At 39.7% G+C, this 260234-nt stretch overlaps 10 protein-coding genes across 15 annotated transcripts in view; 5 read left to right on the top strand and 5 right to left on the bottom strand.

Moving 5' to 3' along the window:
* Positions 1-29597: 29597 nt before the first annotated feature.
* edn3b (endothelin 3b) lies at positions 29598-36631 on the bottom strand. The gene is made up of 4 exons (XM_078253941.1): positions 36233-36631; positions 35888-36104; positions 30799-30957; positions 29598-30615 (listed from the first exon to the last, which is right to left on the bottom strand). The coding sequence occupies exons 1-4, from the start codon at positions 36300-36302 to the stop codon at positions 30561-30563; spliced, it is 501 nt and encodes a 166-aa protein (XP_078110067.1). The 5' UTR covers positions 36303-36631; the 3' UTR covers positions 29598-30560.
* A 14018-nt stretch (positions 36632-50649) lies between these two features.
* On the top strand, positions 50650-56347 carry ttll9 (tubulin tyrosine ligase-like family, member 9). The gene is made up of 14 exons (XM_078254729.1): positions 50650-50664; positions 51036-51082; positions 51221-51313; positions 51399-51510; positions 51641-51826; positions 51967-52035; positions 52160-52250; positions 52412-52452; positions 52544-52631; positions 52798-52856; positions 54317-54513; positions 55274-55387; positions 55728-55852; positions 56057-56347. Exons 1-14 carry the CDS (start codon positions 50650-50652, stop codon positions 56125-56127), a joined length of 1308 nt encoding a protein of 435 aa, XP_078110855.1. The 3' UTR covers positions 56128-56347.
* A 1424-nt stretch (positions 56348-57771) lies between these two features.
* On the bottom strand, positions 57772-60328 carry fam217ba (family with sequence similarity 217 member Ba). The gene is made up of 4 exons (XM_078254728.1): positions 59808-60328; positions 59604-59703; positions 59376-59440; positions 57772-59288 (listed from the first exon to the last, which is right to left on the bottom strand). Exons 1-4 carry the CDS (start codon positions 59912-59914, stop codon positions 57848-57850), a joined length of 1713 nt encoding a protein of 570 aa, XP_078110854.1. The 5' UTR covers positions 59915-60328; the 3' UTR covers positions 57772-57847.
* Positions 60329-60538: 210 nt separating this feature from the next.
* ppp1r3da (protein phosphatase 1, regulatory subunit 3Da) lies at positions 60539-62454 on the top strand. 2 transcript variants are annotated; one of them, XM_078254731.1, is made up of 2 exons: positions 60539-60812; positions 61139-62454. In XM_078254731.1, the coding sequence occupies exon 2, from the start codon at positions 61162-61164 to the stop codon at positions 62047-62049; it is 888 nt and encodes a 295-aa protein (XP_078110857.1). In that variant the 5' UTR covers positions 60539-60812; positions 61139-61161; the 3' UTR covers positions 62050-62454. The 2 variants fall into 2 exon arrangements, with proteins under 2 accessions (XP_078110857.1, XP_078110856.1); XM_078254730.1 differs by having other exon boundaries at positions 60540-60812; positions 61134-62454.
* Positions 62455-63677: 1223 nt separating this feature from the next.
* sycp2 (synaptonemal complex protein 2) lies at positions 63678-89798 on the top strand. Its single transcript, XM_078253863.1, has 45 exons — positions 63678-63701; positions 63822-63962; positions 64048-64179; positions 64276-64380; positions 64481-64505; positions 64809-64894; positions 64991-65085; positions 65185-65219; positions 65312-65454; positions 65621-65673; positions 66030-66075; positions 68723-68827; positions 68917-68977; positions 69210-69358; positions 69606-69680; positions 70033-70119; positions 70761-70869; positions 71753-71910; positions 72031-72099; positions 72686-72749; positions 72855-72900; positions 73007-73086; positions 73261-73700; positions 73794-73921; positions 74038-74074; positions 74180-74250; positions 74342-74387; positions 74496-74539; positions 74665-74725; positions 78194-78353; positions 78473-78537; positions 78626-78808; positions 80096-80254; positions 80509-80665; positions 81067-81374; positions 83571-83858; positions 84030-84075; positions 84346-84474; positions 85437-85630; positions 85985-86079; positions 86397-86496; positions 87179-87237; positions 88648-88726; positions 89459-89515; positions 89742-89798. The coding sequence occupies exons 1-45, from the start codon at positions 63678-63680 to the stop codon at positions 89796-89798; spliced, it is 4851 nt and encodes a 1616-aa protein (XP_078109989.1).
* Positions 89799-90137: 339 nt separating this feature from the next.
* phactr3a (phosphatase and actin regulator 3a) lies at positions 90138-127406 on the bottom strand. Its single transcript, XM_078253940.1, has 12 exons — positions 127304-127406; positions 106348-106512; positions 104064-104231; positions 103229-103444; positions 101452-101680; positions 100961-101211; positions 100103-100256; positions 92455-92510; positions 92012-92073; positions 91744-91884; positions 91330-91406; positions 90138-90906 (listed from the first exon to the last, which is right to left on the bottom strand). The coding sequence occupies exons 1-12, from the start codon at positions 127404-127406 to the stop codon at positions 90891-90893; spliced, it is 1638 nt and encodes a 545-aa protein (XP_078110066.1). The 3' UTR covers positions 90138-90890.
* A 1124-nt stretch (positions 127407-128530) lies between these two features.
* pigt (phosphatidylinositol glycan anchor biosynthesis, class T) lies at positions 128531-135149 on the top strand. The gene is made up of 11 exons (XM_078254727.1): positions 128531-128963; positions 129379-129556; positions 129706-129833; positions 130013-130113; positions 130338-130512; positions 130651-130748; positions 131244-131400; positions 132247-132447; positions 133671-133836; positions 134022-134105; positions 134192-135149. Exons 1-11 carry the CDS (start codon positions 128558-128560, stop codon positions 134439-134441), a joined length of 1944 nt encoding a protein of 647 aa, XP_078110853.1. The 5' UTR covers positions 128531-128557; the 3' UTR covers positions 134442-135149.
* A 1180-nt stretch (positions 135150-136329) lies between these two features.
* Positions 136330-137829, bottom strand: wfdc2 (WAP four-disulfide core domain 2). Of its 2 annotated transcripts, XM_078253937.1 has the most exons (4): positions 137686-137829; positions 137362-137505; positions 137071-137208; positions 136330-136986 (listed from the first exon to the last, which is right to left on the bottom strand). In XM_078253937.1, the coding sequence occupies exons 1-4, from the start codon at positions 137786-137788 to the stop codon at positions 136853-136855; spliced, it is 519 nt and encodes a 172-aa protein (XP_078110063.1). In that variant the 5' UTR covers positions 137789-137829; the 3' UTR covers positions 136330-136852. The 2 variants fall into 2 exon arrangements, with proteins under 2 accessions (XP_078110063.1, XP_078110064.1); XM_078253938.1 differs by lacking the exon at positions 137362-137505.
* A 39602-nt stretch (positions 137830-177431) lies between these two features.
* LOC144520748 (TOX high mobility group box family member 2-like) lies at positions 177432-251882 on the top strand. Of its 3 annotated transcripts, none has more exons than XM_078254724.1 (9): positions 177432-178041; positions 205042-205134; positions 213824-213883; positions 227932-228186; positions 243471-243701; positions 246358-246438; positions 248432-248830; positions 249183-249322; positions 250213-251882. In XM_078254724.1, the coding sequence occupies exons 1-9, from the start codon at positions 177937-177939 to the stop codon at positions 250250-250252; spliced, it is 1404 nt and encodes a 467-aa protein (XP_078110850.1). In that variant the 5' UTR covers positions 177432-177936; the 3' UTR covers positions 250253-251882. The 3 variants fall into 3 exon arrangements, with proteins under 3 accessions (XP_078110850.1, XP_078110849.1, XP_078110851.1); XM_078254723.1 differs by having other exon boundaries at positions 177435-178041; positions 250210-251882; XM_078254725.1 differs by lacking the exon at positions 205042-205134 and having other exon boundaries at positions 177436-178041; positions 250210-251882.
* A 2450-nt stretch (positions 251883-254332) lies between these two features.
* The window catches only part of LOC144520747 (large neutral amino acids transporter small subunit 1-like), a 10824-nt gene continuing 4922 nt past the window's right edge, over positions 254333-260234 (bottom strand). For both annotated transcript variants that reach the window (XM_078254722.1, XM_078254721.1), the window contains exons 8-11: positions 259786-259882; positions 259224-259373; positions 256440-256614; positions 254333-256188 (exon numbers count right to left, since the gene is read on the bottom strand). In XM_078254722.1, the coding sequence (XP_078110848.1) occupies positions 256112-256188; positions 256440-256614; positions 259224-259373; positions 259786-259882 (499 nt within the window). In that variant the 3' untranslated portion in view covers positions 254333-256111. The remainder of the gene's footprint in view (positions 256189-256439; positions 256615-259223; positions 259374-259785; positions 259883-260234) is intronic.

The raw sequence follows: 260234 nt of genomic DNA, 5'->3' as shown, positions 1-260234 counted from the left end.
GAGGTTGTTCCTTTCCTCAAGTTGATGTTTTCTCAAAATGTTTTTCTTAGAATATCCTCATTTTTCAGCCTCAAGAAAAAAGGATGTGCGCAAGAAATGCAAACTCTGATTTAAAATGTAACAATTTCTTCTTAAGTAACTCCTGTAAATGTGTTAGCCTAAGGCATGTGTAATATGGTTTAAACTTACTTCATTAATAACTACCTATAAAGAGTAAAATGGCTTAAAAAATGTGCTTTTCCATTCAATGCAAACTGTCATCTAATAGTAAACTCCCCTTAGAAATTGTTGATTTGAACATGGGGGAATATACCTTATCACACACTGGGAAGCTGTTTGTAATACAAACCTTGAAGCCTGGATGTAAAAAAAGTGAAAACAGCATAAAATAAGGCAAGAGGTTAATGAGAGAAAGGGATTAGTAAGGAGGGGACATAGGAAGCTCTGATTAAAAGTACAAAGCTTCCAGGGGAAACTGTCATTATGGAGGAGCAAAACAGAAGCTTCATTTGGTCTAATAATGGCCAGTGAAGTGTTTGTAAACCAGGAAAAGATATGGTACTTTTTTCCCCAAAGAAAAGGCTCTAATTACCAAATTTTCCCTCAACCAGCTGCCTGAGTACATCTCTGTGTTTATAATTTGGGAGGCTGGAACACAGCATGTCTCAGCTTTCATGATAGGTCAGCCTCCCTCTGCATAATGAAGCCAGATCAAACAGGAGAGCAGTCTGGCACTAGGAAGGCTGCAGATGTCACACTCACACCGTGCAGTGTTCCTCCACAACTCTGAAGGGCCTGTGGGTTGTTTGATTAATCTCATTAATAAATAATGACATAATTGATTTCAAAAGATATCCTCATAATGACTGTATATTATTTGCACCCATTACATTTTTAGTATTTACTATGGTGGCCCTGAGAGGCCACATTACGCAACATTAAGAAAACGCACGCAAATAGACCACAACACGCAACATAAAGACAACACATGCAAATAAACCGCAACACGCAACAAAAAGAAAATGCACGCAAATTAACCACAACACATAACATAAAGACAACACATGCAAATAGCCCACAATACAACAGAAGTGTTTACAGGGGACACTTTTAAGTGATGCACACGTGAAAAATCAAAGGTGAGCTGTCCTTCTAATGGTGAGTCTGCGACAACGTAGCTAGCCACACTGGCATTTTGAGCTTTTTGGACCCGTAGTGTTGTTTAATTGTAAAGTGTTGATACTATAACGCCCTTCAGCCCGACATTTCATACAGGAGCTCATTTCATACACTGTAGAAATCAATAAAGATGATTCAAATTCAAAGTCCATTCTTTTACCTTGACATCCATCTCTAATCTGTGCTCATTTCTCTGCTAAATATCAAGTTCTCCTGAACAATCCTTCACCTGAGCAAATCAGATCTGCAATCTGTGTGAATGTCATCCCCCCTATGAAGCAGATGTCTCAGCGTATGTATGTAGATGTATCAGTAAATCACAAGCAAACTTAAGAAGAATCCTAATAGATCAGTGTCAGAGACTTAGGGCGCTCATTTCACGCACATCATGATCGCGAGGCCAATCAACTCTTTCATTTGGGTCACTTTGTGATTCAATCACTCCTGCTCCACATCAGTTCTGGTCTCCGCACACCTAATGATCTGTGCGAGGGAGATGATGGAGACTGAGAAGTGTGAGGTGTTGCTGCTGCTTAGACTCAACATTCCTGTAACAGTCACTGACGTCAAACAGACTCCCATAAAAGGTCTTTCTCCACAAAATCATCTGGGGCCTTTTGGTTTTTGAGCCTCAAAGAGCAAACATCAAGGAAAGTCTTTGTTGAGTATGACAGCATCAGGATGGGTGATGCTCTGAAAACAATGTGCAGGATTGAAGGTCTCCAAAAATAGGTGCATTACATAAGTTTGCTTATCTTTACTTAAATAAGACAGAAACACATTTTATTTATACTTCAAAAGTGTATGGCCCAAATTAAAACAATGTCAGATGAGATTTGGGAAAGTGCATATATTATGATGGTTATCTAACTCAGTGGTTCTTAACCTTTTCGAGTTGCAACCCCCCAGAATAATCAGGTTGGTGTTTGCGCGGTCACTGTGTGTGCACTGTGGTGTACCTCTGTGTGTGTGTGTGTGCGTGTGCATGTGTGTCTGTTTTTTGTGTGTTTAGTTTAAATGTGTTTCTGTCCTGATGAAAACCAATTGCACTTACAAATAACTAAAGGTCACAGCTGTCCCAAACTACCAATGATGGCAATCGTATAAGACATCAAGAGACAGAAGTCAAGGTAATATTGATAGAAAAACGGGGGAAGCTTTGCAACCCATTCTCACTGTTTATCCACACTGTTAAATGAACACTACTTACTATGTTAAAGGCCCTGAGAACCATTTTAACTAAAATAACTATAGTAATAAATTTGGTTATTTCACATCATTTTCGTCTGTGCCCTTTTCACTTTTTATAAGTGGGTGGGGCACTGTTGAAAAGAGGTGATGTCACAAATGTGCATGCACCAATCAGAATTGAGCAACATAATCAGAATAACAATGTGATGACAGTTGCTGTGGGATTCTTTGCCCAGGTTGCCAGGGAGATGCCGCTGTCAGTCAAATCAGATCAACCCACACAGTTCTCCTCGTCCAAGTAAATTTGCAGACTGGAAAATCAGAACAATGAGCTGAAAGACTGTAGAGATGAGGGGAGCTGCAGAGTCCAATCATTCTGTATGGGTTTGTCACCACGAGTGATCCCTTTTACATCACACAGAGTCATTTAAGCCATTGCCATTACAAAAATATAATGTTTTATAGCTGCTTTAGGATTTCAAACCAAGGTCAGGTGTTTTAATCTACTCCATGTTAACCAGCTACATCATGAACCATTTGCATTAGGGAACACCCTGAACCTCCCAAATACAGGAACAACATCATGATAATCTTAAATTATTTAATGTTAAATCCCCTTCAATTCAATTGTGCAGGATGGTGGAGACACTGACATGACCACCTGCAATATATAATGCAATCAATTGCAATAAGTAGTGTTTTTAAAGCTTCTACAGTATGATTTTATCTTGACAGGTGTTGATCCTTTTACTCTTAAGCTCATAGTATTGTTATACTGTACTTCACCTTACAAGTCACCATTGAGGTGAATCATCTCTGTGACCGTCTAAATAATTTATAAGCTTCGCAAATGTTCAGAACATGAATTATTTCCAAAACATTAAGTATAGTATGTTCTGTCTGGAATAGGCTATACCCTGCTTCTGCTCATGTTCCTACATTTGAAATTAAAAATCTTGAGTTCTATCCAAAAACTTTTTTCAGTGTCACTGTCTGTTTGTGCCAAGGGCAAAGCCAAGATTTTTGAAATTCTATTGCAACACTACCCCCCTCAAAATTTGGAACAGACATAGAAACGTTCCTACATACCTAACCCTACATGAAGGTCTAAATTATCTTTCTGCACTGCCAGAAATGAAATGAGAAATATGAACTTTTATTAAATGTTTCCTTCTGAAGGCTTTTACTAGTAATTTATTAAGATTAGCCTTTACGTCTTACCTTGTGTAACTTTAACTTGCAGAACGAAACTCCAACACCCACTGATCCCCATTAAAATAAAGAGGACTTGACCTGATCATCTTAGCCTCTGGTGGCACACAAGATCCACCAACATTTAGCAAGTTTACCTGCATAAACCCTGCAATTCATTCAGTATGGGAGGGAGCCATGAGTCATTTACACCTCCTGGCTGTCTGTCACCACATAGAAGAGTGTACAGATGGTCCAACAAAGATGAGACGTCTGTAAACTTGAATTTTTCTGCAGCAAAGTATTTGCCTCCACATTGCAAACATTTTTCACCACATCACACTTTGATTCAAAGATTTATTGTCTTTGTGGGTGACAAGCAAAGATGATAGATCTAATGTCTATGACGTACGGTATCTCTGACTGTCAAGAAGAACAGATTGTATCAAATCAAATGAATATGCTTTGTTTCCATAAGAAGTGTTGCCTATTCAAGTGTGTTACAAAACACTGCAGGCATCATAAAGATAAGCTGTCTCGCTGATCAGTTAAAATATTTTACGATAAGACACAGATATGCACGATTCAGCCTAGTTCTTCAGCTGATCAGCCTATTTGAGATCAACTGCAAGATTTTGAAACTGCACTCACTGAAGAGGAAAGAAGTCTCAAACTGCAGAACGTCAACAAAAGGAAGCAAAATGCCGACAATGTGATGCCCCAAACAACTCATTGTCTGTGGCGGGGCAGCTCAGATAAATTGCTAGATAGTAATAGGCATGATGGCTGATCATAGGGCACAATGATGCCCATGATGCACCATTTACCTCAGCCAGCCTGTGCCCATTTGTCTTCATGATGTCTCTCAAACAAAGAGTCTGTCAATTTAGAGGCCCCGAAAATTGATGCTTCTTGGGCGGGCGCTAGTTTCCCACAGGCCCATTCTTCATCAGCAGGTGGGCAGCAGAAATCTAGCATCTCAAAAAGCAGGGGAAACACAGCTTGTGGATTCCTTTCGCTCCTCAAACACAGTATGCTGTTAGGAAATTGTGCATGTGCTAACAGTGTCAAGTGTTTTCCTTCCTCCAAAGTGTATTGGAGAAAAAACGTTTAGTATACCGTGGCACAGTGTCATCAGCACCTCCTTTGGTCGCAATATCAAAGCTTTGCAAGAGAAGTGTTTTGGAATTATTTCACAGTGGTTTTAAACATAACCTAAATATATAACAGGTAATCTCCATTCTAACCCTACCTACATGTAGGTAGGAAACCATTTTTAAATAATAACTAAGATTTTAAAAACATATCTCAACATTTTTCAGGTTTTCAAGCTCTTATCAGCACAATGAGGGAGTTACCTCCCCCTCACTGTGGAAGCTGATGATTGCTCAATTTTACAGCTTTTAGATCAACTGTGATTCAGCACTATTAGATTCGTTACTGGTAAACAGACTGGTAGTTACTGTATGAATGAATGAGGAACGAGTAGTTACTGATTAACTGTGATTCAGCTTAATGATTAGTTACTGGTAAACAGACTGGAAGTTTCTGTATTAATGAATGAGGAACGACTGAGGAGCATCTGGTTAGTTAATGGGTTACAAAAACAAAGTAGTGATAGTAGCAGTAGTAGTAGCAGTAGTACAGAAGAATAAATGATGTGTCATCTGCTGCAGAGAGGAGCACACAGCTAAATGTGCTTACTGTGATACCCAGGCAGTGTTCTTCCTTTGCCAGAACGTCTTTTGAGACTACATAATTCACATAAATGAGCAAAGCATGCTCCAAACTGTACTCTTAGACTCTTAGACTATTCATTAATTTGGAGATTTAAAGAGATATTACTTTTGCTCAGAAACAAAGACAGTTTGCTTCAACCAAACCATCTGTCTGTTTTCAGGACGTTTGAAGAGATAATTCTCATTGACTGCAAATGGATCTAAGTCTCCTTATTTTGTGCTATCCTTGTAGTTTTCCAGGCATTTAACTGAAAGGTTGGTCGCTCTAATGGATTACTGGCACTTTCTGGAGGTTAATTCCTTCCTGGATTGCAATACTGGTTGGCTGGTTGGTCCACCACTTTGGTCCAGACTGAAATATCTACTGGACTATTGGATGCATTGTCATGACATTTTGCACGGACATTCATGTTCCCAGTAAGGATGCATTCTGTTGATTTTGGTTATCCCTTGACGTTTCCTCTAGCACCACTTTTTTCAGTGAAATGTCTTGACAACTACTGAATGGATTGCCCTGAAATTTGTTACAAACATCCACAGTGCCCAGAGGACGTATCCTAAAAACGTTGATGATCCTTTGACTTTTCATCTACATTAGTGCCACCAGCAGGTCAGAATTTAAATTTGTCCAATACTTTTTATGACCTATACCTGAAAAACTAATGACATTACCATCAGCCTCAGCTGTACTTTGTGTTAAGTGCTAATGTCAGCATGCTAACATGCTACACTGAGATGACATGTTGAACATTATATCTGTTAAACGGTACACTACAGCCACGCAGAGCCAGTAGCATGGCTGTAGACTCAATATAATCAATATAAAATTGTACGCTGTTCTTACTGCTCAAATTACTAGCATTTCTAATCCAACACTCTACATTTACAATTTAATGAGCACAGTGTATACCAAGACTGTCATGGTTACCACGACTACTAGTGTGAACAGCTATACAGTTTTACATTGTTAATATCTAAAGCAGCTACTGTTCCTAAATAGGCAATAGAATGCACTGCCACATAAAAAGTATTACATGAGCTGTATACATCATGTTGAATTACCGTATGTCCAACGACATGCACAGAAGCCACCCACCCCCAGCCAATCACTGAACATTTCTCAATGAGCCTTGCAATTTTATCATGCAGCCCCTCTACATCTCAGCTGTATAACCAGTGCCTCCCTTTTAATGGAATATAGCCAGTCCATCAATCCTTGCTGGGCAAAGGCTGGCTCTGGGAAACCAGGTACAGGACTGTGGGGGTTGGGGAAGTGGGAGTGGCAAGATGTCCTTGTTCAGGGGAAACCACATGCACACATTCTCCGAACCTTCAGCACTCAGCAGCCTTAGGAGCAGATTGTGTAGCACGACTGTTAAGTCTGCTGCAAATCATGTCACACCACAACAGAGATAAATGATACGACTAGTGAACCAATGAGGCTCCAAGTTCATCCTCCCAAACAGAAAGCAAGCCCATAGGAAGTTACCTGCGTCGACAAAATACAAGGTAGTACTCTCTCATGGGAATTGTCTGCACTATACAGCAGGGGATATTATAGGGGTTAGTATATAGTAGTTCTACACTTGAGCATCTAAAGAACAAAGCTCAATTTTTAAGCTGATATTATAGACAGATTGTATGATTGCAAACTTATCATCATTATCACTTGGAGTTGGAGAAGGTGGCAAATGTGCATATCAAAATGATTAGGGGGGGAGGGGTGTCATTGTAAAGTTAATCCTCTCTGATTAAAACAAATCAGGCAGTGAAATCTCTCAAAATGAGCTGTCAGAATGCATCATTTGATTTATGAGATGAATATCTTAAATATTAATCAGTTTACAAGAGTGGAAGAGCCAAGCTCCTCCATTCTACGCGCCAAAGTAATCTTACATTAATTTGCTACAGTAAAGGGGTCATGTCAGGATATGTAACAAGGCATGAGAACATTACATTAAAGGTCAAAAGAAATTTTGGAATTTTTAGAACATGATTGGAATACTCAGACTGTTAACCTTTTTGCTATCAGAAAACTGAATTATTTTTAGAACAATCACTGTACAGACAGTGATTAGTCTAGTTAGTACAGTGTGGGTGATACTGATTGTGAGACATGATGATGTTAAAACTGAACCACAGAGTGGAATCAGAACCTCCTCGGCTCAGCCTCGACAGAATCTGAAGATTATGACATGATAATTCTACAGGCCTTTACTTGCAGAGTAAAATAGAGGAAAACAAAACATAGCGTCCCTCTTTAGCACAATGACAGGAAAATGACAGGCACCATACTGTGCCTGCGCCACAGTTCTTTTTTTTTGTTTGACCAAACGATGGTTAACACAGAGACACCAGGCGTGCCTGTTTAAAATGCAGTTACCATGGGAACCCTAGCCTAACATTGTCTGTCAAGCTTATCACAATAAGACAGAAAAAGACAAAAGAGAGAGAGAGAGAGAGAGAGAGAGAGAGAGAGAGAGAGAGAACAGCCTGTAGAAATGATTTTGCTAGATTAAATACACACTCGTAACATAGAAGAAGAGGTGAACAATCACATGGTGGCACTGAAGAATGTGACAGTTCGTGTAGAGGTGGGCGCACTGAAGTGAGACGGTGGTGGTGGGTGGAAGACGATGACCAACAATAGGATGCTAGCTTCTAGTCTGCTTTAAAATGGTTTGACATGAACACAAAGGGTCGGTAAAAAAAAAATCGATGTGTATGTCAGTGGAGGGACAGATGATGTCAGATTATTATTAAGCATATTTAGTTGTACACCCTTTGGGGAGGATCATGTGTTGCTCACAAATCTGGCCAGACTGTTCAAATCAAATATGCAATATGTGATGTACCATATAGCTGTCAAAACAAAAATGGTGGCGTGGCCGGGTTGGTCAGTGGGTAGAGCAGGCGCACATATACTTGGAGGTTTATGCCTCAACGCAGAGGTCCAGGGTTTGAATCCGACCTGTGACGATTCCCTGCATGTCTTCCCCCTCTCTCTCCTTTCTCACCTAGCTGTCCTATCAAATAAAGGCGGAAAAGCCCAAAAAATGATCTTTAAAAAAAAAAATGGTGGGATGGATTGTCTATCATGAGAGAGATCACTCAAGTGACCTTTACTACACTGTAAATGATCACAATATAGTATCCATTGAGGCTATGTAATGTGATATTATGCCATAAATCTTCAAATGCAGGGCTTATAAATGGAGAAAAATCTAGTCACCACATGTGCTCATAATTTTAAAACCATTACTGCTATTTGGAAAAACAAGTTGTAAGACGCAAAGTTTTACAACGTCAAAATAAAGTGCTGAATGCAGAAGCTGCAAAGTAATTAATCAACTTTTTTACTTTAACAGGGTTTTTCTACATTGTTTTACAATTGGGGTCTATGGGATGGTTGTTACATTTGTACACCTCTACTTATCTGATCACTTTCATTCATTCATTCATTTTAATTTCAGAAAAAGTCTTGCTGAGTTAGGGATTGCATCCCACAACACATTGCATTACATGCAGTTATCTTTAATATGCCTTTGAAAGCTCCTCTCACTTCTAAGCGACGTGGGTTTATCTTGTGGAGAATTCCAATTTGGCTGTGAACAGACTACTGGCCTCGCTTCAATGAGCTATTACATATCGATCACAGGATGACTTTAAATAGGACTCGAGGGAGAATTGTATCAAAGTGTGCAACCTTAAACAAGCAAGCACGCTGACTTTACGTGCACAGAAACGCACACACAAAAGTGCATCCTGCAGCAGTAAAACCTGTGACCTAACCTTTACCCTTATGGCACGTGCGTCAATGACAGATTGCACAGAGATTACACATCGACTGGAAAGTAATGGAGTCACCGCCTGTGAATGCCATGTGTAGTATACATATAACCTTGCTAGTCCCTTATTTAACTGAAGAGTTTGCTTGACTGTCATCTTACCTGTCATAGATAAAAGCAAATTGCTCTGTGGAAAATGTAGCATGTAATTGCATTATTGTATTACCTGCACTGAGACTCTTTGAACCACCTTGACAAGCCTAAAAAACAGCTATTCATTTATTTTTTTCCTGTAGGTGTTTAACACAACATGCATCCACACAAAGATGCTTTGCCCTTTGATGTGAATGAGCAAAGGGGCGTAACAGAGGGGCACCACTGCTTATAGTTGCACTATTGTAATGTGCACCAGGGAGTCTGCAAGTGGTGCAGGTGAAAGAAAGGAAATGAGACTGGAAGATACATGAAGGGACAGAGGCCCAAATGGCCAGAAGTATTGGATTTGATCTCATATTTCCCCCCTCCTTGACTCTGCCTCCACAACTCCAGATTCTGTAGTCTGTAGCCTGCAGCGTGGCTGCAAAGGAGCCAGATACACAAGGACTGACAGTCTGTGTGAGTAGGATGAGTATGATGAGGGTGAACAGAATGATACATTACTGATAATGGTAACTTTTACCATTTGACTTATCTGGAGGTGTTGAAATAAAACTTGCTGAAAACCATAATTATGTATTTTTCTTATATTGCACTTCACTTGTTAGTAAACTCTCTTTGTTGTCTCATTCTTTGTAAAACTTTTACTGTAGTGGAGTTATTTTTGCTTCTGTCCCAAATAGACGTATGGTTTTATAGTGTTATGTTATTTATTTTTTTTTTTTGCAGATTGCTGTATCTGCTATAACTGTCAAAATCTAATATCCATCCATCCATCTTCATCCGCTTATCCGGGGTCGGGTCGCGGGGGTAGCAGCTCCAGCAGGGGACCCCAAACTTCCCTTTCCCGGGCCACATTAACCAGCTCCGACTGGGGGATCCCGAGGCGTTCCCAGGCCAGGTTAGAGATATAATCCCTCCACCTAGTCCTGGGTCTCCCCCGAGGCCTCCTCCCAGCTGGACGTGCCTGGAACACCTCCCTAGGGAGGCGCCCAGGGGGCATCCTTACCAGATGCATACCTCAACTGGCTCCTTTCGACGCAAAGGAGCAGCGGCTCTACTCCGAGCTCCTCACGGATAACTGAGCTTCTCACCCTATCTCTAAGGGAGACGCCAGCTACCCTCCTGAGGAAACCCATTTCGGCCGCTTGTACCCTGGATCTTGTTCTTTCGGTCATGACCCAGCCTTCATGACCATAGGTGAGGGTCTAATATGAAATTCATTTTGTTAATAGTTTACCCAATATCTATTTTTAATTCAAATTGTCATTTTAGTATATAGGACAGAGGATCACGTGGCATTTTGAGAATACAATTCAGAGAGAAACAACATCAAACACATCCTGTGGTTTACAGCTAAAATACAGTTTTGAGGTGCAGCTTTTAAAATTGAGGATATTTCAAACCCATTGCAGAGATGATCAAAGTGGTGTTTTACACCTATTTCCTAATCAACACATTCATTCATTCAAAATAAAATAATAATAATAATAATAATAATAATAATAATAATAATAATAATAATAATAATAAAGCAGCCTATAGGCCAAGGAAAACAATCTAAATAAACTGGACCAAGAACTAGTGTGTCCCTTTTCTTTATCTATTTAGATAAATGTTGTTTATTTAAAAAATACAATAACAAAAAAAATACTCGTCTAATTCTATTTTCAGAGCATTTCCAGTTCAATAGCACACTTTCTCACATTGCAGTTCACATAGGATTCACGAGACCTTCCGATTGCCGAGGCGCCCACGCCTGCCCCCTCTGCCACACCCGCGTCAACACACCGTCTTCAATTAGCTCATTATCTTGAGCATCAGCTGTTAGCCTATAGCTCCACATAGAGAACAATCCTTACACACACTGGCATGTCCAAGAATAGCTCTGAACAATCGTATATGGGTTGGATGTGTGTAGAAACAGGGCTGAACAGGCGATATGTGATTCAGTAAGACGATAAGAAAGGTGCACCTGCTGACTCTCTCTGCCTACTGGGCCTTGATTTGCATGGAATAAAGGATGCCCTGGTTCTATGCAGTTTATTAAACCAGCCCGCCGACCATATTGGTCGGATTAAAGCTCTGTGGCAACACCCTCCCGATCCGTCCATGAAGCACAAAGCGGTGTCTCTGCAGAGCATGCAGAGCACGGTTTTGTATTAAAGCTTGTCACCGGTAAGATGTTCCCCGTGCCTTGCCTACAATGTCAAACAACCGGCAAATGCAGCATGCACCTGTTCACCGTATCAGACAAACAAATAGGCTACAACGCAGAGCCTACCTGTCCTGTCAGGTCCGGGTGTCTCGCTTCAGTCCAGATTGTGATCATTGAGATCGCAGAAAACTGGAAGACGGACGCCACCGGAGCGCCTTTCCTCTGCCACGGGAGGTGTAGCCCTGCAGGCTGGGACAGCAGACAGGCACAAGCCGGCAGAGATGCTTACGGACGGGAACCGCTAGGAAGAGAGTAGAGGGGCGTTTTCACCGTATAAGCGAGGGAACTCCTAACGTTGTGCGTGATATGTGAGGACCGCTCCGCTTATGACACGCAGCGCCTTACCACTTGCTTTACTGATTTTCGGGTCATCTTTTCCCACCATAGCCTAAAGCACAGTGCTGAGGGGTTTTGGCATCCCTCGTAAAATAAAAATAAAAAAAACGCACATAGGGTCTTATAGCCTAGTTTCATGGTGACCTAGACACATTTAAACCTGCTTGTAATTAGGCTTATTGTCATTTATTTAAGACATAATCTGAGAATTTGAACATCCTAGATTTAATAAATGTCGTCTCTTGAATGAGTTTTCTGCATTCGTAAGAAGGATTCTTAATTTGTCAATTCCATGTCTAATCGTATTCAAATTCAATAGGTCTACCCCACCTCTTTAAAATAAAGAGGGGAGGACACCTACTGGGCTGCTGCTCCAGAGCTTTTAGCAAAGTAGCCTATAGGCTACAGCACTGCAGCCTCTCCGTGTCAGAGCGCCCTCAAATGCCATTTATGCCCCTGTCAATTAAACGTCCAATGCAATGTGCATTTGGCATTATTTCCAAATCAATGCTCTTGGCTTTGCCTAGGACAGTGTTATTGATATTTGTTGACACAGGGATAGATTTACACCCAATGTACAATTACACTTTTGTCCTGTTTTGATCAATAGCAATAAAGCATATTGTTAAAGGGATGTAGCCTATATTATAATATGTGAGATCAGTAGGCTGTATGATAAAAGTCCGCTCTATGTTGCATGGTGCCAGAAAAGAGCTCCTTTAGTCAACTCATAGTCTGTTATTACACATCTAACAAGCTTTAACTCCTGACATATTTTACATCCAGAAGCATTTATCTTTAACTCGCAAAATTAAGTAAAAATGGTTATACTGTTTCCTGCATAGGGAGCAGTGTGTTGAATGAAGGCTAAGTGAGTGATGTTTTGCATTGGTGAGTCATAGGAACCGTCTGTGCTGAACGCCCTCTTTGGCTTTTATGCACAAGTGTTCTCTTCAAATGCAAATATGCATATAGGAAAATAAATTCCCATCACGCTTCAGTGGGTCTTCTTCAGTTGCTTACAGGATATGCAAAATTGAGCAGCCGAATGACTCCATTGCCATATGGTGAAGATGTTTGAAGCGTAAACTAATCCTATATGTCTTCATTTATTATCCCAGTAATTAATTATAGGTTAAATATTGAATATATGACCAGATATTCTTATTAAAATCATTTAGGATATCATTTTTGCCTTTACTTGTGAACATAAGAAGCCAAAATCACTCCAAGTAGTTGTGAAGAGATTTCTCCACATGGTGGGGCTGATATACCATCATCACAACCATGTGTACTAATGTGATTAATGTACTGTGAAGCCTGCACATGCTTCACCCTAACATCAAGCACATGCCAGTTTTCAGTCAGCATTTCATTTGCTTTGCACTTGCAATTTAAACTAATTACACACATCTGCTGGGAGTGTCAACACTTTATGTTTCTTCAAGCTCTGTCTCATATGTATCATTACTGTTGCAGTTATTACTTCTTCAAACTGTCATGTGGTTGTATTCCCTTGCGGCAGACACAGAGATGAAATAGTTCTCTTAGAAGGATAAGTGTGGGACTACGAGAGGGCAATCATGTCATTACTATGTCCTTTTACACAATTTAAATGTGCTGCAATTTTAAAGAGCATTCAACACACCAGGGGTTTATAGCAATTAAAAAAATAAATTATATATATATATATATATATTAATTTGCACACCTGAACCTGAGCAGTTTCTACATACAACAGACCACCCAATGTCATGCTCCTTTGATGTGCACCTCAGGCTGCTGCAGTCCATCTTGCAGCTGATGACCCATAGCAGTTCCTTTGAAGCTGGTGGTAAATCAGTTTGGACAGGGACAAGCCCCCCCATACAGTATCAGTGGTGAAAGAAGTATTGAGAAAGTAGAAAAACACTCCGTTATAGGTAAAAGCCCTGCATTTAAACTTTTTAATGGTTAAAAGTACATAGGTAGCAACAAAATGTACTTAAAGTGTCAAAAGTAAATGACTATTCAAAATGGCACCATCCAGGATTCATTTTATTAGGGCATTAACATGTAAGCAGCATTTTAAGGTGGAGCAGCTACAAAGTTATCTCACAATGTATATTGTATAAAATGATCATGTGTTTTGTATGTAAAACCTAATCTGGAAGGAAACTATAGCTGTTAATGTAGTAAAAAGTGCAATATTGATTTCTTAATTATAGTGAAGTAGTAGTATAAAGGTGCATACAATGGAACTACTCAACTACTGTACAAGTACAAGTGCCTCAAAATCGTACTTAAGTACAGTACCTAGGGGCGGCCTCTAGCTCACCCAGTAAGAGCGTTCGCCCCATGTAGGCTGAGTCCTGCAGCAGCCCTGGTTTGAATCTGACCTGCGGCCCTTTGCTGCGTGTCATCCCCCATCTCTCTCCCCCTTTCATGTCTATCCACTGACACTATAATAAAGGGAAAAGCCCCAAAAAATATTCTTAAAAAAAAAGTACAGTACCTAAATAAATCGACTTAGTTACATTACCATATGGTCACAACAAGCAAGGGGTATCTCTGCTGTAGCCAGTGGAACTTGGAACGATTGTGGAGCAGCTTAACTAATCAAAATAATAATTGAATTATGATTGATTTAAAACAATATATCAACTAAAACAGCTCAACACATATGTTAAAACATAAAGCGAAGTAATCAATGGTAGAAAAAAATAGCTAAAAGTGGTCTATCCACTGACACTATAATAAAGGGAAAAGCCCCAAAAAATATTCTTAAAAAAAAAGTACAGTACCTAAATAAATCGACTTAGTTACATTACCATATGGTCACAACCAAAGTGCTGGATTGATAGACTGACATACATCCCTGAAGCCACACTGTTAGCGATATTGTCTTTATTGTAACATAATAGCACACCACATATGCTCAGTGTTCAGCGTTAAGTATGCAATTAATTTATAGTTATTGCTTAGCACTACAAAATTTACCTTTATAGTATGGGGTGCCAAATGTAAAAGTTCGGTTACAATTTTTTAGCTGATACATTTTCAACATTTAGCTCACGTTCCTCACATTTGAGACAGAAATTATATATATATATATATATTATATCTAAATGTTAAATCTAAATGTTATATATCTAAATGTTAAATCTAAATGTTATATCTAAATCTAAATGTTAAATTTATATCTAAATGTTATATCTAAATCTAAAAATCTAAATGTTAAATCTAAATCTAAATGTTAAATATATATCTAAATGTTAAATCTAAATGTTATATCTAAATCTAAATCTTGAATATATATTTAAATATTATATCTAAATCTAAATCTTAAATATATATCTAAATGTTAAATGTAAATGTTATATCTAAATGTGTCGCCAAGTGTAAAGCTAAATATTTAGAAAATATTCAAATCCCCAAGGAAACCACGCCCACTGCAGTGGCTTCAAATCGCGCTGCACCCAGTCATGCCCCAGCAAGGGGTATCTCTGCTGTAGCCAGTGGGATACTTGGAAACGATTGTGGAGCAGCTTAACTAATCAAAATAATAATTGAATTATGATTGATTTAAAACAATATATCAACTAAAACAGCTCAACACATATGTTAAAACATAAAGCGAAGTAATCAATGGTAGAAAAAAAATAGCTAAAAAGTGGTCTACTGACTTAGCTAACAGTTGAAATGATTAGCTAAAAGTAATGGATGACTTTTGAAACATTAACCACACTTCAAGTAAAAGGTCTAGTTAGTAGAATTTCTGACCAAACCAACCTAAATGTTTACAGTTCAATTGCATGAAAATGTAAGAATATTCACTTTAATATGATAAATAGTGTGAACACATTGGGAATTGATAGGGCGGGGTATGTGAGTTTATATGACAGGGCTGTGGGGGGAACCTCAGACCAGAAGGGTTGGAAAGCACTGATCTACAGTATTTTATATTATTGACCGACCGGTATATTACAGACATGCCTTAATAGTTGTGTTAATCACAATACCGTTGTTTGAATTACATATCTCCGTGTGTGACTAACGTCATCCTTCCCAAGCAATCTAACATTAGCCCAGCATGGATAAAGTCCAGCTATGCATCCAACATATTCATCCGAACACAACTAAAATGTCACAATCCAGCCACTTGTAAGAAGTTTGTAATACTGGTTACATAGCTAGTTATCGTGTTTTATTAACCTTAATTCTGTTTGCCAAGGCTATATTTTATTGGCTTGCAAAGTAGCTATCCGTTGCTAACGCTAACGTTAGCTAGCTAATTTATGTCAAAAAAGCAGTAGCTAACTAATGTTACTGCCAAGATATGGTTTCATTGTAAGACAGTGTAAACACATGACAACACTTGACGAGTCTTACAACACCTCTCTGGTCTCTAGTGAAATCATATCTTGGCAGTAGTTAGCTAACGTTTCTGCTTTTTGAGATAAATTAGCGTTAGCAACGGATAGCTCCTTCGCAAGCTAATATAGCAACATAATTCAGGTTAATAAAATACGGTAATGTAACCAAAGTATTGAAAACTACTTACATGTGGCTATAGTGTGACAGGCCTACTGCTGTTCAGTCTCGCATTGCGAGACCTAGCTAACTTAGCTAGTTACAGTGCTGCGAGGCCTGTTCAGATGACATGTCGGCTGCAGCGTGTGAGCTAGATTGCTTGTGAAGGATGAGTCAAACTAACGTTAAACAACAAAACAACGGCATTATAGTACACACAAATATTAAGACATTTCTGTGATATAAGTCAATAATACAAAATACTGACCGAAATGTGTTTTAATCCAGTAACATTAGTCGAACAGCTCCACTGTAGTCAGTATTTACTGTACCAACAGGTGTTGACTGAAAACTATTTGAAGCCACTGCAGTGGGCGTGGTTTCCTTGGGGATTTGAATATTTTCTAAATATTTAGCTTTACACTTGGCGACACATTTAGATATAACATTTACATTTAACATTTAACATTTAGATATATATTTAGCATTTAGATTTAGATATAATATTTAGATATATATTTAACATTTAGATTTAGATATAATATTTAGATATATATTTAACATTTAGATTTAGATAGAACATTTAGATGTAACATTTAACATTTAGATATATATTTAACATTTAGATTTAACATTTAGATTTAGATATAACATTTAGATTTAACATTTAACATTTAGATATATATTTAACATTTAGATTTAGATTTAACATTTAACATTTAGATATATAACATTTAGATTTAACATTTAGATATAATATATATATATAATTTCTGTCTCAAATGTGAGGAAAGTGGGCTAAATGTTGAAAGTTTATCAGCTAAAAAATTGTAACCGAACTTTTACATTCGGCACCCCATATTATAGACAATGGGAAGAGATGGGTGTTAGAGAAATCTCAGTTGTAAAACATCATACAGAAATTCAGTGGAATCTTTCAAAATCTTTTTAATTTAATGTAATAAATATATTTCAGTCAGACAACTCACGTTTGAAATGTTTATTATAACAGCAGAATATTGTGTTTGGTGGCCAGACTCCAACCTCATCACTCCCACGCAGATTGGGTTTATATGAGATATTAGGGAGTGATGATAAAGTAGCTTCCCTGCCTGCAGGTGGATGCTGGGGTGGTGGTGGGGCTTAAAGAGCAGGCAGCAATACGGGTGCAGGGCAGCAGGAGCATTGACAAGCAGAGATGGGGACATTTTGCAGCTTAAATAGACCGCCAAATTGATGGGGTGTGTTTGGTAAATGATACAGAGAGTAAAGCATGTAAGGTGTGTATACAGCGCTGTAGCTCAAGTTTACTGCCTGAACTAGCATGCAGGCGTCGCACCATTAGTTGAAATAATTTAAAGTTCATTCAACTTAAATTTTCTGGATTTCATTTTCAGACAATTCCGCCTTATAAACATGAGTTCTTTTGACTTGAAGTCTTTTGTCCTGAAATTATGATTTGAATGAATGTACTGAGAGTTGATTTACAGTAACTCATTGAATTGAAGTTGAGTTTAAACTCTCCAGAGACCCTTGTTTTTGTAGTTTGGAGACAACAACCATGATGGAAACTTGCTGTGTGACTTTAATATATGTTGAATATATGGTTAATTATCCTGCTATCATTGAAAACAGTACAAACCATAGTTCCACAACAGAAAAATGGCCGAAATCCACTCAGAGCCTCAACCAGACATTTTACCTGAAGGGTCAAGGACCAAAAAGAAATGTGATAGTTACTGATAAAGTTGGAGCCAAAGACCAGTGGGATCAGTGAAAATAGTGAGCACCTGACAGGGTAAAGAAACACATCATTCTAGGTAATTTTTCATGGCTTATGTGGCTTCCTAGAACTTGTGGCTTGCATAATGGAAGCCGTCAGCTCTCAAGAATTTTAGCCAAACTGAGCTGAATGGATGAAAACAGAAAGTAGTTCAAGTTCAAGTCTTTATTTTTGCCAAAGCGACACAAATCGCCTGCAATTCATTTTGGTGATTTGGCTCACACAGGACAATACAAGACAGTATAGGACAAGAATGACAACACATCAGACTGGACATATACAAAAAAAGAGACACATGGGTTGCTACCAATGTGTAAATACAATAAATAAACACATAGATCAGACAAAGTGCTAGTGCACTTAGTGTCCCTGAGGAGGAGGACGTAGCTGTGTAAGCAGAGCAGATAAGGATTGTTGGTGTGAATTGAGGGGCCCTCACACCCTGCGGGTAAGTGCTATTTAAAAAACAGGTGGATCTGGATCTGAGACTTTCTAGCCTTCTGCCTGATGATAGAGGGGTGAAAAGGGAATTAGCAGGGTGTGATTAATCTTTGAGTATGCTATTCTCATTGATGAGAATGATTCAATTAAACTACAAGTCTGGCTTAAATGCCCTGTTGTCGCTACTATGGAGGACATTGTTTTCTACTATTATTCAGTGAAGCCATTTGAATAATAAGGATGTGTAATGGAATAGATGGTTCTGCTGAGGCTCAATAGAAACATCTGCTGTTCCTGCATCATTTCACTGAACAAAACCTGGACAGAGATTGAGCTGAACTGTTGCTTTATGCCAAGTCAAGTGAGAATTTGACAGATAACTAGACAGAAACGTGGAAAAATAGGAATTCCAACATGTAACTCGAAGACAGACCTCAAATTTAGAAGCAATGCTTGATTGAGATGAACACATTTTGGCAATGTGCACTAAAGCAATAAAAGTAAGTGTGGTAGGAGTAAGTGCTCCCCCAAAACAAGGGTTCTGCTCAGTTTCCAAGTTATGTATCCAATTGTACTCTTTCATTACATTTGTGATCTAGAAATTGGAGAGCATTCATCATTTGCTCCTCGAAGGAGCCAGGAGGTGATGGGTTGCTTTGTCGCTTTATGTTGGGTCATCAATGCTTAATTAATCAGCTAAAAGGCATCAAATGGGCTAAATGTGTTTAGTAAGTGGATGCTGCAACTGATATATTGGGACTATAAAAGGTCATATAAGGCTTATATAAGGCAGGTTTTCAGACACTGTCTAAGTGTCTTCTTTTTCTGCTATTTTTTGCTGTTATTCCCTGTGACCTTGAATGGGAATTAGTACATTCCTGCAAGTAGACATCAGCCTTGCCTTCAGGCATTGCACACTTAACGCTGAACACTGAGCATATGTGGTGTGCTATTATGTTACAATAAAGACAATATCGCTAACAGTGTGGCTTCAGGGATGTATGTCAGTCTATCAGTCAAACACTTTGGTTGTGACCATATGGTAATGTAACTAAGTAGATTTATTTAGGTACTGTACTTAAGTACGATTTTGAGGCACTTGTACTTGTACAGTAGTTGAGTAGTTCCATTTTATGCACCTTTATACTACTACTGCACTACAATTAAGAGACTTTTATCTTACCTGCTTTTCTGTGACTGTTGCTTTTAGGTTTCAAGCTTTTGGCATCATTTATTCAAAATTGTGAATAGTCCTGCTAAAGTGAAAGGGAACAAAAGACACTTTTTCAGTTCTGTAGGTGTTAGGAAGCAAGACAACATGTTGTGTTGTAGAAGTACAGTGAAATCTTAATCAAGCCCAAAGGCCAACAAATCAGTAATTCATTGTATTAAATTATTTTAGGAATCTTCACACATAATTATATACTTTTGTACTTGCAGAAGGTGTGGTGCTACAACATGCACTGATACACTATACTTCTCACTTTGCTGTGGGCATATCAACTTATAAGGCTGTGTCAGACAAGTCTATTCAGATAAATGAGAATGTAATCATCATCCAAAACTGCATGATTTTACAAGTACAAACATTTAACCTTTTTACTGCAACTATAAACATGTTTACACTTTAAACTCTGAGGGTTTTTAATTATGTTTTTACTTCTGTTATATGTTCTGTAATTTACCACTTGTTATCTTTGTTGTGTAAGCTGCTGTTATGTAATTTTGGGACATAGTGTTGACGTTATGAAGCCAATGAAAGAGACAAAACATACACAAACAGACCAAACGTTCTCCATTGATGGGACTGGTGTGTCAAAGTATTTACTGGTGGACCTCAGAAGACACATCGTTCATAAATTGAACACATGTTTACCATCTCACTGTGAGTGTTGTTAGCTCATATTATCCTTTCTCTGTATCCTATTATGCAATACAGCTACACACAGCTTTTTAGGCTTTAACATGTAAGTCAACACTTGAGTCTTTCACATAAAAGACCTCATATTTTCCTCACATATATATTTATCAACTTCACATATGTAAACAAATTCATCCAATTAACTTCCTGGGTGCAAACCAAAATTCAATCTTCTGTGTGTGTAAGAAAAATAGTTTAGAAAGAGTTTAACATCCACTTTAGCGTCCACATGATACAGCCTTCCATGATCGCGCAGAGCCATCACCCCTCCTAAACACAGTTGCTAGTAGCCAAGGAGGACACAGAGGATTAAAAAAACATGATGGACTCTTCAGAAGAGGTAATTATCTTCACTCGAGTTTCCGAGCGGAAAATCACCGGACAAAACAATCTTCTGAACACTGCCATACTGAGAAATACAAAGAGAGTTGTGTGGAGCTGATAGTCTAAATTAGCTTTGTAGCAACTCATTTGGTAATGGCTTGAATGTAACGGACGTTCATTAATATCAAAAAGTTACGAACTAAAACTTTAACACTTGAAAAGAGCTGCTTTATCAGGGTTGATTATATGTGATTTGATCAGATTTGATTGACAGTGACAGTAACAACCCACCTACTGTCGGATTCTTATTCAAATATCTGCCTGGATGTATGTGACATCATGTTTTATGAGCCCCACCCACCAAAAAAATACATCATTATTTCATGAAAATTGACCAAATCGGTTTAGCTTCAGCAGAAAATAATGTGTTCATGTAGGATCTCATTGTGCATAGTAAAAAGATGATTGCGAAAATAAGCTTTCAGGGATTTTTTCAGAGTGGTGAACATGCAGCACAATATTTCAATCTTAAAACCGCACATGATGTTTAAAGTGGCTATACGTAACTTTCAGTTTGGGTTGATTCTAGCGGCCGCTTTGGACAAAAGCTTTGTTTTTACCGCACTTGCTGTTGTAAAGGTCTTTTCTTCACGGTGCTGTAGCCCACTGTATTACTGAGTTAGCGTTACCGAGAGGTCATATAGTTACAACAAATGTTTTGCTCAGACAGAAAATCTTTCATTTACAATAAGAGAAAAAGTTACACATACATTGTTGCATTTCAAGTGTTGCATAAGGAAACTTAGCCTACTTTGGATGTATCGTGAGCAAACCGGGTATCACTGTCACTGTGTCATGAGCCAAAGAATTAAGAGTTTGTTGTAGCAACGAACGTAATAATGACTTAGATTCATAGCGCATCTCATGAAACCCAAGGATGCTTTACACAGGTGAAGGGGGACAAGGGAAAAGAAAATACTAGGCCAACACAAACACGGACTGAAAAGAAATAAAATGTGGGCGCCAAATGAAAGGGGGACGTAATTTAATGTTAATGATGTACAACCACATTGTGCATTGTAAAGTTATTTTATGAATTAAATAGACATATTACCTACCTTGAATCATTTAAAAACCCGTACTTGTCTCCATCTGTTGAAAGCCTGGCTGAGATTGACTCGGGTTTTCGCCTGTCAGTCATTCCCTTTTAGCTTTTTTTAGTTGTAGTTGTTCTTCGTTTAATTTCCATTTTTCTGTGATGGCCCTGCCTCTGTATCAGCCATAACTACAACAGATATCTTCTCAAATAAAAGTAAAATACAATTAAGCCTATATGAAGAAATCTTCTGCTACCCTTTACCTCGCTGGATGCTCACTAAGGGGCTTTTCCGGTGTTACGCCGAAATCTGTGACCCATCAGAATGTTACTGTAGAGCCCTTCCGCCTGCCGTAAATCATTTTGTGACTTCCAGGAAAAAGGCAAAGGCAAAATTAGCGTTCTTTTCACTGATAGACTTGTTTGCTGTTACAGGTTATTTATGATCAGCAGATGAAAAATTACACAGCTTCAGAAACATTTAAAAGTTACACATAGTTACTTTAATTAGCTTTTTACCAGTTTGTATGTTGAGGTCACTGGGTGTGAACAACACCTGAAACGGTGACACATACCGCGCACCTGATTGAACCAGTTTTTGCATGTTACTCTGTTGCTTGAGGTGAGAGGGCTGCTGAACAACTTAAATGTTTTGAAAGACTTTGCCCTTCATGATTTACCTTTGTCGTGAAGAATTCTACAGATTCATGTCTTAAGGCAGCAACACATTTATCTTGAACTTTTATGAAACAAACCTCATCCTTAAAGCAGGCCAACCAAGGTATTTATAACAAAATGAGAATAATAAAAATATTAAAGGAAGATACAGCGCCTCAATGTGACTTTCTGGAAAGGATGTAGTTTTATAACCTAATTTGCCAGATGGCTTGTTATACAGAACCATCTGAGAAGCCGTCATTGGAAACTGCTTGGAGAGGGCAAGGTACTTTCAAAAAATAGCTGTCAGTAGCTCCTCAAAGGGCGCTGGCACGGACACAAACGCATTGCTTGTGGCCTGACGAGATGGATTTTCGTGTAATCTTGAGATCAAGCATTTCTTGTGTGATCTTATTATGTATGGAATCCAGCTGCTGTGCAGGATGGAAAAGCAAATAAAATAACCGGACTCCAAAATGGATCTGATGACATTAATACAGTAAGTAAATACAACATAATTGTTTCTTGTGCACATAATACAAAAAAAAACTCAGATGCTGATTATGTTCACTAAACCATAAGAGACTTTAATGCATATTTACATCCTAATTACATTTATCTCTGTGTACATTGTCAACAAAAACATTAATGCACAATCATTAGAAATGATGGAAGCTGACTCTATCAATGTAGGGTTAGTGTTAAATATAGTTTTTTTTTATAATTAGCATCTGTTTCATGCACTAAATCAAGAATATAATGTAAACATAACACAATGCCTTTAGAATGGATTATGGTAAATGAGACATGTTTTATACCCCAACCCAAAAACAGAATACACATTATGCAAAATATCAATATTATCATGATATTATTGTGTCTGAAAGTGATTGTGTGGCTGTAGCACTGGATATGGTCAGTAACCAGCAAAGGTTCCCCTGCTTGGCACAAAAGATCTACCTATTTAATGAAACAGAATACAAACAACAAATGGTAAGCCACGGTAGAGGCCCTGAACCTGCCGGCGCATGGTCAGGATGTCTGCAAAGAAATATTTCCCAGGGTAAACTGTGGGAATGAGGCTTTTCTCTCTGAGCGATATTATTGGTGCTCACTGCAGAAGGTTTATACAGAGGCTCCAGGGTATACTTATTTAGGGCAGACTCAGCGCGACATTCCAGGATGATAGGTGGTATTAGGGCATGAAAGGGTCAGGTCTTATGAGGGGGAAAGTGGTGGTCTTGGTATGGCTAAAATGCAGCTCTGTGAAATACAGTATATTCTCTTATTTACAACAAAATAACGAATGTAGCCTATAATTTATTAAGAACTACAACAAAGACAAAAAAGTGAGTTCCTGTTCTGTTAAAAGAAACAACCCTGCCACAGTACCTTATGTGAAAATATCTTGCGATCTCCAGATAACAAAGTTGTTTTCTTGTAATAAAGGGATAATTTTATCCGATAACACTTTACTTGACGGTATCGACATAATCGTGACATGACACTGTCATAATTATGACATGACACTGTCATGAAAATGTCATAAACATTATAAACAAGTCATAAACGTTTATAACTTCTGTCATTAAGTGTCATTCGGTTTTTGTCATGACAAGTTGATATTGTTTGGGTTGTGTTGATTATGACAATTTGACATTAATCAAAGTGACATTACAAGAAGTTGTCTTGGTCATGACAAGTTAACATTAAATTTGTTTGGGCTATAAACAAAGTCACGTGACTGGGGGCAGAGGGCATCGCTGAGGGATGATATAGCGATTTTAATTTGATTTAACTTTAGTAATGATTGGCATATTATCATAATAATGCAGCCACCACAGTAAAAAAATGTAATAAAAAAAGAAAGAAAGAAAAGTTTATTTAGGCTCTTTCACCAGAGGGGCAGCTAAGCCAATCAGGGCAAACGGGCAGTTGCCCGGGCAACAATAGCCCGTACCTGTGCACGGCCCTGGTGTGCGATGGCACTTCTTAAGACATGTCTTATGTAGCCCAGGCTTAAAAGTAAATGAGTAAATAGTAGTTGAGTGAAAAATACCCAAACTAGTCATAATAGTGTCATGACAGCCAGTTTTGTGAAATATCCTGTCACACATTTATCTGACCAAGTGCTAAAATGGGTCTCTAACCTTGCACATCAAATTATAATAATCATTATGTCTACATGTCATGAATACAAAAAGAGGTGAATTTCAAGTTGTCATGACCAAGACAACTTCTGGTAATGTCACTTTGATTAATGTCAAGTTGTCATAATCAAGACAATCCAAACAATGTCAACTTGTCATGACAAAAACCAATGACACTTAATGACAGAAGTCATAAACGTTTATGACTTGTTTATAACGTTTATGACACGTTCATGACAGTGTCATATCACGATTATGTCGATACCGTCAGGTAAAGTGTTACCTTTTATCCTTCGCATGTGCAAACAAAAAGACGTTTTCTCTATAAACACATAAATGAACCCATTATCACAAGAAAATATTTTGTCTTCTCCAGATAACAAGAAAATGATGTTATCATGAAAGCACTTTTTTTTATTATTATCTCGAGATAACTTTGTTATCAGATGATTAACTTGTGATTTGGAAAATCATCACAACCATGGCCACTCTCTGTTTCAAGAAATATCAGTTGTATACTTTTGTACAGCGTTGTTGCTTTTTGTATTCCTCCAAAGTTAAAAAAATAAATTAAAAAAAATAAAAGCATCTGCATACCGGCAGAATATGCAGGTAGGCTACTGTTGCTTAATTTTGTCATTCAAAATTGATCAGATACTGTGCAATGAACAGGCCCACTTAGAGAGAAAAATATGGAATTACAACAAAGATAGAATTGAGAATTGAGAGCATGTTTAACTGGACAGTTCATAGTTCAGTAGGGGTTAGAGGTGCAGCCCTGGAGTCAATCATAAATTCCACTCAGGCAGCACACACAAAGTCTCCAGTAGCAATTTAGACAAATCGATGGCTTAAGCACCGCAATTGCTGTTTGCATCATTTGCTTCACCTGTTGCGAGTTTGCGTCTATTTGTGTCTTTGCATTAACTTATATATTTAATCGCAGCATGCAATTTGCGCGAAATCTGGGCAGTGTGAACACAGCATTAGAGTTTTACGATATAGTTTCTGACAAGATGGTGTACAAGGTGTACCATGTGAACCACTATGTCAGAATAGAGACAGAATGAAAATACATGTTTGATGTCCACTTTTTGATCCAAGCTGGCGCATGCACAAAAAGGCATCAAAAAACAAACTTGAATTCACTTTGCAGTAGGCTACTTTTATTAAACCGTTTAGCAACAATGAATGCTTTTACTGAACAAGTGGTGATGCATTCTTGGCAATATAGAGAAACTGTAATCCATGCATACGCTTCAGGGTACACTTGAAAGGTTGTGCCAAACTTGAGTTTGTTGTCTTGAAATGTCTCCCCACATTAAACTCTATTTTCATGGAAATGCTCTCAGTGCACTGTAACCACGTGGACGACTAATCAAAAGGCACTAACAAATACTTAGTCCACTTACTGTTTTCATTGTGCATTATTGTTTACTACAGTACACCACATTATTTGGTAAACAGTTTGGTGCAATGAGACACAACTCTGACCAAAAGACAAAAAGAGACAGGAGAACTATTTCTGCTATCTGTGGAAAATTATACAAGTTGAAAACATTTTTAATAGGATAAATATGTGAATATTGTTTGCTCAGCATCAGTCAAAGCAACTATTTGACAAGCTGGACAGAGAGACAGAGTATGGGGAAGCACAGGAGAGAGAAACTGGAAGAATTAAATTATTGGTCAGAAGGAGGGCACATGTGGCTCCAGAAGCATGAAACACAATCGCTCATTTTAACTCCATTAGTAGCATAGCTTCATGGCATTTGATTAACTTGAACCAGTTTGTTTAGACCTTGGGCAATATAGTGCTTTCGATTTTTATCTTCATCCCAAAGACTTAGGCCTACTGAATAAAAGGAACAGAAGTCCAGAAGAGTTGTGATTTGCTAACATGCAATTAGAAGCCCTAAAACCAGCCTATCTCAATACTTTCCACCCTCCCTACCCTGTCTGTGGCACCCGGCCTAAGCCCATTCATTTCTAATGAAGATGTAAAAAATAGTCAGAAATACATACAAACGATCTTTTACAAAAGCTACTCTGAAACAGCCAGACACTGTAGTTCTTTAGCAAACGTTACTCAAACAAGAGTACTGTCTAGGCCTACCCCCAAAAACACAGTCCCTGCAACATATTGATTGTCACGTATTATTTGTGAAGTTGTAAAGACGTTATTGCCACATTACAGTTACAACAATACCATTAGTACGATGCTGCTACACTGTTGAAATGTTACAACACATAGGGTGTTCTATGGTATTTTACGTCTGTTCAACATCCTCTGCATGACATTCCCTGTACTCTGTATAATGATGTTGCTGCAACATTGCTAAAACGTGACAATTTACAGAGTATTATAGGTCGTTGTTTTGTGCAACTTTGTTAAAATGACATAATTAAACAGCTAACCTATATCCTTTGCAATATCTTTGCAATATACGTATGTTTACACTGTTGATATGACGCAGCTGAGTTAGCTGAGCTAGTGTCATCTATTGTTGCAATGGTACTGCACTAAGGTAAACGCTAAGAACGAAAGCTGCCAATTTTCAACCATCTGAAGCGAGTCATACTGGCGGAGTTTTACCGGCAGGTAAACTCTGACATCCTGGTACTGGCACAATTCATCTGCATGTACGGCAGTACACAGAAAATTGACAAATTTTCTCTTAAGCTGCCAGCTAATGCTAGCACTAGCTAGCTAGCTTAGTTGGCAAGGTGCTACTGAACACTGAACAAGACATTTTTAGGTGACCGAAATGTTCCAATCAACTCTCATGAAGTGAAAATACACAGTGAGAGGATCCCAGTTTAAGACGAAAACATGGACAGCAACCCAAAACAAGTTCACGGCTATTTTATGTACACAGTGCCATAGATACACATGCCTAAGCCTCTATTCTGATTGACAGGTCGGCTTGTAGCCACGCTATAAAGCATGCACTGCTTTATCATCTATTTTAAAATAAATGGGACCATAATTTACTAAATGAACATGCTGTATTGGATAAGATTTGAAACTAGCAATTGAGACTATAAACTCATTAGGAACATGTTTGCTGAAGTAATAAATCAAGTGAGAAGTAGGGTCATTTTCTCATTAGTCTTACATTGCCAGACCTATCTCCACAGCGCTGTGGAGTAGAGTCTCAACACATATTTTCTGGGGTAGCAGAAAAAAAAGCTCTGGGTTTTTTCAGTTTCTTTAAACCAATCTCAATCATCTCCGGATGCAGAGAGCGTGGCTCTGCAAAATGGTCTCGGGAAGGAACTTGTTTTGGTGGAACATTTCACCCAGCAAAAGAAAACGCCACATACAATATTAAATGAAGTTAACTGTTCACACAATACAGTAAAGTGAGCTTTTTAAATTAGCTGGATACATGGTTAAACGTAATTTTCTCTTACCAGTGTATCGTTGTGTGTACTTCATCCATAGCAATGCTCTCCAATCGGTCCCAAAACCTCCCAGTTAGATAGTAAATGCCGTAACCATATTCCTTGTAAATCTTTACAATCATTCCCCGAAAGAACCAAGCAGGTCTGCTTTGTTGCACGATCCAAATTTTCTTTAGAACTTGACATTTTCAGTGCTATTCCAAAGTTTGGTGTTGTTTCCGGAAGCAAACAGAGTTTGAGGAGCGGCAATGCACTGAGAGCGGAAGGTGGGGCGCCGGATGTTCCCAGGCAATTATCCTGGAAATGTACATCAGTTGATCCAGACTATTTTCTCATAGACTTCTTTACAATTGGACATATTTTTGCAACCACTTGAGTCGCCTACTGCTGGCCATTAGAAAGAACGCAGGATCAAGGGACTTCTACATTGGCTTCACTTTTCAGGCCCATAGGTTGCCACTTGGTGTATACGTTAACATTTAATGCAATTTATTTTGTTGCCTAAATATGTTCTTTAATTTTAACAGTAGTATCATATACTGTCTCATCCTAACCCTCATTTTTGCACATAAAACATATAAAACATTTGTTAGAAATTAACTACCCAACAGTATATACAAAAGACATTTATTCATTCATTCATTAATAATGAATTAATAACAATCGAGAAAATAATTAGCCAATTAATCCATAATGAAAATAATCATAAATTGCAGTCCTAAAATTTTTTTTATAGATTAGCTTCACCTCAACAACTACAACAGTAGTAGTAGTAACTGGAGTAGAACTAGAGTGATAATATTCCAATTATATAATATATAACACAGGGGCCATTCATCTGCATTGAGTACTTTACTTTTAATACTTTAAGTACATTTTCCTGATTATACTTACATATTTTTACTTATGTAACATTTTCAATGCACAACTTTAAAGGAGAATTCCGGTCAATTTCAACACGTAGCTCCATTGTTTGGAAATTAGGAGTGCTGTCAATAGCAAGAAAAACGAAAGCAATCGGTGCTGCCTACGCCGTGTTATCCCCCTGCTAGCGTTAGCACCCAACAGGCTTAAACAGGGCAAGTTTTAAACGTGTTTTAAGCCTCTAAACATGCTCGGAATGTCATTACAAGTGCCTACCCATGTGCAGTGATTCCCTCCGAGGGAACACAGCGAATCTGACTGCAGTAGATGTGACAGAAAGGCATACAAATTGTGTTAATCCAGCCAGTGCACATACCTCTGTTTATTTCCTGTTTTCCGGTCAAGTCCACACTAGTCGATTGTCGAACTCCTACAATCCAATATTCCAGTCAAATTTGCTGTGTTCCCTCGGAAGGAATCACTGCACATGGTTAGGCACTTGTAATGACATTTCGAGCATGTTTAGAGGCTAAAAACACTTGCCCTGTTTAAGCCTGTTGGGTGCTAATGCTAGCAGGAGGATAACACGGTGTAGGCAGCACCGATTGTTTTTGTTTTTTCTTGCTACTGACAGCACTCCAAATTTACAAACAACAGAGCTACGTGTTCAAATCGACCAGAATTCTCCTTTAACTTGTAACAGTATTTTTACAGTGTGATATTAGTACTTTTAATTGAGTAAAGGATTGGAATACCTTCTCCACCACTGAGGACAATATATGTGGGATTGACTTGAAATAAACTACAGGGTCCATGTTCATCGTGATGAGGGAACATGTCACCCAGTGCAACAGTGGATGGTTCAATATTTTCACGCCAGTTAAAGCTGAGTTTACCAGTGGTGGTGAGGTAAAAGCACAACATAATTCAGTTGCAAAGAGCACAAATGATACAATATGGCTGAAAGAAATGAGATGAACCAAAGCTCAACAATATGCCCGATAACACCAGTGGCCAAAAGCTTTCCCCCTTTTTTTTGCCCATTTTGATATTTTTAAAGGCAAGATATCACAATAGCATTCCTTGCTCCTACTTTACAAAACTGCTTGTGGCACTTTTGATTACCAACATTGTCATAGAAATGTCTTTGTTGTCCCTTATAGGTTGATAAAAGCTTATCTTATTCTTGTAAAAGAGAGTCAAGTGTAGTCCTCAACATAACCAGGTGTGGATACAAAGGGTGTGTCTAATCAAGCTTGACAGAAGCAAGGACAATGGCTATTATATGCAATTTCCCCTTGCAGGATTATTATTATCATTATTATTATTATTATTATTATTATTATTATCATGGTGGAAGTAACCCTCATGCTGCTCTCAGGCGGGAACAAAAAAGTGATAGCCTCCAGGTATCTGTATTGAATTTGATGAAGAGTTCTTGAAATGACTCGGCATGATGGAACTTGCTCCAATAGTTTTGAATCTGAGGAATGTCTGTGTCAAACTCCAAAGTTTTTTTCCTTTAATGTGAGTGTGCCTGTGGAGGTAAGAGCATCAAATGGAGAATGGAGGGAGTGAAGAGTAGGGCAGGGTCCATTCCAAACTGTCATCCAGGACCAGGGACTCTGTGGAGACTCCTGATTGGCACTGTCTGGAGGGGGCTTTAAAGAGAACATTTCACATTAAAGTCGCATAATTAAAGGGCTAACCCAGTGATTTGTTTATTATTAGAAACCTTGTTTATCATGGTTAATTCATTTCACTCTTCATTTATAATTAGCTTGATGTGGTGATGTAAATATACCTAATAGGACTAAGAAGGATCCAATGAATGTCACACTGACCATGACAGGCAAAAATCATGGCACTCAGGGTCTGTGTCAAGTATGGTGCAAATGCAGCGCTGAGTGTTTGCCCCCTCGCGTTCATTTGCTTGTCCACTGACAGCACGTCTGTTTCGCTTAGGTCCTCTGTAGCTCGACATTCCATAGGGCACAGTGCGTCTGAGCAGGTAAAACAAACAGATGCCATTTTTTTCAATAATAATATATTGTGAGATAAACCACATTCTTATGGACAGAGAAAACCAACAGATAATAAATATTCTTAGCTTTAGAGAGTGCTCAAGCGTGGACATATCTTCTAGTAGCCCTCAAGCCAGCAGTCATAAATACTCCTTTTTCACACCATAGAGTGAGAGATCTGTTTAGATTTCAATGAAAAGCAAGTACATGATGCATGCTTCACAATCTATGCAGAACATTTTCGTTTTACATGAACTTACAATATGGTTTCTGAAAAGTAAAAAAGCCCTTTGAAGGATCTGTGTTAAGTCTTATATGATACTCCAGAAACACTTGAGTTTTCACTGAATCTACCTTGTCTTTTTGCCTGAACATTTGTTTTTTGTTAAATGACCATTTGATATTGGTATTGAAAAAATAAAGGCGGCCAGAAAGTCTCTGAAAGGGAATCATAAACTTGAAATATAACTTAGATTATATCAAAAGTCAGAGAGTCCATGACGGTATACTTGACATTTCTAATCCTAATCCTCCCATCTGGATACCGCTGTTAATGCTTAATGCCAGGTTTGCATCTTGTCCTTGTGCCCCTCATCTATTTTTTACAATCTGAGTTGTAATTTGTCAAATAAAAAAATTAAATAAAATACAAAAGTGTTTGTGGCTTTAGAAGATATAAAGGCCAAAGATTAATGTTAATCTGTTTTAAAACCAGTCAGAGCATCCCAGCAAGATGTGTGCATATTATCTGTCAATCAGGGCAAAAACACTGCCCTGATCCATCAAGTCCGTTTTCATAAGACATTTAAAATAAAAGATCCATTGGCATTAAATATATAAATGGCTTTCCCCCATATTTGCCAGATTACATCAGACTGTCTGCTGCCTGTATCTGATTGAATAGCTGCCACTTCCACTCATTTTGCTGATTCTGCAGCCTGTCTATTTATGACTCTACCTATTTGATCTCATCTCTATCTGATTGAGACTCATTGCTCTTCAGTCTGAAGGTCTGGAAATGCTGACATCAGCTGGTGGACGATAGAAGAAAAGCTTTTTTTCTTGAAACCTGCCTTTTAAACAATATGGCAAGCTGAGTAAAATCACTTTAATTATAATTGTAGTACAGGGGAGAGGTCAAAAGAGAAGAAGGAATATGCACAAACTGACCCCAAACTGACACTTGGAAAGTAAACGCCAGTCTAGCGAGCCAATAATGAGTAGCTCCACTGGAGCATTTGAGGTGCTTTACTACGGGAGAAAGGTGATACCCTCTCTTCTACTTTCCATGCTGAGACTATAAAACTTTAGCTTTAAAGAGCCAAAGCATTTTTGGGGAGTTTATTTTCTATCAGGAACGTAGTGCTCCCCACAATGTGAGCACATTTATATTAATGTTGTGGTTTCTGTCAATATTTCACTCAGTCTTTAAACTATGTCAATTTGTCCCAACTTGCTAAGAAGTAATAAAGTTTGCTGTTTAGCTTAAACAGCCAACAGCAGTCTTGGCACAAGAAGAAAGAGGAAGAAGGAATGCTTTCCTACTGTCTTGCCAAGTATTTTAATTTGCAGTTAGAAAGTGGCAAAACAAATGAAAGGTGTAAATATTATATTTCATGGTATTGCTACCAATCTGCGGTGTGCTAGGCCACATGTTGAACACAGTTTGTTTAAGCACACGTGTGAAAAACAGCTACTCACTGTAATGATGCCAAATGGTAATGTTCACTTTTCATGGTTCCATGTCACCTACAGAGCCAACATAACCCATGATGTGCAATTGGCATACCTCTGGCCAGAACAGGGAACTGGCTTTTGGTAATCAAAACATGACTGTGTTGGTGGTCCCAGGACCAACCACAGAATAATCAACCTTAAATATAAATACCTGTAGCACACTCCTTTCAGGAATCTCACAATAATAGTATGCTCAGACTGGCCAGGGACATTTCAAATGACTCCTCACTGACAGAGATTATCAGCTTCAGCCAAAAACTCTTTTATACATCAACCTATCCTACTGTTAAACCAGCTACATTAAGTGCAATATTTATTCAGGGTTACAAGTCTCCAAGACCTTGTCTGTGTGTATGTTCATGTCATTTTCTGTTATACATGTATGCTTTGTTTCCTTACTTGTGCGTTTATGTAATTTGTGGTAATGTTTCATGTATGTCCTTTGGTGTTATTCATCTTATGTATGTCTGTATGTATGTCTATGTCCTCTTTCTTATATGAGCTACCCAGGGATGCAATAAGAATTTCAGCCCTTCCTTTGTGTTTGTCCATACACGACAACGCAAGATGTTTATGCCACAGGCCAGTTCTGCCTCTCTCTAAACGAAACGTTAATTCATCTAAATTTTAAGGTTAAATGTTTTATTAATTAATTTGGTTTGGTTAAAAGGTTAAAATTTGGTTAAAATTTAGAACAAATTTACACTAATGACCTCACCAACCCATGTAGACTATAAGGTTTGCACAACAGATTTCTCTGCTCTCTGTCCACTCAGCCTCACAACCTTCACGATTCATGATAGGGGACTTACAGTAGCTAATGTTCTCACATCTTCACGGATCAAGCCTAAGAGGCTTGATCAGTTATCTTTGTTCATGTTTGCCTTAAACGTGAGAGTGCTTATATTGAGAGGATTTGACTATTTTTGATTAGAGCATGTATGTATTTTTATTAAAAATATTATGAATAATAATAATAATAATAATAATAATAATATATTCTTATCTTATTCCCTTTTCATTGTAATTAAAGATGGCCCAATACCATTTTTTGCTTCCCGAAACTGATTCTGATACCTGAACTTGCGTATCGGCTGATACCGAGTACTGATCCGATACCAGTGTATGAGGTATTTTATTATGTTTTAACAGCTGTATACTACTATCCCTGTATGGATGTGATATTATTTCTATCTTTGTTGTCGGTCTGGCTAAGGTTAAACTCTTTGTAAAACATGAACAAACACAAACAAGGAATGCCACAGAACTTTCTTTTATTATCCAGTTTGACAGTCAGTTATAACGGAAAAAGAACATAAATAAACTACTTTAACGTAGATTTTCTTTAGGGCTTTATTACGTGGTATCGGATCGGTGCATTAACTCCAGTACTTCCCGATACCGATACCAGCATTTTAGGCAGTATCAGAGGCAATACCGATACTGGTATCGGTATCGGAACATCTCTAATTGTAATACCTTCTTATCTTGTGTTTTTTTTATCTTATATGTTTTTAAATATGTAAAACATTCTTATATTATATAGAATTTCTATAGTTAATCGCGATTAATTGCATATTTTATCACATGATTAAAATTCTATTATTTTGCATTTCAGAACAGTTTTTAAGTACATATTAACAATCAAAAGCAATTTTTACCAGTGTATCTTGATTGGGAATCAAATGAATGCAAAGAAAATTACTTTATGAACTTGATTTTAAGATTTGTAATTATTTATTTACTATAAACAAAAGAAAAATATGTGAATCTGTCATTATGGCACAATTCCTCCAAGTGCCTAACTAAAAAACAAAAAATCCCTATCCTTACTAGAGTCAATATAGTGTTTAGTAACTCCTAAATAATGCTGATTACTCACTGACGTCCAGTGATCACCGGTTAATGAGACAGCGTTTGCAGCACTTTGCAGCTGTTCCAGTTGGGCTGCTTTCTCCGTGTCGTACAGGCTGTGTATCCGTGAAAACTACTGTCCCCCTCGACGGCAACGAGACAGGTCAACCGTAGTACGTCTTTAAGACCTGAGTCCTCTACGATGCTAACAGGTCTGCAGTTAGTTGCCACCCGTTTCGCAAGAGCTGTAGTAATTTTTTGGGATTTGGGTTCATCCACAGGTCGGCAAGTAGCACTCTCCAAAATAGTGCTTTGCCTGAGTGGGTAGCATGCTAGCGGGTAGCATCACGTTAACTGTACTACTATGTTTAGCTCCGTAGGTGATAGCTCAAGCTTGACGTGCTTCGGTGATATTTTAATTCATTGCTGCTGTCTTTCTCCATCATGCCTGTTAGGCACGACGCAAAGCCGAGTGAAGTGTAAAATAAATGAATAAATGCCGGCATGCGATTAATGCCCAAAAAAAATTAATCGCATTGCGTCGTAATTGTAACAGCCCTAATTGTAACATAGATTTTATTGCCTTTGATGCACATGGGACATGAATACAAATGAAATATATAATAATAATATAATAATAATATACAACCTATTCAAAGTAATATTCTTTGGATCATGGTGCCACAACCATCTTGATAAAAAACAGCTGTTACTGGAATATAATGCCCACTATTTGATTCAGTTTGGCCAAAAAATGTACATACTTTCTTCTTCCTCTTCTTATTAGTCTCTTATTATTATTATTTTTAATCAAATTCTTCTTCTTTTTTAGAATAACAATTGTTTTTTAACCTGAACCTGAAACACAGCAACATGGATATTGACCATCTCTTAAATAGTAATTATATTATATGGACATAATAACCCTTGAGATTATGGCTCATGGGTTATACTGAGAGGGTGAGAAGGTGAAAAAGGAGTAACTGGAGACAAAATAAAGTTGTGATAACCTCTGCCTTTCTGATTTCAAACTGTGACCTTGCAGAGCGAATTAGTTTCTGTTGGCAGGGGCTTGCCATCACTTGAACCATGACTGCGTCTGTCGCCTCAGGGAAGCATTTACCGGGCGTGACTTGCAACAATTCGCAAATCAACCACATGTCAACCTGCTTTTTAAATACTCTTAATTACCAGTCTTAAACACCACTGACAAAAAATAAAATTAAAAAAAAACATTTTTGCCAAAACATGCTTGCACAATCACGTCCGGGTGGATTAATGGAGAATTATACATGTTTAGTAACAAAGCATATCTTACTCGGGAGTGTTGATCCAGATGATATCCAAGTGGCAGTAGTACACGCACTCTTTATCCTTGTAAGAATAACAGGTACAGCGTTTAGGTCTGGACTTAGCCTCCGTTACCTCAGACAGCTGTATACCCGTGGCTCTCCCGGAGCCGGACGCCCTGCTGGAGACTGGAAGACTCCCGGGGTTGACCTCGGATGTGACCGAGTCGTCGGACGTCAAGACACCTAGTACAAGAAACATGTTATAAATATAAATAAGTAAAAGGCTAATAAATTAACGAATGGGCCTACATGAATACATTGGAGAAATAAAATATTAAAAGTGTGTTGTACCTTGCCGACACCAAACGTACCTTTGAAGAGAATGAATGCAAGAATTTTAAGAAGCATGATTTTCGTGAGGATGGATAGTATCCTTGCCATGTCAGATATTCCCAAAATTAATCATAGCCCGATGTGGATGCAGCGCACTTGTCAAGTTAATCTCCCACCAGCACCGAGTGAAAATCCATCAACGTCAGTGTAGATGTCCATGTGCTGCTCATCTCATGCGGTCCAGATGTCAAATAACGGATCAGTTTGTCGCGCGGTTCCTTTCATAGGCCTATTCGCCTCATGGCATAAATCATAGGCTACCTGGGAACATGCACTTTGCAGTGAGAGGAAACGGCGGTTTGCTCTGCAGTCACACAACAAAGTGTGCTTTGGGAAGGGGAATAGGGGCTCTGTGGAGCAAAAAGGAAGCAACGATGCTCTTCCAAGTCACTTCTCCGTCTAAAAGCCCAAATCAAAGGTAAAAGGTTTTTGGAGAGGCTTGGGTACACGCCCACGCCTACCAGAACACCCACTCTGTCAAATGCAGCAATACAGCGTGTGCACTGAGAAGAACTACACTTGAGTTCCTGTTGATGCATAACATGTTAAAATGAAATAGGCCTATACTTGTCTTGTTTTAAGAGAATACAAAATGTTATTCAGCAACACTTAACAGCACGCCACATTAATGGTGGACAAAGTGTGGAAATGGGATTAAGCAAAGACCTAAATTATAGGTCTATAATCTTAGTGTCACATATTTACACCTCTGTTATATAAGAGTCTGTCTGGGAATAATCAGAGCCTGTCCTAAGGCAAAGATGATGAGGTGCCGCTTCTGAAGTTTAATAATAAAGATGTTTGCTTAACATGCCCCGTAAGAGATTAAAAGGTCAGTGCTTATGGACCAGAAGAAATGTTTTGAGAACATTTTAAAAACATTCTGAGGATCAATACATGCAACAGTTTCCAGGCCTAAATGACCGGCCCATTATTACCCTTGGGCAGGAGAGTTACTGTTTTGGAGTTTATAATCCACTTGATCTTAACAAATGTTGCTGCTACCACACAGGAGTATTGTTTTCCCTCCACAGTCCATCTGCAGTATTACTTTATCTGTTTTAGGAGGGGGGGCTATGGGCAGGGGTGTACTGCTATTTGTTTTATTACTGGAGCGCTCCTATGACGCACCCGCATTCACGTGCACGGTGACGTTGAGGCTCGTTTCTAAGGTTATAACCACTGTTCCATAGCCTAGATAAGAAATAAAATGGATAGAAAGGCCGTTCCCATTCAAATCAACGTGCTGCATGGGTTTTATGTGTACAGTTGCCATATCAACGTAAGGTGAGGTTTTGCAGGGTTTTGCAGTAACAGACAAACGAGCAACATTATGAGATAACATTAGAAGACAGAGAGCCAGCCGCTAAATGAATCAAATTTAATGACTTAATGCTTCAACCACACAAAATACATTGCTATCGCCAGAGTGAGAGCTTTGTTCGGCTTGTTTTCTGTGACAGGAGGGGTGTGAGGGCACGGCAGAGTCAACAAGCTAACGTTAACTGTTAGCCTACTAACAGTTCGTCCTTTCATGCTTTCATGCTGCATTGGTAATGGAAAATGAGTCGAATGAGCAGTCTACGGTCCCTCCTCCACGTTGCTCTGGAGATCGTCTACCGAGCTGGGTCAGACTTGGACCCCTTTTTCCCTTTTCCCAGCGAGCTGCGACACACTTTACGTTGCTGCCTTTTCATCTTTTCATCAACAGTTAACAGTAACGGTAACTAGACAGCTAGTTATAGACAATAGGTACAACGTTAGACTGATAAAATGTTAACCACTGTGATGTTACCCCAGAATAGGTGACTGTGCGCTGGGTACAGAGCACCGCGAGCAGGTCAGCAGTAGTTGGTGGTTCAGTTACCCAAGAATGGGTTAAGTTCAGGCACCAAAACGACTAGTTACATTTAGGAAAAGATTGTAGTTTGTATTAAAACTCTCCCAAGGAACACGCATTTCCCGGGTGAAAGTCTTTTATTTTCCCCAACTCCGCTCCCTGGCTTGTAAGTCCTGTATGTTAACGCCCGCCCATCCTCCCCAACCACTGCCCTACACAGCCAGCCGCATTCTTCTTATACAGCGGCAGTCAATGTCAAACTTGGCGAGGGAAAGTTTCTGGACTTCGCATTGTGTGCACCCAATGCCAAGTTCAGAAACTTTTCCTTGCCAAGTGCCCGGGGATTTAAAGCTGCGTGACGTAAAAAAAAAAAAATGGCTGACTTGGATGTGGGCGGGGCTTGATGTCAAGCCCCTCCCACATCCAAGTCCAAGTCTTCCCGTGGGCTGCAGCGAGATGCTCCTCTGAGTTGCCGTCATGAATCAATCAATACAACTTAAATATGTCAATATAACAACTTTGACCATTCCCTCTGTTTTTATTGTCTCTCGTGCATGAAATACAGACAGTCAATGCTCGTGCATGATATACTGTACACTTTAGTGATGATTGGATCCAAAAGCCCTTAAGAAATGTAACGTTATATGAATTTCAGTCGGTTTATGCAAACAGCCAATATTCTATTTTCTGACTTCTTTTTTTATGTATTTTTTTAAAGTAGTTCCGGTGTGGTCCTGCAGCACTACATGCAAACACTTGACCACGACCACGTGACGACACCATGACGGACGGCAGAATCACCGGAAGCACAAGCTAAACAGTGTAGTAGATGTTTCATTAGTTTCAATCAGTTTAAAATAAATAACACTAAATAAACTGTAATAATAATACTATCTTCTTCTTTATGGTTTCTTCTATTGAACAACAAGTTGTCGTGCCGTTATTGGTCGAGCTAGGGCATCTGGTAGGTGCTCACAAAGAGCGGTATTTGGAGAAGTTGGAGATAGCAGGATTGGATACCGACCCTTACCTTCTTCTCTGCTTTATTGTTTAATTTAGCGGCTAATTGCCTGGATTGTATTTAAACTACATTAGTTATACTCAAGCACTTATAGTTCTCTTCTCTTACATAGGGTGACCAGATTTCCCGGAACTAAAACCAGGACACTTTGCGCATGACCGTAGTGCTCGTACACACACGCTTTTTAACGTGAACATGTGCCAGCCCAGGTCAGACATAGACACAGACAGATTAGACACAATTTTGCCAACAGCACACGTAGGCCTACTGCTCACAACATAATGGGGTATCTCAGTTAATATTCATGAATTTTCTTGGTATGTAGCCTACATATCTAAGAAATAATATTAAAAGATTGAGTGAGTTTCGTGTGGGACCAACTTTATTTTTCAGAACTAAAGCATTCTTTTGGAAAATGCACCCACTGAAAATAAGGTATTTTTCATTGCATGGGACTAAACAAATTATTTGGAACTGCTGAATTATGAATTCACACATGAATAAATTCATGATTTGTGCATTACTTCATTCCTTTATATCTTATGAATCATCAGGAATTGACATGAGTTCACCTACCTAATGCTTTAGTTGTATGAGGTCATGTATGAGCATGTCAATTCCTGATGATTCATGGGATATTAAGGAATGCAGTAACACATGAATCATAATTACATAATGCATAATAATAAATAGCCTACATCAATTAATTCATGCATGAATTCATGATAATTCATGCACCCTTACCGTAAAGTGTTACCAGTGTTATTCTAACCAACAACACACACACAAATGCTCTCATTTGATAAAGCAGATAGCTTTCCTATCTGAAACATTCATTCCGTATATTTGTTAGAGGAGTGAATTTTCTCAAGAATCAATTTGTTGGCTGAAAGCCTACTGTGAAATTGTGCACATTGTGTCAGCAAAATTGGCACGTGTGACGAGTAGCACCTTTAAGGTGGGAATGGTCATGCGGTTCCTCTCGTCAGTCCATGTGTTGTTCATGAGCGAAAAGATCCGCTCAATGGCAGCATTTGTGCCCGGTAGACACATGGCGAACTGACAAAGGAGACCTACATTTTTTAATGGAATCTCCATGCTTTTGAAATGCACAAACACTTCCACCCAGCGCTCGTCCACTGACTTTCCAGCGGACCTGGAGGGACTTGTTAAAACGAGACAGATAAGAAGAGGCATTGCAACAATGTTTACAAATATACATTGCAACGCTGGCTGCACAGATTATGAAGACGCAGACCGCTACGATTGACTGACACGCACACACATTGTTAAAATCATACGCTGGATGCTTTAATAGTCTTTCTACATGGGTTTAGTTAATGATCGTGCTATAATAAGACCACGTCGGCTATGTAATCGCTGACAACCGGGACAATTTCATAGTGGTTGGTGTAAACCGGGACATTTTAGCGTCCCGACAGGCTTTTGTCGGGACTCGGGACACGCAACTCAAAATCGGTACTGTCCCGGTCAAACCGGGACGTCTGGTCACCCTACTCTTACAGCGACTGCCTCGCTGATCTCACAATTGTTAATGCTAATGCTAATTCCTCTCCCTCTCCTGCTCTCCCTTGCTCGGTGTGTTATATGTTTAGCTATTCCTCTGCCTCCTTTAGTGATAAAGATACATGTAATAAATGTAGTTTATTCGCTGCTCTGGAGGCGAGGCTTAGTGAGTTTGAGGCACGGCTCCGCACCATGGAATCAAAATCGTATGCTTCCAGCTAGCCAGTGCTCCGTAGCTGGTACGGGCCAACATACTGTAGCTTCTGTTAACAGTCCCCCGGCAGGCCCCGAGCAGCCGGGCGAGTGGGTGACTGTCAGAAGGAAGCGTAGTGCTAGCTCTAAATTGGGGAGCGCACATGGCGGTGGTCGCTCTAAACTGGAGCCTATGGTTAACCACCAACATCTTCGCCTTTCTAACAGTTTCTCCCCACTCAGTGACACACCCGCTGAGAAGCCAACTCTGGTTATTGGGAGCTGCCAGTCCTTTCGGCTGATAGCAGCAAGAGTAGAGCGTGATGTCACGTGCAAAGGGTCTATAGGCTATGTCAAGTGTTAGAGTTTACATAAATATATTGAATTTCAAGTCAGTCTTTTCATTTATCAAGGTCAGACAAATTACTTTCAGTGTGATTGTCTGAAAGTTTTCTCTGTGACTAATGACTACAGAAATCTACATCTGCATTTTGAGGCATTTGGGCGGTGGGCCAGATATGGGCACAGACTCAAGGGAGCTTACGTACTTCTCTCTCTCTTAGAAACCCCAAAAGTCAATCATAGTGGTATGATTGACTTCTAAAGTGCCTCTAAGCAGTTGTATTTCTCTTCATCACTCACAAAGGTCTGCAGTGGACTCTGGGTGTTTTGCCTTTGGATTCTGTTGTTGTGTTTTAACAACTTTTGACTAAATAAGTGTCAATGACAGTAAAGCTTTCCATTGTGAGGCTGAAAAATCTCAATTCATCAATCAGCCAAAATATCAGATGTGTCCAAATCAAACTCTTTGGCTCAGAATTTAAAAAGTACTAGTGAGCTCAGCAATTTGCGAATGACCTTTTAGACCATGGTGGACCGACATAGTGAATGGCAGAATTGGACCACCTGTCCCACAGATCAAGAACACTCTCTGGGATGTAGGCGGAGGTGTGCCAAAGACACCAAGGTTCACAAGAACTCTGAAAAATACAAATACCAGGTTGCACTCTGTATCTGCAGTGTTTTGAAACTAACTGTTAAGGACAGATGAGGCATAGATCCACCTGTTTCAAAATGGAAAGACAGGAGTTGAAATGAAGTTTATAATCCAAGGCACACCACCTCATCTGTCAGACATGGAGGAGGTCATGCCGCCCGACAATGATTCTAAATATGCAGCCAAAAAACTAACACTGGAATGCTGTTGAGGAATTGAGCACCTGACATAAGTCAAATTTAGCATGTGTTTCTCTTACTGAAGACCAGACTTAAGGTAAAAAACTAATGATGGCTGCAGTTCTGGCCTGGGAGAGCCAGAAGAGGTGTATGGTGACTGATTTGCAACCAGATATAAAATGGCAATCAGATGAGAACCACGTTGTGCTCCTGGCACTGAAGGGTCATTTATGATGAAATGTTGGTTAAATTAAGAATTAATCTTGGTTTAATTAATTTATAAAATCCAATGTAATTCAATTCAACTCAATTTAATAGATCAAAGCACTGAGAGTGTGTAACACAAATGGGAACGCCTTTGGGAATTTAAAGGGGATATTTTGTGCGCATAGGAAAACTGAAAAAAAGCCAGCAGGAGATTTTATGAGGGTGTACCTACAGCTGTCAGATCTTGTTGTGCTGTTATGAAAACAAACTTACCTCACTAAGCCTCAAGTACAATTTCCTTTCATTTCATTTTATGTTGCCTCCTGAGGGAGATCATTATTATCAAACACCAGACTGCCATAAAAGCCTGGAACAGGGGGTCACAGAGGAAACCTGTAACGTTCACGTCTCATTTTTCTCCACCACATGTGGAAATAATTATCTAAAGATGAACTAATGGGGAGAAGAGATATATAAAAGATCAAGTCTTACCTGCTGAGCTTGAGGTATACATCACATACAGAGAGAAACTGTATATTTAAACAGAAAACACGAACACACTTACTTAGCACATACACTAGCAGTCCTGGATTTGTACTTTGCTACTTAGGAATCCAGTTAACCTAAATCTGTCTGACTCATGATTGCCCTCTGGTTACTTCCCAAATTCCCCAAGGCTATGGTTTTGTGCCATACCCCAATTCTCTGGCACATTCCCCAAGCTGGGAACAAGAGAGAATTCCAGATAAATGAAGACCATATTCTGTTTTCCTTCTCCTGACCAGAGTTGTGGAGACAGAATGCTATCAGAAAGCTGACTGCATGTGGTATAGCGGTCAAATGATGCATGCATGCTTTCAAGGTATCATTCTGGGGGTTATTTTCTGTGAAGGACCTGGTCTGGTGAATCTTATGTTGCAGTGTGAGCCCATATGATGGCCATGGATGGTTGCTTACATTAAATGTAGTCAAGAATATAAATGTACGGTACAAAATCTCCATGGATACATTGGTTTGGCGTAGCTGATCAAGGCAATCAAAATGAATTGAGATATTAAACCTAATAGCAGGCCTCATTTCGTTAGATCGCTCACTTTATTCTCATTGTATTATACACCACATTAAACTACTTATATTGTTTACCTCATGTTCATTAGCAATGCCAGTATAAAAATCAATTTTGGACCTACCAAGTTTTCCCAACAAGAAACTTTTTGGAGAGGCTTGGGTACACACCCACGTCTGTCAGAACACCCACTCTGTCAAAGGCAGCAATACAGTGTGTGCACTGAGAAGAATTACTACACTTGAGTTCCTGTTGATGCATAACATGTAAAATAAAATAGGCAAAGTGTGGAAATGGGATTAAGCAAAGACCTATAAATTATAGGTCAATAATCTTAATGTCACATATAAACACACCTCTCTTATATAAGAGTCCGTCTGGGAATAATCACAGCCTGTCCTAAGGCAAAGATGATGAGGTTCCGCTTCTAAAGTTCAATAATAAAGATGTTTGCTTAACATGCCCCGTAAGAGATTAAAAGGTCAGTGCTTATGGACCAGAAGAAATGTTTTGAGAACATTTTTAAAACGTGAATGCTCATATCAATTCTGAGGATCAATAAATGCAACAGTTTCCAGGCCTAAATGACGGCCCATTATTACCCTTAGGCAGGAGAGTTACTGTTTTGGAGTTTATAATCCACTTGATCTTAACAAATGTTGCTGCTGCCACACAGGAGTATTGTTTTCCCTCCACAGTCCATCTGCAGTATTAGTTTATCTGTTTTAGGAGGGGGGGGCTATGGGCAGTGGCTATTGGCTATGTCAAGTGTTAGAGTTTACATAAATATATTGAATTTCAAGTCAGTCTTTTCATTTATCAAGGTCAGACAAATTACTTTCAGTGTGATTGTCTAAAGGTTTTCTCTGTGACGAATGACTACAGAAATCTGTGTGTGCATGTGTGTAGCTGGAGTCTCTGCAATACATCTGCATTTTGAGGCATTTGGGCGGTGGGCCAGATATGGGCACAGACTCAAGGGAGCTAATGTACTTTTCTCTCTCTTAGAAACCCTGAATGTGGTAAAAAGTCAGTGCTTATGGACCAGAAGAAATGTTTTTAAAACGTGAATGCTCATATCAATTCTGAGGATCAATAAATGCAACAGTTTCCAGGCCTAAATGACCGGCCCATTATTACCCTTGGGCAGGAGAGTTACTGTTTTGGAGTTTATAATCCACTTGATCTTAACAAATATTGCTGCTGCCACACAGGAGTATTGTTTTCATGTTCATTAGCAATGCCAGTATAAAAATCCATTCTGGACCTCCCAGGTTTTCCCAACAGGAAACTTATAGTATTTCCTAGTAATAATTATATATAATAATTCTACAGAATTCTACCTTGCTTTTTCCCTTCCCTGTTTTTCTCCCTCTTTACCTCAAGAAGTCAGACATATGGTTTCACATCATATGTCAGCATTTCCATTTTCTGCATGCCAACATCTGCTTGTGAAATGTTGATTATAGGGCAGCAGTGGGAAACTCATCATGGTGGGTTCTTGGCTTATTCAGTAGAATCAACCAATCAATCAATGCAATGCAATCAATCAGTAAATCAATCAATCAATCAGTCAATCAATCAATCAATTAATCAATCAATCAATATTTTTTATTCGTCACATAAAATTGTACAAGGTATGATTCCCGTGAAATGTTATCCCATCAGCTCCTTAAAGGTGCTCTAAGCAATGTCACACGGTTTTTAGGCTACAACATTTTTTGTCACATACAGCAAACATCTCCTCCCTATCTGCTAGCTGCCTGTCCCCTGAACACACTGTAAAAAAAACACGGTCTCTGTAGACAGCCCAGGCTCTTCCTGCCAACCTGAAAGATACACAAACAGTGTTCCAGTGTTCCAGCCAATAACCGAGGGGGTTGGGGATTTAGTGCACGGGCGCACGGAAGGCAAGGGGAGGGGACGGGATGAGGAGGAGGGAGAGGCGAGCTAGTCTCGTTTTGTTTGAAAATACTTTGAATGTCAACAAGAGGTAACGTCACCCAACATCGATTAGAGCACCATTAAAGGTGTGCATGATTCAGAATGTGGCCGTCACATCGGCATATAGAAAAAGAGTCACACTGTTGAATGGCACCGGCACGCCATTATCCAGCCAAGTCTTGGCGAAAGGACACCACAGCTCCAGACATCCCGCTGGAAACCGTCGAAGGCATGGGAGCCACCTAGCTCACCATCCGACGCCTGCACACTGGCTAGCAGGATGCCCAGCAGAGAAGCCACAGACGCTGTTCAATTCCTCTATGCTTGCCTCGGTGCCCCCTCTGATGAAGAGATGGAGATGAACGCAGAGATGATCTTGCTTGTCCACGTAGTCGGGATCGTAGCCATAGGTCATAGCTGATAGCCATCTTCACCTTCACCTTCACTTCCTCTACGTTTACTCTGATGTTTACATTTGAAAACCACGACCAGCCAGGATAGCAGATCCAGCAGGAGACTGGTGAGTTGATTTCGCTATCCTGATGAGTGACTCGTAGTCATGAGATGGCTGCAGAAATGGTCTTGCTAGCTTGAGCTCATCTTCTCCACCTTTTCCTCAGTATTTTCTATGATGTTTACATTTGAAATCCTGACCGGCCATCTGGCCAGCTAGCCCAGGCTAGCAGAGTCGGCAGGAAACTGGCATGTTGATTTCCCGATCCTGATGAGGGCCTAACTAATTCAGCATAAATATGCAGAGCTGATGCAGAGGCAACTGGGGAGGTCCACGCCTTCTAGAATAATGTTGCCAATTGCTTGGGAGACACGTGAAATATAATACATTTCAGGAGGATTTCAGCGACCACTCCGTCCTGTTTTTCTTGGCCTTCTCATAGGTTTTATTAGAAAACATTTTGGGTGTGCAAAGCCGGAGGTTTGCAGTCCTTACCCCAGGAGTGCCATGGAGTTACTGAGGTAGGGAGCATAGAAACAATAAACAACTGGCAGAAACTGTGATGTACAATTCTTAAGGGAAGGAGAAAACCATGGTCAGAAAGAAAGTGGATTTAAAATGTGAAGCAGGGCCACTGAGACATGAAAACTTTTTTTAATATAGACAAGTACTACCGGCTCTTTTTTTCTGCCCTACCCGATAAAAGACCAGCTGACGTTCAGTTTTTGTCAGTTACAATTACACTCTAGCAGTATTCGTGGAATATTATTAGTTAGTTAAAAGGGCTGTAGCCTACTTGCCATTCAGAAAATTAATATAGCAGCAAATAAATGTTTGCTATGTAAAGATATAGTGGAGTAATAGTGTCCTGAGTGTCGCGTGCATGTTAGTGCATGTAGCCGTGAAAAAACAACGGTCTGTGAGAGCCGTATAGAAGCAATCCCAGCCCACTGTTTGTTCTGCCCAGTATTTTGAGAACAACCCCTTTATGATAGAGACCATCTGTCATGTCACAATGGCAGGTTTGACATCAAACTATGCTACTTCCTTTCAAATTATACTGTTCAGATGGCAAATATTGACTCATTCCCACTCCCATTGCCCCTTCAGACGTTAACCCTTATAGTAGATCGGATAACCACAACAATTGTGCATTTAATGAGAAAAGCATTAATTTTCTAACATACGTTAGTGCATACCATAAGGTTTATTTTCAAATGTGGAGTTGTGAAGTCAGACTGATCTAACTGATGTTAGAGGTCAAATTCAAGATGTTCAAAATTGTTTCATTTTGGAACCAAACCGTGTAGAAAAACATTTAACCTGTCATTTTCAACTAAATTGGAGGTGCCCATTCATTTGGTGATCCAGTTTGACACTATAGAGATAAACCAAAAAAATGACAAAATAGACAAATGGTGCTTGTCTATTTTATTATTATATATTATATTTGTATTACTCACCTTTGCCTCCTTGACCTTAATCTGTTACATACCAGACGTGTTTCCTCTGCATGTGGAGAGGGGTTGAACTGCAGAAACATTTATGGTCGAATTGAACTTTCCACCAAACAGAATCATTCCAAGGTGAGGATTATCTAACTCTAAAGTCAGCAAGATGCCTCCCTTATAAGTAACAGCTGATACTCCTAGATACCACAGATTTCCTGCTTTGTGGTTGATGTTGAGGAGTAAATGGTTTACCAGAAATGATGATTATCACTTATTGTGGGATGCTTCACAATGAGTGGTGGTATTGAAATTTCATCAAAACTCAATGTCAATGAGGGCCTTCCAAATACAAATCTAGATTTAAAATGACAAACTTAATTGGACAATAAAGTTGTAATTTAATTTCAGATCCATAAAAAACACAGGCTACATGTTTGAAAGGGACCAACCCATGGGTTGATCCTCAAAAACAATTTCCATTCCAAGATACTGGTGATCATGGAGTTGTTTTTTTCATGTTGCATAAGGACAAAAACACATGTGGTTAGCCAAAATGATAAGCATAATGGGTAACTACTACTGATATAAATTATCTAAAGGGATGACTGCCAAACCAAAAACACTGCATTGCACTGACGCAGACACAAATGCAGGAAATCTGCCTCAAAATAAATGCTGAGAGTTTGACCCCTGATTGGCACCTATGGTTTAACTGGTTATTAGGGCTTAAGAAACATTTTGCGGAGGCAGGGTTTTGAAAGGCATGAAATGAAAAATTCTCCATGTCTCTATTGTCTCCCTCAAACATAAAGCACTGAACTTGAAAATGGAATTTGTAATGCTATGGTGGTGATGTAGATGTAGAACTCCTGGCATTGGAAGCCACAGCAATTTCCAGGTTCAAGGTTCAAGGTCTTTATTTAATGCAGTGTATTTTACTATATTGTGTCAAAAAACATCCAGGGTACCCCAAAGTTCGATATTTTGATATACAATCACATTCTTGTTGATTCCAACCAGCCATCATATATGACATGTACAGCAGATCTGGAGGAGATGGAAATATTTGTTGACACTTTTTTGGAGACTAAATGAACACACGCATGTACATCTCCTCTGCAAAAAACATGACCAAAGGAAAGATGCCAGGGTACACTTTTCTTGACTGAGGGTATGAGGCTCGCCCAAGGAAATTATGTTGATGAAGTTTGAAGAAAACTAACGTCATCATATAGCCATCTGTTTTGGATATGAAATATATTAGCACTGCCACATTTTACTAGATTTTCTGTTCTTCATCTTTACCATTGTTAGAAATAATACCAAAGTTCCTATGACAGAACTAGTAGAAAATCAGTCCTTCTAACAATATGTTATGTTTTGTAACAGCTGTATTTATGTGAAATGAGACAAATAAAGTAGGCAACTTAATTCTATAGCCTATATGCATGGTAGGACAGTTTTGAGACTGGGTTTTGGCTCAGCTAAGAGCGATTCTATTACACACTGCTGAGAGGCCTCGCCTATGTTCTTTTCTAATGTGGACACTTCGGTAGCTAGCCAAACCATACATCCAAATTCAATTTAAAACACTTAACACTAGTCTGTTCTGATTATTTATGTCACAGACCAAGTATTTTTGATTAGTGGTGGGTGGCTGAGAAAGAAAAAAAGGCACAGCAACTACATAGGAGACGGTAATCTACCCATTTATTTAGTTTTGCACAGGAATCTGACTCAGGTGTAAGCTCCTTTTACAGAATTGACATCAAAGGGTTTAAAGCAATACAAGTAAATGTTTGTTGTTTTATGAACTGCAAAATAAGCTATTGTTATGCTTTATCTTTCAGAAATGGGGAAGAATCCAATACCCTGTAACAAAACCCACCAGATTCAATGAGACACGTACCAGCTTATTTCTTCCAGGGAAAGTAAAGGAAAGTAATGCACACTGAAATAAGACAGACATATACAACAATAATATACAACAACAATATAAGAAACATATACAACTTAACCATACGGTGAATTTGTGAGGGGGTGAATATGCAGGACAGTAGGTTTTCCCAATGTGCCATAGAGGGTCTTTGTTAACCTCCAGAGGTGAAAGGTATGATCCAGCTCTCTCCACATTTTTTATAACATTCCTGTTATGGTACATTGCTAGGTGCAGAATATTCCTATCATGGTAAATCATGGGTGCAGTCACTTGGCCATTTTTCCTTGGGCCATTTGTCCTTCGGCCATGTTTTGTTATCGTAAGCGTTATCTCATATAATAAAGAAAAGTTAAATGTTTTCCACATGAATCCAACAATGTTGATGTTCTCGTTGATAGTCTTTTATTGGTGGATTACATTTGGTTTTAATTATTTAAAAAACTATATTTATTTTATATTTATATTTTTTATTTATATTCATAAATAAAATAGTTTAAGGGACAAATACGAAAAAAAAGTTAATATTTGTGTTGATTTGACCATTTGATACTTTTGGTTATGTCTATATGTTATATGTTATGTGTCTGTATGTTATATCAAAAAGGCCATTGGGAATAAAGCATTTACAGAACATTAACAAACACCTAGTTAGACAAATCTGAGAAGGGATATGGAGTTGCGAGTCAACTTTGTCTATGCATTTGCAAAGTTAAAACAAGTTTGGCAAATGTTACCTTAAGCCTATTTAGCAATTCATTCACATATCCAAAGCAAAGAAACAGATAGGTTAGCATATATGTAAATAAGTAGATGTGTTAATTGCATTGATTAAGCACGGAATAGCTCATGCTGAAAGAAAAATCTAATATCAATGTTTAAGAACACAGAATCAACATACTACAAAGAGAGGCACAATTCTACTCAGTTAGATGACGTTTTGGCGCCACTAAGTGGTGATTTTATGGTAAAGTTTAGCGCTGATGATAGGTGTATCGTTGTTTTCTGTGTTTTAAGATGTAATATATTTGTATGGAAATATAGCTTTAGGCTACTGTTAACTTGATACTGTAAACTCAAACTTCTGGTAATAATGTCTGATGGATTAAGACTAACTGCTCTATCTGAAACTATGATAACTCTGTTGGACTGAATAAAATGTCATAACATAATTTCTGAATCATAATAGATTATATATTAGAAACATTTCATACGTGGTATGAAATGTTGTCATGTTTGTAATTCATTTGAATGTGTTTTTAAACTGTTTTGACAATTAAAAACAATACAATAATCATGACTGCAAACTTGACTTCTGCTCTTGAAATGTTTTTTTGTTTTTTTTAAACGAGCATCATTTTAATTTTTGGCTTTAAAGTGGAAGCTACAGGACGGAGCATCTACAGGCATTTGTGGCTTCCCAAGCACAAGTGGTAACATGTGGTTACCATGACAACAGTTGTCAAACACTGCTCGGACTGGCTAGCTTTGCCAGTTAGCTAGATGTTACTTATTACGCATGTTTTTAATATAAAGCTAGTTAACTATCCTAGTTTTCTAATACTTCATATCGTGCGCCTCATGTCGAAGTATAAGGTAAATAGAAAGCACTATGTGTGCATTTTGTTGTCTTGTAGGCTTTTTTTACTCACATGATGTGATAGGAGCTTGTTTAATTGACTCGCGTTAGCAAAGTTCCAACTAGCGAGCGTTACTGCTTAAGAGTCCATGTCCATCAAGTAATTTAGCTAGCCTACTTAGACTACATATAAGGTTACCTGTTTGGAATAATAGCTAAGCAGGTAATTAGGAAGTGGGTTACATAGCTAGTTAGTAATTAGCATACCAGAGGAGTTGCTAAATGATATGTATAGTCTGCAGCTGTAAAGTGTTTGTAAAATAAAACTTTGTACTCAACACCATGGGGAATTAGGCTAAATATTAATTTGATTTCCTCCACTTTGCAGACATCTGGATACAAAGGTTCATATGACAATAGCAAAAGTGAGGAGCGGTGAGTGTTGCTCTTAAGTTGGTTAATTAAGTTGGTTATTCGCATTGCATTTTGTTGTGCAACCCTGTGTTGTAGATTTACAACAAATGAACCTTAAAAAATACTGGAAACACTGACTATGTTACAATGTCCCATTAGGGAGGGAAGAAGTTTGGTGCGTTTCAAATGTGGCCTACTCAACACCATACAGGATGTCCTGCGCCAAAGACCAGGTTGGGTTGAAGTCAAAGAGTGAGTAGTGTTGTCTGTTCATCATCATATCAGTTTATATGTCATATTTGTGGCTTGAATCTGTTATCTTGTCTTTTTCTTACAGTGAAGGAGAATGGGACTTCAACTGGTGTGATGTGGGCTGGCTCAGGGAAAATTTTGATCATTCGTACATGGAGGAACATGTAAGGATAAACCACTTTCGCAACCATTATGAGGTGAGGCAGCATCAGTCCAGCATGCTTTGAGACTATAATCTGGATATTTAATAATCATATATGATATATCATTCATATCATCAACATGTAGTCATGTAGTTTTTCTGTGTTTTTATGTTTAATGTTACAGCTGACTCGCAAAAACCTCATGGTGAAAAATCTCAAAAGATATCGGAAAAATCAGGAAAGGAATGTTGGCCGCCTGGAGGCATCCAAATGTGATTTTTTCCCCTGCACCTTTGCACTGCCCAGTGAATATCATCTCTTTGTAGAGGAATTCAAAAGAAGCCCTGGTAGCACCTGGATAATGAAGCCGGTTAGCTTAAGTAGAAAATAGATGTAATCCAGTGCAATACAATTATCTTTTATTCAGTATTTGCATTACCTCGGAAACTAAAATAAAGTAAGCACCAAATTGCTTTTAAGTAATGATAATGAACTGGTATGTTTATTTAGGTAGCAAAATCTCAAGGAAAAGGCATTTTCCTGTTCAGGAAACTGAAAGACATCATGGAATGGAAGAAGGTAATTTATTAATTAGTAAGGTGTATTTATTTCATCAAGGAATTGGGTGTATATTAAATGACTAAAAAAATACATTCTACATACACACCCATATATTCAGATTGGTATCATTGTGTTAACTCAGGACGGCACCCGCTCAGAGGAACAGAAGGATGCGGCTCAAGTGGAAAGCTATGTGGCACAACGTTATATAGAGAACCCCTACCTAATTAATGGTAATAAACTGAATGAAAAATACTTTTACTGTACTTTACTGTAAATCTAATTTCATTTAAAAACTATCAAATGTGCCAACAAATAACTAAGTAACTAATTAGTGAGCAAATAGACTTAGATTTATATCCCTGCTTACTTTTTATGCTTTTTGTCACCACAGGCAGGAAATTTGATCTGAGGGTCTATGTGCTGGTCACATCAGTATGTACTGAACCTTGTAAATCACAATTGTTTATATGAAGTATCAATTTTTCTGCATGAGTGAATCAATGTGTGTGCATGTTTGTTTCAGTATGTTCCTTTAAAGGCCTGGCTGTATCGAGATGGCTTTGGCCGCTTCTCAAGCACCCGCTTCTCCCTTAGCAGTATTGATGACAAGTGTATCCTTTTTTCACTGTCATTACAGTTTTTCTCCACTCATTCGAATGTCGAACACTTATGTGATGTGATGTGATTCTGGAGTTATGAGTCATCCCTTTGAGCCTTTGTCTAATGAAATATGCAATCAAAATCTGTTCCCAAATTCTACTTAGTGCCGTTCTTCAGATATGCACCTCACCAATGTTGCTGTTCAGAAAACAGCGCCCGACTATGATCCTGAAAAGGTGTGTAATTCTGGAAAGTCAGAGAATAGGTTAAGGTCCAATATGTAATATATTTACTGTAATAAATCCAAAAATGACCCCAATGCGTCATCAGATATTAAAGCGCCCATATTATGCTCATTTTCAGGTTCATAATTGTATTTTAAGGTTGTACCAGAATAGGTTTACATGGTTTAATTTTGTTAAAAAACACCATATTTTTGTTGTACTGCACAGCTCTCTGTCACTGCTACAGATCCTCTTTTCACCTGGTCTCTGTTTTAGCTACAGAGTGAGACCTCTTTTCTTCTTCTGTACTATCTTTGATTGCACTCGCACATGCGCAGTAGCTCAGATGTAGATCATGTCAGCTAGCTAGCTCCATAGACAGTAAAAGAAAGGCTGTTTCTCCAACTTCGGTCAGTTACGAGGCAGGATTAGCTGGGAGACTTCTAAATGACGGCGCACATGTAAGTAGTTCTTTTGGAGATTATGGTGAACTTGTGTGTGTTGTAGCAGTGCTTTGCTATTGAGAACGAGGTAGCATTCTAGCTTTAGCATTAGCATGCGTTAGGTTGCGGTTAGCCAGCTCGTTTCGGCTTGTGACGTCACAAGCCGTGCCGATTTTGAACAGCTCACCCGGAGACTGAAGGCAGGACACATTCAGAAACCGTATCTCACTCAAAACAGCATGGATGGATTTTTTTCAAAGTTTGTATGCGTGTGGAAGCACTATAAGGCACCACAAAAAGAACACCCCAAATCCCAGAAAAAGTGTTTTTTTCATAATATGGGCACTTTAAGGAAACATGCTAAGTGGAAATACTATCTTTTCTGACAACAATGCTGATGCCAGTATTTTCTCCTTTTGAAATTTCCTTTCCATGACGAACTTTCTGTTTGTGTTTCGGCCTGTTTGTTGTTATCAACTCCCCAGTTCGACAGATTTACCTGTAAAAACGTAAACCATGCGCGCTACAGCTGTAATGTTAGTACAGACATGAAAGCAGCAAACAAACAGACGGGATCAATGGCAATTCTAAGCCGAGGAAGTGTGTCTGTCTGGCGTGTGGAGAGGACGGCAAGGTTGTGGGGTTGTTAGTGGTTCCTACTGTAATTCTGAGCCGAAAAAGTGCGTCTGTCAGTTGGGTACAGAGCTCCGCGTGAGCACGGGCTTTTATGTTATTTAACGTTAGCTACTCCGCTGTGCTTTGGAGTAATGTCTGGCTATGTGAGACAAGCGTCTAGCAACATTGTTGGATGCTCCAGTCTCAGCCTGGCAACCAACGTGAACTTCGAGTCTGGGGAGGAGGGGGCGGGGGAGACGACACTTGAATTTGTATTGCAGTAACTATTTTAAACACTAACTGTCAGTATTACATATTGCACCTTTAAAGATACGTTTTTCCTGAAATTTCTCCCCTTTTACCAATACTGTCTTCTCTTTATTCCTGCATTGCTTTTTATTAATCTCTAAATAGGGATGTAAGTGGCAGATGCAGCAGCTTCGAAGATACCTGACTGCAAAACACGGCAGAGAGACAGTAGAAACCCTGTTTACAGAGATGGATAACATCTTTGTCCGCAGTCTACAGAGTGTACAAAAGGTCATTATAAATGACAAACACTGCTTTGAGCTCTATGGGTACGACATTCTACTGGATCAGAACCTCAAACCGTAAGTGCTCATATTGTCATACAGTACAATGTATCATCACCTCCACATATCCACTCGCAGCCTTCTCAGCTGCTGCACCCACCGTCTGATACGCCCTCCCTGGCCACGTCAGAGAGTCAAGCACCCTACCATCCTTCAAACAGGCCATCAAAACTCACCTCTTCGAACTTGCTTTTTCCTGTTGACAGACTTTCCCAGTTTTTCCCTCCTTTCATTGCCCACCCCTCCTGCTTTGCCTGTGCTTGTCCATGCACCTATGTGTTTTCCTTTTCTTTTTGTCTGTCATGTAACCTTGTCTACGTACCTTTTGTCTGTTTGTAACCAAAACTGTAAAGCGTCTTTGAGTGTTTAGAAAAGCGCTATAAAAATAAATGTATTATTATTATTATTATTATTATTATTATTACTTGCAAACATGCACGCTCACAAAGAAGCACAGACAAGCACATGCACAGACAAGCAAACATTGTTTGACTTGCCTTCCTAGATACTGAAAAACAAAGCAGTAAATCTGTTAGTGTTAGGCTCCAGAAATAACCATATATGATCAACATTATAAATCTGCAAAGCAAATAAAAAATGGACAGGTATGCATAATCCTGCTGTAAATAATACAACACACTAATGATAGTGCCTCCGTCCAAAGCAGGTATTGTAACATTCATTCACTTGCTTGTAACTTCCCAACAATCTTTTTTGAGATGTGGATTAAAAGGTAAGTAAATGTTGGTGAATGTCATCACCCTCCATCTTTTTGCAGGTGGTTAATTGAGGTGAACGCCTCTCCGTCATACACACCCAGTAGTCAAGAGGATTACGAGATGAAGTGCCGGCTGCTGGAAGACACTTTGAATGTTGTTGATATGGAGGGAAGGTAAATGCTTCTTTCTCATCGCGTGTTTGCCTTTTTGTCATCAGGGAACAAGATTTGAGGGCTCTCTTTCCCTCTATTTATTATAGACCTCACATTCTTTAATGATATTCACCAATGTATACAAATTTGGAAGTATAATCTTGGGTTGTGGTGTATTTAAAAGTTAAGAACATGGCTGGAAAAACACACTTTAACAGATTGTCCTTGCAACAATAAACAATTTACTACAATTTCCCTCAGATTACAAGGTGAATGCTGTACAACAGACGAAAAGATGAGTTCCTTTAATCTCTTTCTGTCACTACGTCCTAATTAGCTGTGTTTTTTTTTTTCTCACTAGGCTGACTGGCAAGGAGAAAAGGGTGGGTGGCTATGATCTCATGTGGAACGATGGGCCTATCTATAGGGAGGACGTCAACGTAGAAACATTTGGCAGTTCATGTTTCACTGCCAACACACACTTAGGTAACATGACTGTGCTGCTAATGCAAACTTTTTGAGGCAACAGAAGTCTCCATTTTTTTTAGATTAATAAATAAATTGCAAGGCATTCTGATAAATTTGCAAACGCATACATGCAGTAAAACCATGGTATTCGATAATGTAGAAAAGCCTTTATCATTCTATTATTACTAATGGCTGCGGAAATAAACCTGTTCTTTCTTGCAGGTTGTGTGAATGACAGAGAGAAGCAGCTTCGCCGGCTTCTAAAACCATTTCCCAGCCAAAAGAGGATGTAGCACACTCATCATTTTTATGTCCCACCACTTTAGCATGTGGCATGTGTCTGGGAGAAGACAGGCTCCAGTGACCACAAATAACTGAAAAACATGAATTATATTTCATACAAAATGAGCTACCTGTGATGATCTGATCAGATTCCAAGGTTGAAATCTGAATACCTGATATGCAAATGAAGGAAAACTACATTTTATTCAGCAAACTTCGTACTACTAGTCACGTTTGGCATTTTAGCAGTGACAGAAATAAAGCTGTTGTAAACTGTGTATCATTTCTTCATTCCAAAGATGTATTGTTCCAAATAATGGCCAATGGAGCAATATCCCTTGAGTGCAAAACATTTATTTCTATGCCATACAAAAACTTGCATTCAACACTGAGAAAATACATACCACAATCTTTCTGCCTGCGTGTCAACATAATGTACACATTAATAATAACATCGCCCCTCCTTTCCCCTTATCTATGGCTCGGATACTTTACATGAATATTAGGTAAAGAGGTGCAGTCTGAATACATATCACATTATTTACATTGATGTAGTGTTCCCATGAATTAAGTGTACATGGTGAATCACAACAAACAGATAAGACACGCTAATGTACTGTGTTCTACAGACTTCAAGTATGCAGTGGTGCATGGAGGTGATATGTATAACATTACCATGTAACAGCATTACAGCTATGATGTGTTGAAATTCCATATTTCATATTATGATAACCAATGGTACAGCACAGCAGACATTAAGTTACATTCAGCTCTAAGGATTTTATTTTTGTGCATGACAATGTAAACATAATAATGACAATAATGAATACAGGTCAACAACACCACTTATAAATATAACTATGGTATATAAAATTTGGAAAAATATGCATTTACATTCGTAGCAAACATTACACTGTCTTCAATGATAGAAAGAGCTCAGCTCTATGCAAAATACAGTATATTATCATAGACTACAATTCAAGCTGTTCAAACATGAAAAGCCCTTGTAACCAAACATTTTTAAACCATTTGCACAAATATGTCTGAAACAAATTACATCACTGCAGTACACCACCTTTGCACCTCTTTCTTTTCAGCCAAAGATGCTCTGGAAATATGTCTTAAAACATGAGGCACCAAAGAAAAGATAAAATGCAACATCAAGTAAAGTAAGAGCATTGAAAACAAATACATTCCAACATCACAAACTCCACTAGTAACGGCTATGGTCATATTAGATGACTAAAATGTAATGAACTGTGTTAAACTTCACTATTAATTACTTATGCTGAAAGCTGTCTAATGGTAGAGTAAATGCTTATTTAATGCCTATTTCAACGTTAGTAGTATACTGAGAGATGATGATGTGCAGTGCAGCAGACATAAAAGCTGTGTTTTTAGAATCCTAGTAGTGCTTTGGATCATAATGAGCCTTCTGTCGAAACACAGTCTCACGTTATGACTGTATACTTACTGTACATTTTGAATGAAATACAAGATCTGTTCTATTTAAGTGTCATTATGCTTTGAAATCATTGCTTTTTCATCTCTATTCTAGCTGCTCAACCTCTTGTTAGTTTTGACATTTAGAAGGATGTATACACCGCTGACTGATGTAGACTGCTGTACAACAGTTACAACATGTTAGTATTACACAGAAAGCAAGCATAGGTTCAAGCTCCTGTACCAAGTAACCACTAAGCAAAGCACTATATTGTAGGTTTATAAGAGTTACTTTGCAACAAAGTGCACATTTTTTGTTTTGCCATTCTGCTTACTACTGAGCGGAGCTCTGGAGAGAGACTGTGGCTCTTTAGCAGCTCTTTTCATGGCAGTTTTAGAGGCCTGACCTACCGCCTCTGTCCTCTGCCAGTCCCTTTCTACTCTCTTGGAGGTGGTGACCTCTCTCTTACTTGCAGCACAAACTTGTTTCTCTGCACCAGCTGCTTTAGTGCCACTAGGCTCCTTTTTAACATCTGTTTCAGAGTTAGCTCTGACGCGGCTTTTCCTCACCTGACCTCTGCTGTTTGGGTTAGTTCCAGAATCCTGGGGTTGCTTACGGACATTGCCTGCAGCCTGCATGTGCCTAAGATGACTCCTTCCAGCTGAGGGGCTAACTGGGGTCTGGGCTCCTCCTCCGACTTGTACTCCACCTTGTCCTCCTGGGCTCCTACATTCTGTTGAGGTGGCTCGGGTCTCACTGCTGCTCCTCTTCGCTGGTGCTCCAGGTCTGGCTTTGCGCTCAAGAAGTGGGCTGAGCCTTGAGTGGCGCTGGTAAGCATTAGCAGAGCAGCTTCCATTGCACAATGGGTAGCGAATGTGACAGTGAGGGCAAACTGGAAAGCGGGAGTGCTGTTGCTGGGCTGAAGCAGGTGATGGGGGGTTGTTGACAGGTGTAAATGGGAAGGCTCGCTGGCTTTGCCGCAGCCCTTTAGGGGAGTTGAGTCGTGATGGTGGAGCTGTGTGAGGCCTGGAGGGGTGAGCAGTGGTGGCAGAGGGGAAGCCTTGCAGCCTTGTACGGCTACCAGGTGGGCGGCTGCTTTCTGCTTGCACCGTTTGGATTTGGAGCCACTCCAGCTGCAGCAGCCTCTCCAGGTACTTCTCTAAGGGCCCTACTGGCTTGGGGCGGGGGGCGCCACGGCCATCCGTATGAAGAAACACTGCCAGCTGTCTCAGGCTCCAGCTGTTGAAGGGAGGAGGCAGAAAGTCTGGGTAACTGTAGCTGGGTTTTTCACTCTCATCTTCATCACCCACAGCCCCATGAGGTCCTGGGAAGTCCGGGGGAAAGTCATTAGTATTGATGACCTCGGCCCGGAGGTTGAGGTGAGGAGGGGTGCAGGGGGTACAGGGAGAGGGCAGTACAGGCAGCCTCTCGGAGTCTGACAGATCACTGGCACTGTCAGTGTCTTCATCCTTCTGGTTGTAGTGCCGCTGTAGTGCCTCTGGGGTTGGGGCTGGGGAGTGTGTTAGAGGGTGTGCTGGCATGTGTCGTAGCCCTGATATTGGGGAGAGAGGCAGGGAGAGGGCTCGCCGATTTTTCCCCATCCCACCACGATTCTGGTGTAGCTCCTTGCTGCACTGAGACATCCGTTGATTTTCGCGTTGCTCCTCTTTCGTGTGCACAGATAAATGTTTGCGGAGTTGAGGTCTCAAATCTCCTTCTTCTTCAGGGCTGTAAAGACGTAAAGTAAAGTTTTTGGGGATTTAGGGATTTACTGTAAAGCATTCAGTAAATATACAAACCGCTCACCACACATACCTGGACAGTTTGCTTGTATTGCGTGTAGTGCCAGATTTGACCCTGCCACCTTTTGACTGTGCACCCTGTAAAACAATCAGTATGGAAATTGTTTGATTATTTCAGTCTTGATTTTTATGAAGTACATAACCCACAGCATTATGCTGCAACACTGTCCTAGAAAAAAAAAGAAGGAACAATCATTTTGACATTATCTCTCTTCAATTGACCAGGATGCCATTCACTGACCTTCTGCACTGTTGTCACTGTGTCCTTATCCTGACCTGGTCCTGGGAGGCCATTTTTCATCTGGCCCACTGCTTTCTTCATCTTGTTACCTTTCTTTGAACTGTGGAAACATGATAGTGCTTTGTCAGGCTCGCCTCTATGTCTGAGACAACACATAACACGTTTAATTTAGTGTTAAACTTGTCGCTGTAACTTAAGGCCCACCTGGTTAGTGGTCCGCTGTTTTCAGTATATTTTACCCGAATCTTCTCTTTGGAGACGACGCGTTTCAATGTCGTGGATGCTGTGCGCTCCTGCATGATGGGCCCCATGTTGCAGGTCGCCAGAGGGGAGGTTGTTTTGAGTCCAGCACAATCAAATGACACGGTAGCTAAAGAACCCAACCGACATCTTGGATCATATACCCTATTCTCAGAATGAGGCTCAAAACACCCATTTTCTCGAAAGTGCTGCAATGCATCATGCGCAGATGTCGACAGTGGTTGCAGGTTAAACTCGTCCTTCTATTTGCCGTCGACTCGCCTCTGTTGAATTACAATTCAGCGATTCTTTTTAATGAATTGTTGACAGCAGACATGTTTCTTTTTCGACTGTCATCGTCCTCGCCATTAAAAATGCAAATACTGTCAAACAACGCATACGCTTTATGTGTCTCGCAGTCCCAGTCAGATAGGTTTGTTTACCTGCTGCTGACTGGCTCGCCGCTTGGTTCGAAGTGGGCATCAGAGGTGCATCATGGGACTTGGAGTAAAGCCATACTAGTCGCTGTTTCAAATGAAATATGTAAACTCACTTTGATGATACTACTTACTATTCATAAATAAAGGAGAAGACAAGTGGCGAAAAGACCAACACTGTGTTTGAGGAAATTAAGTTTAAATCAATGCACCCAAACGTAACTGCTCATCTTAAATAACTCAATCTCCCATGCAACGTCTGTGCTTTTGGTCCGTCAAGGCTTCCTGATAACTGCGCACATATTAGCTGATCGCCATCGAAGGCACTATACAGACATATGTATGTTTGAAAGATGTTAAGCTGGGTCACTAGTTACAGATAAGGTTAAGTGATTGCGACGAACAGCGGAGACCATGACGAACAGAAACGCGCAGCTCTAAAATAAATACTACTAACGTTACTTGGAATGGAGGATCCAACATAGGCTACACCCCGCAGCTTAGATACCGCATCGTATCTTTATATTGTGAGGTGATGTCAACGTCTAATTTCATTGAAACATAAAACAGGCAGTATAAGTAATGCTACAACTGTACAGAAAGAGAAATATGTATGTATTTATGCACGTACTCCCAGAGTACACGCCCACTCTATTTCCTGCTGGGACCGTTTCCTTCTTGTCATTTTTACAAATTGTTGTTTTAGTCAAATTTGCTCAAAATCTACATTTTAGGTAGGGCCTACATAAATTGTACACTAATGTTACAACTGGGTAATTATGCTTCAGATAAGAGTATGTTCTTTGGATGAATGTAACATAATACTAATACATTATGCTTCACAACTTTACAGGTGAGCAGGACACCAATTCTCACAGAACATGGATAGAGGGTGGTTTATTGGACATGAGACGTCCAGCTCTTACAGCAGTATCTCAAGGCCCTGCATGACCATCAACCTGACTGAAATGCTTCAAGCTGACAAACCTAGTGCAGTAAAGAAGCCAGTTCCAATCCGCCCCCCAAGCCCCAGAGTCTCTCTGCCAAGGGAGTTCCACCACAGTCTCTCCTGTGAACCCACGCCTAAACCCATCATCCGACAACGGTCACGCTCTCTGCCTTCCGCCACAGAGAAAAAGAAGCAATGTAGAAATGTTGGTGTGCGGTTTGTTGACTCTTTGGGGCTCGACCTGGAAGACATCAAACTTTTTAAATCTGCAGAGGATCCATTTGTACCACATCATGTTGCCTTCAGATTGTTGATGGGTGCAGAGTTGGCAGATGGAAGGCATCTGGAGATATCCTTGCCATACTTGAAACCGGTTTTTGCCCAACAACCTGGAGACCAGCAAGGATTCCTGCATCGCCTCAATGAGCAGAAAGTGTGTCTGGAGAGAGTATTGTGTTTTGAACTGGGTGTCATCGGAATCATCCAGGTCCTCAATTTGGACTTTGAAAAGGATGTTATAGCTCGATATTCATTTACAGAGTGGAAGAACTGCACAGAAACTAAGGCCTCTTGGGTGTCCACCATCACCAAGACCTGGGAAGGAGGAGGGGGCAAACTCAGTTATGATACATTTCGTTTCCACCTGCCTGTTCCTCCCTTTTTGCAGCCAGGAGCAGTGTTGCAGTTTGCTATTCAATACAAAGTATGTTGGGCTGAATACTGGGACAACAATAATGGAGAGAATTATAAGTTAGTTTGCCATAACTACAAGCTCACTGTGCCCAAAGAATGTGAGGATAGCATGGTGCACTTCATTTAGGATACTGACTAAAGGTAGAAGAAATCTATTTAGTGCACTTCATGACTGTTGTCAGCAAGACATAATATATGCATAACTGCACTGTGACATATAATGATAATATTGTTAGACTTACAGAAGATTTCTTTGAATCAAGTTAGATTCAAGATAAACTGTCAACTCTGGCGGACTGAGAGAGAGTAAACACAAACGCTAATGCACTTCTACCTGATGTCAACTTGCCACAGTGCCACTGTTTTACTTTTGTGTTCTTTTTTAAAATGGCACTCTATGATTTGATTTTCCTGGCTATTAATAAAAAAGCACTTTAAAGTGGGCACATCAAATGGAATGTCAGTCCACCGTTTTCTTCAAGCTGGGGATCTGACATGAATTTATAGTTTTATACAATTAAGTATTTTTCTCTGTATTTGAGCCAAATGTTGTCACAAAAAATGCCAAAACCATGCAATAGATACAATTTAATTGAATCAGAAATGAATGCATATTTTGTTTAACAATAAAGCACCATTCCACATAATGTTTGTATTATTGTTTTAGTAGTGTAATTTATATTTTTGTTGAAAGCTGAAGTTCCCCTCTTCTCCTGACTAACTTCCACCAGCTTCTGTGACTCAGTGGGTTTCTCGTAGCTTTCTTTCATTAGTCTTCCTGAAAAACTGTTCAAAACATATCAACAAAATATTAAAACATACCGGTAGTTGTCTGTATGGTTTCAGCTAAATGGGAATAAACTATTGAAATCACCACATGTAGCTAGAACAGATCCCAGGAGTTGTCAAAGTTCACAGGAAATGTAGTCGTCGAATACTAACACTCATTGTTTTTATCTTTGTGAAAGTAAATGTACTATCCTATGGCAAACCATTTAACATAAAATCCAAAAAAAAAATAGAATTATTGAGCTCAATAATTGAATTATTGAGATCAACAATTTGAATTATTGATTATTGAGCTCAATAATTCGCATTTTTGATCTAAAAAATTCAGGGTAATGAGCATATTAATGGAACCAAAATAACAGAGAACAAAGAGGAGACTGTTGACAGTTAGCGACTGTCGTGCGCATGCGTGAATGAAAGAATGAAAATACTTCGCGCGTTTTGCGCTGAACCTGTCAAAACCATCAAATAAACTGTTATCATGTCATGTTTCTTGGCGACATTTGATATTACGGTAAGTAACGTTACAAGAATAATACAATCGTTGATTTTAGTTATTCAGTGCCTTCTGGACGTTAAGTCGGAGATTAGCTAGTGTTAGCTAGGAGAGGGGACGTTAGCTAGCAGGCATCATAATGTTAACGTTAATTTTCCCAGAGCAAATTACGGAGTGGTTAAGCCATGTCAATATGTTAAAACTTCAGTTCGCTAGTAGTAGTAGTTAAGCTTATGTCAAACTTCGTGTACAAGTATGACAGTATAGCTACATAAATCAAAGTTAGCTAAAGTAGGTTTATGTTAATAGTGTTGACAGACAAATGTGATAAGGTTAGCTTGTCAACTGTTAGCTAGCTAACGTTAGCTAGCTAAGTTAATAATGTACAAACTCATCTCACTATAACGTTAACGTTTCTAAAATCAGAAAGAAGAGGTCAGGCGGCAATAAAGCTGTTCCTCGGAAGAAAAATGGCACCGGGGCAGGATACTGAGGTGAGAATGCAAACCTTTAATCGAAGCTTACCAACATTCCTTTCACTTAACGTAACTTAAACATTTGTTGTTGAAATAGTGGCGAAAAGTGAACGTTTTATTAAACTTTTTCATGTGCAGTTGGATAAAGTCATTGACGAGGTGTTAAAGAGTGGGGATGTCCAAGCACTGGATGTTTTCTTGCAAAGGGACATATATGAAGAGGCCCCCATAAAATGTTCCCAACAGTTTCTCACCAAATTGGATAAACTTGTCAGGAGGGTAAGATTTAGTCCAGCATACTAATATGCCATGATGCTTTGTTGTTTGTAGGTTTATAATAACCATATCGATGTTGTTTATTTAGAGTTTGGATCAAAAAGATTTCAAGTCAGCCAGTTTGGGTCTCGCTATCCTCTACAAGTGTGGGAAACAACTGAAACTACCTGGTGGTTGTCAAGGACTGTCAGGAATAATAGCTCAAGGCCTGCTCAAAAAGATAAGTATACATCTAATACATACAGGCACACAGTGTGTGAGTGCTGCATAAGAATATGTACTTGGCCAGTTGTTGATTGAACCTGGTTTCGCGCACATGGTGCAGTGGTTTGAGAAATGCAGGCAACTGTGGATCCATTGTGGCCCGCAATGGAATGAGACCTTGTTCAACCTCTCTGAGGACTTCTTTGATGCCTTAATGGTGAGCTAACAGTAAAACATACTTAGTTTGTGTAATAAAACAATGCACCACTCTTGTTAGTGTCCATTGTGTAAATCTGTTTCTTTCCTCCCTGTTAAAGGTGGTCCATGAAGCATGCAAAGAGGGTACACTTTGTTTTTCTTACATTTCTTTTCTTCATTTATCCTCAATATGTATTTCATGTTCAATTAGCCCTTTTTAGGACCCAAGTGGAGTATTCCACCTTGAATTGCTAAATGTTTAGAAACTTCATTATTTATCTAACAAAGTGATTGGATGTGTGGGAACAGATTCAGGTGGAAGATAATGAACATTTATCACACAAAGACAAGCTTTTTAGGACCTCGTCAACTTTCATGATGAATCTCAGTGTACAAGAAAAAGCTTTGGCTCTATTCACAGTATTTCCGTAATATGTTTTTATGCAGGAACATACAAAATCACAGAGTCCTTCCTGTATCCCGTTGGTCAATTGGCAGTAGACCCCAGAATCTACATCCTGATCCAAAAAGAGGTTTGAAATGGTTTTAATAACTACTTTTTTGGAGTAGCATTTAAAACGGAGTCAGGTGTTTGCTCATTAACTAACTTGCTAACAATGTTCTAACAGGCAATCCGTAAATTTAACTTAATTCTGGACAAGATCCCAGTGGAGCTTAAGAAAGAGAGGAAGATCCTAACATCACAGGAGGCCTCAGATATCATGTATGCCATGATATTTTACTCATAGTAAGGATCATTATTACAAATTTTTATTGCACCCACACACTGTTGAACTTTTGCTTGTTCATTAAATGTCTACAGGATCAAGCTGGCTGGTCGTATTTTGAAGGGTGGTGGTGAGTTTGTTATATGAATAGTACCATCTCGCTTCACCCAGAACCATAGACATAGACACAATAAAATGTACAACACAGTCTGTTTGTGTCAGATTACGACTTGCAGACAGCCCTGATGGAGGCATTGTGCAGAATGGCCACTCCTGACCAGAGGAAGGAGCTGGCAGACCGCTGGTTCAGCATGGAGCATGTGGCCAGTGCCTTTGTCAAGATCTGTGATTCTGAGTTTGAGACGGTAAAAACTTGTAATTTATCCAAGTGCATCATCTTTGCCTCAAATTTGCATTTACATTTGGTTGCACTGCAATGGTTATGTGTTGTAATAATATTACAACAGGAGCTCAGCTACATATAATCTAATATATGTGTGTGTGTGTGTGTGTGTGTGTGTGTGATTTCAGGATTGTCGGAAGTTTCTGAACTTGGTGAATGGGATGCAGGGAGACAGGAGAAGGTACACAAATACTATAACTCAGTGCCTCCCAAGACATGGTCTAGGGAACTTGAGGGGCCATTAGGGTTAGGGAAATTTCAATTTACTGTTATTTCAAACCCTTTACTCTAGCACAATGAGAAAATGAAATAAGAGTGACTGTTTTGGTCATAACTTTGCCTCTCTACCCATTGATATCACACTCCCATAGAATACACCATTGTGTAATTCTGTGCCAGCTTCATTTCTAACATTATCTTTTCATTAAATTCTCTAAATATAAACAGCATTTGGGAGTCCTTCATATGATGAAGGTAGAAAACAAATGCAGTGACAGATGCACATAACTGAATAACAATGTCCTCTCTGTACTGTAGAGTGTATTCCTATCCTTGTTTGGAGGCTTATCTGGACAAGCATGAGGTCAGTATCAACAGGGTTCTGTGGTTAAAAACTGCACATTCAAGGCAATAATATATAACTTTAGGGGTGTCCCCGATTAAGAGGTTACATACAGTCAGGTCCATAAATATTGGGACATCGACACAATTCTAATCTTTTTGGCTCTATACACCACCACAATGGAGTTGAAATGAAACGAACAAGATGTGCTTTAACTGCAGACTTTCAGCTTTAATTTGAGGGTATTTACATCCAAATCAGGTGAACGGTGTAGGAATTACAACAGTTTGTATATGTGCCTCCCACTTTTTAAGGGACCAAAAGTAATGGGACAGATTAACAATCATAAATCAAACTTTCACTTTTTAATACTTGGTTGCAAATCCTTTGCAATCAATTACAGCCTGAAGTCTGGAACGCATAGACATCACCAGACGCTGGGTTTCATCCCTGGTGATGCTCTGCCAGGCCTCTACTGCAACTGTCTTCAGTTCCTGCTTGTTCTTGGGGCATTTTCCCTTCAGTTTTGTCTTCAGCAAGTGAAATGCATGCTCAATTGATTCAGGTCAGGTGATTGACTTGGCCATTGCATAACATTCCACTTCTTTCCCTTAAAAAACTCTTTGGTTGCTTTCGCAGTATGCTTCGGTCATTGTCCATCTGCACTGTGAAGCGCCGTCCAATGAGTTCTGAAGCATTTGGCTGAATATGAGCAGATAATATTGCCCGAAACACTTCAGAATTCATCCTGCTGCTTTTTGTCAGCAGTCACATCATCAATAAATACAAGAGAACCAGTTCCATTGGCAGCCATACATGCCCACCCCATGACACTACCACCACCATACTTCACTGATGAGGTGGTATGCTTTGGATCATGAGCAGTTCCTTTCCTTCTCCATACTCTTCTCTTCCCATCACTCTGGTACAAGTTGATCTTTGTCTCATCTGTCCATAGGATGTTGTTCCAGAAATGTGAAGGCTTTTTTTAGATGTTGTTTGGCAAACTCTAATCTGGCCTTCCTGTTTTTTGAGGCTCACCAATGGTTTACATCTTGTAGTGAACCCTCTGTATTCACTCTGGTCAAGTCTTCTCTTGATTGTTGACTTTGACACACATACACCTACCTCCTGGAGAGTGTTCTTGATCTGGCCAACTGTTGTGAAGGGTGTTTTTCTTCACCAGGAAAGTATTCTTCGGTCATCCACCACAGTTGTTTTCCGTGGTCTTCCGGGTCTTTTTGGTGTTGCTGAGCTCACCGGTGCGTTCTTTCTTTTTAAGAAAGTTCCAAACAGTTGATTTGGCCACACCTAATGTTTTTGCTATCTCTCTGATGGGTTTGTTTAGATTTTTCAGCCTAATGATGGCTTGCTTCACTGATAGTGACAGCTCTTTGGATCTCATATTGAGAGTTGACAGCAACAGATTCCAAATGCAAATAGCACACTTTAAATGAACTCTGGACCTTTTATCTGCTCCTTGTAAATGGGATAATGAGGGAATAACACACACCTGGCCATGGAACAGCTGAGCAGCCAATTGTCACATTACTTTTGGTCCCTTAAAAAGTGGGAGGCACATATACAAACTGTTGTAATTCCTACACTGTTCACCTGATTTGGATGTAAATATCCTCAAATTAAAGCTGAAAGTCTGCAGTTAAAGCACATCTTATTCGTTTCATTTCAACTCCATTGTGGTGGTGTATAGAGCCAAAAAGATTAGAATTGTGTCGATGTCCCAATATTTATGGACCTGACTGTAGTTGAATCAGAATTGTCAAGCCTTGCTATCGTCGACTGATTGTCATATCATGTGGGGGTTGACGGCGACATTTTAAGCTTCTTTCTTTTCACATTTTTATTTACATCAATATGTTGATATTTGTATAATAATAGGCTGCATATTAACTTATTTGGAGAAAACAGGTAGTTCTGTGTAAAATCAGACATTGAGCACCTCCATAAAGCCAAAATGGCATGATCCCTGTTTCATAACTATAGAAATAAAATGATCCATAATACATTTTATTTCTATGTAACAACTGTCAGCTGGTGGAAATGGCAGAGTTTTGGACGGAGGCTCAACGATCGCCCGCGAGCATGATAATGTGGTCCAGTGAGCTAGAGAGTGACTGAAGAGAGCTAGCGGCGATAGAACAAAGCCGTGAATCATAAAACTTTTTTGCCGATTTAAAAACTAGAAAAGCAACTGTTGCAAGTATCTCACTATCACTAACATTATCCACATTTATATTTAGACGCAATAAATGATATATCCAGCTACAAAGAGTCGTTCCTATGGATATGATACACCGTCTCGTCTTGTCGCATTGGTGTAAACTGGCTGGTTTCAGAATGTTGCAGAACTGCGCGATGCAAGTTTCAACTCGTCTTGCCGCAAATCTTTGGTCTGAACTGGGTCTTACGTCTCTGCGAAGATTCAACTGTGAGATTAGCGGTCGAATCAGGCTCCTTTTGAATGAAGCATCGAATATTTGGCTATTCGGGGTCACCCCTATATAACTTATCAAGAAGCCTTTGCCTACTTGGTTAATTAACTGTTAATTTAGGTTTTAGTTTGCATGTAAATTGGAATGTCACAATCCATAATGTGCTCTTAAGTGTATTAGTAGATGTGTTGAAAGGATTGTGGTTATGTTGTCAGCTGCTGATGCCCTCTGATGAGAAGCTGGAAGAATTTTGGATCGACTTCAACCTTGACAGCCACAGCATCTCTTTTTACTTCTCTTTGTCTGATGAAGAAGCACAGGTACCTCACAATCATTCATGAAAGTGAAAATGCAACAGTAGATGCATATTTGTTAGAACCTAACATAGATTGATTTCTTCTTCGTGTAGGAGGGCCAGTGGGAAACAATATGCATCAATGAGAATGAAGTCCAAAGCTACACTGTTACAGGTAATCAAAGTACAATAACCACTGCACCGTTTTAAAAGTATCGTTTTAGCATTGGTATAAGAAATAAACCAAACGATACCCAACCCTAAACATTAATCAAGAATGCTAAACTTCATTAACATAATATTCCCTTTTGATTTGCATGTGATTGACCATGTCTTTTAAGTACTTGCTCACATGTGTGCGTATGAGTGTGTAACTCTGTATAATACAGTGCTTTTTTTATCTTCAGAGGAGGGCAAGAGGAAAGTAGTGCAGTTAAAGTTGTCAGACGTGGTAGTCGTGGGTGCAGTGGAAGGATCAAGTCTTACCATCCACTTCAGCTCCTCCCTGGACATCCTGCAGGCTGCTCATACCGTCTTTGGACACAGCAAAAACAAAGTAGGTCACAGCTTATTTACGCCGTCCTTTTCAGCCCCAATATTAATACGAATATTCTGTTTTCTTGTGACACCAAAATACACGGCTATTAAATGTCAGAAACACAATAACTACATTGTGAAGAACTTGGCCTCCCGTGAAAAACTGTATTTTGAAATCACAGCACTCATGCTTTGGCTCCAGTCAGATTCTAGTGTGTTCATAAAAAATTTGGCGGTGTGCATTAACACGTGTCTCATCCTGTCAGGGCTTTGTGGGGAAGACAGGCACATCTGTAGTGAAGACTACAGTTAAAATTATAATGGAAGATAACAGCTCACAGGTAAACAATGGTCTGATAACATAAAGCTCTTAATATACAGCTGGTTGTGGCCATTACAAAGGCAAAATGTATTAAACCTAATAAAGTTAGGGCGGGTGCCTATTTGTGGATGGGACTGGCTCAGTTTTAAGATTAGTTTAGATTACATTTTCAGGATGCAAGGCAATATGTTATGTTCAGTAAATAGGATATGGCTACAGACAAAATACACTGTATGTGCGGTGTTTGGCCGTATTTGGTTTACATTAGTGTGATATTGTATGATAAGTGCTTTGAACACTGAAAAGGTGCATATCAGCATGACTGCTTTGAGGTGTTTGTGTGTATGTACTGCATGCCACTCTCTATGCAGGTTGTTCCAGAGAGTCAGATGTCCATTGGTGAAAGTGAGAAAAATACTGCCCCCTACCGCTTACCTGCCCCGTCTGCCCCTTTACAGGTGAAATAATTTTGTTTTGTATAATAATTCAAATATGTAGCAGTTGTACTACTTGTTAAGTACACTGTACTTAACAACGCATAGATCTATCAATGACTACTGTCTTTGACAGATCAGTGAGCTCATAAACATACATAACCAGGCTCTCTAGTTCTTTTGGATTTTTGTGGTTACAGTAGTAAATAATGCTTATTCAGTCAATATATAGCTAATACTGTTTATTATTATTTTCTAATTACCCCCAGTACACTAAATGGTTGTGTAGACAGAGCAATGGTTTTGTCCAGTTACTGTCCAGCACATAACACCACAACTACTGTCTACAAAAGATGACTCACCAGTGCATTGTTCCACTCAAAAAGTGCAGTTATTGGTTGCAGTTCTTCTGTAAAAATATGCACCTTCACTTCACCTATTACTTTCCAACTGAAACGCCTTAAAAACTAGCAGTCTAGGCCAGTAGGGGGCATAGAGAGCAAGGGAAACAACCTCATCAGGCCTTTTGCTGACCAGTATCAATTTCCGTTCTGTGGGTGGTCCCGTGCTATTACCTTCATGCATTATTTTAGTATCACATTTAAATTGGCCATTCACGGAAGCCACACTAAGGATTCACAGACACATTGTGGTTTTCCATCCAGATGATCACCCCAACCAGGATGAGGATGTCAGAGTCTACCACCTTCATCAGCAGCAGTGGAGGAGGAAGTGTGCATGGTGCCAGTTCCGTCTCTGCTGTTATGTCATCAAGTAGGTGTCACAGAAATTGTCAAGAATTCCAGTGTTATTGTGTGTGTGTATGTATATATATATATATATATATATATATATATATATATATATATATATATATATTTCAAATGCAATTGATGATTTAGCTTATTTGCAGTGGAATCACAGATTTGTTTTTTGCTGCGTTTCTGTTGTTTATTTGTTTATATATTTTATATTCTTAGGGTTTTACAGGGTTAATAGTACACTATGCAAATATTTATTTTGCATTAAATCTGCTTAACTAAACTATTTTATTTTATGTTTCTTATTAGAGGGCTTCCTGAACAATTTTCATGTCAAGGACATAGTGGTGTACTGTGAACCTTTGTTAGATAAGATTCATGACATTTTTTTATAATTGCATAAGCGTGCAATTAGCCCCGATCGGACCAGTTGCGTCTTTTTGTTGTTTTTGCTACGCAACCATGGAATCATCTGTCCTCAGCCAACCATTATTTTGCCGCGGAGTTAAATGACGTTGGATGTTTTTCCGTTCTGAGTTGAAGTTTTTCAACTTGAGGTGTTCAGGGCGCTCCTGCAAAAAAAACATGAGGTGCTCAGCAACACAAAAGCAGGGAGCAAAACACTTTACTCTCATTGTAAACAATTACAAAAAGCTGCACCAGGCTGGTCTGTGTGATCAGGGCCTAACTGTGCCCTGTTGTTGGGGAGAAAACAGTTAGGATAGATCCAACTAGATCACATCTAGTGAGAGAAATAAATTGTTTGGATTACAATAAATCAAACTAAGATCATTTTTCATCTCTTACTTTCTTATTGTCCACAAAGATGAATTATAGCAAGGCATGCCAATTCAGTTCTCAACTGTGAAATTGTTGTTTTCTTCTTTCCCTTTTAGACACTTCAGCCAAGCGTAAAGGAAAGCCATCTCTGGAGATGGTTCGTTCTTGTGATAGGCAAGGGGAATTTTACCTGGGAGAGCTAAGGACCACTGCTAAGAGCTGCAGTAGTGTCACAACACCTAACAGCACAATAGCAGGTGGCATGACAGAGCAGGTATGACACATACTGAATATACTCCATTTAGGCTTAGCAGGCCTAAAATGTGTCATCACAGTATGCAAATTGTTTTTGATTTTTGTTAATTGATTTTGTTTAATTGTTTATCTGTCTCAGAGTGCTACATCTCTACAGAGAACGGCTCCCAAACTGTCCAATAAGAATAAGGTTGGCAAACACAACAAGGTATGATACCAAATGATTATGTTTATAAATAAAGTTAGGCTAGTATGTGTGTACTTTTGCTCAATCACTCTGAAAGGTTTTCAGTATGCATGTATGATGGTATGATGTGGTTAAACTATGAACACTAATATTGCTTTGAATCGTCTTAGTTATTACATGTATTAACTATAAAGATTAAAACGGATGACCCCAGGCACAGATAATGTTTGAGGATATTGGTCCCATCCATCCATCCATCCATCTTCGTCCGCTTATCCGGTATCGGGTCGTGGGGGTAGCAGCTCCAGCAGGGGACCCCAAACCTCCCTTTCCCGAGCCACATTAACTAGCTCCAACTGGGGGATCCCGAGGCGTTCCCAGGCCAAGTTGGAGATATAATCCCTCCACCTAGTCCTGGGTCTTCCCCGAGGCCTCCTCCCAGCTGGACGTGCCTGGAACACCTCCCTAGGGAGGCGCCCAGGGGGCATCCTTACCAGATGCCCGAACCACCTCAACTGGATATTGGTCCCAAACAGGATTTTTCTTCTAGTTGTCTGGTGCAAAATATATTATTCTGTTGCATTTGTTGTCTCTGCTTGTCCTACAGAGCATACCAGTGGCAAAAGCAGTAGATGTGGTTTTAGGTGGACAGGGAGAAGAACAGTCTCTGGGTATTGTATTGCTATAGTGACTTGACTTTAGCTTCGCCATGAAATACAGCTACATTGTTATTCATTAGCGACTCTTGAACCCACCATTGATCTTTTTACTTACAGAGCCTAGTTTTTTGCCTGACACCCAGCCCAGAACTGGGAGGAACATGTAAGCACTGTAAAGAACCTCCACACTGCAAATCTGCTGGCATCAGAGTAGCCGATGCTCTGATGCTGAATGTGAATATCTTAACATTTATTTGTTGGAATTGCAGATCTTTGAACTGGAACAAACTGTCAGTTTCTGAAATGCTAATGATGCCCACACAGAAAATGAATTCTGTGCCAAGACCTGGTAAGCAAAGAAGTCATCAGATATCTTTACCTCTATCTAAGATGTCACTAAATGTTTTGCATGTTAAAAGCTATAAAAAAAAAACAACCTAGCTAGTTAAAAAACTGAATTCATCACGGCATCAATGATGAAACTTTTATGGAGTTTTTACATTAAATTATTTGTTCTCTTTAGAGAATCGATTAAGTTTGGCACAACAGCAGGAGCACCTGTCCTCAGCACAGACATTGTCAGGTCCAGGCTCAAGCTCAATCAGCCAAAAGCAACTCCATACCAAACTCACCCAGCGCCTGCAGCAGGTCCTCAGTGAGAGGAGCCGAGATCCTGTACCGCAGGAGCCACCTGTACCTCAGATAAAAACGTCTGATATCAGAGAGGACTCTAAAGGCAGAAGTTCTGCAGATCGGTGTGCTTCAATACTTTGTCCAACCAAAGAGCAGCAGGCCCAGAGAAATGGCATGGCCAAAGGGAAAAGAAAACACCAGATGTCACTGGAGGCAGATGCTACTCCAATTACAGCTCCAGCCAAGGCCTCCACAACCAAAGCTCTGAAGAAGAGAGTATCAGCAAATGTTAAGGTTGAAACTAATAGGGCCCTTTCAAGCAAAGAGAAGGTATGAATTTTGTAAGCTTTAAACATCTTAGTGTTCATTCTTAGGTTATTAATGTCATATATTGAGATTATCACACCTACTGACTCTATGCAGAAAGATGCAGAGGTTGCAGGCAGCATGGTGAAGCTCATCTCTAGCCGTTATGAGATTAATACCCAATCCACAGCAAAAGATACTGCAGAAGGCATCCCTAAGAGCTGGATTCCTCCTCTTCTCAACAGGTATACACAAATGGTTGATTGTAGGTCTACATTATGTTGAACTGTAGTAAATGAACAAGGGTTTGTATGTCTTCGCTAGCATAATTGTGCCACTTATTGCTGTGTTTTTCTAACAGGCCTATCTTCAATATGAGCTGGTTATCAACTGCTAAAGTAAGTGATCATGTTAGTAAGTGATTACCTAAGTTATGGTGAGGAGTAACTTCAAGTTACTTTTCTCCTGCTTGATTTACTAAAGATGATCTTTATCTGCTATAGAAAGGAGAATCTGGAGACGTAAGCCTAATGAAATCCTACAGCCAAATCACAACAAACTCTACAAGGCAGAGGTAATGTCATTCAGTTAAAATATTTGAGGTACATTTGGATATTCCAGTGCATTTAAGGATGTATTTAATGCTTTTTCCCCCCGTTGTACAGAAAAGATATTTTTGCATTCAACATTGATGAACCATTGAGTGTTAAGGTAAATATTGCTAATGTTAGTTATTTTATACCTTGAAACCTGGATTTATTATACCTGAGTACATGGTATTCCCCTGTAGTGTTTAAAGTCTGTTTTATTGCTCTTTAGGGAAAGAAGAAAACCTTCACTAACACTTCTGCCATATCAAGCAGGTAGGTCTAAGAGATGAAAATGGCATGTTGACTGTCGACCTTGCAACTTTTGAAACAGTAACCTTTTGTTAAGATTTTGTATTTAAAAAACGGTCTAATTTCATATTCCCCATATTGTTTGACAGTGACATCCATGACTCCTCAGCACTCCTCAGCACAACCGAGAAAGGACAGCCTGTTGCAAAAGTATACTTTCATTGTACTGTGGTGTTTTATATGTATTCAAAGTTGAAGCTATTAGAGGCGTTGGCCCTCATTTATCAACCTAACGTAGAAACCAGTGCAGATATGAGCGCAGAAATCATCTTACGACAGGCTTCACGTGTGATTCATGAAACGTTCGTATCACACCAATCAGAGCGTGAGAATGGTCGTACACTGATAAATGCAGCGGCTGGAAACGATGGTAATTTAAATTTCACGCCCCAATATATTCTCGGTTTTGAGGCCTCGCCCCTACAATTTACGACATGGCGAGACAAAATGAGAAGTAGCTCTTTTTAGAGGTGGAGATTTGAACCCTGATATCTCAGGTTCATTTGCACTAACGTGTGTACTATTTGGCAGCCTGAAAACTGGTATTAAAGGCTGTAGAAAGAATGTGGAATGGAAAGAGATCACTGATGCAGTCAACAGTGTTGCCGTGGTAAATCGGACTCCAGCTGAAGTTTATTTAATTTATATATCCTTGACGTGCTAAAGTCTTAATAGTAATATACAGGCTTATATTGCAATCTCTTAGGCCTACATGTAGGTGTACCTATATTTAAATAAACACACAGTATCGGAGCTTATGCAGTGTCACTATACCTTTTAAAAGTGAGGAATAATATCCTGTCTCCTTTGTATGGCCCCCAGTTGGGGCTGTGCTGGACACTGCTCTCTGGGCATCGGGGCATCTGCTCCATCACTACGTTTATGGCACCCTGTTTTCCTGCGCGATGTTGTGCAGAACCCCACAGGCTAAAATAATGTTGCAGACTTTTTCTGCCGTGTAGGGTCCCCCCCGCTGATGCAAAACAGAGTCATCTGCCCTTAATCAATCCGATGCAGCGCTCCACCGTGACCCGTGCGTGTACGTGTGCACTGTTGTACCGGCGCATAAAGGTCTTCTAAAAGAGCAACGCCGCAAGTCCACACTGACTCGAAAACTTTGTGTACACAAGTTCAGACCAGACGTGAGATTTTATCGCAGCCTACGCTCACGTTCAAATTGCTAAATACCAAGCTTTGCGTAGGAATCGGCGTACGCCCGCCCTACGCCTGTTTTAGGTCGTACGCACGTTTCATAAATGAGGGCCACTGTGTATCTATCTCTTAATGTCTGTTGACACGTGTGCATGCTTGCTGCATGTGTGCTCATGTAGTTCTGCTTTTGTCAGGAAGAAATGAGGAAAGCCCACTTTTCAAAAGTTATGGCTTACACTTAAATTGAGGGCAAGACGAATGCAGCAATCACAAAACAGAAATACACTATGAGCTAGCCAATAAACCTTACTCTCTGTGTTTAAAGTCTGTTTTATTGCTCTTTAGGGAAAGAAGAAAACCTTCACTAACACTTCTGCCATATCAAGCAGGTAGGTCTAAGAGATGAAAATGGCATGTTGACTGTCGACCTTGCAACTTTTGAAACAGTAACCTTTTGTTAAGATTTTGTATTTAAAAAACGGTCTAATTTCATATTCCCCATATTGTTTGACAGTGACATCCATGACTCCTCAGCACTCCTCAGCACAACTGAGAAAGGACAGCCTGTTGCAAAAGTATACTTTCATTGTACTGTGGTGTTTTATATGTATTGAAAGTTGAAGCTATTAGAGGCGTTGGCCCTCATTTATCAACCTAACGTAGAAACCAGTGCAGATATGAGCGCAGAAATCATCTTACGACAGGCTTCACGTGTGATTCATGAAACGTTCGTATCACACCAATCAGAGCGTGAGAATGGTCGTACACTGATAAATGCAGCGGCTGGAAACGATGGTAATTTAAATTTCACGCCCCAATATATTCTCGGTTTTGAGGCCTCGCCCCTACAATTTACGACATGGCGAGACAAAATGAGAAGTAGCACTTTTTAGAGGTGGAGATTTGAACCCTGATATCTCAGGTTCATTTGCACTAACGTGTGTACTATTTGGCAGCCTGAAAACTGGTATTAAAGGCTGTAGAAAGAATGTGGAATGGAAAGAGATCACTGATGCAGTCAACAGTGTTGCCGTGGTAAATCGGACTCAGCTGAAGTTTATTTAATTTATATATCCTTGACGTGCTAAAGTCTTAATAGTAATATACAGGCTTATATTGCAATCTCTTAGGCCTACATGTAGGTGTACCTATATTTAAATAAACACACAGTATCGGAGCTTATGCAGTGTCACTATACCTTTTAAAAGTGAGGAATAATATCCTGTCTCCTTTGTATGGCCCCCAGTTGGGGCTGTGCTGGACACTGCTCTCTGGGCATCGGGGCATCTGCTCCATCACTACGTTTATGGCACCCTGTTTTCCTGCGCGATGTTGTGCAGAACCCCACAGGCTAAAATAATGTTGCAGACTTTTTCTGCCGTGTAGGGTCCCCCCCGCTGATGCAAAACAGAGTCATCTGCCCTTAATCAATCCGATGCAGCGCTCCACCGTGACCCCGTGCGTGTACGTGTGCACTGTTGTACCGGCGCATAAAGGTCTTCTAAAAGAGCAACGCCGCAAGTCCACACTGACTCGAAAACTTTGTGTACACAAGTTCAGACCAGACGTGAGATTTTATCGCAGCCTACGCTCACGTTCAAATTGCTAAATACCAAGCTTTGCGTAGGAATCGGCGTACGCCCGCCCTACGCCTGTTTTAGGTCGTACGCACGTTTCATAAATGAGGGCCACTGTGTATCTATCTCTTAATGTCTGTTGACACGTGTGCATGCTTGCTGCATGTGTGCTCATGTAGTTCTGCTTTTGTCAGGAAGAAATGAGGAAAGCCCACTTTTCAAAAGTTATGGCTTACACTTAAATTGAGGGCAAGACGAATGCAGCAATCACAAAACAGAAATACACTATGAGCTAGCCAATAAACCTTACTCTCTGTGTTTAAAGTCTGTTTTATTGCTCTTTAGGGAAAGAAGAAAACCTTCACTAACACTTCTGCCATATCAAGCAGGTAGGTCTAAGAGATGAAAATGGCATGTTGACTGTCGACCTTGCAACTTTGAAACAGTAACCTTTTGTTAAGATTTTGTATTTAAAAAACGGTCTAATTTCATATTACCCATATTGTTTGACAGTGACATCCATGACTCCTCAGCACTCCTCAGCACAACTGAGAAAGGACAGCCTGTTGCAAAAGTATACTTTCATTGTACTATGGTGTTTTATATGTATTGAAAGTTGAAGCTAGTAGAGACACTGTATCTATCTCTTAATGTCTGTTGACACGTGTGCATGCTTGATGCATGTGTGTTCATGTAGTTCTGCTCTTGTCAGGAAGAAATAAGGAAAGCCCACTTTTCAAAAGTTATGGCTTACACTTATATTGAGGGCAAGACGAATGCAGCAATCACAAAACAGAAATACACTATGAGCTAGCCAATAAACCTTACTCTGTCTCTCTCTTTCTATCAATCTATTTCCCTGTCTTCCACTAACTTGTTTTTTTTGTAGGGGAAGCGGTATGTGAAGAAGCATCTGTTTAGTGACATAGACTATGTCACGACAGATGTCAGCTGGCTGAGGGAATCGAGCAGGAAACCCAAACCCAAAGTTACCACATACTCCAGGCAGGCACCCGTCAAGCCTAAAGCTGTATCACCTCATACTTCATGTAGGCCATCAAAGTCATACATTAATGCTGCTTACAAACAGGAATTAATCACATTAAGACTGAATGTTGATACATTTATTTAAAGACATTAGTTGACATTAGACTGTCTTTCATTACAGATGAATCCCCAGATTTACCCCCACCCTCTCAAAAACTTGTAAAGGGCAATGCCAAACCCAAAAAGGTAAGGCAGTATTGTTCTTTGTAAATAATGTCCTTTAAGCCTGTGATGCACTATCCCAGTCAGCCACAGTGTGTCGTCGTTTAACCAGAAGAAGCCTGGTGTGCAGGAGAGAGTGAAGCAGCCAAGCAAGACAGTAAAGCCAGCAGTAGCACCCAGCAGACCACACGCAGCAGGCAGGAGGCCCCGGAGAAGTGCAGCCACCTCTAAGAACTACAGGGAGCCAGACACTGATGACAGCCAGTCGGAATCAGAGAAGCCTCCTGTTCCCAAGGCAAATACATCCCCTATATCTTATGTCACTTTCTCTTCTAGTTATTGTTCTTATTTTGTAAGCACTTGCCTATTAGAATTGGTTTGTCTTGATCAGAATATTATTTTCTATCTGAGTAATTCAGTTTTATAAAAAACAAATACCTATTTAGTTAAAGTGCTCATATTATGCTTTTTCCCTTTCCTTTATTGTGTTATACTGTATATCTTTTTTGTGCATGTTATAGGTTTAGTGAAAAAGCCCAAAGTCCACCCCAAAGGGACTTACCATCTCCAACAGAAAACACTGTTCACTAACTGCTCCAAACAGCTATATTATAGTCCAGGCTTTACTTCTGTGACAAATGTCACTTTGTAACACACGTTATAATGCTCACCTAGCTGCTAGCATGGCACGCCCTCATACTCTGCTTCTGACTGGCTAGTTATCCTTACCTAGCTACTGCACATGTGCGACTCCCAACAAAAGATGGAACAGAAGTGAGATGTCTCACTCTGTAGCTAAAACAGAGAGCTCAACACACAGGGTGAAAAGAGGAGCTGCAGCAATGTGCAGCACAACAAAAATATGGTGTTTTCTGAAAATTAAACCATGTAAATCTATTCTGGTACAACCTCTAAATACAATTATGAACCTGAATGAGCATAATATGAGAACTTTAAGTATGATACATCAAAGCAAGAACGTTCTCCCCAAGAACACAACACAAGTCTATTCTTTGCATTCTTGGTATTGGGAAACGCCCTATATCTCATGTTGTCGTGATTATCTATTCTGCATGCTACATAGCATCTGTAAGTTTAAATATATCAGAAAACCTATCCATATCACCACATGCTCACCATGTATTGCATGTGACTTTGGTATTGACATTTATATTGTTATATAATTTTAATCAGGTAACAAATTTAGCTAGTTGGCATGTATCAGGTAGCATCTAGTCTGGCTTACCAGATGTACAGTGTGATTATAAATTCTCCAAGCATTATATAGGGCTGTTTTAAAACATTAGCTCTAAAACCCTATTTAATGGTAATGTTTTTAAAACAAAATCACACTGGCAAAAAACAAGAAGGAGTGGAATTCAAATTGTCTTTTGGCAAAAAGAATGACCAAGAAACATTTATGGCAACTTTTCTCAACTGTAAAGCTTGTTGACAGTTCACACATCATCAGTTCACATCTACTCTTACTGAAATCTGCAGAATACACAAATCATTTAAACATCATGGCTGTATTAGACTGTTGCAGATAGATTTCATTCCTTTTTGGTTTGTCACCCAACAGAAATATTTTGTAGGCCAGCAGGGGCAGAGTGAGAAGACCCGTTTAGAGGTTCCAGAGGTAAAGAAGAGAAAAAACACCTCCTCCGAGCAGTCCCCAGATACATACAGGAGACAGGACAGCAACAACCAATCAGATCTGAAAAAGCCACCTGGTCTCAAGGTGGGAGCCCAGCCCTCTATTTAGGTCCTTGCAGCTTACCCTTTGAAAAGTAGTATGCCTTGTGAATTAAGCACATCTGATGTTATAATGTTTATTGTGAAGATTGACTAGTTTTTTGGTACCATTTCAAAAATGTTAGTTAAATTCTGCAAAGAAAAATATATAGAATATAAAAATCCCACCATTTTACATCAAAAGGTGTATTAAGCTGAGAATGAGCCATGGTCTTGGATGTGAAACACTTTGTTTTTCAGCAGCAGAGACCTGAGAATGTTCTTCCAGAAACTTCCAGAAAGTTAAATAAGAAAAATGTCGTCCCTGCCCAAGAACAGATGAATGGATTGAAGAATTCCTGGGCTGCCCGCCAGACCTCTTTCTGTCCGTCTCCTCCTTTAATTGAGAGGATGAGATGTAAGACTGTGCAAAGCCACTCCCCAACAGTTAGATAACAGTCATTTGACTCCTTTGACATCAGTTAATGTATATTACATGATTCATAGTAGGTCAAAAAGTTTTTCAAAAAGTGGCTACATATATTACTTAACAGCTCTTGACACTATTGGAACTTTTTTCCCAGCATTTAAAAGATTGTATAGCAAGATAATGTTTGGTTTTCACTTACTGTAGTGACACTGCATGTTAATTTTACTAGCTTGAGAGTTTTAAAACTGTTACATAATGACCCTATTGGTCTCCAACCTCTTAACTGTAAATTGATATGTAGAAAAGCATGTATATATTGACCTCCTGCTCTCTGTCCAAACTCTGAGGCCAGCTGTTTAAACATCTGTGCTTATTTTGGACCCTCACAGCTGCTGAGAGGTCAGCCCAAACCTTTGGTTTGACCTACTCCCCTCTCCTCACCCCGCGGGGGTCCCCACTCCCTGCCTCCCCTGACCCACCCTGTGAGGACACCCCCTCGCCAATCCTGCTGCTACCCAAACCTCGCTCTACAGTCAACAGTAAAGGAAACTTCAGGGCCTGCTCTTTCTACAGTGCAGAAAAGAAGCGCAACTCATCCAAAACTCAATCCATCCAGTCTGTCCCCTCTCTCCCTTCACTGACCCCTATAGGTCAAACCCCTGCACACGGTGCTGTCACTGGACCTCGTACAACAGAGGTAAAACAGAACATCTCATGGCCATACAGTATGTGGATTCTGTGTTAAAGGTTACAATCAAATTTAAAGTGGCCATATTATGAAAAAAACACTTTTTCTGGGATTTGGGGTGTTCTTTTGTGTCTCTGGTGCTTCAACACACATACAAACTTTGAAAAAAATCCATCCATGCTGTTTTGAGTGAGATACGGTTTCTGAATGTGTCCTGTCTTCAGTCTCTGGGTGAGCTGTTCAGAATCGGCACGGCTTGTGACGTCACAAGCCGAAATGAGCTGGCTAACCGCAGCATTAGCATGCTAATGCTAACGCCAGCATGCTACCTCGTTCTCAATAGCAAAGCACTGCTACAACACACACAAGTTCACCATAATCTCCAAAAGAACTACTTACATGTGCGCCCTCATTTAGAAGTCTCCCAGCTAATCCTGCCTCGTAACTGACCGAAGTTGGAGAAACAGCCTTTCTTTTACTGTCTATGGAGCTAGCTAGCTGACATGATCTACATCTGAGCTACTGCGCATGTGCGAGTGCAATCAAAGATAGTACAGAAGAAGAAGAAGAAAAGAGGTCTCACTCTGTAGCTAAAACAGAGACCAGGTGAAAAGAGGATCTGCAGCAGTGACAGAGAGCTGTGCAGTACAACAAAAATATGGTGTTTTTTAACAAAATTAAACCATGTAAACCTATTCTGGTACAACCTTAAAATACAACTATGAACCTGAAAATGAGCATAATATGGGCGCTTTAAAGATTTTTACCCCAACGATACACAGAATTTGGGCAGTATAGCTGAGAATACATTAAAGTAGTCAATTGCAACTAGACTTCATTGAACTACTCACCTCTTCATCAGTTCTAATGGCTGGTGGGGGGTTCCTTGGTATTAAACATCTTCGAGTGATTCACACATCCTTTGCACTACATGGAAGTCGTTTGGCGTTTTTCCATTACATGGTACCTGCTCAACTCGCCTCGACTCGACTCGACACACTGTGCGTCCGTTTTCCATTTCAGATTTTAGTACCTGCCTCAGCGTGGCTGGTCGTCTTATATGCCAGCTCGACGCAAACACCAGCGCACAAGTATAAACATCAGGCCACTTGAGCTTGTTTTACAGTTCTGTGGAGGCTCCACGCAGAGCTTTCGCCGTAGCCTATGTAAGTGGCCTGATGTTTATACTTGTGCGCTGGTGCGTGCGTCGAGCCGGCCATGTGTGTGTGTGTGTGTGTGTACGTAGGCTATGGCGAAAGCTCTGCCTGGAGCCTCCGCAGAACTGTAAAACAAGCGGCGCCACAGGAAACTGCCGTGACCTAACGCGATACACACACACAGAACGTGGAAGGTGTGTTGTTGTTGCCACAGCCAGAAGACACATTTAGTTTCAAATGAAGCTGGAGGCAGCAAAAAAAAACACAGCTGGCTAAACTATTTAAAAATAGCGGGTTTGTTCAGGACACCCCCCTCTGTCGCTTTCACGTCACCTTTTCGGCTCGCCTCAGCTCGCTTGGAACCTCGACTGAGGTAGTAGGTACCAGGTACCAGGTACTTTTTTTCGTAATGGAAAACCAAAAAAGGCGAGTAGAGTCGAGGCGAGTCGAGCAGGTATCATGTAATGGAAAAGCGCCAATTGACTTCACTCGACAGCCATGTGAGAATCACTAGACTGATGTGAATGGAGGTGTGACTTGTTAGATAACTTAAGGCGCTCATAGACCGAACGAAGTAGGTCTGTGACCTCAGCATTGCTGGTTGAAATTCCCAGGCCAGCTGAGAAAATGTGGGCAGAGAAAGTAAAGAGGTAACACTTCCCTTTGTAAACAATCATTTTTGAGTTTTGAGGTTCTCTATTTGAGCAGATTGGTTACATTAAATCTCAAACTGCCCAACCCTCAACTGCTAACAGTTGTAAGGGACAACATTAGAGGATAAATTAAAGGATACCAGATAAATGCATGTAATTAAATAGAATATGTTGGAATTGCACATGATGATGTACATGATGTATGATTAAAATGACCTATTTATGCATCAATTCATCTGTGCCTCTTAATGCATTGTTGAAAATGTCATTATAATTTTACTGTCCCTAATCTATGACAGACATGGTGATTAGATAACCACTAAATGCCATATTTCTTATTGTCCATTATTTTCTCATCACTTCCTGTCCTTCTCCATTCCTTTATTTTTTTCCAGATAAGTCCAATCAAGCAGCATCTACCCTCAACACCTCGATCTCCTTTGTCTCTGTCCGCTCGGCCCCTGTTGACATCCACGCTCCTCGAGCTGGACAAGCCGTTCATGCCCTCTCCTGCTCAGTCTCCATTCCCAGAAGACACCGTCAACCATGGGAGCCATTATAGCTTTAGTAAAGTGTCTTCAGTATCCTGGCTTTCACTGAGCCAGTCATCCACTAAGTCATCATTACTCACTAGAAGAGTAAAGGACAGCCCTGCTGCCCTGGCTGTGTCTCATAAAACAGAGGTAGGGCTTTACCACACTTTATGTTTTATGATTGGTTGATTATAATTGGATGGATAGATGGATGGACGGATGAGAGCACTGAAAGGCCACTAATCACTGAGTTATTGTGATTTTTTTTATATTTGTAGCCAATCAAACAAACAACTAATGCATTACTTTCCATCCTGACAGAAAACACCATCTTCAGGCCGAAAGCCTGAACAGCTTCTTGTCTCAGGTAAAAGACCTTTTGTGTTCAACTTGGTCGTTGACAGGTGTACACAAGATTTATCATTTGCTACAGTCTAACCCCACAGCTAGATCCCCATTACACCTAAATAATGTAAATAAGTATAAAATGACATGTAATGTAATAGTCATCAAGAGTATGAATTCCCCCAAATGGGGCTCCACGGTCAAATCACTGATCTGCTTCAGAGGAAACCCCTGTGTTAAGAAACCAGTTGTATACTGGGTAATGTATTATAACTGCTGGTTCTTGTTGCAGGACCCAGTCGCAAGCGCCACACCTCCTCGTCCAGTAGTTCAGAGGAAGATAAGAAGGAAGAGAGGAAGAAAAGCAAGATGAGAGGGCAGCGTTCTCCTCGGATTAAACCAAGGAAGTTGTTCAAGTCCTGTGAGTCCAGTTACCTGCAAAGTAAATTACTTGTCAATTCAGTCCGAAATTTTCAAATGTCTTGGTAGAACAACATCTATTGAGAAATCAGTGCCTCTAAAGCAGAGATTACTAAAACAAAACCTGGAGGAGGAGCTTCTCACTAAAATGAGGAGAGCTGGTCCACCTTAAAGGTCAGCCCACCTTAAGTTAGTAAGCCTGTGCTGAAGTTGTCACTAGCTCCTCTAATCCCCTTCACTTTAACCAGCTGGTAGCAATGGTATGGTAAGTTGGCTTGGGTCTTGAGGAGTTGTAGCCCTAATGCATCCATGGTTGAAGCATTTATTCACCAACAGATAAACTGAACACACAGATTTGACATTTTCCCCTCATACTTATGTCGGAATGGGTACGAAGTTGGCATTGAATTTTATTTGAAATGGTATTTAAAATGAATGAATGAAATGAATTTAAGTTGGAGGATCCTGGGGGTACCCTGGTTAATGTAATGTTATACGGTTATCGTCAGCTCACTCACTGTAACGTTGACTCGTTAGCTAGTGTTAAATGTAACGTTACTGTTAACATTAAACAGTCCAACGTTAGCTGATATGTGTGCGTACGTGTGTGTGTGTGTGTGTGTGTGTGTGTGTGAGCGCCTGCTCACGTGTGCGTGCGAGGTTTAATAAGAACTGCATGCTACACAAAATGTGTCCGTTTCACTTTCTGTGCCGTTTATTGTAAGTTATCTGGGCTTTTTTCTTTCAACTATCGTCCCAAATTTGTCTCACACTTGCGACCACTTTATCGTCATTGCCCTGATTCACTGTGACTTAAACAAGCTCCAGAGGCGACGTAGTCTTATTTGTCATTTTGATTGTTTATTTTGTGTGCTTTTACTATGTGCAACCTGTATCATTTAAATAATATGTTTTTTTGGGATGTTATCTTTGCCAACGGATCAGTGGGTCTGTCTGTTTCAGTCGCTGAGGTGTCTGTTGAGGGTGAGGTGAGCCGCGTGATGTCTTCTTCCCACACGATGAGCTCCAGTCACTGGGAGGCTGAAGTGGGGGATGGAGACATGGACATGGATGAGGATCTCGAGTTGCCAGAAAATGCTGTAAACCCGAGTAACCTGTGTCAGCAATTCAGCTCTGAGTTGAAGAAGAAGTTCCAGGTTGGAGACACACGCACACACACACACACACACACACACACACACACACACACACACACACACACACACACATACCCACTTTACATGACATTTAAATAGTCAATAGGGTAAGAGAATATGCAGCACTGTGTAGCTCCAGTTTTTCTGAAGGAATATCAAAGAGGCACTTAACACCACTAAAAATAATGTGTTTTGTTTTAGATGTGGTGACCATGTTGGTTTGAGAAAGCTGTGACAGATGTTTAGACTTGATATATTCTCAGAATTTCTCATTATTTCTCATAATCCTGAGCCACTGAAATGTTAAATGATGGCCTTGCTGAACCATTATCTATTAAATGTGTTTGTATTCAGAACCGTTTTAATATGGTGGAGATTTACAACAAGCATTCTTTGAAGACCGTCCAGCAACATGTCTCCTCCCTCAGCACGCAAGTTACCAAATACAGGTCAGTTAGTATGTAGTTAGTGTTGTAAAGCTAACAAGCTTTCCATCCACTGTCCATATTGGCTTATAGATTACAAAATTAATATGCACATTTGATGTTTTTACCTTTAAGATATAGCTTAATTTCATGGATGGTTGCCCACCAATGTGGTTCTTAGAGGAAATGACTGTGCAGTTAGTATTCATTTCCCAAAGCTATTCTAAGTTTACTCTGTTAGTACATAAGTACTTATGTGTTTTACGGGCTCCAACTTTACACTGTACTGCTTTACATTTTAGATTTCCACTTCATTGGTTAATTCTCTCTTCTCTGTACAGGACTCAGAGGCTTGAACAGGTTCAGAAGGTCCTCTTGAAAGAGATCCACAAACTGGAGCAGGATGACACTGTGCTGAAAAGCATGGAGAAAGACCTGGCTGTATGTCCCTCTGTCTCTCTTAGACTACATCCCCACTGCTACATTTTCATTTTAAAACTGCATTTTCAGATGAAAACGATCTCCATCCTAACTAGAGTTTTAGCACCGTTTTAGAATTAATGTCGTCCTTATTAACATGCCTAAACAACGCATATCACAGACCATTCACGTCCAGGCTGATAATGGCACTGGACAAGGGAATTATCGCAAATTGCTTGAGTAATAGCTTGCCTCCTGCTCATGTAGACAATATTAGCATTATAAAATGCTGAATTTAACTGCAGAACAGCTGCTAGCATCGACAACAAGGTCAGAAACCACTGTAATTAATTACCCATGTTAAATTAACCAGCGGTAGTCAATGCTGATGTCTGTTCTCTTCTGGAAAAGGGTCATATGACGAATCAGGGAGCGAACGTGGGTGTCTGGCCGTCCAGACTAAAACGCAACCCCAGAGTTTTTAAACTAAAACGCAACCCCAGAGTTTTTAAACTAAAACGCAACCCCAGAGTTTTTAAACAAAAACGGGTTCGGCAGCGTTTCCAAACATCTCCGTTTTAGGGGTTCAAAAATGCTATTCATGTGGATGTGGCCTCTCTCTCTCTCTCTCTCTCTCTCTCTCTCTCTCACTCTCTCTCAAATAAAAAATAATAATCAGTGTTTGGTCTCTGTTCTCTCACAGATGTACTGGAAAAAGCAGAATGTGGCTTTCCATTCTTACCAGGAGCAGGCAAACACAAGGTGAAATTTAGGCCTTTGTGTCTGTTTGTGTGAGCACTGAAAGAGCCATATTGTTAGTTTGAAATTCTCTCAAGAGATTGAATAACACACTTGTTTATTCCAGGGTACCTGCCGGGTCTTAAAAGTACTACATTTTATATTCTAAAACTAAGGCCTTTAAAGTACGTTTACAAATTATGACTTTATTTTTACAAAGGTCTTTACATTTTTTCTTGTCCTTTCAAACCATACATGTACTTTGTGTGACATTACAATATACTATAGTGTGACTTTGATGTTATAAGACAGTACAGGTACTATTTACGTCAGTGTTTTGGTTTACACGTGACCGTGGCATCTGCGTGAACTCGCAAATCAGTCAGTTGTCAGGAAAGAAAACAAAACGTCGTACACCTTGCTACTAACAAGCTAACATTAGCTCGCTGCCTCAGAATAGGCACGTGTCTGAAGGTCTGGCCAGAGACGCGGACAAGATGGCGGACGAGGCTGAGGGCAGTGGTGCTGAAGTTAAGACAACAAGCTTGTTGGCATGCAAAGTTAGCACAACAAGCTGATTGGTGTGCAAGTCAGTCACACTATGGCGAGTGCTAATGAAATGGCAGAGCTGGAAGACCTGCAGGTCAGCGATGGTGTCTGCATCGCTCCACTGTTATAGGATATGTGAATGGAAAGACATCCAACATGCTAACGCGCATTCAGCGGCATCACTTAGATTTGCCGATCACCGGGACGAGGAAAAAACTAACCGGAGCCCAATTTCTTATCCAGGTTGCTTTCAAGCAGCCTTTGGACGCAAAAGCTGATCGGGATAAAACATTCACTGAAGCAATTTGACAAGATCAAGAGTAACAAATAATCCCTCTGTCTGACTTTGCTCAAAATACAATTTTTTTCAATTGACCCCAAAATTGTTCCTTCTGTCGTATATGGGTCGAGTGTCTCAGTTACTTCTGCTGAAATGCATCAGAGAAGTGATGGTGTTAGGTGGGTGAGCTGCTTCTTTTTGGCCACTCGCATAAATGCCTAAAACTGTAGAATTTATCAGATCCATGCTTCCCCACATTCATAGACTTTATCATAGGCTTTCTGCTAGAAACGTGGTTGATTCAGAATCACTGACATGCAATCAAAGGGTCCAGTGGTGGACTTTCAAATTGTTGAGACATATCATGAAAAACATGTAAAGCAAATCAAGTACATCTTACAATTACTGCAATTGTGTAAAAAAAAAAAACTGAAATCCTTTTCCACACCGAGTGCACTTTTTCAGAAAGAAGTGCACTTAGTTTATCAGTGTTTCCCCTTTAACCCGCAGTATATTCACATTTTTCCTTTACCTTGAGCTTGTGTGTTCTCCCACCTTCTTCTGCTCGCCCTCATTTGGTTGTGTGACTGTCTTCTTCCTTCCAGAAATGAGGACCTGAAGAAAGCCCTTCAGAGCAACGTGTGTCACAGCTTGGAGTATGAGGAGAGAATATTCACATCCCAGGTGTGATCCTCAGGCCTAACCTTCACAGCTGACATCTAATATGTGACCCGTATTGTTGCCCAAGCATTAGACTTTTTAATTAGCTATGTAAATCCAGTGCTCGGGTTGCTTGGAATAAAGTTTTTAATTTTTTTAAATAGACCATGTCACCTTATGGTATGTGTCTATGTGAGCAGCCGGGGAATGCATTCTGGTAGCGTTGTGTCGACTTTTGAGAATTGCCTGCACCTCATTTGCATATTTATGCAAATCAGAGGCATCCAGCTCAACTTGCCACGTCTCCGAAAATCTTCTAAACTGACCGTTGTCGATCTAAAATGAAGACAGACTCAGCAACTGCATAGCGTATTTCTTGCATAAAATGCTTTCAGAAACAAGTTACGGTAAACTATTTGTTATCCGTTTGAAACCTGGGAGCAGACACCCCAGAGTGAAGCGTTCATCCAATCAGGTGCAACCATTGCGGTTATAGAAGGGTGTAGCCTGTTTTCTTTGTTTGTCAGTGGTCATTGAAGAGAAATTGATAAGTGCTAGTTAAGCGTTGAGCGTCCAAGGGTGGGAAGCGGACGATCCCCGCCGTAAATGTGGTTACCTACCTGTCAGTCCAATGATTTTTCGCTGAGTGGCCTAAATAACATTTTGCTTATCTCATTGTCTCATGTGTCAACCCTTCCCCTGCTTGTCCTGATTGTGTCATATTCAAAACCCTGCTGCTCGGCCTGCTGTTCTCAGATGGGCCTGATAAGAAAAGACATGAAGTCAGTTCAGGACAGACTCCTCAGCGAGATGGTGAGTAGACAGGACACAGGTGGCCCTTCAGCGTGGATTAGACCAGGACAATTAGGCTGGCTTTCATTTTGTGTCCTTCACTCTGTCAGCAGAACAATGCTCATTTGAAAGCCTGTATATAACTAAACAGTCTTGAGAGAATGTATGACTCAGATGATGTTGTGTATGATTTTAAATAAAGTGTCTTTCCTGAATCTTTTCTTTGTGCATTGTTTACCTTTCGTAGCAAGAGGGTGAGATCCAGAGTGTGAAGAGAGGCCTGCATGCTTTGTTTTTCCCCTGATGGAGCCATGTTTTGAGCTGAACAAACTCCTGCCAAGGGTCTCTACACTATAAACAAGGTTGTGCATTTCACCACATGATGTACACTGCGCTGTGTACTTCAGCTGTGCTGGTTTTATATCAAAGTGTTTGTCTGAAGTGTTGATTGTTCCTAGTTCTGCTTTTATTGTATGTTGGATGTGTTTGGTTTTATTCTGACATGGATGTGTTATTTCTCAATGTTTGTTTTTTTTATCAGAAATGTCATGTTATTCTGATATTTGATTACATTTACGAATTCAGTAATTTCAGTGTTATTTGATAGAAAGTACAGGTAATTTTTGCCACTGTGATATTTTTAATACAAATTCCTGATTTATTCATGAAGGTTAGTTAAGTACTGAAAAATGACCAATTAAACATTTAAATTGTTAAATCTATCAATTGTTTTTAAAATAACTTTCAACCGGATTCTTGATTGAAAATAAAACTGTTTAAAAATGAGATAAGCCATTCTTAAAAAAGACCTTGTATTTTGAAGACAAGTAGTGCTTACAAAGGTATTTCTCTTTTCAGTGAAGACATTGACAGTCCCATTCAGATTGACATACAGTTAATATCAAATTCATCCCCAATACCACTTCCCCCAGACTGCACTTTGTCTTTACACAGTCCAAGTGACACATTATCAGTTAAGAAAAGGTGAAGCTGGTCACATGCACAACTTCTTCCCATTACACGGATCCACACCGCCTTGTCAAAGGAGTTCATGAAATAGTACAAAAAAAACTAAACAATGACTGAATGACAAGATTGTTTTTTTTCCTCCGCTCTCATCCTGAGAGTCAGAGGTTCCACCAGAGTCCGCTTCCACCAGCCAGCTTCCATGTGGCGACATTCAGTAGTCTCCAGGACACACTGACGCAAACATTACCGTCATCGTCTCTCCCACACCCGTGTCCTCATACGGATGATATGATAGTCGCGGGTGCTGGAAGAATGTTAAAGACACACTGAAGACGAAAAGGCTCCAGGCTCTTTAAACTTCCCACCGCTGAGCAGCTTCATAAAATTTCCAAACTCAGCATTTCTTCACAGAAGAAACTCCCTGCTTTCATGGCCGGTGGAACCTGGAGAGACAAACATGCAGGGAAACGGTGTGTAAAGGGGAAAAGTAGAAACCGTAAGAGCAGCTATGCATGCCATCGCACCCAGCTAATGCAGCTATAAATCAGTTCTGTGGGGCTATTTTTAGCACAGTCGTACTTGCATCCAGTCATCCCTCTTGTGTCACTGTTACAACTCACAACAATGACCCCGGCTTCCATAACAAGCTTAGCCAAGGACACTATTGCATTTTAATATTTCTCTCTGCTTGGCAGAGGTCAACCCCCTCCCTTCCCTTTACAAGCACTCCTATCTATCTTTAGCTCCTCGGAGCTCTCTGGATGAGCAAGGGGAGCTAAATTTAGACCGCTGCAGCCTAGAATAGAGCATGTGTGCAGTGCGTTCCCAAACACACTACAAACTGACATACACTCCAGAATACTAACCTCGTTAGATGTTTGCTTGAGGCATGCACTTCCATCTCGGTACTTTTAAACTCGTTGAGCTCTTTTCGGATTGCAGCCTGTGGTGAACAGGAAAAACAACATTAGTGCATCCCTAAGTACATCCTGAGCTATTGAGGTGCTGCAACCTCTTGACAGCAAAGTGACAGCAGCAGGAAGAGGAAAAAACAGCAGCCTAAAAAAATGAAAGAATATGGGGGATTCGGCGAGATAAGGTGATAACAGCAACATGCCATGCAAATAGTCTTGATGAGCAAAAGGGTATAGAACTTCTGGAATTTTGTAATAAGGCCTAAATGGTGAATTTGTGGCAGGTTATAAAGGTTGACATATATACAGCTGTTTTTTCTTCACTGTCTAATATTATTTATCTCTGTGTTCCACACAAATACACACCTTGTCTGCTGCTGAGAGCCGAGTCCAGGGCTTGTCTGCTCTCCTGTCGTAGTCCTGAGCTTTGGCCACCTCCACATAGTCACTGAAGCGGATCAGAATCTTTCTGTCTCGTAGTTCGTCTACTGTAGGCCGCTGGTTGAGCTGGAACACAAAAGAAATTGGCAGACATTGATAGCTGACTGCTACAAGAGTCTCCATGTGCATGCATAGCCTACAGTGGAAAGAAATCTTTAAAATATATGGAAAATACACAATCACAATGTTGTACCTTTCTGTTTAGCCGCTGTTTGATCTCCCTCCTCTCCTCTTGCTCTGTTTGGTCGTTTCTCTCTGGGGGAAAAGAAAACTTTTATCAATTAGGGTATTATTTGTATTAAATGATTAACAAAGTCATCACTTTTAATGTAATTAACTTGATGTTACATTTTATTTGTATATATAAATGTGTATGTGTATATGTGTGCGTGTGTATGTGTAAGTCATAGCAAGTTTGTCATAGTCTCTATTGAACAGGGTTCACAGTGAAGAGAAGAAATGTGCACTCATGCATTCTGCTCCTGAATAATGTACTACACTGGGCAATCCGTGCTATCATTAATGCACCATCTTGCCCTGGTTTTTGATAAGGGCTTTTACGTATATATTTTAAATTGTAAACATTAGCATTCGGGTGAGGAGACGGTAGTTTGGAGACAAAGTGTTTGAACTTACGTTTCAAGATGTTTCTACTCTCCAGCTCCTCCACATTCGGTCTCTGGCTCAGCCTCCTGCGGAGAAACACCAAAACCACGTTTTGAACCATTTTGACTTCAACTGTTGTCTCTTGTCCTATCCTCTTTAAACCGGCTGTAGTTTCTTCACTGTGCGCGTTCTTGAGAGGAATCCCCTATGTCTCCATCTCGCATCCAAACCCCGGCTGTGATGCTTCGGCAGAGGCGATCCCCACATCTGGAATAGTCAAAAAAGCGCAATTCTCTTGTTTGAGAATTCACCACCGAATTATTTTTCGATGTCAAGATGCTGCATCTCAGGTGTAGCTGCCGTATTGCCCTTACTCTACACCGCAGCAGCAGCTCGGGCACTCCTCTCTACTATCCGACAAAGACTACAGGCGCTTTTGAACTGAGTCGTGATGGGCTGCTGGTGCGCGACTCCCCTAGTTTCCCCGGTTACTGCATACATAATTTGTAGGAGGCGGAGCCTAACAGGCTCCCACTCCCGGCATCCCCAACCTCCTCCTGGGGTACACTGGGCTACTGGCACACTCATTTTTACCCACGTTGTTATTCATTTCAGTCACGTAAAACACTTTTTAAAGCACGAAAAATAATCTAATTCAAACAGGAAATAAAATACTTGATAGATTCAAAATATTACTTTGCCTATTTTATAATGTGATACAATTTCAATCTCTTCTTTGCTCTAATAACCAAGTTTCAGATTACACTTACAGTAGTGCTTTCATTTGAAGCTGTCACGTTTTCATCAAAGCATCCAAAAGGTCTCCAAAATCAAATGTTGAGTCCCCTGTGCGTGTGAACTATTGACACTTTGTATAAATAATACATGTGAGCTGCACAACATGGGCTCAGCCCCAGACAGCATGTGGCACACCCCACAGCACACCATAGGTTGAAAGGACAGAGAGGGCAGAATGCCGCCACGCAGCAGGACTCTCTTTATTTCCCCCCCTCCCGACCCAAGATAACACTGGATACTTTATAGTTCTGTCCTTTAAAAGATCAAAGTTAGGTCACATGGACTGAGACCTGGGCACCCACAAATCAGGTGGCTCAATGTGTGTGTGTAGCACTTCTAAACCCTGTTTTGTTATTCAAAGTGAGACTTACCCCAACTTAAAACCAAATCTGTGTGTCAACAGATGCCACCATCGAAACAGAAAGGCATCAGTAATAAACTGCGTTACGTAACAAGCATTTGTCCTAGATTTGTTTTCTACATTAAAACACTGGCACTGGAAACAAAGCTGGCTGCACAGACACAAAATCACACTTTTAGATATCTATACAGTAATGAGTACACGCAAGCAATCAGGTCAGTGTTAATGAATACATGTATGACTAGACATCCCGGAATAACATGAGGAATAATGCAATAGTTGACTCCCCTCTTCTGAGAAATAAGATTAAAAATGGAACACAAACACCAAGAAAGTGGTCTAGAAAAAAATCAGCATTTTGCATATAATCAGTACATTGGAGTTTGATCCATTTATTTATTTATTTTTATCTTTCTTCACTGTGAAGTTCCCCCTTTTATCAAAGTGTAGTTGTTGATCAAATCAGGCTTGTTTTTAAGGTACTTTGTCAGAATCTCATCAGGTGGGGAACAAGCTTTTGTGCATCACGACTCTTCAATAAACCAACAGAGTGTTCCCAGAGCTCTTACAGTGTTACATTTTAAACAGATGAAACAGAAAATCACTTCCAAAGCCCCAGCGAATACGACCATCCACTGTATTATTGACCTGGCTGCCGAGTTGCTTAGCAACAACACTTTTCCCTAGCAACACACTAATGGGGATTTCACTATTGCACACAGAGCTGTATGTGCTTTACAGAGAGTCTGTGGCTATTTTTAGTTTTGGTTGGCTGAATAAATCAGAGATCGCTGTCGATATGAAACACTATTTTGGTAACAACGTTTGATGTTGTTCTCTGTGAGCCACATGGATCACAAAACCATATTACTCTGTTGCTCTCAGCTGACAGAAGATGGTTTATTTGAGATAACTAATACTGTGTCTCACCCACTGCTTTCTATATCTGGGTTTAGGGTATGATTTCATAAATACGATTTTGAAAGGTATCCCCAGAATATGATGATGACGCATAAATGCCTGAGGGCATGAGGGTTTCCATTTCCCACTCAGGATGTTCCGAAACAAAATGAGTTAGAATATAAAATCTAACTATGCCAGCCATGGGAGGAATGAAAAATCCAAACTAAGGAATACAAAAGCAATGCGTGGGTGGCAGAGGCTTTCAGTCTGTTCTTTTATTTCACCTGCCAACTGTGCAAGGAGATAAATTTGGCCATTTCCAGCATTCTCCAATTAAGTACAGTATCAACCCCCCTTTATTTCTTCTGATATACAGTAACTCCCTGACAACACATTTGTGGAGAAAATGGAGATGCATTATTGAACAGTTTCATGAGCTAAGATTAGAAAAAGGGCCACAGCACAAGTGCTTGGCTGGGAGTCTCTAAAGATAGAAAGGTCATCTATCACTGACACAACGGACAGACAAGGTGTCATCCATTTTCTGCTTGATCAACATCAAATGTAACATTAGGTTTTCATTGTGAGCTGCAGATAGGATGGGAAAAAAGAGCAGATTGAATCTATGGCGGGATAGTGTGGGAGTGTGGGATGGATTGTATTGTCATTCATTCTGAATGCCCAGGGGAAATGAGCTTTTGTCCTCTGACCATTTTGAGCTATATTTAGCCAGGAATTCCTTCCAAAATGCTGCAGTATGCCTTCAATGTACCCATATACTGTACTGTAGGATGAAAAGGCATTTTCTTGCATTTGCTTGACACTGTAGGTGAAGAAATGATATTATAAATCAGTTATTTTAAACCTCAGGCTTTACAGATAATAACTCCAGACAAAGCAACAAACTTGAACAGATGCCAAAAGCCTTTTACACGTGCATACGTTTAACACAGCCTTTACAATCCTGGAGCAGGTTTTTTTTTTTTTAGCAAAGTCAGCATGAAGCACACAAATAAAGCTTAAGAATCCTTGTTGATCCTCCTGAGATCAATATTTTATTCTGTATTATTCTGACATTTAAACAGCTATAAATCAAAACGATTGGTTCAAGATCAGTTGAACCTGGTGCTGTGTAGAACTATGTCTTTATGTAACAAGCAGCTGTGGAACCCGTCTTCAAACCAGATCCGGCTGGCTCTTATGCAAGCTACAGTCGTGCTCCATCCTCACCTTTTTATAAGCTGTTTGCTTGTGAACAAATAACAATAAAATATGCTCTTCCAGTGAATCTAAGAATACATCAGAAGGGCAGTATTCTTACTTGTCTCACAGACAGATGATAGATCTTGTTCTCTGAAAAGTGTGGGTGGCACTCTGTGCCTGGCTGCGAGTTATTGCACAGCAGGTTATGTAATGCTGTGGCATGCCCCTGTTTGATATGCTGGTGTTAAAGAACCTGGGTCTTGTGACACATTCACACACGAGACTGCTGCCCTCAGTCTTTGCACATTCATTTCTCAGGTGTATTAGAAAAGCCAGTTGTTCTATTCATGTCCTGGCAGGGGAGCACATCATCAACATCAGTGGTACATCTTGCACAGAGAGATTTCCTGGAAGCAGGGTCTGTCTGCGATCGTTGCATTACAGAAATGACTGTTGTTGCTTTTGAGAGCTAGTTGTTGCACCAAAGGACTTCTAGGACTTTACTCCATTTGGCCACCTCACTGGTTTGAATAGATATACCATTTCCCCATATTGGAATCTTCTTAGTTTTAGTGGTTAAGTGCTATTCTGGAATATAATAAAAATGCTTCCCAGTAGAAGGATTGGCACTGAGTACACTTATGGTGTAATATCATCGTATAAATCAGTGCCCAAGCTGCAACTTCCAGGCCTGAAATGTAAAGCCAATAGGGAAGTACCTTAAACCTGCATTTTATCTAATTTCAAGCAGGGGGTGACTTCACTTGCTCCAAAAAAGGTCATAGAAGTCAATGGGAAAATGACCCTACTTCTCACTTGATGTATAACCTCAGTAAACAAGTTTATGGTCTCAATCACAAGTTTTAAGTATTCAATACATGATCATTTTGTAAATTATGGTCCCAGTTATTTTAAAATAGACAATAAAGCAGTGCATGATTTAGGGCGGGGCTACACGCCGACCTGTCAATCAGGACAGAGGCTTTGCAATGCTTATTCATGGCGCTACATTAAAATACCCTTTAACTTGTTTTGGGTGTTTTCGTCTTAAACTTTGACCATCTCCCTGTGTGTTTTCTTTTCATCAAAGTTAATTGGAACATTTTGGTTGCCTAAAAATGTCTTGTTCAGCATTTTGTACCAAAGCTAGCGCTACAGTTAGCTGGTAACTTAAGGGAAACTTTGCCGATTTTCAACCAGCTTGGTCTGTGTACAGCCATACATGCAAATGAATAGCGCCACTGCCTGGAGGTCCCTGTTTACCTGCCCGCAAAACTCCGCTTGATGACTCGCATCAGCCGGTTGAAATTAGGTGACTTAAGCGTTTAGCGCAGCGCCATTGAAACCGTACACAACATTTGCTTAGATAGATAGAATGCGGAACAAATACTAACAATTGGGACTTTTAGACAAAAGGAGAAAATACATACTGCAAGTAGCCTAAGTAAGTACTTGTACTGTATTTTGTAAGTACTGGGTACTTACAGTGTACTTTGGAGGAAAGGAGAAATTACTTATATCGTAAGTACTGGGTACCTACAGGGTACCTCTTAAATAATTATGATATAACGTATTTCACAATTGTGATGTGCTACCAAAACAATAATATACAAAATAATATACTAATGATAAAGTATAGTAAAAACGTTTTTTTTTTCTGCCCTTGTCATAGAAGTTGTGACAATAATTTATTACAGGTGTGCCTTCGGCAGGCAAGATACACCCACACTCCAGGGACTTATCATACATATGTCGTCTACTATATAGAAAAATAATGAGCCGGGAACTTTCAAAATTGGTGCATACTTTTGAAAATAACCTCCTAGCAGACATGTTCATCCAGAACTGCAGCAGCTCCTATCTGGAAGCTGGAGTAGAAAACACTTACCTTTCTCAAGTGCACAGCTATGAAAGACGCTTATTGTCATCCAAGGACAAAAACATAATTCAGTAATAATGCAGTTACAACAAAGTATGCGCTGTTCTCTTCTTCTGGTTTCTGATTATCCACTGTTCTCCTGTACTTACAGTGTCTTACCCTGTAAAATCCAGGGCGCGGGCTAGATTACGAAGGAGCCACTGTTCTCCTGTACTTACTCACTTATTTACACAAACAACAAGCAATATGCCGTTCATCTATTGTTGCTTTTACTTAGAGTACACAATTAACAAGGCATTTGGGTGAATATAAAAGGTTTTTATTATATTCTCTACATTAAACTGTTATGCTATTTCTTAATGACTATAATTTATTACCATTAAATATTTCTTTTCTGTCTTTTGGGGTAGTTTTGTTGCTCTTTTCCGCTTTTGGCCATAATAAAAAAAAGAACACATGAATAATTTTAGTTTTCAGATGTGATTTCCCAAACACTACTTCATAGTACATTATGTTGCTGCTTCACAAATTACTATTTACATAAGACACATCAAATGTATCTATGCAATTGGAAAGTGTTGCTAATGTTACTATGAGGAAAACACCCAGCTAGCAGGGAGGCAAAACAACTGAGCCTAGCTTACTCGTAAAGTGCAGTAAAGTTTACTTTAAATTGATTTAGCCTACACATTAAACAATAAAGTAAATATCCACACCTGCTGCAGCGAGGAGTCTTTTTATTTACAGTGTTTTATAGCGGCTGGGATGAGGATCAGCACCTCTAAATCGGAGGCCATGGTTCTCAGCAGGAAACCGATGGAGTGCCTTCTCCAGGTAGGGAATGAGTCCTTACCCCAAGTGAAGGAGTTCAAGTACCTTGGGGTCTTGTTCGCGAGTGAGGGGACAATGGAGCGGGAGATTGGTCGGAGAATCGGCACAGCAGGTGCGGTATTACATTCAATTTATCGCACCGTTGTACGAAAAGAGAGCTGAGCCAGAAGGCAAAGCTCTCAATCTACCGGTCAGTTTTTGTTCCTACCCTCACCTATGGTCATGAAGGCTGGGTCATGACCGAAAGAACAAGATCCAGGGTACAAGCGGCGAAATGGGTTTCCTCAGGAGGGTAGCTGGCGTCTCCCTTAGAGATAGGGTGAGAAGCTCAGTTATCCGTGAGGAGCTCGGAGTAGAGCCGCTGCTCTGCTGCGTCGAAAGAGCCAGTTGAGGTGGTTCGGGCATCTGGTAAGGATGCCCCCTGAGCGCCTCCCTAGGGAGGTGTTCCAGGCACGTCCAGCTGGGAGGAGGCCTCGGGGAGACCCAGGACTAGGTGGAGGGATTATATCTCTAACCTGGCCTGGGAACGCCTCGGGGATCCCCCAGTCGGAGCTGGTTAATGTGGCCCGGGAAAGGGAAGTTTGGGGGTCCCCTGCTGGAGCTGCTACCCCGCGACCCGACCCGGATAAGCGGATGAAGATGGATGGATGGATGGATGGATGGTGTTTTATATCTTCGAGGCTACAGTAGGCAAAAAGTCATTTCTCATTTCCTCTAAAATACACCCAAAAGTACCCCCAAGAAGGCTACCCAGTAATTATTAAAATACTATAATACAGTAATTCATTTCTCCTTTCCTCTAAAAGTCCCAACTGTTACTCCCTTGTTCCTCTGTACCTAGATTTAAAGTGTTCATATTATGCTCATTTTCAGGTTCATAATTGTATTTAGAGGTTATATCAGAATAGGTTTACATGGTTTAATTTTCAAAAAACACCATATTTTTGTTGTATTCCACATTGCTGCAGCTCCTCTTTTTACCCTGTGTGTTGAGCTCTCTGTTTTAGCTACAGAGTGAGACATCTCACTTCTGTTCCATCTTTGTTGGGAGTCGCACATGCGCAGTAGCTAGGTAAGGATAACTAGCCAGTCAGAAGCAGAGTATGAGGGCGTGCCATGCTAGCAGCTAGGCGAGCATTATAACGTGCGTTACAAAGTGACGTAGGTTCGTTACGGAAGTAAAGGCTGGACTACAATAGAGCTATTTGGAGCAGTTTGTGAACAGTGTTTTCTCTGGAAGATGGTAAGTCCCTTTGGGGTGGACTTTGGGCTTTTTCACTTTGTAAACCTATAACATGCACAATAAAGCCAAAAAGCATAATATGAGCACTTTAAGTACCATTAGAAACCAGTAGGTATTTTATATGTACTGATTCATACAACGATATTACACAGTAAGTTAAGAGGACTTACCCGGTAGGTGTCGGGTTATTACCTTATTACCTATATTATAAAGTGTTACAGATTGTTTTTATCGAAGAAGTAATTAAGCATACAGGTTTAGCCTGCAACAAGGATTGCCCAGATCTGTCATGTGTTGGCATTGTTGCACCATGAATAAACGGGAAATCATTAACTAACTGCAGAGTAATAATAAAGGATATTTAAGCAAGGACATAACACATAAAACATACAACAAAATTTCATAATTATAACACTAATACTCAGTATGTATGCAATGTAGAGAACATTTCCTTTCTTACTTTGCAAGTTTCATCTCAATCTGCTGGCGAATTTCCTGTCGCTCCTGGTCGCTCCTGGCTGGGAAGATATTCCTGTCTTCCAACTCCTGCTTGCTGGGTCTGTTTCGTAGTTTGACAGTTAGCAACTCCTTCCTTAGCCTGCGAGGAAGTGTGCCTACAACCATGCATACACGCATTAACACACAGGAAACTCTAACTTATTATCTTTCTTTGTATACTCTTTGTAAGAATCACAGTGTTTTCATTTTCATATCTTAACTATATGGAAAATCATATTGTAATTGAATTAAGCCTTCCAAACCCTTATCCCCAAAATGCCCATGACCACTTAATGTCAGCAAACATCCACGCCAAGTGACTGCTGCAGTACAGAGCAAAAACAATAGAAAACGCATCTCTGTCCAGACGGTTCCAACTGCAACAAATTGTATCTGAAATAAAACAATGACTTTATGTGTTAAATCAGCATTAACTGATCCTGTTAGCCACTTTATAATGTTAGGGTGAAATTGTAAGCATCAGTTGCCTATTCACGAACCCAGCAGCCATAGAGCAACATTAACATTTAGTTGGAGTTGAGTTTTGAGCCACCTGACAAATGTAAGGCCAATATTTACTGTCATTTTAGCTCTGATAGGATCACTGGTTGGTCTCGTGACAAAACAGTGCAGTAAGACAAGGATGGGGTGCTCCCAGTATAAATGTGAGCACATTAAAATGTAAGCGTCCCATCTAACCTCATAGCCATTGTTTCATTTTAAATCCAATATGTACAGTGCAGAACCAAAACAAAAACAAAAAATGTGGAAATGCTTACAGACTGCATTGTAAATCAGACTTTTAAGCTCTTCAACCCACCAGAGATGACGGAGTCATTCCAGCCCTCCAAGTCGGTGGGCAGGCCTGAGGCGTTTGAGAAGCATTGGTCCAGCCGCACATTCTCCTTATTCTCTTCTGCCTCCTTTTTGGGCCAGTCGGACCCTCCACCTCCCACACAGCCGCCTCCGAAAGGTGATGTGTGTTGGTTCTCGGAGCTGCAGGAGCGAGAGAGCCGTCCGTCTGAACACCACAGCCTTGGGGGTGAGGCCTGCTCATACCCTTCATGGACACTGAGGGGACGCAGGGAGGAGGGAAAATATAGGATGAATGTTGATAGCAGTGGAAGGATAACATCTGGAATTTAAATATTTTAAGGGTGTCATTTCACAAAACAAGACTTACTCTATTCAGGGAAATATTTTAACAAATGGCTATATTGTCAGAAATGTAACATTTGTTAGCAAACATCATTATAGTCACCAAAGCCAGCATTAGCTTTAACACCAGTAGGACTGAACAGGAGGACTCACATCTCGTGTCTGTTCTTGGAAGCGAAGGCTCTCTGCAGTTCCTCCATAATGCAGCTAGGGGGCATGGGAGGGTGCATCATATTGCCTATATGTGGGGACCCTGAGATGTTGGCCATGGGCCCTCGTAGTGGCAGTGTCATTGAAGCTATGCTTTCTGTGGCCCTGGGTGGAGGCTCCTTGGGGAGGTAGGAGTTGGGCAGGTGACTGGGGAGCGACACAGGGCCTGAATCTGAAAGGGAGGGATGACCAGATAAACACTGGAGGTTAATTAACTAAATCTCTTTTTTCTTTCATTTTCTTATCCTTATATCCGTCTGCAGGCTCATAGGGGCTGGAGTTTATCTTACTGATACTTAGCTGAAGTTTGGGAAACACATATACATCTCTACTTGGAAATGTAGACTCCCCAGTACACTAGACTTGCACATATGTTTAATATGAGAGGACAATTGAACATCTGGAGGGAAAATGTGAACACAGGAAAAAAAACTCCACAACTTTTCTTGCTAAGAAAAAAGAGAGAAAACTACTTGCCATCTGCAGTCTCATATAAATAACTGTTGTTGTGGCCCAAAGAGGTCAAATTATCCAATATTTCACACAACAAAAACAAAGCTAGGAGAAAGGTGGGGCGCTTTGGTAGCTCACCTTGTTGAGTGTGCGCCCCATATACTAAGGCTCAGTCCTTATCGCAGCGGCCCGGGGTTCGATGGGAGGGGTTCGTTCCCCTCCCATTGATCATTAGCCTGGTTGACACCAGACCCTTCTCAGGCCCTGTTTACACGAATACGCTAGCGGGTGAAAACGACAAAATATTTTATCAGATGTGCTATTCATTAGCGACGGCATTTGGGGCTTAAAAACGCAAAAAAGTGAAACCACCCTCCAGAGTGGAAATCTTAAAAACGCTCTTAGATGCGTTACCGTCTAAAGGGTCAAAACGCACTGTGCGAGTACGTGTGTGTGTGTGTGTGTGTGTGTGTGTGTGTGTGTGTGTGTGTGTGTGCGCACCGTGTGTGTGTGCACCGTGTGTCTGCCGAGCAATAACTCCACCTCCTTGTCTGTCCAGACAAAATTGTCAGCTTTTGTTGTTCCCTTCGCGCTACTAGGGAGAGGAGAGGGAGAGAGGAGGAGGAGAGGGAGACAAGTAGAAGGAAGGTTCTATGCAGGCGCGCAGACTTGGTGGATCGCATTTCACACATCTTTGCGTCACCATATGCGAGCAGATTTCCCCCCCATAACGCATGTCTAAACGCGGAATAAAAAGTGAGAACGCAACGCCACTTTTGCGTTTTCTCTTCAGATCGTTTCCGTCTAAGCATAGCCTCAATTGTAACTGAGAGTGGGTCTGGGCAAGCTTCATTCACAGCCCATTTCCAAAGGGGCGTCACCAACGGACGCCGCTCAAATGCCTCTGGGTGCAATTGGATAGTCCTTCATCCAATCAAACGATCCAGGTGACGTAGCAGCTACAGCATCAACGGGTTGCTACGCTTCGGTGGCTGTTATGTTGAATGTAAACAAAAAGCTGCTTGCCATTGCTGTGCTATCATCATCGTGTAGAGCCCGCCTCAATAGTTGTGATTGGTGCCTCGATTTGGAAAAATTGGAAATGGGCTTGAATGGGCTCTTGGCCAGAGCAGAGCAAATCTGACTTGCAGAGCAAATCTCAAATTTGCCGGAAGTTCGTCAGGTTTTTCCCAGGCTAATTGATCATCTCAGGACCCCTCAGATTCATGTTATATGAGATACAGTCACCATTCCTCACAGCACTCACCATCTCCAGTACTCAGCTGGGGAAAAGGTTTCGGAGCTACTTGTGGTGGGGACGTTCCTGAAGGAATCTCTTCCTCTGGTCTTTCTTCCATCCTTTCTCCCACGTCCTGCAGCCCCTCAGGTAAATCCCCGGCAGGGTGCACTTCCTCACCACCCTCGTCCTCTGGTAGTAGTACATTCTCCTCCACCCGTTCACAGTCCTGGAGAGGGGCAGCTACTGAAGTATATTAATGAAGGGGGGGAAAAAAACATTTAAAATTCAGGTAAAATTAGTTTTGCTGTAACATTTTGCCGAGTTGTATAGGCTCTACTGATAGCATTATCTACAATGACCAACTATACTGGAATTAACTGTATTGTTCTGGTTTTGTACATACAAATACGCATATTGGACCTCTTATGGCAGATGAGAGTGGAGGCATAGAACGTCATTTAATTGTCTTTGCTGCCCTCTAATGGTACATGTGTAGGGACACACTGATAGAATTGACACACAAATGTCTCAGTTTCATCAAGCAATAGCTTTGTGGATTACATACAAAATAATACAATACAAAATAAGTTAAACCTTTACTTAGGATACATACATATAGCACTAATTAAATGATATCATAACACCAACCACTTTTGTTGTAAGAAAACAGTCCAAATCTCTCCTCGCCTTCATTCAGATTGGTTTCACAGCAATTTTATACTGCACACTCTCATATTGATCTACTATAAAGCTGAGAAAATCACACCCAGCCACTTTAAAAACCCAATTTTCCCCTCATCTGTTGCAGATCTATAATGTCCATTGATTAGTTGACTCTGAGTAATGTGAGGGATTGTCCTACCTGGAGGGGGAAGCTCCTCTTCAGGACCAAGGTATTCCACACTACTGACTGTGAAGTTTGGGTTCAAAGGTCCCCCGAATCCTCCAAGCAGGACTGCACCATCTGAGCAGCAGCCCTGGGTGGGGGAGTTTGGGTCGTGGCATAGAAGACTGCTTGATAATGCTACATCTGTGAGAGGATATGACGGGAGAAGTATGTCATGATTCTTGTGTTATGGAAAAACAAAACTATGTGACATTCATATGAATCATCTGAAGTAATTAATGCATTCCTCCTGTTGCTTAATCTCTTCCATTTCTACTTGTCTCTTTTCAGACGGCTGATCTATGAAACAGCATTTTGAGACCATCTTACTTGATGTGAGTATTGCCTGTTACATTGTGTAGTTTAAACCAATATAATTAGGTTGGTTTGAGGATTTATTTTCACCTTGTGCCCAATGAGATAGAAATTACAATAAAAAAACAAAAAAACTTTCCAAACATAGATATAATGTGAATGAAAATGAATATATATATTTTTGTTAAATAAATGTATATTATCTGAGGGGGAAATTAACTGATGAAAAGGCAGGTCCAGCTACTGGGGGGACGGACTGAGATACACTGTAACAGACCTCTGATGTGACCAACCTAGTCTATATCGACGACGTTTCATTTACGTGATTGTTCCGGTTCCGCCGGATGTCCCTCATTTTCGGCCGGATGTCCCTCACCTTCCGCTTTCTTTGTGTTGGAATTATGAACTCCAGTCGATTCGTGAAACATGGTCCGAGCTAGAACCGATTTATCTTTTTTTTTTGAGTAAAATTCTCATCACACCCTTAACAGCGATTTTAATCCCAGAGCTCGCCTCCCTACGTGAACACGTTCCACCAAAACAAGTTCCTTCCCGAAGCTATTTTGCAGCGGCACCGTACCTGCGTCCGGTGCTTCGTGCCGCCCATGATGATTGTGATTGGTTTAAAGAAATGCCAGTAAACCAGAGCACGTTTTTCTCCTATCCCGGAATGCTGTGTGAACTAGCCAGACCTTACTCCGCGGCGCTGTGGAGGAAGGTCTGGCAATGCGAGACTACCATTTCCCTAAATGACATTCACTCTTTCTGTCACCTTGATTCAATAACACTCTCCATTACAGCAAGAGCATCACATTTAGCCACGTGTTCAGCAAATATAATGCTTGGCATACTCTAGATACCTGCTATGCCTGCTTTTAAAAGCAAGCGCACAAGGTGACTAAAGTTATCAACTTTCAGTGGAATTGTATCATGACGATCTGATCTTATCGTGTAATCATTTTACAAAAAAATCAGTTGTCCAAATTAATGATTGGAAGAGAACTGTAAATGAAGATTAGCCTGAGCTTGTGTCTCTTATGTGTTACCATTATATATATGAGTCACAAAACAAACGGTTTTCCGAAAAATAAATACCAGGCAACATTTGAAAAATGAAGGTGTTTCCAGAACACTCAGACTCCTGTAACCATTAGGATGAAAAAATGAAAAATCATTGAATGACATTTTTTTTTTTATTATTTTCAAACCCGTTTTCCAAATTGGGATACTGTTTTCTAATCTGAACAAAGATGGTAGCTGGAAATCACATACTTTGTACATGTTCATGCTCAATTTGTACAACATGAACCAAACGTTAAGCATTTAATGCTTTTCCTCGTCAAAAAAGCCCAATATTCGTCCGAATCCGAAGCCGAATCCTGGACTCGGTGCAGCCCTGGTTCATATTGTTTCTTGTTTTGTACAAAAAGAGCAAGGACATATGTAATTTCGACTGGAAATAGTCGTAACTTGGGAAACAGGTCAAAAATCTTTTTAATCATTTAGTAGAAAAAATTGCACGCTTAACTCTTGTGACTGAAATGTAATGGTAATACAATACATGATAGGCACACACTTAGGCTATGTCAGATAAGTCAGTAAGCCAACAAACACTGTTTGATTGTTTCTTCTCAAGCTTTTTAAATGTGCTCAATAACCAAGTTAAAATGTATAAAACTCTTCCTGGTGTCATTAAAGATTGATGGGGACTGACTTCATTCAAACAGTTGGAGCATGACTTGCTACATCTTTTCACCAACACCCTCTCATTATCTCTTCCTAACCTCATTCATTAGAGGAGATAAGGAGAAATGTGAATTTGAATGTGTGTGTGTGTGTGTGTGTGTGTGTGTGTGTGTGTGTGTGTGTGTGTGTGTGTGTGTGTGTACCAGGAAATCTACAGCCACCCTCTACCATCACTTCACCCACCCATCCAGCACTGTACCTGTGGAACTCTGCTTTAGCTTCTCATTTTTCTTTTTCCTCCACTTCCAGGGCTTGAAGATGCGTCCCAGGGTGGCCAGCTTGCTGTTACGTCGGATGGGTGGAGTGTGGACCCCGGACACCAGACAACCAGTCCTCAGCACCCTCTGCTGGTCCATCAACTCTACTGCAGTGACAGTGGAGTTGGAGAAGAAGTGCAAGAGTTGTTGCAGGAGGATGAAATGGGGTAAGGAAAGAGTGGGAGTGGGTGTGTAGAGGAGAAGGAACAAAAGCAGATAGTGAAGGCAAAGAGAGGGCGAAGGGGAAAGGAAGTATGGAGGTCGGGACACAGGGATGAAGAAAAAAAAAGAAAACGTGCAAAAGTAGGTGAGAGGAGACAGAGAGAGAGGGAGGGAGAGAAACCAGAGCACATTAGTATGCTCACCTTACTGAATAAACCATGATGGACTCCAAGTGCTGTGAACAGATTGAATTAGAAAGACTAATTTGATCAAGGCACACTCCATTACGACTGTTATTTCCCTGCGAATCCCCTCCCTCTGGATCATACGTCACGTATTAAAATAAATATCTCTCACAGTCCAAATTTGGAGGGAACATGGGAGCACACAGACAGTCTCATGACGCTACAAAATATGCATTTCCCCAGAGATCAACAGGTGTGTGTAAGCATCATGCTTTCCCAGAAACAGCATTAGACTTGGCTTCCTGGTAAAGCAGGGCAGATTGTTTTATTGTGCCAACCTTTTTTTTTCTTCTAATATACCACTCCTCTGCTACATGTACAGTACATGTTCTCTGTCCTAGTTCTCACAAGACATGGCTCCCCAAGTGATCAGTGTCAGGAGTTGCAAATATGTTCCATAATGCCACAAAGCAGGGAGAAACATGAGTAGCATGCAGTGTATTTTTATAATTTCATCCCACAAAGCCATGATGATATGTATGTGTTTATGTCTACACTGTGCTTATGTCTGAGGATGACTGAACCACATGTTGTCATGTTCATGTTATGTTTTGCATGCAGACAAGTATTTTCTTTCCTTTTTTGGAATCCCACCTAGCTCCCAAAGTGCTTGCTGATCTTCCAGGAGTACACATAAAATTATTTTTTTTAAAGTACACAGCAACTTAAAAGCACACACGAGGCAGTAGCCCAACATACTGTAAACATCAGAAAATAAGTGAGCTGATTTTGCAAATGAAAGGTTTAACAATGAAAATGATACATATAAAACAAAAAATTGCTGCTGGGTTGTAGTCACAATGAGTGCCAAGAAGGAGGAAATGTACAATACATTCCATGTATGTAAGAGCTTCATGCGTCAATGTGACACAAATGCAGCTATAGCTGCCTTAAGGTGGCTGATATCTTTGTTCAAATATTCAGCTGAGGAGGAGGCACGTATTTATGGTGGGGGAGGTTGGGAAGAAGAAGAAATTGGGGAGGGGGATGTAGAGGGGCTCAGGGTGTGATGTGGAGTATACAGTGATGGAGGAGAGAATACAGCTGACTCCTTTTCCTGCCTTTTTGCATTCCCTTCATTTTGCCCTGAAGCACATGGGTAGGGAGTAGAAAGAGGATGGTGGTGGTGCTTTGGGGAGGAGAGAATAGCATAAGAGGAAAAACAGGAAAGGAGAGAAAAAATAGTAATTAAGAGGAAAGGAGAGAAGAAACAAGGACAAGGGAGAAAAGAAAAGGAACGCTGATGGCTAAAAGAAAAGGAAGTTTAAAACAAGGAAAGGATATCCAAGAAAGAAGAGGAGAGAAGATGAAAAAAAACGAGAGAAGAGGAAAGAAAATGCAGTGGCTAGAAGAAAAAGGGTGGGAGAAACAAGGAGATTAAAGGACAGGAAAAATAAAGAAACGGAAAAGGAATGGCAGAAAACAGGAGGAGAAGTAAAGTAGAATAGATGAGATGAAAGGAGTTAATTTCCAGTTTAATATTTGACCCTAAGAGTACCTTGAAACAGGTCAGTTGACCATGCACACCCCTCTCACAGTGTCATCATCACTACTGTCACACATGCAGAATCCAGGTCAAGCTTGAAGGAAATGCACCCAGTCGTGCAGAGAAAAAAGCTTAAGAGAAGAAGAGGGGGAGCAGGAGGGGTAGATGCGTTGTGTCTGTGTGAGAGGCAGAGTGTGCGTGGAGAAAAAAGAAAAGGGAGAGGAGGTGGGGTCAGGCCCGCTGCTGTTGCCATAGCTACCACATCCACATCCAGATGCTGCCGCAGCAGTGGGAGCCAGCGGGAGGAGCAAGTCAGTCTGTAGCTTAGAGGAGAGGAGGAGAGCAGAGTAGCCCCCTACACAGACAACTGCCTGCCACATCTAAAGCCAGTGGCAGCACCCTGTGCATTATGGGTAAGGGGTGAAGCCACATGGAGGACGGGATCTGTCTGCATTTTTGAAAAAGGAAAGGCGATAGGAGGGGGGAGGAGGAGAGAAAGGGGATTCCAGGGAGAAGAGGCGAGAAGGAGGGATAGGAGGGGGCTGTTGCTATACGGAAGAGCTTGCAGGAGAATCTGGGCTCGTCCAATCATGGAGCAGCTATTTATAATGCATATCAAGTAACTCTTCATTTTTCATAGAAGGGGTGGTTGTTAAGATACAATGACAGGAGCACAGGAATTAGGTGAAAAAACATGCATGCACATTTATTTTATCCGCCAGATGAGGATGTATCAAAATGTGTGTCACATAAGCATGAATGAACTACACTCACCATGTGGCGATGATGTGCGATTCTAATTAATATGCTAACGCAAATAGGATGTATTAAATCCTAATTAATTAATTAAATGTGTCACGTGATGCAGTAGACCAATAGCCATTCGCTGTATGCCCATAGTCCTCTCCAACTAGTCTCCACACACTGTAATTCCAATCAGGTGATGGTGTCACAGCTTTACACAAGTTAAAGGATTAAATTCCCAGTAGAAAATGAATATAATTCATAAACAAGCTCAGGGGTGCAGACAAATATAAACTTTGAATGCTACACTCCATTCTGCATTAATGTAGTGTGAAATGATTTAAGAGTGGAATAAAGTAGGCAATATGATAATGTGACTTGGCAAGAAGACTACATCAGAGTGTGCTTGTGTGCCACCAGGGACCACACCCCACTTAACCAGCTTGTCAGCACATTCAGGAGCATTTGGATCTCTCCCCACATGTACACAGTGAGCACAGCCCATTCCCAAGTGCCTATGGTGGGCAAACTGCTGTGACACTGACAATCAGGAAGGCAAAGATTATGAGTGAGCAATGAATACAACTCTGAATCTGTATGTGGCCTTTTCAGATTTTGCGATTAAAGGGATTCACACGGAGGGATGGGATCATATCAATGGCATAGTTTCAGCAGTGAGGTTGTTTGAGGCAAGGCCTTGCTCTGATAGACCGATCTAATGTGTGGATTTGGGTTTTTAAAGCTCTCTCTGTAGTATTAAAAGATAAATTAGAATAAAACAGCACTCCAGTATGAATCTAGTAGTTCACTGGGACTCAAATAAAGTCAATAATGTTTACACTTTTCATTCAAGTACATTAAATATTCAAGTATTTATCATCTTATTTTGCAAGCAGCATCAGCACTCAGATCTCTGGAATAGGAATGCTGAAAAGGCCTTGAAGGGTTGTCAAATGAGTCAGAAAGTACTTTTTTACTTCTATTACTATTACATAACAAACAATATTAATTACTGCTTAAAAGTTGCAGTAAAGTTCCATTTCGGCGATCTGTTCAGGTCATTATACTGTAGCTTCCTTTTGTAGCCATTCTAGCATCATGGCTTTGATTGATGGCAATGCTGACCTGTCAGTTGGTCTGTCAGTAGACATTCATGCTAAATTCAGGATGAACTGTGACTATGAACTTTGGGGATCCTTTTACTTTCCTCTAGCGCCATCATTAGGTCATCAAATAGTCCAATACTTTACTTTACGACCAACGTTGCCAGATTTCTGATTATTTACATATTTGTACGTTAATTTTGCCCTTTGTACGATGGTCATCAATAATGCCAAAAGTGCCATAATGCACGATAATTTGACCTCTGCTTCTGGCGCACCAGCAGAGGATGTAGCAGCCACAGACAGCCATTCGGAGGTGGGGCTTGAACTTTGTCGTATGCTATGTTCAAGTCGGGTTGTTGGTATGCACCAGTAAGTAAACCGTTTTCATGCAGAATATGAACAGGCCTTTCAGTTGTATTGTCTTGTAATTCAATTTTGTGGGAGTAGGCTATTACAAAAATTTGTGATGGACTTATGGACACATACCCTCTTCCACACATCATAGCTTCGTCAGCTTGCTTAAAAAAACCCGGTATAGGTAGATTTGTAGGAGTGTCAAGAGTCATGTTTTGTAAAATTGCACATTTACATCTATTTGTTCTCATGGTTATGACTACAATAATTGTCCTCAATATATTATGGTTATTTTAGATTTCTTTATTTGAAAGAGACAACGCACATTAACCAACATGAGCACAAAGTCCAACATGTGAATGTTTTAAGCCTTTGGCATGATAGTTTAACATTTCCCATCTGGCAACGCTGTTTATGACCAATTACCTGCAAAAGTCATGACATTCCCATCAGCCTAAGCTCTACTTGTATTTAGTGCTGATTAGCAAATGTTAGCATGCTCATTTGCTAAACTAAAATGTTACTGGTAAACATTATACCTGTTAAACATGAGCTTCTTAGCATTGTCATTGTGAGCATGTTGCCATGCTAGCATTAGCATTTTGCTTAAAGCAGGGCTGTGTCTCAGTAAAGCCTCAAATAGCATCACAGCAACTCATACAGCATGGCTGTAGAATATTGTTACTATACTGTCCCTGCTGCAGGCACCTCTGAACCAAACCTGTGGCTAGTTACACAAAAATAAATCTCACTGTGCAACCTTTCCTGCTCAACACTGTGTGTGTGCTTCAGTGGTCTCATCACAGCTATAAATAACATTAGACCGACCCTTGACTCCCATCATCTTTATCAGGCCACACAGTGCCTTGGTTCCTCACTAAAGCCACCCTGCTCCTTCCACGCAGGCAACTGACAATGTGCCCTTGAATAGACCACCTCCTTACCCGCTGCCACACCAGCTAACCTCCTCACTTTACCCCCCTGGCTTTACAACTGTGCTGCCATCTGTCTGTAGCCCTGCTGCCTCGGGGGCCCAGGCACAGTCAGGGCACACAGTTAACAACTCGCAGGGAGAGAGTGAAGAGCAGGGCTGAGGCAATAAAAAAATGAAAAGAGTATGAATGAGGGACAAAGGCTGAGATCAAGAATGGTAGTCAAGTGCAGAGTGATTTAATAAAAGGAAAGCAGAGAGAATATCACAAAATGACTCTTCATGACTATTCAGCCTCTAAAAAGAGCAAAGTCCACCCGACACAGACTTTAATTACTTTTGAAAACCTTGTATCATAAAGCATTCTTCGAGATTTATTTTGTCACTGCTCTGAATTTTGTCCCAGACAAATTCCTCCTATGTATAGATTTGCAATTCCAATCACCTAACATGACATCATGACTTCGCGTAAACATACACGCCACTTTCCTAAAGCCAAGTGGCGTGTTATCTCTATCGTGTATGTCTGCCGTATACAGCATGTTGTATTTTGAGCAATCCGCGTGTATGTCTATGCCCTATTGACAATGAGGACATACGTCATGGTAGCTTGCTGTCACGTGACGATTTGGGAGGTGTTTGAGCCAGCCCACTATTTTGGGATCCTATGCTATCGGTTGCCAGGGGCAACAGTGTAAGAGCGACACAGAGACGGAGCAGGAAAGACGGCTCGAGGAATTAGCATCACGGCAAACGGGTAGGGTTTAGGAAAACAATAACGTGGTTGGGTTTAGGAAAAGAAGAACGGGGTTGGGTTTAGTAAAAGAAGAAAGCGACAGTTGACTTTGGGGAAATGTGACACGCGGGACACAATCCCTGCTCTCCTGGGTGAAAGTCCTGTGTTTTACCTATCCACCACCCCGAACAACCTCCCTACGCGAATTTTCGCCCTTTCATACTACTCGCTACGGTGTAAATTCACACGCAATTGCAAGGTAATGTAAGTCAATGGAGGCCAAACGGCGTTGATAAACATGCTAAAAAGCGAGTATGCGTCTTGATAACACGCCAATAATGGCATACGAATTGGCGTGTCATACATACGCCACTTCATGAGATCAGTCTGAATCACCAATATTCATCCCATCAAACTGTGTTTCAAAATACATAAATAATAAAATGACTAATGAGTAAAAGATCTTTCTTCTCTTCAGGACAGTTTTATTATAAAATGCATTTTCGACAATTCAATTCGTTTATTTCCATTTTTCATTCTGCAATGTTCTTCATTAGGTGAGGAAAGAATAGTCGTTTCTCAAATGAAAGTCCCATCTAGAGTACAGCATTCTCATTTTACAATGAGAATTAAATTAAATTATGAATATTAAAGAGTAATAAAAACACCTTGTATACTCTACTGAGCGGTCCATATTAACCCTAATAAATAAATACGTTCTGGCCAAAACAAACCAAAACTAGCTGTGCTTCTCAGGTAAATGCATTCCGATGACTCATCCAAACATGTATCTGCGTACCGTAACTTGTTTGGGAATTAAATTAGTTTCTGGGAAAAGCGGGTAGTCTGCAAAGGTCAAGCCTCCAGATCATCAAAGTGATTACAGCCCAAGTGTGAAACTCCAGCGTGTGGGCTACTGTCATCAACAGAGTGAAATGATGTCAGTGAAGCCAGCAACCAATTGAAAATGCCTGAGGCCCTTGTTTGCTACCATATGTTGGTGTTGAGAATGAGGACTAGTGGGTGGCTTCGTGTGTAAGCCTTTGCTGCAGCATCAACAAGGAGAACTAAGAATCCAGTTCCTTCTCAGTTTCTGATGAAAGGCTGTTTCTCTGTTTTCACTCGTCAGCTTCCATGAAATATGGTGGACAGATAGATGTTGGGACAAGTACACATCATCTACCTGATTCGATTTTGGTGGTGAGTACAGGAATGTTCTTTATGACTTTTGTCAAAACTGAATTAGCCTCATCAATTATAAGCAAGTGCATATTAAAGCCACACCAAAGATTTTTTTGTACCTTAAAATAATGTTTCCAAAATCGTTTCAGTGGTTCATCAACTCGTAACAGGGTGAACGGCACTTCTGCATTTGCTTTGCGCCCCTCTATCGGCTATAACCGCACTATGCAAGTTTGCCAGATCGGGTAGCGGATCTGTAGTTTGAATGAGACAATTCCGCTTCCAAACTGTAGGGGGACCGAAGAGGAAAAGTGCTTTGATGTTGCTTTAATATACAGTATACAATCTATATATATATATATATATATATATATATATGTGTTTATACATTAAGTATAGCTTACTTGTCATGGAAGTACAGTACTACTCCACCTGTAAATTGTATAATGTGTTCTATGGCTCTGATGAGCTTTGTCAAGTCTGATAATGATGACACCTAGTATGTCATCATGGTTATGTGGGTTCAGCTTGGAGACTTTTAATTGAAAGCCTCTGTTAGAAAGCTGGGAGCATGGCGTTTGAAAATGTTATTTGAGCTTGACTTATACTCAGGACTAACAGTCTAACAGGATGTCTCACCCTCTGTTCCTTCACAACTCACGGCCTACCTCTTTAAAGCAAAACATCTTCATTTAACTTAAAGTCAATTATGCTAAAACCTTTAAGCTCAATCTCTGACAACTATCTCAAATGTTGATGGAATCGTATAATGTTCATGAATAATAGTTTTTTCAAAGTGCCCTAAAGCTGGGTTTTAAATCTTAAGTATTTTTCCACAACATTATTATCTTATATTATTATAACTATATTCATTAATAAATAAGCAACAATCACAGTTAAAATTCCCCACAAAAAAACAAAAACATCCTTAGTTATTACTTCTCAAGTGTTTAACAGTCAGAAACTCATCTTCAGCTTCATCAGGACTTTGTGGGGGTGGAATGGAAACAACATACTAACTGTCATCACATTTTGATATGAATGTTTTTCCAACCGGGCCTAGCCCACTTCAAACCAAGTGAGAAAAGCACAGACACAAACACAAAAAGAGAAATCTTAAGTGAAATAACCAAAACTGTTCAGGGCCTTAAAGTTTATATTCTCTTTTCATTTTTCATTTTAAGTAGCTTCTGTCTGTTAAAATAAGAAATAATATATTTAATATAAAATTAACTGTAATCAGACTGAATAAAAACACTGCTTATAAGGAATTACTCAGAATATGGATGACTTATATGACACATTTACACACAGACACACCTTTTGCATGTCATCAGCCATCACATTCACGCAGTGGGCCGAAAATGTTCCTGATAAGTGCTTTTCCTGTCAACCACACAATAGGTCGAGCCTCAGAAAATGTCATTCCAACCTGCTCATCCAACAACAACCACTAGAAGAAGAAGAAGACCCCTGAATGTGTCCAGAAAGACATCTAGTCCATAGTTAAGTGTTGGGCTACGTTCCCATTATAAGAGATCTCATCCTATTCAATCAAAAAGCTCCCTCCAATCAGGTAAAAGCTTTGGTTCAGCCTTTGTATCTTGGGCTGCTCCTGCAGTCTATCACATTAATCTAACAAAGATTCATATTGACTCATTCAGCTCCTTTTATATCTTCAAAAGTGCTGCTTGCAAAATATTTCCCTCTCCACAGAGATGGTTTCATTATTAAGGTTACACTTTTAGACGCTGATAACTAAAAAGTGGTGGCCGGCCTTGACTTTCCAAAGATTTTCCCAGCAACAAAAAGGTCACAGCTTCAATGTTGCAACGTGTCGATCAAAAGGATATTCAAGCGTCCTTAAACAATATCCTAAACAGTCTTTTTTAATTCCTCGAGATAACAGTGAATGTAAATATGGCAGTCATTGCTTCTTGGAAGCAGCCGCTACTCACAAAGTTTATGCTCAGGTGAGTTCACCATGGGTCTTCAATGGGGTGTAGGCGTTCAGACAACGAGGCTAGTTATAGACACCAGTGTCAGAGTCAGGTGGGTGAGCAATGGTGTGTAATTTGTTCTTGTTATTTCCACTGATTTAGGTCAGTGCCTGAAACATTTATATAAAACATACGGAGTGTGTGCAAGAGACAGAGAGGGAGAGCATAGGAGAGTAAATATTCATTGCACCCACAATCTGTGTGACTACATGAGTGTGTCTACATGTTTTTGTGTCTAAACTTGATACAGAAGCTGATAGCTCAGTTCCACTGGGCTCCCATCGCTCTGCAGGGAGGAGAGCACATCACGGTCTCCAGGCAGGAAAGACAATGGGAGATGCACAGAGGAACAGTACAAATCACCACTGTTAGCACTGTAATCTTCAAACAAGTTCCCACGGCAAGGATCCCACTCACATTGGATTCCCTCAAGTGTGCGAGTGTAGGACGGTTTGGGCCTATTAAAAACAACTTGATGTACCAGCCCGAGCAGTGGCTGGAACTAGAGCCAGGGAGCCATTTTTCATTATGTTATCGTCTGAAAAGCTGTGTTTATCCCATGTGCTGGACCTCAAATAGATCATGCCCAGCCAGGATGAACAGTGGCCAACAGCTAATTTTGTGATGCCAGACAGCAGGGCATGGAATTAACACCTGACCACCCGCCAAATGCGGGTGAATTTTGCAATTGGTGGGTAACACTGTCAATCTACCTGCCACATTGGCAGGTAGCCAATGAGAATTAAGTGATTCAGACGCGTAACTATCGGTAAGCAGGATACACGTTTGCTTATGGGCCTAGTCCAATCAGGGGCCCGCATCACTGGAAGACATTGATTGACAGCCAGGGCCCCCTATTGCATTTTCATTACTCACACCAGCAGTCCCACGTGCAGCCACTGACCAAGCGGGAGTGAGAACGGGTAAAATTAATTTCCTTGTTTCTGTTATAAAGGCAAGATGTGACTCGAACATCTCACATTTACCATCAAAACGAACAGCGAAAGACACAAAACATTTCAGACCGTCCTGCCAACATGTATACATTGTAACATCAATGTACGCTGTAACGTTTTTTTCACTCTAAAGTCAGCGTCTGCTGTTTCAATACTGTCGGCTGTCTGCAGCGGGCGGGGCTGTTGCTCCGTTTCCCCCGCGACTGACGCACACACACACACACAATCACACATGGTGGATGCAAGGGGGTAAGCTTCGCTTCAGAGCTCGAATCTCCTATGGCGCCATTTTGATGCTACAAAGCGATCACCCGACGTTAGCATTCCATTGACTGCCATTCATTTTGACGTCACTTTGACAGCGAATAACTTTACATCTGAAGCGTTTAAAGACTTTATTTGTCCATTGTTTATTTCTAAAGAAACACGACAATGTATAAAAAGCTCCATTACCTTGTACCTCACGTTATGGCTCCGTAGTATACGTTTTTGTAAAAATAGGCTAACGATTGTGTCATAACCACGCGACTTACTGTCGCATAGTAGAGGAATTACCGTACAGTACAGGAGAAGCTCGCAGACAGTTTCGACTTACATTAGCTGTTTAAGTTTAATTACTAATGTTAACTAGCATTTTAGTTAGCAATAATTAGCCTGTGTCCATGTTATCTCCTTACATATACCTACGCTCTCCGTCTCTGCAAGACTGGGAATGATTGAGATTTCTCTTGGCACAGCTACCAGAAGACTTACAACTTTCAGACAGGTTGCTCACGTCACATTTACGTCGTTTCTCTCAGTTGGAGGCTGCGCAGTAACGCTCAGCGCTCACCGGAAAAGTGCTTCTAAAGGCCTTCACTGGTCCCATCTGTTGGTCCATTCTTATATACTGTCTATGGGTGGATGCAGGAAAAAACGCAGATGAGATGTACAGTTTGACCTAAATTGAGGACAGCTACACTCGTTATTGTAAGTGCAATGATAAGTTAAAGTCCAATAAGTACTTTATTAAACCGTATGAATGTGTGTCCCAGGCCAGGATAGGAAATTAACTAACAATGTAAAGATCAACAAGCCACTGACAATGACAGATATGTTCATATTTGATTCATTCAATAAATTATTATTTTGTGTCTTAAATCCACCAGCCGTTTTCATATTATACCAACATTTGCAGCATCTTGAGCCTTTTTGGTAAGGTTCCTAGGAAATCTCAGCCCAGAGTAATTAATTTATAGTAATAATTATTATTCTACCCAAAACGAGTTTCCTTTTTATTTATTTATTTATTTTTAAAAACTATACAAAAAAAATTGCAACTTTTTTGCAACAACTCATGTGTTATGGTGCGCATTCACCAGTGTTTTGTTGTTGTTGTGGTGCGCGTAGGCTACTCCTGATTTTGTCAGTCATCTCATCTCTTATATGCAGTGGCGTAACGAGCCAACACCGGGCCCCTATGCAGGATTATCAAGGCGAGCCCCCCTACTACAGCATGTGATGACAGCGCAATGTCCACGAGTAGGCTACCATCAATAGGACAGGATAGGATCATAGAGACACAGTAATTCCTGTTTTTCACCTTTTATGAGGCAAAAAAAAAACAACTGGCTGGTAAAACGTCACTGTGGCAGGTGGATTTAAAAATCCACCTGCCACAGTGGCTGGTGGTCAAAAAAGTTAACTTCATGCCCTGACAGACAGTACAGACATGAGTCAGTGCGCTAATTGTCCAGTAACCTCATTTGTCAGGGACATCCAGATATACTTAATCAGGCCATGCGTTACATACATGGTTGTTTTTGTCATTATACCATGTAATAACCATGTCAATAGCCATCTCATGCATATCATGGAAGACATACGGAGAACATGGGGTCAAACAAATACGCTGCCTGCTGGTTCTATTTAGAGATCAGAGATAGGAAATGTGATGTGTGTAATATATATTACAACAGTCATGACTGCAGTTAAAATTATGGTATAGTAAAGTATTGGTTTTCTGCCTCCAACTCAATTATAAACACCTACAAGTAGATCCAGATCTAGATTTTGTATCTCTTGCCTGAAATTATGTCAACAGAAAGAAATTGTTGCTGTTTTGAACATTTGTTTAGGCCTGGAGCAGAAATGAGTCAGTCCTACAGTAGAATTTGTTGTTAGAGCTGTCTGGGACTGATGACAGAAGGATAACTGTCCACATTCACTTGTGTGACCACAAAAGCTTCCCTGCAGTCGCTGAGTGCCAGAAGGATGCTGCCGTAAAAAAAAAAGAAGACATTATCTGGTATAGTCGAACAGGTTTGGGCCATATGATGAAACAGTGTTGATGGAGAAGTTGCTAGAAGCCACTTACTCATCAATAATGACAAACTCTGTACTACAGGCTTGGCCACAGTTCTAATAGCCGTTTCAATAAGATTGGATTTGAGCTTTTGGCTTACATGGATGTATGGGATGATTAAATTAAATAGAATTTGTGCCTGGATCTGCACAATGTGCTTTCCTCATTAATGTGTCATCCGTGCAACAAATTTTTTTTATTTTTGGGTCGCTTACTTTCCCAGCAGATCAAGAGCTGGCTAAGTCAAGGCATCTGTGATCCAGAACAGACTTATCAGTACACCGAACACGGCCCTGCTCAGTTCAGCAGCCTGCTGCAATGCAAAGGCTGATGCTGTCCATGGTGCTGAAACTCCCTCTGCTACAATAAATCGAAAACAAAAATAGAAGGCTATGTCGGCAATTGTCACTTCTCAAAATCCACAAGATGCATTCGCACATTTTAAAATATAGAGTGAACTATTGAGTATTTATTATGTGGGGGATATTGAATGAGTGAAAAGTGGAGTGATTTGAGACTCTCTAACCCTTCACTCACTTCCCTCCCAGCTACTTTTTTTTACCTCACATACAGTCAGTCCAACAACAAAATGAAAAGCTTCTATTCATTTCCTTTTTATGACTGTATTACTTCTAGTACAGTTATCTGATCTGGCAATGTATTTAATTTACCATCTCCTGAGAGGCCCTGGCAGAGATGTTCAATAACACTGTAGTGTAAGTGCCTATCAAACAGTCACTCTATAGAAGGCCTCACACCACTTTCTTTTATATCTGCGGTGGTTTAAAGTCTGTCAGTCTGCCTCATCAACCCTCCCTTACTTTAGAAGCTTTATCTGCTTTGGGTTCGTCTTCTTTCTTTCTCCTTCCATCCCTAATTTATTCGTCCTTCCTGCTGGTCCCCTATGTTTCTCTGTCCCAGACAGGAACGTTTATTGGTGATGGGGCTCGGGACTCCCCTCTGCCCTCTTCATCTATCTCTGACTGAATCTGGCAGGTTTGTTAGGAGAGAGGGACACAGCGGCTATGAACAGGTGTGAGGATAAAATACATTGATTTTCTGTGTATGAGAGGAAAAGAGGGAGATAGAGAGACACCAGGAGTGCTGCTCTGGGAGAGGTGGGAGCAAGAAGGTAAATAGGACTCTTTTTACTTTTTTATTATACCTGCCTTACATAAAACAGCTATAATCAATATTTTTATATTAACGGTAAATCACATGACTACTTGAATGAGAGAAGAATTGTATGCAATGATGAACCCACACATTGCAGTTCCCCTTGCGTCTTTCAGTCCTCAGTCCTGTTTTGTTTTTAGAACTCGCCATTTAACTGTTCTGGTTCACTCTCACCGCTCTCATTGCTTTCGTCTTTAGTTGTTTTTGGCAGCAACAGGCAGCTCTTTTCAGCGATAAACCTCTAAAAACCCTCTGTACGCTACCTGCCCAGCACCAAACGACAGAGACGTTAGCGACTAGCCGGTGAACATAGTGGAGCATTTAGCTGCTACAGCGGCAGAATTTTTCTATATATAGAGTGAATATTTGGCCCCAAATTTGCAGGGGAGAGAAATTAGGTAGGCTAAATTGAGGAAAATGTTTATGCACAATGTGAAAACAAGAATGTGGCTTTCCTGGTATCAACGACGTAAATGATGGTTTTGCATATTATAGAAAAATGTCACAATGAGAAAATAAAGGGCATTTTCCTGTCTATTGTTACATTTCATTGTCTAAACAACTGATCGATTGATAAAAAAATAATAGAGTTATTATATAGAGAGAATTATTTGTCTTTCATCAGGTTTAATTTTTTAACAAAATGTCTTAAGGTTGTCATGTTTTTCAGCAGATTAGCAGATCACGTAAATCTCTGATATTTACTGAGTTTACTGAACGCACCAAGAAGTAAGCGTTGCCAGAACAGTACCTGCTCACAACAATAACTGAACTTAATAAATACAACCAAATATTCCCCATGATGACCCATGATCCATCTCAAACAGGTTTCAAGTCTCTGCAAGTTGATTGTCACATTTGTATTAGCATTAATGGCTGCTTGGATGTACTGTATGATGCATGCAAAAGCTAGGGTGAGTATATGAGAAAAATATCCCTGAAGAGAAAATAATATAGATTAAGGTACAAAGAGGAATTCTGTATTATTGGTGGAATCACTTTTAGGTCTACATAGGATCCACAGAAAACGTTCCAGTATGCAGAGGCTTTCCAAATCAGACCCACACAGTCGCCGCCTCTTTGTTAATGGTCTCCTGTAGACTAGGCTATCCATCATCTCAATGTGGCCAGTTAGCAATAGGGACAAGTTCTTGGCTTTTTTTCAACAAAGGCCACCTTCTCCTCATCTCTTTCTCTCTTTGCTCTGTTTCCCTCTCCTCCATCTCCTCTCTGCCTCACTAATTAAGTCTCCTGTCCTTTTCTTCTCCTTTCCTTCCCAAAAATGTCTCCACTGTTCTACTGACTCAATACCCAGCGGAGTTTCATCTTTTAGCTCTTTAACCTTCACAGCATAGTACATGCAACTTCCTGAACTCCATTTAACCTCAGCCTTTAAAGGCTAAATAGCTCCATTACATACTGCCTTTAACCTGGGGTCTCTGACAGGTGTTGAGGGCACAAGTTTTTTTTTGCAGGATGGTAGGGGAAGACTAATCCCTGATTGGCTCGCCCTGACATCCTTACCCTAACCATAACCAAACCTACTCCTCTTGCCTAAACATAACCCTCCTCTTGCCTAAACCTAACCAACCCAACCAGAGCAGGCAATGAGTACTAGCCATTCAGGGATGACTTCCCTAATGAATATTCATGAGTCTTCCCCTACCATCCTGCAAAAAATAATTTCGCGTTAAGGGCTGCTTGGGTCTTCATTCTCTGATCTCCAAGGGCGGTCCGTTCAACTGCCTGTCTGTCTCGTTCTAGCATACAATAGGCGCAACCATACATGGCTAAAACACTGTCAAATGCCTAATCTGCTCCTGCATCCACAGAGAGCAGGCATGATGTAGAGCTTTTGTTGTTGTCATCATTTTTGTGCTCCTTTTTCATGGTCGGCTGAAAGACAGTGAAGGCGTCCACAGAGAACAGAGCTCAGCAAGGCGTCCAGATGCAGCTTATCCCTAGTGTCAGTACAGTTGGTACAACATGCAGATATGTTACAGACAGAGAGGAGAAGGTAAGACTAAAACAAAGCAAAAATGCCAAACATCTACTGACTCCAGCTTCTGAAATGTACGTATTAGCTGCGTTTGTAAATTGAATATCCTTTTTGGACAGTTGATTGGACAAAACAAGACATTTGACAGCTATTTTGTAATGAAATTGTGATGGTTATTTTGACTAAATTATGTTCCCACAATTCTCTGACATTTTACAGACTAAACAATGAATTTAAAAAAGAATGGATAGATGAATAAATTATAGTTAGTTGCAGCCATCTAAGAGACAATGAAGAATAAATGTGTCATCCAGTAGAGATGTTGCTATGCAATTTCTACAAATGTACTCTGTTAATACATCTGATAGAATTAGGCTATTGTGGGATGTGTTGCAAATCAGTGAGTGAGTATTTAATGCACTAATTATTAGCCAAAAACAGGCCTTTCCAACTTCTTATTTTCACAGTTCAACAATTGTCCGATACAATTGACAGAAACCTAACCATATCAATAAGCTGGTGACAAATAAAAGGAAAAACTAATAGTAGGAACAGCTTCAATTCTTCTTGAAATTGATTCTCCAAGAATTTAACTGGAGGGATGAACACCATTCCTCCACGTCACTCCAAAAGGTCTGATGACTGTGAAGGCCACAGCATATGAAGCATACAGCATACTTTTAATTAAACCATTTAGGTACTGCTCATACCCCGTATAGAAGTATGTTTTTAAAATAATTTATTTAGATTGGTATATAGGTGACTGTATAAAAAAACTAATAATATTATAGAACATTTCTCTTAATACCGCCCATCCTTACCAAGGACAGTAAACAATAAAATGACTGATGAGCCAGTGCTTGTACCCGTGGACTGAAAGATATGTTTCATATCTTAAAATTCCAGCTTTAAATCATACAATCCTTTTCTTCCCACAGTCTCAACTACATCAATTAATAATAACAACATTTCATGATGGTGAGAGCAGATATTTTGTTAGGCAACCAGGAAGCTAATCTCAGACTCTAGATGGCTGAGTGTTTCTCCTTGGCCTCTGTGGGGACCTTTATAGCATCATGGAGGAAACAAATAGCTCTCCAGTGGCTACTACTAACAGGTGGCCTTGACTGACTCACAGTCCCTGAAGGCTGATCCTGACGAACAAGTAGTGACACTGGCGTGAATTAGAGCTACGCTACTGAAAATACAAAGTAAGAGCTTAATGAGGCTGGACTTCCTGTAGGTGCAGGTGGTTCTTCTGACGACCAAATCTAGCTACAGTATATCCTGATACTGTAAGCTCTGTGTGTCTATCATCTCTTTGTGTGCTTCTGCATATTGTGTTCTCCTTGAAGACAGCTGAAGAACAATTCAACAACAAAAGGACACAAATTCACGTTACTCGCTGTTACTGTGAGAATTAGGGCTGCACCTCATGACTTTTCTAGTGTCGGATTCTCACTTCTTCCCATTTATTTTAGAGTGAAAACCTCTCAGTCACTGTTGCCGTTTTATCCACTTAGTAACACATATGATCCACAGCCCAATGCAACAAGTTCAGGGTCTGTTTCTAAACTCTGGAGGTTGAAATCATTCAGAAAAACAGATAGAACAGAAATGAGGGGCACATTATATAAGACCTGCTGACTTTCCCATATTTACTCGTCAAGGCCTGTCCTGAGCATAAGGGAGGCATTATGTACAAAACACTGCTCTGGTTTGGGGTGAGTCATCGTTACGGCTCAATATCAGCTTTCACAGGGTTTGATATATCTCCTTGTTCATGGGGGGCTCCATTTATACCTGCAATCTTCAGAGATTATTCTGATGTGAGATTTTAGAGGATTATCCAGGTATCAGTCAGACTGACGAAGGAGGATGTGACCTAAAAGATCCCCGATCAGCGGGCCTGGTGATATGAGAAAGTGTCCTATAACCGAACAAATTGGGTCTGACTGTCCTGACCATGCAAGCTGAGATCCAACATGTTGAAGTTGCCTTGAGCAAGATGACAAATTCCTGTGAGGGACATTGTTGTTTCATTTACCCTGTACTCTGACTTCTCAAATGGGAGGGCAAGTAAAAAGCGATTTTCTCCATTACAGCATTTCTTGTTACGCAGGGTTTTCACAAAAAGAAATAGATGGTCATTTGCACCTACAGTATTGCTAAAACGATAAGTCGATTAATCAAATAATTGACAAAAAAAGTGTTTGATCATTTATTTCTTCATTGTGTAATTTAGGGAGCAAAAAGGCAAAACATTTGTTAGTTCCTACTTCTGAAAGAGGAGGATATGCTGCTTCTCTCTGTATCATTGTACATTGAATATTTTGGGGTTTTTGAAGTGTTAGTCCAACAAAACAACCAATCTGAAGAAATTCTCTTGGGCTCTGGGAAATTGTGATAAGCATGTTTTACTCTTTTATGACATTCTATAGAGTAAAAAGCTGCAGCCATATCTGCACTGTATATATATATATATATAGGCCTGTACTGAATTATTTTTTACATTCCCTACTCACTACTGATATGCGTTAGGCCGGCCACACGCTGGCTGCGTCGTGTGAGCGTGTCAGCTGCATGGCGTGTCCGTTTTTATTTCGGCTCCCATGTTAACAGGTTAGAGCTTGCACACTGCCTGCGTGACATGCACGTCTCAAAAAATAAACGAATGCATGCTAGAAATAGAACCGACGCCTATTTTTCACATGACACGCAAGCGTGTGGGAAGCGTTTCCAGGCAAAATAGAATAGGAAAAGATCTTTATATTTAATTTTGACATGAATACAATACTAATAAATGACATGTTGATGTTTGAAAGTCTCTAGGTTTTGACATAAATGCAGATATAAATGTAATTTTAAAAAAATTATAATAATTATTGATTTTCAAATATTGCACCTGTCAATACAGAACAAAATATTATATAGCCTATTTTGCCGTCAATACTGCAGACGTTGTCTTTGCTGTAATCAAATCAGTATATATTTATGTTTAACATGAAGTATACTGCTTGAGTGCAGTAAATCAATGGGAAACATACATGTGTACAGACAAGGCTAGCAGCAGCAGCGCCGCATCAGACACGTTTCTGGTGTGTAAAGACAGAAAAATCCACGCAGCGGCCACGCAGCTGACACGCAACAGAAACACCACGCTCACGCGATGCAGCCAGTGTGTGGCCGGCCTTAGATGTAACTCTATTCAAACTTCCTGCCTGAATCTTCCTCACCAGTGCTTCTCTAGCTGTGCACATCCTTCTATAGGACAGAGGAATTACTAAGTGGAATGAAGGCACAGGGACAGCCCTGCCTGGACACGCTCCCTGTTTGCAAAGCTTCAAGGTGTCCTCTCCGCACCATTACCTTGGTCGACACTGCAATGACTAAGTGGAAGTTTGAGTGAAAGTGACATTTTATTAGCAGAAGAATCTAAAGGGTCCTTGTCTGAACAAACTGACTAAATAAGTTTTTATACTGCTGCTCCTGTTACCAGACTTACTGTACGTTCCTAAATATATGTGAAATATAAATCAGCAGCTCAAAGAGGATGTCTCCATTCAGTTTCCTTTCAGAATAAAAGATTAAAGCAACAATAAGAGAAAACGTTAAGTCATTAGTAACGTTAGTCAAGCCTAAGTAAGCACTTTGAAAAAGGATTGGATTGTTGGACAGCAGGATTGACTTGTCCTGCTGTATCACTACTGCACCTTCTTTTCGAAAGAAACATTGCTAGGATTCTCTGTGTTTGTCTGTGATGGGCTGCTGTTTCTATTGACTCTTCTCCCTAGTGTTGAGTAAGTGGATGAATACAGTGTCAGCCTCTGCAGCTGCAAGGGCCACTGTGTTGGAGGAAAAAGGCAGTCCTCGCCAAAGTAATCCCTTGGCAAAGACTGGTGTCCCAGACACTAGCGCAGTGATGATCCACACAGAGAGTGGGTGGGCGATGTTGTGTACTTTGGGTCACCAGACACTGACATTGTCCTTGCAGTGTATTGACAACTGTATATACATCTTTGACAGTAATGCAGTTGTGCATATTCCAGCAACAGAGGCTGATATTCAGTGTTCCCTAATAGCTTTAGCTCTCATCACTAGCAAGAGATCTGCCAAGCTGCTGGGTTGTTTTTTCAGGTGTGTCAATAAACCCAGTGTGACATTATCACATCCTCCTATGTGTGAATTAAATCCTCCATAGGAGGGTTGAATTCAGTAAGGGTTCATTAAAAATGTGCTATGGGCAGTTGATGATTGCAGGCAGGTGTGATTTGAGAGATGTGGAAAAATAAAGGGCCACATTAATGAACAGATGAAAGGTGAATTTTTTTTCTGAATCATTCAGTCAAGTATTCTTCGTGTGTGTAAAACTCATCATGCGTAGGACTAAAGGCAATGACTCTTTCCAAGCCCACACAATATGTCCATAAATAGCCTTACTTACGTAAAAAATCAAACATATTTGCACTGAAGATAAATTGGCAATGTGAGAAGAATTGACAGCAAACACAAGAACCACATGAAGTCTATTTGCAGGAGATCATCAGAGAAGTGCAGAACATGACTGCTCCCTAGTGTTCTCCTCTTATTAATGAAAGATCAATTAATTATTCCATATGCAGGGGGATGACTAAAAGACCACAGAGAGATAAACAAAGGCTCCATGTTGGAAAGCACACCTGCAAGATGCATGAATTGGTGAATTGATCGCGTTTGAGTGCATGGCTGTGCTGAATTAAGGGTATTTCCACCCATAGCCTACTTCATGTGGATGGCCGGTCATTGATCACAACAGCAGAGATCATTTCAGTATGAGGAAGAGGGAAGGGTGTGTATGTGTGTGTGGAGGGGTATCTGTCAATATGCGGTGTCAGAGCTTAGGCTGTAATACAAACAAGATGTGCTTGTCCTTTTGAAAATGCAACACACCAAAACCTAAAGCCAAAACCCATGTGTCTCATGAATAACCAGGTTATAATGCTGGCAGATAATACAACAACGTTCAGACTTCATGGACCACATGCATGCGGATTATGTGACGATAAATATACGCTCAATTGGGAGGTTGGCACCATGCAGAAGGCAAGATACTGTAAATGTTGCACGCGTTAATATCATATTAAACGGCCTCCACGCTGATTCCCAAATAGGCCTACTACTTGCAGCCCAATGGGCTACAGGCGTCTTTCTAACCCGCAAATCTGGAGGGGCATGCAGTCATTCATAGACGGCACGCTGATTTGGCACATTCATTTTCAATTTGCAGCTCCACGATTCAGTGGTAGGCTACAGCTTGAATATACTACGTCCAAGGTTGAAAGCATATGCGCTAATTATCCCTTGGTGTTTCGATATCCCACTGGGCAAGCAATGATGCCTTTTGGACATCGCTACATCACCAAAGAAGCGGAATCATAAAAACACTTGCATATATAGGCTAGCAAATAAATATCCAGAAAATGTCGCGTCTATCTTACCTGTGCCATGAGCCAAATCGATGCCCGGTTCGGTGAGTATGTTCGGGTCACTTTGAGATCTGCCTCGTTGCAGACAGCCGTCTAGTCCATCCGCTGTAGCCATGGGGAGACAGCACAGGAATCCTGAATAAAATATTGAAAACTCAACCAGAGGCAGGCAAGGTCAGGAGGAAAGGAGCGAGCGAGTGCAGATTTAATTCGCTCTGACAACAGCCGCTTTGAGCATCTACCAGGGAGCCATGGCTGAGCAGAAATTCCGTGTGTGTGTGTGTGTGTGTGTGTGTGTGTGTGTGTCTGGGCTGTGTGCACGATGATGTGTGGATGTGGGAGGGGTGATATGCCCCCGATGATGCCCGTCCCTATCCAGCAACAAGATCAAAATATCCGACACACATTGATACATTTGGAGCTTATACTGCATATTTATATATTTTATGGTGACAATATATTGGCAACACAGTAGCCTATGCTTTTATGCTCCCCCTTCATCGTTTATTTAGGGTAGGCTAAGCTTTACTATAGGTTAAGCAGCCCCGGTAACGCTATAAAATGCCAGATTAAGTCGAGCAAGCATTGTTATAGGCTGATCATTAATGACATTGGCTGTAATTGGTTAATTAGTTAGAATCATAGACTGTATAAAGCTGGTTAGAATGCACCAACGGACATGTGACGTTGGTCAACTGATGATGTAGGCCTATGTGCTGCCTACTATTATATAGCCTATAGTTTACAGAAATAAAAAAGGTGCATTGATGACAGGGACATGTATCTACAGTATAGTATGCGTTATAATTTCTGTATTGTTTAAATTTTTCCTCGCTCCACAAAACATAGGCTATAACTTAAGAAGAATGCACAAATCTGTTTATTTATTTTTTAAACTATGATACAACGGTAGTACGTAGAAATAGTGGCAGGCGGATTGTTAGAAGCATAATAGGCTATATAAAAACGCCAAATCTGAAATACGACTATTGCATGAAAAGCATCATTAAGAGACGCCTACGTTACCGCTTCCGCATTTAAAATAACTTCTGCACTCTATTACAATACCGCTATGTTTAGAATAAGTGCTTAAAATAAACAGACGATCCTTCCATATTAGTATTTATTCGCAAAATATCATAAAATTACACTATTTTGCTTAAAACAATGAAGGTTCACATCAGTGCCACAGGATGGAAGCAGCCCATTGGCTTGTTCCATGTATGACGCGTCAATGCGGAAGTGAACCACCGCCGTAGAAGAAAGATGGCAGCTCACAGGTGCAGCTATTCGGCTTTGCTGCTTATTATTTGTAGTTTGTCAATGTTTATTGTCGCAGACAGTCAAGAAACGACACTAACTGGCGATAACCATGCCATTGAGGTCGATAATCCACAAACAGCCACAGAAACAGCGGGACAAACGGCCGAGCAGCCTGCGGTGGAGGAGAGGCTGTGGGAAGCAACTGAGGTTGAAGAGGCGACTCCGGATGATGCTGACACCGACAAACGGGACATTTTTACTCCCGAAACCGCTGTCCCCTTCTCGGTACCACAGCCTAAAGACGATTTTCAGGAGGAACTGGTTATCAGACCGCTGCACTCAGGAGATATTTACGCCAGCTTCCAGTTCCGCACACTTTGGGAGACTGATTTCATGAGAGGAAACAAAGGTAAGCTAACTGTTAGCAGTGATTTAACATGCCATTCATTTTTTGTCTGAAATAAACGTGTTATTTTTGTTAATAGAATGCATGTGGACGTATTCATACCCTTCATTTAAGTGATGACGATTATATCAGTAGTAGCTATCGTGTTTGTTTTACGTTCAGTAATACGTTCGTTATCCAGGTTCCTACGTGGTTCCTTGGTGCACCGGTAGACTTGTGAGACCAGTGAAAATGTTTTGCTTTAGTTCTTTTTCAGTTATGAATTTATCTTTATTTTCTCTTCTTATGGACATTGAAGTGTCTTAAAAGTCTTAAATCTTTACTTGCATGCACCTTGTTCTTTACAACAGGAAATATCTGTTACTGTACAATTTTAGTCCCGCAGTTTTTGATGATTGTATTATATTGTATTTCTCAGTGTCCCACTACCGGCTCTTCCCCAAGTCCCTGGGCCAGGTCATCTCCAAGTTCTCAGTGCGAGAGCTGCACATCTCCTTCACGCAGGGCTACTGGAGGACCATGCAGTGGGGGCAGCCTTTTCTGCCGTCCCCTCCTGGGGCTGAACTCTGGGTCTGGTTCCAGGACTCTGTGACAGAGTGAGTACGGCCCTCTGGTGGAGGTGAAATAAATGTTCTCTATTTGCGGATTTATGAGAAAAAAGGAAAACAAGCACTATTTTCCCAAATCCTAGTATGTGCTTTGTCAGCCATTTCAACATTTTCGTACCATTTTCTGCCCTTTTTAGTGTCGATGGCACCTGGAAGGAGCTGACAAATGTTTTGTCAGGGATCTTCTGCGCTTCACTGAACTTCATCGACTCCACCAACACTGTTCAGCCCAGTGCATCCTTCAAACCACTGGGTATAGGCAACGGTACAGAGAGGCTTCTTCAATCTCCCTTTGCATTTTGTAGAGCTTTTGAGTGATGAGCCTGAATAAAAGTGTATGGTGTGATTAGACACCTTAAACTGTTGCAGCATGCAGGTGCTACCTATACTGCCCAAGAAGCATTTCTTTACTTACAGACTGATTTTGTTTTGTTAAACTTGAAGTGACAGACCACAGCTTTCTCCGCTATGCCACCCTCCCACGAGAGATTGTTTGCACTGAGAATTTGACACCCTGGAAGAAACTCTTGCCATGTGGATCCAAGGTGGGTGTCTAGTGTGTGTGTGTCTCTTCATTTCTGTCTTTCTAAAAATAAAAATACAACACAGAACCACAGACATCCATGATCTTCCGTCTGGAGCGCCTCATATGAGGCAAAAATTCTCAAGATCATATGTTCAAACACCCTTTCAGTGTGTCAAATGTTGATGACTGCGGCTAACTTGGTTTCTTTGTCTCTTTCTTTATGTGATCATGTTGCACTTGCAGGCTGGTCTCGCTGTCCTGTTAAAGTCAGAGAAACTCTTCCACAGCAGTTTTCATTCCCAGGCAGTGCACATCAGACCTGTGTGCCAGGACTGGCAGTGCAAAACCACATCCTGGGAGCTGAGACAGACGCTGAATGTGGTCTTTGACCTGCACACCCCCGGACAGGGCAAACGAGGTGAGCAAAATCACATTCTTCCTACATTCATCTCTTATTTAGGTTTAGAGGTCCTGAGGATTGTTGTGTTTGGTAGTAGAAAAAAAACATGATTACATCTCTTTGGCCTCAGTTAACTTAAGCTGTTTGTTCCTTCAGAGTGGTCTCTGTTTAAGATGTTCTCTCGGACCCTGACAGAAGCTTGTCCACTGGCCTCCTCTAGTAAAATCTACATCGACATCACAGACAACCCTCAGGTTTGACTCCCACATAATATGCTATCATGCTGTCTAAATGATTAGTTTTTTCCCCCTCAATGCAAACTTCACAGAAAGAGGATTCATTTTACTGAACTGTCAAAGCAGTATGCAGGTGCAGATATTCAAAGGTTCCCTTTGGAGTTTTTGACCCCCCTAGTAGCATTTATTTATGAGCTGGCTAAGATATGCTGCAATGTGCCAACAAAGGAAGCTAAGAAGAAGATTGCAAGCAAGCAAACATGGACTTAAACAATGCAGGCTTTAAAAAAAATCTGCTTTGCAAAATGGAATGCACTACACAAATTTGTTAGGGCTCAAGGATACACATAATGTGTTACACTTGATGTAAACATAACCTTTGTATACAAGAAAACTCCACAGGGTACCATTTAAAATGATTTGAAACAGATGTAGCAAGGTGTAGAAGGTATAATCTTTGCCCAGTATGTATATTGATGTACAATACAAGAACAATTAATTGTCATTTTGCAGGGGGAGCAGTTTGAGTTGAGCCCGGCCACTCCCCTGCTGAACCAGGCAATGGTGCTGGGGGACAGACGAACCTTCTCTGTCTACGATCTGACCCAACAAATCACCTTTGGCACTGTGCGCTCCCTCAACCTGCTGATCCGCTGGAAATCCAGTGAGGGTGAGTGAGAACAGCAGGGCATGACACACGGCTTTCTGTAAGAGACTGGACATGCAGTAGTTGGTGATAGATGGATGGATAGCTAGACAGACAGACAGACAGACAAAATACATTTAAATAGCTCAATACAGAATACAAGAAAAAAAACCTTAGCATACACTTTAAATAATATCAGATGTATATCTATACATATACTAAACTACTACTACTAAAATATAGTTTTTTTAATATAGTTTTTTTTAATGCACTGACGTAGAGTGGGAGTATAAAGATGGAAGTCTGTAATCCAGGAGATGGTGGACAGAGATGTCTACCATCGTGTTTACAAAAATACAGTATGTCAGCTGCATCTCTCTTGGTTACACGATGTAACTACTGTTCTTTTATTCTCTGGGTTTGCATTGCAATCATCATTGTATCTGCAATTTGTTCTCTGTTTTCGGACAGAAAGTCCTCAACAAGCAGCAGCTGAAGTGACTTTCAGATTGCAACGTGTGTCTGTTTTTACAAAACCTTTTCGAGACAAAAAAGCAAATGCGAAAACACAACTTGTGTCTGAGATTGTTGTGTTTTGTATCAAAGCAACACTGCACTTATTTGTTACCTAGAGGTTCCTTTTAATTTTTCAAACATTAGGGTGAAACTTGTTTAGTAACAGATGTTTTTGACAAAGTCAACCAAAGCAACAGACTGGAGTCCTGATTTTCAAAAGAAGAACAGTCATAAATCATTTTCTCTAACTCTACTTCTTAAATTTGAACATATGCAGTGTTTTCTTGTCTCTGCTGCAATGTTTCCCACCTGGTCGACCATTAAACCTCCTTGTCTCATAATCCCTGCCTGCAGGAGACATGCTGCGTCCCTTGCTCCACGGTGAGCGTTATGTGGCTGGTTACGGGCTGCAGACAGGAGAGATTCACACGCTGATGTACAACAACCACCCCTACAGGTCCTTCCCTGTGCTGCTGCTGGACTCTGTGCCTTGGTACCTTCGTCTCTACATTCACACCCTCACTGTGGCCAGCAAGGGAAAGGACAACAAGCCCAGTGAGTGACTTCAGAAAGCCAAGTAGGATGCATGTGCACACAAAGATGCAGCCACGGTGTGAAATTAACAATTACAAATGTGCCAAATGCTGGAACAATTTGTCTATGATTTGATACATTACTAAAAGCCACTCATAACTGGTTACTTTTTGACATTATAAAAAATTAGATTATTAGCCTTATGTGAAATGAGCCAATGTAACATTTCTGTGTAAATGTACTTTTAGTTAACCAGTGGTTATGTGATCTAAACAGCTAGTTTTAGACACTACCTGCACTTTACATGCACAGCAGAATTAAATGCCCAAAAGAACTCTCACTTCCCCCCAAAATTCTGTTAAAACTATCATCAGGGAAAATTTCTTTTCAAATATGTCCCACTCACACAAGTTAGTCTGCATTGCCGTGACCGTAGATAACAGAAGCATGGCTGTTTCTGCCCAAGATTTTAACAATTTTAAGGGTCAACAATTCCATGATTCATAATTGTCTTGCAATTTTTTTTTTTTGTAATGGGTGGCAAATGCTGCTGTAAATCCAAGAAGAGGCTGATTTCCAGTGTTTGCATTCACTATTTTGTGTTAAGTAGAGCTGATGTGGAAATGAAAATAACTGTTTACATTAGTAGGAAAGGATAATAATAATAATAATAATAATGTACTTCTACTAAGACAGCCAACTTATTGATTACTTTGCTTTAATTTTTATGACAATCCATACTGTTAAAAAAAAAAAAATAGCTCTACACTGATGGGTGAAATTATTGTACTAGCCTCATGAGTTACACATACTGTACCTTAGTTTCCTTAGAGGAATCATTGTTTCGTGTAATTCCATGCAGATACATCATTTCACCAGAGGGAGGAGAACATGAGTCCTATTTTGTGTCATGAAAGCTGAAGACTTTTATTTTCGTCTACCTACTGTACCTATCTTGGTGCTTGGTTCTTGCTCAAACATTATATATACATTATACCTCCCTTACTACAGTGACTTCCTTAGTATAGCCACTGTAATTCTGTAAAGTGTCCTTGTGTTTCATGAAAGGCGCTATATGAATACAAGTTATTATTGTTATTATATGAAATAATGTTATGACTGTATGGAGTTTTGTCACATTGTATTATATATCTCAACTTAGTGAAACTACAAAGGGCTATGGATAAACATTAGAATAGCGTATTAATGGTCACTCATGATTTATTTTTTTTCCCCTCCGCCAGGCTACATCCACTACCAGCCGTCTAAGGACCGTGTGAGGCCCCACCTGCTGGAGATGCTGGTCCAGCTTCCTCCTAACTCCGTCACCGAGGTCACCGTGCAGTTTGAGAGGGCTCTGCTCAAGTGGACTGAATACACCCCCGATCCCAACCACGGCTTCTATGTTGGGTATGGAGCATGTGGAGTTGTTCTCAAAACTGATTATTTCCAGAGGTTACTAAAAAAAAAAAACACATGTTGCTTCTCATGTCCCTTTTGTTGTAGGTGTTGTGTGGGTTTGAGGGATGTAAGAGTGGGTGGTTTAAACATCTGTGAACGCTTTGTATTATGTGTTCTGTTTCTTCAACATTTAGGTCTTCAGTAATCAGCTCTCTTGTACCAAGTATCGTCGCCATGGATACAAACAGCACTCGGGAACAGCCACTTTTCAGCAGCTTGTAAGTAAAGAGTTTTGTTTAAGTTTCTATAGAGAAACACATTTGTTGGGGAAAGTCGAATGATCAAATTTCCCATCTCCTTCCAGTTTTCCCTGCAAAGAAGAGTCCAGCTACTTTGTGCGCATCTATACAGAGCCTCTGCTGGTCAACCTGCCAACTCCTGACTTTAGCATGCCTTATAATGTCATCTGCCTGACCTGCACTGTGGTGGCCGTGGGCTACGGCTCCCTCTACAACCTACTGACCCGGAGCTTCCAGATAGAAGAGCCCAGCCCGGGATTGGCCAAGCGGATAGCCAACATCATCCGAAAGATGAGGGGTGTGCCGCCACTCTGAGGCTGGACACGAAAGCCAACTGGCTCTTCTTTTAGAAAGGAAGATTTCCTTTTGGTGAAACCACTGGCTAACGTGACATTCAGGGAAGAACCGAGTCAAGCGCTGGTATGAATGTTTTTAAAACAGTCAACTTGAAGTTTTTGTTTTCGAATAGAAGAAGACAAATTTTGAACATAAATTTATTCAGGATAATTTCCTGCAGGCTAAGGAAAAGAAAATATAGACATTTCTCTACTTGGGTGGAAAGTAAGAGCTTTGTTATTGTTTAACAAGAAACCAAAGCTATGTAGTATGCTGCTATGGTAACTGCATCAGAGGGTTTTGGTTAGACTGTTTTTGTTTCTGGATGTTTGAAGCCATAACTCAACTACATCATAATATAGCCATCTGAGACATGTTGTTACTATGAGTGGTAAAATTATCTTTCTACAAGTACAGCATTAAAAAGCCTCAGAGCTCAGATAGAAAAAGGACGAGGACGGCTTTCCTGACCGCCCTACTAGGAAAGATAAATAACTTTCAGAATGTCATATTTCCTTTGACAGGATATATCTTTCCATGTCCAACCTGCAGTCAACACAGCATCAGAGTCTAACTATGGGATATACCAGAAGTATTTCCTCTTTATTTAATAGTTTGATTCATTTGTGTTACCTGACACATGTTTTAAGTAGTTTTAATGTTGCAAAAAAAAAAAAAAAAAACATTCCCACAAAAATACTAAAAAGTTACCAAAACCATTGTTTTTTTTTTTTTAAATGTGTTCCAAGCACTAACATTACTTGTCTGGTACTTCTTCTTGCTCTATAAAAAAGGAACAGCCCTCTTACCAAACATTTATTTTGCTCTTGGTTGTTGGATGAATGTTAAATGCGATTGTCAGCAGGTCTTTTCATAATGAATTGCCTTTTCGGGTTGTTGACTCATTCACTCATCAGTTCAATGCAATTTCAGTGTGTGAGATATATATATATATATATATATATATATATATATATATATATAACTACTACCATTAAATAAATACAACCATTACCATTAAATACAACCATGTGTTTGTTTATTAAACTTTTTTTTTTTTGTTATGTTTGTCTGCCTAGAAGTCCATTCTGGTTCAGTCTGTGTGTCTTGCCTTTTTAATAAACTGAAACATCTGTTGTTTTATTCAATATATATTAAATTCTTACCTCTAAAAGAAGGTACACTGTTCTAAACTGCACCAAAGCTAGAGCTGTATTACTTCCCACTGAGTGCCCACATTTTTGTGTAAACAAACTTGGCCCCACTTCTGGCAGTCTCTGAGAGAACAAACAGAGAAGTCTCTGTGTTTGGCCGGTCAGCAATTCTCACCCCTGCACGTTTGGCAACAGCGTGGAACAAAAACAAAGGAAAAAAAAAAAACAGCATTCCACATAAGTAATATTCATATGTGGTCAGCTGTGAACTATGGTATCTCTCTAAGCAAGTAGATATACACAGCTGGAAAACATAGCTCTGCTGGCTCAGTCGTAGCAGTCTTCAATGATAAGTGGCTTGTCACAGCGACAGAGACTTCACTTTATGTAGCATATATGTTTGTGATTAGCTAGACAAGTGCACTTTCACTTAAATTACAAAAATAAATGTTTATATAAAATTCCATTTGAGCTGCATTTGAGGTTGTGGTGCAACAGTGTTGAAACCTTCGAGCAACAGACCTTCTTGGCCACCTCTTTAAAATAGGCTAGTCTTGTTTTCTGCCAGTAAGCACTTTCCATTCTTGGCATTATTCATCATTTGTTTTTTCAGCCAAGCTCTTACCAAATAAACCCATAAAAGAGACCTGTGAAACTCAAGACGTATAACCAGCAAGGTGACACATACATAAGACATTTCTATGTTCTGGAAACATGTTTAGGTTTTTTGTTTTATTGGTTATAATACAAAGTAATACAAAATGCTCCGTACCTTTAACCTCTACAAGCAACTGATACTGTATCCATTTAGAATATACTAGATGATACAATATCAATACTAAAAAACAATGACAAAATGTGAATTGATTTCAAAGTAAGATTACTTCAGTAGTAACTAATCAAGTTAAAATACAAACATACTGTAGGTCTTTTGAAGACTTACAGCACCCTACCAACTTTTCCTCCTGCAGGTTATTCTATAATTCTTGCTTTTCCAAATGTAGAGTAGAATACTACTTGATTTTTGATGTACAGGCACATAAAATGGCATCTTATCTATATTGAAGGAAAACAATTTACTTTTTTCCCCACAAAGAATCCAACTTTGTGCAAGCCAATGCTCAAGTATTGTACCAAATTGTGCTACTATGGAGTTGAAAAGGTAGGAAAAATGAACATGATACTTTTTCTGTGTCGTTGCATTAAAGATTAAAGAAGTGTCGCAGAGCCCTCCAATCAGCAGGGCTCACTGCAGGCGTGGCCGCAGGTTGTCTTGCAGCACTTCTGCTCTCCTGGACACTGACCATCATGGTAGCAGTACTCAGCACACATGGGGGTTCCCTGGGGAAGAGCGCAGCGACCCGGCTTCACTGACGAGACAAAAACATACACAGTGTCAACACATTCATGTGATCACACACTAGGGAGTTTTACCACTGTTGCTCACATCTAACCTGTGTATGGTGCAATGCACTCATGTCCACATCCATTGTGGCAGCACTTCTCATCCTTGGGGCAGTCACTGTCATTGGAGCAAAATTCAGCACACATTCCTGAGCCCCAGTGCCTGCGAGGACACACTCCTGGTTTAGCTGAAAGGAAAAGAGACATTAATATATACAAAGAGCTGAAACAGAAACGTACTGTCCATGCTTGATTCCCACATCAGTTCAGTCAGTCACTGAGAAGATTCAACCAAAGATAAAAAAAAATAAATAAAAAAAGTACAACATTGTGGCTCGTACTGAAAGCAGGAGGGACACAGACAGCTCCACAGTCAAAGACACAGCATTTGTGGTCAGCAGGACAGTCTTCATCACACACACACCCCTTATGTGATGGGACAACATTAAGGCGACGTGGGCAGTGGCCAGGTTTAGGAAGAATCACTGAGAGGAAGAAGCAGTGAAGCAGAACAAAAGAAAGATCAGCTGTGGAAACTGGGATAACATTAATAAAGGTGTCTGGTTTGCCAAACAACGTGTTGTGGAATGGAACACACAAACACTCACTCTTTTTTAGAATAACATACATTAAACACATATTACCATCTGAGTCAAAACACGTACCTGTTAAATTGCCATCAGCTTCTGCAGCAAAAACTATGTCAAAGTGCACCGATGCACCGAGTGCTAAAATCATTGCACAAACTGTCGACCAGTGTTGCTCCATGTTAACTTCTTTCTCACAAGAATGTAGGTTTGGACAAATATCCCAGTACACAACCTGCAGGCTGAGCAGCCCAGCCAGAGGATGCTGGGTCCTTGTGCCTGTAGAGTTACATTCCCATTAGAGTCCGGATCGGGCCGAATTTGTCTGTCCGAACCCGGCCCGCGTCCGACAGAACCGTGACCGAGCCCGGCCCGAGCCCGACAGGCATCAAGAGATTTATGTCCGAGCCCGACATCGTTAAAATCTCATTTTTTTCTCATACTAATGACACATGTAGGCATACGTTTGTTTGTGTGGAAAGCTTTTATTAAGCAACTGTAGGAAGGCATTCGGAAATGTCAACAGATGAGCGCATAAGTTGTTAAAATGTTCAATGTGTTAACCTTCACTGCTTGCTTCGTTTCCGACCGTGATCAGAAAACGGGTATCCATGCCTTAATTCCCATATCTGCACTTGAGGGGTCCTGCGCTTTTTGATGGGATGTGACAGAAGGCACACTTTTCCCAATCAGCTGCTTCCCATTGTTGCCACTAATAGGTCTCACTTTAGTCTTTACATGCTTATTTGTACATTATGTGTGTGAGAGTGTTTTTTTGGTAAATTACATGATGTTTATGTCATAGTTAATTTTTGAAAGTTGTCAACACTGCACACACTCCTACCTAAAGTTTAACTACTGTCCCACAGTGTATTGGGTGCACGGCAGTGGTAAGAATCAAAGAAAACAAAACTCCGGCACTCACAGTCCCTCAGGTTTTCTTCTTTTTCCCACATTAAATAAGAGGATTACTTATCTGTGAGTGCCGGAGGTTTGTTTTCTTTGACAAGTCAGGTATAATAGGATGACGATTGTATTGTTGAGCAAATTGTGGTACGAAATGATGACAATGTTATGAATAAATGGCCAGCTGTAGCTGTTATTGATCATGTGTTTGCACTAAGTGTTGCTATTGATGCCCTTTTGGGATTAGAACTTTGTGCTGTTACATTTACCTTGGCTGCACTTTACCAGCATTTCATATTTATAATGTTATTTCTGTCTTGTGCTGTGGCTTTAATAGTACTGTTTATGCAAAATGTCACTTAAACTACACTATGTAACAATCAAAGATCCCCTACTAAGAATGTTATGTATCTGACAAAGCATGGAGCGTTCTCAGTCTGACCCTGTGTTTCCATCTAATGGCATAATGAGGAATTACATGTAAGCTGTTAGAGTAAATGGAAGGTGGTTTAGTCATTATCACTGACAATTTTATTCCTTTATTTGCATCATGCTTGACAAGACAGGTTTTTAGGGAAGAGACATGCAGACTACTCATCATTAAGGTTAATGTGCAATTAAACTGTAGCTCTTTACAGGTGAAGTTAAAATACAGGATAGGGAGGGAGATGATTACACATTTATAAAAAGAGCTGTTCTCCCAAAATATAAATTAAAGCAAAGGGAACAGAAAGTTTCACTTAAAGGCTTAACATTATTGTGCCTGGATGATCAACAGTTTCATACACTGTTATCCTCCCACTCTTCTCATTCTGTCCTCATTACCTTTTAATTTATTTTTCTTGTTTTACTCCCTGTATGACTCTAGAACACCCTCCCTGCTACTCCCTGGCTGTGTACATGAGCCATAATAGTGGCACATTAATAAAATCGTCTGCACAATTACATGTGTTTCCATCATGAGACAGCCTGCAGCTTTGCATATATTAGATTTCAGATGAGTCTGGCCGAGCTCCCTTTGCTGTGAGACTGGACTGTCTATCTGATTCAGTGACCTGCTCCTGATAAGGTGGTCCCACTACTGTGCTGTGTCATCATGGTATACCAGCCAAACACACAATATATCAGCATTACATTTGTGAGTCAAGCCTACAGGATAAAACTACAGATTCATGAAAGGGTCAACCCAAATAGTCTTCATATGTGGCTAGTTCTAATTCTGGAAAGAGTTGCTGTATATTATGTATTTTCCAATGCTGTGAGCAACATAGCCTAACTAGTAGCTGTTTTTTTGGATTGCTTAGACACACATTTGAAAACACTAAAAAGACAAAAAAAACTAATTTAGTCAAAAAACTAACCACAATATTTACTTTTCCAATGACATATTCGGGTTTTTTTTTCAAGTTTGTGACTGCAGAGCCTCATTCAGCTTAACATGTTTGAAAACTTTGAGGACTGGTTGTACTGGTACAGATCGAGCTGAGTGGTTGTTTTACAGTAAAGGAGTAACGTTAGGGAAGTTGAACCTGGAGCAGTTTAAGGAGGACTTTGCGGTGCACTCACAAAATGACATTCAGACAGGTAAATACAACAACACACTCTCTAGGAGGGCCTTGTTGTGTGCGTGTGTGCACTACCTTGTGTAAAAACTGTGCAGATATCTTTTTGCTTGAATGTGTGTGTTTGTGGCAGCAGCCGCTGTCGATTTTTATTGTACATCTCTGTGTTGCTGCTTTAGTGATGTTTTATTCTGCTGTTGATTCTATAGAAGTATCATGTTATTAAATGTATGTGGCTTACAGTTGTTATCGATTGCTTAAACACTACAACCAGGCTATACCTAAACTATAAACACTCCCCTGTTTTGACACATGATTCACATTTGTTGAACTGTCACTGCAAAACTCTAAACACAAATCCCTTAATTTCTCATTGCTTACACCATGTGGTCATTTAGAAAGCACTAGCATTTAAAATTGTTCACTCAAGTCAGCACAGCTTGAGCTCTTTTTTGTTGTTGTTTGGTGTATTGTAGCTACTGTACAGTAAATTAAGGACTAAAACATGTGCAAACGTATACATTTGTTGTGTTCATCATATTTTGAGGCGGAAACACAACCAACATTACTTATTACCGCTTTTTGTAATATTGTTTAGAATTTATCTTACCAGCGTGTAAGACTATGTTGCAGTGTGTGTGTGTGTGTGTGTGTGTGTGTATTTGAGGGCTTGTTTGTCATGTCTGAGGGTTTGGCAAAGTTTGGTTTTTTAGCAAGATTGAATGGTTTTAAGTGAAGAGCTTCATTTTGACCTGAAAATAGCAAGTTTGGGGAATTAGGTGAAAAGTTATGGATTTGTGTTTAGAGATTTGAGAAAAGGAGTCATAATAAAAAAAAAAAAATGTATTTACATGGTTTACATAAGCAATCAATAAAAACGAATAATGCTTGTTGCCGTATTAGCTTAGCATTTGCATCCCATTAGCATAATATCTCTTTTTTCATTTTTTTTGTTTAATTGTGTGAGCTGTTTCCTCTTTTCTGGTCGTGTTATTGATAATCAGTTGTATGCACAGGCTGCAAGCTGTTTATAAAAAAATGAATATATTGGTTTGGGCATATGGGCTATGTGGTGTGATGTGTGTATGTTGACTGGTTAATGCACTTATTTTGTAGGCTAAATGGAATAGGTCTATCCAGAGTGATAGAGATCCTATAACATCATCACCATACATTTTTTTTCTTTATTCATAGTGTCATTATAGGTTGGTATATGGGAAGTGTTCAACAAGGTGCAGTACTATTTTTTAACCTCTGGGTGGGTGTCTCCACTTGAAGATCTCAGCCTGTTTGTTTTTTTTTTGTTTTTTTTTGGCTGTTTTTCTCAGTTGTTTACACACTTTCTGAAAGCATGCCTCAAATTCTCAGAACTCTACACAAATCCAGAAACACACGCACAAAAGAAAAAAACACCACAAATCTCTGGCAAATTAAGCCTTCAAAACAATGTTACGTCTTCTCATAATGACACACACACACACACACACACACACACACACACACACACACACACACACACACACACACACACACACACACACCATCATATGAATAGACATTTCTAAGAACCAATTGAACACTGATGTGCTCAATGTAAAACTAAACTAATATGAATGGAAAACACTATTTGTTATCAGGAGACCTTTGCCTTTTGCATGTTCTGTGTTACTCCTACATCGTCCATAAATACAAATATGTAATGTTTTAAAATATCTTTGCATAATGTTGGTTTACTCTCATTTGAAACACAAATATAATGTAATGTAAAAAGTTGATTTTCTACCAAAATGTTGTTTACAACATTATAGCTGAATGTGTAAAATGTTCTACGTACAGAACAAACAGCCAAGTGATGGAAAAATATACCGTACACAGTAAAAAAAGGAAAGAGAGAAAAAAATAGTCTGCATCCTGTCTTCTGTTTTGGTCTGGCCACAGCACCTTATCAACATTGCAAGCAATGTTCTCCCTGGTCAAGCAACTGGGGAAGTTTCGACTATCATTACCAATTCAGCCCTGCTCAAGTTTGGTTGTACTCTATGCCCTGCCTCCCTCATTGTTAGACCAAAATGGCCTGAATCTCATCAGAAATTATGGCTCATCTTGTTCTTTCTCTTCTTCTTCTTCCTCATTCTCCTTTTCTTACTGTACTCACAACTCTCCTATGTTGGCCAAAACAGAAGAGCTCACCTGTGGCTTGTTGATTGCTAAAGCTCTGATTGCTAATTGAAACAATTGTGTAACATGTGTTTGCCCATGTAAGGAGTCAGAGTGGATAGTAGGAAATTTAAGTTTAGCATTTTCAATGGCAGTGTGTTGCATGTAAACACAAGAGATTTTATTTAAGAAGATCATGCCAAGTGTAGAGAAGTGTGCGTAGTGTTTTGAAGAAACTCAGTTTTAGAACTGTATCTGAGTGTAAAGCAGGAAATATGCTTGTATTTTAGCAGAATTAGTTCAGAGCGTTGGGACATTAGTTACAGATTGTGGTCATTGTGTCTCAAGTACCAGAATTGGTGTGTAAACCATTGATAAAAACTGTAATATTCCAGCAATTTGTACATTGTTACTCAAGTCAAATAAGGAAACATGTTTAGAGCTGAGCAGAAATCACTCCCTAAAATAGACATGGTTCAGCATCAGTGTGATTTTATGTATGTTTAAGTCAAAATGATAAAGTCTGAGCAAATTCTGTATCTGTGGTCAAAATCTGATCCTTTTTGTGAGATATGTCTTCAGTGTCTCTCAGATGTTGCAATGTAGTGTAACTATGTAAATGTATTCTGTCTGGCTTTGATTTGATTGACAGGTAGCTCCCAAACCCTGAAACGGGAAACAGGGAGAATCCAGAGGGTTATTATACAGGGTGTAGTGAGGAGTAATTTTACCCCCAGGAGTGGAGAGGTCATGCAATTTACATGTTCGACGCATTGCTTAGAGCAAGCTCAGTAGCCAATAGGATCTTAGCTGTGAAGTTTTTTTTTTAAGATCTGTTGTTATTCTTAGTTACTTTCTGACATATTTGACACATGCAAGGGTGTCTGTTTTTGTAAACACAAACAAGGTTATAGTATTTTCATAATTTGGTGTTTTTATATATATACTGTACTGTACTTGATATATATATATATATATATATATATATATATATATATATATATATATATATATATATATATATATATATATAAATCTCACACCTTAGAAACACCTTGTTTGCTCACTCCCTTTCCATTCCCCCCTTTTCCCCTCTTGTCCTTGGGAATTCAATCATGGAATAATGTTGCTGGAAACTTTTCCTCTATGTATTCATGTAACAAGGCTTGGCTAGTGGCTGTTATTGTATGTCCTTGAAATTATGTAGATGCTATCAGTTTCACTGCTGGCTGTGAATGCTGAACATGTGAATGAGGTGGAGAAAAAAGATGGTTCCGTATGACTGTAAGTGAAAATTGGAGCAGGTATGGTGACAACAGGAGTTGTGGGAACTATGCCCATTTTTATGGCCTCTTTGTGCCTCACCAAAGGCAGGCTCGTAGATGGAAGATGGAGATGAACAATAGCAAATTGATATGCTTGCATAATGGAACCAAGGAAAGGGAAAATATGGCTGACAAGAAGTAAAATGAAGATGTGTCAGCAAGTATTAATAGTTACCACTGTGTTTTTTAGCATGACTGACTCTAAAATTAAACATCTACCTCTTGTGTGACACCTTAAAAAGCTAACAGTAAATATTAAGGCAAATTATTCTTCTGAAGATATAGGAAAATGGCTACACATATATTTTAGAGAGTATAAATGTAAAAAGTCAGTTTAAAAAAATGGATATAGTGTTTTGGAAACAAATTATGGATTGTGTAGGATTCCTATGCAGTTACAACAGAAATATTCCAGGCCAAAGTCATATGGCGTAATTCTCTATCTTGTGCTCATATTGTTTCCAGACTGACCAAAAACAAGTCACCTCTTGACCTCAGCGCCCCTCCCCCCTGGGCTCCCATAGTCAACCATGTATTACATTGTGCATTAACCTGCCATTGACCCCTGTATGCTAAACCCAATTGCCATATTATCTTCACTGTAATGTTCTACTCTTAGTTATCTTCCTAGGATTGAATCAGATTTTGTGTCAGGCATAACAAAATATGTCTCAAATAACTGCTTGGCACTATGGAGGGATTTGAAAGGCGTTGTCTCATCTAAATCACCAACATTGGGATCTGAGGTAGATGCTGCATCAGTAAAGATGGGAGAGGACTTTTTATTTATTTATTTGTTTTGCTGCATCCTTGAAATGAGAGTTTCAGATCAGGGTCTAAGACAGCGGCATTATTAATATTTTTCCATTAGAAATAATGGATTTGTTTTTTAAATGTAGCTCTTTCAAAAAGCCACATCTGTCACCTAACACCCTTTTCTATGTCTCTAATTATCGCTTCCTGGCTTGAGCAATTATTACTATTGTTGTTACGACCAATATGCTTCACCGATGCTCCCACAAATGTGTCTACTTATCCCGTTAATACAGAGAATAATGATAATCCCGTAATAATGTTTTGAAGTCAAAATAATGCTAATGTCTCTAATGATGAAGCATGCTCAGAAATCTCTCCCCGTCATCCCATTGTCTCCCGTGGCGGAGGAGCTGGCCCCAAGGGCCCCATGGGAAATCTGTAATGTATTCAGCCAGGCCTTGGGAGTAAAATGAAAACAAATGTGGTGTAATAAAGGAGAGAAGATGAAGCGATTCTGTGATGATGCTCTCCACTAGCCTTATAAATCAAAATAAAAGTGGAGCAGGTCATATGTGCCCCCGCCCTCACTGGATACACACATACATACATAGGCCTATATACACATATGCATGCATACGAGAGCGAAGACCTGTATACCATCTATTTGAAGCAAATATAACATGTTCTATCCCAACTGTCTATCTATGCATATTGTGTTATAACTGTTCTAAATCACTAACTGGTCCACAATTTGCAATATCTGTATTTTGACCCTTTAAGCGGTGATACAGACTGTCTATGAATGTATACTGTGTTATCACCATATCACTTTCGCATATTCTTCGGCTTTCTTACACCACAAGTTTGTGCCAGCTTTGTAATGCCTACTTATTCTGCACTTTATGTAACCTTTATTAGCATATTGTATTTTGTACTCCTGTATTGTATTGAATGTGAAAATGTATGGTGTCTCGCACACTTACGCTTTTCAGGTTTATTAAATAAAAATAAAATAAAAATGCAGTTCATGTTGCTGTCAGTAATTTACCTTTTGTATATTTGCATGCATAGTCATTTTTTTATATTATATAGCCTGCAAACAAATGTGTAAATTCTCTGTGCACTAAACTAAATTTAGTCCAGTTATGGTCAAATTTCTAATAGATACCTCAGACTTTGAGAGCATACTAGTAGGCTATTCTGACTTTCAAAAATGTACAACTGTTTTTTGCAGTTCAGAAAAGAAACCCGTTGAAATGAAGAAATGTCTACTTGTGACCCATCGTGACGATTGCATGTGTCTATAGGATATAAAGTGCATTTTGAGTTAAAATAATCCATACATTCACAAGAAAAAGCAAAGATTAGAAGAACATCTGAAATAATTAGAATCATTTTGTGCAGTTTTAAGTTTTCAGCTTAAATTTTCAGCTTTCCTACCCTGTTAATCATCTCATGACCCCTTGGAAACCACCATACTGTATTTGAAACACGATTGAAGATGATAGCAGTGGTAGTACTGCTGTCCACCTGTAGGGGCTGCTGTGGTGTCAGTGTACTTACTGTGTGAAGCCAATGGTCCCAACCAGAGAGACTGGGGGCTTGCTGATTGTACAGTAGTGGCAGCACTCATTATACAGAAAATCCAAAGAAATTAAAATGGAAAAAAAACACAAACAGCTGGCTATCTTGGCCCAGATTTGAAGCAGGCAACTGAAGACTCAGAGATTTATTGACGGTGGAATTGGGGTTGATTGAAAAATTGTCACCCTCATATGGTATGTATTCTTAAGCTTAATAACAAGAGGTGATTTATTTTTTCCTTTAGGCTACTTCTGCATTGTGAAATACAATAGAATCTGCTTCGGTCCCTGCTAACTTTGAAGATGGATTTGAGACTTTCTCTGACAAGGTGGCGGCTTATTATACAGATAAAGAATAGTAAACAGAGTGCAATAAATAATTGATGCCTAATAAGATGAGGGAGAGTGCGCTAGGGCTCCTTTTTTTGGGCCAAGAATAGAGAAAACCTTGAGTTGTTTATTTCCTCTCTTCGTTCTTTCTTTTCATGTCCTTCTCATTTTACGAGCCATGAGTCAACACAGCACACGTAAATGATATTTTGACACAGAGAGCCATGAATAATGCATTTGAATTTACTTTTATGCCAGAGTTAGACCCCTCTCAGCACCCTTTTGCTCCCTCCCCATCTCCCCTTTTTCTCCGATCTGTTCCCCCCTTTCTCCTCACCTCTCAGTCCCTACCCCCCATTCCTTTTTATCCCACTATCCTCTTGTTTTTCCTCTTCCTCTCTTCACTATTCATCCTCATCAGCGCTCAACCTCATTTCTCCTCTCCTTGCCCCTCGATTCTTTTCTCCTCTTCCTCCTGCTCTCTCCTCCTTCTACACCTCCATCAGACAGCAGCAAGGGCATAAATGGGGGGGGGGGGGCCAGGCCCCCCCCCCCCCATCTAATGGTTGTCCCCCCCTAGAAATATCATTAAAACAATGCTGTGTATTGTAAGTAACATAATGATGTATATTTAAAATATCTGTGTAAGAAGTAAAACAATACAAACCCCAAAAAAGGCTTTTTAAGTTTAGAAACATTTTGAGTCCCCCCTCCCTTGCCTCACAGTGGTTTGGTCCACTGCATGCTGTACCTTAGGATCTGCACGAGACTCACAGTCACATCGGGTAGTGACAGGAATCTAGGAAGTAGGCGGTTAAAGGGTGTTTTATTCACATTAAACATCGGATGAAGTTGTTCTTTTCTCAAATAGAAATGATGCTGAGTAATTAACGAATTAGTCATGACAAAAAAGTTTGCTATGTTATAATATATATTGTTGTAATATAATATAATGTTACCTAGCTTATTTAATAGCTTGTTGGATAGAAATGCACCCACTGCAACTAACGTTAGCACAGCGATAAGCCTAACGTTATGTGTGTGAACTGATATTAGGGTTAATATTAAAGATCTATAGTTGTGTTTTGTTGAATATGAAATTAAGTGGCTGATCAGTTAAATATATATCCTCTGTCCCAGACGAAACCTAATATTTATGTGGAGGACGCAAGATAATTTTATAATTAATATGACTGCGTGGTGAACCTATGAAACTAACTCATATTTAGACATCTGACGTTAAAGATTTGTGTTGTTGTTGCCCAGATAAAATGACAGAGAAATGAAAAACAGGCATAAGATCCTTTTTCAGTACCCCAAAACGCCAAGTAAGTACAATAAGTCCTCATATCAAGACAATTTGGTAACAGCTTTATAAGAATGGGTGCTTATGGAAATAGCCTACTAACGTCACTATGTCACAGGCAAAGGAGACAGAAAGAACTGAGGAACAGGGAGACCAGGGACAGTCAGGTGTAGAGTCTCAGGTAAGTGTGTTGAGCTTAGTTCATATTTTTGGAGGTGTGTGGCTGTCAGTGTGAGCAGATGAGCTTTACCAGTGGCTCACTAATTTACATTATGATCAGCTAATTTAACAAGTGTACAAAAGCATTGTATTTCTTTAATATGGGGAAATATTTTCAAAATAAGTCATTATGTTTTAAGGTATTTTTGTGGCTTGATTGTAAACAACTTAGAAATAAATAAATGGTTTTAAAGAAGAATATTTTGGTCAATTTAGTCAGCTTTTTCATTGAATCAAGAGAAACACTGAAAAGAAGGATAATGGTACAGTCTCCATGCTACACTAATGATAGTATTAAGGCTTTCATCTGTGTACACATGTCCTCTACGAGTATAATTGTGGCTGAATTATTTGTGTCCCCTTCAAAAATTGCTCTTCAGAAATTTTATGTTTATTGTCCCCCCCTACTGTTAGATCAGATTTATGCCCATGGACAGCAGAGAGGAAACTGTACAGGATGAGGCTTGAGCTTTCAGAGCTGACGATCTACTGTATCAGTGTTTATTATCCAGGTCTCGCTCAGGTGGCTGCTCACTGACACATTTTTATAATCATCAGATAGGAATTGGGACAGACACAGGCAAGATATTTTTGTGCAAAGATTGACTTACCTGCTTATTTATTGATATGCTATGAGCCAATGGTCTGAAATTAGGTTAAAAAAAAAAAGATGAAATGTGAATGAAGACTGGTTTAAACTTGATTTTAAAGGACAAGATGTTGAGAGTGACGCTTCATTTTTAAAGTAATCAACCATTTCAAAAGCAGGGAAACCTTTTACATATGTCGCTTTACCCCACCTAATGAACGCCTCTGAGGTCAGCGAGGCACTAATGAAGCCAACGGCATGCATTGATTCTCTGTCTAAATTAATCATCAATAACTTGATTTGTTCTGATAAAGTCATCAGCTGCTGGCACACTGCATGATCAGCAGCAATTATTCTTCCCTGCCATGTAGCTGATGTTTTTTTTAATTGAGGCCCACAAACCACAAGCCAGACACAAATGTGTTTCAAAAGTGAATCAAAAACATTTATTCTGCTGCTAAATAGCTCGCTTGTAGTGATGACATAGTGATGACATCTAAGCTCCAAAGATCCATGTTACCTCCTTTGGACATTTATTGTGTTTGAAAAAGTCCTCGGTTACCAATTATTTTACTTACTGGAGGTTTCCACAGTTAAAGAAGTTCGTAACAGTCCACTGACAGTATTGAGTATTCATGTATTTGTTCCTTTTCTGTGTTTTCTGTTTCTTAGATGTTTCTATTAAATTGTTTTTGTATTTACTGTTTACTGTTCTGCCAGGACGATCTCAATATTATTATTACTATTCTGGTTAAATAAAGGTTAAGTGGAATATTTGAAAGTAAAAGATAGTGGCAGTGATATTTTACTGTGATCGGAATTTAACACAAAATCTCAGCAAGGTCCCGAAAGAATGAGGAATTTCTTAATTTAGTAAAGAAAATTACTTTCTCTGAGTTCCTTAACACTGTTGTCATTGCCCCACTCTTCATCTGTCAATACATTTTGTCCCTTTGCCATTTGTTTTTGTTAAGCCACACAGTGTACTTATTGCATCTTTGCTGTTTTCTAATAATATCATTATTATTATTTTATTTTCTGTAAACTGTACTATCAAATTGGCCAGGATTCAGATCTCAGAGACTGCAGGTAAATAAACTTTAAATTTAAATGGCAGATAAAGCATCAGTGATACAACAACAACCCCTACTGCAAAAAAATCTCCTAAGATACTTCAGATAAAATCTTATCATACAAGAGCCTGTGGTTGAATATATATCGATGTGGAAGTCTTTGACATTAAAAAGTTTGGGAATCCCTGATCCAGACCATAATCCAGATGGTGATAGCAATCGCCGGCTGTGGCCTGTAATCTACTTACTTTACACTTGGGAGAAATGCAGTCCTCATCCCTCTGGTGTGAAATCCCTCTGCTGAGAAGTGGTTTAGAAGCAGGGATGAATAATCTGCATCATCCTCATCGTCCACAGAGTGGTTCTTCATTCATAATTTACATTCCCCCCCCCCCATTACATCTGATGAAAGCCACTGACCTGAAAATACAGAGGGAATGAGCTCCTTCAAGTATGGCGTTAACTTGGTCTGTGTCCGTCCTGTACATGTTGCCAGCAAACCTCAATATATGAATCCAAAGTAAACATGGGGATCTGGTGTTGTTTACATGGGATTATGACACTGTTTTCCACCCAGATGTCTTATATGTAAATCAAGCACTGTAACATTCCCTTAAATATAATGCACATTTATAGTGCGTATTAAAGGGATCTGTAGTGTGATTGGATGTTTCACGGCAAGATGCATAATTATTTTACTCTGAGATGTGATGTGCAAATTAGACTAAAGACCACATGTGAGGCTGTTTGTATGTAAGGCAGTATGCATGTGTCCATATAGTATTGGAAAGTCAAATGTATTAAATTCATTCCTCTGAGGCTTTTTCCCATGCTATGACCCAGAAACTTTTCCCAGTGGTATTTGAAAAGTGCAAAGACACACAGTATGCAGTTATATTTATTGCAGTTATTGTGTGTGTGTGTGTGTGTGTGTGTGTGTGTGTGTGTGTGTGTGTGTGTGTGTGTGTGTGTGTGTGTGTGTGTGTGTGTGTGTGTGTGTGTGTGTGTGTGTTTCCCCCCAAGACTGAGCACCAGAGGCAATTCTAGGATCAGACCTTTAGGGGGGCTCAGCCCCTAATGAGAATGTGACATGGAAACAGTGCCCGCTAAATCAGTAATGTCATTAGGGACTGTTCGTTTTTTATTTAAGGGGCTACCGAAGGAGTTTTGGGATCTTTAGTCAAAATAGACTTGACCCTCCCTTCGCCAGCAATACATTTTTCTATGACACTCCAAAATGATTGGGAAAAGAGGCATGACCCTCTCCAACAATTTATTGATGCCTTGTGTACTGGTTTGCGCTTGGCCTCCCCTCCTCTCCTCCGCTTTCTCGTCTTACACATCACACTCCACCAAGATGGTGGCAATTTTAGTAGATTTACTCACTATAAGTCAAAAATGAATTGCAGTTTTATTTGTCAGTCAGTGTGTTCAATGAGTTTACAACACCTCAATGGTTCTTCAGAGCTTAATGAAAATTAAATCTGGTCATGATAAACAATATGTATGTACTAATTGTCTTGTGTTTTAAATAGTGCTATCAGTTAAACGCGTTATTAACGGCGTTAACGCAAACCCATTTTACGATGTCAATTTTTTTATTGCGAGATTAACGTTCTTTTTGGCCTAGCAAACTTTGTAGTTTTTTTCACATGTTGTTGCAACAACTAGTAACGTTAGAAAAACTACAACACCACACCGGATCTAGCTAGACCAGAAACAAAACAACAGGCACGCCGCACACACTTGTTTGGGCTTGCTTGTTTACCTTGTTATTTGTACATCCTGTGACTATACAAATCGCAACATGTAAATAGGAACATGTTGGCGATATTTTGTGACTTATTCGGAGCAGTAGGCTAGTTGGAACCGGTTACCTCCAGGAACGGTGCTAGGCTTAGCTAGCGCTGGGAGCGTCAGACATCTCAGACAACACGCAAAGAGATGAGAAGGGTATGTATCGACTTGTCTAACTCTGGGGGTTACTGTGAATAAGCTAAAGTCCCAATAAGTCGGCGTGTTCTTTTAACCCTTTCCTGGCCTGGGTTACAGGTGCATAGCATCGGCGACAGACACACAGGATATTAAGTCTTCAAAGTTTCAAACCCTTTCAACCTGTAATTGTTTGTCCTCTGTCTCTAACAGACAAGTTCACAAACTCTCACTTGAAGCACCAAAATTGCTGAGCACACATTAATGGTACGTTTCCTTGTGGCCAAAAATTTTAGTAGGCATCCTTTTGTTCTACTGATTGGATTATGACGAACAATGGAAAAAGCTTAGCCCACAATAACAAGTAAACAGTAAATTAGTGAGTCATCCTTTTCCCACAATGCACTGCCCTGTACAGAAAAAAACATGAAAATCCTTTATTGAAATGAGTTATTAAATTAACTAAAACACATTCTTTTTTTGCTGGGATCTGCAAAAATAATGTTATATAAGTATGTTCTCGGCCAACACAAGTTTGATGCTCTCCCTTTTCACATTAAATATATAGGCTGTTTAATCACAGCTAAATGCATTAGTCACTGTGTTGCCCCGAGGCAAGGACTTTGTTCACAGCGCATCATTTGCTGTAATATCTAAAGCTACCATATCCCTTTAAGCTAGTTTCACCAAGTGTATTTCTTGTTGAAGTTAAGTGCTTATTTAACAGACTTTCTAGTTTCTCCTACATAGTTATTCATATCAAGGTTTTCAGAGATAAGCCCGTCTCTGAGCGCAGTGTAGGAACTACCACCCCCTTCTCCCAAAACAAGAGTTCAAAACAAGTGGAACAAAAAGAGGAAGCTCCAACCTTGTCAATACAGTACCTGTCCTGTATCAGCTTGGAAATCAGTTTATTTTGAGAACCTCAGTGTGACTTCAACGCACCACATGATTCATCTGGGATTGTAAGTCATGTTCTACCTCAATACAAGAGTCCCAGCTTTACCACACACCTACAGACTTTTCACAGACCTACCACCTCAGCATGCCTGTGACTGTCGACTACTAAACTACTTTTATTTTGTGGTGCAGCCCAAATGTTCAACAGATGTGACGACTAGATCAAGTTTAAACTGACTTTAGAGGGTAAACAATCTCCACAGTGGCAAGGAAACTGTAACTGACAGGAAGCCTTTGACTTTTCAAACTTTGCATTGCTTTTAAAATTTCATTTTGTATTTTTTTGTACTGCATTTAAAGCTGCTAGGCCTGGCTTCAAGATATGAATATAGATAGAATAGCTTGAAAGGAATTGTTCTTATAGGCAGTATATAACTTCATTAAATCTAAATTGCTGCATGCAGAATCACAAATGCACAATCTCAAATGTAAAAACGCAGGAAGAAAGAACCTAGACACATGCTTAATAAAGTAAACATCATCTGAAGTTTTAAACTGTCTTTAAAATGGTTGCACCTACAGCATTGTAGGGAAATAATTGTGGCCACTTTCATCCCCCGCGTAATTAGTTTCTCTTCTGTGAAGTCGTTAGTCAGATAAGAGACAAGAGCAGACAAAACCTTTGCCACTATTTCTGTGTTTTTCCCACACTGGAGTAGAATGAGTTCCCTACAGTTGATGCTGTATGTGTAGAAGCAGTGTGTGTACTATGTTTACGTTCTTTCCAACACAGATCCTGCTTGAGACAGCAGCTTCCTTTCAACACAAAATGCTTTAAGATTATTGTGTCACATTATTCCACTATTAACATACACTTAAGTGGAATCAGAATTAGTTGATAGTTACATACACGTCTTCACAAGGCTGTTTTTCTCTGCAGTTGCATAAAAAATCATAAAAATGCCCAGATAAAGATAAGTTAATACTCTATGATGTCTTGCTGTCGATTAAGGGTCCCAAGGGCCAGTCTTTTATTCCCTATGCCATACAGGCATTGAACACAGAACTTTTTTTTAGATGTGCTGTCTTTTATTTTATAATGTATTTGCTGCTACCTGCCCATTTGCACTGTATATTGTGTACTATATATTTGTATGTTTTATTGTATCTTTTGTAACTTTGATGGGAGAAGCCAAAGACAAATAAAGTCAATCTAATCTAATAATTTTTTTTCTCATTGATACTTGAATGACACATATAGCTGAAATGTAGCACAATATACTGTGTTTTACGGCCCATGTTTTTGTTGTTTCACAAACACACTTGGTTTTAGGTTTCATAAAGTTTTTTCTTGTTTTGTTTTCATAAGTGTGACTGACAGTGTTACATGTAGTGGTATTACATATTATATAGTCTATATCCTTGACGTTCCACTTCTGGGATTGCTCCAGTGCTGCAGGAAATTCCGCTGGATTCATGTAAACTCAGCAAAAAAAGAAACGCCCCTTTTTCAGGACACTGTATTTTAAAGATACTTTTGTAAAAATCTAAATAGCTTTAGAGATCTTCATTGTAAAGGGTTTAAACAATGTTTTCCATGCTTGTTCAATGAACCATAAACAATTAATGAACATGCACCTGTTGAACGGTCGAAAAGACAATAACAGCTTGCAGGCGGTAGGCAGTTAAGGTCACAGTTATTAAAAGAAGAAAATTAGGAAAGTAAAGAGACCTTTCTACTGACTCTGAAAACCCCCAAAAGAAAGACGCCCAGGGTCCCTGCTAAACTGCGTGAACGTGCCTTAGGCATGGTGCAAGGAGGCATGAAGACAGCAGATATGGCCAGGGCAATACATTGCATGTCCCTACTGTGAGACACCTAAGACAGCGCTACAGGGAGCCAGGAAGCACAGCTGATCGTCCTCGCAGTGGCAGACCACGTGTAACAACACCTGCATAGGAGCGGTACATCTGAATATCACACCTGCGGGACAGGTACAGGATGGCAACAACAACCGCAAGAACTGGCCAGTGTGGTGCAGTACATGAGGAGGAGATGCACTGCAGTACTTAATGCAGCTGGTGGCCACACCAGATACTGAGGGCTACTTTTGATTTTGACCCCCCCTTTGTTCAGGGACACATTATTCCATTTCTGTTAGTCACATGTCTGTGAAAATTGTTCAGTTTATGTTCAGGCATTTTTGCCTTTATTGGAAAGGAAAGCTGAGATATGAAACGGGAGAGAGAGGGGGGAAGACATGCAGGAAAACCATCATAGTTCTGACTCGAACCCTGGACCCTCTGCGTCGAGGAATAAACCTCTGCATATGTGCACCCGACCAATCGGCACTTTAAGTTAAATCTTTTAATGTTCATGCAAATATTTGCATATGTTAAGTTTGCTTAAAATATAAAAGCAGTTGAAAGTGACAGGACGTTTATTTTTTTGCTGAGTATATGTCCGTTTCCTTCCTCTTTCTTTGTGTTGGAATTTTAAATTCGGTGGATTTATGAAGACTATGGTTGACTGCTCCTCAGATCTCTGCATGGTAAATTGAGACAGCTAGCTAGACTATCTGTCCAATCTGAGTTTTCTCTCTTACGACTATTTTGCAGCGGCTCTGTGCGGAGCTTAGCGACACCCATGACAATTGTGATTGGTTTAAAGAAATGCCAATAAACCAGAGCATGTTTTTCTCCCATCCAGGAATGCTATGTGGACTATCCCTCCTCCGCTCCGCAGCGTGTGGATGGTCTGGCAAAGCAAGACTACATATCATATGACTTTGGGCCGAATCTGTTCCATGAAAGCTTTTCTAATCAAATCTACATATCCACTGACCTCTGTGATACAATGTAACAAAGATCAACTCATGTACTGTATTTAAGGACAGTTTTAACTTGTATTTTATTTAGGTATTACCACTTTATACTTCTCCTTACTTTGTTCCACTACATTTATTTGACAGCTGCAATACCTTTGCATATTAAGATTTTACATTAAAAACGTATTGATCATCTTAGAAAATATGACGCATTGTTATATTTTAAACTACCCTACTGTGTAGAGAGTTTTTTCAAATCAGCTAAAATTAAATCATAAACAAATTAGATCCACCTTGACCAGCAACAATTAAAATGGTGCTTACATGTTAAGGAATCAGAAATAAAAGTAATACAATAATAGAATATACAAAATAATCTCAGAAAGGGGCTTTGCATAATAAGTACTTTTGCTTTTAATACTTAAAAATGTTTTGCTAAAATAGAAAATAAAATTTTACATGTAAAGTATGTCCTGTATGTACTTTTACATATCATATTGCTGCCTTGACTTACTGTAAGTAAAACATCTGAATACTTTCTCGATCACTTCCAGACTTTTCGCTTGTTGTTCTGTCACTAATCACAGATTAAAGTGACATATTCTTATGTCTTGTTACGTCTTGTTGTGGATCTTTTAGTGCACACAGTCACTCTCCATGGTGACTGCCGTGAAGCCTAGTGAACTAAAGCTACCCCACGTCCCAATAAAACTGATTTACTCTGGCATGTATTGTTTTGGAAAATAAATCAGTCGACTCTTTCCACTTCATGCACTCATGACATCATTTGTTTCCCCTCTTAACTCAATTATTGTCACTTAGTTCATCTGCACGGCAACAATGACCTGTAGCTACAGTATACAATACCCTTCCCACTCTCAGAAGCATGATGGAAAGGACTAGGAAACAGTTACGCCTTGAGCCTGTACGTTTGTCAAAGTTAAATACAAGAGAGCATATTAGCCACTTTATTTTTCTGTCACCCAATCCTCTTATTCCCACCTCAAAAGTAAGCTTTAAGGTAATTGTGTCACTGTGTCATAAGGCACAGGGAAAAATGGTAATCCATTAAATTGTTTCTCAATGTTCTCTGCTGCTTTTGTAGTACAGAGCGACACCACAGGATTTTGGAAAAGGTGAATTATGAATAATTGCCTTTGATCCAGAGAGCCTGACGTGTAATAACATGTAATGCTATAGCTGATCAATGAAACTGAGGCTCCATGTTTTTTTATGTCCGATGAGACCGTTTGTCAGAAGGAGCCAGCTTGTTTATAATCATATTCACAAAGAGAAATTGTGATTTACACTGGCTTCATTGCCACAAAGTTAGGTTAAGTTTATTTGGCTTACTTTACTTTAGTTTAACCTTTAACCTTTGCTGCTGTTCATCAGCCGCTGAAACAAGTTACAGCTAGTCGGGTAAAACAAAAAGTCATCCTGGTGAATAATTTAGTATTAAACATGAGAGGGGCCAGATGTTATTGAACACACAGTTGAAAAGGTCTTTGTTGTGTCAATTAGTTGATTAAGTATCATCTACTCCGCTGTTACTGCCGGAAACCTGATCTTTCTTTAAACGGATTAATATTACAGGGACAGTGGAGAGCAAGAGAAAGGGGACATTTTCAATTACATGTCAGCATATTTGACTGACTGGCAGCCACCATTTGATCAGGCTTTTACTTTAATTGCTTGCATTTCATTAAGTATAATCATTTATGGTGGAATTCAATCAGCGGGGATTCAGCGACACACTGTGTAAAAGGCAAACAGCAGAATATGTTCAATTAAAGTATGAGAGATTTTCGACAGTCTCATCATTAGGGTTAATGTAACTCTCAAAATTAACAACATGTTGATGTTTAATTAGGTTCATACCACTTAATTCAATATTTTAAAATGTTGTACATGCAGGTCAAAGCCATCAGCTCAGTAACTGGACAAACAACTGTGTAATAACCACTTGTCAGCACCAAATTACCGAATGAAAAAAATCTTTAGCTGTTAACAGTGAAAATGTAAACACTGGAAGTGAACAACATGCCTCTCAGCGCTAATATTTTAAAGGGTTTGAAAGACACTTGAAATCCTTTCGGAGAACTGAAACCCTTTTGTTTAAAGGCCCAATGTGTAGGAATTTCTCCCATCTAGCGTTGAGATCATATATCGCAATCAACACTCTCGCACCACGCAGTTCAAAGTACGTATTACAGCTACGGTAGCCTTCACAAAAAGCCGGTCTCTTGCTCTTTTCAATATCCTAACCCTTTTTCTTTTTCTGGGCGAAGAAGACTCCTGTTCCTGAAATTTGGATTTTGAATACGTCTGGTCCTGCATGTTTCCTTCTTCAAACTTGCCAGGGCCGGGATGCTACGATACCCATTAGCAGCATTAGCAGCACCTGAGTTTATCATGTGACAGCGAAAACGCGAAAGGCAGAGCAGTATGTCCTGTATGTCCCTTACCTGCTAACGTATTTCAAGATGGCGCATTAATATGGAGCGTCTACCCCAGTTCATGCAAATGCAAATGTAAAATTTCAAGCCAAAAGGAATACTTGGAATTGACGGTGGAGGTAAATATTCATGAAAAAGGACAAGTTTGTGAACGGGCAACACAGATTTTGATAATGAACAACTAAACACATTACACACTGGACCTTTAAAAAAAAACCATACATTTCTTCTTCACTCATGAAATACCTTCTTCCTACACAGAATCTCTAGGATGCCTACATACTGTATATGCGACCATTTGCAGAAAAAGAGGACAACAGCAGCAAAATATAAAAACACAAAGAAGACAGAGAGCGAGCATGAGTGGAAATGAGGAAAGAAGTGAGATACGGACTGAAAAATGGAATAAGACACCAGTAGTGGAAGGAGTATTACATAAGATAAGCACTAACACAGTATAACAAAACTCAAATACAAATAAAAGTCCTAAAAATTTAAGTGAAGTAAAGTATCACCAGCAAAATATACTGTATCAAAAGTAAAAGTACTTGTTTCGCAAAATGGCACTATTGTGCCATGTTATATTCATTATTGATTCATTTTGATGATGCATTTACATGTAAGAAACATTTAATGCCGTAAAGGTGAGTAAGAGAGAGAGATACAAGAAGTCCGTTCACACAGAAAATTCATTCATCACATGCTCAAACAATCAACACAATAACATAAAAAACACAACATAAACACATCTCTAAGGTCACCCTTACAGTCTACTGTTTAATCAAAAACAATAAAAAAAAAAATGTTTAAATGATAATGTCGTGTTTTACATAGAAAGTCTTTATCTGAAAACTAACTGCTACTAAATAAATTTAGTGTAAAGATTTTCCTCCTGAAATGTAGTGGAGTAGATGTATAAAGTTGCACACAATGGAAATACTGAAGTTAAGTACAAGTACATGCAAATAGTACTTAAGTACAGTACTTGAGTACATTTACTTAGTTATATTCTACCACTGTAAGACAAAGAAGAAGTCCTGAGCAGAGCCTTTTGATGGGTGCCTCTGCCCAGCATGAAGTCTTCATCCTCCTAAATATTTAGCAAGCACCTGATTCTCAGCTGATGGTCCAGACCTGACCATATTAGGTCAGAAACATCACAAGACCTGATCCTCTACCACCTGCCAGAAGGACACACATCAACAGCTTGTGTCTTTCTCCGTCAGATTCTCTGGTTCACCTGCTGGAAGAAAATGATTTTGCAGTGAGCAAGATTATCCCTGCTACTGATGGAAGATATGCCACCTGTGGATTTGTAAAAAGCTTTGGTTTGCTGATCAAACACATTTTTAATCCAAAATATAAGTACCGATAAAAACTGTTTGAATTTCTGTCTATCAACAATGCAGGCGAAAACACTAAGACTTAATTGTTTGCCCACAACAATTCATTAAATGGGTTTGTTTTGAAAATAAAATGATATATGGAAAAGGCAGTTATGACAAATGATCATTGGATGTTAAAAGGTCGGGTCAGCCAAGTGACATTAAAACACATTTTCTCACTTACCCATATCTAGCCATGCAGATAGTTTGAGATTTACAGTATGTGTCTGAGATGTAAGCCTTTTTTATTTTTTATTTTATAGAAACTTCTTGAAATAATCCCTATAGAAACTGTTGCGTGTGTTCTGTGGAATATGTGGAAGTAACTGGGACACTTCCTGGAAAGGCACGTGGCTGTTGAATTTTTAAAATGTAAAGTTTTTACATTGTATTGGGGTCGAGGCAACCATTTAAGAGACTGCTATTTCAGAACCTGGGCAAATGAAACTGAAGTGATGTATGAAGCCGTGTCAAACAGCTTATTAGCCATGCTAGTGTATGGCTGTGGCTCTAGGGATGGCAATGTTGAACTGCTGATCTGGTAGTCGGTCCACTTTGGTCCACACTGAAATAATTTGATAACTATTGGATGCCTTTGTCATGAAACCTTGTACAGAAAGTCATGGTCTTCAGTGTCCTCCTGACTTTGGTGATCCCCTAGCTTTTCCTCTAGCACCATGACGTTGACCCTTGCGGTTTTGAATGAAATGTCTCGACAACTAATGGCTAGATTGCATGCAATGGCATTTGGTGCAGAAATTCATGTTATCTTCAGGATAAATAGTAATAACTTTGGTGTTCCCTTAACTTTTCAATCTAGCGGCATCATCAAGTAAAACATTTAATTTGTCTATGACCAAATCTGCAAAATGAATGACATCTTTACAGTAGGCTACTTTGTGTTTTGCGCTAATCAGCAAATGTTAGCATGCTAACACGCTAAACAAAGATGGTGAGCATGGTTAACATTATACCTACTTAACATTAGCGTGTTAGCACTGTCATTGTAAGCATTTAATGTCAGCATTAGCATGCTGACATTAGCATTTAGCTCAAAGCATGGCTGTGTGCAGCCTTATAGAGCTGCTAGCATGGTTGCTTTTAGTGAAATGTTCTGTGTGTCTTTAGTGAGATGTTGGTTTCAGAACCACGTGGCTTGTTAAGGTTCACTCACTCTGAGACTGGCCTATGCTATTCTCACCCCTGTCATCTCAGTGCTAATCCATTCAGTTCGGGACAAACGCCACAAATGAACAGAAATAGAAGACAACACTGCAGGAGATGTGCATAAACAAAACCTTCTCTTTGACTGCCTTCGATGACATTGTTTCTCAGGAAGAAATGGGGGGGAAACCATGAGGCGGTTTCTTTCATCCTATGTGCACGGCTGAAGCGCGTGGGTGTTCACCTAACAGATGGACAGCCCGATCTAAATTATAATCAGGTTATCCAGTGAGAAGAGGGACAGCTCATCATTGATGGGCATGTAATTTGCATAAAAGTACACACTGCTGTGAAAACCCCCATTGCCTGCGACATATGCCTTCAGTTCACTTTATCTAGGAATGCACAGTGCCAAAACTACATAGTGACAAGACATCAGGCGTTAAAGGAAAAAAAGAAAAAAATATTCACAAGCATTGTAGAGAAGCAGTTCACTCCTCTTGTTACATGTGTTTTTTCATAAATACTTTGTGTATCAGTTTGTTCTTGTTTGCCAGACAGTGTTCAACAGCAGCCTCTGGGGCTTGTCTGCAGTCAAACAGGCTTTCTCCTCTCTTTCTCTGTTTTCTGTCAGTTTTAAGTGATGGAACACAAGGGTGAGGGATGTCAGCAACAAGCAGCTGTACGTGAGTGTGTTGATGCTGGTCTCTCCTGGCACATGTGAAAGCTGTCACTTTTCCTCTCAATGACAAAATCTCGAGTATGAAAACACGGAGGCAGAAGTGATATTTAAAATCTTTGACCACAATCTTAATCAATTTCAATTTGACAGAATGAAAGAAACAACAAAATTGATTTCATATATGTAACATATACTGTATGTCATTCAAGCATGTATCAGAATTAGTTAAATTAAAGAAAAGAAAAAACAAAATTTTGCTGTGTTTATTTTCTCAGTTATGTGCTTACTCTTTGTAACGTAATGGCAATATTTTCACAATGTTCCCCACCATCTGTGGGAATGTGATACCTTTCTATAGCTGAGTGAAAGAGGGGTGGGGGGAGGAAGTGGTGTTCTCTAATCCCAGAATCCCTCACATCGAATCATGCAAATTTGGTGCACTTTGAAGCGAATCCAGCTCCTACCATATGCAGAGTGAAAACAACAATCTATTATGCATGCATTGCACCAAGCTTATGGTAATGTTATTTCACTGCTATTCCTATAAAGTCACATTTGCAGATGCGCAACATAGCTAAAGTTTCTTTTAAAATAATATTTGTCTCATTGTGGTGTGTATTTGTGAATAACAAGCAAAAGAGGTAGCTGCTGAGATCCGTTTGCGTCTCGCAATGGAAGTGATGCTTGGAAATTGGATGGGTGATATTTTCTTCTTCCAATCTGTGTTAGAGAGGTTGTATTTTTCACGTATTTACTTTAAGTATGTTCTCATGATTCAATTCTGCCCTTCAAAGACAACAACACAATTTAAAACTTCCTGCAATACAATGCTGTTTGTTTTTCATGGTGTTTGTCACTCCCCTGGCACCAAGAGCTTAGCATTCATGATGTCTGTGTCATGTTATTCATCAGTAACAGACTATGTTATCCTGTCAGAGCAACATCATGGAGTTAGAGATCTGCATCAGCCACAAATAAACTTTTAATGACCAGGTATGTGTTGAAGCTCTTAGGCTGCTCATCACAACAAACTGCTGGGCACTGTCACATTATATCTCACAAGCCAAGAAGCTGTCAGATCGCTTTGCTGCTCTCCGTCTACGGATGAATTAAGAACACAACATCAATGATATTTCCATTGGTTCAATGGATAATTAGGGCCCACGACATGCCAAGAATCATTTTCCATCTTGGCTCATCCTAATTTGGGGGAGGAATCATGCAAAGTGTAATTGGCAAGACAAAATGTGACTGGTGTCTCCCAAGCGGATCCATGCTTTGTTACAACATGAAGTTCTTAATTAAGAGACCGGCAGCTTGCTTGATTATGTTGCATTGTAATATAAAATAATATGAATAAGCCTTCCAACACTGTAAGTAAACTAATTTAAAACGTAAGTGAAGTTTACCTGATGTCTTTTCTATCTATCTGTCTATCTGTCTATCTATCTATCTATCTATCTATCTATCTATCTGTCTATCTGTCTATCTGTCTATCTGTCTGTCTGTCTGTCTGTCTGTCTCTATCTATTTGCTTGCTTTGCATAAACCTATATCTTCAGGATTGAAGTTGTTTCATCTCTTTCTGTCCCTCTGAGCAGATCTGAAAGACGAAACCTTACTGAAAACAACATCAGCAGATTCTAGACTGTCTAGGTCAGTGTGGGTGGTGTTGAAGAAGGGATGGTATATCATTGAAAGGACACACACACACACACACACACACACACACACACACACACACACACACACATGCAGACACGCACACTTTGCGGTGTACCTGTGATAGCACTGTTATGAAAGATGACAAACAGTTTCTTGTTGATTATAAAACCTATTTCGCACCCTGAAGCACTGTTTTCCTGCCGTGTTGCATGTGCCCAAACCTTGTACATGCACACGCTTATTTGCTCACTTGTAGAGTGTCTAGGTGTCACTCTGCATCTTGATGGTGGATACTGAGGTGGTTACAAAGGCATTTCTTAGATGCATTAGATACATCCAGTTCCCTTTTCTTTTTGTATTTTTTATTTAGGATTGAAAAATCTTATTCAGCACTGTCTGGCAGTAGCCTACTGTCTTGTTTCATCTCTTTATTTAATCTACAGTATATAATGTGCACACTAAGAGACATATTCAAACCCAAACCAAATGTTAATAGTGCACCATTCCATGAAATGAAAATATTCTAAATGCCTTATGAATCATTTTATACACATTTCCTCAAAATTCAGCCTGACCTATTTATCATATTTGGAAACTTTGGGATCTATTAGAATTTAGTAAAATAAAGCTTGTAAGTTTGTATTGACTGGACCATTGACCAGTCAAAGCTGTCTACATGTTAGAGGTTATCATGTACATGATACAGCCCTGTGGTGCATACATACAATATATAATACATATACATAATATAAATATATATAAATAATACATATATATATATATATATATATATATATATATATATATATATATATATATATATATATATATACATACATGTATACAACACTGACATATACACAAACATGCATGTAGTAGCAATCTAGCCATGCATGTAGTAGTCACAATCACAGCCATTATGCACACAAAGCCTCATAGCATGAGCATACACCTTATAAATCCACAGGATTTGGGGAATAAAACTGTTAACCTACTGTTGAGAGTGAATGTGGCTGGGCGGCTGCATATCCTGCAGGATGAGAGACGGAACATAGGGTGGCTTTATCACTCAAACTGGCCTCATGGAGCCCAGTGCTCTCTGCCAGCCAGACTCCCAAGTTATTCTATGCCAGTGGAGCATTGATTTTCCACACTGTTAGCTCACATGATTCCCCCTTTCCTCAGAGGAAAATTGCCGGGATGAAGGAAAAAAAAAGGACTCCCTGTGATCGATTGGTCCACTGCGCTACTGAATTCAGGTTACAAGCTGAGGGAGATGAGGAGAGAGGGAGGGAGCGTGAGGATGAAGACAGTGGGGTGGGGGGAGGGTGTGGGGGGGTTCTCACTGAGATAAATCAGGACTTGTAAAACTGGGACTGAGGAGGAATAGGCACAGTTGTGAAGCAACATCAATATAACTACACAGCTACTAGTTTTACACCCTTTCAACATTTACCATTGTTAAAAATAATCACCATTTGGCACATTTGTACTTAATAATCAACTTGTTGCTGTGTGTTTTTTTTTTTTTTTTTATCAATTCTTGCAGAGGCCTCACACAAGTAGAATTATGTATCAGTTAAGACCTATCAACCTTATTTGCCCTCTTTTAAATGTTATTAATCTTTCCAAAAATACTTTACACTTGACTTTGGCTCAAACCTTCATGTGGGCTGGGTACTCACATTAACGATCCTAAAATATCTGTGTGTAATCAAAGCCACTCATTATTTTTCGCTGTACACTTTTCTTCATGTAACAGCATTCTATAGTCAATTTTCACACATTAAACGCTTTCGGAAAAAGCCAGTAATTATCCAAAAGTCCTGGATACAGAGCCAACAGCGGCGATAAGCAACAGAACACAATTATTTAGTTACCTTCCTTGATGAAATACTTGGCAACAAAGAAAGAACAGCAAGTGTATTGGAGCCGGTAGTAAAATAGCACATGCCATCAACAGCCAGTCACTTAGCCATTTACTATCAATAAATAATGATCTGTCTTCCTCTACTAGTTTTAAATGGTATACATTTTCATTAATGTCAGTGGGCTCTTCTTTATTGTGCCATCCTGCATGTTAGGTGAGCCTCTCTCTCTGCCTCTTAAGACCATTATGTAGTGATGCATATGAACTCATTTTCACATGATGGATGTGAAGGGTGGAGAGACGTACAATGGCCCATACAGTACCTCATCTATGAGTGTGAAAAGAGTAGCTTCCTGTGTGTTTTACCAAGAAACATCAAATGCAAATATGTACTGTAGATATTTGATAGATTGTTTAGCCATGCTAGAGCCAATTCCCTCCACCTACATTGTACTGGGGTAATGGCAGAAGTCTCAGAGACAGATATCTCAAAAACAAATTAAACCAAAACTCTCTTCATGGTTAGAAAGCACTATAGAAATCTGGGTGGGCTTTTGTACTAGGTGAACCAATTATTTTCAGAGGCAGGATTTTTTTGGTAGCAAAAGGGGTAATGGAGGACTATTTTCATACACTGGAGTCTTGAGTAGCTCAGCAGTTATTAGACCTGCTTCCACAAGTGAAACCCAGATCTAAAGTGTATGCTTTCTTACAGAAATGTCTTATTTTGCTATAATACCATAACGCTGTCTAAATTTACATGTGTATGAATGAACCTGCCATATAGTAGTGCTCTGCTTAGACTTCCATAAACCTTAAACCTTAAACCTTCCATAAATGATTACAGTTGTAATGTTACAAACTGCTTTTCTTTTGTTCATGCCAGAAAATACACATTGTTGTGGGACGGTCATAAGTTAAAGGCTCATTCTCTACTTTTTTCACCATATAAATTGAAGTTATATTTACATATAGTATCAAAGAGTTTGACGTGTACATCTTAAATAAGCATTTTATGTATTTTTTCACATCATTGAATGCTTTATAAGCATGTGATGATGATGTTAAAAGTTAAGTTTGATTATCTATTTTCTTTATTGTGCGTAAAAGTCCTGACAATCAACTAGAAGTGATAGTAGTGATTCCAGTCCTGTGTTTTCACTTTGGGGATGACCCTTTTGTTTGAATTGAGATTGTGGATTGTACTTTGGAGAAAGATGTGTGGATGCCATACAAAACTGTAAACACAGCTTCTTAATCATGTTTCTTGTAATTAGAGGATGATCTCATAGGGTTAAAAAGTAAAACAAAATGTATTATTTTAATCAAGTTATGTAGTTTAAGTCTAACAACAAAATCAGGTTAAGAAGCTGTTGTTTGCTTTACCTGCTGTAAGTAACCTTGTTAGGAATCATATTCTCTGTGTATGCAAATATTCATAAATGTTCAAAATCAGCACTTACTATAACACTATTCTAGTTATCCCCAGACATAACAAATGCTATATTTACGTCTCATCTTAATCATATTTATCTAAACAATTTCTTTTTTGGGGCCAGAATGGGTGAGAAGCATTGCCACTTTAATTACATCAATGTAAATATTTCATATTGGCTAAATCAGATCTTGTGGCTGCAACATTCTTGTAAATGGAATTTTATCTGTAGCTCGAGACCATTAGTGGCACTGAGTTCTGAGGCAGCCTAGAGGACGGTAATTAAGTCCACTCAGCCGTGACTAAACATTTTTGACATTTTTCCTAGTCCGGAATGAACTGTCAGTGTGCAGAGAGAGTAACCATCTTGTCACTTTGTGTTTGTATAAGAATAGTAGAGAAAGCTGGGTGCTGCGCTGCGAGTCCAGAGTTTCATATCAGACATTTTTCATTATCCGAAAAAAAGAAGGAATCAAATGCAGAAAAAGAAAAAATTGTGCTGGCTTAAACATGGGTTTGTCTGTCTATCTGTTTATCTGTGTGTGTGTGTGTGTGTGTGTGTGTGTGTGTGTGTGTGTGTGTGTGTGTGTGTGTGTGTGTGTGTGTGTGTGTGTGTGTGCGTGTGTGTGTGTGTGTGTGTGTGTGCGCGCGTGTGTGTATGTGTATGTGTGAGTGTGTGTGTCTGAGATAGAGTGAGAGGAAGAAAGACTCTAACCCATTTCTAATTCCAAGCTATTTCATTTTACAACAGTACTGACGAGAGAGCAGCCTGAAATACACCATGTATTACAATTAAGAGAATGTCTCGGGCACAGCTAAAGCAAAGAAAAGTAGGGCACATTTGACTTTGCTTTGCATTATGGTTTGCTGATGGATCAAAGCTGTCAGAATAGCCCAGTTTCTCACGGGTGCTTTTGTTAGATCTTCTCTATATTAGTTTGGACCTTTAACCAAGGTGTGTGTGTGTGTGTGTGTGTGTGTGTGTGTGTGTGTGTGTGTGTGTGTGTGTCTGTGTCTGTGTGGTCAGATTTCAGATCCAACAAAGTTACTTCATATTGTGATACATTTTGCTTCTCATATTAGTGAGCTACCAGGGTACTTGTATGTCTCTTCTCTTGTGCGTGCAGATATGATGAGTTACAGTGGTATGGGAGACAAAATCCAGAGATAACAAGGTGACTTTGAACTTGCCTCTGAAGATATTCCACTGGCATTCTTAAGAAGCAGAAAACAACCAATGCCTTAATAGCCAATGCAAGCATTTCATCAACTTTGGTATGCTTGAGTAAATTGAATACCCCTGCTTTGCCTTTTGTTCTAGAAAATGCATCAAATTGATTGAAAGAAGCAATTACGGTACCAGGGAGCGGTATTGATTTTATGAAAGTGTGCAATTACTTTAATTGGAATAACCTTGTCTCGATTAGATGTTCGTAGTAGGCTATGTTTAAAAAAATGTCTGCATTTTACAGAGTTGTTTTGATTTTGAGCAAATTCCATTTCCAGTGCAGCCCGACCTTTGTACCTGATTAGCCTGTTCATTTTCTTCTGTAACCATTTTCTCTGGGGATTCAAAAGACTTTCAATCAACATGGGTTCAATGGTAATGAGAAAAGTCAATGGGAACATTAGTGAAAATTCTTTTCAATGCCACATGTTTGAATGATTCTTCTGCACAATACTGGGTTAGATGTGTGCATCAAGCACACTGTGAAAGCCCAGTTATGGGTAAATAAGAACGGTGTTTTATTGCTGAATGTGTTGGTTGTTCTGTTCCAGCAATACTGAGTTAGGTTAGAATCAGTAAAAAAAACGGGGGAAAATGAACAGTGAAGTCAAGCCTTAAATCTGGCTTCATACCATGTGACTTGACATGGATCAACTGAATGATAGAGAGAGAGAGAGAGAGAGAGAGAGAGAGAGAGAGAGAGAGAGAGAGAGAGAGAGAGAGAGAGAGAGAGAGAGAGAGAGAGAGAGAGAGAGAGAGAGAGAGAGAGCTATACCCCTATAAAACCATCTCTGCTTTCAGTTCAAATAGGTCCTATCATCTCCATGACAACAGTCGTAATGGTAACATGGAAATATATTAATGTAAAACCATGGCAACGTTCTCCAATTGAATTAAGCAGCACCTGTGCACATTACAGAAGAAGATAAAAGACAAAGGAGCCAGCTTCTGCTTGCCAAGCAGCTGTGGCTTTCAGACCTTAAAAACCCATCTACATTTCCTGAACGCATTTGTTTTCCAATGTTTCTGTGCGGCAAATTACCGTAGCGTTGAGCGCTTTTTGAGGGTTTTTCTGTCGTATTTGTGCAAACAGATGAGAAACTGGATAATTGTGTTTTTTTTTTTTATCCCCCGTTGACTATAAACCTAGCTCCTGTGCCAGAGTGGCATAGCCGGATTAAGAGTATGTGTGTTTTACCATTAAATCACATAATGGTGGGGCAATCATTTTGATAGGTAAAAGGGCACAGTGTTTGTGCACAAAGAGACATGTTAGATGCAGAAACCCTGTACATTGTGCTTCCTTTCATTCAAAACAGAGAGAGTGAGAGAGTGAAAGTGGTAGTGTTCTGCCTTCTTTTCTCTGAGCTGAACTGAAAAGCGAAAACATTATCTACATCACCATGCCATCCAATCTGATGGATTTTATTCCCCCCCCCCCCACCCCTTTCTTCTCTCTCCCCCTAGCCTCTGTGTTCACTGGTAATGGCAATGTAGTATTCTCTCACCCTTAAAAATGTGAGTCTGTGTGTGTTTGTGTCTGTAAAAGAGGAAGAAAGAAGAGATGAGGCTGACCAGCACACACAGCCTAAGTGAAATTACTCTTAAAGTGCTCATATTATGCTCATTTTCAGGTTCATAATTGTATTTAGAGGTTGTACCAGAATAGGTTTACATGGTTTTATTTTCAGAAAACACCATATTTTTGTTGTACTGCATATTGCTGCAGCACCTCTTTTCACCCTGTGTGTTGAGCTCTCTGTTTTAGCTACAGAGTGAGGCATCACACTTCTGTTCAATCTTTGTTGGGAGTCGCACATGCGCAGTAGCTATGTTAGGATAACTAGCCATTAAGCAGAGTATGAGGGTCTGCCACGCTGGCAGCTAGGCGAGCATTATAACGTGTGTTATAAAGTGACGCACGTTTGTGATGGAAATAAAGGCTGGACTACAATAGAGCTGTTTGGAGCAGTTTGTGAACAGTGTTTTCTCTGGAAGATGGTAAATCCCTTTGGGGTGGACATTTGGGCTTTTTCACTTTGTAAACCTATAACATGCACAAAAAAACAAGGGAAAAAAACATATATATTTTGTTGTGTTCAACAGCATGTTCAACGGCCATATTTTATTCATGCGGGCAGTCATGTCCAAGACAGAGACCAATACAGTACTTGGACTTCAGCTTAACTCTGTCTGTCTCCGGGAGAAAATCCTCATCCTGCAAGGTTGCAAGGTAGCGTAGATACAACTCTAACCCTCCAATCTCTTAAGGGATCCGATGTAAAACTATTTTCTTCATCCTGCCTACCATTGGGCAACAATGCCACTCCTTTCAGGCTGATGGAGGTCCAAACCGTCAGCACTAAGTGTGCATATACATTTTAAGGCTCTCAGGCCTCCCTACAGGCACCTTCCCTGTCATAAGTCAAAATTGAATAACTATCTCCTCAAATCTCTTCAAATCTTCCAGCTCTTTAATGCCAGGAAAGAGGAAAGGTAGCGATTAACAAGATAACAACACTGAGGAAAAATATGGAGTCAAGCGGCTCTTTATGAAACAAACAGTACATCAGTGTGCTGCACAAGAAGAGTGTGCAGTGTACCAAACATTGTTTGATTTAAGTTGTTGTACAATGACACTGATGCTCATTTAGTAGAAAATTGCAACAATAATTTGTCAGATATAATACAAGCATATTTTTATAGGTATTTTACCGTGAAACACATTTTTCCGCAAACAGTATCTTGTAATCACCAACATTTCTCACCACATGAATCCATTTGTAGAGTGAGATGATGTATCCCTTTATGAGGCCAAGGTGAGTTAAATACTACATTTATTCTGTACTCAACTGCCTGCAAAAAAGTAATCTGCTCAACCAATGTGTTTACCATAGGCCTTTTTTCTCAACAGTCCTCTCATACAGTTTTCTCAGTCTGAGAGGTTTTTACACACATGTTGGAATAGTTGTACTGATGATAAAGTGTCTCTAAAATGGCTGCCACATTTAGAAGTTAAATAAATACAACAATAGAACATTTAAGAAAGATTTATAAAAAATAAAAATAAAAAACAAATAGCGAGAAATGTGTGTAGATTTATAATATCACCCAGTAATTAAGATTATAAATATGTATCGCTATTTATCACAGTAAATAATATAATTTTAGGTGAAATATCCCTTTAACATCCAGTATGTTTGATAATTGACCATTCACTAAGCTAATTAGTTATTAGCAGGTAGACAAAAGCAGGTTTTTCATTTTGCTGATTTTACAGGCTGAATTGATTTTATTATCTTTAGCTAGCTAACTTATTAAGCTAAAATTAGCTCCAGTAGTTGGTTTAACAACACTGTCTCCGGCTGACTTTTTAAATGTTTTTAGCTGACTTGTTCTAAAATGAGAGCCCTGTAAAATGTGTCTAAAGTTGCTTTCCCACCTGAGTAACTTGGTCCATTTTAACCAACCTCTGGAGCATTTCAGCGGATAGTCCGTGGGGTGGTGTGAAAGCTCATTCGAACACCGACCAAGTGCAATTTACAGACTTATATATGATTTAAGGGATGAGAGCTTTCAAATCCACAACATATTATGACCACACTCCACACAACACTCCTCGTCTGTGTAACAACACATCATAATCTCTCTCTCACCAGGGCCCGCCCTCTCTTTCACTCGCTGTCATGTCAGCTGCTCATATTAGTGGCCATCTTCTAAAATATTAGAAACACTAAAGCAAAACCAGAAAACCCAAGACCATATCAATTTAGTGTTGCTCCATTATTTCTGAGACCAGGAAGTGTCAGCAAGTTTCACTCGGATATTCTGTCCAATAGACGAGCAACCATTTCGACCACGTGACATTTGTTTACAATGTTTGGTGAGCTTGACAAAGTGCAGTGTAAACGTCAACTGAACCATATGAAAAATGCAACAATGTTGCAACTTCACCCCAGAATCTACTGAACTATTGGTGTGAAAGCGCCCTTAAATATGCTCTTTTTTGCTACATACATGATATTGTGCTAAAGACTGAGGCTAGTGCTGACCTTGATGATCCATGTATAAGAGAGAAGCTGTGTTCCATATTTTATCCTAACATAACCCTGTTTTGGTGCTTAGCATGCATACAAGCAAGACAAAGGTTAGATGTATGTCTATTTTCGAAGAATGTTTCACTTTTAACTTTACAACAGGAAAGACTTTAAGGATGACGACTAAAAAATGTGTTTGGTGAATGTGATGCTAACTTGGATAACGAGTGTGGCTGTGGTTTGCTGAAGTTTAAACTTCCCCAAAGTGGCCTGGTTTAGCAAACGACCACTATATAATATTTGTGAGATATCAATGTTTGATTATTGATAGTTGTTGTATAATGTTTTTTTATCGCCCAGTAAATGAATTTGAGGTGAAATAACTTCAACATCCAGTATTTTTTGATTAAATAAAACTTTCTTTCTCATTATTTTCTTCGTTCTTCTTCAGATTTGAGGCCATACAAACCATCTCATTGTCTCTGATAAGTTCACCGTGTTTGTTTTCTTATTTCACAGCCTACAGGACCTGGACGAGGCCAATGCAGGCATCATCCTTCAAACCAGATAAAGATCAAGTATGCTTCATTTAATCATTGAATGGAACATGAGCAAAAGCATTGTTTCACCACCATGCATGATAGAGATTACTGTACATAGGATCTGCATGTCTTCAGCAGACAGACAGTAAAAATGGAAAAAACATAAAACGATGCATGTGCATATCTACACATCTGCATAGAGGGTTTTAGCATCAGTTTACTGCAATGCTGTGAAGGTTAATGGAACACAAAATAAAAAATTAATTGTTCACTTCTGACCAAATAAATTCCAAAAATGTGCAGTCACTGTAAAATAAAATGTAATAAACGCTTGTTATTGTAGTTAGGTCACATTAAAAAGATGACTGAATTCAAATTCCCCCCCACACACACACACACACACACACACACACACACACACACACACACACACAATTCCTCTGCTTGAACGACAAACAAAACATTTTACTGGCAAATGATGCCATGATTCTTGTTGAGTAGAAATAAGAATAGGTCCTGTTTTCCCGACATTATGCATGAGATAAATTGCATTCAAAATGCAAAAAAAATTAAAATCCCGAGCAATCAAAACAACACACACTCTTTCTGTTTTTATACAGTGTTCAAAAAGTGAAACTTTAACTCACTTGACATCACATTGTCGAAATGTTGGCCTTTTGAATGATAAGAAAACACTGAGCTAAACTCCTGCAGACTGCAATACATTCTTCCCTAAATGAGAGCTGAAATACTATAGGCAATTAGAAGAGTCTCTAGAATTTCCTTGAAATGAAGTGCTAAATGAAACGTGGTCAGACTGACAAGTTCCGCTCTCTTTTTCACTGAGCTTCTCTGTCTTCTTGTAGCCCTTTATGCAAAGGGGGAAAGGTATACACATCTCTTTTACCAAATCAAGAGTCAATGCATGTAAGCCCTGTGGTAATTTCCCTTAATTATGCTTCAGGGTGATTTGCAAGGTGGATGACACAATGAGGACATGATGTCAGTCAAATAATACCCCAGCATTTTTCTTCATTGCAAGCTGAGATTTTCAGGCGTACTGTACTCTATCTGACTTCTGTCAGCATTTTCTATGTATGGTATAAATCAAGAAAAACCACACATGGATGTAATCTTTTAGTAGTTCAGATGTCAGAGGCTTAAAGTCCTGCAACAGAGTATGGGGGCTGACCTCAGGGGAAGCTAGGGCACGACCTCTTTGTCTGCAGAGCTGCATTAAGGACATTATGGGATCACTACATCTATTCCAAAAGGAATCTGGAAGGAAGAAGAGGATGGCTTATGTTTCATACTGTACATCAAAATGGAATTCACTATAGATGGAAAATTACAACTTTTGTCCTCAAGGAAATGAATGATCCCAGAATCATTATCTTAACTGCTGTTTGTGCTCTTGGGCCAGATTGTTGACACACTCAGGACACGCTGCTAGTTCCCATGCCCTGCTGAGACAAGCAGGGTCAGGCCAACCTGGCACAGGGGTCGAAGGTCAGCAAGCTGGGCCAGACAAATGTCCTCCAGTTTCCCTGAGGTGATTTTAAGATTCAAAATGTTTGTTTTTGGAAATCCTGAGGTGTCTCTATGTACGCTTTTACCTACATCACAAAAAAATAATTTAACTAATTGCACCAGCAGCAAGTCATGTTTTTTCTATTCTTACTTCTGAACTACATTCAAAAGGGGAGCTGTAAAATTATTCTCAATAAATGAATGTTGATTCTCAGTTAATGAACAATCATTGACTATTTTAATTATCTCTTGACAGTGAGATAAATGTAGCTCCAAATGCCCTGCATGCTAACTGTACAGCTCTTTATTGGAAAACAGGAACAGGTTCAACAGACAGGTTAGTAATAAACAAAACTCAATGGAACACGCAGTTCCAGGTACTTTTTATACACCTCAACACCATATAGTGGTGACATAAAACTAAAAAGTAGTAAAACATTCTTAGTTGATATGTGTTTTTAGAATTTGTTAAGTGAAAGTAACATAGTCAGAGTGAGTTATATAATATAATAATATAATGATATAATTTGTACCCTACCATAGCTGCCCTTAGGCAATGTGCATGAACAGATCCAATTATGGTAAATGCCAGACAGTAAAAGTATGAGAAAAACTGGTTTCAGAGAATTTTCGTCATCTGTTGTTATTTAAATCTACTGCCAACATATCCAACAACATAATTTAGATTCTACATTTTAAAAATGTTCTCTGACTCGCTACTTGAAACTGGATATACTGTCCATCTCTTTACTTGTTTTGTGTAATTCAGATCACATCATAAAAATATGTTTATCTGCAATCACAGATATATGTAAAATGCACATGATAAGAGTTCGAACAAAACCAGTATTTTACTTCAAAGGTGTTTGGCTGTTTACAGAGTTTATAATATCCAAATTCCAACAGTTGGCCGCCAGACACTTGAAATATAAATAAGTTTGGCATTACTTCAACACAAATGCGTCATAGGAAGAAATTAAAAAACACATTTCTTTTGAATGTCTGTAACACCTACATTTTCACCAACAAGACTAAAATATTATGCAATTTCCTTTTTTTGTGTAGCGCCATGTGAGGCAGTTGACTAAGATGTCTCAATATTAGAAAAAATGTTGAAGCTGTATTGAGCCACTTTCTGAATCTGGACTTTGTTGAGCCTCCATCACTGGAAAAATGTAGATACATTAATTGTGAAATTACTTGTTGTGTAGTTAACTACCCTACACATAGTCAGTGATCAAAGGTGAAATGGTGAAGAAAATCACAAAACACCTGCTAGGACTTCTTCACTGTCTCTGTCTTTTTCACTGTGGGGCTCCCTATTGCCCTCTGTGAACTGCTGCCATTAGTTGCTAGTCTGCATTTTATTTACAGTATTTAGTTCATTATAAGAGGACCTTTGTTACTCACCAGGCCATCAGATTTTTTTTTTTTAAAGATTGTTTTTTGGGCATTTTAGGCCTTTATCCATAGGACAGCCCAAAACATGAAAGGGAGAGAGAGAGGGGGAACAACATGCAGCAAAGGGACACAAGCTGGAGTTGAACCCGCTTCCGCTTCTTCGAGGAGTAAACATCTGTATATGGGCGCGCACTCCACCAGGTGAGCTACCCAGGCGCCCATCAGATTTTTTGTTATTAGCATTCCTTACTAATAAATGTTTGAAAAATAACTGAATGAATTAAAACAATCAATGACACATCATTTGTTAGCTAGTGCAAATCATAAGTGTTTCTAGTTGTCCTTAACAGGCTTTTATGCTAGAAATCCAATGCAATCCACTTTGCATTGTGCTTGAGTGGTTTGCAAAATTGATCAGCAATTATGTTTATACATTGTATATACTGTATATATAGAGAGACTTGAATGACAATTGTTAAATTGATTGTGAGTGCAAATCTGTGATGTAATTGTTTATGAATGCCTTTCAGTACAAATGCAGAGGCTACAGAGACACATGTAACTACGTTGCACAGTAATTACTTAATGTTTTGAAACTGCTTTAATGATGCATAAATCAGAACATATGATGTTTTAAAAGGTTGTGATACTTTCAAAACAGAAAAGTTTGAAGTGAATGCAGAGGATGCATCCAGACGCTGCTCAAAGCAACAGGACTTTAATAATGTGAGATTGTGCTTGATTCTCAGAATAAAAGATACAATCCATGGAAAAGATGGACACAATTAACAATAAAGTGAAATAAAGATACAGAAATTTCCATTTTTATTTTTACCTCAGATCATGGCTTTAGTAAATCACAGTAATGTTTAAAGTCGGTCAGTTATCCTGGAGAAACCTCTGATGTAGTAACATAAACTGTATTTTTCTAAGGAATGTACACAGCCACTAGGATGCTATACAGCTGTAGCTGCCCATACTAGCTCGGTAGTATGAAATTAACCTCATGTGGGTGTAAAACAACCAGCGCGTGACTCTACAAAGTTCTTTATTGTAATAGTATGCCTTCATTGAATGATATCACAAACTGGATGCTTGGTTTACGGTTTTCCACTCTAACTTTGGGAAAGAGTTGTACAGCATTCACTTCTTTTCGTTTCTTCGATTTAGCTATCCAAGGTCACAGAAATATCACGTGCAGATTCTGTTTTGAGATGATTTTGGTTGAAATTAGCACAACCCTCAGCAGTTCTTTTGTCTCTCCCACGCTTTTCTCAAATCAGCCATCGTTTCTGCAGAATGAACCGAAAGCCAAATTATCTTATCTACCTTTCATCTTCCAAATTTTTTCATCTGCATCACATTTTATTTGAGATTAAAGTAGGGCTGTGTCTTTGTGCAGCACTAATTGCCATAGAGCTTCAGTAATTAAAGGACAATAAAGCCTTAGTAGTAATTAGTTTCTCTTGTTTGGTTGCTAGCCCATCAATTGTGCCTCAATAATACTGATCATTAGCATGCGCCTGGGCAGTGAGGGATGCTGGGAAAGGAGCCCTGCACACACAGCACTCCACATTCCATTCCCATGAAGCCATGGCACCGGGCCATGTGGTTAACCCTCTGTGTGCTGGGTCTATGAAAGTGGCAGGCTGTGCCTAACAGTGAAGGCCCCCACTGTAAAATAAAGGAGGTTGCACTGTAACATAATAGATCTGCTGAAATAATGACCAGCTTTTTACATTTCTGAAGGTTGGGAACATAAGAGATGCAGCAATGGGCAGATGCTACTGTCATGGTTTGTGTAAAAACAATTGTACCCTTCTCTGTGTTACATTCTCCTCTATTCAAATCCAGGTTCACCTAATGAAAGCCTGTCTGCAATACTGTTAAGGAGTGATAAAGAGGATATATCATCACTGTTTTAATGCTTAACAGATCAAATTAAATATCTTTAAACAGAACAGAACAGCATCAGGAGAATAAAGAGTATTTGTGTGCAGGCATGGGTGTATGGATTGTGCTGTAAACTGTGGCATAGTAATAACGCCAGGCAGCAGAAAATGTGCTCTGTTCTGTACTTTGCCTTGACATGATTGAAAGACAATGGTCCCATGGATAGGCTATTTCAACATCAAATGTGCATGCACATCACAGGGCAAGGGTGTCCTATCCATCACATTCAGTGAGCTGTCAGAGGCAGCTCTCAGGCTTAACTTCTATCCACACACATTTGCAACTCTATGGCAATACAAGAATAACCTCCTTGTACATATTCCAGTGTATATTTCACACACTTTTAAAATTGGTCAATGTGAGCTGCTCTGCAGTGTTGTGTGATGACATCTATAATTTGACATGTTCTTGTATTTTTTCCGCTTCTTTTAATTAAAATAACACTAAAACTTCAAATGAAAGCACTACTGGAGAAAACAACAACATTAGATTATTGGAAATGTACTTTTTAAAAATCCTAACTAACCTAAAACAGGTTAAAGTATAAAACACTGGACTTTATAAGAATGAAAATATCAGGCAGAGTTGTGTCCTTTTGCTTTAACCTATGCATATGCATTACAATAATGTGAGAGAAGTACAGAGGCCTATCCAAATGAATTTTGCGCACTGCCTTAGGCTAGGCTGCGACAGGTTTTGTATAATCCAGTGATGCATACACAACAGGTTCGAGTTGTAGTCATGCAAATGAAAAATAAAACTACATAAAAAACATGGTCGAACTACATAGAGACTCTGTGCAACCTCCTCCCATCTTCCTTGGCACAATAACCCAAATGGAAGCCTTTATGAAGCACTGATGGGAGCAGAGTGCGTTTTATAACGCACAGCCGTCCGTGCACACTACTACATTTCCAGCTAATCAGAAGCGCGCAGTTGCAGAAAGGACAGCGGTTGCCAAGGCAGCCACCAATCTCCCCTCCCCCTTCTCCCATCGTTCCTCATTCCCGTTTATTATCGGCAGAGGTCGCATGGCAGAGGGAAGTCCAACCACTTCTGTACTGGAACCAATGCAAGAATATGCACCTCCATAACAAAGCCTGTATGGAGTCCTGAGAGCAGTGAGAAAACAGAGGCTGCACATGTAGGATATGGGCTGCTGTTCAGCCGTAGAAAAAAATCTAAAAAAGAGAGGACCTAAGTTGGAGGTTTGCTTTTATTTGTTCTGGAACAACGGAATAGTTTTGCCAACACGTGTGTATCCATGAAATTTGTTCTCTCCGTTTTGAGTGAGTGAGTGTTTCGCATCCTGGTGCGGGGCTCTGGAGAGGACTGCGCATCATCAGAGTTGGTGCCGAAGTTCGGCCGCGAACGGATGTGAGGGAAGAGTGTACAGAGTAAAACTCCCCCACTTCTTTTTGTCTCTCCTGCTTCGGCGTTGTGTTTGCTGAGACAATAGTGAGTCAAAGACGCTGAAAGTGATTTCATGCCTTCAGTCTCGCACAACCTGAGATGGACGTGAGATTTTACCCTGCGCCCCCGGCAAATGTGGGTTCATGCTCCCTACCGACTGATCCAAGTTGTCTGAGCTCGTTGGACTATTACCACTCGAACAAGGTAAATAACAAACTGTGTTGCCTCGTGCATTGAAATGCTTAATATGTCACCTGTCTCTCTCTATGAGCAAATGCAGTCGGCAACATTCACGCAATGCAAACGCATGCGTTGCTATCCACGGGCGCTCACTTACCCCAAACACACAGCACACTTTCCAGAAAAAATGTCAAGTGTCAGCAAATAAAGTGCCCTGGTTTTAATTCAGTCTGCAACGAGACACAGAATTTGTATTCACTGTTACTTTAGAATGAAACCTACAATCATTCTAGTTTGCTGTTGAAAGAAAATGTGTAGGCCAACTTTTTTCCTCCAACCAACATGGTTATTATGCTATTTTCCCGGTGAAATTGTACAGTTGTGTTTCGCACAAAGCTGGCATTAAGTGTCCCAGCCGATGTGAAATACCAGAGGCTGTATAGAATCCATACTGCCCCACTCTGCTCTCTAGCTGCTCCAACAGTATCTTCCCTCTCAATGATTTCTTATAGCTTACATGGTTTTCCGCTGGGAGTTTAACGATTAAATGGATGTGTGCCAGTAATGTACTGTTAATTACTTTGTAAGGAGAAACCACAGAGTCTGACTGGTACAAGTATCACTCTTTTCTCTCTCTCTGTTTGACACCCCGCGGCTTTTGGCTTGTGACCTGCACTGACTCCTTTGCAAGTGCGCAGGTGGCATTTAAAACAGCTTTATGAATATTTTGCAGTCTGACATTTTATAAGAAAAACATAAATCATCAACCCCTTGAGAAAAACAACCAGTGCTTACTAAAAATGTAATAAATAACTGAAAGAGAAATCTCCAAATGTATTGCCATAACAGATCAAAACACCACAAAGTAAGATAAGGTCACAGCAAAACTACTAATGAGTACCAAAAACACAATATATACCCTGTGGAAATACTAGGAAAACTTTTTAAAACTGTTTAATTAAAAGAGATACAGCTTCCACTAGTGTTACCAGCATCTGAGCCATCTGCAATCACACAATTAGACTTGTTGTTGTCACTTACCATGGTTGGAATATTACAAATCAACTGGCTCTTGATGTTGACCTGCTGCTCTAGATAGAGATAAAGTTATTTGGCTTGCTTTCTCAGAGAAAGATGGCTTTTAGGTATGACAATGAGGGGAATAATACATAGTTGGGGATGTTTGTCTTTCACTGTGTGGGCAATGGAAAGTCTCTGTAACCGAACGGAACATTCCAGTTATCAACTGAAAAGATCATCTCCCAATTTAGATCTTAAAAAAATGGAGCAAAAACAATGATCTCTGCTCAGGTTTGGTAGCACGAAGCTTGTTCGAGTGCGAAAGACAGAAAAAAACAATGAGGACACAGTTTCATTTAGTGATTCACATTTGATCACAGTTGAAATAAGGTCTATACAAAACATTTACTAATAATGCAGGTTTACACCTGTGACACACAAATGGGCTCATATAATTATCTCCTCCGCACAGGCTATCTTTTTGTAGGTCAAACGAATTAGGATCATCCTCCTGGCGGATAATCTCAAGAATATTCTGATATTCACACACTGCATGGATCCTGGAAACAAAGCCACTAGATATGAAATTATATAAAATGCTATCACAAAGGAGAAAGTGATACAAACACTGATACAAAAGCGTGGCACCCCTCAAAATTACAAGTGTTCATTTGAATTATTGAAATCCCTCCACTCCCTTTGCTTAAGGGAGTGGGGGCTCTTTCCACATGAGGAGGTATAATTTGCTGTCATCACATGTGTAACACTAACTACCTTCACTAGCAATGCAAATGAGGCCTGGGAGCAGCAGGGATCACTTGGTGTCCTGTTAACACAGTGCACAGGGTCAAGTTCCTCTCCTCAAACGCTTGTCAAACTGGCTGTGGCACTAAAGAGACATCGGATTTGTTGTAGGTACTGTATCTACGGATAAGATCTGTCTGCTGCTAATCATCTCTGACAGCAAATTCTGCCCAGGTCTCTTTCTGAAGCAGTGTGGAGGAAAAAGGCTAATCATAGCATTAAGGTCAATTGGCTTGCATATTCATCATGTGGCTATTTTGGCTTGTAGCTAAATTTGTCGGTGTGTTTGTTGGCTTCTAGTTTATCTTGAGAATATTCATTTGGGATAAAATTATTGGAAAAGAGTCAAAATACTCTGAATAAAAAGGAGCTTCTGGTAAGATGGTTGCAATTTGGCAACCATGTTGAGATTTAGCACCATTGCTCCTTTCTGGCGGCTCCAGTATTCTTGTTTAAAAAAAAAGAAGAAGCAATTCATAGCCTGAAAAAACTCCTCTCTCTCCTTTAATCGCTGTGAAATTAACAGTTTTAATCTGAATCACACACATGTTTAAGTGGATAAAATGAGCATGTGCTGGTATTTTATCTTTATAATCTGTTTATTTGCAAACCTGTCTTTTGTGCCACTGACTCACTCTGGATGCTGTGCGTCGACACAAGCTTAGTTTGAGCAATTATCAAGTTTATGTTACTTCCAGAGAACACGTGCTGCTGTGCTGCTGTCATGCTTTCAGCCTTTGTCACACTGCTCATTTGGAGCTGCAGCTTGTTTCATTCATAATAGTTTATGCATGCTGCTTTTGAATGTATTCTTTTTTTTTTACCTCATTTAATGGGCTAATATTTACTGTGATCAGCAATCGCTGCATGAATCATTTCCGTTACTTTGGCAGTGTTGTCCATGATCAACAAAAACGTCTTGCGACGAGAAAATGTGAACCTTTTCCCAGCCAACGTTTGTCATTGACGGGTCCTTGAACAACATGAATCATTCTGCTTACCAAATCAGTTTGTGCTGTAATCACTGAGAAGTTCAGAACTGAAAAATAGAAAAAGGTGAAGAACGCAAAGAAAGAGATGCATAAAATGAGCAGACAAGGTACTTCAGGCGCAGATTGAGATGATTCAGAAAGAACCATAAATAACCCTGAATATTTCTACTTCAATACTTTTAATACTCACTTTATTTCACTGTGAGTGTGTGTGTGTCTCTTATTACTGTGGTGCTCTCCGACAGCGGAGGAGAAATGACACAGAATAATACCATTATAACAGCTTTGTGCTCTGATGGTAATATTAAACTGTGCCTTGTTTTAATGCTGTCTGCTGCCTCACAGACTGCAGGGTACATATACTACTCACATATACTGTGCAAATACAGTACAAATTTAAACATTATGTATTGTAGAAAGCATTGAAAGTTTAAAGATGCATTTTGTCTTACACAACATGTACAACTGTAATTGTCGTTTGTCCGGCACTTTAAGTTTGCTCTGTGAAATGGGAACACAATGTCTGCTCCTTTATTTGAATACCTTAATCAAACAGTGCTGGCTGCTGCCGCTGTTGAGGTGAGGTGCTGCATACAGTATAGCAATAGCATAGAGTGCAGAGAGAGTAGGCCCTGTGTTTATACACCCAGGCCCCACCCAGCTCATATATCCTCCCAACAACTGATATCTGCCTAGATAGGACATGACTGAAGAGCTGGCTTTGTTAGTTGGTGGTCTCCTCTGCCTCAGATAAGCTGGGCTATGATGCGCTCCATTTGAATGCCTTATCTAGGTTTTATTATTTTATTACAGGACTGGCTGGTGTATGCTGTGCAAAGGTTTGATTACTTTGCATTGACATATTTAGTCGGTTTCCATCATCATCCTTAAGTGAAACAAGCCCTTGAATAAACACAGACATATTTATTGTTTGGCTAAATGTACACAGGTTATTTTTAGTACCTCAAGTACTTAAACATTGCTGTGACACATTAACCCATCCCTGTAATGCAGGCTGTAGTATGTGTTCATGTGAGTGGTGTTGTCGCTATTAGCTAATGCAAAACTCTGTGGCATGTGACAGAGAGGCAGAAAGGGAGAATCAAAGGATGAGTAAGAGTCAAATGGGTTGAAGTAATCAGTGGCTCAGTATGGGGACAGTGTGTGTGTGTGTGTGTGTGTGTGCTAACTCTGGGTCATTCAAGCGTTTTGCTGACTACGGAATCACAATCACAATTGCTTTCATAGCCCCGTGCAGAGGAAGGCCATGCATACCACAGTAAGGGCCAGTGACACAGTGAGCAGGGGCAGAGCAAAAACATCCACTAAATCATATTCTCCCTGCCCTGACACATGGAGGAAATTTTTTAATAGGGATTCTGACCATTTGAAATCATTTCAATAAACTGGAATTGGCTCTGACATTGGCTGAGTCACAGAGCCTGCATATGGCACAAAGATTTTTTGCCTTATAATTTTTTTTCACCTAGGTGACCACACATCTGTTTTTTGTGACTTTTTTGTGGGGATTTAAAAAAAAAAATTTGTTCTGATAGATGTAGACAGACATGAATATTGATGAAAGGTAATAAGACACTTAATGCTGCAATACCACATATAGCTTTTTCACCACTTAAATGCCCCTGTGTCTCTTTGTTTAGCCTTTAAATGCAGTGTTTGATGTAGGTTATGAGAGTGACAGTATGAATGTATGTGTGTGGTGGTGGCAGTGGTGGGGGCTACCCATGTGCTAATTATTGGCCCTGGCAGTGCTAAACTACTTCCTCGTTGGTGGGTACCAGTGCATCCCCCTCAGCGTCTGTTACCATAATTAAGACCAGCCGCCCCACTGTAGTGTGCTTACATTAGTCAGCCATTAGTCAGCCCGGGCCTTCCCATGGGGCAGTGCGATGGCATTCTCATTCTTACTGCAGAAGAAGAAAGAAAAAGAAACTGCACCAGCACCTGCTGCAGAGTAGGCCCCTGGGTGTTTAGTTAAATGTTGATTATGTTTGTAAATGGATGACAGCATGGTAAAATTGATGTGCAAATAATGCAGCACTATGTATCTATCTATCTATCTATCTATCTATCTATCTATCTATCTATCTATCTATCTATCTATCTAGTCTAGGCTGTGGTTTGAGGTTTGTCATCTATTGTAATAATTAAGCATGCATTGTTGTAGCTGTATTTCTGTTTTTCTAGTGGTTTAACCTCAGTTGCCCTGACAAGATGATTGGAGCTTTGAGCTTCCCCATTATGTGTTTTTAATACATTTTAATTTATGGGGTAACTTACAAGTAACTCCAATTTTATTTTGTTAAACAACAGAAAACCCAGAGAGGACAATTGGAAAGTTACAATATACATATACCACAGATATTGTACTGTAAGTGTTTCAGTGCTGACCGTAAACACGTGTTGACAAATAGGAAGGAGTATACTTTAAGAGAGTATATAGTCCATGTATAAATTATGATAAAAAAATATTTCTCTGTTTTGTATAATTGAAAATAAAAAATGTGTCATTGATAAAAGTCATTAGAATAAATAATAATCACAGCCCTATATAAATACAGCATGCCTACTGTAGGCCGACTGTATGTAATCACATATGTATGAATATATGTATGTATGTGTGTATGTATTCACATATGTACTGTATGTATGTATGTATGTATGCACTGTGTGTACAGTATGTATGTATTGTGCTGTATGTACTGTATGTATGTATGTATGCACATATCTACTGTGTGTACAGTATGTACCGTGCTGTATGTACTGTATGTATGCATGGAAGAGGCTGGAAGCTGGACAAACATTCCCAGTTGTCCCAGCTTCCTGAGGTATTTCCTGTGCAAACACCATGGGCCATGGTATAAGCTCCTTGCCAGGGATTTAAGGCTCTTTCCCTCACTTGTTTTCACTGAATATCCTTAACAAATATTATCAGCCTGGTGTCAATGCCATGTTTGCACTTCGGCCTGAAGGTACAGAGCCCAGAGTTCAACTTATGGTCCACTAACACATAAACAGTGCATGTAAAGTAGAATGATATGAAAGCTCCCAGAGAGAAAAGTTTAAATATAGAGTAGTTTTATGACTGTGCCTCATGTAGATCAATCTTATTCTCTTGGGAGATAGATGATCAATCAGATTACTTTTTTAGGTTGCCATTAACTGGCAGATCTTTGACTTCTAACCTGAGCACTGATGTCTTTCATTAATTCACTGACATGCATTGATTTGGACTGTGAGAGGTTTCCACTTGAGGAAGACAGGGTTGATAAATCTATATGATCCTGAATTTGCAGTCTTTCCTCTTTCCCCAGTTGTGACTGTCTCGCCTTGTCCCTTGTCTGTCAGGAGCATGTGTTTATTATGTGTGACATATTTAGCAGGCAGATATAATTGCCTGTGCAAGGCTGTAATCGTCTGCGTCCAATTCAGTCAGCAGAGACTGCGGGAGCCCACAGAGCCACCGAGGTAATCAAACTCATTCTTCCTCTTTGAGCGCTAATGATGAGCTCCATGATCGTTTAAAATGGGCCAAGAGAAAAGTGTGACAGAAATTACAGTGGTAATTCTATGGTTTTAGTTCTTGCAATGCTATTATCTTTGGTTTAAGACATGGGAATCACCTAAAACAGAGAGAAATTGAGAAGTTGCTGTAGAGTTATAGAAAGAAAAAAACATATAGATGTTGCTAAAGAAAAAGTGAGATAGAGATGTTAGAGGAGACTTGTGGGTTGAGAAAAGGGAGGGAAAGCGAGAGAAAGAGGCCCTCTTTTTGTGTTGTCGAAATATTTAGTCTCAAGCTGGCCACGAGCCATGCCGATGAGTGATGTCGCTAAAAAAAACAAACAGAAGAAAGAAAAATAGAATTTTGGAAATTATGACATACGGTTCATACGGTCAATGGTGTTCTGCTATCGAGGACTCCGTCTTTCTCTTAACTACAGCAGGCTTCAACAAACTTATAGCAGCTCTGTATGGTTAACACAGGAAAGGGAAACTTTTTATAGAATTGTTAATAACACAGTAGACAGTAGTGAAAAACCATAGCCTAAAGCAGCACTTACTGGCACAACCCACATGAACCAAGCAAGTATATGTGTATATGTGTGCATATGCATGCTTTGGTGTGGGTTGCTGGCACCTTAGCAGTGGTGGAAGAAGTATTCAGATCCTTTACTTCAGTAAAAGTAGCAGTTCCACACTGTAGAAAACTCTTTTCCAAGTAAAGTAGCTTAGCTTGTGTGTGTGTGTGTGTGTGTGTGTGTGTGTGTGTGTTTTTGTGTGTGTGTGTGTGTGTGTGTGTGTGTGTGTGTGTGTGTGTGTGTGTGTGTGTGTGTGTGTGTGTGTGTGTGTGTGTGTGTGTGTGTGTGTGTGAGTGTGTGTGTGTGTGTGTGTGTATACAATGAAGGTGTATGGAAATTTGCAATGAAAAATGACATACACAAATTACACAGCAACATGTTTTTGAAAATCTGGACTATTTTTAGAAGAAAGTAGCGCCAGTGATCCAATAATCTAAAGGTCTGTAGTAAAGAGATGTTGTTGTGTTATTTTAAAATGCTGTGTGCACCACAAATGCAATGCATTTACAGTCACCTCTGTTTTATTGTGGTGTCAGCATAAATCTCAGAGATGATAATCTTAAAACCTGTTTAAATAAAACCCATACTATCTGCATGGGTAAGTAAGAAAATATACCTTTAATCTTAATTTTGTTACCCAGAGAATGCAAGTACCATGTTGGGCTTTTGTACTGTTTGTAGGGCTGCAACTAATGATTTAGTTTGGTCCAAAAATGTCAAGACAATTCTTATAAATATCCATGGCAATTTTCTAAAATGCTTAGTGACGTCATCTCATTTCTTTTTTGTGTCCCATCAACAGTCCAAATCACAACAATAATCAGTTTACTATCACATGAAAAAAAGAAAAGCAGCAAACTGTACCTATTGCCGCAGTTAAACAACAACATGTACAGTTAGGCCAGTTACTTAGCAAAGGCATCAGGAATGTCATAACCAGGAACAAATGTTTGCGGCAGCCGGACAGGGAAAGGGAGTGAAAACTGAGAGATGGTCATGTTTTATTAAGCCTGATAATGCAGCCTAATCTGTGGTTCGGGTTACTTTGTGGGTAATTAGAGATCATGTCGTATGCCTGGCCTGCTGAAAATTTGCACCCCCGCCCTAATCCTCTCCTATCCGCCACCTCCCTTCTTCTCTCTCTTCATTCTCTCCCTCACTTACAAAAAAAACCCAACATGCTTCCAAATGAGCTGGCTTCCTGTCAGGAAAGTGAACAAATAAACAAACATGGCAGCCATACTTCAGGTAGATAGTCATCAGAAAGTGTATACCTTGCTGTAAGATACTTGGAAATGTGCTTATGTGCTTAGAATTCAATTAGAGGAAGATGACAGTGGAGCACTTTGTGGTTTGCTTTGTGGAACTTGTTAGATGAATGACTAATGCCTCCTGGCAAGTGCCCCAGGTTTACTATTACCAAAACAATGGCACTTGATACAGAGCACCGTAGCCTTGGTTTTCACACAGACAGGAGCTCCGGCTGCTCCTAAATGCTGACTGCCCATTCATGCAACATCCACCGAACACAGCGACCCACACAAAGGAAATTCTCAACTGACACGGTGACTTGTTGGAAGAAAAAAAAACAGCTTCTTTCATCACTCATTGTCCCCAATTTTTCCATTGTTAAAAACTGAGAAAAATGTCCCTTTATCTTTATCTAGATTTGGATATCACCAAGTGCAAAACAGTAGGCATGTTTACATACGCAGTTATATAATTACTCGGATTATGACAGCAACTCCATTAAAATGTCTAAAATAATGATGCAATCTGGTACAGTTTCAGAGCAAAAGCATCAGCCACCTCCCACCATAAACTCGAGAAACTATACGGCTGCAAAGACTGGATGAAATGCAGTTTAAATTCTAACTCACTGAGTTGAATGCAGTGTTTCCCCTACAATCTTTGTCACACCTGGTGGTTTGAGCTAAAAATCCCCTGTACATGAAAGAAGACATGTAAGCAATAATACAACCAACCATATAGAAACAGTATGCATTTATCTCCTCTGCATCTTAGTGTCACTCATAAAACCTCATCCTACAGTATGCACTATATGAGTCATTGAATCTTAACACTATGAGTACACAGTATTGTCAGACACCTGCCACAAATAATAAACAGTACTGTGACATTGGACTCACAAACCTCATCACGGCCTCCAGAGCCACCAGAGGTCTTATGAATTATCATTTATTTAGGTACAGAGGAGATTAAGGCATAGTAATTCATAGGGATATGTGTTCATATTGCTGTCATGAAGGAAACAAGCTTTCAAACCGCTCATATACCATCAGGCATCACATTTGCATAGAAATGTAGCAAAATGCAAAACTGAGTTATATTCAAAGCATTCAAGTTAGAGCTGGGAGATATAGCAAATTAAGAGTAGCCCTCCTTTCCTGGTACAGAGTCATTTCACAATTACATTTTCCTTTTTTGTGTCTGCAAAATAAACAAGTGCAAACTAAGTGAGTAGTCAGTTTTGGCTAAAAAAAATAGATTTTTGGGCGCTTGGATAGCTCAGTTGGTAGAGTGTACGCCCATATATAGAGGTGTCCTCCTCGATGCAGCGGGCCTGGGTTCGACTGCGACCTGTGGCCCTTTGCTGCATGTCATTCCCCATCTCTCTTCCCTTTCATTTCTTCAGCTGTCCTGTCAATAAAGGCCTAAAAATGCCCAAAACAAATTTGATAAAACTTAAAACTACTTAAAAGTCAAATGTAAAAAAAACTCCTGCCAACAAAGCATATCAAATGTTTGTAGAGGTAACAGAAAACCAAACAAAGTAAACAAGTGCATGTGTAAACAAGTGTATTTCTCTATACAATAAGAAATAACTTATAATATTTTTGCTTTTTAATCTAAATACCTTCATGTATTCCTGCTAATATTGCAAAAAATCCACATAACAATGACTGCACATTTGGATTATTGTGTAGGAATTTTCTTCACATCTGTCTATATGCGTTACATTAACACACATCTTTTTGGACTATTATCTCTGTACATTGCATATTTTTTTATTCTTAATACTGTGAACCTTTGCACATCCCCTAGAATATATTCTTTATATATATATATTATATTTTAAACAGCTACACTGTACATGTTTGAAAAAATGTACATAGCATTTGTTATGTTTTCTTATTGTATTTTATTGTTTTTTATTATATATTATTGTTTATTGTCTATGCACCAATACAACAAAGCAAATTTCTTGTATTAAAAAACCTACTTCGCAATAACAGGATTCTGATTCTGAATATGTGATAGTCATTATTTCACATTGATGAAACTGTGTACAAACTGTAACCACAAACATGAGACATCATTGTGGGCCAATAGTTGCAATGATTGGATGGAGGTGATAACACAACAATCCCAAGTTGCCCAATTAGAACTGCACAAGTTTCAAACAAATTGTGAACACTGCATGACTACTCACACAAACACAAATACACACACACTACATACCATATAGCTTTAAGGCATTTAATTTTCTCTCCCCATATGACAACATCACAATATAATGGGACACGGTGTCACGTGACAAGAACAAGTCCATGGAGCGATCAAATCGTTCCCTCTGTCTCTCTCTAGCTTGAAGGGCAGAACGGTCAGTCGTTACATCAACTACAGTTGGTTCAATTACAGAAAAATGTGCTTTGTGTCCTTGTCATAAGCAGAGTGATGAACCACCAGAGGATTTTGATAAAATACCTTGCTTTCTGTGCTCACTCTGTCCATGGAAACAAACTATAGTGAGGCTAAGATACTTCATTCAGGTTTGATGCTAAATTGAAGTTATTGGTCCACATGTATTTGCAGCTTAAATGGCTACATGGGGCTGCACTATAAAAGAGAGTCCCATCCTGACCAGTAGAGATGCCATAGAGTTGGAATATTTGCACCTCTCAATCTGTAAGAAGGGACAAACCAAAACTGAAGGAGACAGTTTCCCAAACAAGGAAACCATTAGCCTTTCTCATCCCATTTGGTATCCTTTGGTAGAAAGGATCACAGACCAGCAGGGTTAGACTAACATTTCGCGTGTAGTTTATAATAGTTCAGTAAAGTTAAAGTTACTTCTTAAACCCATTAAGAACAAGCAGCATCTTTAATATCACATACACCTTCTCACAGCCACACTTTATTAACCCACTTCTGTCTGACTTGATTTTTCCATTATACAGTAGCAGATAATTCTTCATTTCACTTTGTTGTGGCTGACCCTCACTCCAGGTGTTTGCTGTGTGCTCCAGCACAGTACAATCGCACAGTTTTCAGATGAGCCTGTAATTAAGTCATCTTGGAGCCTTGAGAGTGCAACTATAGCGCACTGAGCTGAGACCAATCTGCCACTAATTGTCCCGACTTCTAATTTCTAATGGAATAAGAGCTAGAGTGAATGCAGCTTAATGAGATGCAGTTACTGTGTATGTGTGTGTTCTTTTATCTGTTTACTGTAACCGCTATTGGCCCTGGTGAATAGAGAAACAAGAGTGAGTAAAGCAAGAACTTCCATTTTGATTTTGTTCCCTCATTTTTGTTTATTCTACAAAGCACTCAGGATGTCTCTGTCTTTCCAAACTGTAAATGTACACACACTAAATGGTAAATGTACCCTAAAATAAGTACCATAATTGATTGTACATCGACAACAGAGTCAAAACATGCCGTTAGCGATGCATACTACTTATAATACAAACTGGGGGCACCCTCTCTTAATAATTGGTGACAGTGGAGAGACATTTCCAAAAGTGAGAAGTGCTTTTGCCCTTGGCACTCAATGCTGTCCTATTGCTCAGACAGCATGCTGTAGACTGGAACTGGAAATGTTGTTTACATAGCCTTGGGAGTGTTTGTGTCATTATTTAGATTCCAGGCATTTCAACATCCAAATAAATCAGTTTAGACTTCTGAGGACAAGTAAACCCTTCAAAAGAAGAGATGGGCCAGCTGTGTTTAAAATCTGTAAGGTAGTTTTATCTTGAGCAATTTAGTTTTCAATTATTATAACCAAAGGAATTGGCTGGGGTCAAAGTTCACAGAGCATATATGCTTTTTTAGTATATTGACAATAGGGATGTTTATCTTTTATTTACGGTTAGATATTGCCTTTGCCATGTTGGGCCAGGTCCATTTTGAGTATTATTGCACTACATTAGGACTGACTTACACAAGCAACAACTTTGGCAGCAAAAATGTAAAAAACAAAACAAAAACAAAAACAACAGCTACATGAGCACCCCTGAAGACACATGAACACTTTGGTGACTTCACTGTAATTTTTCTACCTTATCGCTTTTGAGTGTAGTTTGCTTTTGCAGTCGACTCAAGGCCCTTCCTCTTATTGTTTCAATATGTCAGAGCATTGTTTGAATGAGGTCACCCATTACCGATCTGGCCTGGGGCCAGCTTGACTTCAGCTGATTTAATTGAATCTACGACATGAGTCAAATTCAAACAAGCAGAGACTGCTTTGCAATGACAGCCTCATTACTCCACATTAAGAACTCATTTCACAATGCATTGTGACTTTGGGCTTGACAAATGGTGAAAAGGGATGAAATAATATAAGTGAGTACATTTTGGAAGGGTACTCTTGAAATGCTCTGGCTGACAATACTCCAGTGCTGTACATATATTATAGGAAAGCCCAAAAAAAGATCTTCCTACTATTTTGTATAAGTTAATGTGAATGCCTTTTGGGTTAGAGTGTTGCCATGTTTGCCATCTGCAGTAATGGAATGACATTCAATGCCATTTTCCCTTTTAAATGGGATTTTTGTCAAAGTGTTATGAATTCAACCTGCCTTGTCACTCAAGCCACAAACAGTGCTGAGAGAGGAGAAAATATGCGAAGGAAACCTTTCACTGCAGATTTTACTGTTAGCTGTGAGCAGACCAAATAATGACGCCTTTATCACGTCGACGGAACAACAAACAAAGATGGCTTTCTTGTGACATACCACAAGGCGTGATATCAGGCATTATAATGAAATACATTATGTATATAACACATACGCAACATTCATAGCATCTCAGCTGTGTGCTAGCTGCATTTCAGCATTTCATCAGCTCCAACCTCGACTAAATTTCTCAATTAAGCACGCATTCTTTGAGAGCCACTGGCAGCATGGCCAGAGCTTGCGGGGGGAAAAAAACGTACAGCAGGCTCAACGTGCCAGGGCCTCCCTTCACAATAGGGAAGGAAATGTTGAGACTGCGAGGGCTGCGGAGTGGAGATATGGCAGTGTTTGCTAAGGGCTAGGTATCGGGCACAAAAACAAACATGGCCGCCCTTAATGAGCCTGTTTGCCTGCCAAAGGTAAAGACAGCTGTTGTCTCTCGCCACAATGGAGCAGGCCTCAGTGCTACGGAGCACAGAGGAGCACTCTGCGTCCCCATAGTAACGCTCACCTTGTGTGTACTCAATAGGGAACTTATTAAGTCCTCTTTACAGATAATTACTGAGTAAAATGTAAATTGTGAGGCCATACGACACTTTCATAAGGTCCAACTGTGCAATAAAAAGGTTTATTAAGTAAGTATTGTCTTGTGAATGCTAAAAGTGATGTAATTGGACTGTTTGAGGGGTCATGCTTGTCTTTTTTGCATCTGTCTTTTGGCACTGGAGATAAATCTCTCAAAAATCTCTTCCGGTAAATAAAAAGTTGCTTCTCAAAAGGACTCTAATGCATGGGGATATAGGCAAAGTGGGGGGTACTGAAACCTGGAAAAGCATATTTCTCCTGTATGAGAAAATTAATACATTCGAGCTGTGCCTGTCCGACTGAATCAGCACTGACAGCTTGCTGCACTCCACAGCTAATTTTAGAGTTAAGAATGAGTGAGATGACTGTACAAGCATTTTGTTGAGTGGAGAGCAGCCAGTAAGAAACTGCAAACATTAAAGGTCCAACTGTCAATTGCATCAGGGCGGCTTCTGTTGAAACAAAGTCCTCCCAGCCCCCACTGCTTTCCTGCCATTGTTAACAGTACATTTTGAGTTATTGAAGGCATGGCATTTTTCTTTCCATTATTTTACTGGCTTCTGACAAAAGGACTGACAATGTCACAGATATAGTTTTATATTGTATGAATGAGTATGCTAAGGACTTATTTTTTTAGTCAGACAAGCCTGTTTGTTACATATGAAATTAACAGAGCATAGACAATAACTGAGAAATATCTCACTTGATTATAAAAAGAAAACACACGTATGAAGACATTTACTTTCGATGAAAGAAAAGTGTTTGCTATTCAGTCCATCCTGACATGATTTTGAGTGTTAAAAAGCATGATTGAAGACATTTGGATCATACAAGGATTGCTTTTACTCTCAGTGTTTGATTGGTTAAGATTGACTTTGCTACTTAAGTTAAAGTTAACTTTGATATTGCAACAATGAAAGACTGGAAATCATGCTCTTGAATTACTGTAGGTGTTAACTATTCCACAAAACTAATGCAGGTCTTAGATTATGTTTGAAGATGATGGGAATCTTATTCATACTAAAAATGATGTATCCCTTTTACCTAATTTTTGACAGCATTCATTGTACACTTTTTTATTATCTTGTGAAAAAAAACTTTACAACATTACAATTAGATTGCGGTTGTCAGATGACTGTCGTTGTGGTGCTGTAAAAGCTCAATGCACATTTCCTGTTTGACTACGTATTTAAACAAAATGCCACATAACTTAACCACTGCAGTATTGTGACTGGGTTCAAAATGCCTCTGACCACATGTTTGACAACAAAGGTCATGGCACATGGTGACTAGTGATATGACTGGATGGCATTCTCTTTCCTACATCTTTGCATTAACATCACACATTGCATGTGACTGCTCCTCTTTGGTAATGCTGCTGAGGTAGCAATCTAGGGGTACAATTGGTGTTTTCTGCTGTGCAAGGAAGCAATAGGATGTAGAACATGTTTTTGCCTTCTTTGGCAAGGTGTGACCCTACATGATAATGGAATTAATTATATCATGACAATAGATACACAGTCCAGGAATAGATGTGCAAAATGGAGTTTTATGTATACAAAGATTTCTCGGAGGCAGAAATTGTGTTAAACCTTATTGGGTGGAGCTAAGGAACCACTCAGACCTGGTGAAGTAATAATGCTTTATGTTAACTGGAAAAAGTGCAACTCCAGCTATATTAATCTTTCCAGGTTAGGTGTTAGCTTATCTGACTGCCCGCTAAGCTTCTTAAGTCAGAAATGCCATGTTGATATATAGATTTCTAATGCTAGAACTGTACTGTTTTTTTAAATTTAGATTTAGATTTAGTTATATACAGTAACAACAGAAGCTTGATTGCACCTATACATTGAAACTATGGCCTTCATAGCTGCTCTGCCTCTAAGAAATGCCAGTATTACTAAGCCTACAACAATCTCTAATTAATGAACCATTATGAGAAACGTTATTTTTGCAGCTCTCTGCATTGTTACGACTAGGTCTACTATTTTCACCAACAACATCATCATCTTTTTGTCAGCAACGTTTGGCTTGCTGCATGTTTCCCAGGCTGTAATCTGTTAGCACATGCCCTATTTGTTTGCAGCAGTGTCTTTCAATTAAACAGCAGGGCAAGTTTCTTCAGAGATCTTGTTTTTGAGTGACTCCCCAGAGAGGGAGCAGAGGAAATGGCAAAACACATCAGACACATTCGTCTTCTCTGCTTAGTTACCTTGCAGGGGGAAGATGGTGATACCCATTTCCTCCGTCTAATGTGTTTGCTTTACACCCTATGCCAAGTGTCAACATGCAGCTTCTTGACAGTCATTTTTCATTTGGAGCAAGTAGCTAGGCTGAATAAGCCAAGGCATATCACTGCTTTTGCTTTTCCCCTTCTTTTATCAGCCAGTTTCTGTTTTTAAGGTGGCAAACTTCTAACATGTTTAGGGTTAAAAGTGCACTAGTCAGAGATTATTAGTTAATAGCCTTGGCTTGTTGTTGATTGAGAATAAAAAGCCAATTATCATAATAGGATATGGGACATAATGACAGAATTAAATGAGTGTGACAGACACACAATAAGCCTGCTCTGTCATCGCCTTCGCCCAGCTCCCTTATTAGAATTAATCCAGCCTAATTAAAAATGCAAATGGCTCAAAGTCATTGACAGAGTTTACATGTTTTTATAACATTTAACTGATTTAATTACATGGAAAATGAAATGGTGGGATGTGCGACTGAATTTTTTTTTTCCACTGTCACCCTCCTGCCGGTTGCCACAGAGAAATTAATATTCTCTCATGCCAGGAAGAGAAGGTAATGAGATTAGTTCTCTCCCTCTCTCTGTTTCTCTCTTCATCTCTACCGCTGATGGTTTGGTTCATCGAACCAAGAAGAGCTGTTTTATTGTTATCACTGAAAATATTTTATCTTGGTCTCAAAAGCACCTACTGTATTGTGTGGGCTGAGAGCTTCACAACATTTAAGGAGTTTCCTCCTATGGTGTATCATTTTAAAAGACCACTATATGATTTATAGGTTGGCCAAAACAATGTTCTGATTCTTCCTGGTGTTGTTTTTCATACTCAAACGGCCATGTACAGGAAGGATCAGAGGTCTTAACAGACAGATTTAATTGTCTAAAGGTAAAGACATGCTGTATAGCCTGCAGCAAGTTGTGAATATACAAGACGTGCTTTGACATTTTTCAGTTTAACTCCAGGAAGGTGTTACTCCCTTGACAGAAATTTGTCACATTACATGAAAAGCAAAGCAAACATTTGAACTTGAATTTCTGCAAGATTAAATCGTTTGCAGAAGCAAAACATGATAACATTTTGTTGTGCATCGTGCTGCAAGCTCAGTATAAAAAGGTGTCCCCTTAAATCCGTCATCTCTTTTTATACACTCACACAGTATATTGCACACAATGACCTGTTTGAGTGAGACCAGCCAGTTCCTGTTTTCAGACTTCATGTCAGTAAAGGTTTCAGACTATATTCAGACTGTGGAGTGCACCATGTACTGTGAGCTTGTTAAAAGTGCAGATGGATAGTTTTGCTTACTTGAAACATGCTTGGTGTTTTTGCACCTTTCAGCCATGGTCGTAAAAACCTGCTAGCATGCGATGGACATCCTGTGGGGGAGGAAATTGATTTTGCTGGGTTTGTTTGTTCTAGACCAACAGGCGTCATGCATTGTTTGGTTATTTTCTTTATTTCTTTACATTTCAGCCTTATTGTTTTATTGGTATATTAAAAATATTGTATGGCTGTTATGACTTTACAGCTTTTTCAAAATAGTTTTATTTAAGCCAGTGTGATGTTTTCCCCAATCATAAACGGTCTACAACATGCAAGATAAGGCATTTGGAAGTTAAATTTGATTCATGTGAATGGGCCAGATTTTCTGTTTTGATCTTGATGTACTGTGTCTATGCCTCTGTTACACCATTTCCCACCCACCTAGCACCTAGCCTTACATCATTATCAGCAATGCAGTTATTCAATGTGTAATACAGAGATGTCAACGTCAAGCTACAAAGAGGTTTGAGATTGTGAACACGGTGTTAAAAAAAAAGCTTTTATTTAAAGACCATTTATTTTGCAGAAGGAAAAAGACATACAGATATAAAACTTTGTGTTGACAGGACAGGATCAATTCCAACTGTGTGTCCGTACATCAACTCAATGTGTTGAAATGGAAAGTATGCTATCGATCTGTGTGCATTAGTGTTCTACAGTAACATAAGCAATGAGTGGCAGAACAAAAGAGGCACTGTGCGTCAAGCTGGAGAGGAGGTGCAGTACAAAGAGGACAGTCAACTTCATGCAGTCTTTTGGCATTTCAGTGTTTATCATTTTAAGCCAACTTATATTTGTCTTTCATGAAATAATTTTACTGTCATATACATCTGGAACTGATTTGGGATAATTCTAAATATATAGGCCTATTATACTGTTTTGCCCTGCAGAAAGAGGTTATTAAAGTATATTGTCGTGCTGCAAAAAATATGATACAGCTTGACATTGAAAAGCTAAGAAAGCAACTGAAGCCAGCTTTAAGGTCAGGCAACAGAGTTACATCTTAGAAATCAAGTCGCTCATTTATATCTCCACGAGCTGCTCTCACACACAACTGGATCGTCATATGAGGCTGGAAAGCATACATCCTGCGCTGATATTCCTCCTCTTCTAACTCATAATCTCCCTCAAGGGACAAAACACAATTACTCCATTGTGCCACACAGTACAATATATCAAATTCTGCACATTTCAGCTAGAGAAAAGATGCAGTGTTGTGTTGGGGCATATGGCATCATGATAAATATGCTTTAGTGGAGGGGGGTGGGGGGTGTGGTTCACTGTCAGGGCACAAATTGAATGAACTTCCGCGCAGTAATTGGATTAGTGAATTGTAAACAAAGGGTTATTTCTGTAAATATCCTAATCTCAGGGACCTAGATTAAAGGCAATTACAATACAATACTTTAACCCAATATTTCTGTGTAGTATGTTAACATATCTTACATACTATGTAGAGGAAGATGTAAAAAGCAAAATAAACATGTCAAGGCCACACTACCTAAGATATGGAGACAAAGATCTTGACCACATCTGAGAGGGAGACATTTAGACAGACAGGGAGACAAGGTCTTTTCAGTAACTGCACTGTTTAACCATACCTACACACTGATGACAGGAAACGTGGTGGTGACAAAGAATACCCTGAGATGCCACACGGAGAGGTAAAAATAGGCCATTTGGCACGAGAGTCAGAAAGCGAGGGAGTAGAGAAAAAACAGGGGAAAGATTTTGCACAGTGTCTTCTTGTAGGGACTTTCTTCTGCAGGCCCAAGATAAGAAACTATACTCTTTAATGTTGGCAAGTTGTTAGATCAATCTTATTTTCGCTTGTTCGTTTTCTGACAGAGAGGCGCTGCAGAAGAAAAAAACTCCCCCCACTAGTTAATCAACAAAGGAACTATGAATACCTTCCTCTTTTGAGAGTTTACAGTATGCACCTCCTACACCTTCACAGTTAGAAAAGCTGCCCACTTTGCCCATTACCACCTTAAATGTGTTACACATCTCACGTCTCAACAGTGCCAGTAATATCCCCTCTTAATTTTGACCAAGGAAAAACCCACATTTCAAAGGTGATCACAGCTTGTCTAAACCAGTCTCTCAGTGCCGGTTAAGATCATGCTTCTTCTTGTGTCAAACACTATAGGCTCCCTATAGCAGACTGCTTTATGAATGGATACCTGAAAAGACTTCCTGAACCCAAAGATGCTTTAACATGACTGTAAAGTGAAAGTTGTCACGTTCATTTTCACCAAACTTCAGCTTTAGATATGTTGAATAAATAAAAATAACATTACAATAATAACTACCACTATTACTATGACATGAAAAAACAACAATCCTATACTTCCAAACTGGGCGTCAAGGATGTATCTGATGGGTCAGAAAGTTATAACAAAGAAAAAAAAGAACATTGTTCAGTTAAAGAGATGAAGATTCATTGCTTTTTTTCTCATGAATGAAAGGATAGGTTCACATTTTTTCAAATCTGTCTGAATGAAAAATCAGGTAGCCAAATGAATATTGACACTAGGAATGTTAATAATTAACTGTTTAATGGTAGAAAACTGTTAAAAACAATATTATAAAAAAAAAATGTTTTTCAAGTATTAAAAAACAGTTTTGCATGGTAAAAGAAAAATAAGCTACAATCTATTTCTTAACTGCTAGTTAACTTGCTAATCCTTATTTTGCACTAACAAGTCACGTTTTAAGGTCTTTTTTTCTGCTAAGTTTGTAGCTCTCTGCTTGATAGTGCTCTCTGCGTAGAGCAAGGGTCAGCAACCTAAGGCACGCGTGCCACCATCGGCACAGGGTAACTTAAGCAATGGCACACTAGCAACAAGTGTGCAAGATAGTTTTTTGGAAATGTTGAAGTGTCCTCTCATCCGCTACCAAATGACCTCTTCAGCCATTGGTAGAAGCACAGCCTGTTGTTTACGGTAGTTTGATTGACTTTTCCCCCATCCACATTCCGCGAAGACTCGTCCTACTCCTAGACCTGCTTTTGGTTGGTTAGTACTTGTTGCCTTATTCACAGAATGTGGTGCGAAGGAACAAAAATCTGCCTGAGCAGGCCCAATGTCCTCAGACATATGCAGCCTGTGACAGGCAGACTCTGCTTTATATAAAGGGGTTACAAAACAAAAAGTTTGAGAAAACTGATATGCAAGCCCTTATATATAATGATTGTGTACAGAACTACTGGTTTTGTGTGAACAGAGATGACCCAGTATGTACCCATCTGGTTCAAATAGTCAAGTAACTCATGTTCAGTATCCTGTATCGTACACCAGGTTTATGTCTGACAGATGTGTAAGCAGCGGTCAAGCTAGCCTTTTCTAACCAGACCACCATGTCACAGCTAACGGTCAGGCTGTAACACCCAGTCAGAGTCCGCTCTTGGCCCTTGAGGAATAAAAAACGATGTGTCCTCACGCCTGCCCCTCCTCTGCATATCTGCTTATTCATTTGGGCTGCTCATTAAAGGGTAATTACCTGTAATTAGTGAATCATGTCGCTTTAATGAAGATGTTGAAAGCTGTTGGAGCCAGAAGGGCTGGCCTTAATTCTGAGTGATGTTCAAGATTAGCAGCAGACAGGAATTCAATAATAACGGACAGAAATATTTGCATTTTGCTGGTGCCATAGGTGGCTTGTATTGTGTTTATATTCCACATTCATTTTCAATTCTATTGGCGTCAACACCTGGATCTTGAAGGCAAGTACGTGTTACTGTATCCGAGCAGGCTAATGGGCATGATGAAGATGAAGCTGTGTGTGTGTGTGTGTGTGTGTGTGTGTCAAAGTACGTCTGTGTGTGTGTGGTGCTTTCGCTGGCGAGTGTAATGCTTGCTCTAATGTGTGCTGTGCTGAGTGTGTGTGTGTGTGTGTGTGTGTGTGTGTGTGTGTGTGTGTGTGTGTGTGTGTTCCCTGGCGGCGTGGTGAGTGTTTAATCTGGCCCGGTGGCGTGCCGTTGGCCCGGCTAATCACAGTGTGTCTGTAGGAGTGGGCTGAGCCAGGGGAGCACGCCGTTGCTAACAGCGCCTGACAGACTCATTAGAGAGACCTGGCACTGAGCTTGCAAGGCACACACACACACAGAGAAAGATACACACTCAAACACTTTGAAACACACACAGTGGGAAAGGCACTCAGGCTCAACTGTACAGACATTGGGATAAATTCACACACTCACACATCTCTTTTTTTTGGGACGTTCTTACACACACACACTCATTCATATAATCATTCATAGACAAGTGTGTGCCGTTTCTATCTCTTTCCCACACACGTATAAACACATGCTCAGTGCTCCACGTGTGAGAACAAGGCAGGCGGTGACCCCTCGCAGTCGCAGCCCAAACACAGACAAGAGCCGAGAGAGCATCTGGGAAAAAGAGGAGGGAGGGGGATGGAGGGTGGGAAAAAACGAGGCGAAGAGGTGGAGTGGAGTGGAGAGAAGGGAAATGTCTGAGGCAGCAATGCTTTCTGCCATTCAAATGCTCTATTTAGACAGGCAAATGACATTTTCAAAGGCTAATTATCTGCAGTCATGAGATAACCTGCACCCTGTCTAAACCCTTAAGACTAAAAAACTAGTATGTTGGCATTGTATCGAATGTAGGCTGTATTTACAAGTACTGTTAGAGTGAGAAGGGTTAGACTAGCGTTAGGGTTAGATCATCTTTTTTTATTCTGTGTGAAAATTAAAGTAAAAAACTAATAATTTTATAGGATAAGGTAGAATGGCATTTAGCAAAATTTGACAAACTACTTTGACAAAAAACTTAGGACTTGCTTGCGTTGCTCTCACAGCGAGGTTAATTGCAGCTCAGCTGCAGCAGAGCCAAGTGGAAACATTAGGTTCGGCTGAATAACAGGTGAATGCAAAGCAGGTCAATACGTAGTCAAGTGTGGGCCTGCCAGCTGTTCACTCCCTCTGCTCTGCCACCACACAATGGTGACACACACACACACACACACACACACACACACACACACACATACATGTTTATGCTTTGCACACAAGAAATAACAGGGGCAGTGTTAAACATGTAAACAAGCAAGGAGAAATATATCAGTTTTTGTATTTCTCTCATTTAATTTCTATTCAGTGAAGCGATATGGAGTAAAGTAAATAATACATTAAAAAAGTAGTGATACACAGTACATTAACAACTGATAACACTTGAAGGATAAAGCTGGAGTTGTTTTATATATTTTTTTAATTATTTTCAACAAATCCCATGAAAAGTCCAAAACCAACAATGAATTTTGCTGACTAGTGACAAGGATTGTCTATAGCCTCAGCCTGATAAAGCTCATTCCTATGTGCGATAGCCCTCCATTGATGTCTAACAACGAATAAAAACATAAATAAGTCACACTGTCTTGGTGCTGTAATTACAATGCACTTCATCCTGTTTGAGTAATGGCTAACCTATATAAATAGATTGTTGACCACTTCCTAGTCAACAGTTGCCTATTAACACATCCAGCAGACAAGGAGCACCATTGACATTCATTGGAAGTCGTGATTCTCTCCACCTGTCAAATATAAATTTAATAATCACTCTTCTTTTCTAAGAGATGAACTTTTCATTGAAAAATATAATATCAGCCTTACCCTCTAGCACTTGAAAAAAACTTACAGGAATCAAGAAGAAACTAGAAGATCCTACACAAACATAGGCCTTGCTGTATGACAAGAAGTTATACTGTATATTCTCCTGCCAGATCTGCCAGGTGTCTCTTTCTCTTTTTTATTTTTCTCACTTTCTCAGCCACACTTATCCTTAACTTTCATACACTAACCTCCTTGTCAGGATTTTTAATCTAGCCTGGTAGTCATAACTGGTTCAAGTTTCGCTGACAACTTTGTTTCACCTAAAAGCCAAATCAAACTGTCTTTAATTTTCTCTTTTCCCTACCTGTGTGCCTTTCAGGCCACATTCCCCCCCCACCCACACACACACACACACACACACACACACACACACACACACACACACACACACTCTGTTTCTCTCTCTCTTTAGCATACAATAGCTGTTTTGCTCTCCTCTCTCCCCCATTTTCTCTCTCACTCTTCTCCATCACAAGGCTATGACATTGAGGGAATGTGATGTGATGTATTGTAGTGAATAATGTATTCTGCGAGGATTGTACAGAGTGCATAGAGCAGATGGCAGCAGGTTGATCTTGATGTGTGTGTGTGTGTGTGTGTGTGTGTGTGTGTGTGTGTGTGTGTGTGTGTGTGTGTTTAATGATGACAGCGTGTGTATATGTGTGACGTGCGTATGAGCGTGTGTGTGTCTGTGTGTGTGTGTTTGCTCACCCAGAATGAGGGAGGGGACGGAGGAGAAAAAAGGGGGGAGGGAGAGAGAGTGGGGGTTGGTGTGTATGTGTGTCTATGTGAGCCTCCTTTGTGAGATAAAACATGCAAATGGTGGATTATTTTAATGCAGTTTTTTTTCTAGAGCCCTGAGCCTTAATCCCTAAAGCAGTTGAAATGAAAATAGTATATGTTTTCTTTCAAACAGCTGTCTAGGAACGGGATCCTTTGCACTCAAATTTCTCTCTGGTGTAGTTACAGCCAGAGAATGATGATTAAAGCCGAATAACATGGAATTGACAGTCAGACCTGAACTGCTCCGTTACGCAGTGGAAGGATCATGGTTGTGACATTTTTCTTACTGAATAGTGATAACAAAGTCGATTGTAAAAATGTTTTGTTTGTTACTTTGAGTGGACTGCAGGTATAAAATATGCGCATTTATAAACACTTGCACATGCGCAAGCATGCTGGATGTAAAAACCACAAAAAGAGGCACAGAATCGCAGGACTACAGCACTTGTATTACATTTAGGATTTGTGTCAATGCTAATCTATAGCTTATCTATAGTTATAATATGTCTAAACAATAAAGTATGTGAAAATCATCACCTAAACTAACTGAGTTTTGAAATAACTCTTTCACTTTCAATATGAAATTACACATGTGAAATTTATATCAGTAAAATTGTTGTTTTATATTTTGCATGTGAAATATCTGAAAAGCATATGTAGTTGAATGTCAGTTTTCCGTATGTGAAATACTGTATGGTTCACATGTGATGAATTCACATATGTTTGGAGGTTGTCCCAGAAGGAGGAAGATAAATAACAAAGTAAAGAAAACAACAGTTTGTGTGTTTTCGCTTTCGGAAGGGATAAGAAACAGCATAAGCAGTGGTTAAACCACACACACACACACACACACACACACACACACACACACACACACACACACACACACACACACACACACATAGATACACACTTTTCCCCAGTATGAAGATGTCTCCTATAGATGAAGGTAACAGATGGCAGAATATATTGTGTTTGATTACTGAAGGTTATTCTACAGTTTCCTGCACTTAGAGAGACTTTGTTTTAAAATATATAAGCGACTGTCAGGTTGCACTCACACTGTTTGTGTTTGATGGCTTCATCATTACTCATACAAATATACCACACTAACATTGTGTAACATTATTTATTCTTACTGCTTATGTCCATCCTTTTCCTACCTGTTGGGAGCTGGTTGTGTGACGCCCCACTCTTGGCTCCCTCAGGGCCCTGAATGCTCATCAGCCATGTGGCAACAACAAGATATTCAAGGTGGCATGTTCGGCTGCAAAGTGCAAAGTCGGCAGTAATGTTATGTTACTGAGGCTAGACACCACCACAACAGCACACATCCTTTTATTGTATCCTCCCACACCACAGATGCAAAAACAGAGTAAAGGCAAAAACCTTGCTATTGCTATTGGTTTTTCTATGAAAACATTATATCTATTAATCATTATAAGAGCTGATGTGCATGTAAGGATTTTCTTGAAATATCAAGGCTAAAACAGAGTGTTTTAAACAGTCGGGAGAAGAAAGCTCATACAGCCTTGTCTCTTTCATATTAGGGACAGTGAGCATAATTGAGTAAATGTATTTAAGTATTTGAGCGAGCTGATTCAGCCTCTCTGGGATGGTTGATATTGTACTTAGGAAAAATATTGCCCGAGGCAATTCATTAGTTGTGAATAATTGAGAGGCTTGGATGGTGCTAAGGTGAAATGCCTGTTATTATTTTATGGAGTTTGTGTTCTTATGGCTCTTCAGTTTAAAAATATTAAACATGCACAAGCCTCTCCACAAATTACTCACTGGAAAGATTCACAATGGGCGCTAATGACTAACCATCCGTCTTCCATTGTTTTCAAGCTCTGTAAAAGTGTTTTGCTGCACCATTATTCTATTTCTGCTATTGGTTATGTTCTTTTATGTTTTTTTGTGATAATTAGGGCTCATCAGCTATTACAGCAGGATACCTTCCATTGACGTTTTATTTTAAATAAATTAAATATCTCTATCTTCAGTTTTAAAGGCTTGTAGCTTCGATGGCAGCATCCAGTCTCTCATGACGGGGTGTGGAGGGTGTGATAGAGCTGTCAACCAAGCGTGCAGTGGGCCAGTACAGAGCTATATGAATTGCAAGGGCTTATGTAGTAAACATTTATTAATTATTAAACATTGGGATGTCTCATTGGCAAACTAAATCTGCCTCATGTCAGTGTTGCGTGCACCTGCTTGTTGTTTGTTTAACCTCAGATGCAAATGTAATTTCTCTACATTAACTTGCATTCAATTTAAGTTTTTATCTACTGAAATGTTTTCTAAAGCTTTCCTTTGAACCCCTCTGTTCTACCTCTTTGTGTATTTTGTTCATTTCTGTGCATGCTTCAGCTCAGATGAACTCTTATCTGTTAAAAATTGTCACCTTTACTTGCTGGTTTTCTGGTGATGCAACTTAAAGGCCACTGAGGTTTTATTTAACATCTTACACACCCACATACCACCACGTGACAAGCAAGAAATGGGGGCTCTTCGAAGTGTCTGATCGGTTACTCACTGCACTTTGTGCACTACAATAGCATGATGTGTTTAGTTGGTGGTCTAGGCACAAGAGCTGTTTGTCCTTAACAGGTCTGTAGTTACATAGTGTTTAGGAAAGATGCTGACACTTGCGGTTGGACTGGTTTTTTTTTTTAGCCATCTTAGCACCGTGACTGTAAGGTGACAGTGGTCCATCCATCAGACTGACTGCTAGTCCATTTGTCTTTTCAAAACATTATTTGGTTCAGAGTGTGGAATGGATTTATATTTAGAGCAAACATTTATGGTGTCCAAAGAATAAATCCTAATGACTTTGGTTCCCACACTTATCATCAGTACCATCAGCAGGTCAAAAGTTCCACTTCAGATTAAACCTAATGAGGGAACTCAGACTCATTATACAAAATACTCTAAAAATGCTAGTGTACACAGAATAAATCCTTCTGATTTGGATTACAGCATGGCGCCACCCACTTTTTACCCGACACATTTTTCAACAATCTAAAACTTTTGTTTTCTGGTGTGTAATGAGCATTTCAGCCTCATTGGGCCACTACTGTGGCTGAATTTGCTGAAATGTTAGAAATGTTAGATTAGATTACTAATTATTAATGGACATGCAGTGTAAATCCACTCGTTGCTCCATGATACTCCTGAAGTCTCCAGATCCTTGGCTCAGTGCCGGCGTTCAGCCCCACTGTTTTGTAGTGGGTTTGTGTATATGCTTGTCACAGTGTGTGCAAGAGAGTAGGGAGATGGGCATGGGGAGGAGGCGTGTCTGGGGTGGAAGGGATGTCAGCTCATTAACCTCCATTCTTCCCCCAGCACAGCACTGCGTAGGGTCACTGTGTAAGTCTCTTGTCATTACCCCTCCCCCTGCACGCGTGTGCTGGGCATGATGGGAAGAGCTGAGCAACCAGAGGAAAGGAGGAGGGAAAGGTTCACGAGGCAGAGCGGGGGGGGGCGTTTGACATGTTCCTTTACAAATGCCCTGCTTGTATTTCGCAAACTAAAGCCCCGCCATCTCGTTTCCTTCCCTACTTTTGTCTTCTGTCTCTTCTCTTTCCCTCCCTGCTGTCTCTCTCTCTCTAACCACAGGCCCGGTACAGTGTGGGTGAACGAGGGGTTAGGCTCCACACTGCCCACCCTCCAGGCATCAATCCAGCTAGGAAAAGACTGCCCACTGCTGTGGTGAGATACAGTAGCCAAGCCCCCAACTTCTGAAAACTCTTCTGCTTGTCAGCCAATTGATTTGGAAAGGTGTACCTCAAGCTACTGAATTATTCCTGGTGGAATTTGGAGGCTTCAAACTGAGAATATCTAGAGTTGTGATGACATTGCTCATCACAGAAAAGAAGTATTTACTTGAACTTATGGAAATACCTATAGGAACACATATTGTCCATCTTGTATGTGGAAAACATGGACCACACAACGTAAATATTGCATATATTTGCATTCAAAAACAGACACACTTAAGGGAATTTACCGATTTGCAGCAACATATGTGTGAAAACATGCAAAGGTGCAAAATACGCCCCTGCAGTTGTTATGGTCCGGTCACACTGTTTTTGCATCAATAGAAACAAATAAAGTCTGAAACTGAAAGCAAAAGTGACATCTGTAGAGTAAATCTTCAATAGCTTTTTTATTTAATGATTAATACATTACTTGAAACAGAATTATTTCACAGAGAAGATACAAATAGTGCCCAAAATATAGCACAAAGATGTTCTTCAGAAAGCCTGCTATCAGAATCAGATATTACAATGTAACTTCTTTTGAATTTCATATCTTTTGTTAAAACTACACTGATAATCTATTGGACTGTTGATATTGTTAGTGATAATACAGCACACTTCCCTGTTTAGTAAACTGTAAAACTGTTAAGTGTGTTTGTGTTAATATTAATGTGTGTATTACAAGTTCTATAATTATAAGGTGTTTGAAAGTGAACACACCACAACCTGATTATACACGCAGTAATTCAACAACAGTAACAACAATTCAACAATTACAACACTTCCTTCCCACCTTCTATAACTGTATGCTGCATGTTAAAGTCTGTACCATGTTGGTGCATGTAGAAGACCCAATCCAACACATAAGAGAATGAACACAAGAATACACCTGTCGAAATAGATTGATGTGTTTCCTATACTCATAATGATTTATTTTAGTCACTGCCAGAACAGTCAAACTTTAGCCTATTTTCTTATTTTTCCTTTGCTCTTTTATACTTTATTCTGTGCAGAGGCAAGAGAGCAGTAGATTGCAATAAGATAACCAATTATATGCTAGAGGAAACCAGACTTTTTCTTCCTGCTGCAGTTATCTCATGCTGCGGTGAGCAGAGGCAAAGGGCTGGGGTAATGTGACATTCACTCTGCCCTTTATCTTCTTTCATTGCTGGTTACCCCAGTCAGTTAAAAGTGGCTTGTGCTCTGCATCCTCTCATGCTGCTGGAGAAACCTCACTGACATAGACTCACATAGAGACATGCACTTACTGTACGGACACACATATTCTACACACAGACACACAAATGTGCAAATACATGCACGTTCTTCTCACCTCAGACAGTGTGAGTGTCAGGTAGACTGGTGGGGAAACCACTTTCCCACTAGTAGCATCCATGTTAAGTATAGCATGACTGCACTTGCTGGGGCTAGTTGCTAATTGCATGTGATGTTATTGTGCAAGATGCTAACAGGGTGTTTCCCAGCACTGGTTAGCATGCATGTTGTTGAAGGCCGCCGCAGCAGGATGAGGGAGGCCGTGTAGGTGTCAATTTGGTCTGACATACTTTTTTTGTTATACCTGCACATGCACTAGCACGTGATACACATACTCCCATCTGGTTGCAGATATGTGACACTTACTGTAGATAGAAAAACGCACATTTTAGCAGAAGTTTTGTCCCCTCTGCCGTAGAAGTGCTAAATTCCATAGCTCGCTTATCACAATAACACATTGTATTGTGTTCCAATGTATTTTGTTGTATGTAAATCTATCTGTGGAGGCACGCTCTGTAGAAACAACTTTTCCCATTTGAGGACAATGAAATCAATCTTTCTATCAGGGCTGGGACGATATGCTTTTGTCCCGATTCGATTCTTTCACGATACATGAGTGCCGATTCGATTTGTATTGTGATTTTTCATTTATTGCGATTCTAGAAGTATTGCGATTCGATAGTATTAAGTATTGCGAGTTTCTTTTCCTTTTTTAACAAAATCAAAAGTTGAATAATACACTTCTAGAGACAATATATCATGAGACATTTCTAAAAGATAATTGTTATCTAAAAAGAATCCACATCACATGTCAGTCAGTCAGTCTGACATTTATTTCATTTGTAAAGAAATGAAAAAAGAATGTATTTTCTGCATTTTCTGCTTTAGTTCTGTTTTGTGGGTAACGGATATGATGTAATCGGCGTCAGCGGTACCGTAGAAACAGAAACTATTTGGGTGAATCATTGGAAAAAATAAAATAAAATATCAATTCTGGGGAAAAGAATCGATTTTAAAAATCGTCAAAAAAAATCACGATGCGTACGAATTTCGATTTTTTTTTTTTTACACCCCTACCATCTATAACCTATTTAGCTCTCTGCTACAGCACTGCTTGTACTGATAATACACAATCAAGATATATGTTGACATACCTGGACCTCTTTGAGAGACAGTGCAGTCATGTTTTACCCAATACGTCCAACAGGCAGAGAAGCTTTGACATAAAGCTGCACCTGGATAGATTTTATACAAAAGTACATTTGACTGTTGAACAACTAAAGAAACAGAAAATCATATCATTATTTGAAATTATTGCTTTATGATTTTTTTTTTAAAGATAAGTCAGAACCCAAATAAGAAAAACTTTAAAACGTTTAGATTTTTATCTTGTTGTGAACTCACTAACTCACACTGAATGACTGATGATGAACTTGAGTTCATCCTGGAAACAAAACCTTATTTAGCACCACCCCACCTGACCTTCCTCCACACACACACACACACACACACACACACACACACACACACACACACACACACACACACACACACACACACACACACACACACACACACACACACACACACAGCTTTTCTCTCAATCTCTCCTCCCATCTGCTGTTGACTGTTACTTCTGTTTTGTGGTTGCTCCAGTGCAACAGAAAGTGGGTGAATGAGAGCTTCAGTCTGCCTTTTTATTTTTACACATCACAAGGTATAGGTGAAGCCGGAAGCGGTTGGAACCTGTATTGTGTGTTTTGTGGAAAAGGTTTCTTTTTTTCAAGCCAATTTTGGTGTTGTGTTTGTGTGTTAGTCCATATTGTTTCAGTGAGGAAAGCTTTAGACCTAATCATAACAAACAGAGCTGATGCTCATTAGATGTGAGCTGATGGATCGCACCATCACTGACAATGAAACAAAAATATTTCTTAAACAGAGTCAGCTGGAAAGAGGTAATGCAGATTGCCATTTAATACTTTTTAAGAAATTTGAGGAAATGCGACACTCTGCCGATTCATGTTTTCAATTCCTCTAACCGAATACTTTCTTGGATGGCACGAGGCCAGGAAATTCCAAACAGAATTCCATCAAAATCCCTTCGACAGATACGAGGACCTGCTCTGTATATCTTGTCGATATCTGATCATGCTGCTGACCGGAGCACAGTGTGTCCAGATAAACATAGCCTGTGTTTTGCATATGAAAATGAACCATGTGCAGCAGATAAAGGTGAGGATACATGATATGCTGGGCATTGAAGGATGTGACCCCAGTGCTGCTGCAGAGTGTGCACATGTAGCGTGTGTGTGTGTAGTGTGTGTGCAGGATCAAACTCTCACACCCAGGAAGAGGCCCTGTTTCCCTTATCTAACGACAACAGAGCATGTGTCGCCATGGCCACAGGCTGCGCTTTTTATGGGCTTTTGTGTGTGTTTGTGTCTATATGTGTGTGTGTGTGTGTGTGTGTGTGTGTGTGTGTGTGTGTGTGTGTGTGCGCCATGTTCATTGTTTGCCCATGTTCATTGTTTGCTCGGGGCGTGGTGCAACACCAGAATTGTTACTATAGTCTATCCTCTCTCCCTCTTTTTCTCTCCTCCTGCCATGCAACTCTGGAATCTATCTACCATAGCATGTCTTTCTTTCTTTCTTTCTTTCTTTTGTTTCATTATATCTTTTTCTGCCTTCTTAGCCTCTTTGTCTTTTAAGCTTTCTCAGTTTAAGTGTGTGTATACGTGTTTGTCTGCACACAAGTGTGTCTCTCTCCCTCTCTGTCAGTCTGTCTGTCTCATCCTCTGATCTGGCTTTGAACCAGCAGTGGCAAGTTGGGCAAAAAATTAAAAAATTCAGTGGCACATTGTCTCAGGTTGAGGTTTGTTAGGTCTCTCCTACTGCTTAAATGAACAGAGGACGAGGGAGAAAGAGAGATGTAGAAAGAGAAATAAAGAGAAGAGGGGGAAGATGATGAAGGAGGGTGCTCAAACAGGCATACATATTGCATGAGTCCCCCCACCCACTTTACCACCACCACACCCTTTCTTCACAGAATGGCTGTGTACTGTTCTGGGCTTATTAATTCCGCTCGGTGAGAGAATTATTTTTAGAGACTTGGTGTACTGGCAAAGGCTTTTAAAGTCACAAGTATTACACATTCTGCTTATATATTTCCTTTTATAAATTGAAAAGTTCTTAAAGTTTGTTGTGGTTGTTCTTTAGTATGGTACTGTATGTTCTTTTGTAACACTTTTACAGATGACGAATAGTCTACTTGAATGTTGGTTGTGTAAAATTAGAATTTTTCCCTTTTTTATTCTCAGCTACATCATGTCGTATCCGGTACCATACTACATGAACTGTAATATGGTCTATGGTATGGTTTTAAAGCCCCGTGGTGGAAGATGTATGATAATTTACTTAATAAACAGTAGTACAGTCACAGGAGGATGTATTATTTGTATAGTTAATATGCTTTTTAATAATAATGCATCAACCTATAAGCAGCATATTAATGTTGGTCAAGGTACATTTTCAACTATTTTATATTATTTTGAGTAGTTTATTCTATAGCAACACATCATATTTTACAAGCTGATCATATGTTTTGTATGCAAAATTTGAATCTGCAATAACCAGTAACTTTAGTGGAAAAGAAGAAGAAAGTAGCATATAGTCAAGGTACCACTAACTTATACTTCAGCAAACCTACTTACATACCTTCGACCGCTCGGAAATTCCTTTGAGACAAGCTTGTGATAAATTATCCTGAATTTTAGTTTAGTTAGTGATAATGTCAGATACACAAAAAAAGAGGTTACTGTAGTATTTGTGTATTTCAAATCATTAGTTCCAGATATTAAGTTACGGCAAATATTATTTTATTTTGCTTCCTAGATAATTGTTTCACTGTCTATTAAAATAAAATAAAAATCATCATTGCAAGGTAATTTTTCTCTCTAATGACTGGACAGTCGTGGCATTACACAGACACACGAGCGGTTCATCTCCGCCCAACCCCTTTTCCAAACAGATGTTGCCTAGAAGGCTTTATGAGGAGTTTATTTGAATTGTCCATCAATCAACAACAATCTTCAGTGGAATCTGTAATTTTGCATCCAATCCTGCCATCATCTGTCTCACCAGTGCACTCCAAGATGAAAAGATCCCAGCATTGCATCGCACCATTAGCACTGTGTAAATATTACATGTTTTCCCTGGATGTGCTAGTTAGCATTACTTCCACCTTGTGGCTTCATTATTTTTGAAACGCTCAGCTTTGTCGATGATTGCAAGGCATGACCTAGTTCTGGGACTCACTCTCTCTCTCTCGCTCTCTCTCTCTCTCTCTCTCTCTCTCTCTCTCTCTCTCTCTCTCTCTCTCTCTCTCTCTCTCACTGTCTTTACTTTCTCACTTTTTTCTTCCTTATTTGCTTTTCTTCTGTCTTTTTCTTTTTCTCTCTCTGCCGCTCCACCTCATGTTCTTCTCACACTGAATCTGTCTACCTCTTTCTTTGTCATTTATTAATTATCTTTCTCCAATTGCTGTCTTAGCATCACCTTCATCCTTTTAGTCTATCTCTTTTCTGCCTCTCTGTGTCTCTCATCCTCCTCTTTCGTGTATGCATACTTCATTTCTCAATTTGTCTCCCTTCCATAACCTATTATTATTTTTCATCCCTTTCTCTCTCTCTCTCTCTCTCTCTCTCTCTCTCTCTTTCTACCACTCCCCACCTCTCTATCTTTCTCCCTGTTTTTATTCCTCTCTCCCAGCACCACGTGTGTCATGGAGGGAAACATCGCGAGCAGTGGTCCCTGCTGAACAATTACCATGCAAAGCAATTCAAATAGAGATGTTTGCCGAAAACAACATGTGTGTAATTACTGCTTAATGAGGCCCTTGTCTCAGGCAGAATGCCCAATTAGACTGCCGATGAGAAAGCGATGCCAGGGACCACTGAAGAAACAGAGGGAAGAGGGGGAAAGAAGGGTAGGGAGGGAGATGGAGAAGTAGAGGGAGGTTGTAACATGGAGAGAGGTGGGGACGATGAGAACATAAAGGGGAGTGGAAAGAGAAAGATGGAGAGAGTGAGAGAAAGGACTAACAGGGAGGAAATGAGAGAGAGAAAGGGAACAACAGAGAAAGAGAAGAGGATTTCTGCAGTAAATGTGGAGTAATGGCAGAGCTGATACCATTGAGCCGAGGATAAATTGGCATTTTAAGTGGGAGAGCGAGGCAGTGTAAAGGAGAGATAGAGAGAGAGAGAAGAGCAGAGGGAAACAGCTTTACATTGCAATATATGGGCAGCCATGTTGAAGCACAAAATGGCTGACCTTTCCAGGCTGTCTTTGGCCTTTTTGGGGAATATTATATTACAGATGTAATTGGTGAAAATGAGTATTGTCTGACTTCATTGCTACCGTTAGAGATGAAAGAAACAGCGAAAAGGCTTTGCGTTGAGGAATTCAGTTTGCAGAAAAAGCTAAAATACAAGATCTTGCTTTTTTCTGGTTAATAGCGCCGTTATTCAATGACTGTGCTCCTGTTTCACCCGAGAGAATCTTATCCTAAAGAAGCTCTCAAAATGGCGTCACGTCACTAGTGATATCAAAGTTTATTTCAATGGAATAAAATTGCTCAGTTAGGCGAGGACAAGAGGCTTTCATGTGAGGAAGTGAAGAGTTTATTGCAGGTATGTCACCAAGGTCATCACTTTGGCTCTCTCAGTGAGCTACTGTCACTTTGCACTGCGGTTTAGTGATAGACGCCGCCATGCTTCATTACGTAAATTAGCATCTGTAACTCCAGCAGGTAGCGTTAAACAATTAGCCAGCATTCAGTTTCACTTGAAATAAACGTATATTTTTTCCTGCTAAGTGTTGGGCTCTTAGATTAATCTTGTGAGGTGTGAATGAGGTTTAAATGCAGTGCTTGTCTCGGTTTCGTGTTTGCGTATTTGGTTGAATGTAAATGTAATCATTAGAATAACCAAGTGAATCCTCACAAGGGCTTTCACGATATGCATCATTAACCAGCCATTGCCCTGAGGCAGGCACTCATTCCCCTGGCTGTTCTCCTGCAATAATGTACAGTAATTTCTCTTTCTCACCACTCTCACACTCATTTAGCTACTTCGACTTTTTCCTGTCGACCAGTGTAGATATTAGATTTCACCCCCAGGAATTCTGCCCATTTCCGTCCATTAGTCTACCTAGTTATTGTTTTGAGCAGGTATGTCTCATGATCCATTTGTGTTCATTCACATCTAGCGTGTGTTTATCTTTCAAGCCTTTGGTTGCTTTCTCCATAGGCACAAAGCGGCCCACCCCAAACGAAAAAGGCCCCCCTTATCTTCACATCTGAGGAATTTGACATGGAATGCTGTCTAGTTTGTTGTCTCTGCTGTCTTTTACCCAAGTATTCTATGCTTTCATATCACAAAGAATGACCTCAGCCAACAAACAAAAAGAAGCCTTTATTCGACACGTTGGGTTTCTGTGTGTTTGTGTTCATGGATGTTATTATCCAGTCCAGTCAAAGTTTGTTCCATTTGCTGCAAGCGTGGTATGACAAAGCTTGATGTCTTTGAAAGCCAAGGGCATTTCACAATACAGCTCTTCCTAACATAGTAGCATTTTCTCAGTCACCTTGACACTGCACAGGTTTAGTTACTGAGCCTTTTATGGGACCGTATCTAATTTTCTCTGTAACTAAAAACAGAATCTGTTTTGTTGTTTTTCTTCATTTATTTCCCATTCAAAACCTGATTTCAGTGAGGAATTCATCAGGCCTTTTGCTTACCAACACTAGATATCAGAGGAAGCATGTTGCTTGTAGCGCTCAACTGGTGACCTGGTGTTGTTCCCCAGCACCCTTGGGGGTCAAGGGCCATTTGTCTCTTGTCAAACTGTGTTTTGGCATGTGCTGCAAGTGATCGTTCAATGCCTTATTAGCTCAATCCTGAAGACACAGCATGCCCTCACTGTGCGGCACACACACACACACACACACACACACACACACACACATACACTGGGTCCACAGTCTCCACACCCTTTACTACTGTATACACTCACAGTTTCATTCACACTCTTTCTCTCTCAGACATACAGCAGAGCCCACAGGGAAAAGCCCATCTCCCATCACTGTGCTCATGTAGCCTAATTACCTGCCCACTGACGAGCAGTAATTACCCACGCTGCCATGCCACCACGAGGTTTAACCAAAGTGACAAAGTCATTAGTCTCACACTTCAGGCCACCCGTAAAGAGCTTTTTCCTCTTCGCACCTTCTCTGCGGCCCCCAATTAGTTTTTTCAAACCTCCTCATGCATACAATGTTTATTTCTCCTTTCTGTTTCTGTCCACAGTTTGATGGTGACAACATGTACATGAATGACAATAACCAAGAGTTTCGGTCACCAAACCAGGTAAGACACCCCTCATTTTTTCCTTTAAACCCCACAGACCGAAAGAAAACAAAAATACATATCTGTAGAAGCTGTCGTGTTATTAGCTTCGGTTTTGCAGCAGTCAGCTGTAAGAAGAGTTTATAGAATTATATGTTTTGGTAAGTGTTGGAAAATAATAAATGACTATGTTTGCCAGTAAAGGAGCTCATTAACTAAAGATGGGGTTGTCTGTAAATTGAGACTGTGGTAAAACTGGAAAATAGCTACATTTTACTGGTTAATGTGAGTGGAAAACATAAGTCATTATTAACTGCTGTGGGTATGACATGCTACATCTTCACATTGACCTCTGGGGTAAACTGAAAACAGTGTAAATCTCAAAACTTAACTTAAAATTCTTATTAGACAAGTGTTATAAAAGATGATGGTAAAAGCAAAGACTAATGCTAACAAACTAACAACATGCATTATCATTTGGAACCACTGTTTCTGCCTCAATGAACTGGTTTGGATGTTTGATATAATATAATTTCTTTAACTGTGAAAATAGCGACTTATTTCCCCATGCTGGGAAATCTGTGAGGAGCTACAGTAGAAATTATCCTATAACCACCAAGTAATTGAGTTGAGGCTAAATTCACTTCAGCATACCTTTAAACTTCTAAAACTTTATTATGATATTAGAATCATTACAAATACACAAACCTGGATTGGGTAGTGAAAACATGGTTAGACAGATTTTGTTGTTACTGTCTAGCTCTACATGGGTTAGACATGAGGTTCTAGACATAAACTGGCAGAAAAAGAGTTTTAGCCACGCTAGCAACGTGTCTCTAGGGTTGGCTATGCCGTTTTGTCAGTCTGTAGATTGGTCAGTTCACAACTTTGGTCCAGACTCAAAAACTCCTAAATTGATTGCAATGAAATGTTGTACAGACATTCATGGTCCCCAGAAGATGAAGTCTACTGACTTTGGTGGTCCACTAACTTTTCCTGTAGCACCACCAGCAGGTTGACATTTTTGTTTTTAAGTGCCACCATCATCTCAAATCCCATCAGCCTGAGCTGTACTTTGTTTTTAATGCTAATTAGCAAATGTTAGCATGCTAACACACTAAACTAAGATGATGAACATGGTAAACATTATATCTGCTAAACATTTAGACTTTTTTTAATGGGCAGCCAATATCGCTTTCACAAATCCATAGATTTGTGACTGTTTTATGGCCAGACAATATCAACACATGATTTGGTCTCATGGTTGGCAGTTTACCTGGTGTCTGAAATGTATATAAAAAAGGTTCCGTTTGTCAGATCAGTTGATCTCTCAAGCTTTCTCTAAACTTATTTATAACAGCAATATTAAGCCTTGAAATCGGAGCATCACTGCGTCGGAGCAAAAAGGCCTCCATGACTTTGACCCTCTCTTGCTAAGTAAGAAAAAACACCTAATTCCTCATAAGCCAAAGTATCCCTTAAATATGGCTTTATCCAAAGCACTTTAACATATATCTTTAACATCAGAGGGATTAAACCATGACAGTGTTGTGCAATTTAACTAATTAACTCTTTTCCATTGCATGGTACAGCCCGACTCGACTCTACTCGACTTGCTGTCTTTTGGTTTTCCATTAGCTAAACTTGATAAACCTAAACCTGGTACATGGTACTTGTTTTAGTACCTTCTCGGTTATGGTTCCAAGTGAGCTGAGCCGATACTAAAAGGTGAAGTTAAAACACTGCAGACCACTGATTGGTCAGAGATAACCGTCACTAATGTGCCACAGGGCATCCTGCAAAAAAAAGCCAAACTGCCATTAATAGCAACCGCAATTCTTGTATTCACTCGACTCAAATGTAGAAAAAAAATGGCAGCCCACAAAAAATGACACTGCACAATACCTACACTACGGCGTACAATTGTGTACAGTGCAGACGCTCCTCTGTTTGGTTGCTGATGAAAGGATTCACGAGTGTCACGTTAAAGATGATGTCACAGGAGTTTCACGCGGCGTCGCTATGGCGATCAGCTGAGAATCCCACCTACACTGAGGGGGTAAACGATCCGCAGTGGGAAACAAGAAAAAAGGAAAAAAAGAAAAGTACTGGTACTAAAAAAGTGAGTCAAGTCGAACAGAGCTGCACCATACAGTGAAAACTTGACTTAACACTCACAGATAAACCAGCACTAACATGTCACCATCCCAGGCTCATTGAAGTACTTGTCCCAGTCTAGAGCGGCACAGTCCCAGTCACACAGTCAGTGAGTTGGACAGGCGCTGCACTGAGTGCTCCCAGCTGGTAGATGGTAACACATGGCCGGACATATGGCAGAATTTGGAGCTCCAGGATTTGTTGATCCAGCATCGTGGCCTTCATGTTCTGACAAAACATGACGAGGTGGAGGCTCCTCGTCAATTAGCCCCTCGCCAAATACTGTCAGAGAGACACGGGACAAGGCCAGAAGGCTGAGGACACACACTCTCACACACACACACACACACACACACACACACACACACACACACACACACACACACACACACACACACATTCTCTCTCTCACACATACACACATACTGTAATAGGAAGTGACACATTCTCTGACACAAAGTTATTCATAAGTCATAAGCACATGCACAAGAAGACATTCTCAATTTCAGTTTGTTTCACTCAAACTGTGCACACACATATGTTGATACTTCTATAATTGTGAGGACCCACATTGACATAATGCATTTCCTTAACCCATAACCCTAAATGTAACCATCACCACTACCTAACCCCAATCCTAACATTAAAGGGTCAGTTCATCCAATTTACAAAAAAAAAACATATTTTCTCACTTACCCGAGCGGTGTCAGCCATGCATATATTATGTGTTGAGAGTTTGAGTAGCTGCATCTGAAACTTCTGCTTCCACCCTAATACAATGGGTATGAATTAAATGTAGTATGTGGTCCCCTATGGATGAAAAATGATGTTTGAAAAACTCAACAGCCACTTCCCTTTCCGAAACCAATTTTCTGGTTACTCTGGATAATCTACAAGCCTTACTCTCAACTGTTTTTACTGGAGCTACCTTCTACCAAAGAGGTTTTACTGTAATTTGTATGAACTGACCCTTTAAAATAAACTAATTATAACATTAACCCTAACACCATCTGCAAACCCTCAAACAACCCTTTGAAGATGTGAAGACCAGCCAAAATGTCCTAATTTTCCAAAAATGTGCTTAGTCTTAGGGTGTAAAACTTAAATTGGTCTGTAAAAGATTGACGAACAAGAACATATGTATGTGCACACACACACACACACACACACACACACACACACACACACACACACACACACACACACACACAAATATATAGGCTCATAAAGCCATACACACACACAAACATATTCTCATAAACCCTCACACACACATACACACACCATCATCCTATAGCCATAAGGTTGTCTTTCCTTTGATGTTGGGATTGACTGACTATAATGAGGGTCGAGTGGGAGCTTTAGCAGCTTATTGTCTACTTATAGCACACATCACAGACTATGAGGTCCGTCGTTGTTAGCCCTGTTTCCTTGTCTGCCCTAATTATGTCACTTTGTGTTCATACATGTGTGTGTGTGTGTGTGTGTGTGTGTGTGTGTGTGTGTGTGTGTGTGTGTGCCAATTGGAGTAAATGTCCAGCTTTGTAGTTTCTCTGCTGCTGCGGTCATGTGTCAATCATCGACACCCACTCCAGGTTTGCGTTTTGTGTCAACAAATACCTTCTTAGTGGATAAGGCAATTTGGGCTTTTCAAAACATGCCAGTTGCAGTTGATGCTCTGCAGCGCCGTCAAATAGAAGCTTACACACCCGTTCTGAATAGCCCTCTAAATACAGATTTCACTGTTTAGCATCTGATTTTTTTTAATACAGTTGATTTCATTTGAAATTGGGAAGAGGTGGGATGGGCGCTTTTAAGTTAAAGGTTGTATAGTTTCAGCCCTAATGAATATAACTGAGCACTGATCTTGATATCTCGGCATAACGTTTTCATGAGTTTGACAACATAAACGCTCTTAACCCACCTTTATTGTTAGAGCTTGCCAAATCATTACATTCCAGTTGTCTTGTCCATATGCGTTTAAGCATATTTCCTATTAATTTAGCATGTCCTCTGGGTTTGGGATCTTGACCAGAATTAATCATTTCTGTGGATTTCAATGGTGCTTGGGTACAGGTCATGCATTTGCAATGGTTAACCTGCCAAATGGTCTGAAGAGGTTCATTTATAAATATCTTCAAAGCCAACACATTCAAGGAATGTCTGCATTTTTTTATGCGTCATACAAAATTCATCACTCTGACTGCTCGCTGTGCATGTGAGTGAATCATTTCTTAATTGATGCTTAACTGTATGCATTAGCTGTGCAGTTGTTTGTCATAAACAAATTCGAGGTTTAAATATGGAATCATTTTCTGCATCAATTTGAAATGGTGATTACTGTCTAATGAATGTGCTGAATACATGTCTACATTCTGGTGCATATATGTATATATATATATATATATGTTATTTTTAAAATATATTATTTTTGGTATGTGTTTGTCATTTTTATTAAGATTAGCTGTGTTTGTAAAAGAACAACATGATAAGATGCAAGGCAGTAACATTTCCACTATGTCTCTTTATTTTGTGTAAACAGCACTGCAGTAAGTATTTTTTGGTTTGGCAATACAGTACCTTCATAATGGTCTAACATATTGTGAAAGAAAGAGCCTGTATTCCTTAATACAAGTTTCTAACACTGCGTTGAGATGCCCACCCGAGCCTTTACGTGATGTGTGCCTGTGAAAAAGGTGCATGTAGCCAGAACAGAGACTCCTTTGTTTGCATGTCTGGGGTCTTCCACAGCGTACGCACTGAGGTAGCAGTTTGACACAGCCAGGAGATTGCATTACACATAACATCTCTGGGCTTTTAAAAAGAGAAAACCACTAATCAGAAACAGCTTTAAAGGGGCCGTTTACTGTATGCTTGGACACAATCTGTCCATTCAAACAAGATGTTTTCAAGGCTTTGAATACTCTATGGTTTCTGTTTCTGCACATGTGGAGCTTCCAGACATTTTGATGATATTGATGTTTTCCATTTGGTTCATCTGTTGAGGTTTCAGCCTATATGCAAAAGTGTAGGCGTATTATTTTGTTGATCAGCCAGTGTTGTTTATGTCTGCCCACACACACAAAGCTACTAAGGGATTGTTTGTTGAATTAAAGATTATTAAACGTCTCTATTATCCTGATAGACTGAGAATGTTCTTGTGAGCCACACAGAGTATGGACATTTATGGACAGTATGGACGCTTAAAACAACATATTTTTTTCACTGATTCAAATACATGTAGGTCTGGTGTGTGCTCATTGACTGCTACTGAAAACAACTGAGCCAATCAGAGCTTTCTATTAAGAATAGGGACGTCAACTTTCTGTGTTGTTGTAATTAGGTTTACAGAAATAACAACTCTTAAATCAATATATTCTTCCCAATACCAGAAAAATATTGCACTAACAATCGTTACTGCAGACACGTCAGTCACTACTGAGGGCAAAGTAAACCCCCCTCCCAAACAGAAAACGGCTCACTTGAAATGATTAAAATGGCAATTTGATTATCTGGCTATCATGCACATGCATGCCAAATGCTGACTGCAGTGCATATCTTTGTAGCACTAAAAGCTGCTTGAAAAGGATCACAGCCAAACCAAAATGGCTGCATCCAACCACGCCCACACATATTCTAATTTAGTAAAAAATGGACAATTAGTGTTCTTCATTTAGATTCCTATCAGGCCTGATCTGTTTGAGTGATTGTGCAGACTTGTACATCCATCTATAGTTCTGTGTGTTTTGGCTGCCTTCTCCTCACCCTATAATCAGTCTATGTGGAAGCACACCATGTGTATATATGTGCATAGATTAGGGAAAATTAGAGACAAAAGGGTTAGATTTAGAGAAATAGCTGGTTGGAGATGAAGTTTGAAAGAGAAAACAAGCTAGTTGCAGAAAGAGGCAGAGTCGTTTTGTGCGTCTCTTGGTGTCTTGTGTTGTACTTGTTGCATTGGGTTCCTGTACAGGAGAGGAAACTCAGCGGCCACTGGTCTTTCGGAGAAGCTACATGTTTCAGCCTGTTTGTGCCTCTGTGTTTTCTGTTTCCAGGTGTCTTGCTGATCCGCGTGTCTCTATCGATTTGGCCGGCTGCAAGAGAACAGTGGCTGATGGTCGAGATTAGAATAGAAACCTCACTTGTTGGATACAGGCGCATCTCTCTCTCTCTCTCTCTCTCTCTCTCTTTCTCCTCGTCTTTCTGATTCTGTCTCTTTATTTTTGTGAATTTCGTAACTCTGACTCTGATTAAATTAATTAGGAAATGGACTGTGTAGTTATTCTTAACACATTTAGATGAAGTGAGAAATACTTAAAGGAGTAGTTCAATATTTTGGGAAATACGCCTATTCATTATTCTCATGTCTGCCTGTTCAATATGGTTAGTTTAGCTTAGATTACATACTGGCAAAGGGGTAACAGCTAGCCTGGCTCTGTCCTCGGTAAAAAGAAATCTGCTTACCAACAACTCTGAAGTCCACTAATTAACATGTTATATCTTGTTTGTTAAAGCTAAGCTAACCAGCTGCTGGCTGTAATAATAAGTGTACAGATATGAAGGTGGTAAAATAATACTTGATCTTTCAATCTTTAATTTTCCCAAAATATCTAGGTATTTAAAATCTGAAAAATAAATGATAATTCTTTACAAGCAGTTGACATGATAATGTCCCCCCATTTCACGCCTTTCCTCACTCTTTCATTCTCTCCCCCTCTCTCTCTGAGGCAGAGACACCTCAGTACACCCTGGCACCGCACACCCAATGTGGGCGATGCTGATGTGAAAAGGCACCGTTACTTAACAGTGACTCACAGTGCACTATTATACCCCCACCACCACAACTGCAACACAAGTAAAAGTGTTTCTCTTTCTATCCTCTATCCCTTGCATCCTTTCCCTGCAAGGAAATATTGGGGGACATTTGAGACAAAGGATGAAAAATGAAAATTGAGGGTCTGAAAACACCAACACATATCTCACTCCCTCTATGAGGCCGTACGGAGCCGCTGGCAAGGTCGCAAGAATCAAGTACAGATACATATTGTACGGTGTGTATTTAAATTTCAAGAGAGTGTACAATTTCAGTAGCATGAATTCAGGCTGAAAACTGTTTTCAGCTCGAAACCAACACTTACACACATGTATATCTGAAAACAGTGCTGGAGGAACATCAGAGGAACATCACAACTGACACGCCCATGCTAGGAGGGATTGTAAGTTACAGTTGTAACCAGGGATCGGTAGTTCTTTATGTAGGTCAGTCCATGTCAGCCAATAAGTCCAATTACCATCAGCCTCTGAAGTAAAACATGCTGTGACCTCTGCTCAGCTTCCATGGAGCTGAAATGGATGAAAATCCTTACTCTGCAGCTGAGTAAGGATTTTATGAAAAGTAATATAAAAGATTCATTGAGAATAGAGAGATATTAGTGAGTAAACAGCTGGAGGAAAAAATATTACAGGGAAATGTTCAACACGAGGGATCCGTGGTGGATAATGTGTCATTTGTTCCAAGAATATTCATGACGTCTGTTAATATCTGAGGTTTTAAAGGACATTAAAACGACCCACTGTCCCATTCTTTTTGGGCGTGCTCCATCGGTCCATCCTCAAATGCATACCCCGCAGAAAAGCAGCACCCCCCCCCAAAAAACAGGAACTTATCAGCAGCGAGAGTGCACTCAATGATTCATACACTCTTTTAAGAGAACTTGAAACCTTGGCTCTATTTCTGTCCCAGCCTCTCTGTATTTGCTGCACAGTAGAGTAGATGGATTTAGTGGGACTAAGTAGTATGATATTTCTATTGGTTTTCTGCGTGTATTTTCACTCTCTCTTTCCCTCTCTCCCAGTGATCTTTCTCTTCATATGGAGACCAAGGTCATGGCTGATTGAAATATAATAGAAGTGTAGACATCTGGCCTAATACTGTGGGAAGTTAAATCTATTTTAATGGCCCCTGCCGCTGTGGATTCTCTCTGATGCACTCTTGCGCTTCACTGACAGTAAATCACAATGTTCTCTTATTACCCTGACTGGAATGAGGGCATAGAGAAAGAACAATGAGGGATCCACATCATTTGTTTTCACCCCTCCCTTGCTTTTTCCTCTCCTCTTCGCTCCTCCTCTTCTCCCCTCACCACTCCGTTTGCGACTCATAAAGCAAGGGGCTTAAAGAGAGTGACATCATGAAAATAAAAATAAAGGGGATTATGGGAGAGCTATTGTGCCATATGTGATTACTGGGGCTTCCATGTTCCCTTGGGGGAGATGAGTGACTACGAGACAACATATTTTATTTATCTATACAATTCTCTCTAATGAATAAGAATAGGAAATGTGTCTGGAACCACAGTAGTGTCCCCCTTGCCAAAAAAAGAAGAAAAACACAGCCTTTGGTCCAAACATTAAAGAATTTTCAATTTCTTTCTGTTCTGGTAAAAAGATCAGAGATATTTTTTCACCCTTCATCTTTGATCTATAACTGTGAGTATGAAAAAGAAATTGAACTGACATAAATGTGCAGCACTTGGCCCTTTTTCCACACCTTTTTTTCAAAATACTTCCTTTGCGGGTGTGTTTTTAGAGTTCAGGTACAATCCAGCACAGGTCCACCCACATCTGCAATGGAGAGTCAGATCCTTTTTACCCACCTAAATGAGATCCATTTTCATGTGACATTTGAGAGAATTACCAGTGCATGGGGGAGCATGGAAGAGGTTAGCTTACTCCTCTGCCATTGGTTGAAGCACAACACAGCCCACCTTTAGTAACGGACGCTGCGAATGACCCTGAGCTACTATCGGTCATGGTTCCCCCCCCTGCACACTTCACTTATCCCAGTTCTGTCTGGCTGTCAGTCAGCACAGTGGGTCTGCTGTTCCATTCTTCTTCTATTGTACTACTCTGTCTGCTTCCCTTGATACATCACCCAAATGGAGTTCCTTGTCGTTTCAAAGCCAGGTAAGATAGCCTTTGTGGACCCTGCAGACCGTCGCTGTAATGGTCACTTGTGTAGCACACCTTAGCAATGTTCAACACCCGCTGATGATGAGTTTCATTTCTGCCCTTTCTCATCTCTGCAAGGTTGATCTTTGAAGGTGAATTTTGAAATTCCCCATAAGATGTTTTAAAGATTTACTGTTGCCATCCGTCTATCTGGAATACACAGAGTGGACATGAGGACCTTTATGTATGCATGGCCAGCTGTTGTTTGTCGGTAAAATCATGCTGTCATTTTTTTCACAAAGTAGCATATGGCTGGATGACTTTCCATAGGACACTGTACACTCATTCAAAGTTATACGGTTTTATGACGCAGAAAAGAGTTGTTTTCTTCTGATTAGTTATTTTTCAAACTGCATCGTATTACAGGAAAACACTTTGAGGGTGTCAGTCACTGAAGCTGTAATAACAAAGTCCATCAAAGACAGACAGCTCTTGTCTTTGGGCAATTTGCCCCCTATCAGCCATGACAGGCTCTCTGGTGTACTGTGCAACATTTTCATTCTGCTCCCTTTGACGAACACATCATTGTTCCCAGATGAGCTGTTTTTCACTAAACACCTCATAGGCCACAAATGACTCCATCACCAAGCTAATGGCTTCATCTCATTTTCCCAGCCATTTGTGTCAAAAAACTTTTAGCTGAGCTGATTAATTTGTTTCCACTTAAGATAACTTAATTACTAAAGATAACTTGACAAGGTGGAGCTGTTTGGTTTGAGGGACTTTTCAACCTACAAGCTTACATGTCAAGGTGAAATTTTAGCTGTTACTGTAGCTTTGCCTGGCTAACAATTGCTTCAGCATGTACCCCAATCTTTTGTGAATTTAATATGCCATAAGGATGTTAACATGCTAGGTGAGAGATGGTTAAAAACCAGGAAAACGTTCACATGCAAGGGAGAGGACTAGAAACTATATCTATCTATACTATCTTTGCATGGTACCTGACTTTTTGTACCTAAACAGGTATAAATAAATAAACAGGTATCAATTGTTATGTTGTCTCAAAAAGTATCTTAACACCAGGCTGAAAAGCAGTGTTTTACACCCCTCTCTGGTTGACATAAACTCTGTTGCACCACTGGGTGGGTCTTCAGTGTGGTCAGAAGTGTGCTCTGTTGCACCTGTAGCCACATCCAACCGTGTTGTCACAGTTTACTGACACACCCTGGAATACACTTCTACATCACTGCAGCAAGGTGAAACCACTGGGGGTCAGCAAGAGCAAGATGTTACATTGATCTAATAAAATGTAGTACATTTACAAAATAAATCCTGCAATTTCAGATAAATAAAAAATAAGTAACACAATTCTAAGAATCCGAGCACTGGTGCCACCTTTAAATGCTTAATTTAGAAGAAGAAGACATGCCTTTATTTATCCCGCAAGGGGAAATTTACATTTTTCACTCTGCTTGGTACAGTTATTACACACATTACACACAGGCCTGAAATACACACACACACACACACACACATGCACAGGATCTATACATGCACTAATGGAAAGATGTCAGAGTGAGGGGGCTGCTCCCTGAGATGAGCGCCGCGAGCAGTTGGGGGTTCTGTGCCTTGCTCAAGGGCACCTTGGTAGTGCCCATTTTGAACTTGATGAAAAACTTCACATTCATCTCATGAAATATTGTAATAATGGTTACCTGCTGTCGCTACCTTTCAGAGCAAGAAAAAGTATGTTCTCTGTCATCTCCTATGCATTAACTAAGCATTGGAGTAAGTTGTGAAGGACTGAATGTCATTAGTTTCATTGAGCTTGTGACACCTCAATGGTTTATGAATTTAATGCGGCAAATGTAAATATTTTTTTAATCTAAGGTTCAAAGCAAACAGTGAGTATAGTTAAAAGTATGCTTCAGATTCTTCTTAAAACCAGTTTTATTGAATGCTTTTGCTGTTCCCATGGGGTGAATCATCTCACTCCTTTTTTTCTCCAAAGAACCAGACTCTGCTTTATGTGAGATGATAGTCAATATGCCTCGGAGCAACATCTCACATCTATAAACTATGTTAAAGCAATATGCTGTTTTGATGTCGAATCACAACTGATGTACAAAAGAAACTTGGCACTATTGTGTTGAAGTTAGGGAAAGGAAATAAGGAAAGAAGTGATTTGTAGATTCTTCAAAAGCCCAATGTAACGTCCTTGTCCAGGAAAATGACGGATTTGCTTAAATTTCACCTCTGAAGGGGAGGGGGGAGGTGAAGGTTAGAGAAGGCTGAATCAACATTTGACGCTTCTTTCTGACCCCTCTCTCTTTTATCCACTCTGCTCCATGTCCTGAAAGACAGTATATTTATGAATTATTTATCTATGTTTGAAAATATTAAACTTGTGATGTCCTTGTCCCGTGTCTTATCGCCAAGGGTATCATTAGAAGCTGTAAAGAAAAAGAAAAATTCACCAAAACAATAGAAGGCACGGTCATAAAATAGCCTCTGACAGCATTTAAATCTTGGTACATAAGTCAACATGTTAAATTACTCAAACAAGCCTGTCCTTTTTCATTTCCTCTTTATTACAGAGGGTTGTACCCCACAGTCGATCTTCCTAGCTAGAGTTCCTGCCCCTGTCTTGTGACCCTTCATAGAGAGGCAGTACCTATCCTATACGTGCATATGTCAATAAGCTGTAAGAAGTTCAACCAAAGACTGATGTTTCCTTCTCACATTGTTTGAATTTTAAGATTTTTCAGAGTCCTGCAAAGGTAAACCTTGCAGAAAAAAACAGCTGCATTAGTTCAAATAGCTCAAAATCCTGACAAAGACCCTTAGTGTTCATGTGAATTACAACATTTCATCTAACTATGACAATGATCGTTCCCCTTAACCTTTACCAAGCAGTATTTTTTTCAAGCCTAACCAAACCTTTACCATGGCGCTGCTGGAAGATGAGAAAACAGTCACATGAATCATTTTCATAATGGTGTGTCAGATCGGAAAATGCTCATGTGCTGTTTTGTAAGGCAATGGAAAACCATGTATTTTCTCATTTAGACAGGAGGACAAAAAATTAAATTCAACGATGAATCTGCTGATTATTTTCTTAATACATGTATTAATCTCTTGGTTTATAAATAGTAAAACAATTCACTACCACAGTTTCTCAGAGTCCAAGGTGACCTTTTTTAAATATGTTGTTTTGTTTAAAAACACAAAGATATTCAGTTTATTATCGACTAAAAGAAGCAGCAAATATGCTCATTTGTTCCAGCAAATTTGCTTCAGATGTACAAACCAGTGAGAATAGTTTTTATTTATTTATTGAATTAAACCTAGCGCATATGCTTGTTAACAGTAGTCACAAACAACAACAAGAATTATGTTAGACAACGAAGACACATTTGCAAAACCTTTATCGTGGGAAAAGGAATTGTCAGTGATAATATTTCTGAGCAAGCACCAAGAGTGAGTGTTATGGGAAGAGAAAACAGCACATCACCCCCTGATAGTAAAACCTTTTATTATTATTATTTTCTCCCTAATGATAGTGCACATTATGAGACTTTTATCCTATCTTCAAGCACCGGTTATGCTAGTGGGGACATTGTAACTGTTCCTTGACGTTTCTTGCCATTCGTTTGCTAAAAGTATTTGTTTGCAAGATGAATTGCTGCACTGGCAGGCGAGATGACAGCCTACACGAAGATGATATTGAATTGATTCCTGAAATGTTGCAGAACGGACTAGTTGATGTGTACCACGAGACATGAATAATAAAAATTCTATTAAAAAGCTCTTGAATGGCTGACACTGGAATATTATTTGTGATGATTAATTTTCTTCAGTCATTATAAAGGGGAGTTGGCATCAGATTGCCTCTGACAAAATTGCTTTTCATTCCCTAGTGAATACCCTCAGTATGCTTTTTGAGTGCACAAAACCATATTTCTCAGCGCAATATTATGCCAAGATAGGCCCTGGAAAAGACAAGCACAGGCTCCGCTCATGTATCACCTTATTAGTACCATCAAATCTGTGCTCTTTTACCTGGTGTAGGTCATTTGGACATACTAGATACATTTCGTAATGAGGAATGTGAGGTCTGTTTAGTCTCATTTTTCTGTTTCTAAAAATATATGATTGGCATTGTAATTACGAGATTATAAAATAGCCACTAAGTGATTGTCAATGTTTTTTTTTCCACATAATGAATTTGATTAACTGTATTTTAAAGGCGTGCAAGCTGACAGTTTGTTGCTTTAAAGCTGTCAAGATTTCTGAAGCAAATTATTCTGTACAGCAGCTGTTGTTGTCTAACTAATTAATTTGCTGTGTATGTTTGTGTTGAATTAATTCGTTTTTTTGTTGCATTTGCATTTCCAATTATTTTTATTTTCAGCAAAACAGCCTGAATTGAATTCTGCAGTTCAATGTCTGGTGCAAACACCAATCTGAACAACAAAGTGCAACAGGTGCATTTAAAAGCCTATGATGAAGCTTTTGAATTACTCTGGAACATCCTTTGTTAACAGTTTTTCTCCTGCATTGTTCCTGAACTTCAAGTTTGCCATTATAGGGTTGAAGAGCAGAATGGTTGTCTGGTGGGCATGTTTTTCTTAGTTTTGAAACAAGCCCCCTACTTATTTTGTTCTGTAACTAAATGTGGCAGGGTTTTGAGATCCAGGTACAATATTCTTATGTTGTCATGTTGTGCTCATGGGTTCTTCCTCTGTGTGCTTTCTCCCACGTTCCAAAGATATGCAAATTACTGTTTTTCCCATACATATGAAAGTCTATCTGTGACCTGTCCTGGCATTTTCCTACATTCAGAACAAATTATTCTCTTGCAACCCTGAAAATGCACCAATAGTAGGTGAATGAGTAAAGCTTGCTGTGTTGCAGTTTAATCCTCTTCTAAGAAAACATTTTCTCGGCCTATCCAGAACTACTCCGGTCAGGGCAGAGGCAGCAGTGGCGGAGGAGGAGGAGCAGGGGATGAAGACTACGAGATCCCCCCCATCACACCCCCCAACCATGCTGACCCCTCTCTGCTGCACCTCATGGAGCATGAGTCAGGTTACCCCTTCCACTCCCTGCCTCACAACGGCCTGCTCAACACCTACTCCTACCCTGAGCTGCCTGCCCTCATGATGTCCAGTCTTCAGGACACCCACCTCCTCACGGGGCCTATGCACTCGGTGAGTACACCTTTTTTTTGTCTGTCCCCTTTTAGCTGCGGCCCTTTGTGATCGTGCAAGTCAAGCGCTGTGGTGCGTTATTAGTCGCCGTGGTCAGAGGGCTGCAAATCAGCCAGCCCGGGTCTGAAGGGTTCTACATGTTTGTTTCATGTCTTTTCAAAATGTTTTCAAAACTTATAGTTCTTATGATACTCCGTTGAATCTATAAACGTACAAACAGCAATGAACCAATGAAACAGTAAAATGAAAAAATTCTTCTGTGTGCTGCTCTCAATAGTGTCCCATTATTTTTTCATAATAGCAAATTGTTCTTCTATTAGAGTGCTAATTAGCTCGTTTAGAGGCCGAGCAAGCTGACACAGTGCAGTCTGAGCAAGGTCTGAGTCTATATATGCAACATTTTTAAATACAGAGAGCTGCTGCCTCCTTAACTGCCAGACCTTTGCATCACAGCTCCTTTAATATCTATTCAGCTGCACATCTCAAAGATTTCATTGCCTTAAAGTAAGCCAAGAAAAGGAGCAAGAAACTCAGCACTGCACATTTTCATGTGTTATGATCGGCAAAGCAAAAAAGGAACGGGGAGGCATGGTGGTGCGGGGGAGAGGGGGCAGGATTTGAACAGAAAATCTTGACGAGGAGAGGGGGATATCCCTTGTCAGCTGCTTTTTCTTTTCAAAAGGATGCTGAGGACCTCCACTCCCCCTCCAGTAAAAGGACTTTTTCTTGTGTTAAACATGCATCAGACTGAACATGTAAACACCCCTGGCGAACATATTCGAATGCTTTAATCATAGGATCGAACCAGATAAATAATAGATGGCCTGTGTGGTGAATTATTCAATGTTATATACTTTCATCTGACATAAATATGACTTTTTTTCTCTCTGCCCTCCATCATGAATATTTATGCTTTAATGTGAGCATCCGCGGCATTTATCCTCCGTTAATCAGGTCTTATGTGATTTTCAGAATCAAACTGCGTAAGTTGCAAACTCCATTTTTTTCCATGGGTGGTAGCTAAGGCCTCCATTAAAGCCAGTCTTCAGGATTAGGTCACAATCCATTGGTGTGCTGAATATGCTTGGTGCAGGAGAAAGATGATCTGGACTTGAACATTTTCAGGAGATCTGCTTTTTAGTCGATGGCTGGTTTGACGAAACCTATGAAATCATTTGGATAAGTAGTTTCTAGATGATAACAACATATAAACTGGATGCATGCATGCAGTAGCTATGTATGAGGTTTATACTAATGTGTAACAAAGCAGCCCTTTTGGCCTATAGTATTTTAGAGGGAAACAGAGAGGGAGTGCCTGCTTCTAAAACAGCTTTTGTTTCACCTTTGCAATTATTTATTTTCAAATAGCCCTTCAGGGTAATGTTCCATTTTCTTATTTCACACCCCCTTTTCTCATAAATGAACCGTCATTGCAATAAATCACCGCGCAAACAGAGACTTGCACACACTGTGAAAGGTCCAGAGATTTATGTAACACATTCATGTTTCCCACTTCCACATTTTAGTACTACTCTAGCAGAGCCTGGCTAATAATAGCTGCTATTAATATTTCTTGTTGCCTAGCAACCCCAGCAAGTAATAGCTTACTCGGGAAAAATAGATGACCGATAAGGAAGAAGGAGGGGGTTGGTGGGGGTTGAAGTGGGGGGATTCAATTCATTTATTATCTCCTGGGACAAGAGGAGCTTATTTCTGAGGCTGCGGAATAGGAAAGTAGGCTGTATATTGAGAAATATTTTAAAGCAATTGAAGATGACGTTATTTTTCATTTTGGTTCCATTTGGGATGTTTCATTTGATGTTACCCCAACAAAGTCAATTAACCTTAATTTCATACTGATAAAGGTATAATAAGGAAGATTACATTTATGCCTGCTGAATGCTTAAAGAATAATCAGCATGGATAGAAACAGGCTCTCAGTGAAACTGGGGTCGGAAATGAAGAGACAAGTCTTTACCTTTGTTGTATTGTATTAACAAAAGCCTTTTGGTAAACCCACAAAATTGGAGGAGATAGCTGGAAAACCAAAACGCTAATCGTTCAACAGTCTTCTTTCACCATGGCTGAAAAAGCAAATAAAAAGTCAGCATTGTTACCTTAAGGATACACTCCTCTTCAATAAAAGCTATCCTTCAGAGCACATATAAACCTCCTACAAGTACGAGCTCAGCTGGAGCAACAGATACGCTTCATCTCAAGGGATGTTGTTGCTGGTTTTTGTACAACATTTAGCCCGAGGCTAAAGCTCTGTAAACTTCTTCTGCTTTGGGATTCTCTTTTTCAGCGCACATCGATCCTACAGCAAACACAGTTAAATCATTCCAGCAGTGAGAGCAGTGGATTGACCATTATCTTCATGCTGCATATTGTACACACACAATTTTGCATCAGTTCGTCCTGTTGGCTTTAAAGTCTGTAATTTTTGCTCATTTAGAGCTGACTATATAATAACCTTATGATTTCTGGCATACAGAACAGCATATGTCTCGGCAAGAGCCCTGTTTTCTCCAGCTAAATTTATTCTGTCTGACAATCGCCTCTTTTCCATCTAATAATGACTCCGCAGGCAGCACAAATATTAGCTGGTGAATCAAAAAGATTTGTAGCAGATGGGAAAAAAAACAGGTGTCAAATACATGCAGTAAGTATTACTATTTGATGTACATGAGGTTTGTTTTTTTCTATTTTTATTTTCAACTGGAAGAACCAGCACTTTGTTCAGATGTAGGGTTTGATCCTTTCTGCTGCAGTCGCACGTTGTTCATAATAGTCTTAACTGCCAGTTTTTAACCATTTCTCAGACTTGAAATTGCACCATTTACGAGGCCTCCACCAAGCAAAAGGAGCAACATTGGCGCTATAGACAGACAGAGCTGTCAATCAGAAATGCGCTTACACAACAATCAGAAATGCTCCCCCACAACGCTGACCTACTCGGTCAGCTCAAGGAAGAAAGGGCCAAGTCTTGGAAGACTGGATACTGCGAAATGTAACATGCCTTCGTGTGGATTTTCATTGCGGAGGGAGAACCCCTGTCTTACCCTTAGCTGTCAGCGCCTCTGCCACCCCGGTGCTCGGGGAAGAGGTGGCACCCAGGGGTCTCATGTTCAACAAGCACCCTGATCGTTGAGGTCTGACTAGGTCTAAAGCTGGGGGGAGATGCAAGCAAGATCTAGTGCTTTGAAAAAAAATGAAAGAGGAGGGACACTCCCCAGCAGACGGTAATGAGGGGCCATGAAGGAGTTACAGACGGCCCCAACATGGAGCCTTCAGGGGCGCTAGCGCGTTTAAATATTGAAACAGAGCACCATCCCCTGTCTCATTACCGGTGTAATGAGGCTGGTTAGGGAGGAGGAAAGCCCCTGCCATCAAAAAAGCAGCTGCCAGTTTTACAAGTTTATGTCACACATTCAGTCAGATGACTCCTGATGGAAAGTTTGTTCAGTTTTGTTTAATCATCTGTTTTAATCACACTCAACATTGATTCAGTGGTAATATAGAAAATATTACTGGGCTTTAACTTTGGAAAACAAAACTCACATCAACCCAGCCTCTATTAAAAAAGTATGATGCAACAATACTAAAGTACATGTCTGTGCTATAGTGCACAGTGCATAAGCGTGTTTGCACTGTGTATGTGTGTGCCTTTATTTCCATGAACACTCTTTTTTCAGAGTCACTGATTGCTATAAGGTTATGTGAGCTTGACTTTATTTAATCTGTGAAAGGAAATTTACTTTTGCATCACTTGGCATTTGGGACAGCAGGGGGAAAATGCCATAACTATTTTAATGCAGCAACATAAAAACAATATTGACAGCTGTGTTTATTGACAGCGCAGCGATAGTTAGATATTCCCAATCAAGCCTTCAAAAGATCAAAGTAAGCCTATCAACATTGTACACTGCTGTGAAACATTGTAGACATAGACAAATATTTTGATGTAATATATAGAAAATCCAGTGGCCTATTATCCTACTATCTAGAACAACTGCCTTAAAATAAATTTTATCTAAAAGAAAGAAATATCACTGAAAATTACAGTTTGACTTGACTTCACATGCTCAGTGCAGCTGGATTACTTGTGTTTAAAAAAAAAATTGAAACAGCAATTGTTTTCTTTTTTTCCAGTGTAGGTTTTAGACATATCTCATATGACCCGCTTGCTCTGCTGCCTTTCACTGGGGTAGATATGACATCTCTGTGACGTTCCCAGATAAATCACTTTGTGTAACAGTAGAAATGTTTTCTGTTGTGGCTTTTCATTTCACAAAAAGACAGATGCCCTTCAGTGCTACACTCCACAACAGGGGTGAACAATGTGTCTTGTAGTTGTCAAAAGAAATGACAGCAAGATAATTGGTAGGGCACTTCGTTTAAACCGAAACAAATAGGCTTCCAAAGAGAATTGTGCTTTTAAAAAAGTAAAGCTTTGTTTTGCACAGCTTATTATGCAGGCTTCGGAGTGAAGTAATGAAGAGGAGTATTAACAGATTGAGCATTAAAAACAAATGCACATTCATTGCAGTTCATGAATATTCATGTCACTAATTCAAATAACCTTAGGCGACTGTTACGACTAATGAATATTTAAAACAGCTTGGTCACAGAGATTTGAACATTGCATTACAGCTGACTTTCTGAGATCATCTTGTACAAGGGTAAACAATTAGGAAAGGCAAAAACAGATTTCAGTGGTGATCAAAATACATCTGGAAAACAATATCTCATGTTGTCACATTAGTTACGGGCCATTGACACTCCAAAGGAGAACGTGATGACATGCGAGAGGACAGTGGGGTGAAGAGTTGGCAATAATCAGAACTATTAGTTTATGAATCATTTAGTCAGTCAACAGAATAATAATTGACAATTATGTTGAAAATCTAAATCATTTATCAAACAAAAATGCTAATTATTATTCTCATTCCAGCTTTCGAAATGTAAGAACTTTTTCTCTGTTTTATATGATTTTTAATTGAATACCTTTACAATTTAATCATTTGGTTGGTCAAAACAAGCAATTTGAAACTGTACTTTTGGAAACCGATGTGCATTTGTCACTATTTTTAAACATTTTGTAGATCACATTATTAATTGATTAATTGAAAGAATCCACAATAAAGAAAGTGATCTTAGGTTGCAGCCCTAATCAAATTTGGTCAAACTTGATGAGTAAAGTTGGTATATCCTCAAACCTTTTGAGCTGGCTCAGTCAGGAAGAGTTTAACAGCAGAAAAGGAAAGGCAGCACAGCGCCTAACAAAAGGGGACTCACCCTCAGAGGGACTTGGGGTCGACTAAACATTTACCACGCTGGTTTTGAAAAAGCCCAGCACCCTTAAATGCTGCAAGTAGGAGAATCCCGAAATGCCCACTTAAAAGGGGGCCTCGGCTGCTTCCTTTGAGGGATCAGCATGGTGACTCGTCCTCCTCGCCACTACCGCAACGCTAATTAGGCCCACCACAAAGCCAGCCTGTGGGGATAATGTCCCATTATTAGAGTCATTTGTTTCAATTAACCGCTCTGTGATTCTACAATAGCACGGTGCGGCCCAGTGCAAAGAAGCCATTACTCTCTGTAGGAACTGCTGAGGTTTGGGACAAGAGTGTTTGTAAGAAGGTTACGGATACCTGCAGCAGTGGTGCTGCCAGTCAGGCTCCACATACCGCCCAGTCACCGATGAGTTGTTTCAGCACTGAGGGGGAGCAAAAAAGTCCCTGTTCATATCTTTTTTTAGAGCTTTTAAAGACTGGTTTTGTTGTTTCTGAAATTTTTGAATTTTTGTTTTGTGCACTTCACTGAGAACTGATTGAAAGTTAGTACAAGAGATTGTTGACTTGAGCTATGGGCTGTTCCCTTTTACATGTCATTATGGTGTGCTGAATTACTATTCTGCTACTGTATACTTACTCTATACTGCATACTACATGCTGCTCTAGTCATTTTTGGACTGCAATGAGGTTACATCCTAACCCTCTAAACTTCTTGTAGATTTGAGGAGCTTCGCTCATCTATTTTTGTTTTTTACATCAGTCGACAATGAAGACAGACAATTAGTCTAGAGCATTTTGGCCACCAACAAGCAACCCTTGATAATACCTGATTGTACTGTTTGTGCACTTGCATACAGCTTTCTGTTGGTCACAGCTGGAGGCTAAAAGAGTCTACTGGTTGCAGGTTACATAAATCATGAGTATGAGAGAGACTATGACTGTGATTTGTTGCCTCATCTAAGAGACATAACACCAAGAAATAGCATTTGTATAAATGTTGTCAGTTCTTCAGTCATTCTTCAAGCAGCAAAAAAAAACATTGTTGCAAAAATGAACTTCTTTTTTGAAACATCACTCTTTCCTGATAATTTGCATATTGTTTTTAGCATATGCGAGCTTTACTGTAAATTACCTCAATGTTTTTGGACACTTAACAGCAGTAGTACAAAGATGCTTATCAACTCCAAATGCTCCAAATGCAATATTTCGGAGCACTTTTAGGTCTTTTCAACACTAGATAATGGAAACTTCGATTGATACCAAGAGGTTGCTGCCCTGTGATGCCTCTGTTGCCAGGCTCTCTCATTGGCTTTCTCCCCCCGCTGCACAGATGTTTACAAAGAGACATCACCAGCTCACATTAAAGGGTTCAAGTTGTCCCCTCGGGCTGTTGCTATGGAAATAACCCTGCAGTGGTCGCTCATTCATGTTTGATTAATTGTTGTTTTTTTTCCTTTCTGTGCTGTTGCCTCTACAAAGACCTCATTATGGGAACATTTAATCTTGAAAACAAACAAAAAAGATGAATATGTCCAGATCTGTTTCATTTGGACTTTCAGATATTATCTTCTCCTGCGTAATAAAAGTCTTAGAAATTGTATTAGTGCTGTATTAATGTTAATAAACCATTGCCTGTGAAGCCATACAATCATAAAGACTTTTTTAGTGTTTTTCCCAGACTTACCTTGACTGAAGTAAAGCATTTTGCCTTTTACCCTTCTAAATTGCACTGTGTAGCGCTTAGCTACAGCAACCCACTGGGGCCAATTAGGATACCAGCAGAGCTAGGAAGTGCATAGCAGATGCTTTTGCCACTATTTATTAAAATCCAATCTGCAGGGGCCCCTCCAACAGCTCGTTAAACTACCGTTAATCTAATTAGCTCTCACTTGCCACTGTTTTCACCACATTACCAAATACAAGGGCCTCGACTTTGCAATTTAGGCTGATTAAGTAGGTCCAGTGCTGTTAGGCAGAGCTTGTAGGGAGGAGCTCCTCAGAGTTGTCAGTCATTTTATAGAGTCAGATAAATCATGCAGTTAAGTTCAGCAATGGCTTTGGGCTCGAGTTTGAATTAAAATATCTGCAAAAGGAATATTGGTTGAAATCAAATCCACGTTGCCAGGTCAGTAATGCAAGCCCACATGTTTAAAAAACACTAATGAAATACTCCACATCATAAAGCGCTTGCATATTTGTAATGGCATGGTACCAGAACTGGATACAAATTCCATAATGGGCTCTTTATGGATCAGGTCTATACGATGTCCTTTCATGTCTTTTAGATCACGATCATGAATCTGCACTTCCGGTTCATTATTGTTTGGGCCTGGCTGTATTTTTATTTGATGAGTGCTGCTCTCTGGACATGTGCCTGGTTCTACTCAGAGATCTGTGTGGCGGCTTTGACATGCAGTCCTGCTCATTGCTTACAGATGGGCAGTCTGACATGGAGCTGTAATCACTTCCAGATGAGTAAGGCACAGTATATATTTTAAGACATTTTTTAATCCATCAAGCCTTCATGGTGAACTAGATGATGGGATTACACAAAGACAGACTAACACATGGGTGATTGTAAAATAATTGGCAGGTAGTATAAGATATGAAGTATTTATAGGAACTTGTACTTTAAATTAACTATCACACATTGTAATATTCAAACAATTTCAACAAGCCAATCCCATTCGGATTCCATTCGTGACGTCTACAGGCAGTCTTAGTTTAGAAAGTTGGATCATTTAGATCTCAAACAGCTTTGTTTACATTCTCATCCTGCCTGCCAACATTTTGTAAGGCCACAATCTTGACAGCATTTCACACAGGGGCACTTTGAAATGTAAGGTAAAACCGATATCTAAAAAACAACAGAATGCATGTAATAAAAACCCAAATGTAAGCCCACATGATCTCCTACCCCAATTATGGAAACTTAACAAAGACTTGCTTACTCTTTCTCAAAACCCACTCCAGCATTTATTCGCTTCTGCAACAAAATCATCAGATCATACAGTCAAGTAGACTTGCATCATGTTATAATTCTCTTGATGTTGGAAAACTTTGGATAGTATTCATCATTTATCTTACATTTCTGTATACTGCCTGCATCTGCACAAGCTACAGCTAACAACTAGATGGATGATTCAGATGACAAAAATGCTTTTACATTTGTAAACCTGCTGACTTTGTAGCCACTCATAAAAGAGGTATGCCACAATCACTTTGTTGCCTGATGTTTTTGTTGCACTACACAACCTTCAGGAACTCACTTTTTCTTTAAGGCTGTGAGTTAAAGCTAGTGGTGAAAATTGCAGAAAAGTTATATATGGCATTTTGAAATTACATTATCCTTACTGCTGCTTCTCTAACCACGGTCATTTATCTATTTATAAACCCACAAAGGCTTAGAGTCTGTAACAGCTGCACTAAGCTGTGCTTCTCTCCAGTATGTTTGTGCGGCGAGGTCTGTGCTTGAATTGTTGAAGACATTTATTCCACTGTATCACATTTACAAATTTTTGTTTTTACAAATGTAAATATTCACTCTTAATAAAAAATACTGTGAATAATTGACTTAGATTCATCAGGCAGACAGAAACAGTGGTTAAAAAAAAAGAAATCAAGAATTCATGTTTACTGACGTTTTTTACACAAATAAATAAATAAAGTTACTTTTATTTGAAAATATACTGCATGTCATAAGCTCCTTTCATGCCTCTTAACAGCATACTTTACACAGTTCAACATTTAGGCAGTTAAATACTGAGAAAATGTTAAATCTGGTCTCATTATTGAAAAAGTCACTTTTAAAAGTACTTTTACTGTCTTTTTTTTCAAGTCGGTAATTGATCAAAGATTATTTCACGACCATTCTTTGATTGATGTAAAGAGCCTCTTCTGTATCACAGTCGGCTGCTGAGTAGTGCTTGTACTTTGGCTCATTCTTCAGGCCAGTGCACATTTAGACAGCATTTCCCTGCAAAAACTAGGATGTAAAAATGGGTTTATCGTGTATTCTCTGTTGATACTTGCACACTAACTCCGTACCAAAAACTGTACTACACACTATTCCCATTTTATAGTTGTTTGGCTTCGAATCCAAAGAAATGTTTCAGACTTTGGAAGTGGATGGCATTCAGTTTTGATTTAGTGTTGTGCTGTGCATCTGTGCATCACCTTTTAGTAGTTCATGTTATTTTATGGGCTTTTAAATTCGATATCGTGCAGAACTCTCCACTTTGCTCCTCAGTGTAAGTATATGATGATGATGATGATGATGATGATGATGATGCATATATTCAGGAGGCTGTGATTGGACAAACACTTTCATACTCTCCCATACTATTACTTGATTTTATTGTCTAATTTTCATGTCTCTTAAACTTTGTCGGTCTCTGCGTCTGTGCCCGTCCTTTTTGTTATCTACCATATTCTTTCTGCATCACTCTACCTCCCCTCCACCTTTTATCTGCTCTCTCTACATCAACTCTCTCTCTCTGTTCCTTTGCATCTCACACTCCATTCCTCTTCTCTCTCTCCTTCTCTGCCTCTCTCTCTCCCTCCCTCCCTCCCTCCCTCTCCCTCTCTCTCTCTCTCTCTCTCTCTCTCTCTCTCTGCTGTTTTGATAGTGACGCAGTTATCAGGCTGTCAATTCTAATCTTGTCTTGCCAGTGCAGTGCTGTCCATTCAGAATTACAGCTACCCCCTCCTCCCTATCTGTCTCCCCATATCCCCCACCCCTCAGACAACAGAAACGCTGATGGGATGAGCAAGCTGAGGCTGACACTATAGTTCTGTCCTTTGCTAGTAAACTAGAAACCTGTAAAGAAAATAAACTTAGCACAAAAACTAAGGAAATTTGTGTTTGGTAGATTATTTCTCTGTGGTAACAATGCTTTTTGGCAATAAATCTTATACCGTTGGAAAGCCTGTTTAGTTCCCTTTCAAATGGTGCCCCATTTGTAAGGGATTTATGGGATGAGCAGCAGCGCTGAGTATATGTGTTGCGCCCATGAAAACTTTGCCAAATCTTCTCTGCCAATGCCAAACAGCTTATTCTGCCATTGACTCATTTGGTGTTTGGTGGATTGGATGATTGAAGTTTGAAGAAACAAGACATATTGGCAATTTATGTTAAGAGGAGTTGAGAGAAAACCTACGTGAACACAGAGAGGACATGCAAACTCCACACAGACAGGACCTGCCCTGACCGGGAATCTAACCTAGGACTTTCTTGCTGTGAGGCGACAGTGCCAGCCACCGTGTTCCTCCCATGTCTGTGGTTCTGCTCGCAAGCTACTGTACAGTTAAAGTAGAGCAGGAGATGTGGGAGAAGAAAATGACCTAAAGCAGATTTCTGCACATGTTGGCTGCAGTTCATGTTACTGTTGTAACCCTGACCCTGCCGACACGTATTACATTAACTATAATAATTGAAATAGTGAGTAGCCCATTAAGTAGTAGGGCTGCCCCCTGACAGTTGAATATTTTAATCATCAGTCGGTGACCCCTCAGACTGAGATTCGTCAAGTCAAGTTTTTTTTGTCAGTCAGAGTGAGCGCTTCTCATTTTTCACACTGCTCTCTGGGGTAAAATAATTCCACTACGTCAGCGACGGGTACAGGCAGCTGTGGAACCGGACCCAGGTGAGTCTGAGTGACCCTACAGTCACATTAGCTACAAAAAACAGCGACACGCACTCGCTTGATGGGCGTTCCTGGGCGTGCCTACTACTAGTTGCTTGACAAAAGTAGACGTTTGACACGGTGACGCTTCTGTATCGATAGTAGCATGCTATTGCCTAGTAATATCTGCAAGAGCTCTTACAAGTCACTTCAGAGGTATTGTCAAGTCACAAGAATGATGTTTTTGGATTTAAAAGTATTTATTTCTGAATTTGCCAAACATATCAGATATACTGTATATAGAAATACGATGTCCTGAAGCGTTTCCGCCATCTTGAATGATTTTCTTCGATTCGAGCAACCAATGTACATACGTCACGCTGCCCTCATGCTGCCTTCACTCCTGACTGGCAGTCGCTTTGTCGCATTGCTCAGCATTTGCATAAAATAGACCCTTGTCTATTTTGGCCCCGCCTTGCTCGTGGCAGCGGCAAGCTTGTCACTTGTCGCTGGCAAACGGCCACTCCCATTGAAAATGAATGGCAGCCTGCCGCTTTGTCACTGTCTCTTGTAGCTAATGTGACTGAGGGGTGAGACGGAGGCAGCTGCCGAGAGGAAAAGAGGCTTGCCCGGTCAGGCTCCAAGATAACATTATCTTTTGCCTTCTGCTTAGAAGTGGTGGATTTACAGCTCACTTTTGTTTGATATTTAGTGTCGGCAAAAAATAGTGTGTAGGAGTGTAAGCTATTTTATTTGCCTCTTAGCAAAATGCCATAACTAAAATTAAGTTTTGCTTTTATTGTGAAGGCTAAAAACTAAAGAAGTGAAGCTAGCACTATGCGTTGCGGTTGTCAGTATGGGAGTTGATCAAAGTGTGTTGGCCACTTAGTTCACGCTGGTTTAGATTACAGAGCCTCTGTGTTATTTTATCACCCTCGACCACAGTAGTTAGCACGCATTAGCTCTGTGGGCTAAAAGCAACGTAGCTTGCACATTGTTATCCAGTCTGTTAATTAGAGGGTATACATGTATTTTTCATATTACTGTAGATATCTGGCCAAAGGTACACACAATTACATCATGTCACATCACAAAATATCTAGTACAACTACAGTGATACAGGACAGGAGATAGATGTCCATCAATCTAAAATACAAACGGCAATTGTCAGGATCCAGTGTCAGCACATCAGACTCAAAGAGTTACTTTTTAGAGTCTCTATTTTGCATCAACAGTCACACAGGGAGACATCCATTGTTGAAGAGGACCATATACCAGTCTCTCCACTGACAGTATCAGAAAATAGACCAGAATGCAGTGCAGCCATAAGATGTTGCATTATGAATAAGGGATGTGACTCTTGCTTTTTCTGTTTTTCTGAACTGACAACAACAGCTGTCACAATAATTACTGTTCTTTGCACCTGCATAAGAAAACTGATGAAAATAAGCTTGATATTGTATAGTGTAGATATGGCGGGTTTGTTTTATTCACCAACAAGAATCTGTAAAGCCAGCAAGTAAAACCACTCTGATGTATGTTTGTGATTAAGGGAAAGAGAAATAAACAAAGGGAACCAGTGGTTACAATATTTGATAAAGGATCTGGAAACAAGATTAATTCTCTTTTTAGTGTAATGAATGTTATAATTATTACTTTCTCACTGAAGATATGTATATATACTATATATACATTTTGCAATGAAGACTGTGCTAGTGCTGGGCAATATATCGATATATCGATAATGATGGATGAGGCTAGATATCATCTTACATTTTGGATATCGTACTATTGCAATAAGTGTTTCCTGGTTTTAAAGGCTGCATTACAATAAAGTGATGCCATTTTCTGAACTCACCATGACTGTTCTAGCTGTTCTATTATTTGCCTTTACCCAGGCTTTAGTCATTAAATCAGCATTATTAATGATTATTTATATCAAATCTCATTGTGTAAATATTTTGTGAGAGCACCAATAGTCAACCCTACAATATCGCCGCAATATCGACATTGATGTATTTGGTCAAAATTTTTTTCTAAAGGTCTTCTGGGAAATGCAGAAAACCACTGACAGCAGTACATGTTGATTAGACAGGCTGAGAGAAAATGAAAGCAAATTAAAAGATTCCAGATTGATTAAGTATCTAAGGCGGGGTTATCCTGTAACACTTTTATACTGTAGTGAGTAGAGTTTTGGTTTATTGTACTCTTTTCAGAGGTACTGTGTGTTGAGCCATCTGTATTCTTTTCTTTTATTGATATTTCATCTGGCGTCTTATAAATTCACAGACAGGAATCTTGTACAATAAGAGAGGACAATAAATAAAGAAATAAAAATAATATGCCCCTTGTTCTCCTGGTTGATTGCATGTCGCTCTTTCCTCTGTATGAATACATGTGCATTTTCCTGCAGATTATTTAGCCTTTTTTTCTTTCTATTTTGTCATTCCATTAGCTCTACCTTCATTTTATTCTATTTTCACTTCAAAGGCTTGAGTGGAACAGATGTCGTTTCAAATGCCTGTCTTCTGCCTCATTGCCTAAAAGTGAGGGATGATTATTTTTTAATGAAACCAGGCGTACTCACACACAAAAAAAGAATATTACCTGTAAGCTGTGAAATAGACAAGCAATACTTTCGCATCACCCTGAATGAGAACATCCATTCATTTCCGCACACCACAAAAACCATTTTGAAGTTTTTCTCTAGCTGCCAAATGTGCTCCTGGACCTTGAATTTTGATTAGTTAATTTCATGCTGTGTAGAATACAGTGTGTTGTTTGTCTGCAAATGCTTTGCTGAAACAATGCAATTTTCAAAGGCAGTCATTTCTTGTTTTCCAATTGACAGTTAAAGGGGATAACTGGCTGTTGCTTAATCCTGTGATAAGTATGCATTAGATGGATGTGAACGTCTTTAAATGTCCTCAAGTTGCTGTTTGATACTAGCACAGGAACAAATCTTGTTCATGGTTTGTTCTCCCCCTGCTGAGTTTTAACACTGAAACCCAGGATCAGTGGATTTTAAAAGAGAACGTTCAAAGCTGTTTCATTTTCTAAAATGCAACCTGATGAAATAGAATTTGGCTGTGGAGATTTGCTGCCTTTGTCAAAAATAAAGGAGTTCACCCTCACTTCACTCAAAGCAATATTTGAGTAACACCTCTCCCGTAAATAGTGCACATAAGCATCCTTCATTTGACATAATACCAATGCACTGTATATCATTATATATTCAGTATTTCATTATATCTTCTATTATGTGGATGGAAATTGGATTGTTATTTCCTGCCTTTATAGCAACCAAGAAATCAGGTTAACTGATGTTCCACTGATACTAATGGCAACATCAAGCCGTCACTTCTTCCTTGCCATCCTCCCTCAGCTGCACCTCTTCTCTCCCTTTCTCCTTATCTTTCCCTCTCTCACTCCCCACTCCCTTCCTCTCTCTCTTTCTCCCGTGCTTGATGTGTTCTCTACTCGGCAAAGAAGGCAATTTCCATATAGAATCACAACCAGGATCAGGTGACCTGGATTTGACTCCCCGTCAAAGCCCTGCACGGAAAATAAAAATGTATTCATGTGTTTTGGATCGAGTACATCACACAGATGTGAGCAGTTTTTTTGTCTCCTGAAAATGTTGTGAGATTGCAGCATGTTATTGTTGACAAACCAACTGGGTACATCCTATGAAAAATAAAGATTTAATCCTTTTTTATGGTTTCCTCAGAAAGTGGAGTTGAATGCTTTGTGATCCACATGAAAGTGACAAAATAAAGACTGAAAGAATAAATGAAAATATCCATGAATCCAGTGATTTAACAGCTGATTAAGTGATACCAATGTGATATTTTAATTAGCCCAGCACTCTCTCCCCCCGTGATTTTGTCCAGGTTCTCCTGAACCACACCTCCCGACAACCCTCCAACACCCCAGAGGCTAACCTGTCTTCACTGACGTCCTGTTAGCCTTCTTTTACCCATGTACCCATTGATCTGTTTTCTCTTCTCAGAACAAGCCGCGGCTGCTGTTCGCAGAAATCTGCTGCTTTCACCCTCTCTTCAGCCTTAATTGAATGTTCTATTTGGTTATTTCAATGATGCTGAGCGTCATGTGCACAGTTGTTAATGCTGAGGTTTTATATATATTTAACCTTGCAAAAATCTAGAGTATCTTATCCAGTCAATGCATCATGCCCATACATACGCTTACATACATATGCATACTGGATGACTCCTCAAGCTTGTTTCTGTAGTAGCTCCAGCAAAAGAGTTATTTTCATCAACTGATTTATGACCAGCAATTTCTTTGTCTCATTCTCTTGTCTCTCTTCCTCCCTCTCCATCCTTCTTTCTGTCTCCAGATAAGCAGTGAGAAGCGGGCCTCGGCAGAAATGATGAAGCCAAAACCCAAACCTCAAAAGAAGAAGAAGAAGAAGGACCCCAACGAGCCACAGAAACCTGTGTCGGCCTACGCGCTATTCTTCAGAGACACCCAGGCGGCCATCAAGGGCCAAAACCCCAATGCTACCTTTGGGGATGTCTCCAAGATCGTGGCCTCCATGTGGGACAGCCTAGGAGAGGAACAGAAGCAGGTAAAAAAAAAAAAACATGCAGGTCTTGAATATCTAAAACAATATAGTGGATGAGGAAACATGCAGGAATTTGTAAAAGATGCGGTGAAAATGATTGTGAAAATGATTGCAAAAATTGATGACAGTCACACACTATCAACATTATTGACTTCCCAGAAAAGGAAGTTTTAAGTGAAAGGAACTACTATTTCCTCTACATTTGACTGCACAAATGTACCCAAATGTAGTACTGTATGTAAACTTTTACATATATTTTCTATGCTTACACAGAAAATGTTTGACGCACACAAGTGCACAAGAACAAGTGCACATGCATACACTGACACAAACACATGTACAGTCACATGCACACATTCTGGTCTAACCAGTAGATGGCATGTGTGCTGCAGCAAACGAGCAGCCTTTCCCTGGCATTATGTGCTGTGTAGTGTGTAATTACCAGAACATATCTGTGAGATACAGCTCACCTTAATGAGCTAGTTATTCTCTTTCTAAAGATAATCCATCCGTTTATCCCCACTCCCCTGACTCTCATAAAAATGTTCTTTCTAAATTTAATTCAAGCAAAGGGAAGGAGGGGAAGGTTGGGGGAGCATTCTGTGCTCAGCAGCCGTAAAACAGTCTGAGACTAACAAAGTTGGACATTTTACAGGCAAGAAATGGTCAATATGGGAAAAATATACAAGCACCTGGGGAGATTTTAAGGAGTTAAGGACGGATATTTTATGCAGTAGGTAGATTTACTTATACCCACGTGCTATAGTGCACACCTGCATATATTCCTGAATATGAATACACGCACAGACACAAACCCTTATTGGTGTTCATCTTGTTTTCAAAATGCAAAGGCTGAGTTTTTCTCAGCAGTGTAGTGTCCATCAAAAAAGAACTTTCCAAAAAGATATCTTCTTTGCCAAAAACAAAACTCCCACAAAGCTCCAGGCCCAGGTATGGTCCATAGCTGATGCCTTCACACCATGCATCTTCATTGGCCCTCTGACAAGCATGGATGTGTGAAGTTCTCATTTCCACTCTTTATTTATTATGTACCTCTGCTATTTTGATCCTGCCTAGAATACAGAATTAGTGATCCCTCCCCCCCTCCCCCTCACCTATTGTCTCGTCCTTGGATTTAGCTGAAGGACATCTCGGCTATCCAGTAAGAGTAGTCTATTGTTTCTGTAGCTATTTAACATCATCTCCAGCTCAGCAGTAATAGGTAGGAAAAGCTAATGATGACAGAGTCATGGTGTTTTGTATTATGGTTATTCAACTCCAAGAGAAAACACAGTTATTAACTTCTTTTGCTATTAGCGATTCAGTTGGGATGCAGAAGGTTTGCTCTTCACAAAGGATACTGTGTAAAGTAAGTATTCTAGTACAGTATGTGGCGTGCATTTAAAAGCATCATATTTTCCAAACTGCTTCTTCTTGAGCATCAGTTTTGTTGCATGCACGTCAAGCACATAAAAATAGGATTCAGTATCGAAACTCAGTGTTTTAAGTAACGAAAGCTGGCATCATCAAATTAGTAATTACTTTCTTTTATCAGATATTTACTTATTTAAATCAAAATGTTGCCAGTTGTACGCTATTGTATTTAAGTTTTTGTATTGCTGCTTGTGTATAGACACTATTTAACATTTGAGAATTTGGCCTTCTTTGCTAAATGAAAAAGGGAGTTGTAGAAACAATATATTCAAAAGAATTGTCAATATCAAGCCCTACCTAATAAGTAGGCTACAGTGCACTGCATACATACTTTGGTTTTATACTGACAAACATACTTCTCTCTCCTTTCTGTTTTGCATAATATACATCATTTTGCCTTTAGCCCTTATAGCTACAGTAATAGCCCCATTTTCAGACACTACATCCTACACAGACAATACCTGGAAAAAATACCTGCGTGCACAAACACATCCATATGCACTCATAAGCCCACATTCTGTATGCAAACACACTGAGCTTTTTCAAACACAGCAGCAGCAGTTAGTTGTACAGAGGTTTGTATATCACACTAACAATATGGAAGGCAGTTTCAAACAAAACTCATCGACAGGCAGGGATTGCATCCTAATGTACCAAATGACAACAACCATTGTGGTGTATCACTAATGTCAGTATGCTGATAGGAGTCTTTTTGTGGAGCTAAAAGGAGCGAGAGAGAGAGAGAGAGAGAGAGAGACAGACACAGACACAGACAGACAGAGAGAGAGAACGAGAGAGAGAGAGAGAGAGAGAGAGAGAGAGAGAGAGCGAGAGAGCGAGAGCGAGAGAGAGAGGAGTTCCAGTTCATTTCTCTAGGTGGATTGGAATGGAAATGATGTGTTGCTACGATAGATGGAGACACATTGAGATGAGGGAGTTTTAGTGCTGTGATGAGGAAATAGAGGTGTTCTGTACCATTGGTTCTGATGGAAAGGGAAACATTAAGGGTGTGTGTGTGTGTGTGTGTGTGTGTGTGTGTGTGTGTGTGTGTGTGTGTGTGTGTGTGTGTGTCTGTGTGTGTGTGTGATATGTTTAAGAAAGTATTAGATAAAAAGTATGTGTGTGTATTGAGAGACAGACGTGTGTCTGCACATTTATGAGCATGTCAACCTCTCCTCTCACCCTGAGCCTCTTGTTTAGATTTTTTCTTTCTCTCTCTTCACAGGGGTACAAGAGGAAAACCGAGGCGGCTAAGAAAGAGTACCTGAAAGCCTTGGCCGCGTACCGAGCCAGTCTGGTTTCCAAGGTAACGCTTATGACACACCGGCCCTGGCTAAGACTGATGATGGATTGGATGGAAAATCCCTGCTAATGGGCTGGGCAGGGCTTTCTTGGGCTGAGGTGGTGGTGGTGGTGGAGAGGGAGGGGGCATCTGATGCAAATAAGCAGTCTGTATTTGGAACAATACCTGATTTCCATAGGGTGCAGATGTTGGGGGTTGGGGATTGTAGTTGGTATGGTGATATGGTTGGGGGAGGGGTCAGCACCAGCATATGGCCAAAACATCTATGAGGGATGGATATAAAATGATTGCTCCCTCATGTGCTATACATAATATCAGGTTGAAGTATTATTTGTATCATTGGAGAATACAAACCCTAAATGTATCTTACACCAACAGACACCTGTGTCATGTATTAGATCGATTTTCTCCATCTCATCATCTACAACAGGAAGTACATCCAAATCAACGCAAGCAATCATAGGTTTTTTCTGCTGTTTCCACATTTGACACCTTCCTGCTAATCCAGATCTATGACATCCTTTTTGCCCAGTGAATGATGGCATCTTGTATGCACCAGCATAGTAGCACTGGGAATAAAGAAAGGAGGAGGACTGTGGATTGCATTGTTTAGTGCCGTCTTGTATTAACATTACACAATGTAGTGTGGGGAAGATTCCTTTTGTCATTCCATTTGTTCTGCAGGCAAACAGCCTCATTTCTCTGCCCGGGCTACTGTGTGTGTGTGTGTGTGTGTGTGTGTGTGTGTGTGTGTGGGTGTGTGTGTGTGTGGGTGTGTGTGCACGTGCGTGCACGTGTGTGCACGTGTGTGTGTGTGTGTGTGTGTGTCTCTCTTTTTCCCATCTATCTGTCAAGGTGTCTATTGATCATTACCCCAGCCCCAGCTCTATTCATACAAATGGGCTCCATTACCTTCTAATCAACACTGATGGCTGGAGATGAGCAATCTGACAGCTCATCATAGGGTCCTGGAGAGGGTGGGGCAGGATGAGGTGGAGGTGGGGGTATTTTGTAGGTGCTGCACCTGCTCAGAGTGAAACTGTCCAAAAAGAGAAAGGTCACGTTCAGGTGATTTTGGTTTTGCTGGAGTTTGGTGTTGACATTGACCCTGTTTCCCCATCCGTCAACCCATCTACATGTGTGTGTGAAGTGAAAGCTGTCAGGCCGAGGATACACAAAATATTTAATATATATTACACAGTGAGCATCAGTATGCTGAAAAAAGATTTGCTGTTAGGAGCTTTGAGTGTCAACTATCCTGTATTGGACAGCTTCACCAGGCAGACAAACACTCACTCTGTCAGTCACGTCGCTCTGTAGAGAAGCAGATGATTGTGACAGAATCAACCAGTACTGAGGACGGCAGTGGGGAAATGTTTATAGAAAAATTACGGTATTTCTTAACATGGATGTTATTAATTATGACTATTCGTCATGATAACATTTCACTCATCACCCAAAAGTAAATGTAACATAATCTTAAAGGAATAGTTGAATATTTTGGAAAATTTACTAGATATGAAGATCGAAACCACTCTCATGTCTGTCCATCTGAAGCCAAGAGACAGTTAGCTTAGCTTAGCACAAAAACTGCAAACAAGGGGAAACAGGTAACCTGGCTCTGTCAATCTTGGCATCTAACTGTCAGCAAAAAAGAAAAATAGCGAATATTGATAAGTGTTTTTCCCGAACTCTTCCTTTAAAGCCTTGTCTGTGAGTCCAACAAAAAGTAAAGACAGAAAGTAGTCCCTTGAAAATCCCTGCAGCTGTTGTAGCAAACAACACAACCCTTTCTTTTCAACTTGGCTGAATTACCTACTGTATAAAAGAACCAGGTTGAAAAGTAACAAAATTTCCCAGGTCAGGGGTAATGGATGCTGCTATTAAAAAAAACGAGAGACTAAATGTGATCAGAGCTTTATGATTGATGTGACGATGATGATTTGTAATTAGTTTAAAAGGTATCTCATTAAAAATCTGTTTTATTCATCCACAGACATACAATGACCCTGAACCAAAAAGTGCCCAGCAGACCAGCCAGCCCTCCCACATGCTGCCCCCGAAGCAGCCGCTGTACAGCGTGCCCCCCCAGCCCTCCTCACCCTACCTAGGCCCGCCGGGCTCCTTCCCCCTGTCAGACCTCCAGAGCTACGCAGGGCCACCTCGCCACACCCTGGCCCAGACCCTCAGCCAATCCCAGATGCTGCCACCCAGCATGAGTGCCTCTCCCCCATCTCCCTTCCAGATCAGCCCACCTCTGCACCCCCACGCCCAACTCTCCCTGCATCAGAGCTCCCTGCTCAACCAGCCAATCCGCATGCAGCAGTCACAGCCAATCATCTCACACCAAATGGGGCTCCAGGCACCTCTGCATTCCCCTCCTCTCAGCCAACAGGTTGGTATGGCTATTATTAAAATGAAACATGAACATGATGAAAACTGTTTTCACTAAGTTAGTGGCGAACAAACTATTCTCTACTTTCCCTAGTTTCTAGGAGTCTAAAATGTCTCCAATCCAGCAGGGGTGTGATTTTAACACCCATTTTACCTGACCAATGAGTAAATGGAGAGAGAAAAAGTGCTGTTCCTGTTTCCCACCCACTAAGCTCAAAAGCAACTGATAAAAAACACTTACGACATTTGGCCTCATACAGTATCATGGCTCAGCAAACTTTAACGGCTGGTCATCTCAAAGCTAGAACGATATAACTGCTTTTTCTCTCCATTCTCTCTTGTCCAATCGGCAGGGATTCTCCCATATTCAGGCTGATTACCAGAACAGTGTTGGGGGCTCACAGTCTCCAGGGGCCCCTAACCCAGTGCACGGCCAGAACCCTGACTGGGACAGCGAGTACTGCAACAGGGACTGTGGACCCAACCACTGCAGGTGAGTGCATATTGTGTTATGTATAGTGATCATTGTGTTATGGACATGATGGTTAACAATAAAAAATCACTTTGAAAAGATGGCCCAGAATAAAAATGTCTTTGCCTCTGTAAATCCAATCCAGGACATTTGACTGTTGAGAATAGTAAGTAGTTGTCTGACAGTTACTCATTTTCCAAATGAGTTGCTCTAAACCACTTCACTTTCACACTCAGAGACTCAGACAGTATTAATCATGAACTGCGATTTCTCTGCTAAAGCAAGCCATCTCCTTGAAATTGAAATGAGTAATGCAGCAGTAGAACAATGCTATTACCGAGCTTGGAGAAAGTGTGACATCCAATTAAGTTTGCCTGTGTTTTGCGCAGCACACATTGCCTTATTGAATCAAGCTATTCAAGCAGGTACAAGAGGAATGCTGTTTTGTTTCACACCTGAAACTTTGTGTTGCTATTCTGAGAGGCAGGAGAGCTGGAAGTCTCCTGTATTTAGAGCTGATTCATCTGTATGTCAAATGGGATCACGCCTGGGTCAAATCGTGTTTGGTGCCTTTGAAGTAGATTGAGTCTTTGCTTAAACCTTAGTTTGGAGTTTTGAAGCGTGCTAAATTATTTCCTGTGTGTCGGTAAAGATAACTGGAGAACAGTCTTTGTATTTGACATTTCGAGTACCAAGTGATTTGCAAATTCTGACTTTAGCTTTTTCATTATAGTGATTGATGTCTGCTGACAGCTTTTATGTTTGTTTGGAGCTGCTACCTTCTCCAGGTCTTCCTTGAAATAGATCTCTCACTGGGATTTCCTGATGAAATACAGGATAAACAGAAATACATGTAGTCAATCATTGTATTCACATGTCAGACATTAATACAGTTTCTTCTTCTTTAGCAGTGGCATGGGAGCTCGGGACAAGCCTCTCTACCTCACTTGAAGTTGAAAGACCTCCAAATGTCAGACTCCAGGGAGCGTTCCACCATAACAACAACGTCATCGATGTATCTGCTTTTACACCATTTCTTTTTTCTTTTTTTTTGTGACGGATTTCGAAAATCCCAAAGACTGCTACAGTAACTTCACCTATTTGCCAAGCACTTAGATCGGCCAGAAGCCTGAGGCACTTCTCTTGCATTTTTTTTTCTTGCTTTTTTCCTTATCAGCGAACTTTCCATTTTTCTGTGGGGGCAGTGAGCTTTAAGCTCATGCCAACATACTGGAAATGAAGACCAAAAAAAAAGTCTTCTCATTCGCTTTTGAATTTTTTTAAAGATGCTCTCTCTCCTCTTCACACCATTACTCTGTGTTTGCCATGGACTGCCCTCATTGGGGAGATGTAATGCTCTAAGCATACTCAAAGCGTAGGGGTCTTGGGGTAGAAAAGCTAATGCAGGAAACTAGAATATAGTCACCTCAGCAGGGGTGGATGTACTTCAGGACAGACACCCCAACTGAGTAAAAGCAAAGTGAAATCATAATGAAGATAGTCACATACACTTAAGACATTTGTAAATCATCCTCACCCCTAGTAAAGGACTTCCTCTTTTCCTTTCTTTCTCACAGAGTGATTGTAAATATCACCAAAATGGATCCCTCTTATCTGTGTATTTAGCTGCAGTCCCTTTCTTTCTTTTTTTAAAACATTACTTTTGTTTGGTTTTGTGACTTTCATGCAGGCGGATTCAGTGAGGGAATACACACACTAAAAGTTGTGTGGAAACTGTGTTCACTGGTCTTGTTTCTCTCCAAACGAGAGAGAAATGCAAAGACTGTAAAACGCTCCATTTCCTCCTCAACTGGCGGAGCTCTGATAGAGTGTCACTCTCATCACATGGCCTCAGGACGTTACAGAACTGTAGAGGTCAAAGGTTGATACCTCTCCTTTTAGCTCATCCTCCTCTCGGTCAATAAGGACCCCCCCCCCCCCACCCCCCACCTGTAACCCCGCCCACCTACCCTTAGTCCTGACACCACTTGTACAGGTGAATTAAAAAAAAAAGTTGCTAAATGTGAAATGTTACTAAAGAAAAAAAAACATAACAGTGGGTTTTAAAGTTTTTGACTAGTTTTATTAGGTGTTTTAGAATTGTGTTGAACTTATCTTTATCATTTTTTGTGAAGACAAAAAAATTCTGAAGATATTTTGTTTTTTCATTGTAGCAGGATTTGCGTTTTGGAGGAACAGTCATGGGGGTAGATATTTTAAGTTTGTGTATTAACCTGCCAAATGTACTTCTTTAATTTGTGATGAAAGAACCCATTTTGTTTTGTTGGAAATCATATGTTTTACAATATGGTCATTCTATTTAATTTGGTTGCAGTTTTCACATCTATTTATGAATTATATGAAGTAACGTTTTGGCTTATTTTTCATCAAGGTGCATTATTATTATTATTATTATTATTATTATAATTATTGATCAAACAACATGATTATTAGAATAATAAATATTTTTTCAGAAATTGTTGTTGGTGCAATACAAGTGTACCAGCATTAGATTCATTTTGAGTCACCAATACTTCTTTTGTTTTCTTTTGTCTGTAATAAAATGTTTAAAGTGGAGAAACTGATGTGCATGTCTCTACTTATTTTATCATTTGGTTTACATTTCTGAGTCTCAACACATTAATTAGTAATTTGATGAGTAACTCCTGATAGCTGTGGCAGCCTATAAACATTACTTAGCATTCGCCTGCATGCATCTGAGGTTAATTAGGAGAATTATCTCTGATGTAGGAAAGTTAATGGGACTGCTGTCACGGGGTTCATTAGGTGAGCAGTTTAGGCTTCATGGTGTACCTTTAAGAAACTTTAACCTTTCCACAGTTTTTTCTTTATTTTTCTTTTCATAAAAGACACCCAGACATAATCAATATAGTACATCAAGCAAAAAAAAATGTTGCCTGCTGGTTGTGTTTTCTGGTAACGGTGTGATGATGAAACTCAGAGTTGATGCAGCAGTATTTGGTCTGTCAGAGATCTACCTGAGAAGAAAAATAGGACTGCCATTTACTTATGAATTTCACAGTTGGATTAAAGGTAGAATAGAAATGGAATCTATCATCCCTCCTCTCTCTCTCTCTCTCTCTCTCTCTCTCTCTCTCTCTCTCTCTCTCTCTCTCTCTCTCTCTCTCTCTGTCTCCATGATGATGATGACGCAGTGCCCCCTAGAGCTGATTCATAAAATTTACCATATTGTTTTTCAGCTCCCCTAACCTAAAAAGAATCAGATCATTACACCTCAATGGCTTCAGCTAGACTGCTGGTGAAGTGTAATACTGATGTGTTTTATTGACAATAAATGACAACAAAGACCTTTACCTCACCACCATTACCCTTTATCCCACAACCTTGGTTTTTCTGGGCAGCTTCCAGATGTGAATGTGTGTAACTGTGTGAGCGTGAACAGAAAAAGAAGAGGGCTTTGCTCTCAGCAAAAGTACAATTACATTAAAAATGTATTAAAAAGTTAAATACACTCAAGAAGTTACATTTGTGGGCAGATGGGAGCAGAATGGAAGATTTCACACTGCATATAGCTTTAAAGACAGATGTTTTATGTACAAACACTGTTATGGCTGATTATTATTTTTTACTTTAATAATGTGTTGGATTGGACTGGACCCCTCTGCTGTTTTACGTCTCATATTGATGTTCCTCTATCGCCATCTGCTGGTGTCATCTAGTGCTGGTGGTGAGTCCATGGTTCAAAAACTATTAAAGCTAATCAACAACATCTTCATTTTATATGTTACAGAAATGCAAAACGATAGATATATAAAGAGAAAACACAAGTCTATCCTGGTCTGTAGGACCCTTACTATGTTTTTTTATCATTTTGAGAGCTGCTCAACAGAAGTCTAGGACTAAGGCCTACAACTTTAATAAAAATGTTGAACCAAGCCAAAACCCAAATCTACAAATGAGGAAAGGTTTTAAAATTATGTTTAAATATGAATTAGTACATTTCTTTTTGGCTTATTTTCTTTTCTTTTTTTTTATTTTAAGTCTTGAAACAAGTCAAAATGCTCAGTGGACAAGTGGATTTATTTCACCAGCCAATGTTCTTGTTTTATGAAAAATGGATCTCAAAGGTTCAAAACAAACAACTAAATTATGTATAAAGATTAATGTTGTTGATGTGTTTTCTGTGAAGTTGAGTCGATCTCACCTCAGCTAGTTAAATACAATTGAAACTCCATGCAGATAGAGTTTTGCCCAGGGGTTATTTCACAACATCGAAAACTGGCCAGGATACTTGGCCAGCTTGAAAAATGATATTTGCAATAGTTAATTAAATCTGTAAAAGAAATTTCCAACTAGCATATTGCATGTTAAAGATTGCTTATAATAAACAAACCTAAGTATGTTTTAATGTCTTTTTTATGTATGTATATTTGACTCCACAGCTGGGCTTTACTATACTGTATGTACTGATTTATAATAATAGGCTACAAATTAAATGAACTGGTCAAGTCCCTACATGATGCCCTCCCTTTTTGCAGAAGGTATCAAAATACTCTATACGTCACTTGTGCAATATTGTCTCCTTGCGTGTCCAATCTCCCATCACTAATATTGTCTACTGCAGCTCTGATACTGGTTCCATCGGCAGCCATCAGACCTTCTCATTTCCTCTTCAGACGGATATGAACTCTCCTGACAGCACAGGCATCGGCAGCACCATTGTCTGACAGCCAACAAACAAGACAAGACAAACAAGAGAGGACAGATCACTACCCAAACACTTGATGGCTGAGATGATACCGCCGTTGGACGACATTTTGAGAAAATCCTGCTTGTGAAACATCCTCATTTGGATAGAAGCTATCTTGTGTTTTGGGATTGCTTGTTCTATTAGAAATTTATATGTTATCTGCTGAGAGGCTGGGCCTGGCCTTTTTGTTAACTGATGCAAGTATATTAGGACGCTGCATTTACGCAGCAGTGAGTAATCTGATTTCAACCCTCTGAGGAACACTTCTTTGTTGGCTTTACAAAACACAAACAACCAGGTCAACTTTGAACAAAAATATGTTTATTGTTACATGTACCCGCCATAGTCACTGACATACAACAGTTACAATAATTGACATGGGTACTTTCAATTTTTAAGATTAAAAATATGCTAACAGAGTTTGTTCTCCATAACATTTTCATTAAGCAAAAACAATAGATGATTTACCAATGCTTACCACTTTGTACATAGAGATACAGCATGTTGTGCATAACATGAAATATATGATGGGATCTGCAGAGATTATTTATCTGCATAGTCAACAATATGATGTGTTTTTTAGACACCCTCTGTTACAATGTAATGGGATTTATTGAAGCTATAGTGTGTAGTTTATGAGGAATTTTAAGTAATGATAACAAAACTGCTGGCGCATCCACATGATACAAGCCTTCAGTGATCATGCACCCCCACCTTCCACCCCCACAAACCCACCTAAACACAACTTCTAAACACTTCAGTTCCATTTATGTCGGAAGAACGGCACTATTTTTTTCTGTTTTGTGTCTATGTATTATTATTCAATTTTACTATATGCATTTCCAGTTGACCCAGCAGTGTCCTGCAAAACCTGCACTGTAGAGGCTGACCCTCCTTCACTTCCCTCTGAGACTTTTTTTCCTCTGTGATCTTGAGTAGACTGGGAATGTGCTTACAATACCTTTGGGGAAACCCCAGATATTCACTTTAAAAGTAAGATTGTATAGGTAAAATATAAAAGCAAAGCTGATGTCACTAAATTTGCAACATTCATTTTGGTCTTTTAGCGCCAATGCAACAAAGAAAAACTGGAATATCAGCACTGACATGGCCGGCACAGATACAATCAACGCTACAATGGAGTCTTCTAAACACAACCAGAAGGACATCTACGCAGGTCTTCAGTTTCTTATAATAATGCCTCACAAACAACCGCTGGTATCCACTGTCATTTCATCAAATAACATCACATGTGGAGCGCTGACTCTGACACGGTTTGATGTGAGAATAACATGATACAAGAAAGAGACCTGCTTACAGCAACACATCTTCAGGAAACACTACATACACTGTTTTATCTCACTTTAGCTTGTGCTTGCAGATAGTGCTGTGGATTCATTTTACAAATGCATACAAATAATACAAATATTGAAATCAGTTGTCATTACCACAAATATAAGTAGCGTATGTGTATAATGTAATCAGTGTAATGCTAGTTAACTATTTCCTCGTTCAAGCCTGACCTTATTTATACACTGTACACTGTCAGTTACATATGTTCCTTATGTCTTTTAACTTTAAACTAGTCCATACATCATTGACTGTAACAGAAAGTCCTCAGTTTTAACTCAAAGGTTATTAGATTTCATATTCTATAAAACTGTAAACTATAATAAAATATGTGAAGCTAGGTTGTTAGTTTTTATCAAATGTCTCGCTAAGCCACTTATTTGTAAACTTTAGGTGAACAATATATGTTTTAGGCCACTAGAGTATATTGTATGCAACTTCGAACACACACAATTAATTATGTGTCTGCAACAATTACTCACATTTTAAGATCAGAGCATGACTCTCCATTAACTAACTAACATGCAACATGTAAGCATGTTCTAGCATTCTTGGAAAATGTCAAAAACCTGACGAAGATTTTTCAAGTTTTTTTAAACATTTTGTAGTGTTCACAAAATATGCCTTTAAAAAACTGCTTTAGCCAAATCACAAGTGAATTAATATAAACATATTAAGAATGTTCAGGGGAAGATATTGTCAGTCCATCTTGTTCAGTCTGTCCAGCATTATTCATCCGCCTCGCGCTGCTCCCTCTCCTCAGGAACAGACATGAAGATCTTCTGACAGAACATGGTGAAGATTTCTGAGGAGAAACAACTCATCACATCAGCCCTATCAGCCCTGTCTGTTTTCTTTTTCTGGGTCACTGTAGGTCAAATGTTGTCAGATTGTATTACACACTGGATCAACACCTTGGTTTGAGTCCTTCAAGCCGACTATATAAACAAACCAAATGTATCAATGCCCACAGCTGCACTCGAGTGGATATTCTCCGGCCTTGCCTAAACAAATAGACAAAGACGGTATTAAAAAAAACAAAAACGGCTCACTCACCCAGCATCTTCTTGATCACATGGGGTTTTTTCCACTTGTAGCCCAGTAGGTACGCTGGGATGCCTGTAAGAATAATGCCGCTGCCTAACAGGCATTCAAACGGAGCTGCCCAGAAGGACACAACGATCATGAAGACACAGCCCAAAACGAAAGTCACAGGGATGAACAGATACACCTGCAGAAAGAAAATACAATGGATGTAGCTGTTTGTTTCTGTTAGAACAAAGAGAGGAAGAGGAGAGTAGATAAAATGCTAGAGAATGGATCTTCTGAAATGTTTTAATTTAATTTATTAATGTAGTCTATTTTTCATGACGACATTGCTGCCTTATTATATGTTATGTACAGTAATACGTTTGTGAAATAATATATGCATCTCTAAAAAGCTGGAAAATGTAAGCAAAACTATAAATGTCATGAACTGAATAATGTAAAGGCATCATAATAATGCAACTTTGACTGATGATGTGATAAGATAATGATAAGTGTTGTGGTTGGGTATATTTCTGTTCCTTGTGGTGTATATTTCTGTTATGGTTGTGCATATTTCTGTTTCCTGTTTTATTTTGATAGTCTGTTTCTCTCCCTTGTCTTGTCTAGTTTTATTTCCTGTGTTTTCCCGCCTTTTTGATTACCCTGCCCACTCCTAATGTGTTGCACCTATTCCCCAGCCCTAGTGTCACCTGTTCCTTGTTTTCTCATTTACCCTGTGTATTTAGTTTCTGCGTGCCCTTTGTCTGTTGTCAGATCATTTTGTTGCTGTTAGTTTGTTTCTCTACTGTGTCAGCGTGTCATTTCCCAGTCGTGTTCTGTCCTGTCTTCACGTCCTTGGAGTTTTTTGTCTGCAGTTCCTGCTCCTGGATTACTTTAGTTTTTTGATATCCTGTTCTTTTGTTTGATATCCATTTTGGACTTCGTTTTTGCCTGCTTCTTTATGGACTCCTTGTGCTGTTTCTTCCCTGCTGCATTTTGGACTCAGTGGTATGAACTCTGCTTTTGTTTAAATAAATCCTCAAGTTCATTATACCCAAGGGGGTAAGGTTCTCCTTGGAACGCGTAGCTCCTATGGCGCCATTTTGATGCTAACAAGCCATCACCTCCCGTTAGCATTCCATTGACTGCCATTCATTTTGGTGCCACTTTGACAGCGAATAACTTTACATCTGAAGCGTTTAAAGACTCTATTTGTCCATTGATTATTTCTAAAGAAACACGACAGTGTATAAAAGGCTCCATTACCTTGTATCTCACGTTATGGCTCTGTAGAAGCAGTTTTTGTAAAAATAGGCCAATGATTGCGTAATAACCACGCGATACTGTCGCACAGTAGAGAAATTACCGTACAGTACAGGAGAAGCTCGCAGGCAGTTTTGACTCACATTAGCTGTTTAAGTTTAATTACTAATGTTAACTAGCATTTTAGTTAGCAATAATTAGCCTGTGTCCATGTTATCTCCTTACATATACCTACGCTCTCCGTCTCTGCAAGATTCGGAATGATTGAGATTTCTCTTGGCACAGCTACTAGAAGACTTATAACTTTTAGACAGGTTGCTCACGTCACATTTACGTCTTCGAGCTCAGTTGGAGGCTGCGCAGTAATGCTCAGCCATCACTGGAAAAGTGCTTCTAATATCCTTCACTGATCTCCGTCCAGAGCAACGGGATCTGTTGGTCCATTTTATATATGTCAATGATTATACCCTTGCCTGCTCTCTACGTTTGGGTCCTCAAATCCCCCGTGTCATGACAGATAAACAGTCAAAGTTATTTGCCTTATTGGGTTATTTGTGTGTATAATCAATTAAAACCAGTAGTGGAAAGTAACTAAGTACACTTTCTCAAATACTGTACTTAAGTACAATTTTGAGGTACTTGTGCTTTACTTAAGTATTTAAATTTTCTGTTACTGTATACCGCTAAGATTTTACTTTTGACTCCACTACATTTATTTGATAACTTTCACTGGTTACTACAAATTAAAATGAATAATACAAAATAGAATCAACAAGTAAATGATGATGTATCATTATACTTTAAGATAGGACTTTATTGATTTCCAGGGGGAATTCACAAGGTACTCACCCATCAGTATATAAAGTAATTAAATTATTTCCATCTTTATCAGCTTCCATTTATTTTTGGCTTGTTGGGCAACAATTCCATAATAATCTTTCAACAAATTGTAATTCAAGTGGTCTCAGTGAAAACTAGACTTCTGCATCTCCTGTTTTCACGCGTTGGAAAGTCAGTGTTCTGCGTATGCAGCTTTCTACCCACTGCAGCTTTTAAAGTTGCATACACATTAATGCAGCAATCATTATAATTCAATTATATAATAAATGGCCCATCCTGAATGATAAGTACTTCAACTTTCCTTTTGGTACTTCAAGTTTGAGCTATATTTATTCCTTGTTAGAGGTTCATCTTTTAAAACAAATGGGATGAGAGCCTCAGGCTCAAAGGTAAGATGAAAGACTGGTCAACCAAAGTAATATTCCCATGATGAAACAGAAACAAAGAGCCATGTACATGTGTGCAAACACCACTCCCTCCTATTCTGAAAACACAGTATGGTTCCACTTCCAACCAACAACAGGAGCAGTGATACAATGGCGCTTTCATTTAAAAATAATAATAATAATAATAATAGGTGGATGCTCGATGAAACCAGGAGACATGTTGATGTTTTAGGCAGACAAAGAAACTGGCTGAGGTTCAGGTAGAGCAAAGGTCTTACATCACTTGTATACCTCTACAACCTTTCAGACTAGGGTACTCTACCTTAATTGGCCTTCTGAGGTCGGGCTTGGTAAAGCGCAGCCAGAGCATGCCAGCAATGGCCATACCAACACACAGCCAGGTGAAGAAGCTGAAGAGATTGATGACAGAGAAGATGTCCTGGGAGATGGCGTACATCATGGACAGCAAACACTGATACAAGGGAAAAGGAAGTTTTTGTTTTGTAGCATATAAACACACACATGTACTCCTCATGTTCTTTGGATATATGTTTTAAGAGTGATTCTTGTAGAATATGTTTTATGGTAAATGCGTTCATGCTGTGAACATTCAGAGAGTTGTAACTAGTTTTAGGGGCTTTGACAAAAGAAATCTTGTCTAATAAAAATAACTAAAAACTAACAACCATATTTAACTGCTCAAAATTGAAGGACACACGTCAGAAACCTTTTGATGCTGTTGCAGATAGATTATTTACTAAAACCTCATTGGATGTCATAGTAGATTGTTGGGCTTATTTGATACCAAGAATATTTAAAGGTGATCACTGATAAAACACAAAAGTAAGATGTCAGATCATTGCTGTTAGTAGCAGGCGTCTTACTGTGAAGATGAGGGAGGGCACTGGTGTGAAGAGGTCTGTGTGGACCAAACCCAGAGCAGCAGGGAGTTGACCCTCTCGAGCTCCAGCATAGAACAACCTAGAAGAGAGAAAGCTTTGTTATGGTTATTTAGTGATGAAATAGTTGGCCTTAATAACATTTTCCAACCAGTAACAGACGCAGATTTACCCTGATATCATATGGAACTGCACATCGTCCCAACATTTTACAGTGTTTAACCCCATAAAGACCTATGTCTGACTGCAATTTAATCATTGCAAAGGAATATTGTGCTCAAAACTGGTTAAACTTTTAAACACACATCCACCAAACAAGAACTCCCGAAATTTAGTTCCCACCCCAAACACATTGAATTAACTGTAACAGTTATAAACTGTTGTATAAGAGCATCAAAATGCTACTTTGACAGAAGTTTTACTCTCTATATCCA

Source organism: Sander vitreus, chromosome 7 (genome assembly GCF_031162955.1).
Source record: "Sander vitreus isolate 19-12246 chromosome 7, sanVit1, whole genome shotgun sequence".
NCBI classification, from domain to species: domain Eukaryota; kingdom Metazoa; phylum Chordata; class Actinopteri; order Perciformes; family Percidae; genus Sander; species Sander vitreus.
This window is presented reverse-complemented; position numbering and strand designations above follow the sequence as displayed.

Coding starts and splice junctions, on each gene's coding strand:
- edn3b (XM_078253941.1), bottom strand. CDS start 36,302: ATGGCAAGGATACTATCCATCCTCACGAAAATCATGCTTCTTAAAATT. Junction 30,958..35,887: donor ATCTGGATCAACACTCCCGA/GTAAGATATGCT, acceptor TTACCTGCTCAG/ACGCACTGTGCCCTATGGAA. Junction 30,616..30,798: donor CATGATTTTTGCCTGTCATG/GTCAGTGTGACA, acceptor TTCTCTTTAAAG/CCCCCTCCAGACAGTGCCAA.
- ttll9 (XM_078254729.1), top strand. Junction 54,514..55,273: donor CTGGATCAGAACCTCAAACC/GTAAGTGCTCAT, acceptor ATCTTTTTGCAG/GTGGTTAATTGAGGTGAACG. Junction 55,853..56,056: donor CACTGCCAACACACACTTAG/GTAACATGACTG, acceptor TCTTTCTTGCAG/GTTGTGTGAATGACAGAGAG.
- fam217ba (XM_078254728.1), bottom strand. CDS start 59,914: ATGGGGCCCATCATGCAGGAGCGCACAGCATCCACGACATTGAAACGC. Junction 59,441..59,603: donor CAGTGACAACAGTGCAGAAG/GTCAGTGAATGG, acceptor ATTGTTTTACAG/GGTGCACAGTCAAAAGGTGG. Junction 59,289..59,375: donor AATACAAGCAAACTGTCCAG/GTATGTGTGGTG, acceptor ACGTCTTTACAG/CCCTGAAGAAGAAGGAGATT.
- ppp1r3da (XM_078254731.1), top strand. CDS start 61,162: ATGGATAGAGGGTGGTTTATTGGACATGAGACGTCCAGCTCTTACAGC.
- sycp2 (XM_078253863.1), top strand. CDS start 63,678: ATGGCACCGGGGCAGGATACTGAG. Junction 63,702..63,821: donor CACCGGGGCAGGATACTGAG/GTGAGAATGCAA, acceptor TTTCATGTGCAG/TTGGATAAAGTCATTGACGA. Junction 80,666..81,066: donor TTTAATTGAGAGGATGAGAT/GTAAGACTGTGC, acceptor GGACCCTCACAG/CTGCTGAGAGGTCAGCCCAA.
- phactr3a (XM_078253940.1), bottom strand. CDS start 127,406: ATGGCTACAGCGGATGGACTAGACGGCTGTCTGCAACGAGGCAGATCT. Junction 106,513..127,303: donor CGATTTGGCTCATGGCACAG/GTAAGATAGACG, acceptor CTGTCACTGCAG/TAGAGTTGATGGACCAGCAG. Junction 101,681..103,228: donor CCAGCTGAGTACTGGAGATG/GTGAGTGCTGTG, acceptor CCTCCCTTTCAG/ATTCAGGCCCTGTGTCGCTC.
- pigt (XM_078254727.1), top strand. CDS start 128,558: ATGGCAGCTCACAGGTGCAGCTATTCGGCTTTGCTGCTTATTATTTGT. Junction 129,557..129,705: donor TTCCAGGACTCTGTGACAGA/GTGAGTACGGCC, acceptor TGCCCTTTTTAG/TGTCGATGGCACCTGGAAGG. Junction 130,513..130,650: donor CCCCGGACAGGGCAAACGAG/GTGAGCAAAATC, acceptor TTGTTCCTTCAG/AGTGGTCTCTGTTTAAGATG.
- wfdc2 (XM_078253937.1), bottom strand. CDS start 137,788: ATGGAGCAACACTGGTCGACAGTTTGTGCAATGATTTTAGCACTCGGT. Junction 137,209..137,361: donor CTGTGTCCCTCCTGCTTTCA/GTACGAGCCACA, acceptor TTTTCCTTTCAG/CTAAACCAGGAGTGTGTCCT. Junction 136,987..137,070: donor GTGCATTGCACCATACACAG/GTTAGATGTGAG, acceptor TTGTCTCGTCAG/TGAAGCCGGGTCGCTGCGCT.
- LOC144520748 (XM_078254723.1), top strand. CDS start 177,937: ATGGACGTGAGATTTTACCCTGCGCCCCCGGCAAATGTGGGTTCATGC. Junction 178,042..205,041: donor ACTATTACCACTCGAACAAG/GTAAATAACAAA, acceptor CTCTAACCACAG/GCCCGGTACAGTGTGGGTGA. Junction 248,831..249,182: donor CCCCTCCTCTCAGCCAACAG/GTTGGTATGGCT, acceptor TCCAATCGGCAG/GGATTCTCCCATATTCAGGC.